This window comes from Rhineura floridana, chromosome 1 (assembly GCF_030035675.1).
Source record: "Rhineura floridana isolate rRhiFlo1 chromosome 1, rRhiFlo1.hap2, whole genome shotgun sequence".
NCBI classification, from domain to species: domain Eukaryota; kingdom Metazoa; phylum Chordata; class Lepidosauria; order Squamata; family Rhineuridae; genus Rhineura; species Rhineura floridana.
Genome location: NC_084480.1, coordinates 115,932,046 through 116,220,403, shown reverse-complemented (window position 1 = coordinate 116,220,403; position 288,358 = coordinate 115,932,046). Strand labels below are relative to the sequence as shown.

The 288,358-nt window shown below is 42.8% G+C and overlaps 1 protein-coding gene and 2 long non-coding RNA genes across 35 annotated transcripts; all 3 read left to right on the top strand.

Annotated features, from left to right (window-relative positions):
- The first annotated feature begins 21,530 nt into the window (after nucleotides 1-21,530).
- On the top strand, nucleotides 21,531-40,378 carry LOC133379724 (uncharacterized). The gene is made up of 4 exons (XR_009761252.1): nucleotides 21,531-21,767; nucleotides 28,273-28,338; nucleotides 28,470-28,574; nucleotides 38,361-40,378. It is a non-coding gene; the product is annotated as an uncharacterized LOC133379724 (long non-coding RNA).
- A 19,302-nt stretch (nucleotides 40,379-59,680) lies between these two features.
- Nucleotides 59,681-66,914, top strand: LOC133379696 (uncharacterized). Its single transcript, XR_009761246.1, has 3 exons — nucleotides 59,681-59,735; nucleotides 65,300-65,424; nucleotides 66,426-66,914. It is a non-coding gene; the product is annotated as an uncharacterized LOC133379696 (long non-coding RNA).
- Nucleotides 66,915-103,579: 36,665 nt separating this feature from the next.
- On the top strand, nucleotides 103,580-282,926 carry MPDZ (multiple PDZ domain crumbs cell polarity complex component). Of its 33 annotated transcripts, none has more exons than XM_061629833.1 (50): nucleotides 103,994-104,157; nucleotides 116,437-116,524; nucleotides 117,557-117,638; nucleotides 118,960-119,126; nucleotides 136,064-136,276; nucleotides 136,799-136,938; nucleotides 138,963-139,176; nucleotides 154,086-154,223; nucleotides 154,876-155,079; nucleotides 169,273-169,393; nucleotides 170,618-170,706; nucleotides 171,759-171,954; nucleotides 175,014-175,103; nucleotides 177,782-177,868; nucleotides 179,207-179,349; nucleotides 179,811-179,957; nucleotides 183,027-183,212; nucleotides 186,087-186,296; nucleotides 188,487-188,603; nucleotides 189,913-190,068; nucleotides 193,668-193,949; nucleotides 194,793-194,916; nucleotides 196,369-196,567; nucleotides 200,613-200,654; nucleotides 212,589-212,693; nucleotides 213,758-213,853; nucleotides 225,548-225,725; nucleotides 227,544-227,654; nucleotides 228,415-228,498; nucleotides 229,890-229,991; nucleotides 233,273-233,435; nucleotides 233,986-234,182; nucleotides 251,190-251,281; nucleotides 251,516-251,606; nucleotides 252,157-252,237; nucleotides 255,356-255,448; nucleotides 255,570-255,644; nucleotides 256,240-256,426; nucleotides 257,638-257,783; nucleotides 258,956-259,039; nucleotides 259,198-259,391; nucleotides 261,160-261,307; nucleotides 262,936-263,022; nucleotides 265,114-265,210; nucleotides 266,684-266,727; nucleotides 270,181-270,303; nucleotides 271,627-271,731; nucleotides 273,740-273,852; nucleotides 276,383-276,506; nucleotides 278,311-282,926. In XM_061629833.1, the coding sequence occupies exons 3-50, from the start codon at nucleotides 117,623-117,625 to the stop codon at nucleotides 278,455-278,457; spliced, it is 6,348 nt and encodes a 2,115-aa protein (XP_061485817.1). In that variant the 5' UTR covers nucleotides 103,994-104,157; nucleotides 116,437-116,524; nucleotides 117,557-117,622; the 3' UTR covers nucleotides 278,458-282,926. The 33 variants fall into 33 exon arrangements, with proteins under 33 accessions (XP_061485880.1, XP_061485870.1, XP_061485985.1 ...); XM_061629815.1 differs by having other exon boundaries at nucleotides 116,437-116,566; XM_061629896.1 differs by lacking the exons at nucleotides 103,994-104,157; nucleotides 116,437-116,524 and adding an exon at nucleotides 103,580-103,689 and having other exon boundaries at nucleotides 256,240-256,354.
- The last annotated feature ends 5,432 nt before the right edge of the window (nucleotides 282,927-288,358 follow it).

Below are 288,358 nucleotides of genomic sequence, written 5' to 3'. Positions count from 1 at the left end.
AGGAATTGTATTTTAACAACTGGAGGGCCACAAAGTCCCCTTTCCTGAGATATGTGATCTCTATGTACACATATTTATATGAAAGATTATGTCTCTGTGTGCCATTAACTGTGAAGACTTCACTGCATGATGGCAACAACTTCATTATGAAGTCTGACTGCTTGAGTGGCTAAATACAGTCCCTGCCTTCTGCCTGGAGAATATCACCTCCCCCCTCCCCAACATACACACTGTACAGAAGTTGACTATCCCTGCCTTACAGTAATAGGGTGTTCCTTCTCTATAAGAAAAGAAAACCATCAGCTCTGAGAGTTAACTTGCTGTCTGCTAATGAGCACAGCCAGGAACTGAAACAGATCGACTGCAGACTAACTCCTGCTGTATCTAAATAGTGTTGGTGTGATCAGCCGACAATCATAATCTTTCTTTGTTTTGTGCCACCCTAGAGATGAATTATTCATAAGGCCCAATTTTATATGCCTATTATGTCTGTTGGTAATGTCACTGTGGCTCGCGGCACCAGGAAATCTTGGCGCTCTGCTTAAGGCACAGTGTTGTATGCCATCCAGGGGCTTATTGTGTGCTTTTTAGGTTAGTGAAGCAAACCCAGGGAGTTTACAGTGGCATCAGCTGTGGAGGCAGCTGTTATGCCCACCCCTCTGTGCTAGAGGAAATGTACTGCAGGATCCTCCCCCCAGAGTGTAAATGAGGAAGAGCAGGAGAGAGATTTGGGGATCAACAAAAGATGAATGTTCCACATTGAGTGCTGCTGTTTGCTCCCCTCCCCCAAAACATCTTTGAACACACACCAAGCCTCCAAAAAATGCTCATGACTCATTCAGCTGTCATAATTTATGTATCAGAAGTATTTGCTTGTGAAATTCAGAAATGATTTATTCTTTGGTTATTGCTTTATTTACTTGCTTAATGGATTGATTGATGTGCCAGCACCCCTTAGGCAGTAGAGTCACTATTTCTTTCTGCCTTTTCTTTAAGGATGTATATTTCTAACAGACAGGACTTTCACAGACGCACTAAATCAAATCTTGGTTATTATTTTGTGTTTATAATGAGTTCCTGTTGGCCTGATTATTGGATCTGTTATCTACTGAAACAATCCTAAACCAGGTACATGGCTTACTGGGGCATTCAGAAATGAACAATAATGTTAATTTTCATAAAAATCAACAAGGATAATAGCAATAATAAGAAACTTACAAATACTTCTGGAACTCAGGCAGTCACTTGAAACCAAGATAGGCACCAAGACTAAGCGGTTTTCTCAAAGAGCCCTTTTCTGAATCTAATAGAGCCATTCCACAACAATGAGTGTTATTACAATTCCATCTGGCATCATTTATCTGCAGATGAGAGGCGTGCAGGCGGAGAGGTCCACAATCTAATTTACTAAAATGGTGGCTTCAGATTATCTCCTGCTCTATATGGCCATCCAGCCCATTTTAATTTTAAACTGGATCCTTGCCACTAGAAAAGAGGTAAATGGTAGTTTTGGGGTTGTAGACTTCTGGGCAAAGGAGTGTTGTGTCTCGTAAATATTTTTATCTGGGGATTTCATGCTTGCTGTTGCTTTTTTTTTTTTGAAGAGGAAGACATTTTGAAAAGTAAGAAAACTGTAGCCACAAGATTATTTGATTCACAGCAAGCAAATCTATGTAACACATTTCTTGCTATTTGTGAGCACATGAGCCACATTTTAGACAATGAAGCCAAGTTAGGCAATGCCAGCAAATGATTGCCGGAAATTGTCATCACTGAGGTTCACTGTGTTATGCCAAAGTCATTTAAAGGGGCTGTGACATTGTCTTCTGTTTCTCACTGGTAGAGGACTGTTGCATCACAGCACATGTGGTAATGGATTTCCAGACAATCAGGGAAAGTGAGTGTGCAAATTGCATGCTGTATAGATGTGGCATGCCAAGAAGGTGAGATAGGTAGCTGCTGCAGCAAATGGAACCAGTCAGACAAGACCATATGCTACCAGGCCACGTTCAAGGTATATGTATTAATTTACAAGTTCCTTAACTATGTGGGTCCAGGATACCTCAGGGACCACCTGACCCCTTATGTCCCTGGATGAACACCGAGGTCAGTCACTGCTAGTGGTCCCCCATGGCTTGGATGCATGGCTCATATCCACCAGGAGCTGTGCGCTCAGTACTGTGGAGTCAATTTTATGGAAATACTTTCCAGCTGAGGTCAGACATGCCCTCTTCCTGTTGAACTTCCAGCAGTTGCTGAGGACTTTTTATTCCGGTAGGTTTCTAAATTGAATTCTGATTTTATAGGTTTAACTTATTTTTGTTGCGTTTTATCGAATATCCTGTACACAGCTTAGAGACTGCTGTAATTAAGTGGTATCTAAATTAATTAATAAATAAAGTTTTTTAAAAAAGCCATTCAGCAGAGTTTTTTATTTTATTTTATTGCTATGTATGTCACCTGACCGGACACCTTCTGCTGCCTTTCAAACCTGAATCCATCTCATGCCTGCAGCAGCCTCCAGCGGAGTCCAGAATGCTTGGCTCAAAAGACACAGAGTCCATAAGGGGAGAGGTTAGTATATTTTAATTGTGAGTGATGACGCAGCACAGCTGGCTCTAGGTTGTGTGGGACATAGTGGAAGATTGGCAGTCATAATGCCTACGAAGGCAAACCTGGGCTTGAACAACACAGCACTTCCTTTATTCCTTTCAAATCTATGTGAACAAAACACAGTAAATTGTTTGTTTACCACATTTGTATACAATCTTTCCTTCCAGGATCACAGGCTGATGTGCATCAGTATTTTTCTTTTGTCCTCACAACAACCCTGCATAGTGGCTTTAAGTTGACTGTTACTGACTAGACACTACTAGTGAAGGTTGACCAGTGAGTTTCAGGGATTAGCACACATTTGAACCCAGTTCTCCCCAAAGTCTGGTGCTCTATCTGTTACACCATGATGCTGGAAATCGTCCAATACTTCTGTCCATCGCTGAAGCAAAGATTAGACATAGGGCTAAGTGGAAGGCAAAGACAAAGGAGAGAGATCAGTACCAGAGCATATTAGAATTCTCAGGAGTTCCTGGCTGTTAGGTATGAACTTGATTAAAGTTTACAATTTTCCTCTTTCTGTGAAGCCAAACCTGATGTACTAAGATGAGGAACAGCAATAGATACATTTGTTGTTGTTGTTATGTGCCTTCAAGTCGATTTAACTATGAATCAGTGACCTCCAAGAGCATCTGTCATGAACCACCCTGTTCAGATCTTGTAAGTTCAGATCTGTGGCTTCCTTTATGGAATCAATCCATCTCTTGTTTGGCCTTCCTCTTTTTCTACTCTCTTCTGTTTTCCCCAGCATTATTGTCTTTTCTACCGAATCATGTCTTCTCATTATGTATCCAAAGCAGGACCGGTTCTAAAGGGTGGCCAGGTGGGGCACTGGCCTGACGGCCCCTGGAGCTACAGGGGGCCCCTCAGCTGCCCCTCCGCTCCCCTTCCACGATCCATGCCTCCCCACACCTACGTGTCTGCTGTTTTTTGCCATTGCCCTTAACGAAGATGGCGGCTGCGGTTTCCCTAAGGTACTGAAGCCCCTGCCGCCATCTTAGTTGTTGGCAGAAATGCACGCACATAGCACACACAAGTGCCATCAACAAAGATGGTGGTGGAGGCATCATCCGCTTAGGGAAACTGCAGCCACCATCTTCGTTAAGGGCAATGGTTATAGACAGCAGACAGGTAGGTGGGGGTGTGTGGGGGTGCATGTGTGTGCTTAAAACTTAAAAGGCTTGTTGAAAGAGAAAAGTCTTCAAAAAGCGCTGAAAAGATAGCAGAGATGGCGCCTGCCTAATATTCTTTCACATGCATACATAGAAATCAGAAATACCATGGTCTGAATGATCCTGACTTTGGGATTCAGTGATATATCTCTGCATTTGAGGACCTTTTCTAGTTCTCTCATAGCTGCCCTCCCCAGTCCTAGCTTTCTTCTGATTTCTTGACTATTGTCTCCATTTTGGTTAATGACTGTGCCGAGGTATTGATAATTCTTGACAGGTTCAATGTCCTCATTGTCAACTTCAAAATTACATAAATCTTCTGTTGTCATTATTTTAGTCTTTTTGACATTCAGCTGTAGCCCTGCTTTTGTGCTTTCCTCTAACTTTCATCAGCATTCGTTTCAGATCAGTACTGGTTTCTGCTAGTAGTATGGTATCGTCTGCATATCTTAAATTATTGATATTTCTCCCTCCAATTTTCACACCTCCTTCATCTTGGTCCAATCCCGCTGCACTGCGTTTGGAATGAGCTTGGACTGAAGGCTTTCTGGTTCCCATACAAACAAGAGATGTCATAGAATGCATTGGCAGAAGTACCAGCCAGCAAATGCTGACTAAAAGTCTCTGGGTGCCTTGCTGAACTATTAGACAGCCTAGGAGTAAAGCGGGACTTGTTGCCATAATGAGAAGATAAGGTTACTGTGGAATACTAGGGAAGCAGCTATTCCAACAGAAATTCTTTTTGATTGAAAGTGGCTGATCAAATAACCAGACATACTGTATTATCTCAAGCCCTGTTATTGGGACCTCAGCATGGCCTCCATATAACCTCAAGTCAGGGTAACCCTACGTAAACAGTTCTCCCATTTATCCAAACTTCTCAGTTTCTTGACATTTGGAACATCCTCAAGCCATTTGGCCAAACATTACTGTACTGTAATTCAATAGGAGGGTTTTAATTATTATTTTAAAAGAGCCATTGAACATTTCTGTTCCATCATCTCAGCATCCATTGAACATTATACCTTTGCTTTTCATTGAAGAAAGGTGATACAATATGTAGACTGTTGCAAGTATGCTTGTTTGCTAGGGCTGATAGAGCAGATAGCTTGGTAACTACTACCACTACAACATGATTTTAAATTGTGTACATTACAGTCAGATTCTCTTTTAACTACCAGCACAGAACGGCTTATGCAAACACTGCATTTTCTCTTGGTTGTTGCTTCAGGGGTAATTGCCTTAGAACAAAGTTAGGCGAATCTTGTAGACTCCTGTCATCCCTGATCATTGGGCATACTGGCTGGGGTGGATGGGAGTTGGGGTCCTGAGCATCTGGAGGGCACCACATTGGTTATTGCTGCCTTAGAAACACTATTTCTTGGGTAACTCACCACAGATACTGCAATACTCAGTATCTGTTTAGCATTTATAGCAGTCTGCCTACTGGGAGGAAGGGCGGGATATAAATCTATTATTATTATTATTATTATTTGCTGCACTATATTACCAGTCGTGGTTGGTGCCCATAGGGACAAGGACGATGGGAGGCCAACATTAGGTGCAGCCAAAGCAATGGCTGGCAGATCCAGACCCAATGACAGGCAGAGCCAACTAATTCTGGTTTTGTTCCCTTCCTTTCTGCTGAGTTCAAGGGTCACTACTGAGACTAAGGAGGAGGAAGCTGACAGACAATGCCACCTCCTGGACTGGTTGAAAGTAGGAACCAGGCAGGTGGGGGCTGGCTCAGGGCAGACCAAGGTTGGTGGGCAATGCCCCACTTTCCCTAATGGACCAGCCTCCATTGCCTGTAATCCTGACAACAATCCTGTATGGTAGCTAAGTAGTATTATTGCCATCGCTAGATGGGAGAGTGGATGCAATGAAGGCAAGAAGGACTGGTTGTCTAAGGACACCCGGTAAGTTCATGTTCGGGCGAGATTCAAACCAAGGACATCCTGGCTTGTAGCTCCGTATCAAACTACAGATGGTGAGAAAGATCTGTTATAGCAGAACTTTTTTCTATGACTTCTGTCTGTGACTGTTTTCAAAAAAGCACCCACAGGGGAGGCACAGAGCTGTGGTACAGAGCCCCCCTGCATTGCTCATTTTTTAAAATAAAAAAATGGTAAAATAAGCATGTTACGAACTTTGGTCATGGAAACCCTGTGTCATGCGTAGTTTAACCACCCCCACCCCTCAGCCACTGTGCTATTTATTTATTTACATGTTCATAATGTACACTTTTATAACAATATATCAAGGTGAGATAAAACAAAAACAAAATGAGCAAAAGCAACCATAAAGTCTCGTGGTACAACTCTCAGTAACTCAGTGCAGTTCCATGCATATGCAGTATGGACTCCTGCTGGGAGGAAGGGCGGGATATAAATCAAATATATATATATATATATATATATATATAATTTGTATCCCTCCCTCCCAGCAGGAGCCCAGGGCGGCAAACAAAATGCTAAAAACACTTTAAAACATCATAAAAACAGATCTTAAAATACATTAAAACAAAACAGTGTTAAAAACTTTTTAAAAAAACAACTTTAAAAAAGGGTTACAAACATTATTAAAAAACATATTAAGCAATTCTAACACAGACGCAGACTGGGATAGGTCTCAATCTAAAAGGTTTGTTGAAAGAGGGAATAAATATCGGAGACAATGGGTTGTATTTGCTGCTAGTCTTACTCAGAGTAGACCCATTGAAATGAACAGATATGACTAATGTAGGTTCATTTAATTCAATGGGCCTACTCTGAGTAGAACTTAGTTGAATTCTACCCAGTGCTTTCAAGAGGTAACTCTGCAGTCCTCTAATGCACTGACAAAAATGGCAAAACAAACAACTGATTCTGGGTAAATGCTTCATTATTAGGATGTGTACACAAATCCTAATTTTACTTCCGAGAAGCTATTTCACTGAGGATTTGTCTGCTAGGATTTCTCTCTCTTCCTGTTTCAGTGTTTTGTCACTGAACTGCCGGTGTGTGAAATATTCCTCCCTCCCTGACATCATGGGATGTGACACGGACATCTCACCTTGGGTCAGGTCAGCTAGCAGTGGAGTACTACCGAAGCATTCTTAGCCATTCACTTGGGGGCTAAGAGGCATAGATACATACAATTCAGTTCTGAAGAAAGATGACCTCACAAACAAGAATCAGGCAGGCCCACATACGGTAGACTTTTAAGAAAAGATAACTAGATTTTATTAGAAATAACAGCACTTTCTACATTATATAACATGTTTGCCTGGGTGGGAAAACAAACGGGAGAGATGTTCAGGTAGGAACATGAAATGGGATGTTGCAATCTCCTCTTAAATATAGAGATACATATATCACACCTGGTGCTGGGGAGATGGGGTTAGAGGGCCGGGGCACCAGCAGAAGTTCAGTTCTGGGCACATGTACATGTAGGAAGTCGATCCACTGCCTTAGTTTTTCCAACCCAGGAAATCCCCCCTGGTGAAGTGAGGTAACTGTGTGATTAAAATATTTTTCTTCTAGGGTTGGTGTTCATAGAGTTTTCTGTTTTAGCCTTTCTTTGTCACTTTGTGGGAACATTTTTATTTTCCACACTCACCTCCATTTTGCAATAATTAGAGACATGGCTCTGGTCTAGGCATGCAGAAGAACAGTGTTATAATTTGGTCTCATCCAAGAGCTGCATCCCATTTTGTTCAGAACTCTCATACTGGTGGGAGTGGGGCTGGAGAGAGGAGGTGGCACAGTATGGATTTACATGACTCAGAATATGTACTTGTGCAGCTCTAAATGCTCAGCTCTGTTATGAACAGAACATCCTTCCCCCCCTCAAGTTTTTCCCCAGCTCAGATTTTAACCTGCGCTTCTGGGCATGCCTCCCTCCTTGACCACTGCAACAAGAGCATTTAAGTGCCATGGTCACTGGGAACTGTAGATTCCCAAGGTGCCTGAGCCCTTAATATGGATGTCAGGAGCCTTGAAAACTGTATATTTCAGCGCTTCCGCCTTGGACACTACCGAGATGATATGCTCTTCTTAGCAGGTGCAATAATGACCTATCATGTAAGACTATGACAATAAAACACTTGTGTCCACTTTGTTTGTGCACCAGGGCAGTAACAAAATGGCCATCCCCAATCCACCACCCCTATTTCCAGGTGGTGGAATTGGGGGTGGTTCTGCTTCCCAACTTTGGGGACCACAACCCAACCCATAAACAGTTTTGGGGAAGGGGCTTACAATGGCAACAGCAGGACAACTACTACTACTTGTTCTTCTTCATCATCACCATCATTTTTTACAATTTAAAAGCCTGGCAGCATTGGGTTATGTGGCAGCAGGACCAGAACTCTGGCCACCACCACCATCACCACCATATTTCCTGCCACTGGGAGTGATGCAAGCTTCATTCCCAGGGGGACTCAAGGAAGGAAGGATGGTGACAGCAGCAGCCAGTGCTCCTGCTGCAGAAAGACCAGTAGCACTTTAGGCAACATTAGGTCAGCAGGCAGCCTTTAATCATTTACTTATACTTTATTATACTCAGGCATTATCTCCCAAAGCTATTCACATTAATAAAGGGGGAGAGAGAGAGAGAGGACCTGCCATCAGCCTTACAAAAAGAAAAAAGAGAGGCAAGATCCACATGGAAAGGGAGTGGAGGAGAAAGGTACAGGAGGAAGATGATGTTTTTCAAGGCCAGAAAAAAGAGTTTTATATGTAGTTCATTCCAAGCAGGCTATCGCTTGCTGGTGTTTATTATTTGATTTATATCCCTCCCTTCCTCCCAGCAGGAGCCCAGGTGTTCTTTCTTGAACAGCATTTGATGGCTTGTCTTGATGCTTTGGCCGATGGATGGCCTTTCCCCTTGCTTTGGCCATCTCTGGGCAACTGGCAATGGTAGCAGTGTGCTCTGTTTCATAAGGAAGAGGAGAAGCAAGCTGCCTGCAACTGCTCATTTGGCCAATGGATGGGGGCAGGTTGGTCTCCTCCTTGCTGTTCTTCCAGGAAGGCAGCTGGAGCAGCCTCCAAAGGGCATTGGTGTCCTGGCCAGTGGCAGAAGCCAGAGCGTGTTGCCTTCAGCTTTGCAGTGCCTGGCTGACTCATATGACTAGCTGCAAGGCTGCTTGAGGGCTTCCCTTAGACTTGTGCAAGGGGCTGTGCTTAGGCTAAGCTGCCTTTGGAATTACAGGAATCTATACCATTAAAAGGCAAGAGCTTTTAAAGGGGCAGGGAATATTTTTTCCTGCTGGTCTGAACTGACTGCAAGACATCAGTTGAGACATTGAGGAAATGTCATGCAAGATCTAATACTAGGGTACAGAGCTTGTTAAGGGAGTAGGCTGGCTCCTGAATCACAACTGAGATGGGATTCAGAAAGTGGGTGTAGCCCCATGTCTTGGAAGCAGCAGCTCGGGAGGAGGAACTTAAATGCTATAAAAGGGATTTGTCTTGTAAAAAGAAGGATAGTTCGGGGATGGTGGGAACAGTGGCAGAGAGTAGGAATGAACAGCTCCCTAATGGAGGGCTGTAGAAAGTGGAGCCCCCCAAAGATCAGTATTGGGACGTGCTTTTGAACTGGTTCATAAATGATCTAGAGTTAGGGGTGAGCAGTGAAGAGGCCAAGTTTGCTGATGATACTAAATTATTCAGGGCTGTTAAAACAAAAAGGGATGGCAAAGAGCTCCAAGAGGACCTCTCCAAACTGAGTGAATGGATGGTAAAATGGCAAATGTAATTTAATGTGAGCAAATGTAAAATGATGCATGTTGGGACAAAAAATCTTAATTTCACATATACACTCATGGGGTCTGAAGTGGCAGTGACTGAAAGCAACAAGGCTTTGGGATTGTAGTGGATAGCTCAATTATGAGTGTGTGGCAGCTCTGAAAAAGGCAAAACCCATCCTGGGGTTCATTAGGAACGGTATTGAAAAGAGAACTGTTGATACCATAATGCCATTACACAAATCTGTGGTGAAATACAGTGTACTGTTCTGGTACCCTCACCTCAAAAAGGATATTATAAAGTTGGAAAAGGTTCAAAACAGGGCAGCCAAGATGATCAGTGGAGCAAATCCTCTATGATGAAATATTGCAGCATTTGAGATTTTTTGTTTAGAGAAAAGGCGAGTAAGAGGTGACATGATAAATAAAAGAAAATACTTCTTCACACAGTGCATAGTTAAGCTATGGGATTTGCTCCCAGAGAAGGCAGTGATGGCCACCACCTTGGTGGTTTTAAAAGAAGATTAGGCAGATTCATGGAGGATAACAGTATCAAAGGCTACTAGCCACTATGTCTATGCTCTGCCTTCACAGTTGGAGGCAGTATGCTTCTGAATACCAGGAAGAGAGTCCTCTTATGTTCAGGTCCTGCTTGCAGGCTTCGTATGGGCACCTGGTTGGCCACTATGAGAACAGGATCCTGGACTAGATGGGCCACTAGCCTAATCCAGCAGGCGGTCTCTTCTTAGCAATGTATAGTTTTGTATTTTCAGCTGCTTTTGCTACTTTCAAGTTTCCTTTGTAAATAGTTTTGTTTGTACTGGGGAAGCACAATGAATTAGATTAATTTACTTTGTATTTTTTATTTTGGATCCAGTGTAATAGCAAATTATCCACCTCATAAGGAAGCAGCCATACAGGCTTAGCTGGATATGGGAACATGTGTCCCTCAGGAAAATGGTGACATTAAAAGTGCCCATGCAAACAAAGTCTGCAAAAGTTTACATTGGAACCAGACCTAAAACTGAAATACTCACAGCTATCACATAAATATCTCATATATTTTAGTGAGTTTGTTGGGAGGAGGGCCTCATTAAGCCCAGTGGGAATCAGTAAAAATGCTAAGATTGAATCCTATAAAATACAAATGCCCTAATCCAAATGAATGTGCCAAGAGCAAATGCGGCTGTGTGTATGGATGGATGAATCTGACCATTATGGTTTTTCTCATTTTCTCATTTTTCCAATCTTAAATTCAATTCTGTACATTTCCATATCAGTTTCTGATTTATGTTTTTAAAAAGCCCTCATGAAAATTCATCAGCATTTTAGTGAGAATTTCTCCTAACATATACATTTTTGCCAATCATATTTCCCTAATTTAATCCATTTTTGTATGTTAGCGTCACTATTATATGTAGTTTTATGCACACTTGACCCCAGTTTTTACATCTTTTTACACATCACTTTGCCCTGCAAAATTCGGAGAAGTGCAGAGTTCAAAGAAATTGGTTCTTGTGTTTTAGTTCTTAGATTATTTTGGAAAGTGCAAATTAGTTAGGTTTGCCTTTAAGCGCAAACTAAATCAAATTTCTCCATCTCTAGCTGTGTGTAGAATCCTTTAAAATGGGTAAATCCTACTAGTGGCTGTTTGGTGGAGAAGGGGAGGTGAACTCAGTCTAACTCTCTGCTTCCCTTTTCTGAACAGTTGCTTGCCACAGTTTGATTATTGTAAAAGAAGCTATGGCTTGCACTGGCTTACAGCCCTAAATGTTGGATAGGATGGCACATGAAGCACCTGCTTCCACACCATGTTTCCCAGCTAGTGAGGTATAAGCATGTGGAAGCCTGCTTCCATGTGCATAGTGCCCATAGCTGGATTGAAGCATACTTCTTCCTTAAGCATCCAAGCTAGATGGTTGCAAAGTAGATGTGTTTTCACAAGGATAATCAAGTACCCTTCAATTGTGGCCCAAGTACATAATGCTATAATTAACAATTTTAAAAAACTGGAAAACTCCACAGATATCTTTCGAAGTTGTGTTACTTCTAGTTACAGAATTACAAAGACCAGGGTCCCCAGCTATCATAATATATTCAGATTTTATTCCGTCTCCTGTTCTCTACAACACTTTTTGTTCATCCTCAGTGCTGATGTTAAACTCAGGGATAGGATTTTTTTAAAGCAAAGCACAGTGTCTGATTGAGCAATAATTTTAGTTCCACATTTTCAAGGTGGTTTGGGCTGCATAAAAATAACCATTGTCGAGCTTCCTATTTGGTTAATCCGACTTTTCCTAAGCTCTGCTAAGCCTTTACAGCAGGGTGGGGAATCTCAGGCCCAGAGGCCCTCAGGACTCCCCTAGGTCTCTCTAGGCCTCGGGACTCCCCTAGGCCCCTCTCCTGGTCCCACCCTACATTGGCTCTCCTCCATGCCCTCCTCAAGTGCCTTTGTCTGTCTGGAATGTGTTCTTGGACTGGGATAGTTCCTCTTGCTTGCTTGGATGGATGGATGGATGGAGAGATATGTGTGCATGTAGAAACCTGATATTTGTGTGGGTGGAATGCAGTCTACTGTAGAGAGGCAAGAGTCACATCCTTTGGTCTGCCCACTTTTGCCTCTGGCCCCAGCCACTGCTGGAATGTGGCCCCTAGAAGCTCACCTATGCAGGAATGTTGTGCTCAGCTGTAAAAGGTCCCCAACCCCACCTTTAGAACTGTTTTCAGATAATGGATTGTATCCAGTGTAGGCCCTACTCAAAGTAGACTCATTAAAATGAATAAACCTAGACTCTGAATGGGACTAGTATTGAACACAACCCAATGAGATCTGCCATATCGTTGGCTGATGTCATTGGACTCCTTTGGCCCAGAGTACAGTAGGGCCCCGCTTCTCGGTGCCCCACTTTTCGGAGTTCCGCTAATATGGCACCAGCGGGGCGATCAGCTGGAGGGAGGGGCTGGAGCTCCCTGCACTCCACCTGATCGCACCAGAAGAGGAGAAGATCAGCTGGGACCCCATTTAAGTTTTTGGATACTATTTTATTGGGATATACTCAAAAGCCATCCCGAAAACATATGTCCTACTTTTTTCTGACTTACGGGGTGACTCTGGGCGCTGCAAAAACCCAAGTGCTTTCAGAGACAGCTATAAATTGCCAAAGCGATGCCTTCCTTATTCTTAGTTTCATTAATTTTTATTGTTCTTGATTTTGGCTTTTATTTACTGTGATTATATATATAATGCATATATATATATATATTTGCAAGTGCAATATATTGTATACCCGTTTTTGAATTTTTGCAATGTTCTTTGGCCAAAAGCAATAAAAGCTTGACCTGGATCAAGTACATGCTAATTTTGGCGGTCTTGGAAATTCTTGTCAAACAATATCTGACTCTAGTGTTTGATTTGTGTCTCCTGCCACAAATGTACTGAATACAATCCAAGGAAATATCTAAGTTCTGGGAAACAAAAATATTCATAATATTATATTAAGAAAGTGTTTTTTGAAATGCAATATGAAGTTATTCTAACCCAGAGGGGGGAACCTTTTCAGCCCAAGGGCACAATCCCTTCTGGGCACCCTTCTGAGGGCCACATGCCATTGGAGTCAGAGGCCAAAGCAGGCAAAGAAATGAATCTAAAATTTACCTTTGTACAGTAGACTAGTTCCTACACATACACTAGTGTTGCCAGGTTCATGGCCTGAGACTGATCCTGTATCTTTAGGAGAAGAGAAAGTCAGCCAAGTGCCAGGGCCGGATTAAGCTGAGGAGGGCCCCTAGGCTGATTGGTGTTTGGGGCCCTCTTCTCCCTACCTTTCCACTTTTTTTCACGCAGGTTTGCCATCAATGAAGATGGCGGCTGAGGTTTCCCTAAGGGGCTGAAGCCTCTGCTGCCATCTTGATTGATGGCAGCAATGCGCGCATGTAGCCCTCAGGGAAACCTCGGCCGCCATCTTAATTGATGGCAAACCGCAAAAAACAGGAGAGAAAAAGGTAAGTGAAACCAGGGGATGGCGGGCGGTTTGGAAGCTCTTGTCCCGTGATAATTTTTTTAGCTTATGCATGGGCCCCCAAGAGCTCCGGGCCCCTAGGCTTCAGCCTACTAAGTCTAATGGATAATCCAGCCCTGCCAAGTGCAGGTGTTCTCGTAACATTGTAATGAGGAAAAACCACAAGGTGGAATTCTCCCTTCCCCCTGCACAACTTTTAAAGATACAGAATGGAAAAAAGGAAAAAGCTATCATTTCTCCTTCCTGGTCAATGTTAAAACGTTTTCAATCAACCTGCCTGGAACAAGGCCCTAGTGCTCTTCAAAATACTTCAGAAGTAGATGGACCCAATGTCAAAAAGCATTGCCTCTAGCCTCGTTATAGAGAGGAGTGTGTGTGTTAGGATTGCCAGGTTCATGGCCTGAGACTGATCCTGTATTTTTAGGAGAAGAGAAAGTCAGCCAAGTGCAGGTGTTCTTGCAACAGTGTAATGAGAAAAACCACAAGGTGGAATTCTCCCTTCCCCCTGCACAACTTTTAAAAGACAAAAATAGTGCATGGGACATACATTAGGCAAGGATGAATTACTAAAGAGTGATTCACATAAAATGCAAGCAAACGTTCAAATGGGAACTCCACAAGTTAAGCAGTTTTATAAAGACGTAATATCCCTTGAGATTTAAATCTGTCTTCAAGGGAAAAGACTGGAAAAAAATCTTACCTCGGCCCTAGGAGGACAGAAATATTGATTTGAGACAGATGCTCATTTTGATCCTATGTGCTTCACAATTTTGGTGATTTCAGATTCTCTAACAAAGAGAATGTACAGCACCAGATTGGGGCTCTGGTCATGTGTGGTGTAGCATTAGACATCTTGAGAGGCCAGAAAAACTAAAAATTACTACATACTTATCTTCTTGCCAGCCAACTGTTTTTTTCAAGTATGTAACCTTTACCACATACACTAACATACACTACAGATGTCCAGTGGAGCTATTAGGGCAAAACCTTCAGGCAGAACTCCAGGGCCACATTCAGCAGAATGAGCAGGTGGTTTCCCAAATGGAGCATGGCTGCCTTATTGCATTTTAAAAGTAATACCCATTATTTTATTTATTTATATGATTCATTACTGTCCACCATGAGGCCCCAGGACTGGTAAAAACAAATAGAAAATATAATTTTGAAACAGATTAACAATCAGTATAAGTTTAAAATACATAAAACCATTCCAAAATGGAACAAAGCAATACAGGCATACCCCGCTTAACGTTGCCCCACTTAACGTTGCCTCGCTATAACGTACATGCTCCATTCATCCCCATACCCCACTTAACGTTCGCGCGCTTCACAATAACGTATACTTTATTGGAATGACGCTGCTGCCATCTAGTGGTGATTGCGTGCAGTACAAGTGAAGACAATTGCTTCACTTAAAGGTTATTTTCGCTTAAAGTATACTCTCCGGTCCCATTGCATACGTTAAAGCGGGGTATGCCTGTATAAATTCAGCAAAGGAGGTGGGTCACAAAAAGCAATCATTGCAAAAGGGTCCCCATAATATACCATTAAGTTCAGAAACTAAATTTACTGAACTGCACCACTGTGGATGACCTGTGGTGGGATTCTGTAAAAAGGCCTAGGAAACTTTAACATGTTAGAACTCTCATCAAATTAGAGTTTCTATGGTCCTCTTGGAGTAGCCATGACAGTTAAACCAGAATAAATTGGATAGGGATGTTTATGGTGTAAATATACCCAAATGGTCATTCTATTTCATGTTTCTAGAGACATTCCTGATAGCAGTAAGGAAGTGGCAGGTAACAAAAAAAGTGCCTTGGTGACTGACAGTAAGAGACTCTTCCAGTAGCTGCAGAATTTGCCAAGGCAGTGTGGCATCTTTCTACTATGTGGCTTGATTGCAAATGCCAGCTATACCGATAAACATAATTTTCCATATAACAGTTTAACACTGTGCCCAGTATAGTCTCTTAATGCAAAAATATCAAATTGATTTTCCTCAAGAGATTATCTCTCCTTTTGCAATGCAAATATTTTCAAGTGTACTAAACATGTTCTAGCACCTCAACAGAGACACTAAACTATTTGCATGCAAAATTACCGAGAGTAGGCAGACTGGCACAAGCTTATACTAGCACCATATGTGCTAAAGAATTTGAGCCAGGAAACAACTAGTGTCTGGACACGATTTACAATTAAAATTTAATTAGATATTGTAATTCAAAAGAGATCCTAAATCGAAAGTTCCCATGAAAATTAATGTTGCATGTCAAATAAATCTCAGGCCCAAAATCATAGATTTCTTTCGCAAACTAATCCAACTCAGTAAAGATGACTTGTCTCTAAATTTCTTGTTACTAATAGGAATGGCACTCCAGCAGAGCCAGATGGTTGTATTTCTTTAAATGTGTCATATTTTGGCTACCCCCAGGGGCAATAACACAGTTTGATCTTGAAGCTCAAATGTTGTGAATGGACTCAAAGAAGAACATTACTTCTGTCCACCTAGCCTGGTATCCTGTCCCTGATTTTGAGTTCCCACTGTTTTAGAGGGAAATGACCAAACAACAAACAGCATTAATGGACTGTAGGATGGTGCTAAATGATATTTTATCGGATTAAAAGTATCTGGAACCTTAGGCTACAGACCTAACCCCAATGACCTGGGAATTAGCCCCAGTGAAGTCAATAGGACTTACTTCCAAGTAGACATGGTTAGGATCAAACTTAGTTTTGGGCAGCAGCTGATTCCACGTTAGAGCTTTTAACAAGTAAAACAATGGTTCTGTGTTAAGTTCTGTGAAAATGTTATTGCGTGAGTGGTTGCCTTGTTGGTGTCTGGTTTTCAGCTGGGGCATAGCCTAGAACAGGTGTGGGGAATCTTTGGCCCTCCAGATGTTATTGAACTACAACTCACATGATTCCTGGCCATTTGCCATTTGCTAGGGTTGATAGGAGTTGTAGTTCAGCAACATCTGGAGAACCAAAGGTTCCCTACACCTACCCTACAACTCCCATGATCCCTGACATTGCTGGCTGGGGCTGATGGGAGCTGGAGTTGAACAATGTATGGAGGGTCACAGGTTCCCATGGCCTAGTCTCATGGACTGATGATCTCCAACTATAAATCAACAGAACCATTTACATTATATTGGTCTTAGATTTTTCTTTGTGGCCGTTGATTATGTGGTATTGGTGACTCAGCTACAACACTTTGCTGGGGTTCATAGGACTCCTTTGCTCACAGGTGGGAGATCTCAAAGGCTGGGCAACTGCTTATCTTTTAATGATCTTCCCTTTGGTGTTTCAGAAGCATGCAGGGATTCATCATCTCTCCTCTCCTGTGCAATGTGCACAGAAATTAACTGGGCATGACTATTAAAATAGATCAAATGCGTGCTCTGGATGGGGTTGCACTTCCCCTGAAGGAAGAGGTTTGTAGCTTGGAGATACTCCCTAATCCATCTTTGTCATTAGAGGCCAAGTGACCTCCATGGCCAGGAGTGCCTTCTGCAAGCTTCGGTGGGTACACCAGCTGCAACTGTTCTTGGGCCATGATAATCTGACCACAGTGGTCCATGCATTGGTATGGAATACTGGCATGGAATGCTGGGAGCCCATGACACCAGTGTTCTCACATCTGCATTGGCTCCCTGTGTCTTTGTGGATGATGCTGGTAATAAGCAATTCTTTAATGTCTCCAGCCATCCAAAGTACCTGAGATCTGCCCTCCCCCACCTGCATGACTGGGAACCAGGATATCTGGAGAACTGCCTACTACTGCCAGCTCCAGGCTTGAGGACGTCGTCAGCATAGTGTCCCCTGTGCGGCTCCTCCTATACCTGTGTGCCCTCTGGCTGGGTTTGCATAGCAGTGGTACTCTCTGATCAGCTACCATTTACATTTCTCACAATGCTCCAGAGTGATGCTACACTGAGGATATTGTCAGAAATTGACATAGTAGCTGCCCAGCACTGAGCACGGGGTGGGAGGGACATATTTTAAAACAGCCACCACCATTTTAAGTTACTCAAAATGTCATACCCCAGCCCATAGATCTGTGAAATATATTTATTTCATAGATCTATAGTGGGAGCCAAAGTTAGCTCCCATTCAAAAGCGCTGCCACCTGTCCACCAGGGTTGTGGTGGGGAGGTGGGGGTCATTGTCATAGGAACATAGGAAGCTGCCTTATACCTAGTCAGACCATTGGTCCATGTACCGCAGTGCTGTCTACACTGACTGGCAGCAGCTCTCCAGGTTTTCAAGCAGCAGTCTCTCCCAGCCCTACCTAATGCTGCTAGGGATTGATTTATTATTAGATTTATATCCCACCCTTCCTCCCAGTAGGGAGATTGAACGGTCTTGTCCTTATTTATTGGATGAGTTTCAGTCTGTGCAGCTTGAGGATGTTGACAAGATCCTTGGACTGGTGCGGGCGACCACGTCGGTGCTGGATCCTTGCCCCTCTTGGCTGGTGAAAGCTGGCAGGACCGGAACCGCCGACTGGGCCAAGGAGGTAATCAATGCCTCTTTGCGAGAGGGAGTGGTCCCTGACTGCCTAAAAGCGGCGGTAGTGAGACCACTCCTGAAGAAACCCTCCTTGGACCCAGATAACTTGAACAACTATAGACCTGTGGCGAATGTTCCGTTCCTGGGCAAGGTTCTGGAGCGGGTGGTGGCCGACCAGCTCCAGGGGCTCTTGGATGACACTGATTATCTTGATCCGTTTCAATCCGGTTTTAGGCCTGGGTTTGGTACCGAAACAGCCTTGGTCGCCCTGTATGATGACCTTTGTCGGGAGAGGGACAGGGGGAGTGTGACCCTGTTGATTCTCCTTGATCTCTCAGCTGCTTTTGATACCATCGACCATGGTATCCTTCTGAGAAGGCTCATGGAGTTGGGAGTTGGGGGTAATGCTTGGCAGTGGCTCCGCTCCTACTTGGTGGGTCGTCAACAGAAGGTAGTGCTTAGGGAACACTGCTCGATACCCTGGACTCTCCATTGTGGAGTCCCACAGGGATCGGTACTGTCCCCCATGCTTTTCAACATCTATATGAAGCTGCTGGGTGCAGTCATCAGGAGTTTTGGAGTGCGTTGTCACCAGTACGCTGATGACACGCAACTCTATTTCTCCTTTTCATCTTCCTCAGGTGAGGCTGTTAACATACTAAACCGTTGCCTGGCCGCGATAATGGATTGGATGGGAGCTAACAGACTGAAGCTTAATCCAGACAAGACCGAGACGCTGTTAGTGAGTGCCTTCTCTGCCCAGATGGTGGATGTTCACCCTGTTCTGGACGGGGTTACACTCCCCTTGAAAGAACAGGTTCATAGCTTGGGAGTTCTTATCGACTCTTCCTTGTCTCTTGAGGCTCAGGTAGCCTCAGTGGCAAGGAATGCTTTCTACCATCTCCGATTGGTAGCCCAGCTACGTCCCTATCTGGACAGTGACGGCCTCGCCTCAGTCGTTCATGCTCTGGTAACTTCTAGATTGGACTACTGCAATGCGCTCTACGTTGGGCTGCCCTTGAAGACAGTTCGGAAACTACAGTTAGTCCAGAATGCAGCGGCCAGATTGTTGACGCGGACAAGAAGGTCCGCTCATATTACACCCGTTCTGGCTCGTCTGCACTGGCTTCCTATTTGTTTCCGGGCTAAATTCAAAGTGCTGGTTTTGACCTATAAAGCCTTACACGGCATGGGACCGCAATACCTGGTGGAACGCCTCTCCCGATATGAAACTACCCGTACACTGCGCTCAACATCTAAGGCCCTCCTCCGAGTACCATCCCATCGAGAAGCTCGGAGGGTGGTGACTAGAAATAGGGCCTTTTCAGTTGTGGCTCCCGAACTATGGAATGGTCTACTTGATGAGGTGCGCCTGGCGCCGACGCTGCTATCTTTTCGGCGCCAGGTGAAAACCTTTTTATATTCCCAGGCATTTTAATGCGTATTATTATATGTATTGTTGTATTTTGCTACTGTTTGATTATTTTTGTTTACCTTTGTTGGTTTGATTCTATTGTTTTATTGTATTTATATATTCCTGATTGCTTTATTTTATGTACACCGCCCAGAGAGCCCTTGGGCTTAGGGCGGTATATAAATTAAAATAAATAAAAAAATAAATAAACCTGGGACCTTCTGCATGCAAAGCACTTATTCTTCCACTGAGTTATGACCCTTCTGTGCCAAGGGCCCCCAAAGTTTAGTGCCAGCCCTGCCTATGTGAACATTCCCATTTACTATGACTTTTATCAGGGGCCCATGCCTTCAGAGGTTAGATGGATGGTGATAATGCTATTTTGATGGTGGTGCCCCAAATGTGGAATAAGTTCTCAACTAGTGCCTATACTAGGTGGTGAAGACAATGTTATTCTTTCAAGCTTTTGAAGGATAATATTTTTTTAAAAATTACATTTTGGTAGATAATATTTAATGTGGCTTTTATTAGGGTTCTACTTTTTTTGGCTGGTTGAATGTTTTATTCTTTACTGCTGTTTATTTGACCTTTTTATTATGTTTTACATATTGTTAAAATATATGTTTTTAATGGATTGGGTTCATTATTATTATTTTTAATTTCTTAGTTTTTGACTTCCACATTAGTTATCTTAGAAGTTAGTTCTTTATTTAAAGGATAGGTAAAAATAGTTTAAATAAAAAATTAAGTTTGCATCAGCTATTTCTGTCTGAAATCTTCTTAAGATGTCCTCTTGATGATATGCTAGGAGTGCCCCCTGAGTGCAATTCCACTCATGGGACATTCTCTTCTGCAGAAGGAAAAAGGCAACTCTCACCAATTGCCCCTTTCCCCTTTTGTTCCTTTTGCCCTCCAGAATCTGTTCCAGAGGATTGGGAAGCTCTGCAAAACAGCATGAGAAGCAGCATGGAGGACTGCTGAAGAAGCGAGAATGGTAGTGGAATCCTTCACTGGATCTTGGTTCTGTCATGAATGGAAGGAGCCTTTCCATTATTATTATTGGTGTTGTTATTATTAAATATATATCCCATCCTTCCTCCCAAAGGGAGCCCATTTGTGGATGCCTAGCTAGGATCCAAGCAATTATATTTTCCTCAGACCAAGACAGAAGGGATACGGAGAGATGAGTCCTTGGTGACTTTCCCAGTTATCTAATTCCCTTCCAACATGATGTCACCAAAGTCCAAACTTGATAATCTTTCAGAAGCATTGTAAGGGAACCGTTTGTGCTCAGGGATTTATTATTTATTTATATATTTGACTTATTAGTTGCTTATCTGGCTGAATTGTCAGCCACTCTAAGCGACGTACAAAGCAGAACATGCAAACATCAAAACATTAAGAGACTAACAATAAAAACTAACAATAACGGAAAAGCTAAAAAAACAGGAACAGCAAACCAAAAACATTCATCTTCCTGGTAAAGGACAGTCCCCAAACAAATGTCACTAAGAGCAGGGGTGGGGGGCAAGGCAGGTGGAAATGCTTACCCCTTGATGGTCCCAGCACAGTCTCATCCCTGCAGCAGCACGACTCAGCCTGCAGCTCCTCCTGCTAAGGCCCAGGCAGAGGGGTGGGGCAAGGCAGGTGGAAATACTTACCCCTTGATGGTCCCAGCACAGTCTCATCCCTGCAGCAGCACGACTCAGTCTGCAGCTCCTCCTGCTAAGGCCCAGGCAGAGGGGTGGGGCATGGCAGGTGGAAATGCTTGCCCCTTGATGGTCCCAGCACAGTCTCATCCCTGCAGCAGCAGGGCTCAGCCTGCAGCTTCTCCTGATAAGGCCCAGGCAGAGGGGTGGGACAAGGCAGGTGGAAATGCTTGCCCCTTGATGGTCCCAGCACAATCTCATCCCTGCAGCAGCACGACTCAGTCTGCAGCTCCTCCTGCTAAGGCCCAGGCAGAGGGGTGGGGCATGGCAGGTGGAAATGCTTGCCCCTTGATGGTCCCAGCACAGTCTCATCCCTGCAGCAGCACGACTCAGCCTGCAGCTCCTCCTGCTAAGGCCCAGGCAGAGGGGTGGGGCATGGCAGGTGGAAATGCTTGCCCCTTGATGGTCCCAGCACAGTCTCATCTCTGCAGCAGCATGACTCAGCCTGCAGCTTCTCCTGATAAGGCCCAGGCAGAGGGGTGGGGCAAGGCAGGTGGAAATGCTTGCCCCTTGATGGTCCCAGCACAGTCTCATCTCTGCAGCAGCAAGACTCAGCCTGCAGCTTCTCCTGATAAGGTCCAGGCAGAGGGGTGGGGCAAGGTAGGTGGAAATGCTTGCTCCTTGATGGTCCCAGCACAGTCTCATCCTTGCAGCAGCCTGGTAAGGGGTAAGGTGGGAGTGAGTGGGGTTCAATGAATTTGATGAACGTTGATTCTGTTTTGTGGTGAGATGGTGTTTTGTAATTTATCTTAAATTTTTGCAGAAGAACAGGAAGCAGTGCAGAGCAAGTGAAGCCCAGCCTGTCTCTTAATTTGTTCACAATCATGAGGACTAGAAATGTGTCTATTTTTAAGTGATTATTAGTTTGCCAAATTAGATACATGATAACTGCCCTTGGTTCCTTGTGGGAGGAAGGGTGGAATATAAATTTAATAAATAAATAAATGATAACCCAATTGGGCAATCTTCTGGGGGCAGTATGCCAGTGGTGGGTATGACCAGAAACAGAAAGTGGGCATGGCCAGAGGCAAAAGTGGGTGGAGCAATAGATGTGATTCTTGGTACAGTAGGCTACCTTCCAACCATGCAAAATCCAGATGTTTCAACACACATATATTTTTCCATCCTGGCAAGCAAGGGGAATGTTCACAGTTCAAGGATGCATCCAAGCAAGGTAAAAATACTGGAAGAATGCTGCTGAGGGCATTGCCTGGGGAGAGGTGGCATGGCCAAGGGAAGTCCCAGTGGCCAGATAGAGAGATCTGGAGGGCTGCATTTGACCCTTGGACCTGACATTCCCCACACTTCTATATGGATGTATCAATGCAAACAACAAGATCAGTCTTTTGAGTGGAGTGTCCAAAGATTGCACTTATCCATCTTCTCTCTTTCCTGTTGTAGGCCTGGTAGTGGGAGATTATTGGATGCTGTTGCACTATCCCAGAATGCATCATAGTGGAATTGCCAGGGAGTGCCAATTGCAAGACTAAGAGGCCAAATGTAACACTCCAGCCTTGGTATGGGGAACCTGTGCCCCATAGCATCATCTGGGTTTCCAGGCACTGTTAACTATTGATCTCTTCATTATTGGGGTCAGAGGGATTCGCCCTGGCTGTGAGAAGAAGGAACAGAAAAGGGATAGAAAGAGATGGTCACAGAGAAAGCCGTAAGAGAACTACGGGAGATGAAACAGCCTTGGATGGAAAGAAAGAGGGGGAGGTAAAAGCAAGGGGAAAGGCAACACGGTCTTGCCTGCTGGCAATGAATCATGGGGTGGGGGCCCCAATGGTGAGAAGGATGGTAGAGAAATGTGAGCCTAGAAAGGGGGGAGGGCTGGCTCTGGAGAGCTGGGTGGGGTTTACTCTGATGGGGACTGGCTGGCTCTTGAGGAAAGGGATGTAGGTGAGATGGATCAACTTACATGTCAGAAGAGAAAGTGGGGGGGGGATAACAGAAAGAGACAAAAGGGGATGGCTGAAAAAAGAGACCCATCCACTCTCAGCTTTGACCAACACCCATTGCTGACATATGTATTTATAAATAAATAAATAAATAAAATGTGCCTCCCAACAGATTACACCCAACAGTGTCATACCACTGTAGTAGTACATCCTTGCTCTAGACCAGCCTTTCTCAACCAGTGTGCCTCCAGATGTTGTTGGACCACAATTCCCATCTTTCCTGACCATTGGCAATGCTGGCTGAGGCTGATGGGAGTTGTGGTCCAACAACATCTGGAGGCACACTGGTTGGGAAAGGCTGCTCTAGACAGTGATCAGGGCTGTATGTGCTAAGTAGCAGCCTTTAGGCACTCAATTGCTCATCATGTGGCTATTGATTTCTGGGCTATTGGATTGGAACTGCCCTCTGCTTTCACATCCATTTGAAGAGCTGGTACTCAGGTGACCTTTCAGTGTCACATGGGCACTGAGTGAGGTGTTTTTCTGTGGGTTCATTCCATGGCACCACCGTAGTGTTGAAAGGCCTAGAAGCACCTATCAATTTTAGATGAAAAGGCAGGCTTAAAATATTTCTGATAAATAAATCGCAAATGCAGAGGTGGTGGATGATTGCTTGGAAGTGGTTCTCTTCTGGTCAGGTGGTAATTCTGCTGGAAAGACCAACATCATTGGTCCTGTCCATTGTTAGTTGTGGTCTTTAACTATTATACTACTGCTGTGTAGGGATAAGCAAATATGCCAATTTCAGATTCAGTTTCTAATTTTTCCAATCTTATACTCAGTTCTCCACATTTTCACATCAGTTTGCGTATTCTTGTGAAAATTCATCAGCATTTTAGTGCAAATTTCTCCTAACATACAGTTTTGTATGTATTTTTGCCAAATGTACATATTTTTGCAAAGCAATTTCTGCTAATATAATGCATCATCATCATCATCAATAAATTCATTGTAGTAGCCCAAGGCCATGATAAAAAACATTTAAAAATACAAGTGTACAGAAAGCAATATTTTAAACATTGCAAAGTAATACTGGTAAATTACTATAGGCAAACTCAGCTTCAATTTAAAACTCTGAATCCGCAAGACAGTTTAAGACAGTTTTGTCTAATCCTCTCTTCTTAATCTTTTTTGCTGCCAAGGCAAAGAGAGCCACTTTATGTCCCACATAGCTGTTGGCATCACTCAAAAGAAACAGAACCATTTCTGTAAGGGCATTCTTACATCCATAAGTTAGTAAGGGTTTCAAAATTCAGCATAATGCATTTTAATGTTATTTTCACCAAAAATATGCATTTCTATGCACATTTTCCCCTAATATATGCATTTTTGTACACATTACTTGACTGGAGAACTGCACTGCACAATTTGATGGATGGATCTCTCACCCTACCTACAAAAAAGAGCCTTCTGTGGTACTCAGGTAATGTTTACAGGGCACCTGGATCCTTTTTTTCAGATCCTGTCCCATCACCTATCAGCACATGGCACCTCTCTGCTCCACCCTCTACAACAGGAGAAGAACATTGTAGTCAAAGAAATGTGAATTAAGTAATAATGTATGACCACTTTTAAACACAACACACACACACACACACACACACACACGTAAAATGGTATCTACATGTAAGATTTGTTTTTATCTTCCAGATGAAACCATAACATGGTCCAAGCTCCATGGTTTTGCTGGTGTATATATTGGCTCTGCTCCATTGACAATGACAAATTGAAAGAGTAGGCTTTACTAAAAGACAAATGTGGTTTTGAATCCACTGTATACGTTAAGCTTCTTAATGTCTCCCAAAAGATGGGGGGGGGGAATCCCCACCCTCACTCCAGCATTTCTCCATATATTAGAGTAAGCACATTCTTGACCTGACAAAACTGATTTAGATCATACCCCTCCATTTTAAAAGGCTTTTTTTTAAAAAAAATGTTCAATATTAAGGAACGGTGAAGCAGCTAAGAAGATCCCTTGCTGAGAAGTTTGCGTTAGAACAGCCAATATTATCAATGCCTGGACTTAGATGAAAAAACAATCCCACAAAAGTTCTGGAAATGTGCAAAAGTGTCAAAGTTTTAACGGAAATCATCCACGTTTACATGTCTCCCCTTGCATATTAATATTGCGTTTTAAACAGTGGTTTTATTTCAAACATTAAATTAATTAAGTGACAAAGGAAAAGAGTCAATCAATGTGCCAAAACTAATACCAACAGCTCCCTCTACTGTCTGCAACCATTAAAAACAGCAGCGGAGAGAACAAATTGTGTGATTTCAATCACATAGTACTCTAAAGCTTTAGCAAAACAAACTAACTTGTCTGAGAAGTGCCTGTATCTCCCTTGGCCCACCTTCAAAAGTCAGACACATATCTTGGTATAGTTTTGAGATGGGTGGGGGCAGTGAGATGACTGAATGGAATCTTATAAATTACTGTCAAAAATGTCTGACTTGCAGTCTTCATTGGGCAGCCTGAACTGAAAAACTTAGGACACCCTCCCCTCCCCTGCAAGCTTGCATACAGTCCACCAGGTGAATAGTGTAGATTCAAAATGCATGATAACCTCCTAGGCCTGTAGAGGCACCATAATGATAAGATTTACCCAACCTGTGGTGGTCCACTATATACAAGGTGAAGTGCATTCAGCCTGATAGGTCATTAGTTATTTATTTAGTATATTTCTAACCCAGCCTTCATCCTAACCAGTTTGAAGGTGGGTACAATATTGAAAACCCAATGAAGTTAAAACAATCACAAATAAGAAATCTACTTGACAGCAACAGCAGGTAAAATAGACACAATTTAAAACCCCAAAACAATCCTGAAAGCAGGCTATAACTTCCATACCAGTAAAATGGCTAAAATGAATATTCCACAAATGCTTGGGCAAACAAATAGGTTTTCACAGTATTGAAATGGAAGAAAAGTAGTAGGCATCAAGCATACGTCTGAGGGAAAGGCATTCCACAGTCAGGGCATTACCACCAAGAAGGCCTTACCTTTATTAAGCATTATTTGGCACAAAATATTGAAAGGACCTTAATCGACTCAGGATGCTACTTCTGCAACAGTTCTTGGAATCTTAGGGTGTACATAGTAAAGCAGGAAGACAGATTGCTGCTCTAGCCATCTGCTCTCTCATATGGTTGGATGGTATGCTCACGGTTTACATGAGAGCCATGGACATATGTGCACGTTCCACAGAGAGCATTAACAAAAAAAACCTTAGTATCACTTTCAAGACTGTTGTTAGTTACACTTAAAAAAGAGAATTGTGTGACTAACACAATTAATAGTTTTCCAGATTATCAAAATATATAAGGAAGGTCACAGTACAATGTTATATGTAGGAGTAGGCACATGTGCAGGGTATCATATGAATAAGGTACAGTAAGAAGTAGCCCTTAGTGAAGTTCCTTTATGAACATTTTTAACTAGGGCTGTTCCCACTGGATTTTGCCAAATCCCAAACTGAGCCAGGAAGATTTGGGAAGAACTGGACTTTGGCCGAGTCAGGTGGAGAAAACCATTATGTATTTTCAACACTGGTTAAAAACCCACCTATTTAACTCAGGCCTTTGGATGAATTGCTGCTGCTCATTTGCTCTGATGAAATTTTATTGTTTTTACTGCTGTTTATTTTTTGGTTTTATTAGATGTGTGTTTTAAGGATTTGGTGTTGTAAAACCTGCTCTGGGATGCCTTTTTGGTAATGAATAGTGAGTTAGAAATATTTTAAATGAATGAATGAATAGTTCCCGAAAGTAGAATTTACCTCGGGGTTGGGGAGCCATTAGGACAACCTTCCGGGGGCCACCTGTCAGAGGTCAGGAGGGACAGAGGCAAAAGTGGGTGGAGCAATGAATGTCAATGTTGCCTTTGTCCAGTAGGCTTGTTTCTGCACAACACACCCCTCTTGTATCCCCCATCCAGGCAAGCAAGAGGCATCATCAGAATTCAAGGACTCTAAAGGAGAGTGCAAAGGTGAAGGTGGTGTAGCCTGGAGAGAGTGCTGAGGGCCAGAGAGAGGGGCCTGGAGGGCAGCATTCAGCCCATGGGCCTGTGGGTCTCTATTCCTGATTTGCCTCATGTTGTGATGCATGGACATTCTGCTTCTCTCCCTCCCCCAACATTAGCTACTGATGGAAGGGCAGCAAATGAATGCAGAATATCATCCCAGTGGTAGCTCTGACAGAGTCACAGGCTGCTAGATGCCCGAGAAGTACACTTAAGCCATGGGAGAGAATAGAAGGGAATTCAGAAGGATTCCTATGGTCCCTTCGCCTGAGGGTGATCCCCTTTTCCTCCCATCCTGATACCTTCTGGGCAAACCCATGCAAAGCTCCAAGTCATTCCAAGATACACCTCTTCTTAAAACTCTCATCCCATCTCTGAGCACCTGAAATAACACATGACAGGCCTATCTAACTTCACTTTTTGGAACCGACTTGCTTCCTCTTGCTTTCAGTCTCCTTTTCGTGCAGTTGTACAGAGTCAGAGGATACATCAAATGGTAAATGTAACATAACACTCAGAGGCTGATTTTTTAAATTCCCATCATTTCAAGGAGTGTGACTTGACAGGGCTGATGCGATAAAACAATGTAAAGAGTTTTATAAACATTTCACTTGAACGGCAAAAGAAATGGAAGCGTTTTCTTCAAAAATAAAAATGTAGAGTTTAAAATTGCGCAGAGCTAACAGACAAAGAGGTGCTTATTTCAGTATCTTAGTTGCTGTGGGTCAGGCTCCAGTGACCAAACTGAATCCTGCCTTGACTTCATCCTTGGATTTAACATTCCTACCCCTGCTTGAACTGCCATCCTACCATCAGAGGCAGTGGGTTGCTGACCATGAAAGGGCCTTCTCAGTTTTGATGCCCCAGGGGTGGAATGCTCTTCCACAGAAAGTTTCAATAAGCACCTACGTTATTGTACTTTCAGTGCCAGGCGAAGACCATTTTATTTTCCAAGATTTTTAGATGCGATATTAATCCTGCTGGCTGTTTTATGTTACTTTTAACTTGTTGTGCTGTTTATTTCATTTCATGTGTTTACATTTTAATTGTTTTATTTATTTATTTTAGTATTATTTTATTTGTTTATTATTTTATTTGTTTATTTATATTTGGGCATATAAAGACAACAAAAGTCGCCTGCAGTGCAAGGGTGAGGACAGAAAGAGTGAAGACAGAAAGAACAGCCTTGGTAGGTCACTGCTTTTTTTTTGTAAAAAATGAGGGGCCAATATTCATACCTTGACAAAAGTGCCAACAGTGCCAGCACAAAATGATTGCCATGAGCAGTAATAAAAAAGATGTGCTTGTATTCTATACTAGTGAATACCATCATGGTATACCTTGGAGCTGAGAGCGATGAAGCAAGAGAGGAGGAGGCTTGAGTGCAGATGGAGGCGAACTCCCGATGAATGCAATTATGCCTTGGTAAGTGCCTGTTCTAAGTGATACATAGTAGCGGTGAGGGCAGCAAAAAAGAGCTATTTTGCTGCCACCATTAAGTCATCACTTTTCCGCCCAACGGAGCTCTTTAAAATTGTACGAGGGCTTTTACACTCTGGCCCTCGGGACATTATAGATTCCTCTGTAGCCCGCTGTGACGAGTTCGCTGGGCACTTCCAAGATAAGATCGCATGCATTCGCCGGGACTTAGACTCCACTATTATAGCAGTTGGACCTAATGAAGCGTCCAGAGCACGGTCTTGTCCTTATTTCTTGGATGAATTTCAGTCTGTGCAGCTTGAGGATGTTGACAAGATCCTTGGAATGGTGCGGGCGACCACGTCTGTGCTGGACCCTTGCCCCTCTTGGCTGGTGAAAGCTGGCAGGACCGGAACCGCCGACTGGGCCAAGGAGGTGATAAATGCCTCTTTGAGAGAGGGAGTGGTCCCTGACTGCCTAAAAGAGGCAGTAGTGAGACCACTCCTGAAGAAAACCTCCTTGGACCCAGATAATTTGAACAACTATAGACCTGTGGCAAATGTTCCGTTCCTGGGCAAGGTGCTGGAGCGGGTGGTTGCCGGCCAGCTCCAGGGGCTCTTGGATGACACTGATTATCTTGATCCATTTCAATCCGGTTTTAGGCCCGGTTTTGGTACCAAAACAGCCTTGGTCGCCCTGTATGATGACCTTTGTCGGGAGAGGGACAGGGGGAGTGTGACCCTGTTGATTCTCCTTGATCTCTCAGCTGCTTTTGATACCATCGACCATGGTATCCTTCTGGGAAGACTCATGGAGTTGGGAGTTGGGGGTACTGCCTGGCAGTGGCTCCGCTCCTACTTGGTGGGTCGTCACCAGAGGGTAGTGCTTGGGGAACATTACTCGACACCCTGGACTCTCCATTGTGGAGTCCCACAGGGATCGGTACTGTCCCCCATGCTCTTTAACATCTACATGAAGCCGCTGGGTGCGGTCATCAGGAGTTTTGGGGTGCGTTGTCATCAGTATGCTGATGACACGCAACTCTATTTCTCCTTTTCATCTTCCTCAGGTGAGGCTGTTAACATACTAAACCGTTGCCTGGCCGTGATAATGGACTGGATGAGAGCGAACAAACTGAAGCTCAATCCAGACAAGACTGAGACGATGTTGGTGAGTGCTTCCCCTGCCCAGATGGTGGATGTTCATCCTGTTCTCGATGGGGTTACACTCCCCTTGAAGGAACAGGTTCGTAGCTTGGGAGTTCTTTTTGATCCTTCCTTGTCACTGGAGGCCCAGGTGGCCTCGGTGGCACGGAATGCTTTCTACCATCTTCGTTTGGTAGCCCAGCTACGTCCCTATCTGGACAGTGATGACCTCACCTCTGTTGTTCATGCTCTGGTAACTTCTAGATTGGACTACTGCAATGCGCTCTATGTTGGGCTGCCCTTGAAGATAATTCAGAAACTACAGCTAGTCCAGAATGCAGCGGCCAGACTGTTGACGTGGACCAGAAGGTCCGCTCATATAACACCCGTTCTGGCTCGTCTGCACTGGCTCCCTATCTGTTTCCGGGCTAGATTCAAAGTGCTGGTTTTGACCTATAAAGCCTTACACGGCATGGGACCGCAATACCTGGTGGAACGCCTCTCCCAATATGAACCTACCCGTACACTGCGCTCAACATCTAAGGCCCTCCTCCGAGTGCCATCTTATCGAGAAGCTCGGAGGGTGGTGACTAGATCTAGGGCCTTTTCGGTGGTGGCCCCCGAATTGTGGAACAGTCTCCCCGATGAGGTGCACCTGGCGCCAACGCTGCTATCCTTTCGGCGTCAGGTGAAAACCTTTTTATTCTCCCAGGCATTTTAAAGTGTATTTTAACCTGTTTTTAAAGTGTATTTTAACTGCACTTTTTAGTGTTGTATTATGATGCTGTTTGCTTTTTGTTATTATTTGTTTGTTTTTGGGTTTTGACTTTATTATATTTATTGTAGTTATATATTGTGCTGTTTTTATCTCTTATGTACACCTCCCAGAGAGCCATCAGGCTTAGGGCGGTATATAAATGAAATAAAATAAATAAATAAATAAATCACAAAACAAAGCATTCAGATAGGAAAGGACAAATCTACCAATTTCCATTTCTCTCAGTTTCTCATTTTTCAGATCTCTGGTTCAGATATACACATTTTTGTATATGTTATTTGGCTGAAGAACGATACAGCAACATTCAGAGAAGTGCAGATTTAATTTAATTAAAATACATTAAAACAAAACGTTAAAAACATTTTTAAAAAAGCTTTAAAAACAACTTTGTTTAAAAAAAAGGGTTAAAAACATATTAAAATCTAAAATTATTATCTGAATTTTGACTTGTTTTTAACAGTAGAAGGACAGGATATAAATCCTCTTAATAAATAAATATTCCAGAGTATTAGAAATGAAAGTCTAAGCATTTAAGGCTGAAAAGGTAAGATTTTTTTTTAAAAAAAAGATTCATCATATCCTCCCCCAGTTTTGGGTGGTAATTACTAGGCACAAAAACAAAACAACTGGACAATGCAACCATTAATATACTTAATTTACATAATTGCATAATATGCAAATTAGCCTGCCCAGATTTGTGGAACTGGAATATGGCAACTCTAAATCAGAGGCCCTTCTTCATGTGCCCCCTTTGAGAGAGGTGCAGAAGGTGGCAACACAAGAACACACTGTCAGACCCCTACTCTGGGTCTGGTTTCATAATGGATCTCTCACACTGGCCCCAGCATAGGTCTCTCATGATCCTACTACTAGGCATCACCACCTGACACTCTGTAATGCAATACTGCCCTGAGACTGTGCCTTAGTCTCCTCCACAGATTGCTACGTAGTGTCTGGGTGCACTTACAGGCCACATCCCCCCTGTATCTTTCTGCCTTTAAAGATTACAGCCCTGGGTTGCTTTGGATACCTGCTGCTGTTACACTGTCCCTTCACCGCTGCCACCATTGATACTGTTCCCAGCTTTGGTACTGCTCTGCCCACCCTTCTGGTCTGTAATATCCCAGCCCGGGATCAGGCGTGTTGTTAAACCGAAACTATTTATTTATTAACACAAGGAATAAACAAGATTATTTTAAGTTCAGTCAACATGTGTGTGCTTACATATAATAGTTTTCTCTTTATCTATCTTAATCCTAAAACCTACTTCACTACCTGCCTAAACACAAATCCATCTCTCCAAAACCCAAAACCACCACCAACTAACCAACCCTCTCCAACTGTCATTCTCTCATTATTTATTTATTTATTTATTTAATTACATTTTTAGACTGCCCTATAGCAGAAAGCTCCCAGGGCGGTGCACAACAAACAAAATCACAATTAAAATATGAGCAAGTGTGAAAAAATATAATACAATTATAAAAACATTAAACATGATAAAAATCTGAAATAGAGTTGCCATTGAGTTCACAAATTAAGATCCATATTAGGTTTAAAATATTAAATTTAAAATGTTTAAAATGCCTGGGCAAAAAGGTAGGTTTTTACCTGGCGCCGAAAAGATAACAGAGAAGGCGCCAGGCATATCTCGTCTGGGAGGGCATTCCATAGTTCGGGGGCCACCACTGAGAAGGCCCTAGATCTAGTTGTTGATCTCCGGGCCTCTTTATGAGTTGGGACCTGGAGAAGGGCCTTCGACGTCGAGCGTAGTGAACGGGTAGGTACATAGCGAGAGAGGCGTTCCACCAGGTATTGCGGTCCGATGCCGTTTAGGGCTTTATAGGTAAGAACCAACACTTTGAATCTGGCCCGGAAACATATCGGTAGCCAGTGCAGCTGCGCCAGGACAGGTGTTATATGGTCAAATTTCTTTGTCCCAGTGAGAACTCTGGCCGCAGCATTTTGCACTAGCTGAAGTTTCCGAACCGTCTTCACAGGTAGCCCCACGTAGAGTGCATTACAGTAGTCCAATCTAGAGGTTACCATAGCATGGATAACTGAGGCGAGATTCTCCCTGTCCAGATAGGGTCGTAGCTGGGCTACCAGCCGAAGCTGGTAGAATGCATTCCATGCCACCGAGGCTACCTGAGCCTCAAGTGACAGGAGCGGATCTAATAAGACCCCCAAACTATGTACCTGCTCCTTTAGGGGAAGTGTAACCCCATCTAGGGCAGGTCGAACGTCAACCATCTGGGCAGAGGGCCCTCCCACCAACAGCATCTCAGTCTTGTTAGGATTGAGTTTCAGTTTATTAGCTCTCATCCAGCCCATTATCGCGGCCAGGCAGCGGTCTAGTACATCAACAGCCTCACCTGACGAAGATGAAAAGGAGTAGTAGAGCTGCGTATCATCAGCATATTGCTGGAAACGCACTCCAAAACTCCTGATTTATACCATCAACCACCCAGACGTTCAGCCAATCACAACTCAGCATTCTTCAACATTCCAACCCATGTACTCCCCCTCTCACTCACTCTACTTACCACATTTACACTACAAAACCCGCACTTACCATAATTACTGTACAACAATTACAGAGGCAGCTCAATTTCCCCCCTTTAACAAAAGTATAGTATTCTTCTTGTGCCCAAAAATAATACGTCACGTTACAACAGAGTTCGTATCACTCAAGAGGAGAGTGTCCATCCAGTCCAACTTCCTGGTCAGGTGATTGAAGTCTCTGGAACATGTCTGGAACGTCCATCCGCAATCACATTGTCCGTTCCTTTAATATGTACAAAGTCCACTAGATATTCCTGCAGCACCCATGACCGTCTTTGGAGCATGGTGTTACTGTTCTGTATCGAGTCCAGCCACATCAGCACATGATGATCGGTGACTACGGTAAATCTTCCCCACATGTAGGAACGCAGTTTACTCAGGGCCCACACAACAGTCAAGCATTCCTTTTGCACTGACGAGTAATTTCTCTCTCTCATAGTCAGCTTTCTGCTCAGGAAGGCAATAGGATGGTTGATGCCTTCCCTTTTCTGCATGAGCACAACTCCGAGACCCAGGTCAGAAGTGTCAGTGGCCACGATGAAAGGCTGCTCATAGTCCGGAGCTATTGACACTGGACTCTGACATAGTGCCTGCTTTAACTGGTCAAAAGCTTTTTGGCACCTTTCACTCCACTCAAGTCTTTCCAGTAGTTTCTTTTTAGTTAGTTCATGCAGTGGGGTAGCCATTTCCCCAACCCCCTTGATAAATCTTCTATAGAACCCTGCCATACCCAGGAATGCGCTCACTTGCTTTTTGTTCAGTGGAACAGGCCAAGACGATATAGCCTCCACTATACTCCATAAGGGGGTTATTTTGCCGCTTCCCACTTTATGACCTAGGAATGTTATCTCGGGTAACCCACATTGGCACTTTTTAACTTTAATGGTCATTCCAGCCTTTTAAAATGCCTCTAACACTGATGTTAAGTGTTGTAAATGCTCTGGCACCGACTTGCTAAAGATAGCCTTATCGTCAATATAAGCTATAGTGAAGTCTGACATGCCTCTTAGGATGGTATTGATCAGACTTTGGAAGGATGTCGGTGAATTCCTAAGCCCAAATGGGAGAACTGAATTCGTACAGTCCATCAGGTGTGTTAAATGCAGTTTTGCTACGGGACTGCTCATCCAACTCCATTTGCCAAAACCCTTTACACAGCTCTATCGTGGAAATTATTTTGGCTGCACCCAATAGTGCCAGCATAGAGTCTACCCTTGGCATGGGATACGCATCCGGAACTGTAATTTTATTTATAGCTCTGAAGTCGATACAAAATCAGATTGTTCCATCCTTTTTGGGTACCAACACTATTCTAGATGACCAGGGACTAATTGATTCATGTATCACACCCAGCTCTAACATTTCCTTCACTTCCTTTCTGATCTCTTCAAGCACTCTTCCATTCACACAATAGGGGGTAGACCTATTGGAGGGTGATTGCCAGTGTCTATAGAGTGTTTCACAACACTAGTTCTACCAGGTCTATTATCAAAGATTCCCCATGCTTACTCAAGACTCTCAGGATTTCCTCTTTGACCTGATCATCCACCTGCTCTGACCACTCCAGCTGATCTAAACCTCCCTCTGTCTTGCTCTCTTGCACCAAATCCAGCAAGTCAGGGCCACTCCCTTCAGGAAACAAGGTGACTTGTAAAACTCTTGCATCTCTGGTGCGATAGGGCTTTAACATGTTCACATGTACCACTTTGTGTTTTCCCGTTTCTCTGATGTTCTAACGTAACACAAGGTGTCTAATTTTTCTCTAATAACAAATGGTCCCTCCCAGCTGGCTTGTAACTTGTGATGTTTTATGGGAATAAATGCCATGACCATATCCCCGACTTCATAGGCATGCTGTCTTGCTGTCCTGTCATATCACTAGCTCTGTTTTTGTTGAGTTTGGCTCATATTTTCTTGTACCACTTTCATCATGGATTCTAATTTATTACGGAAGTCCATCACATAATCTACCACGGACATTTTATATTCCACCAAGGACCCTTCCCAAGAATTCCGTAACAAGTCTAAAGGACCCCTAACTTTCCTTGCATACATTAATTCAAAAGGTGAAAACCCAGTTGATTCTTGCGGCGCCTCCCGGTAAGCTAACAAGAAACACCCCAAGCATCCCAATCCTGTGTATGATCCTGTAGATAGATTTTTAGCATCCCTTTCAGCACCCCGTTAAATCTTTCAGTTAACCCATTGGTAGCTGGATGATAAGTGGTTGTTTTTAGATGCTTCAATCCACAGCACTTCCATATGCACTGCATAGCTTCCCCCATAAATACACTACCTTGATCTGTCAAAACTTCATGGGGTAAACCCAGCCTCATAAAATTCTTCAGTAAGGCTTCTGCCACCAGAGGAGCTTCTGATCTCAACACCTCAGCATCCGGGTACCTTGTGGCATAGTCTACCACCACTAAGATGTACCTCTGGCCATGTCTTGAGGGTATGGCGAAAGGACCCACTATGTCAATCCCCACTCTGTAAAACGGTTGTCCTATTAGAGGAAGGGGTTTCAATGGAGCCTTTGTTTTCACTCCACTTTTACCCACTCTTTGGCACACTGGGCATGATACAGTACTGGTTGACATCTTTGGCAATATTCGGCCAATAATAATGCGCACTTAGTCTCTTTTTTGTCTTTTTTATAACTAGGTGTCCTGAGCAAGGTATATCATGTGCCTTTACTAGCAACCTAGAGCTGTAGTTGCTCGGTGCTATTAACTGTTTGACTGGTGCACAGTTTATATCTCTCTTTTGGCAGCCACATTCTATATAGCACCCCATTTTCCCACACTGTTTGATCCCTCAGGCTCTCTGTAAAAGGGACTCGTGGTAGGGCTTGCTCCTTTATGGCTTTCAAGCTGAAATTTTCTTTCAACTCATCTCTGAACTCCTGTGCCTCTCCAGCAGCTAGCAAGTTCAGTACTGGCAACAATGTTTCATTCTCTCCAGGCACACTAGGGGTTGCTATGACGACCTCAGGCTCAGTTACAGGCTCCACCCTATTCTGTTCAGCGTCAGGCAAAATGGCTTCTGCAGCTTTGCCAAGCTGTTGCCTTGTCACCACATAAATATGGCCCTGTGATCCCATCACACGTCTGCTCACAATTACAGGCTCATCAGTGATGGCCCCTCAGCTGTGGAATGCCCTCCCCAGGGAGGCATGGCTGATGCCATCACTGTCTGTCTTTAGGCATCAGGTAAAAAATAGTTTTATTCACCCAGGCCTTTAGTGTTGAATTTTCTGTTTGTCTTTAGTCAGGTGGGGAGAATGTGGATTTTGTTTTTATGCAGCCTCAGTATTTTACAATGTTTTTATTCTTGTTTTTACATCTATTTTCAATGTTGTAAGTCTCTTTGAGTTTTCAGTTTGGAAAAAGTTACTAATAATTAATAATAATTAACAATAATAATAATGTATACATAGAGTTGAAAAAAGAACTAACAAGACCTGCAAACAGCACATATACAGAGTCTGTGTCATATCCATTTGCCTATAGAACATGCATAAAGGAAGTCCAGTCATTTTACACCTATGGATGACATTAATCGATACTGTCCTCAAGATAAGGTGCCCCTCAAAAAGGAATAGTAAGCTAATGGTGGCTGGTAGCCTGTGGCTCCCCCCACCCCACCTCGATTAACAAATGTGAGGACAAGAAACCTATTCCAAAAAAGCTATCCTATTTGACCAACCCTCTCACCCATCTACTATGGTGTGTCAGCTTCTCTGAAAGAGCTGATTGCTATATTCCCCCAGGATTTTGAAGGCCTTTTAAAACCCTTCCCCTCTGTCTTGTCACACTTTGTCCCATTTAAACCACAGGACCTTTTTCACTGTTTCACTGTTCCCTTTGTGTACAGATAAGTGACAAACAACTGGGCAAAGTGAGGTGGGAAAGTCCTAAGGTAATAGGATGGGCTGTACCACATCAAGATTCTATTTCAGTCTTCTGGGTGTGCAAACCAGGCCTTACTTTAGGGATAGTTTCCCCCCCCCAAAAAAAATTCACTACAGCTTAGCAAATGCCTGAACTGGCTTCCAGTCACAAAACTAAAATGAAGTTTGCCTTTCAATCCCTTTTTAGAAGCTCATTTCCTCTCTAGGTTTTTTAAAGTTGCAGTAACATGTTAATAATTCTAATACAATGCCAAAGTTTTAATACCATTCTCTGTATGGTAAAATGGGTTGTGCACACAGAATTTTCCTGAAGGGAAGGGGCTTGCTGCAAAACTTTTAATTCAAAACTTGTAACTCCAAAACAGGAATTCAAGTCAGTATATAATCCCTCCTTTTTTTTCAGTGTGGCCAGGAAGGGGAGTTGAGAAAATACTGCTCACGAATCCAAATATTACGAGAAATTACCAAACTTTCAATTATATTGTACCAGAAAAATAATTCATAATATTTACTTTGTTTCTATGGCAATCTTCTTAAAATACAGTTCAACATAATACAATAAGAAACATGTGTTTATTCTATCATACACTTAATCCCTACTCAGATATCAAGTCAGTTATCATCTCTCAGACCTTTAGGGGCAGAGATAAGGGGGGGAACACATCCCTGACACCTTCCTCTTCAACCAAAATGCCCCCTACTTTGTACATTCTCTGCTAGTTCTGGAATGCGTGTGCTAGCAGTGACTGACTCAGACTCAACCTATATGATATATGAACACTGAATGCTTGTGTTTGGGGAATGCAACTCAGCATCATCACAGCACAGTCCAGCAGGGGGCACCCTGCAGAATAGAAGAAGAGAGAATCTCCATGCTGGGCTGCAGCTAGTGCTGCTCATGCAGACTCATACATTAACTAGAAATGGGTAGCTTAGGCTGCAGTCGTATACCCGCTTAACCTGGGAATAAACCTCATTGAACTCTGTGGGACTGACTTGGGAGTTGACATGTATAGGATTGCACTATACACAGCAAAACTATCGGTAAGGGGTGAGGCGCAGATACTGTAATAGTGAAAATATATAACACAGATAAAATCAACATGGGAAAAATACTACCTCCTTAAAACACCAGCCCCTCAAAATCTGAACCCAAAGGCCTTAGCTGAGAACTTTGGGGCCAATCTTTTTTCCTTTTCAATGGCAAATTCAATGGCTATGTCTCTGAATGTCAGTTGTTGGGAATCACAAGTGGCAAGAGTGTTGTTGCACTCAGTCCCACTTGTGAGCTTCCTATAGGCATCTAGTTGACCACTGTAAGAACAGGATGCAGGGCTAGATGGGACTTTGGACTGATCCAGCAGGACTATTCTCATCTTCTTAAATTTCAGCATTCTTCGTAGCAGATTAAAGTGTTAATATCCTACATAGGAATAAGATGGAATAAGAAACAAACAACAAGGATATCATACAGAAGAATGAAGACACAATTTGAACAGGAGAACTGGCGTTAAACGGGAGAAACATCCAGACTGAATCACAACACTCCATCCCTGTGAGGTGTTGTATCTCCTCAGCTTCCTTCTCTGATTATGTGCCTCAGTCAGATCTCATCTGAGGCAACATGGCAATGACAAAAGCTGCTACCACTTGATGGCTGTCCAGCAGCATCCACAACAATGTAATAAACAAATACTGCCTTGGGTCAGATCAGAAGCAGCCCCCCAACATCTGGCACCAATTGATCCTTGTCTTGCAGGTGGTCTTGTCAGCAAATAATTTGGGTAAATGAGAAACACTCGCCATTACAGGTGGTCCTAATAGTTTATGCTTCAGCCACCTTGGCAGGGCTACTGCTGTGGTTTAAGAGACACTTTCTGCTGTGAGCCTGCCAACACTGGCATCAGTTAAAAAGAAAAGGCAGATTATCAAGTATAATGAGAGATGTATGCAGGAGAATGTACTCTGGTGTGGTCTTCCTGAGAACACTGATATGCATAGCTCTGATCCCTAGGACTTAGGGATCCCTAGGGGGGTTTTTTGGAAGTTTCTAGAGAGTGGAAAAGGAAAAAATGCAGCTGTTGAGAGATTGCAGTTAGGTAGCAAAGAGGCAAGCAGAATGGAGAACCCTATGTTGCCAAACATTCACACGGCACAATTTTTCAGAACTCTGGCACTTTCAAGTCCCACTGATCTCATTGCTTAGCTTTGCTTTGCATATCTAACACAGATAGAAAAATTGACTGTTATCTCTCTGGTTTGGGGGTCAAAGAAAGCCATTCAAATAAAATACCTTGTGGAAGATATTAAGCACAGCACCATTTGCAAGTTAACCAAATGTTAATCATGCTTTCATTGAGACCATTCCTTTTCCAGTGAAATGATATAGCTGCACATAAGTTGTCAGGGTTAACAATATCCCACAATGTAAATGACAAACCTACAAATATGGTCTACTGGAGTCCACATTTTTTAAACATAAAGCAAAATATTGCACCATCAACACATATATATGGGATCATTATAGCATACATAAATATAACATGCAATTATCATTAGCTGTGAATTACCTTTAACAATAATAACAACTCTCCCAGATCTTGCAGCCATAGCACACACTACTTGAGCATCCTGTGCACGCTCACTACACTTCATAGTTGCTTGAGTCAGGCAGACAAAGCAGTTACATAAAGCACATAGTTGCTCTAGTTTTCTGTCATGTTGACCACAGGGATGACACCTGCCTCTTTTCCTGGTGTCAACAGCAGCAGGCCCTATCAGTTTGGAGGCTGCCTTTCGCAACCACTAGGTAAGTGGGCTATGTTTCTAGATTCAGCCTAGGATTAGATCAATTCTAGATCCAGGTCTACCAGGAAGAGATTCTTTTGGAATGTTCATACCATCACGCGTCATTCAGTTTGTAAACAAAAAGGCATTAAAGCAGACAATGACCATCTGGTCATAGGTGTCCACAACACTTTAATTGTATTTTTAATAAAGTGTGATCTCAGTTTTCAGATTCTGGTCTAAGATTGCTGCATTGTTATGCATTGAAAATGGAAGAATCATTATCCTTCCTTTCTTTGGCTCATGACTTACAAGTGTCAAATCTTACTGAAAACAAAAAAAAATGTTGCTGTTAACATTTCTGGATTTGGGGAGAAGGAACTCCTGGGGCATTTCTGGTTTGTTTGTTTACTTGTTTGTTTCTTTCTAGATGGGCCAACCAGAGTCACATTGTTATTAGCTACTCTGCTGGCTACAATGGCTACAGTCTGGCAGCTATTTACTGACAAGCTTGGTCAAAAGTGGGATTTTGTAACTGATGACAGAATGGCACCAAAACACTAGCCATTTGTGTAGTGCAACAACTAGATCCTTTATTGTTGATACTGAAAAATAAAAGCATATTCCCTGTTCATTTCTATATAAGACCCTCCTTCTGTCTCCAGGGACATATTTGCTTAACAGCTGCTGCCAGCTGCTTTTCCTATGAGTTCCAAACTGAGAGTGAGCCTGGAGACATCAGTTGGCCCAGTTCTCTACTCAGAAGTAGCATACACATGTGCTCAATACCAATGTCAAGACTACATTGTTAAGTATCAGGAAGCTGCCAGCCAGAGTGCCACACAGCATTCCAAATGCCAAAGGAATGATGCAGCTGCCATAATAGAGAGCTTGTGACTCCCAAGTCTCTTCTATGTTGCAATGTGCAGGTGTAGTCCATAACTATATGCTCTTTTGGAGCATTCTTCTTTTCAAAAAGGATGAAGAAAGTGCTAGGAGAAAGTCCTCCCTCCCTCCCTCTCTCCCTCCCTCCCTCTCAAAACCAATGGTCTTTGGGCTATTACATCATATGACCAATCTGTGATTTGCACACAGAGCCTGAAAACAATTGAATCTCTGATGTTTATATGAATTAGGGTTGCCAGGTTCATGGCCTGAGACTGATCCTGTACAGTAGGGCCCCGCTTTCCGGCTTTCTGCTTTCTGGCGTTCTGCTGATGCGGCTGCTTTCAATCAGGGGAAATTCCCCGTTTTAAAGCCGATTTTGCCGTTTTGCTGCATTTTGCAGCATTTTGGTGTCATTTTTGCGTGACATGACCCATTAAAGTCAATGGGTTCCACTTTACGGTGATTTCCGCTTTACGGCAGGGGCTTGGTCCCTTACCCGCCATATAAGCGGGGCCCTACTGTATCTTTAGGAGAAGAAAAAGCCAGGCCCGGCCTCCAAGAGATCTTCTGTATCTTTAAAAGTTGTGCAGGGGGAAGGGAGAATTCCACCTTGTAGTTTTTCTCATTACACTGTTGCAAGAACACCTGCACTTGGCTGATTTCTCTTCTCCTAAAGATACAGGATCAGTCTCAGGCCATGAACCTGGCAACCCTGATATGAATGTACTTGGTGAACATATGGAAGAACTGCTGGAACACAGCTAAAGAAACTGGGATTGTAGGATTTTTGTGCCATGGGATGCTGATTTAGCAGCTACAGGGCATGCCTCTGTTTGTACCTCAGAAACTACAACCACGGGGCTGTAGGTATGAACCTTTTCATATACAGTAGGGCCCCGCTTTTCGGCGTTCCGCTTTAAGGCGTTCCGCTGATGCGGCGGCTTTCATTTTCAATTTTAAAGGTATTTTTGCTCTTTTGCGCCATTTTGCGCCATTTTCGCATCATTTTCGCGTGACGCCGCCCATTATAGTAAATGGGGTTCTGCTTTACGGCGATTTCCGCTTTACGGCGGGGGTCCGGAATGAAACCCGCCGTATAAGCGGGGCCCACCTGTAGAAAGCTTTTCATTTGCAGATGGATGCCAGTAGGGTGCCAGAAATGCCAACATCCAATGACTTAATACCATTGACTCCAATATGTACTAATTCTGCAAGGCTTTTGGTGTGGGAGAAGGGGATGGAGAAAAGGTGTAGCAGATCTCTACTATTTTTACTGAATGTTTCCCTTACCTACTAAAAATTATAATTGGGGAAAAAGATCCCAGTGGTATTTCCTTTAGGTATCATGTGCGTCAGGAAAGGAAGAGAGGTGTGCATATACATTGGCTTAAAGTTATCTGCTTGTAGCAGCTGTTTAAATGGTGTTTCAATGACTCACTAAATAGAATGCTAATAACTTAAAGCCCATTTCTTTATTGGCATGCAGCTTTGGCCATCTTCTTAGAGCTGACCTTCTCTAGATCCCCTTACTGATTGGGATCTGCCCATGCAAACAGTGAATCACAGGATGAAATACATCTTTTCTGGAGCTGGGCATGGTACCCCATGATGGAGAGGGGCTGTGTACATACATTATAGTTTGCATTGTTCATTCTGGTAATGACAACTGCCTGCTTGAAAGCAGGGATGGTCTAATTCCCCACCCTGCCCAACAGGTGATCAAAGCTGCCAGTACCATGGAAAGGGCTGTATGGCTGAAGAGAGTGTGGTATTATTCCCTATGAGCCTGCCCAGACATTCCACTCAACAACTGAATTCCTGCTGAGGGTCCTCCAACTGTCTGCAGTTTGGTGAATGAGAATGTGGGGCTAGTGGCGCCCTTGGTAAATGTGACCTCGGGCAAAACCATATGAGAAAGGGTATTCTCCATGGGGTGCCCTGGCTATGGAACTCTCCCTCTTACTGAGATCAGATTGTTTCTCCCATTAAATGCATTCAGAAAGCAACTCAAGACCTATTTGTTCCAACAGGCCTCTGAAGCATAGCAAGAGTAACATTGCTTGTATTTCTACTTGTATCTGCACTTGTACATTTCAGTGCTGACTTGACTGCTTTACTTTGTACTGTGCTCCTTTTCAGAGCTTGGAAAAGTTACTTTTTTTGAACTGCAACTCCCATCAGCCCACTTCAGTGGCCATGCTGGCTGGGGCTGATGGGAGTTGTAGTTTTAAAAAGTAACTTGTCTAAGCTCTGCTCCTTTTTATTTTTAAATGCTGTGTACCTTTGTAGGTAACTGCCCTGGCTCTTGTAAAACCTATTGTTTTCTAACAATATAGTTGTGATCTGTCTCTGGCATTTTTCAACAGAAAGTTGGGATCTAAATTATTTATTTATTTATTTAATTATTTGATTTATATCCCACCCTTCCTCCCAGCAGGAGCCCAGGGCGGCAAACAAAAGCACTTTAAAACATCATAAAAACAGACCTTAAAATACATTTAAACAAAACAACTTTAAAAACATTTTTAAAAGCTTTAAAGACATCTTTTTAAAAAGGGTTAAAACCCTTTAAATATTGTTTTTAAAAAAGGTTTTAAAAATATATATATATTAAAAAGCAATTCTAACACAGACGCAGACTGGGATAGGTCTCAACGTGAAAGGCTTGTTGAAAGAGATGCCAAAAAGATAACAGAGATGGCGCCTGCCTAATATTTAAGGGGAGGGAATTCCACAGGGTAGGTGCCACCATACTAAAGGTCCATTCCTATGTTGTGTGATACGGACCTCCTGATAAGATGGTATCTGCAAGAGGCCCTCACCTGCAGAGCACAGTGATCAACTGGGTATATAAGGGATAAGATGGTCTTTCAGGTATCCTTGTCCCAAATTGTATAGGGCTTTGTATACCAAGTATACAAGACTAGAACCTTGAACTTGGCCCGGTAGCAAATGGGCAGCCAGTGCAATTCTTTCAGCAGAGGGGTGACATGTTGGCGATACCCTGCCCCAGTGAGCAGTCTCACTGCCACATTTTGCACCAGCTGCAGCTTCCGGACCAACTTCAAAGGGAGCCCCACATAGAGCGCATTACGGTAATCCATCCTGGAGGTTACCAGTGTGTGGACAACAGTGGTCAGGCTATCCCGGTCCAGAAATGGCCGCAACTGTCTTACCAGACAAAACTGGTAAAAAGCACTCCTAGCCACTGAGGTCACCTGGGTCTCTAGCAACGAAGATGGATCTAGGAGCACCCCAGACTACGGACCTGCTCTTTTAGAGGAAGTACAACCCCATCCAGAGAAAGCAATTGACCACTTATCTGAACTCAGGAACCACCAACCCACAGTGCCTCCGTCTTTCTAGGATTCAGACTCAGTTTATTGGCCCTCACCCAGCCTACCACCAAGTCCAGGCAGTGATCCAGGGCTTGCATGGCCTCTCCCGATTCAGATGTTACAGAGAAATAGAGCTGCGTATCATCAGTGTACTGCTGACACCTTGCACCAAATCTCCTGTTGACCGCTCCCAAGGGCTTCATATAGATGTTAAACAGCATGGGGGACAAGATGGTACCCTGTGGCACCCCACAGCACAACTGCCAAGGGGCTGAAAGGCAATCACCCAGTGTTATTCTCTGAAAAAGACCCTACAGATAGGATCGGAACCACTGTAAAACAGTACCTCCAATACCCATCTCACCAAGTCAGCCCAGAAGGATACCATGGTCAATGGTATCAAAAGCCACTGAGAGATCAAGTAAGAGTAACAGGGTCCCACTCCTTTTCCCGATGAAGGTCATCCATCAGGGCGACCAAGGCCGATTCAGTCCCATAACCAGGCCTGAACCCAGACTGGAATGTGCCAAGATAATCTGTTTCATCCAAGAGCAATTGCTGCCCCACAACCCTCTCAATAACCTTCCCTAAAAAGGGGGTATTTGCGACCGGTTGGTAATTGTCGCAAACCAATGGGTCCAGGGTGGGCTTTTTCAGGAGCATATATTAAATGTATAAATAAATGAAATAAGCAAGCAAGCACAAGGCTGGGTTTCCGGGAAAAGATCATCTTCTTAAAAACAGCAAGTTTCTAGCTCTTCTGTTAACAAATTCCTTTAAAGTGTTTGGGCAATGGCTGCTGAACTCTCAGAAGCCAAAGATGTGGCTGAATAACATTTCCAGTGGTAAAGAGTAGGGCTCCAATGCCATTGCTTAGCTCCTTGCTCCTCCTCCTCCTCATTTGCAAAGCCAGGGTAAAATAGTAAACACTGTAGATTAAAATTATGCAAAGTACAATAAATGGTGTATATTTGCATAATTTGTGCAGGGAGCTGACTCCAGGGTTTTTTTGGCACAGAATTCAAATTGTCTTGGTGATGTAACTCTTTAGTATAGATTACAGAGTACACACAGCTCTAACCATGGATATGTTTGTATACAAGAACATGAGCACAGCCTGGTGCTGTTCACAGAGGTTTCTGGACCTGACCACATGTATAGAACACTGACTTTGTTCCACACCCAACACACAGGAGGGACCTCATTTGTTCTCTGAGCCCCTGCTTCATCCTCATCTTGTGTATGTATCCCTGACATATTTATTGTTCCTGATCAACTTACTCACATGATCTCCAGCTATGGCATATTTACTCGTTTAAGATATTGTTATTGTCTCACACTGTCCATCTGGAGAAAGAAAGTAAGCTGGTTTCTTGTATCTTCACTTTTTTGGAAGAAGGGGTGCTTTTCAGGAGGACTACCACTATCTCTGCCTCAAAAGAATCCTTTTCTAGTTGAGGTAGAAACAAGGAAGGAGGAAGACAGGTCTAGGAAAGCCATTGTCCCCTTATAGCTCATGATCCTAGGTAGAGGCAGTGTTTTTTTTGTATGGTGTTACTAGTGGTGGCTGGTGGCTTCATGTCAGTGGGGTGGTGGAATCTGCTTTGGGTTTTGGTCCAGACTGTCAAAGAGCTATCCAACATGCTGAAGCATCTTGGACAGCTCCTTGAAAGTTCGACTCAACCCTGGAGTGGATTCCACTGCCTCACTGACAGAGCCACCAGCCGCCATTGGATAGTACTAACCTGTATGGAATACCATCACCTTTTGTTTTGCTGCCATTGGCAGCCATGGCACTTCTATCAACATATGAATAGTGGCACCTCATTTTTTTTTAAAAAAACATTGGGTAGAAGTCAGCTGAAATTTCTCAGAAGACATTGTTATGATTTTTGTACCTTTCCCTAAAAAAAGAAAGCCACTTTGAAATATGTTTGCCAAATATTATCCACCACCACCATGATTATTGTTATTAGCAACAGCAGCTGCCGCCGCCGCCACCACAACCACCACCTAGAATGATGCTATGTCCAGAGCATTGTGGAGAATGCAAAATGGTGTTCAGGCTGCTAACACAATTGCTGCTTCCTTCCCCGAGAGAAGCAGGGGTTAAAAATAATGGGGGGGGGGAGGAGAGAAAGAAGCTGTGCTTTGTTCAGCATAGATGGTGAGCACCACATATGAAAACTATTGGAGAATTTCTCTTTCCAGGAGCAATCTGCTGAAATGGGTCCCCCCAATTTCTCTTCCCATAAATAGATGGAGAATTTCAAGAGGCCAGCTGTTCATAGCTCTAAGCCTAGGCTGAAGATTTAAGGTATAGTGAAGGCAACACTATAACCTGGAGGGTTGTTGCTGTTGTTGTTTTGAAGAAGAATAAAGATTGATGTAAGGGTAATTCCATAGTGAACATTTGTGAGATTTTTAAGCTTCTTTCCATAACATTTTGTGTTTTACCTAATATTATTTGAACTCCAATTAACATTAAAGAATTCGTTTGTTAACAGGATTGATCTTTCCTACAAAAGTAAATCATGAAGTATGCCACAGGTAGTTTATATATTTCCTTTTTATTGGGTTTTTAAAAATGTGACCAATGTAACAGTTTTGCCACCTGAAGAATTTATATGTAACTTAGACAACTGTGTTCTCTAAAAGTATGAATCAAAAAATAAATTCCATCAATAACATACATAGACAGCTAATGTTTCATGTGCAAATGTCTAAGCTATGGTTATGTTTACTGGAAACTGTGGAAAAGAGGTTTTCTGGCAAATGACCTGTAACCAACTTCACATGACCAACATAACATGTGACAATTCAATGACAGACACCCACAAATAAATGCCTCCAAAGGCAAGACCCTGTGCATATGTCACTTTACAGCATCAAGTCCATGTGGGACGGTGTAAAGCCCACAGGAATTCATACTTGGCTTTGGTAACACCCTAATTATTTATTTCTTTTCAATCCAACATTTGCATCTGTGTCAGAATTGTTTAATATGTTTTTTAATAATGTTTTAAACCCTTTTTTAAGGTTGTTTTTAAAAATGTTTTTAATGCTGTTTTGTTTTAATGTATTTTAAGATCTGTTTTTATGATGTTGTAAAGTTTTTTTAGTGCTTTGTTTGCCACCCTGGGCTCCTGCTGGGAGGAAGGGCGGGATACAAATTAATTAATTAAATAAATAATAAACATTTACCGTCATTTGCAGGGAAGACAATGTCACAGAAGTCCCCCTTTTTAAGAAGATGATTTAATATTATTGATCATGAAACACATTTTCACAACAAATTTGTGCAAGTAAAATTTCTTTTCAATTTCCCATTCTCAGACACAACAGGAACAAAGTTACCAATTGACACAAATTAAATACCTCAATGGTTCTGCTTCTGCACTTTCTCTCCGGATAATCTCATTTCCCATAAGAGCATTATTCCCTATGTTTGTGGTGTTTATTTTAAATTATGTAAAAAATTAATTTGTGTTCAAGACTGCCTTCAACCTTCTACAGGGTTGCACTGTTCTCTGATTCAAGGCTATATTGGCTGGCAAGAGACAAATTAGTTCAAAATTTCAAAAGGGCAATGAACACACTGGTGAAGAAGTTAAATGGTTTATTAAAGCAAGCTGGTTACACTGAACTGTGAGTATTTGCAGGAAACAAAACACTAAAATGAAGCTAATGGTTAATGGGCCCCTGCCTCTCCCTCCTGCCATTGCTCTTATCTTATACGTATCTCACTGGCTGGAAGCCTTATGAACAGCCGCAGTGAGGATATCTTGTCTGGGAGGAGTTATGGCTCTTGAATCTTCTTCATGTTCCTTTGAGGCTTGTTGAGGCTCCTTGAGGTTTAATCTAGGGGTCCTGTATTTATACCCAAAATACCTTCTGGGAGGGGGACCTTATACCTGTGAGACCATTATCTTCCCAGCATCCAGGTTGCTGGTTTCACCCTTAGGTGACTTGTTGATCTCTCATGACTCTGCATGTGCTGCAATGCTGACATTCATTCCCAGCCTTCGCTCATGCCCTTCCTCGATGAGCTGCTGCTTGTTTTGACTATCAAGAGTTTTGTTTACATAAGCAGGGTGAGAATATTTGTAAACCAATTACGCTCACTGTCCCTTCAGAGCTTGGGAAAGCCATAAACAAGCCCACCTGGCAGAGCAGGGGCATGACAAGCTCATTGTTTTGGTTACCTGAACAACTTTCCCAAGACCTGTTTTTGAACACAGACAGAGTGAAACATTCCTTAGCTTATTATCAGAAAGCCCGTGTTTAAACTTTCCAGACTTCAATACTATACATCTACAGTGTGCAAAAGCCATAAGCACCCCGATAAATCAGAGGTATGAGACATGAATTATAGGACAGAGACCATGTGCATGCCATCCTAATCTTCCTCGTTTACATCTAGATTCTTCCGGAAATATGTGGCACTACAGAGGCAAGAGACCTTCAGCACCTGAGATGAATTTTTGTATCTGTAGTTGAAGTCTTCTGGGGACTGCCAAACTGTTGCCAGGGTGCCCATGAAGACCTTTAATGGCATGCCCAGCAGGTAGCCCAAAATCTGAGCTTTCATTAACAAAAGGAAATCTCTAGAAATCTCCCTCCTAGGAAGAAAATTATGGAGCAAAATGTACATGTATTCCTGTAAGTGATTTATGTGAAATGAGCAAGGCTGGCTCCTTCTGCCTGTCAGTATCAGCCAATAAGTGAAGTCAGAGCTGTGATTGCTAAGTTAGTGATTTGGACATCAGGTAGTAGGAATCCCTGGGGTCCGAAAGAGCTGCTGTTTTGCCTTCCCTTTTAGTGCACTTGTCCTGCTTCTGACTTTTTTTGTTAAGTCCTTGGAATCGCCATAGTTTGTCCTTCCTTTTTCCTAGTATCCGGGATGCATCTTTCCTGTGCTGGGTTCATCTGAGAGCAGGTAGTGCGTAGAAATTATTTTCTGCAAATATTACTATACATTAAGTGTGGGTGAATGTTAAAGAATCCCCCTCCCCACAATAGGCAAATGTGAAAACTCTGTAAAGATTAGAGTAAGCATGGGGGAAAACAGGTTTCTTATGCCTTTAACATCTGTATGACAGGCAGAAATTAAACAGGGCAAGCTTTTTCTAGTATTGAAATACATTTATGGGAAACGCTTCAGCATAACTACTCTTTAATTTTGTGTTGTGTCACATCCCCATGGCAGCCATTTTGTGTTATGCCACACCACCAGCACAGCCAATGTGAAATGTGCCATCTGGACTAGAAAGGTTGGCACCCCTGACCCCATCTATTCAGCATACCTAGGGAGAGCCGATCAGGACAAGCTTGCCTCCTTAATACATCTGAGAGGAAGCTGGTAGAAACGTCTACATGCTTCAATAAAGTGGGTGGGGGTCTAGTAGAGAAATATCAGTTCTACTTTTTTGTAAGTTGAAGTTTACTGATAATCAACCTAAAAAGTTGTCTAGCTACTAAATATATTAACATATAATCATACTGTCTTTCTTCTAAAAGCAGTAATGTACGGTATGTCCTCCTTGCCCTTGTATGACTTGTCTTTTAGCTTGTAAGCTTCTTGAGGGCAGGGACCTGCCTCTTTTTGTTAAAACAATGCAAGGTTCCCTGCATTGATAGTATGGTACAAATAATATGCCTAATAATTATTAAATTATCAGGGAAATAATTATGACAGTCCCAAAAAGGGATTTAAAATGAAACACTTGACAACACATACACATGACAACACATTTTCGTTTGGCAAGTTGGACATTGTGGTTTTACATTGGTCACAAGAACTGTTGCATGTAAAACACATTTCAGTTAACATATCACATTTTCTTAATGCTTACAAACTCAAAGAAGATAATAAACTTCAAATTTACAGATTTTTCTTTTCATTTGTTGAGGAGGGGGAAAATATGTGTTTCTGTGACCAACATAACACACTCGCCAACATGTGTTATTTTCCGAAGCTCAACTGATTTTGTTCCTAACATAAAAATTCTTTCAGTTTACCAAATGAGAAAGCAAAACTATCAATGCAATAAAGCATCATTAATCAATTGCCTATTTTCTTAGAGTGGTCTATAACTGAAGATTAGGGGGGGAACTACAGAAATTCTGAGGCATCTTGCGTTCCACAATTGTGGTTGTTTTACTCATGTGTAAAGTGCCCTTTTGAAAAACTGTTGTCAGATAATGAAACTTTAGAAAATTATTTTTAAAATGATATAGAACTTGTTAACTATATATGAAAATGAAAAAAGGGCCTGTAGGCCAACATTTTCAGGGAATTATTTGTAGCATAAATGAGCCATCTATGTCTGGCTGTTCCTAAACCTCTAGGAAGACAGAGGAAGTTAATTTTAATACGCAGTATGCAATTTCATATCCAATACAATGCAATCTTTTATCAAAGTTGCAATGGGCCCAATCCAATGCATCCTTTCTCACTAAAAAAAGAAAAGAAGTGGTCTGAATTTCACATGTTAAGTGGATAGAGCCTCCAGGTGACATGTAACCATGACTGAACACAATATGTGCTAGCAGATGTTTCTGTGATTATGAATGCTGGAAATATACTGTATATGAATCACGTGTATAACCCAATTCACACCATCCTTCTCAACAGTGTCAAGAACCCACATGACTGCATAGAGGTAGACTGTTCCACACCAACATGGCAGACACATTTCGAAAGTGCAACAGAGTATATATCTTGGGACTAAATCATTCTTTTATGCCACCATATCTCCCACTTAAGCAATGCCATCTCACAAGTCACATGCATCAAGTGGTACCAGTATTCTTTGCCCTAGCTATGAAACAGAATCTACTATTCTCCATTCCCTTCAGTGGAGAAGGACAGACCTAACATACACTGAAGGGAATGAGTATTGCTTTCCTGGCTGAGATGCCACAAGATAAATGGCAAGATTTGACTAGAGGGCAGGGCAATCAAAGAGGACCAGGACCCTGTGGAACAAGTCTGGGAGGTAACAAGCTAGAGATGTTGCTCCCGTGATTTTCTGGAGCTAGCTTTCATAATCCTGTAGCCAGGGTATTACCTCTAGGCTCATCACCCTCCCAGGAAAGCTGCTGTAATTTAAAGGCGTTGTACTCTGCATTGGCTCTGGCAGGACTGGGAGTCTCCTGATGGCCCTGGTTGTAGGTTGGTGGTGGCGGGGACCCTTCCTGCACCATGGAGAGTTACAACGAGTCGTCATCCTCCAGGTCAGAGGAGGAGTTACATCTTCAGATGAAATAGATCCTAGCAATACTGGCTCCTTGGGCTCCTCATTTCCCCTAGTGAGAGGCTCTGGCAGGGTGGGCATCCCTGGACTTCATTCCTGTCCCTAGTCTTCCCCAGTCTTGGTCTCATTAGAGTCTGAGTCCGGGATCATGACAGTGGAATAGCTGCCACAAGCTAGATCTTTGTGTGCATGCTCTAGAGAGTGCATACAGTTTTGGATCATAAGTGCAATATGTACTCCATCCAACTGACCCACATTCAGCGTTCCGTCCTCCATACCATTAAAATAGGTCACAATTCAAATAAGGGTTTACCACCCAGTAAGTCTGGCAGAATGTGATCTGTTGTTGCTAAGTTTTCTCTACATTGTTGTGAGCACAAGGAATGTGAATTATAGGCTTTCATTACAGAAAGATCCTTTCAGACTTGCTGACATTTCTTTATTAGTTCTATAGTTCTGTATCATCAGTGAAAACTTTTCCACCTCCTTTGAATGGCTGTGCGGTTTTCTTGCCCAATCATCATTTCAATTCAGTTACATCACAAGTTCTTTTGGACAGCTGGAGAGGTCATTTAGCAAAAGAAGTGAACTAGTTTAGGGGATTACTTTTTGATTCCTCTTTTCTCCTCCCACTCCTCCAACACACAAAGCAGCCAAGTAGAGCAGTGTGTATTACATTTCTTTCAGACAACCTTCGCCAAACTAGTGCCCTCCAGATGTTTTGGACTACAGCTCCCATCAGTGTGCTGGCTAGAGCTACTGGGAGTTGTAGTCCAAAACATCTGAAGCCATCAGGTTGGCAAAGGCTGCTTGAAGACTTCTAATTTTGGTGCCCTTTGCTAATGACATTTATTTTAGACAATGAATCAAAGCCAAGGATTTTAAAAAAACATTAATTTTGCTTTCTAAATGATTACTTTTAGACTGCTTCTCAGGCCTGGAACATTCCCTCTGCTTTGAAACTCTCAAACCAATACAGACATACCTTGGCTTACCAGGTATAGCATAGAGGTTACCTTTAAATCTCCTGCTAAATTGAGAGATGAGTTAGCCATGACCATCCAGTCCCTAGTTCTTTCAACTTTCCCACCTTGTATGAGACACATCAGGAATCTTGCTCACTAGATGTGAAGGTGGATATTAGTTCAGGAACATATCCCAAGAAGCCAGGCTAACCGAGATAGTTCTCTGATGTGCTTTTAAAAAAAACAAAAAAAAACCCCATATGAACAGGGTTGCCAGGTTCATGGCCTGAGACTGATCCTGTATCTTTAGGAGAAGAGAAAGTCAGCCAAGTGCAGGTGTTCTTGCAATACTGTAATGAGAAAAACCACAAGGTGGAATTCTCCCTTCCCCCTGAACAACTTTTAAAGATACAGAAGACCTCTTGGTTGCCAGGCCCGGCCTGCTGGATCCGGTGCATCTCTACAGTCTCTTCTGAAAACGGGGGACACTAGTGAAATCCCAACCCTTTCCCCGGTAAAACCTGGTGGGAGTACTTTTCCTGCTTTTTTGTTTAATTCATCTTCAAAGAGATTTCACAACTGATTGGCAGCTCGACCTTCCTCCTCCAGGTGTGGCTAATGGAAACGCTTTGATCTGGTGTGAGTTTACAGCCTGGGTGTTATTTAAGGGAACAGTGCCCTTTTAATTCATGGTGCCTGAATATCATATTGTGTGTCCATAGCTCAAGAGGAGACTGCCAGAGAGTCAGCATTCATAAATGAGCCTTTGTGTTAATCAGAGTGGTGTCTATTATTCATCTTAATAATTTAGAAATGCATGAGGGAAACCAGTAAGCACAGCAAATAGATCCAAATTATGAGTGAAGCTTATTTAGCTAATACAGTAGGACTGAAGGCTGGCCAGCACAGCCTGTACAAAAGGACTGACGCGGTTCAGGCAATGAGTCAACCTGAGAATAGGAAGATGGTATTTTTCTATAAATACTGTTGCACACCACCCCAATCTCCAAGCGTTGAGAGATCTCCAGGGGTTCCTGCACTTGCCCAGGTCTGGTTTCCTTGAAAAGAAGATCAGCAGAGACTGTGGTGTCTTTTAGGAAATGTGGTTTTTATTTACACACATTCCAACCTGGGCTGAAGATGGAGGGGTTCAAAGCATTAGCAGTCCAATAGATCTTGCTTTTCCATCAGGCTTACAGGAGGCATCCTAAAGCCATGGTGCAGGGAGCCAGTCTCTCTGCATGTCTCCAGTTCCCAGCCTTTCCTCAGACTCAACTAACAAGCCTCTCATTTGGCCCCAGGAGGAGGGAGCTCTCCTGAAGAGTTTCAGTAACAATAGGATCTCCCTGGCCCATTTACCAGTTAATGGGCACTTGATATACCCATTAGCCCACCTTGCCACTCTATTAGACTAACAAAGGAGACTCATCTGACCAATAGAGCAGGGTTCTCAGCTGCAGAGCCCACCTCCAGATGCAAGGTCCCAAATCAAAGGCTGAAAGGGGACTCACAGAAATAATCTATCCCAACCCCAAACCTATAACAATACTAAAGCAGGATATTGAGGAATTATGAGCGGTGTGGCATATGCACATAAAGAGAAATTATTCTCTCTCTTGACTATCTGATACAACTGATGAGTAGTTCTTAGAGGACAAAGAAGTTTGTTAATTTAATCAAGGATTAATTTGTGGTAGTTATTTCCTCTAGGCATGTCAATGATTGCTAGTTCAAGTGGTTTTAGTAAGGATTGGATAAATTTACATAGGATTGTCCTTTCAATTACTATTAGTCATGATAATTAAAAGCAGAACCTCCATATTCAGGGGCAGAACGCTTCTCATTACAAAATAGTGGGAACAAACAATTGAAATTCTTATGTCCATCATGTTCTGCTCACAAGTTTCCTAGGGAAGTGTAAATGACTGTCATGGTAGGCAAAACAATAGTGTTTCCAACTAGTCCTGATAATTTGCTTGTGCTAATTGTCTTTGAAATATAGCAGGTTGGTTTTTTCCCTTGGCATTTATATCAGAATGATGGGGAAAGGTTTGTTGTTTTTATTTCTATGTGTGTGGTTGGTGTTTAAATGATAGGAATAGGGCCAGTATAAAGTTTGTCATTTTCCTTAACACTGTTCCAACATGTGCAATTTGACTTGGCAAATTTAAAAAATCTATACACTGTTGTCTTATACTGAAAATGGAGCCACTGCAGTATTGGGTGTCAATGTGTAATTGAATTAAACCTGAAAAACATCAGGTCTTCTGCATTTCAAGTCTGTTCAATCTAATGTTCGTTTAATGTTTCAATTTCAGAACATAAGAACATAAGAAGAGCCTGCTGGATCAGGCCAGTGGCCCATCTAGTCCAGCATCCTGTTCTCACAGTGGCCAACCAGGTGCCTGGGGGAGGCCCGCAAGCAGGACCCGAGTGCAAGAACACTCTCCCCTCCTGAGGCTTCCAGCAACTGGTTTTCAGAAGCATGCTGCCTCTGACTAGGGTGGCAGAGCACAGCCATCACAGCTAGTAGCCATTGATAGCCCTGTCCTCCATGAATTTGTCTAATCTTCTTTTAAAACCATCCAAGCTGGTGGCCATTACTGCATCTTGTGGGAGCAAATTCCATAGTTTAACTATGCGCTGAGTAAAGAAGTACTTCCTTTTGTCTGTCCTGAATCTTCCAACATTCAGCTTCTTTGAATGTCCACGAGTTCTAGTATTATGAGAGAGGGAGAAGAACTTTTCTCTATCCACTTTCTCAATGCCATGCATAATTTTATACACTTCTATCATGTCTCCTCTGACCCGCCTTTTCTCTAAACTAAAAAGCCCCAAATGCTGCAACCTTTCCTCGTAAGGGAGTCGCTCCATCCCCTTGATCATTCTGGTTGCCCTCTTCTGAACCTTTTCCAACTCTATAATATCCTTTTTGAGATGAGGTGACCAGAACTGTACACAGTATTCCAAATGCGGCCGCACCATAGATTTATACAATGGCATTATGATATCGGCTGTTTTATTTTCAATACCTTTCCTAATTATCGCTAGCATGGAATTTGCCTTTTTCACAGCTGCCGCACACTGGGTCGACATTTTCATCGTGCTGTCCACTACAACCCCGAGGTCTCTCTCCTGGTTGGTCACCGCCAGTTCAGACCCCATGAGCATATATGTGAAATTCAGATTTTTTGCTCCAATATGCATAATTTTACACTTGTTTATATTGAATTGCATTTGCCATTTTTCTGCCCATTCACTCAGTTTGGAGAGGTCTTTTTGGAGCTCTTCGCAATCCCTCTTTGTTTTAACAACCCTGAACAATTTAGTGTCATCAGCAAACTTGGCCACTTCACTGCTCACTCCTAATTCTAGGTCATTAATGAACAAGTTGAAAAGTACAGGTCCCAATACCGATCCTTGAGGGACTCCACTTTCTACAGCCCTCCATTGGGAGAACTGTCTGTTGATTCCTACTCTCTGCGTTCTGCTTCTTAACCAATTCCTTATCCACAAGAGGACCTCTCCTCTTATTCCATGACTGCTAAGCTTCCTCAGAAGCCTTTGGTGAGGTACCTTGTCAAACGCTTTTTGAAAGTCTAAGTACACTATGTCCACTGGATCACCTCTATCTATATGCTTGTTGACACTCTCAAAGAATTCTAATAGGTTACTGAGACAAGACTTTCCCTTGCAGAAGCCATGCTGGCTCTGCTTCAGCAAGGCTTGTTCTTCTATGTGCTTAGTTAATCTAGCTTTAATAATACTTTCTACCAGTTTTCCAGGGACAGAAGTTAAGCTAACTGGCCTGTAATTTCCGGGATCCCCTCTGGATCCCTTTTTGAAGATTGGCGTTACATTTGCCACTTTCCAGTCCTCAGGTATGGAGGAGGACCCAAGGGACAAGTTACATATTTTAGTTAGCAGATCAGCAATTTCACCTTTGAGTTCTTTGAGAACTCTCGGGTGGATGCCATCCGGGCCCGGTGATTTGTCAGTTTTTATATTGTCCATTAAGCCTAGAACTTCCTCTCTCGTTACCACTATTTGTCTCAGTTCCTCAGAATCCCTTCCTGCAAATGTTAGTTCAGGTTCAGGGATCTGCCCTATATCTTCCACTGTGAAGACAGATGCAAAGAATTCATTTAGCTTCTCTGCAATCTCCTTATCGTTCTTTAGTACACCTTTGACTCCCTTATCATCCAAGGGTCCAATCGTCTCCCTAGATGGTCTCCTGCTTTGAATGTATTTATAGAATTTTTTGTTGTTGGTTTTTATGTTCTTAGCAATGTGCTCCTCAAATTCTTTTTTAGCATCCCTTCTTGTCTTCTTGCATTTCTTTTGCCAGAGTTTGTGTTCTTTTTTATTTTCTTCATTCGGACAAGACTTCCATTTTTTGAAGGAAGACTTTTTGCCTCTAAGAGCTTCCTTGACTTTGCTCATTAACCATGCTGGCATCTTCTTGGCCCTGGCGGTACCTTTTCTGATCTGCGGTATGCACTCCAGTTGAGCTTCTAATATAGTGTTTTTAAACAACTTCCAAGCATTTTCGAGTGATGTGACACTCTGGACTTTGTTTTTCAGCTTTCTTTTTACCAATCCCCTCATTTTTGTGAAGTTTCCTCTTTTGAAGTCAAATGTGACCGTGTTGGATTTTCTTGGCAATTGGCCATTTACATGTATGTTTAATTTAATAGCACTGTGGTCACTGCTCCCAATCGGTTCAACAACACTTACATCTCGCACCAGGTCCCGGTCCCCACTGAGGATTAAGTCCAGGGTTGCCGTCCCTCTGGTCGGTTCCATGACCAACTGGTCTAGGGAATAGTCATTTAGAATATCTAGAAACTTTGCTTCTTTGTCATGACTGGAACACATATGCAGCCAGTCTATGTCCGGGTAGTTGAAGTCACGCATTACTACCACATTTCCTAGTTCGGATGCTTCCTCAATTTCATATCTCATCTCCAGGTCTCCCTGAGCATTTTGATCAGGGGGACGATAGATCGTTCCCAGTATTAAGTCCCTCCTGGGGCATGGTATCACCACCCACAATGATTCTGTGGAGGAGTCTGCCTCTTTTGGGGTTTCGAGCTTGCTGGATTCAATGCCTTCAATGGCGACTCCGCCACCAATACGTCCTTCCCTGTCCTTCCGATATAGTTTATATCCAGGGATAACCGTATCCCACTGGTTTTCTCCATTCCACCAGGTCTCCGTTATGCTCACTATATCAATGCTCTCCTCTAAGACCAAGCACTCCAGTTCTCCCATCTTGGTTCGGAGGCTCCTAGCATTAGCGTACAGGCACTTGTAAGCAGTGTCTCTCTTCAAGTGTCTTTGGCACTTGTGGTTAGGACTCTTAGACAAGTGAATTTTGGTTACTCCCTAGGCACTTTAAGGTTGTGGTGAGGGATGTCTTCCCCTTTTGTCTGGTAATTGCATCTTTATTTATTTATTTATTTATTTTGTTCAATTTATATACCGCCCACAGCCCGAAGGCTCTCAGGGCGGTGTACAGCATCTTTTATCTTTATATTATATGTTTGTTACATTAGAAGATTTTTATTTTAACCAACATTGTCATCCCTGTTTAAAGACAGCAGATTTGTTTTGGGCAATTAGTTTGAAAAAGTAGGGTGCAATCTGAGCTAGAAACCAGGTGTTTCAAGGTTCTTCGTCCAAGCTTGGGCAGAATTTACGACATTTTGATAACGGGAGCTGAAAGATCTAAAGAGGAAAGTGAGGGAAAAGAAACAAAGAAGGTGCAGAATCTTGGTTCACGTCACAAATTAATGAAGGCTTAATTTTAATAACTCACATAATTCAAGGGTGTTACAAAAGAGAACCAATCAGTGTGTGGCTGGAAATTTGAAATGAGAGGTGTTTTATATAGGAACCACAACAACTGGAATGCTTGGGAGGCTTTGCTCTCTATCTGAATGTGATCTTACAACTTTTAGCTTATACTGGTGTTCCCCCACGGATACTTTCCTTCCTTTCCCAACAATGGCTTCCCTGAAGGTATGCTAGTTTGGTGTTCTTGAGAGATGAAGAGTAGGTTGTTGATCTCCCCCGCTCACTCTGCCTAGCAGAGGTAGAGATACTTTTATCACACACTAAGCTGTTTCTAAGGTCCTTGTTTTATCTCCCCACCCCCAGCCTTTGCTTACAAACTGCCCTGGCAACAGTAAGCCTCAACCCCTCTGGATAATTTAGTTGCTAAAGATCCCACCTGTGGGTTGTTCTTCTGATACCAGTAACTGTTTCTCTCTACTGGGTATCTCACTGCCACTATATATAATTGTATCCACCCTTATTTAGCTTATGCCAACCTGTGGTAGCTAGGCCAAGAATCAGGCATGTATTAAAACATGCCACTTCAGTTCATTTTTAGAACCATTTCACAGTGTATGATGGGGAAATTTTTTTTGTGTGCCAGTGAGTTTGCACTTACAGTAATTGGGAGCTAGAGCTGATCCTGACTTTCTTACAATGACTGTGTACATGGCAGACTTTTAAAGCACATCCACCCACCCCAGGAATCCTAAGAACGGTTGTTTTTTAAAGGTACTGGAATTGTACGTCCGTGAGGGGTAACCTACAGTTCCCAGAACTCTTTGGGAGGAAGAATGTGCTTTGAATATGCTTTAAAGGTCTGGTGTGTATGCAGCCAAGGATGGCCTGGTTCATGAACTGGTGTGATGAGTGGTATGTGTGAATGAGGCATCACAGATTAAACCCTGCAGAAATTCCATATCCCTATCAATCCTAAAATGCAGTGTTCTGAAATGTAATCAGTTCACATTATCAGCTGTGAGTTATAAAGTGATGGCAACTCAAGTGATGTCCGCTGTTAGAAACAGTGATCTAGATATATGATACAAGTATTTGTCACACTGACACTTTACACTTAATTGTTCACTTAAAACTACTTAAGCATATGCTTAACCATGTATCATCTGCAAGGTATTCCTCAAACATTTGGGGAAGTTTTGCAGAGAGAGGATCTCCTGGTATCTGAAAATATAGTCTTTTGAAATCCACCCTTCTTTGCAATGTGGTTTCCTGAATCCTGCAGTGCATGTTACAGAGGGGAAGGAGACTTGCTGCCCCTGGCCCTCAGTGGAGATATGCAACGTGACTGATTATGTAGATCTCTGCAGGGTTGTGGTGGTAGCCCCTTGCTAATTAGGAACAGAGTGGTCCTTCTTACAGAGTGCACCAAAAAGAATATCCACATTTGCTGGCGAAGAGCATCTAATATTTCTAATACTGACTAGGTGACACCTCATTTAATTAGGCAACGTCCAGCTCTCAGGACATTCTGTACAAGCAATAACTTTTTCATGTCTGAATTCCTCATCTGTGAAGACATAAAGCTCTTTAGTCAAATTGCTATAAACAAAACAAAATACCAACCCCAGAAATTAATTTCCTTAATTTTCCTTTGGCTAGCTGCTGTTTCTGTATTTCAGATTTAGTGACTCCAGTGAAGCAGCATTTCCTTCAGGCTCCATCTTCTCTAGGTAGGTTGCTTGCCAGCTCCTTTCCTTTGGAATGGTTTTGCCTTAATTATATTGCAGTGTACTTAAATGTAGTGTTTTGTTTTTCAGTCCTTAAAAAAGCGCTAGGTTGTTAATACTTCACAGATAATGTGGCATCTGTGTCTGAAACCAACTTTGGGATCATTTTAAGAAATCCAAATTTCTGAAAAAAATATCCTGTATTTTTTTTAAAAAAAAATCCCCAGAAAACATTGGATTATACCCAATGCTAGTCCTATTCAGAGTAAATCCACTGAAATGAATGGATATAACTAAGGTTGCAATCCAATACATGTCTACTCAGAAGTAAGCTCCATTGGGTTCAAAGGGTCTTACTCCCAGGTAAATGTGCATTGGAGTGCAGCCTAATTTAGGTCCATTAATTTTAGTGAGTCTACTCTGAGTAAAACTTACTTGGATATAACCCAAGGTGTCTTTGGGTTCTAGATACAGATCATTTAAGGCTGAGTACACACTATACTTACTTCCCTCAAGGAATCCTGGGAAATGTAGTTTGTTAAGGATGTTGTGAATTGTAACTTTGTGAGCGGTAAACAACATTTCCCAGGATTCTTTGGGGGAAGCAATGGGCTTTAAATGCATTGTGTGTGTACCCAGATCTTTAAGCCAACTAGGGGATGATTCTTATTTTAATTCTCAGAACATAACATGTTCAGGATGAAGAGAGTTTTTGCAATCCATACTGTAAAGTGTACTTTATTCATTTATTTAATAAGACTTGTATGCCACTTAACAAACAAACAAACAAAATCTCTTAAGTGGTTGACATAAAATATTTTTAATCCATAAGAAAATATTGAGAATATCAACAGACCTTAAAAAGAAACGAGAGATAATACAATTATTTTATTTGTATGTATTTATTTATATACTGCCATTTATATAGTGTAATATCAGGGCAGTGTACAACAATAAAACATAAATCCTCATTTAAAATAGTATAAAATAATAATTAAAATAACTGATGAGTCAAAAAAGATTCAAACAGCTGCATAGGCCTGTCAGCATAAAAATATCCTCAAGAGAAGCCTGAAGATCAAAATAGAGATAATTATCAAAATATGGATAAAATCAAGAGTTTTTAAAATAAGTATTGAAAATAAAATTGCATATCTGGGTAGGTTTGTCTAAACAAACAAGTTTTTAGCAGGCTTTAAAAACTATACAATAAAAGGCACCTGCTTTTTCATAGAGAAACATCTTTCATAGAAACATAGGAATCTGCATTATTCTGAGTCAGATCATTGGTCCATCTAACTCAGTATTGTCTACACAGTATTGTCAGATCAGCTTCATTACTGCTGTCTAGCGTTTCAGATAGGGGTTTGTCCCAGCCTTACCTGGAGATGCCGGGGATTGAACCTGGAACCTTCTGCATGCAAAGCAAACACTCTGCCATTGAACTGCAGCCCTTTCCAGGTATTACTATTTGCAGCTTCTTGTTTTATACAATTAATGGATAGCAGAAATGGTTCATGAACTGAGGGGCTCTTTGCAGATCTGCTCAGTCTCTGCTGCCTGTTGGATAGGAAGGCTGTTTCGTCTTAATGATCAGGTGTATGGCCAGTGTATCTCACGCTGCACATTTTCCTGCACATTTGTGCAAAGAGGACATCTGTGCAAAGGCTTTAGATTGTCCAGCTATATGGATGATGTCTATGAAAGTAATAGATTATGTGATTTGTGCAACAGGATCTCCACAGCCAGTGTAGGGAGTGCCCCTGGTGCAAAGGCACCTGTTTTTTCAAGGATTATATCCCATTCACCACCATATCAGGAACATGCATCTTGTCTTGGTCACTTTCATCTTCTGTTCTTTAACTGCTGGTCTTGTGTAGTGGCTAGGACCAAGAGCTATGAAAGAAGGTCCCTAGTTCAAATCTAACTTCAGCTGAATTTAGGCAAGCCACATAAGAATCCTGATGGATCACAACAAAGGTCCATCTAGTTCAGCAACCTGTTTTCCACATTGGCCAACCAGATGCAAGAGTCCCTTGGCACCATCTGAGAAAACCTATCAAGCAATTACCAGAACTTCTGTAAAATAGTGCTGTCTAAGCCCAACCCTTATAAACAATCCAGAAGGATACCATGGTCAATGGTACTGAAAGCCACCAAGAGGTCCAGGAAAATTAACCAGAGCTTGGAAAAGTTACTTTTTTGAACTACAACTCCCACCAGCCCCAGCCAGCATGGCCACTAGATTGGGCTGATGGGAGTTGTAGTTCAAAAAAGTAACTTTTCCAAGCTCTGAAATTAACAGGGTTGTAACAATCCTCATCTCCATTATCCAGCATAAGTCACCCATCAGGTTGAAATGGATCTAAATAATCATCCAAGGCTGTCTGGAGTTGCAAGGCCATAGACTGCTCCAATATCTTGCCTAAAAATGACAAATCAGAGAGCAGGCAAGTAACTGTTAAATGCCACAGGATCTAAGTTTGGGTTTTTTTAAAGTGTTGCTTCACTAACTATCAGGAATCACTCCTTTCCTCAAGGAAGCATTAACCACATTTGTGGTCCAGACACACAGTTCCAATCTTGCTGATTTAACTGCCAGGATGCATAAGAATTGGTTTTATTGCTCCAAGCAGCTTGTCCATGTCCTCAAGCCAAACAAGCTGAAAGGTATCAATTGCAATGCTGCTAGATGCAATCCTGGTCCCTTTGAGCTCAGACACTGTCACAACCAGTGTCAAGGTCAGCATGAATAGAAGCATTTTTGTCCTGTAAAATGGTCACAGCAGCTCCTTTAAGGCTCTTCACCACCCAAAAAAGTGCTGCCAGATGACAGTTCCTAGACACAATGGTGCAGAAAACTACCACTGTTACCACCACAAAATAAGATCCAAGATAGATTCTTTGCTGTGTTCAGCCCTACTCATTCTGTGATTTGCACAACTTACACTCTAGGCATCGACTTCACATTGCATTCAGCTCCTTTGGATACCAAGATGCCAAACTGACTCTGCAGTTAGGCTAAGACTGGTCTATGGCCCAAGTCATTCCCTCATTCCAAGTGGAGGCCAGGACCTCAATAAGACCACCAACAAAATCTGCAGGAAAAATGCTTTTAGTTGCTTTAAGTTGGACTCCTGCATTGAACAAGGGGTTGGATTTAATGGCCTAAACAGGCCCTTTCCAACTCTACTATTCTATAATTCTAAGCAACAGGAACTTCAGAAACCTATTTGGAGCCATCTGTTTCCTGGGGTCGACCTAAAGTTAAATCTGACCAGATAATGATCTGTCCATGTTATTGGAGTCGTTTCTGGCTCCCCCATCCACAGACCATCATCCCTCAAAATCCGTACCGAACACCAAATTCGATGTATGTCTTGCCATATTTGTTGAGCCAGATATTATTTGAGGCACGATGGCCATGAAGTTCTGAGCTGCTCCTAACAAGGCAGCCTTGGTATGGATATTAAAGTCTCTCAAGTCTGAGAGCTATGGGGTCCTGAACACCATGTCAATCAATCCAGGAAACTGGAATGGTCCACCAACAGAACCCTGTCCTGTGTTTTATGTCCAGGACTAGGTAGAGACATTTGAAATTAGTCAGCTATGGAACTGGGTACCTGGCCAAGGAGATGTTATCCCTGTATGCAAGGGCTACTCCAGCTCCCTGCTCCCCAGTCATGATTGGTGCTGCACTTGGAAAACTGGCAGACACATCTGTGAGAAGTTTACCCCTACCCCTGCATCCAGACAGGTTTCAGTTATATATGCCAGATCTACATGGTGCGCAAGCAGCAAGTCTGAGATCGGACAAGTCTTTCCTCCTGCTGATCCAATATTAAAGAAGCTGCCTTATACTGAGTCACACTAGTATAGCTCAGTACTGTCTTTACATGGGCTGGCAGTGGCTCTCCATGGTTTTAGACAGCCCTATGTGAAGATGCTGGGGATTGAACATGAGACCGTTCACGTGCAAAGTAGATGGTCTACCACTGAGCTACAGCCTAGCACCTACAAACTGGAAGGGACTACAAATAGACTTCATGAGATATTCAGGCTTGGAGGTGGCCAGAGAGTAGAAGGGACCAAAGTTGTCCTAATCAATCAATCAATCAATCAATCAATCAATCAATCAATCAATCAATCAGTCAGTCAGTCAGTCAGTCAATCAAATGCATGAAATACTTTTGTCAGCCCAGAATCTCCCATCAAGCATGTTCAATGGATGACCTAAAGTTCTGATATTACGAGAGTGTGAGAAAGAGAGAACTTCCTGTTTTCCACTATTTCTGCATGATGCATAATTTTGTAAACCTCTATCATGCCCTCCCCATTTGCCTTTTTTTCTAAATTAAACAGCCCTAAACAGTGTAGCTTTTCTTTGTAGGCAAGGAACTCCAGGGCCCTGATTATTCTGGATGCCTTTTTCTTTACTGTTTCCAGATCTGCAATATCTTTTTAAAGTAACACTTAGTTACTTTCACAACTAACTCCTTGCACATAAGCGAAGAACTGATAAGAGTAGGAACTGGATGAGGCAAAAGTGGATTTTCAAAGAGAAAAGTGTGTATTTTTTTTAAAAAAAACCGGTTGATTTGGTACTAAGTATCAGTTAGGACTCAGACTAACAGAGGAAGCAAGCATTGGCTCTGGCTGACTATCCTTCCCATGTATGACATTTAATAGGGCCACAGGCTCTACATGTATGACAATGCCTAAGTAGACATCTGCACTTTTTGCCACCTCTAATGACAGCATATGTCTTTATTTGGTGAAAATCATTCCTTGGGAAAAAGATGCCACCTATTCCTACATGATTACCCTAGCATTGTATCTCAATTGGATCGACAACCTCTGATGACCACCCAGTCTGTGTTGGAAAACCTGTACTGTTCTACCTCCTGATGACTGAGTACCAGTGCCTATTGTCATTCAATGTCCCTTCCTTCCAGATTAGTGTCATGGTCTTTTGTTTGCAGACCCTCTCACTTCAGGAAGCCACATCCTTTTACTGTGTATCACTCAGGCACTACATTCTTCAACGTTTCAAGATTCTCCAGGAGGTTGCTTTATGCATCTCTCTTCAATCATACTTGATCTCATGGACACCCACAGAAGCAGACTTCTTCAGCCTTCCTTAGATGCCTTCTCCATGTTGTTATTTAGGTTAGTCAGGACCTCTTAAGTTGGGGACCTGGATCCCTCTCTAGAATGATGTTGTTGGACTCCAGCTCCCATCAGCCTACATTAAGGGATAATGGGATTGTAATCCAGCAACGTCTGGAGGCCACAGGTTAGCCACCACTATCTTTTTCCATTTTAAAACACTATTAAGAGGGTTCTAAGGAACCCAGTGTTGAGGAGCCATGGAGTTCAGGGCTGATTTATGAAGGCAAGCCTACCTTTGGTCCACCCCTTCATTGCCTGAGATTTTTTCCTGTATCGTATTAGATAACAAGAGGCAGACTTTTCTCTGTGTTGTGCTTGGTTGAACAAGTCACCCAAGAATTTGTGCCTAGCCTCTGCTAAAACTCCAGTATATAATTATGACCTCACACACACAGGTCACAGTGATTTCCTCCAAGAAAGTGAGATGTTATTGACCTAGTGCAAGCAGCATTGTGACGTATGACAGTCTCTGAATGAAAAATCCCTCAAGACTGTGCCTCAGTGACTACATGGGTAAGAGGTGAGTTCATGCACATATAAACAGGGAGATGGGCAAGCCTGGTAACACCTCTCCACTCTTGGGTTTTTTTCCCCTAAAGATTTTTTGTTCATCTGTTAATGTTGCAGTTTCCCCAAGTCTGCTGATGCCTTCCTCTTGTGTGTGGATGGGGCTGTTTGATTATTATTTTTGCACAATATAATATGCAATAAAACAGACAAGAATAAAAGTTGCAACTAAATAATATATGAGCAAGTGTCTGGTCTAAGCAATGAAGTGGGAATTAATACAGTTTTTTAAGGAGCGATATATATCATACCCAATCCTTGTCATCGGATAGCAAGGTAAGCGCAGCACCCCAAACTTTTACCTTCTCTGAATAATATTCAAAAAAACAGATTGCAGCTCTTGGGGTTTGTTGTTGCACTATTTTCTAATTAGCAAATGTCAGAAATGGCCACCAGCTCCCTTCATCAGTGCCTTTCTGCTGCAGTCCTTTATTGAGATGGCTTTGATATGTCAGCCACTCCATAAGGGCAACCTGCTCCACCTTCTGCCATAAGCAGCATCACTCACATCTGAGCAATGTGATAGCTGCCTCTCAATAGCAGTGATGCTGTTAAGAGTCATTTTCCTCTTTAACATTTATGTTCAGAGTGAGTTTTCTTCACCACCGAGTAAACTCATCACTTCTGCATAAATGTGGGATTAAGTGTGGCAGGTGTCATGGCCAGAGGAAGGGAATCTAATCAGACTTCACACTGGCACCTCTTTATTCAGAAATGACTTTGCTTCTGCCCAACTGCCCTGATGTACAGGGCTGGATCGAAGTGCAGGTGGCCCAGGCAATCACCTGGTGTGTCAGGCTTGGGTGTATGTGATTGTCATGGGCTACCTACTCAATTACCCATACAGCAGCTGACACAAAAATAGCACATTTACGGGTGTTCACTTGTGAATTTGGCAACATTGACTTGCGTGGCCAGTATTGTGTTAATGTTAACTTTTTTTTTAATTCACAGGAAAATTCATAACATCAGTGACCATTCAGTAAATATTGTGTTTGTGCTCAGATTCATGCAAGCAGATGACATAAGTTATCATCTTATATGACAGGAACAAATCATCCATCAAAGTCTTGTAATGGACTGCAAATGTAAAAAAACTAGTAAAAAGTCAAATGAATGGAGGGGGCATGCCAAAGATGCTCTTTGCTTTGGGCCCTCAGAAGGTCTAGGGAAGGACCTGGTCATGCATATGAGAGTCAGTTGCTGGGTTTTGTCTCCTTGTCACGTTGTAGCATAACCAAGAAATGGAACCCTGGAAAGTGCTATATGGAACTCACTGGACTTTATTCTTAGGTGTTCCTGTCGTGGTTTGTGGAAGTTTGCGAGAGTGGTAAAATCTGCCCTCCCAATTAAGACCACCAATTACTGGAGTTACTATATGAAAGTGCAATGAGCTTCTGTGTACAAAGGACAGAGTAAAGAGATGCATTGTGTTCCCTCAAGAGCCCTTGTAATATATAGACCCTCTTTACAGTACTTTGTTCTGCCCATATATTTTTAATGCATAAATGAAAATTATTGTCTCCACAAAGACATGCTGGTGGAAATTCATCATTAAAAGTGCAGTACAATTCATAATACATAACATACTGCCAAGCGTAGTGATGTCTTTAGTTTGTGCTTGGCAACACCTTAAGTATTCACTGACAGAAGATTTATTTATTATTTTAGCAATATCATTCTGCATAAAATGTACCCTACCATTTTGTGACCTGTCACATACTTGGCTTTCAGAGGCAATTCTATAAATTGCTGCTCTTCTGTAAATGGATATATCCTTTTAAAGGAACATTTGTCTTGCTACAGAAAGTTTGGGATTTAGAAAATACAAAAGTTAGACTCAGCAACTTTTATCCATTCTAGCCTTGTGGCAGAATTTGCATGTTCATTTTATGCATCTAACTCTACATATATTTGTATGTGGAACACAGGAAGTTTCCATATACTGATTCCACCCAGTGGTCCACCTAGCTCAGTACTGTCTACACTGACTGGCAGCAGCTCTCCAAGATTCAGGCAGAATTCTCTCCCAACACTACCTGAAGATGCTGGGGATTGAATTTGGGACCTTTTGCACGCTAGGCAGATGCTCTACTGCTGAGCTATGGTCCTTCCCCTATGCTCTTGTGCCCAGATCTGAAAGAGTTAAGTACTGTTGTTTGTAGAAATGCCCTCTTACCCATAAACGTGTCACCTGTAACCAGATTAGGGTTGCTAGGTCTCCAATTTTCACCCAGAGACTCTGGATTTTTGGGATCCTCTCCAGGTCTCTGGGTGAGTCACCTTAATCTCTGGACTCTCAGCTTTCATTTAAAAAATAAATAAATTTCTAGGTAGTCTGGTTCAAGAGATATACACCAAAACATCAGCCACCCCCCCTGCAACTTTTGTTAAATGAGCCCGTAGCTACTGCTCTGGCAGTAGCTAGATCATTGCAAGGTAGAAGACAGTTGTTTTTTCCTGTTTGTCTCACATAAATTGAGTAAGTACATAGCTTTCAACAGTACCAAACTCCTCTTGTGTGCAGGAGTCAAACAGGTTAAAATTTTCTTGGGCTGTTGAAGAGGGCAGTGTGTTGAAAACCTTCCCAATATGAAGCTTTAATTCAACACTCACTTTTCTGGGAGTAAAGCTGCAATGTTAATTCTACATACCCGGAATAAACACCATTGAACTCACTAGGACTTACTTTTGAGTAGACATGTTAGGATTGTGCTGTAAATTAATGGGACTTTTGAGTAAACATAGCAACAGATTGTGATTGTGTTGTACATCTTTCTCTCCCTCTCCAATCCTATTTTTAAAACAATTAGGCAGGGCTTATGTAGTTATCACTGCTTTTATTATGTAGGAAACTAATACTGGTTTTATTTATTTTTTTAAAAAATTCTGCAATGACCAACTGGTTTTGACAATAAGAATTCAAATTCTGGAAAAGGCTATTGCCTAGAATCATGGAGATCCAATGCTAGTCCATGTCAGCAGTACCGAGCTAAATGGTATCAAATGGTTTGTTCCTAAAAGTGGAAAGAGACCCAAGGGCCACAGTGACTCCAAAATTTATTTATGTATTTTATTTAGATCATTTATATACTGCTTTATTGTAAAAAAATCTCAAAGTGGTGTACAGAAGGAATTAAAACAATAAAATTGTTGGCGACAACAGTTAAAGACAGGTAATTAGAAACATTCAAAATAATAAAACTAACAATGAGTTAAAAACAGATAAAAAACACAATAGCTCCACATGCCTGGGTAGGTTTGCCTAAACAAAAATGTTTTCAGCATGTACTGAAAAGTGTACAATGAAAGCATTTGCCTAATGTCAATAGGCAGGGAGTTCCAAAGCGTAGGTGCTGCCACTCTAAAGGACTTGATTTCTTACAAGAGCAGAACAAGTACTATGTGGAACCTGTAACATGGAAAACACCCTTTGAACTTGGCCTGGTAGCAAATTAACAACCAGTGCAGATTTCAGAGCAGAGGTATTATGTGCTGATAGGATCTCACTGATGTCAGCAATCGTGCCACAGCATTCTGCACTAACTGCAGCCCCTGGGGCAGGTTGTACTGCATGAGGATTTCTGTGACCTTGGCTGACTGGTTGCCAGAATTTTTTTAGTTTTGGTTTTTGGTTAGGAATCCTGACTGGTTGTGGGGTCTGAGTTTTCTGCCTTACTCACAGGAATCTTGTTGTGGTTAGTATGGTATTGCATTCAGGAAATCATCATTATCTTTACTTTTTCTATTTCTCTTTGTATTTCATTTACCTTCAACCTTACTCCCTTTCATCCATAGAAGCAACAACAGTGGTTCCAACTCAGCTCAACCCCCTTAAACTGACTGATGATGTTGGTTGCATGGTTTGTTTCTTGCTCAATAGTGGACATTCCAGGCAGGGGGTTGCCAACCATGTTTGATTATTGATATATTTGCAGAAGATCCCTAGTCAAGCCTTATCAACAGCACAATCCAACCATATCTACTCAGAAGTAAGTGTTGGAATAAGCAAACTTGCATGTTCCCCCTGTAAAAAGGGAGATGTTCTTTCTGACTAGTATTTGGGGGATATCTCTATGTACCTGTGTACAGTGATGTAACTTCCTAAAGGGTGAGGCTATTTACCTTACCTGGGCTGGTTTATTCTCAAACGCCGCTGTTGTTACTTAATACTTGTGCTGGAAAGTAGGACTAAACAATGTTCCTAATTTTCATTGGTTTTTTTTTAAAAAAAACCAAACAGTAAGTCCTATTGAGCTCTATGGGACTTAGTCCCTTAGTAAGTGTTTAGAATTGCAGCCTTCAGGGGCATCCATCTTTACTCCTGAGTGCTCCCATCTAACATCTCCGCAACACTACGCTACTTTCTTCCTACAGTGTCCTTCTGGTGACTGGCCTGGCCTGAGGGCACTTACACCCTTTTTGCCAGAAGCAAGTAGGTTAGATTAAATGTTCCCTACCCAGGTTCCATCTTTTAGCTAAGATTTCTATCTTAATTTCCAATCAGAGAAATGTTTTTATTTGAATTGTGGTTGATGCTTAATGACACTAAGGCACACCCCTATGCCATCACTCATGCCCACCCTGTGACATCACTAGGGCCCTCCCTGAAATTATTATTATTATTTTATTTGTTAAATTTCTATACCGCCCAACTAGCATAGCTCTCTGGGCGGTGTACAACAGAGAAATAATACAACAAAGAAATATAAATATACACAGTATATAAGTAGCCAAACAATAATAATAAACAACAAACTAATGAAAACATCTCAATAAATATACAATTAAGCAATCCCCACACACTTCACAACAGTGTCTAACAAAAATATGCTGTAGTCCAAATAACAGCAAAAATGAATCTCCAAAATTAAATCTTGACCCCCAAAACAACTAAAAAACAACTAACCCCAGTAGTCTATAGACATCCCGAGCAGCAGGTTCACGCGCACATATACACACACACACGGTCTCTGGCCCCTTCAGCAGTTGCTGCTTTTGTAGCTGGAGAGAGACAGGGCCCCACCCTTCCAGGCCAGGTGGAAATCAGCCAGAAATGCAGGGAGCAGGTCTTGCAGAAACTCACACAGGTAGATGGTCTCTGGCCCCCTCAGCAGTTGCTGCTTTTGTAGCTGGAGAGAGACAGGGCCCCACCCTTCCAGGCCAGTTGGAAATCAGCCAGAAATGCAGGGAGCAGGTCTTGCAGAAACTCACACAGGTAGATGGTCTCTGGCCCCTTCAGCAGTTGCTGCTTTTGTAGCTGGAGAGAGACAGGGCCCCACCCTTCCAGGCCAGGTGGAAATCAGCCAGAAATGCAGGGAGCAGGTCTTGCAGAAACTCACACAGGTAGAAATCTCAGGGTTTGGGATGTGTCACACCTAGTGAACATGCAAATCGATCTTTATGTTTCTCTCATGGTTCATATTGTGTGCTGTTGATAATTTGGGTACTCTACAAACTCGTGCTTAAGCGATGGGAGTGATTTTCAGAAGCTTTGACTGAACCCTTTAAAGAACTTGGTTGTGTAGTTCCAGTGGATTTTAGCTGGGACAATGCCAAAAAGTTACAGACTCCAAGAAAAGTGAAAATCTGCCCCCCCAAACATAATTAATGCTGTCTCAACATTGTTAAGCTGCTCCAAATGTGTCTCCAAACAATATTTCTCCATTTCTCGGTTGGATGCCAATAAATGGGGGTCAACATTAATCCAAGGAATTTAAAATATAGCAAAAGCAAGGGCTCATTTACTAGATTTTATGGGGTTTCTTAACTCTCCAAGGAGCACTTTCCTCTTTTATAAGGTGGAACTGCTTTGGTTTTGGCTTGTGGATTTATGGCTATTGACTCAGGGAAAAAATAGGAGAAATATAGTGCCAATTTCTGTTTGCTAATTTGGTTCAAATATGCTTAAACTAACAAGGATTTCTAGTAGAATTCAACAGCTTTGTATTTGGATTATTATTTTGAAACTTATAGTAGTGCTCACTGACCTAGTTCTGCACCTACTCCCTGTTGCTAATTCCTTCTGTGTGCACACCGTGAGGGATGATTACTAAAACAGTACATGGTGCCCACCCTTTTAAGATCAGAGGCAATGCTGCAAGGTTTGTAGGTTGGATCCTGTGCATTCTTTCCATTAAGGGCTCATCCAGACGGAGCGGGATAATCCAGGTTTTCCATACCCGCTCTGTCAGCTGAGAGTCCTCACTTGCCCCTTTTCCCGCTCCTTTCCCGCTTTTTGCTGATATTAAAAACATGCTTTTTTACCGGCCGCACACGCAGCCCGAACATGCGGCATCTTCTCGCTTTTTTCCTAGCCATGCCCCCGACACATCTGATTCGTTGGGAAAATATGACGTCTGCTCCTCTCTCCCCTTCCACTGCTATCAGTTCTGCGCATGCATGCTTGAACGCGGAAGCGCCAAAGTTTGAATTTCCTGTGGGTGCAATGGAGTTAGCGGAGGTGAGGGATGTTTCCCTTCTGTTCATGCTGGCGGAGCAAGAAAGGGAGGCGAAGGAGGATGAGCTGCTTCCAATTATATGGAAGAAAAGCTGCAAGGAACCGCATGGCCGCAACAAACGTAGGGGCTCCCGTTTGCATAAGCTGGTGGTCATGGCCCAAACAGAACTTGGAGGAGGGGGCTGTGAGCCCTCCCGTAGCCTGTGGGGCCCTGAGCAAAATCATAGGTGGCTGATGAAAGGGCGGTGGGCAGCACAAAGAACCCACTCAGGCAGGGGATTCGCACCTCCCCCCTAAAAGCCGTGAGCACACCTGCTTCACAGCTGATGAGCCGGAATTGGGCAGCACAAGGAATCCACTCAGGGGATTCAAACCTCCCGCCAAAATACCTCACACAAACCCGATTCACAGCTGATGAGCAGAGAGGGAGGAAGCTGTCCAGCCACTCATCTGGGGATGGGGGATGCCCCAAGAGCGGGAAGCAGCTTACGAGGCTGCACGGCTGCAACGGAGAAAAACACGCCACAGCCCACCCAGCTTCTCATCGCACATAAACAACACCTACGATGGAGCGACTCCCTTACGAGGAAAGGTTGCAGCATTTGGGGCTTTTTAGTTTAGAGAAAAGGCGGGTCAGAGGAGACATGATAGAAGTGTATAAAATTATGCATGGCATTGAGAAAGTGGATAGAGAAAAGTTCTTCTCCCTCTCTCATAATACTAGAACTCGTGGACATTCAAAGAAGCTGAATGTTGGAAGATTCAGGACAGACAAAAGGAAGTACTTCTTTACTCAGCACATAGTTAAACTATGGAATTTGCTCCCACAAGATGCAGTAATGGCCACCAGCTTGGATGGCTTTAAAAGAAGATTAGACAAATTCATGGAGGACAGGGCTATCAATGGCTACTAGCCATGATGGCTGTGCTCTGCCACCCTAGTCAGAGGCAGCATGCTTCTGAAAAACAGTTGCTGGAAGCCTCAGGAGGGGAGAGTTGTCTTGCACTCGGGTCCTGCTTGCGGGCTTCCCCCAGGCACCTGGTTGGCCACTGTGAGAACAGGATGCTGGACTAGATGGGCCACTGGCCTGATCCAGCAGGCTCTTCTTATGTTCTTATGTTCTTACGGTTACGGTGTGTCTGCTTGGCAAGTCTTGCAGAACTGCGCATTTGTGGTAAACCAGAATAGTTATTCTGTTTGGCAAGCGGCTTCTTGGATATTTCCCTTTTCGGCTTGCAAAACACTCCCTATTGCAGCCATTTATAGGCCCCAGCAAGTACATCATACATGGGGTGCAAAAGTGATTTGTGTTTCGCCTTCCAGTTTCCCCTTCCTTCTGCTGCTTTCACAAATATGCTTTCTTGCATTTCTGCAATCACGTTAATCCAAAACGGTTAAACAGCCCTGTTACATTCCTTTTCATATACAGGAACGTCTCAATTCCCATATTCTTTGGAAAGCAATGCAGCAGCTTTCCCTTCACACAAACAGTGTGCGCCGGGCTCTGAGGTCAGAGTGCCAGCCTCTATTGTTCGCTTGCATCGAACACGCATGCAGAGTGATTTCGCTTTCGCGTGATAGCGTGTTTGTGGCCTACATCAGCGGGATCCTCATGCGAAGGCAATGGCAGCAGGGAGACCAACGAAAGGGCGCTATTGGCGTGGAGAGGAGCTGAGAATGCTCCTAACTTTTATTACGAGGGCGGGCAAAGCGGAGAGACTGATGGGGAGCACCCCGCTCCTCACTGCTCCAATATTTCAGGCAGTGGCACGTCAGCTGGACGAGGCTGGGTTCCACCGCACCACGGCGCAGGTGCACTCCCGCTTCAAGCGGCTAAAGGCAGATTTCTTTAATGCCATGGAGGCATCCCAAGGGGTCCCCCCCCATAAGCGGCCGCCGTATTTTAAGGAGCTATACGGCTTGTGGAAGGAGGGGGGGCGTCCCTCATGGGAGGATCGCAGGCCTGCTGGTAAGTTATGGTCTCAAACATTCCTCGTGGGGAAGGTGTTATGTTTATTTGATGGGGCTGTGTACAGTTTGGGTGCTGCTTTGTTGTCATGCCCACTGTCCAGGTATGGCCGCTTGCTGAGTGGATCAGATGTGGGGAGCCACAGTGCATGCCTCTGACCTCTCCACATGTGTGGACAACTGGGATGGCAGCAGCGCCCTATGAGTTTCCCACCTTGCTCTTCAGGCAGGCTTTTTGGGTGGGCTAGATGTTATCCTCGTTGTTTTTTAGATTTTTAATTTTAGATTTATTCCTATTGTGTATGTCGCCCAGAGTGGCTGGACATCTGGCCAGATGGGAAGATAATACATTCTATACATAACAGAAAATACAATAAATGTTGCCAGTTAGCAGTGTGTGTGTTTCCTGTTGCCTTCCTCCAAACAAGGTGGTTGGCAATTCACTGAACGTCATGTTAGGTCAATGATAATTCTTCTGTGATTTAACAATTCCCTTCTCCACCCACAGCGCGTCCTGCCATTGTAGTACATAAATGAACCTTGCCCCCCCTGTTGCGCAATGCCTTCAAAGGTATCCATGTTGCGGGGGCTGCTCCTCAACAGTCCTTGCACCTTCGATTCGCCCCAAATGTCCAGCAAGTCCATGACCTCGCAGGCACGCCAGCTGGGACCTCTGGCCCCACTGGCACGTTCATGGGCCTCAACCTGATGGGAGCGTACTCCTGGTGGTTCCATCCTTTCTCTTCTGTTCCTTTGCCTGTACAGGGGCTTCTGGGGTGACACTGCTGGCCCTGCAGGAAGTGCTGCGTAGGCCAAGCGCAGAAGTATGCAGGAAATGTTCAAGGCTGAAAAATAAACACATAAATATGTCTGTGTCCTCTCTCTCTCTCTCTCCCCCTCTGTCTCTCTACCCGACCATCTACCTATCTGTGTGTCTATGTACCTATCAATAGATAAATGGATGTAGACCCCTATGCATATACATGTACAGGAGTAACATATACACAACCTGTACAGCATTGGAGTAGTTTTTAAACACGCCCCTAGCACGTCTATCTGCCATTACTTGCAGGGGCAGCAGTTTGTGTGTGTATTCCTGGGAGCAACCTCCTCCTCATGCCAACCGTATCTAAGCGGCCATATTAGCTGTTTAGAAGAGTCTGCTTCCAAACCACAGCAGATGGCAAAGGTGCATTAACCATGGGAGAGGCACAAAGCATGGGCAGAAAATTGACCATGAAAATACTTGCAAGTGCATGGCCCACGTCTGCGGCGGCGTTACAAACAGCACGGGCAGTAAACGAGCACTGTCTGTGGTTAACATTGAAAGTGACCATGAAAGCATTTGCAAGGGGTTCGTCCACGTGTGCAGCGGTGTTAAAAACTGCTGCATCACCCTCCGGTTACGAAACCTGGAGACCACCAGCACCAATCGCTGCCCCTAGCACGTTCCCCCCCCAAACTTTGGAATTCTAAGGCAGGATCAAAGGGGAACATCCAATGGGCAGGCCTTCCCTTGGCCGCCGCACGGGGCCACGGGGGGAAATGCAGAGTTAGGTCCCCCCCACATTCTACGTCGCTTTCAATCCTCCTGCCCAGAATAAGCCGGCAAGCGCTGCCTGTAAATGTGCTGCACATCTGATGAGCGGGCGGCAGGCAGCACAAGGAAGCCACAGCAGGGCATTCAAACCTCCCACCTAAAAGAGTCACGCACACCCGCTTCACAGCGGATGAGCGGAGAGGGGAAAAGCTGCTGGCGAGACCGCATGGCTATCTCTAAGCGGGATGGGTTTGCAGCTATTTACTGTGCAGTGCGGTAACTTTAAAAGGGTACAGGGGCAAATCAACAGCAATGAACAGCAGCCACCAACAATGGAGGGATGCAGCGGGCGGGCCAGCCATTGACCCAGGAAAGGGTGGTGGCGATTCAGTGCGAAGGAGGGGCACGCAACACAATAGCCGAGGAACTCTTCTTACCTGAGAGCTGCACAACACAACACCATCCACAACACAGGCGGCATCAGGATGATCGATGGCCAGAGCGGTGCCTTCGAAAGTAAACAAATGCGCAATGGCGGGCAAACGCTTGACTTCCTGCTTCTGCGCAAACCTGCATTTCCGCACCTGCGCAAACGTGCAAAGGACGGGATTGGCTGGAAAAGAGGAGGGGAAATTGGGAACTGCCCCAGGACCGCCCATGCAACAGCGTCATCTCTTAAATCCGCTGTATTGCATCCGAGCGGCCGAAGGAACCGCGGATGATTCACGCTTTTAAATAGTTTATCACATTTTCCGCGGTTGTGCGAAAGCGGATTTAACCACGTGAAAACGTGCTTTTGCACTCGGCATCATCAGGACGACCGAAAAATAATGAACACACATAGCGGGCATGTCACACATTTTGCAGTCGTCTGGATGAGCCCTAGGCCTTTGCAGAAGCTGTGGAGCAACTTTTCAGGGAGCATATGGAGTTACAGGAGAAATGAAGACTTGTCAAAAATTGCCTCCCTGCCCTTCTTCTGCAGGAGCATCCTGTGAGCAGAATTCTGCCTATGGGAACTCTGGGTTCAAGCGATACAAATTTGTCCATTCTGATTTCTTTCTGTTTCTCAGTCTTAAATTCAGTTCACCACATTTCTGCATCAGTTTGCTTTAAAAAGAGAAAGGAAGTCATAAAAAAAAATCACAGCATTTTAGTGTGCATTTCTCATAATATATACATTTTGGCAAAAAATTATTCCTAATGTAATGCATTTTTGTACGCTGTTTTTACCAATACATGGGTTTTATGCACATTTCCCCCTAATATGTGCATATTTATAACATTTTGGGTTGGAGAACTGCATCTTAAAATTCAGAGAAGTGTGATTTTGGAAGGATAGTTATGCTTCAGTTCACATATTCTTTCATGATGTGCGAATTAGCTGGATTCACATTAAAATGCAAACTGCACTGAATTTCTCCACCATTCTTAGTCCAAGTCTATGTATGCCTAATACATGGGAGGCAGAGCCACCCCTAGGCACCGGGAAGCGGGGCAGTTGCCCCAGGCCCCGCGCTCTGGGGGGGCCTGCGCTTGGCGATCTGCATATAAAAGCAGCTGCCATGTGCTCCTCATGGCTGCAGTAGCGAGCTGAGGAGAGCGTAGAAACGAGCCAGGAGGAAGAGGTGCAGCGGCGGTCTCCTGATGGCCGTGGTAGCGAGCTGGGAAGGAGAAAACCTCGCAGCGAGAAACGCTAAGCGAGTCTACAACAAAGGCTACAAAAAAGGGAGCTGCAGCCGAAAAATACAAAGCTGCTGCCGCCGCCAATAAAGGCTGCAAAAAAGGGAGCCACAGCCGCAAGCTCCTAGCAGCCGAAATACAAAGCCTCCGCAGCTGCCTGGAGGAAAGGATATATATAGAGAGAGAAAGAATGGTGGGGGGCCCCCAACTATGCTTTTACCCTGGGCCCCGCACATGCTAAGGGAGGGCCTGATGGGAGGGCTTTTATATTGCAAGGTCCTTTGAGGAATGTAGCACATCTCTGTACAATCTCTGCACAGAGACACATTGCATTCCTGTGTGGAAAGCCTGTCAGATCCAGATACATAGGATTGGACAATGACACAACATGTTTTGCCCTCACAATAACTATGTTCCTGAGCACTTTACTTTTCCCCACAGGAGTGGACGGCAGCGCTAAGGTATAGGGAAGAAAATAAAAATATATGCTTTGACACAAGGTTGGAGTAGGGGCTAAACCTAGTCCCTGCTCCCGGTGACCCCAACTGTATAGAATCATAACCTTATCCTGCAGCTTCTTGCTTGGTAATCTAGAACAGCCTTTCCCAAGCAGTGTGCCTCCAGATGTTGTTGGACCACAACTCCCATCAGCCTCAGCCATTGGCAATGCTGGCTGAGGCTGATGGGAGTTGTGGTCCAACAACATCTGGAGGCACACTGCTTGGGAAAGGCTGATCTAGAGTATGATTACCAACATGGTAATCACACTCTAGATTATTGAAAACTGGCTTTGACTGATTGATAGACTCTGTGATATTATGAAACCAGCACCTAAGCATGTCTTACTTCTATAGAAGGGACTTTTCAGCCGAATATTGGCTATTGATGAGTCCGGAACAGGGGGAGAGTTTCAGGAACATTTTTGCCCCTGTGAAATGCTTCCTTTCAGTGAAGTTTGCATCTTTTCCCAAAAGGTGCAAATGTATTTGCAAAGAGATAGCTGATGGGGGAAGAGAGGACATAAGCTGCTGTACATAAGTAAGTCCAAGCAACCAAAAGTGGATAAGGGCAAAAATCTGACTGTATAGCACTGATGGGCAATTAAGAGCATGGCAAGACAGGGGAATTGGCCTGGTTACCTGGGCAATGGGGATGTGTTTCCTCCCCCTCCCCCTCCCTATTCAGATTAAAGACAATAGGAGGGCTTTGTATGTCTTCAATGACTTCATCTCATAGCCAATCTGATTGGCTATGTGGTGCTGTGACATCAGCCAACCAGGGATCAAGATGAACAAGATGAAGGAGCCCTTTCAGTTTAAAGAAATGGAGCCTAAGAAGCAGCAGATGAAGAGCAATGGCTGCAAAAAGGTGAGAAAAGTTCCATAATCATTTTTTGTGACCTGAAATGGTCACCTTTGCGATGCACATTGAACCCTGCAGCAGTGCAGAATCTCCAAATATCCTCAGATCTGAGGTTCGACATTAGTCTGTGGCTTGCAGACTTCTGTAGTGGGAAGATCTGGTTAAACATGAACTCACCATTTGTAGGGGCAAATAATTCCGCAAGACATCTAGATGTAACCAAGGAGGCTTAGTGTGACACGCCCCATTCCCCTGTCCCATAATTCTTGCCTCATATCCCAGATCTATGGAGTGTTTATTGCTTTTGCCAACTTCTTGCATAGTACTGGAGTCTGAGAAAGCTCTGTCCAGGAATTTGCAGGCTTTCTCACAGGTTATGTAGACAAAAGCTGGGAAGAAGCCTTTTCTCTGCCAATTCTGAAAACAAGAGCTGGAAAAGGCTGTTTAATTAGCCAAAACAGACAGTGGATGAGCTAATCACATATACTGACAGGAGCTGAGAATGAGCTTTACAGCTGCATTCTCAGCTCTTGCTAGCACAAATTCAAGGACACTGACCCACAGGTAGTGGTAAACAGAAGTCAGAAGTGTGAGAGCTAAAGACACTGACCCTGGGAAAGATAAAAATCTCACAGGTTTAGGTGCTACCTGTGCCCCCTCCCAGAGGGTCTTTTTGGTATAAATAGAGGGCCCTAGATAAGCCTCAACACCAGCCTGCAGGGAAGGGTGGTGGGGTGTAAATCCAAACAGGGCCATAATGGGATCTCTCTGCTGTCTGCTGTTGAGGCTTCCAGCAGCAAAAAGGAGAACGTAAGATAAGAGCTATGCTCATCATTAGCTGTTTTAAGTGTGCCTGCCTACAAAACAGCTTTGCTTCAATAAAGCACTAAAATTTTTCCCCTCACCAGTGTGTTTCATGGTCTTTGAGATCCTGAACTTTCTTGCCTCTGGCCAACACCTTTGGCAAAACACCATTGTTCCCACTTATGCCAATAGATTTTCCAGATAGGAGATTTTATCAATTTAGCTGTCTTGATAATCCCATCTGCGTGTTACAGAAGAAGACAGGTTGGCTCTGAAACCTGAAAGAAGCATTACCAAGGTTGGGAAACACACACACTCAGAGTAGCAAACATGCATTGATGTGCTGTAGAGGGTGAGTGCACACTTTAAAACAAGCAAGCAAGCAAAGAAACTAAAAAGAGAAGAAAAGAGGAAAACACACCAACACATTGGGAAAGGATTGTGAAAAGGTATGTTGGCAGGACAGCTTGTGAATCTCCCTGTGATATTTATTATTTATTAATTTGATTTATATCCCTCCCTTCCTCCCAGTAGGACCCCAGGGCAGATGTCGTGCTAGCACTCCAACTGGTGCCAATAGTACTAAGAGAACCATTTCCCCCAGTTGAAATGAAAGGCGCTGCCTGTTGGCTCTGGGAACTGTTGTTTTCTTGAAACTTCTGTTGGAGTTTTTATTATTGTATAATAGTGATGACCTTGTAATGGAAGCGCTTGCTGGGATGGTATCATTAGGCTGATTCAGTAACAGACCTGCGGTTTCCTGTTGCCACTACAGCATGTGGAAGAGTCCCTAGGAGATGTAACAGAGAATCATATTGTTAATTCTTATCCTAAATACATACAGTTAGGAAGTGAAATGTCTGCACCAATTCATCATGATGCCATGGATTTAGAGTCACTTTTTGTATAAAAATCTCTGCTCTGCTGTAAAGTTTGCTGGATAACCTTTGACAAATCTCTTTCTGCATCATGGAGCTATAAAGAAGTACATTGATGCAACAGAGAATGGGAACATCAAGCATACAGGCCTCTAGTACTAGCAATTATAAAATGCAGTGAAGTCAATGTAACGAAGATTTAAAAATATTTGTGTCTTGGAGTGTAATATAGAAGCAAGAATGATAACTATTTTGCCTCAAGTACTCTGTATTTTCTGTGAGAGTTGGGGCTGCATCTGTCTTTGACATTTATACCCTAAGCCTTATATGGATTATTTGGAATTAGGACGTAGAGACTGCAGTAGCATTTACTTCTGAGAAATGAGTTTAATATCAGGGTATATGTCCGAGTCTGTAACGGAAGAGTTGCACAAAGAACAGATTTGGTTAACCATACTACACTCCATCGGAGGTTCCTTTTTAAAGGCGTTTGAGATGTGTCACTTGTGAGTCATGCTTCTAGCTGGATGGTGGCCTATTATCCTAGAGGCTCTGGTGAGCAATTGTTGGAGTCAGCACAAATGACAGGATACTGTAAAGCTGATTGATGGGAGCTCTCCTGGATGTGAGTGAAATGAGCTGCCTGCAGAAAGTCTCTCAGGCAACATCAGGTTTTTTGTTTTCATTGGAAGAGGCCTGGTTGACAAAAGTCAAAACTGGAGAAAGATGATTTCACTAGCATTAGAGCCCAGCATGTAGTAGAACAAGGAGAAATGGTCTCCCTTTCCCTATCCAGGATGCTGGTGGGTGCATATGGTTTTAGCCATGGCTCACTTCAAACACTTTGCTTTTTAATCCAAGAAGCAGTAATAGTGCTTTTTTTCCTTGCTTTGCAGGTTACTTCTGCTCTGCTTTTATTTTCTCTCCTAAGAGAAGACTGCACTCAGGGTTCATATTCTGCACAGGCTGTTTCACCCAAGGTACATAAGGAACAACTTATGCAGTCTGCACCCGCAATCCCTAATTATCTTCATTAGAACTCTTTCCAGGATTTGTTTCTATCCAGATAAATGAGTGATTCATAAAATAAGTGGTAATTTTCCTCACAATATTCCTCGCACTGTCTTTTCCAGATATCTCCAGATACAATGCTTGAAACAGCAAGGTGCAGCCATCTTCCTGCTTTGCTAAATGGAATTTACTTACTTCTGAGTAAACAATACAGAAGGCTCTTGACCATGAGAACAAGCACTGCTGGTCAGGCTCAGGACAAGGAATGAGTTCCAGGGGCTTAGCATTGCTCACCCCAAGGGATAGATGGGCATTAGAAGCCCTTAAATTCTTCTCCAGCTTGGATTTAAAGCTGGAAAATGGGCTTGGTGCAAAAGCCCACTTCCCACAGGGGATTCTCTTAGCCCCAGAGATTCCCTGAATGGAGAAAGGGCTTTTGCTCCCCACTCTGAGTTTTTTTGGGGCAACTCTTCAATGCAGCCCCATAACAAAGCAAAAGAGAAATGCAGGAATGACAGCAGTGTGCACCTGGCCTCCCAGCACCAGCATGTCTGTTGTTTATTGGGAGGGGGTGAGGTAACATGGATGTTGGTGTTGTGTTATGCGAACACACTAGTGAAGACAATCCAGTGCTCCCTCTGGAGGATTTGCACAACGGTGACCTCCGTATCACCTTCCCCCTCTCCTGCAGGTAAGTTGCAGGGACACCAGTGCCAGGAGATGAGGGGCATGCTGCCATCCCTCCCAGCCAACTATTCCTGGAGAAATGTCTTACTTGCTTTGCTAGGTAGCCAAAGGTGGCTAGCGAAGGTGCTAGATGGTGTGGAGCAAAGGCATTACAAGGCTGTGTTAAAGAACTGATTCCAGGGAAACTGGGAGTGAAGGGCAAAAAACCACATTTACAGGGAACTCTCATAGCCTAAGGTCTCTCTCTTGGCTTTTGCTATCTTACTCCAGTTTTTCCAGAGTCCACCCTCCAATTCAGCTCCCTAGAAAAGCAATGGAGATGCTTCTCTGTTGCTTTACAAAGCAGGACCCTTGGGGTAAGATGACCCCCTGTGAGAAGTGGACTTGCAGCTCTCACTCCACATTTTCTTGGAGTCTGCTCTTCAAAGCTGTTATGCATGGCTTGCTGGGGGGCTGCCTTGAACAACTGTCCAGATTGGATCAGCAATGTACTGAGCTACTTGTGTAAGAACATAAGAACATAAGAAGAGCCTGCTGGATCAGGCCAGTGGCCCATCTAGTCCAGCATCCTGTTCTCACAGTGGCGAACCAGGTGCCTGGGGGAAGCCCACAAGCAGGACCCGAGTGCAAGAACACTCTCCCCTCCTGAGGCTTCCGGCAACTGGTTTTCAGAAGCATGCTGCCTCTGACTAGGGTGGCACAGCACAGCCATCATGGCTAGTAGCCATTGATAGCCCTGTCCTCCATGAATTTGTCTAATTTTCTTTTAAAGCCATCCAAGCTGGTGGCCATTACTGCATCTTGTGGGAGCAAATTCCATAGTTTAACTATGCGCTAAGTAAAGAAGTACTTCCTTTTGTCTGTCCTGAATCTTCCAACGTTCAGCTTCTTTGAATGTCCCCGAGTTCTAGTATTATGAGAGAGGGAGAAGAACTTTTCTCTATCCACTTTCTCAATGCCATGCATAATTTTATACACTTCTATCATGTCTCCTCTGACCCGCCTTTTCTCTAAACTAAAAAGCCCCAAATGCTGCAACCTTTCCTTGTAAGGGAGTCGCTGCATTCCCTTGATCATTCTGGTCGCCCTCTTCTGAACCTTTTTCAGCTCTATAATATCCTTTTTGAGATGAGGCGACCAGAACTGCACACAGTATTCCAAATGCGGCCGCACCATAGATTTCCACAACAGCATTATGATATCGGCTGTTTTATTTTCAATATGTTTCCTAATTATCCCTAGCATGGAATTTGCCTTTTTCACAGCTGCCGCACACTGGGTCGACATTTTCATCGTGCTGTCCACTACAACCCCGAGGTCTCTCTCCTGGTCGGTCACCGCCAGTTCAGACCCCATGAGCGTATATGTGAAATTAAGATTTTTTTGCTCCGATATGCTTGTTTATATTGAATTGCATTTGCCATTTTTCTGCCCATTCACTCAGTTTGGAGAGGTCTTTTTGGAGCTCTTCGCAATCTCTTTTTGTTTTAACAACCATGAACAATTTAGTGTTGTCAGCAAACTTGGCCACTTCACTGCTCACTCCTAATTCTAGGTCATTAATGAACAAGTTGAAAAGTACAGGTCCCAATACTGATCCTTGAGGGACTCCACTTTCTACAGCCCTCCATTGGGAGAACTGTCCGTTTATTCCTACTCTCTGCTTTCTGCTTCTTAACCAATTCCTTATCCACGAGAGGACCTCTCCTCTTATTCCATGACTGCTAAGCTTCCTCAGAAGTCTTTGGTGAGGTACCTTGTCAAATGCTTTTTGAAAGTCTAAGTACACTATGTCCACTGGATCACCTCTATCTATATGCTTGTTGACACTCTCAAAGAATTCTAATAGGTTACTGAGACAGGACTTTCCCTTGCAGAAGCCATGCTGGCTCTGCTTCAACAAGGCTTGTTCTTCTATGTGCTTAGTTAATCTAGCTTTAGTAATACTTTCTACCAGTTTTCCAGGGACAGAAGTTAAGCTAACTGGCCTGTAATTTCCGGGATCCCCTCTGGATCCCTTTTTGAATATTGGAGTTACATTTGCCACTTTCCAGTCCTCAGGCACGGAGGAGGACCCGAGGGACAAGTTACATATTTTGGTTAGCAGATCAGCAATTTCACCTTTGAGTTCTTTGAGAACTCTCGGGTGGATGCCATCCGGGCCCGGTGATTTGTCAGTTTTTATATTGTCCATTAAGCCTAGAACTTCTTCTCTCATTACCACTATTTGTCTCAGTTGCTCAGAATCCCTTCCTGCAAATATTAGTTCAGGTTCAGGGATCTGCCCTATATCTTCCACTGTAACAATTTGGAAATAAATAGCTGTTTATTCCTTTGCCAATCTAATGTGAGCTGAGGAGAGCTTGTCTATCTCTAAATGTCAGATAATATAGCACTACTATATTAAGTCCCAATTCTGCTTATAGGCAGTTGTGGAAAAGTAATGCCTCAGCAGCTTCAAAGGGCTTTAGCAGGGAAACAAACCAAATATGTACTTAAGATTTAGTAAAGTACATTTAGTTCTACATTTAGCTGCTGTTTAGTTTTGTTTGTTTTATGGCAGAGTTGTACATTTGTTTACTTATTGGATTTATTTTTCTAGAGTCTGTAATTTTTGTATACAGTCTCTTTTTACTATATATTTTTTATTGTTATTTTATTTCATTGTTCCCCACTCTGGGATTAAAATTTTCAATGAAGAGTATTTTTAAAATACTACTACTACTACTAAAATACATATTCATTAAACAGAAGCAAATGAGTAAAGTTTTCTTCACAATTTCTGAACTATCTAGGTTGTACATATTCATGAAAAGGAAGAGGAAATGACAGAAAGGAGATGTCCTGAGAGAAGGTGAGGCAACTTTACGTCATTCCTCATGTATGCCAAGGCATTCCAGGCAGAACAGGGCAGCAGGGGAGCTTCCAGAGTAAATATTTTATTTGACCCACAGAAGCAGTCTATACTTAACTAAATAGACATGAGGATAGATGGTTTATCAGTAGTGATTTTGCACGCACTGTCCAGCATTCCATAACATGATCTCCAAAAAATAATACCACAATGAAAGTTTCAGATTTCTTTTATTTCCACTGGTCCAATCACCTATATTGATGTTGAATGAAAGCATTAAAACTTAAACCTTTTCACTTTAAGAGTATCAATATAGCCAGCAACCCAATCTCATTCCTTCAGTTTTAGACATCCCTCAAGTTTTGGACATCAGGCACAAGAGTCTTCCCACAGTACAATCCAAAAACTGGGAGATGTTGCACTAGGGGCTATTGGTCAGACACAATGCAAGGGCCTGTGGCAGCAGTGGAAGGATACTATAGGATACCCTGGAGAGGATAGGCCACTTGATGATTCCATTCTGTGGTCTTAGCAGACATCTGACCAGGAGATAGGATACCACATATTGTAATGTTAGTTTAATTGAAATCCCTAAGATTAAATTGAAATTATTATACTTCCATTTAATTTTGGCATAAATAATCTGCTGGTTACCGGATAACCTGATAACACAACTGAAGAACATCAGTGGTAGTGTATGGGGAAGGGGTGTAGCTCAGTGGTAGAGCATCTGCCTTGCATGCAGAAGGTCCTAGGTTCAATTGCTGGCATCTCCAGGTGGGGCAGGGAGACACTCCCTGTCTGAAAACCTGGAGAGCTGCTTCCAGTCAGTGTAGACAATACTGAACTAGATGGACTAATGGTCTGACTCTGTATAAGGCAGCTCTGTGTTCCTAAGGCCTTTACATGCAGAAACCCAGAGGTTCAGTCCTCAGCATCTCCAGGTAGGACTTGAAAAGACTCCTGCCTGACATCCTAGAGAACCACTGCCCATCAGTCTAGACAATGTTGAGCTAGTAGGCCAACAGTATAAGGCAACTTCCTATGTTGCTCTAACTGTCATTCCACTTTTGTAGCTTATCAACACTGCACAATCTCTTATTAAAAATATAAGGAAAACTCAGAATCAGGACGATTCCAGCTTTAAATGCACATTTATTATCATCATACTAGTCCCAGTCAAAAACTAGTAGTGTGATATTCCTCTCTCCTACAAGTGACTGGAAAAAAGAATAGCCTGCCTTTGTTGGGAGGGAAGGGAACTCATTTCAAAGTGATGTGCTGGAAGAATAGCACTGGCTGCCCATTAGCTACCAGGCCAAGTTCAAGGTTCTGGTTTTGGTGTACAAAGCCCTATGAAGCTTGGGACTAGAATACCTGAAAGATTGTCTTACCCAGTCGATCACTGAGGTCACTGCAGGTTCCACACAAAATAGGAAGCTGTGGCACGTACCCTTTGGAATTTCCTCCCGTTAAATATTAGACAGACAACATCTCTTTTATCTTTTTGCCACCTGCTGATGTCTTTTCTCTTTCAACAAGCCTTTTAACTAGAGACCTTATCCCAGTTTGTGTCTGTGTTGCAATTGCTTTTTAAGATGTTTTTAAAGCTGTTTCTAAAAATGTTTTTAAAGGTGTTTTGTTTTAATATGTTTTTAAAATCTTTTGTTTTTAACATGTTTTGGAGTGTTTTTCGTGTTTTGTTTGCCACCCTGGGCTCCTTCTGGGAGGAAGGGTAGGAAATAAATTTAATAAATAAATCAGCAAGGGCATACACCATTTAAAAACTACAAAATAAATCTTACCAAAATGGTGCAAACATAATGTCACTCAACAATGAGGATGCCATAGTCAAAAGCAAATACTTGGCAGTCCATGGGTGGCACCAGATAGCGGGCAAGGAGCTCCCTCCCCAGCCCTTCTCCCCATTGCTAGACTCTTTAGTTGTCTAAAGACAAGATACTTTTAACATGTAGATTTTAACTAAATTGTGGAATTTAAATAAGGCTGCAAGAAAATTACCTCCATCAAAATGAATAGAGCTTACTTCAGAGAACGTATGTTTAGGATGGGAGCATTAATTTGAATTATACTGTTTTCTTTCAGAAATCTAACATATTGGACTAAGCATGCCACCCCAGAAATTCTCTTTGCTTTTTCTGTGCCACATGCCAGTATTTTTTTCTGGAGCCGCCACTACAATAGCTACAATAGCAATGGACCCAGCTGTGGAATGAACAAGTGACACTACATTGTGATCTGAATATTGGGAAAGTGTAACATGTTGGCCACACAAAGCACTGCCTTGAAGAAAGGTGTCTTGACTTCATGAAACAAATGAATAACAAATGTATATTTATTGCCTAAATAAAGGCCCTAAACCTGGTGGTCTCCTTAAATCAACTTAGGCCATGTAGAATATAAAAGATACTGCATACTTCATGGGGAAACTTACAGTTTTATGATTACAGTGACACCTGCTGTTCTGTACGTTTCATTCCACAACATGTTAACTAACTCTTGTTCTGAAATTCCTATCTGCTTATTTATTGCATGGATTTCAAATGGATTTCCATTCCTTGTCAAATGGATTTTGTTTTATTACTTCAGGAAAGGTTACAGCACAATGAAAAAGCACATTTTTTATTAATCAGTTTATTAATGTCAGTGGTACCATCCAAAGAAGGAAGGATTTCATATAGCTCAGGACATCTATAAATAGTAAAATAATATCTCATTATTTGCAGTTTATGGCTACAATATATGCCTAAATATTTTTAGTACTGATTGCCATCAGGAACAATCCAGCTAAGCTTAAGCACATTTATCTCATTGGGAGATAATTAAACACATGAATACCTGGGGATATTTGCAATATTTGCAAACCAGAGTCCTTTTGAGGAGGCATTTAAAAGACAGAAGACTTTGTATTTTCAGTGGTTATTTTCACCAGCATTTTCCCCTGAGGATAAGATTATGCTTTAAATTGGGAGTGTGTTTTCTTATATCTTTGGATACTCCCTAGGATCTATTCTGTTAGATAAAACTTTGCACAGCCTCTGTGCACATCTTGTTAACTTCGGTGTGTTATCTTCATGCTGCAAGCCCTGTGTGACATCATCTTGACTTAGAAATAACAGACCTAGAGGAGGGCTGGACCATTGACCAGGGAATCTTGAAATGTTTACTGACTTGTTCAAAATCTGTGTTCAGAGGCATTAATAAAACATGCTACACACAGTATTTTGCCAGTACAACTTATATGAACATCAGTAGGTGGTACAGACATGCCCTAAAGGAGAAGGGTTGTAGCTCAATGCTAGAGCACATCTCTTACACGTGGAAGGTCCTAGGTTCAATCCCTAGGATTTCCAGAGAGTTGGAAAAGACCCTGCCTGAAACCTGGAAAGCTGCTGTCAGTCAGACAATGCTGAGCTAGGTTGATCAATGATCTGATTCAGAATAAGGCAGCTTCCCGCGTTCCTATAAGAGAACAAAAGCATAATAGAAACTTACTTTAATTATAGCTTAAAGAATGCAGCTTTCTTTCCATACAGAAATAGGGATATATAAGCAGTGAAAATTAAGGTAGAACACCTGCTTGAATCTGACACAGAAACTAGTTCTTATGGGGATGCACAAACAAAGAGAAATACGCTGTCATAGGTAGCAAAACTCTTTTCATAGTGGCTTCCTTTCCCAGGTTTCCTGGCTATGTCAACGCTGGAGAAAACAGAAGGAGAAAGAGAAGGTGTAGAAAAATAAATTTAAAGGCATTCTTTGTAATAGTGATGGCAAAAACCAAAGGAACTAGTGAATTCACCAACAGGAGAATAGAGAGTATAGTACAGATTAAAGGACAACACACAGAATCCTGAGGAACACCAGAAAGAAAAAGAAGAACATATGCTAGCTTGTCCAGTGAGACAGCCCTGTAGCCTGCCTTTGTTAGGTGGGGCAGCCACCTTCCACTTAAATGAAGTTTAATTGTCTCACCCTTTTAAAAGAGTCCCCCAGAATACCAGACTCAGCTTGACTTTGCCTATAGCTACAATCCCCTTTCACCTGTGGTCTATCCCTGTGTTCTGATTGTTCATGAACTGAACCACTTTAGTAAAGATAATGAGCTCCTGAGCTTAGCTTTGATGCTGCATTAGATATCTCAGTTTTAGATTCCACATGAAAAACAAACTTGTCCACACTACAAGTTTAGGGATGGGCAGAGAGAGAAAAAAATACTGTAGGACGTGTTTGTTAATTCCTCCTTGAGAGTTCCTCCTTCTAGTCTTATTCCTGGTCTTTAGATTTTCTTTCCTGTTGGACAATCGAGAAAACTTTTTAACTGGCTGCTTTATAAAGGATGAACTGAGCAATTGGAAACTAATTATAGAAAGCAATTGGATTTTTTTCCTAGTTGCTGGATTGATTTTTCTGTCCAGAAACCCTGAAAAGGCCTCATGCTGAGCCGCATACATTGGGAAAATAAGAAATTAGGCCTGAGTTACAGCCTAGGTGTCCAACCAGCCAGCTAGCTAACTGTACTGTACACAGGAATATTTCTATTCATCTAGGGCTGTTTTCATCCTTTGCCATCAAGTAATCAAGAAAAAGAAGGAAAAAATAGCCCCTATGATTGTGAGTATATAGAGTGCTTTATTTATTTATTTGTTTGATTTATATCCCGTCCTTTCTCCCAGTAGAGATTGTTGTGGAGAGCAACAACAAAGTGGATGAAACTCCGTGGACAAGGGTGACAGTTAGGAGCAGAAGAGCAAGAGGACATCCATCACCAGTGGAACTACAGAATTGCTTCCAGGCACTTGAGGATGAGACTAGAGGACAGGCAGCAGGGGAAGAATTACAGGAGACCCCATGCAATAGTGAGCAAGACGTTGAAGCTCAGTCAAGCAGAGGCAATGAAAGCACCGCCCATGACAAAAAGAAGAGAAGGGTAGTAGTGGTGGGAGACTCCCTGCTGCATAGGATGGACACCCAAGTATGCCGAGAAGAGCCATGGACTCACCAGGTATGTTGCCTCCCTGGAGGATGGATTAGAGATGTGATGGAAGAGTTGCCATCGCTCATAAAGCCCACTGACATATACCCCCCTTCTCATCCATGTGGGAATGAATGAAACTTCCAAGCGGAGCTACAAAGAAATCACATCTGACTTTGAAGTTCTCAGGAGGAAACTCAAGGACTTTGGGGCCCAGATAGTTTTCTTGTCCATCCTTCCATTACTTAGAAGAGGAGTGGAAAGGGAAAGAAAAATATTCTGGGTGAATGACTGGCTACGAAGATGGTGCTGATGCGAGAGATTTGTATTCTGGGACCACAGGCTACGCTTCCTTGAAGATTAACTGCTGGCAAGTGATGGGTTGCACCTCACAAGGGCAGTGCGTGACTTAAATAAGGAGGTGAGGAGCGTGTGCTATGACCAGCCCACATAGCCACTCACCCAGTTCATCCCTCCCTCCTGCTTCTGTGTTCAGAACAAAATAGTGGCTTTATTTAGCAGGATGCCTTCTCATGAAGTCTTATGAAAAGAGTATATTATAACCCTGGATCTGCAGAGAGTTTTGGAGGAGTGGAACCCCTCTTTAGAGAAGCTTCATGCCACCACAAAACTCTGACCAGAAAGCATGTTAAAGAGTGGCTTGTAGACCAAGAGAAGTACACATTGCATAAAGCGGCAAGGGTCCATCTTCTCTCTCTGTGTATGTGTTATGTGCCTTCAAGTCAATTATGACTTATGGTGACCCTATGAATCACCAACCTCCAATAGCATCTGTTGTGAACCACCACGTTCAGATCTTGTAATGTAAGTTCAGGTCTGTGGCTTCCTTTATGAAATCAATCCATCTCTTGTTTGGTCTTCCTCTTTTTCTACTCTCTTCTGTTTCCCCCCAGCATTATTGTATTTTCTAGTGAATCGGGTCTTCTCATTATGTGTCTAAAGTATGATAACCTCAGTTTCATCATTTTAGCTTCTAGTGATAGTTCTGGTTTAATTTGTTCTAACACCCAATTATTGGTCTTTTTCGCAGTCCATGGTATGAGTAAAGCACTCCTCCAACACCACATTTCAAATGAGTTGATTTTTCTCTTATCCACTTTTTCACTGTCCAATTTTCACATCCATACATAGAGGTTGGGTATACCATGGTCTGAATGATCCTGACTTTAGTGTTCAGTGATACATCTTTGTATTTGAAGACCTTTTCTAGTTCTCTCATAGCTGCCCTCTCCAGTCCTAGCCTTCTTCTGATTTCTTGACTATTGTCTCCATTTTGGTTAATGACTGTGCCAAAGTATTGATAATCCTTGACAAGTTCGGTGCCCTCATTATTAATATTAAAGTTATATAAAACTTCTGTTGTCATTACTTTAGTCTTCTTGACGTTCAGCTGTAGTCCTGTTTTTGTGCTTTTCTCTAACTTTTACCAGCATTCATTTAAGATCATTACTGGTTTTTGCTAGTAATATGGTATCGTCTGCATATTTTAAATTATTGATATTTCTCCCTCCAATTTTCACACCTCCTTCATCTTGGTCCAATCCCGCTTTCTGCATGATATGTTCTGCATATAGATTAAACAAATAGGGTGATTAAATACACCCGTCTCACACCATTTCTGATGGGAAGCCAGTCGGTTTCTCCATATTCTGTACTTCCAGTAGCCTCTTGTCCAGAGTATATGTTGTGCATCAGAACAATCAGATGCTGTGGCACCCCCATTTCTTTTAAAGCATTCCATAGTTGTTTGTGATGCACACAATCAAAGGCTTTGCTGTAATCTATAAAATACAGGGTGATTTTCTTCTGAAATTCCTTGGTCTGTTCCGTTATCCAATGTATATTTGCAATATGATCTCTGGTACCTCCTCTCTTTCTAAATCCAGCTTGGACTTCTGGCATTTCTTGCTCCATATATGGTAAGAGCCTTTGTTGTAGAATCTTGAGCATTACTTTACTTGCATGGGATGTTAAGGCAATAGTTTAATAATTACTGCATTCCCTCGAGTCCCCTTTCTTTGGAATTGGGATGTATATTGAACACTTCCAGTCTGTGGGCCATTGTTTTATTTTCCATATTTGTTGACAAAGTTTTGTCAAAATTTGAACAGATTCAGTCTCAGCAGCTTGTAGCAATTCAATTGGTATGCCATTTATTCCAGGTGATTTGTTTCTTCCAAATATTTTAAGTGCAGCTTTCACCTCACATTCTAAAATTTCTGGTTCTTCTTCATGCAGTTCATCCATGAATGAATCTGTCATCCTTACATCTCTTTTATATAATTCTTCAGTGTATTGCTTCCATCTTCCTATTATTTTATCTTGGAAAGTCAGTGTGTTCCTCTGTTGATTATTCATCATCCCTACTCTTGGTTTGAATTTCCCTTTGATTTCTCTAATCTTTCATGTTCTACCTTATTATCCTCTTCTATTTCTGTACAATAATTATTGTTAGTTCTCTTTGTCCCTACTAACTGGTTGCTGTATTATTGCATTTAGGGTTCTAACCATGTTTCTTTCTCCTTTTGCTTTCCTTTCCTTCTCTCTTTAACCATTTTAAGAGTTTTGTCATTCATCCACTCTTTCTCTCTTTTTAATTAGAGCTATTGTCTTTTTGCATTCTTCCCTGATAATGTCTCTGCATTCCATAGTTCTTCTGGTTCTCTATCAGCTAAGTTTAAAGCCTCAGATCTGTTCCTTATTTGATCTTTATATTCTTCTGGGATGTTATTTAAATTGTATTTTGGCATTATGATTGCTTTGTTCTTTTTTAGCTTTATTCTGGTTTTTGATATTATAAGTTCATGATCTGTACCACAGTCTGCTCCTGGTCTTGTTTTCACAGAAAGTATGAAACTTCTCCATCTTCTGCTTCCAATTATATAATCGATTTGATTCCTATGTTGACCATTTGTTGATATCCATCTTCTATATAAATAAAAATGTTAGCCCTGAATCCGTCATGCTGCAGTTCACAGTCCAACACACAGTGGTGCTGCAAGCTATACTGCAGCAGTGGATGACGGAGGCGGCAGCTGGGAGAAGCTCAGGAAAATAATGGAGGAACATTCCTGAAAGGTTTGTGTATAAGAGAAGAGGGGAAAGTGGGTGAGGGGAGTTTAGTCAGCTCTGAAGGTGAGGGGGGAAGTGGGGGGAGCTTAGCCACCTCTAAAAGGCAGGGGGAAAGCAGGCAGCTTAACCAGCTCTAAAGGGGAGGGGAGGAAGTGGGGGGGGGCTTAGCCACTTCTAAAGGGCAGGGGGGAAGTGGGGGGCCTTTACCAACTCTATTGGGCAGGGGGAAAAGCAGGGGAACAGTTGCCAGCTTTAAAGGGCAGAGGGGAAAGCAGGGGGGAAGGCGTAACCAGCTTTAAAGGGCAGGGGAGAAAGCGTGGGGGAAAATAAAGATGGATCAGAATCAGTGTGTCCCATTCCATGCAGGCAAGGTGATAATGGTGAGGTTACATATTCATTCTAGAAAAATAGTAAATTTATAATAAAAATGGGTGCTTTAAAAGATTATGGAGATGTTGATGCTTACAACGCTTACTATAAGGCCCATGCGGGCCATGGGCTCCCAGACTTCTACAGGGCAATAAGATGTATGGATCAGGGTTAGAGGCATATTTCAAGGGCTTTTTCAAAAGGCCACACTGCTTGGAATTTCTTAAGCCGCATATCAAAACTGCAATGCAAAATATTGCAGGAGATGTATTGGGGCACGTTATATATATAAAAAGAACCCTCCGGAGGGCTCAGGCATGATGTATCTGAAATGGGGATCAGGAGTTAAATGGAAGGCCTCACACCAGCACCTAGGATTTCCTAAGCCCTTTAAAAGGCTGTAGGTGCAGTAACCTGTGCTTCATAAGCAGAGGAGGGTGAAGAAGAAGGACTACAACGAAGACATAGTTTAAAAATGACATTCATTCATGGGTCCTCCAAGGAATGACTAAATCAGAACGGGACATCTTTCAGTTATCCCCCACCCAGACAAGCATCGAAAACAGCATGTACCTTGAAGTACCTCCCTTGCACGCTTTATCCCCCAATGTCCCTCGTGATTTTTTTTTATCACGGGACATGGTGAAGATTACATAGATCTGAACAACACACCGCTATACATATCCTACAAGATCTTGAAAGTGAATGGCACGGACCTAGCAGAGGGCGAGAGAGTTGCTTTAATCAACTACTCTGTGGCATATCTTTTTAGCCAGCTGGACGTCACCTTGCTTATTGGCCAAAGCAACAACTGCTACCCCTACAGGGCCATGATAGTGCTGATTCTCAACTACAGCAGCAACACCCTGGGCACACAACTTTCATCAGGAGGCTTCTATAAAGACACAGTGAGGTGTATCTGGCAACTTCGCTATACAGTTTTGGGTGAATGCTGAAAATCCACCTCTTTACCCTGGCCTTTGACACATGAAACATTTTATAGAATCAATATTTGAAGCAGGCAAATGTGGCATGGCACCTTTGTGGAAGCAGAATGGGCAGAGGTACTTGGATTATGTTATCTGCTGCAGAACCTTTATCCCTTTGGCAACAGGATTTCTATCTCCTGCTTCAAATATTGATTCTATAAAATTCCATCTCTAAGAATTCTCAGTATGTAAGGAGAGGAGGACTGTGGTTGATGGCTGTCCCCCTGGCCAGTCTGTCCTCCTTCCACTGAGATCTACAGTAGGTTGCCCTGTCAGCCTTCCCTCTGGCCTATAAACACCAAGTCAATCCAGAATAAAAATATCTATCATTCATGATTTAAATGTGGATGAGCGTGGCCATGATCCATAGGGTTTCCATTACCCTCATCAGGAGGCCCAATCCCATGTGGGATTTGAGGGCTTGCACCTGGTGTTGGGCACTAAAGACAGAATAAGAATGCTGCTGACGAATAGCAGACCTACTGTCCAGCTATCTTCCTTTCTGAGCTGGCGCAGGTGATTTTGGAAGTGATGCTGAGAGTTCAAGGACAGTGGTCCTGGGGGATTTCAGCATGCACACTGGGGCTGTCTTGACAGAAGTGGTTTTGGACTTCATGGCTTCCATGCCAAACATGGGGCTGTCTCAATTTGTCACCAGCCAAACACTTAATGCAGGGCAGGCCCTTGATTTTCTCTTTGCGCCAAGGAGGTACCAGTAGTCTCTGTGTGTGCACGTGCACTATTACCTTGATGTCATTGTCAGACAACTTCTTGGTGAGATTTTGACTGATGGCTGACCTCCCTCCTCCAGAGAGCCATTAAGATGGTATTCCCCTTGACACTTATGAAATCCAAGGGATTCCTGAATGCTCTAGGGGATTTTCCAGATAACATAACCGGTGATCCTGTCAAGGCCCTGGTCTCACTATGGAATGGCAAGACGAGGTGGGTCATTGATACAATTGCTCCTGAGCACCTTCTCCAGTGTTGAGAAGGCTTTCAGGTAAGCTCTGGGTGATAAAGCACATTGGGAAATGTCTAGAACACAGGTGATGGAAATCCTGTTGCAAATATGTCTGAACACACAGATGCTAAAGCCCTTAATCAGGCCTATCATGTGGTGATGAAGGCCGCAGAGGAGTTATCTGAAGCTTCCATTGCATTGTCGAGTAGCCATCCAGGAGAGTTGTTCCATGTTGTTATCTACCCTGGAGAATGGGATACTGGAACCCTCAGGTGCTTGATGTGACAAATTTGTAAGGCACTACAGGATAAAATCACTCATCTCCATGCTGACATTACTAGTCTCCATGTTACAATCCATAGAAAGCAATAAAATAGGCACAGGCTGCAAACAGGGAACTTTTAATTAACAAGCACAGAAGCTCTAACAATCTTCAAGAGTCTTCAACCTAACTTTACTACTCAACACCACCATAAATCAGGTCTGAAAGAGCATGGGTAGGACAATATTATAGAAAATAATAGACTATAATGATATGACAACAACTTTGTAAGGCTGGCAATTTCAGAGCAAGGAGTTAGGGTGAAAGCAATCCAAGTTTCTCTGGACCCATCTCTATTAAATTCTTTCTTTTTCTGCCTCTGAACTCCTTTGTTTTTGTCTTTCTGCGACTCAGTTTTTTCCGTATCCCCATCTCTGTTACCTCTTTTCTCTGCACCCTGTACTTTCTCTCTGCACCAAAAACTCCCATATCTGTTATCTTCCCCCCTCCTTTCTGCCACTCCACAAATCTTTCTGCATTTCTAACCTGTGTTTCCTTCTTTTTCTCTTTCCTAGGGTTTATTTCAAGCATTTATGACTTGCCTTTCAGTACGACAATTCCTAGTTTAGGAAATGATCAGAAAAATAAAAATGGTCTGGGCTTCTCAAGAGTCTTAACAGAAAGGTGATTTCCAGAAGTCAACAGGTGATGTTTCACAACGCAAATATGAACATTCCTGGCCCAATTCAAGGTGACCACATTAGTGTTGAAAGCCCTAAACAACTTAGTCCTGAATATGTGAAAGACCACCTCTGTCCCTGCCAACCTTCTCGTGTTAAGAACTGCTGATTAGGCTCTCTGGGTAGTTCTACCAATTGGAAATGGTGGCCCGGAAGAGGGCTTTTTCTGTGGCATGTTTACCATACAGCTTTTGCTCATGGTGAATACCACTTTACCATGGTGTTTCACAGTTAAAGGTATTTTGTTTTGTGGGACCTATCTCTTTTGTTGAATTAATACTGTTCTGTTCCATTTGGAACACTTTTGTTTTTATCATTGTAATTGTTTCATTTCACAACTGTATATTATATTGTTACAACGTATCTAGGGTTCTTACAGTGAAGAGTGGGTAAGAAATCTTATTAAATAAATAAATAACCTGCTAATTCTCCACATTAATCTGTTTTTAAAGGCATGGCTACAGTACTCAGGCTGGACAGAAATAGACTTGCTACTCCAATATCCATGTGCTGATAACTTCTCATTTAGATTACTGCAATGCATTATTTGCTGCCTGTGAAACCTTCAGTTGGTCCAAAATAGGACAGCAAAATTGTTGTTATTATTATAATAAAATTTTATACGTCTTTTCATTTACTAAAGAGAAATACTAGAAGTTCTCACCATAATACAACACAAAAATATTCAGTAAAAGTAATCATTAGTAAAATATTATCATAGTAACCAAGAACATTAAGGAACAGGTACAATACTCATGGAATGCCTGGATAAACATCCCACAGTTGGTGCCCATCTGATCTCAATAGGGAGAGTGGATGCCATTAGTTGGCGTTACAACAGAGAAGCCTGAGACTTGCTGATATATATTACAAGAGTGCCTTGCCATATGTACTGGTTTCTGGGTCTAATTCAAAGTGCTGGAGTTCACCTTTAAAGCCCTAGATGGCTTGGGGCCAGGTTACCTGAAGGATCACCTCCTTCCATATATACCTACCTAGACTCTAAGGCCATCTTCTGAGACTCTTCTCTGGGTGCCTGTATCAAATGAGTTGTGGTGGGTAGCTACTAGAACTCCATCCCTACAGAGGTGGTCTGGCAGTGTCACTGTAGTTTCCAGCAAATGCTGAAGACACACTTTGAATGCAGGAATAACTTTTTTACGTTGTATTGCTAAGCTTCACCAAGTCACATGTTTCACCTGGACTATGACCCTTCAGCTCTTTCAGGAGAAACATCTTTGAATCCCGCAGTCTGCCACTGGAGCATGACAAATCTGTGGTCACCTTGGGAAAAGCAGAACTGTTTTTAAAGTAGCCTTAATCTGGCCAAACCAGACATTCCTTTTAGGTATTTTGTGTCTGAATGATCTATGATAATGTTAATGGGCTTTGTCACTTATTTGGATGCACCACTCTGCCAAGGGCAAAGCCTATGGTTTTAAACAATCATATTTGTGTATAAAGAATTTATTTCCCTGCAATTCCTACTTATTTTGTTTTGCAATTATAAATAATTAACATCCCTTTAATGATATTTTTATTTTGTTCTACCTTAAGGGCTGTGTTTTTTTTTACCTCAGGCACATGTGTAAGCTCCAGCAGAAAATTAGGAGTTATGGAGTTGTGTATCCAGAGATGCTGTGTTCCTAAAAAAATAAAAATAAAAATTCTTAAAAATGCAAATCTATGCACTATTGATGCCAAAAGAGCTGCACCAATAAGTGAAACTACTATGCTGTTCTTGCCTATTCCATAATAATAAAAAATGGAATGAATCCCTAACAACGAACTGCAACTTTTCTCAGTAGTAAACAGGGTTACCAAAACAGCTATCTTTCCATCCTCATGAGTTTGAAAAGTTTTATGTAGAAATTGAATGGACTGCCATTCAATGCAAATTTCTAATTTTGTAATGAAAGCTGTCTATTTGATTTGACAAGTTTAAGAGAATTTCCATACAGCACTTTTACCACTCACGCACTTAGACCGTGTGAGCAGGGCCACATTGACTTGCTCCACCCCCCTGGCAGCCACATGTACAGCACAAGTATCTCCAGGAATAGAATCTTCAAGTATGCAGGCTCCATCCCTGCACGTTTGTACTTTATGCATTGACGTCAGGAGGCAGATCTAGTTTAGGGGTGGGGATAGTCATTGTGTCTCTGCTTCTGCATGGGACTACATGTGAGGAGGGATGTAATTACTCTTTTTATTCCCATGTTATTATCTTGTGGTTTCTTTTTGTAAAATGTAATTTCTCTATGGTATTTATATAAACTTGGCTGGTCTATGACCGAAATAAATTTTATTCATTCATGTTGTCCTGTGAAAGTTGCCACGGAGACAGTTGCTGCCCCTGGAAAAATAACAACAGATATGATTATAAATTGTTATACAGTAGCCCCTCCCATCTTTCAAGCATGTTTGATAATGTCTCAGAGTGAAGTAGGATTAGAAGATAAGCAGACTCCTCTGGAAGAGTAGAACATTTGTGTTGTGGGGTTATCACTCCCTCCCCCTCCCAACACTCTGATTACAATATCATCACTGAATCCCCATTGTCTTTCTAGGTAGTGGTTACAATAGTAAAGGGCAAGGATTGTAGTTGTGTGCCACCGATACCTACTGGTGCTTGTGTTGTCACTAATGACAAATAACATGTCCACATCATTCTGTGACTTTTTGGATTTTTTTTTAAACCACTTCTTTAGGCACTTGGATCTCATCACTTTAAAAATATGGAACACCAACAAGCCTGACTTCTTTCCCTCCAGAAATTTCCTCCTATTATGTGAATCACTTGTTTCTCCCTGTCCATTATTTATTTATTTTATTTATTATTTTATTTATATCCCGCCCTTCCTCTCAGTAGGAGCCTAGGACGGCAAACAAAAGCACTTTAAAACATCATAAAAACAGACCTTAAAATACATTTAAACAAAGCAACTTTAAAAACTTTTTAAAAAGCTTTAAAGACATCTTTTTAAAAAGGGTTAAACCCTTTAAAAATATTGTTTTAAAAAAGTTTTTTTAAAAAAATAAAAAGCAGTTCCAACACAGACACAGACTGGGATAGGTCTCAACTTAAAAGGCTTGTTGAAAGAGGAAAGTCTTCAAAAGGAGCCAAAACCATAACAGAGATGGCGCCTGCCTAATGTTTAAGGGAAGGGAATTCCACAGGGTAGGTGCTGCCATACTAAAGGTCCATTTCCTATGTTGTGTGATACGGACCTCCTGATAATATGGTACCTGCAGGAGGCCCTCACCTGCAGAGCACAGTGATCGACTGGGTATATAAAGGGTAAGACAGTCTTTCAGGTATCCTGGTCCCAAGCTGTATAGGGCTTTGTATACAAAAACTAGAATGTTGAACTTGGCCCTGTAGCAAATGGGCAGCCAGTGCAATTCTTTCAGCAGCGGGGTGACATGCTGGCCATATCCTGCCCATTGAGCAGTCTCTCCGCCGCATTTTGCACCAGCTGCAACTTCCAGACAAACCTCAAGGGCAGCCCCACATAGAGCATATTATAGTAATCCAGCCTAGAGGTTACCAGTGTGCGGACAACAGTGGTCAGGCTATCCTGGTCCAGAAATGGCCGCAGCTGTCTTACCAGCCAAAGCTGGTAAAAGGCACTCCTAGCCACGGAGGTCACCTGCGCCTCTAGCAAAAAAGATGGATCCAGGAGCACCCCCAGACTACAAACCTGCTCTTTCAGAGAACTACCCCATCCAAGGGAGGCAATTGACCAATTATCTGAACTCAGGAAGTGCCAACCCACAGTGCCTCTGTCTTGCTAGGATTCAGACTCAGGGCTCATCCAAACGGAGAGGGATAATCCATGTTTTCCATATTCGGTTTGTCATCTGACAGTCCTCACTATGCCTGTTTGTTCGCTCTTTCCCGATTAAAAAAAATGCTTTTTTTGTGCCTGCACACGCAGCGGGAAGATCCGTACATTCTTTTCGCTCTTTCCCAGCCCTGCCTGTAAAACAACCCCCTATCAGCCAATTGGTCCACAAACTATGACGTTTGGTCCTCTCCCTCTTTGCAATGAAGCACAATAACACGCATGCGCTTGAACGTAAGAGCACGAAAGTTTGAATTTCCTGTGGCTGTAATGGAGTTCCTTGCTGCTGGCCACTCTGGAGCAGGGCTGGCAGGGTGTGTGTGTCTCCAGGTGCTTATATGCCAATCATTCCTGTATTTTTGTTTGCTTGTATTTGCGATATTACGCAAAAACGTATGTATGTGTTTTTGCCTTTATGCATAGTAAACATTCTGGAGATACACGGCTGGCAATTCTACTTATTTCTCCAAAACTGCGTGTCATGTCTAGGAAGGAAGAGGGCAGCACTGTGGGTAGATCCCCATCCAGTACCCCATCACTTCCGAATGTAAATGCTCCTTCTAGGGACGGGGGAAGAGAGGGGGGCGAGGGAGCCACTCGCTGCCATTCAGCCCCCTCGCGCAGCAAACAGCAAAAATGGCAGAAGAGCCTCTCCCCCCTCCCCTCTCTTTCTGAGCAACCCCCCCCCGCATTGTTTGGAGGCAGCCTCAGCAGAAAAGCCAGCTGGTCGGCAGTGAAATTGACAAGATCATGGAGGAGCCTATGGAGGAAGGTGAGGCCTCCATGGGGCAGTGAGGAGCACGGGGGGTGCTGAGGACGACGGGGGAAGCCACCCAAGGCAAGAGGGTGCCAAAGGGGAGCTGCTCATGAAAGTAGGGTGCTCTGAAGGGCAAAAAAGGCTGCCAAACACCCCATTTGCGGCTGCTACCCACACTGAGTCGGTCCAGGGAGAGACGGAGAAGGGGGGAGGTCCCCTTCCCGAGCCTCCCTGAAGTGACCTGCTGGGGGGGGGAGCCCTTGGAGAGGTGGCAGGAGGGAAAGGAGAGCCCTGCGGGGCACAAGGGGCAGCCTGTCGCCCCATCTCCTCAAGCCGCTGGCAGCATGTCAGTTTCAGAAGGTCTGCGAGGGAGGGAGCCCCTTTGCAACGAAGCACAGTTATGCCCCTGGGTCATGCTGTATTTGCGATATTTCGCAAAACCGACTGTATGCTTTTCTACTTTATGCATATTAATGTTTCTGGAGATACACTGCTGGCAATTCCACTTATTTCTCCAGAAACGCAGGTAACGACGTGTCATGTCTAGGAGCTTTTCTAGAGTGCAGAGCACGGCGGCGGCTCCCAGCTCCTCCACATTCTCTCTCTTGCTCTGCCTGCCTCTCTCTCTCTCCGCTTAGGTGGCAGAGGCTTCCCAGCAGCTTCCCAACCATTTTGGGCAAAACTTGATGCTCCGTTGCCTTCACCTACCCCTCCTTCTCCCTTTCCTTCCCGTGGCCCTTTGCAAAGCACCAGGCTCTCCTTTTCTCCCCTGTGTGTGTGCCTGTGCGTGTCTTTCTGTCTCTGAGTGAGGCGGAAAGAGCAAATCAAACTCCCTGCACCAACCAGCCGCACTTGAGTTAGAGCAGCCAGGAAAAGGGGGGCTTTACACACAACCACAATTGCAGATCTCACCCAGAGCGGCCGCCCAGTTCGCAGGATGGCTAAAAATAAACTGCTCCTGCTGCTTCTGCGCAACTGCAGATTTTTGCATCTGCGCAGTAGAAGTTGCAACACCACACCATTGCTCTTGATTGGTTCTGTTTTCCCGGGCTTTCCCCGGGCATTCGCGCACATGTGCAAAAGTGGAAATACGTGATTGGCTGAGAATGAGGGAAGGGGTATGGGGAAACGCCCAAGAACCGCCCATCACATGCCCACAGCTGTTAAGTCCACAGTATTCCATCCAAGCACCTGAAAGCAGAGCAGATGATTCCCGATTTAAAAAAGCAAACCGCATTTTTTGCGGTAATGCAACAGTGGATTTAACCGTATGAAAATGTGCAAAAGCGCGCGACGTCCTATGGACGACTGAAAAATAATGAATACACAAAGCGATCATGTCACACATTATACAGTCATCTGGATGAGCCCTCAGTTTATTGGCCCTCATCCAGCCCACCACTGAGTCCAGGCAGTAGTCAAGGGTTGCACGGCCTCTCCCGATTCAGATGTTATGGAGAAATAGAGCTGGGTATCATCAGCATACTGCTGACACCTCGCCCCAAAGCTCCTGATGACCACTCCCAAGGGCTTCATATAGATGTTAAACAGCATGGGGGACAAGATGGTACCCTGTGGCACTCCACAGCACAACTGCCGGGCCCCTGAAAGACAGTCACCCAATGCTATTCTCTGAGAGCGACCTTGGAGATAGGATCAGAACCACTGTAAAATAGTGCCTCCAATACCCATCTCACCAAGTTGGCCCAGAAGGATGATGTGGAGATAGGGATTATATAATTAGTGCTGCATTAGGCCAGTGTACATTTCTACATATAGCATTAAGGTACACCAGCTTTCAAAAAACAGTAATTTGGGAAAGCCCTCAATAGCCTGTACATCAGGGATGGGGAACCTGTGGACCTCCAAGTTATTTTAAGACTTCAACTCCCATCATCCCTGACCATTGGCCTTGCTGGGTGGGGATGAAGTGCAGTCCAAGAAACAACCTTTTTTTTAAAAAAAAAATCTATAAAAGCTGGTAAGGGAGAGACATCATTTCCTGTGGGGTTTATACTGATCTTTGGTCTCCAGGTTTGAAAAACCTACCAAACCCCTTTAACCAGAGACAACACTGGGAATGTGTGCCCATCTACAGAAACAATAACTTTCTTATACCATGTTCAAATCTCCTACAATTTTCTGTCTCCAGCATAGGGCAATCCAGGCTGTATCGCAACAGCCTAACACATTAAAAATATCAGAAGCAAGCTTTTGAGCCGCAAAGAACTTTTCCACAGGCATAGGCAATATAAATATTATTTACTCATTCGTTCACTAAGATTTATATCCTGCCTTTTGATCAAATCTTGTTGTCAGGGGGCTTACAAGAGAACAATGCTTAACAATTAGGGCAAATGAAAGCAGCAGCAGAGCAGCAGCTGCATAATAAGCAGCACAATTATATCCCGTTAAAAGCTGGCACAAACAAAGCAGCTTTTTGCTGCTACTTCAGAGAAAACAACTTCGGTGGTCAGCTAGGCAAACATGTTTGGGGAAGGTGTTCCAAATTTGGGGCACCATGACAGAAAAGATTCTGCCCCCAGTTGCCACCCACTCAAATGCCAAAGGGGCAGTGTTCGTCGAACACGATTTTTTTAATTAAAAAGAGTGTATTTGGCAAATGCCAAATGACGAGCATCAAACAAATCTTGGAGAGGAGTCCGCCTAAAGTGCTTGGCTTAATCTTTTTCTTACATTCTTTTTCTCCCTGCCCGCCCTCCTTTTTTCCTTCCACAGCAGAAAAATAGAAACTAGGTCAGCTTTCGTAGGACTGTCTTGCATCAAGCCCAGCCAGCTAGCAATTTGTAGGACACCTTACGGGCCCCTCCTGTTGCTGCTGTTGTTGTCATGGTTCCTTCCTAGGAAGCAGTTCCCGCTCCACCGGCTGCTGCTGCTGCTGCTGCTGGGCTTGGCGCAAGAACCTCTAGCTAGTAGCCGGGGCAGGAGAGGGTAAGAGGGGCGGGCAGGCGGGGAGAGAGACTCGGCGTCCAGCCGCTCCATGGCTGGGCAGGATTAAGTTTCATGGTAGCCTGCGCGTGTTTATCCTGCAGCTTTTCTCTCAGGGCCGTTACTTTAGAGAATAAGAAGCGGGCGGTGGGGCGGGCGGGGGCGCCAAGGAGGTCTCGCCAAAACAAAGCCCACGGATTCGCGGTATCTCCTTCAACTGTCTCCTCCCTACATGCCGGGGGGGGACCAAACCAAACCCACTGAGGGGGTGGGGGGAAGGGTTAGGGTCAGCCCTGGAGAAGCGGCCCAACCGGGTGAGCTGACAGGCTGCCAGCCTGGGGCGGGGGTGAGGCGGAGGGGCTGCTTGGAATGCGAGAGGCAGAAGCGGCCCAGGCGCCTCCCGGGACCAACATTCCAACCACCGTGCGCTCGCTTTTGTTCCCGCCGGGTGCCGTCGCCGCTACTTCTGCTGTGAGGCGCTTTGCAACCCATTCTTTTCATTTTTGTATTTTCTGCTGAGAGGGGGCCGAGGCGGGCGCGTGCTCCTTTGCTCTTCTCCAACCCCCTCCCCCGCGGTCTTTTAAAGGCGAAGGCATAAAGCCCCCCGCCCTTCAAAGACAGAGCATATCGATTGTACTCCTTGGTGCTAGGGTGGCGCTTGTGGTGGCAGGCGGCAGACCCTTCTCGCCAGCCTCTTTTCTGAGGCCGGGAGGTAGGGGGGGAGGTGCGCCTGCCTGCCTAGGAATAGCAATGCCAGGCCTTGCATTGAGTTGGTGCATGTGGGGGTCGGGAAACACTGTTGCTTGCTGGCGCTGCCTGGCTGAGTTAGGCCGCCTGTTGCTTCTTCAGCTGGTTGGACTGGCAAAGTTCCCGCAGAAGACGTGCCGGGGGGGGGGGAGGGAGGAAAGGAAGAGAGTGAATGGAAGGGGAGGGGTTAACTCTGGGTACTACTCGCTTGGCTGCTGTAGAAGCAGCCGGGATGCTGGCCGGTTCTGCTTCAGCGCCGGCCTCGGGTAGGAGGGATATTGATGTCAACAAAAGCTCTGCTTCCTCTGTGACTGGGTTGGGGTCATTTTTTTTTTTGGCAAGGAGCTTCCTGTAGTCATGATGTATGTCGCTTTTCCAGCTAGCTCTTCTTTGTCTCCCTAGCGCCTTTTCTTTCTCGTTTAACACCCCGAAACACTTGCGTTAAATGCAACGTCGTTAGCGTTTAGGGTCCCCCCCCTCTTTTTGTGGGGTGGCGGCGGTGGAGTGAGCATCTCCTTATTCTCTGTGAGGCAAGACTGAGCCGCTGTAAATGGAGAAGTTGGATTGCTGAGAGAATGCATGCGCAGTTGAGTGGGCTGGAAGCAACGATGGAGATGAAAAGGAGCATCCTCCTCATGCGGGAAAGTCTTGTTTGCTTTACATTCTTGCCCTTCTCTGTAAAAACAGCTGAAGAGAACTAAATGGAGCCAAGAACTACACCTTTGAACTTGTTGGGAGGTTTAAAATCATCCTAGTATAGGCAGTGGAGCACTTTGGTTGGGTTTGTAGCGATTTGGGGGTACACACTCAGGGTCACTTCGCTTGGGCTACACATTGTGCAGTAAGGCTTATCACCCTCTTGTGTTTCTAATATGGTAGAAAGATGGATTTCCCCCACTCTTGGGGCGCAATAGCGGGTAAAGTTGGGTTTTTAATTTGCTGTAATAGTTGGAAATACATAATCAAGAAGTTGATAATTACTCCAGATTTAATTAGTCTGAAATAGAAGAGTGTGAATTTGTGTATGCAGGAGCAAAGTGAGTAACACCATATAGGTATCCAGTACATGCTGATTCACCCAGACACTATTGGATTTCATACTTAAAATGCCCAAAGGTCAGTCCCTGCTTGACGTATTAATTGAAACTGAATTAATGTCATCCTTTTTATTAAGGGGTAACTAATGTGTAAAACTTAGTTTATTAACTTTATTAAAACTAGCATATGAACACAGTCCCCACCACCTATAATATTTGTGTAGTGTGTGCCCCGTTCTGTTGGATACATGGTTCAGCAATATTTGCCCAAAGCAAGAGATGGTCAGAAGAAGTAGTCCCTGCAATACACTGTTTTCAAAATAAACATGTCTGTAGGAAGCACCTAATCCAGAGTTTAAGTGCACAAAAGTTGTGTTGCATTGTGACTACTGAGTTTAAGTGGCACACCATTTATCATAATCAGATTTTTTGAGAAACCCATTTATATATATGCTTTTTTCTGGAGATTACACAACTGCAGCATCAAACATTCCTAGGATTAGGTCCTTACTTGTGAGCTGATTTATTCGGCTATTTTAAATGTGGATTTAGAATAATTTGTAGGATTGCAAAGAATGGGTGAATTCTTCACTCAGTATGCAGATCTGTAGGTGTTTTGTGCAATACAGTTCGAATCAAGCTTCACATTATATGTAGTTTTTTGTTTTTGATTGTGGCAGTTTTAATTTTTTTTAAAGCCTTTATGGACTAGCAAATAAGCAGCTTTATAAGCAAGTTAAGCTGTTGTGTTTGACTTTAAGTTCATTTTGTATCTGATTGTTTATACTGTTTTGTTGCAGTGACATGTTTTGTAACATTGCACTGATGGTGGGCCATACACCCCATTTTAATAACCCGTTGGGCCAGAAAGCAGGTTTTAGCATAAGAAGCTCAGACAAACCATCCAGAGTTATGTTCCATTGAGTTAAAAGTTAAGAACATGCAGGCAGGTGGAACTCAGCATTATTATGAATAAAAAAACATTTGTTTGCATGGTAGTTTTGTGCTTGAGCTCCTGTGTATGCAAAGAACTGTTAGGATGATGATGTTTGTCCATTGGGTAGCAGGCGATAATCCTAAACAAAATTAGGCCTGATTCACACTTGAGCTCTGGAGTAAGTTTGCAGTTTGAAAATACAAGGAGAAGGAGCAGTTCCGTGTGGTAAGCCATTTGTGTTGAAGTGGCTCCCCTTGAAATTCAGGTACTTTTTACTGTGCTAGTACAATGGGGAGGGAGAGTTGGGGATGTTGGCATAATTGGCATGCAAACTGTTTTGAAAGCCGCTTTATACAAATGGTTTGTTATGAAAGGCCAGTAAACATAGAACATGGTTGTGTTTTCAGATGGGCTGGAGATTACAATGCTGGAGAGGGCATGTTTGAATTGGTTATTGGTTGGAAGCAAGTAAGATTGAAATTAATAAGGCCTAGTCTCAGTGAAACATGTTCAGGGTTAGGGCTTTTTCATTTTTTGTTCGTGTACTACGAGTGCTTTTTGTGTGATGGTAGCCACTGGTACGGAATACCAGCACATCAAGGTATGAGTAGTGGCACCACATTTTTTTTACCAAAAAAGCACTGTGCATTACCACTGATTTAATCAAACCATGAAGTGAAGCCACCATGTCTGTTCAATACAGAACCTTATGTTTTGTTAGATCCCTTTTGTTACCTGTTTCTTTTAACGGAGAAAGAGGCATTTGCATTTGTTTTCTAATGCCACTGAATCTGATGAATGTGCTCCCCAAACCTTGTATTAGCGTGTTTTCCATAAGGAACTAAAATACATTTTTCTTGTCTTGTTAAAATAGAAATCTGCATTAGGACAGCCAAAGTCAAATCATTCCTAGGAAAAAAGAAAAGCACTGCTCTAAATGCTAGTATAGATAACCTTCTCTTCCTTCTAGTATCTACATGTTTGACATCTATAGGCAAAAGATTAATGAACTTTTTCTGTGACAATTTACTCTGCATGATGTTTAGTAGGTTAGTATCTTCTAACACACAGGCCATACTTTAATCTTTAGATTAAAGCCAGTTATAAGAGGTTTGGCCCGTCCAAGCTTGCATTAGTAAAATTCCAATACTTATGGATTCCTAGCAAAATATGTTATGGTATTCATGAAATCAGTTGGATTATGTAAATCAACTGCTTAAATATTTTTAATGTGCATTCTTTTGATGTTTCATTATTGCTTTTTGATCCTAGTGTTTTTATCAGCAATGCACTGTGAGTTTATTACTTCGCGTAAGGAACAGAAGTTCACTTACTTTGAATTTATTTATTTACTTACTTACAATTTATATATACAGCTTTTCCTTAGGGCGAAATATACATGTACAAGATGATTGGTCAAATCATGACCAATATTTAAAGAAATAATTTATGTGGACTAGAGCATAGATAAGGTTATGTTAATTACAAACCACAAATTAGCTGTTAGGAAACAAAACTAATATAATCAATTACTGTTATCTGTAATGATTTTTCTGTAAATATGTCAGTGATATTGAACAGCTTTATTTGCCTTTTATTTCCCACAGAATATTTCAGCTACAAATTTTATTTTAGATGAAGTCAAGTAAATAAACAGAGCCATAATAAAATGTGAAAGTTGGGTCTCAAATGTAATTGTGGTTATATTGCAGGGAAGCCTGTATCTAAGTGGTGTGCAAGTGTATATGTGTGATCTTGGAACAAGTACCTCTCACTACTGTTTTGCTATCAGATGATACCATAATACAATAAATGTGCATATGGACATGCTTTGCTTCATGGAATTTTTGCCAGGTATTGTCAAATGTGCAATTTTTGCCAATAAACAGATATTGTCAAATGTGCTGAATTACCAATGAGCTGGATTGGTCAGTATGTGTTCCTGAATCAACTTCATATGCATGGTTAGGAGTCAGAGTGCCCTGCCCTCCTGAAAACACTTCTAACATCACTGGACATACATTTGTGGGCAAAAAATCCAATGTGCCCAAGTGTATTCATGTGGTTGATATTCTAGTTACCAGAAAAAGCCAAACCAAGAATGAGAAAGAATATACAAAGCTAATATTTCAGTGGTTATATAATGAATAATTCCCAGTGCATTTTTCTGATATTCACCAAGGGAATCTATGTAGACTTTTTTTTAACCTTTACAGTAATCCACAGTATAATTCTACAAGGTTTTTACCCTTTTTTTAAAAAGTGGCCTTTTTTTGTCCTTCAGAAATTTATTTTAGGCTTATAAAATTATATATTCCTATCATAATTAACATCTCACTGTTTTTGATAGATTTCTATAATTGTATAAACTATTTTTATATCATAGTTAGGTTATGTATTTGTGGATATATGTTTCAAATAGATTCCACAGATGAAGGTCAGTGAAGCACATGCAGAATTTTATTCATTACATAAATATTGAACTTTATTGTTTTGCCTGATGTATTTTTCCAAGCCCAGAAAGAAGTAGGAATAAATTGACTGCATAATTTGGGTGTACAGTAGATGGTGTACAATAGATTATGTACAATAATAATATAATATTCCCTGTTACAATTAGGGAATATTACAATTTTCAAGTGTTGGTAAAATTGGTATTACAAGTGTTGGTAAAATAATAAATGGAAATAAAATAATTTTGATTATATATATATTTCCTTTTATTTGTATTTGTATCAGGCTGTTATTAATGAGGATTAATAGTATATGAAAGCTTTTTACAGTTTATATCTCTTTTGGCGTTACAATTTCTCTGTGAAATAAATCATACTTAACTCCCAGGCTAAAAATGGGAATGACATTCCAGTATTGTGACTTGCTTGAGATACTTTGTCTATCCACTGGGTGTGATAAACATTGATTAACTACATCATTTATTCTGCATTCTTTGACTTCTCCCAACTTTAATAAGACCAGTGACCAAGTTGCATTGCTTGTTGAGAAACAAGATAATCAGCTGAAAAATGCCAACTGACCAGAATCTTGTGTGTGTGTGTGTCTATGGGGTGTGTTTAAAAAACATGTCATCACTAATAATAATGCCCCATATGCAGCATGGAACTTTCAAAGAGTTACAGCTTTGGATGTTTACTAGTCTGTATTGTCTAAACATACTTCCTTTTGTGTATTACTGACTGAAGCTACATGTTAGAATGGATGTGGCCTAACTGAATGATGCTATCAATAGGATGCATATCTGAATATGTATTCATGTCCTGATACAACTACTCATGCATAAATAGGTTTGAGTGACTAGAGCTGCATTGGAGTGAGAATGTAAAAGATAATAATAATAATAATAATAAAATTTTATTTTTGAGTCGCCTATCTGGCCGAATTAACGGCCACTCTAGGCGACATACACCAACAGGATAAAATACAATATAAAACCAATACAAAACACACTCAATAATTAAACTAACCACCACTCTTATATTTAATCAACAACATTAAAAGCTAACCCACCCCAGAGCTCCCGTAGGCCTGCCTGAACAACCAGGTCTTCAAGGCTCAGCGGAAACCTATCAAGGTTGGGGCATGGCGAAGATCGAAAGGAAGGGAATTCCAGAGGGTAGGGGCCACAATCGAAAATGCCTTCTCTCTGGTCCGCACCAGTCTAGCTGTTTTAACTGGTGGGACCGAGAGAAGGTCTTGTGTGGCTGATCTTGTCAGGCAGCATGATTGGTGATGCTGGAGGTGCTCCTTCAGATAGACTGGGCTGAAATCGTATAGGGCTTTAAAGGTCAACACCAGCACCTTGAATTGGGCCCGGTAAACAACTGGTAACCAGTGTAGATCCACTAACACTAACAAGATGGGTATGAAAACCTTTTGAGATAGCAGTTGTGTTTAGTTTAGGGATATAAACATATCGGCTAACAGTAACATTGTTCTGTTATGTGTTGGTCTTACACCCTATTCAGGTCTCCCCCCCCCCCCATTGTGATCACATAAGGGAGGAGAGTGAGGGTACATTCTCTGGCCCCAACCACTGTTGCTGATCCTGCAACCTTCAAGCGTTGGGGGCTGAACTTCTACAAGCCTAAATATGTTTACTTGAAAGCATTTGATGCTGCAAAAGAGTGACAGACTAAATGTTTCCATTGTTTTTGTGTGTGTCTCTCTGAGGAAAAGGTGCATTGATTTGTTTTGATATAATATGAATTCATTGTGATTTATGGTGAAATGTTATTTTATATTTATAGTGGGTTGGATCCAGAGATCCATAAGTAAAGTTCTGTTCACAGAATATTCCTGTGAATGGCACGAAGAAAGTAGTTTCGATCAATTTCCTCCCTCTGCAGCTTCGTTCATCCCCTGAAACTCTGTTTCTGAGCATTGGGGGACCTTCTAGAACAGCATGGGAGGTGGCGTGGAAAGCAGCAGGAGGAAGGGGAAGGGGAAGCCGGCAAACATTGCTTCCTCTTTGTGGAAGCCTCTGCTGGATTGCATTTTCTTCTGTAACCAGAAAGGGGCCCTTGTCTTTATGGGAAGGGCTGATCTATTTAAAATGCTGTAACATATATTAACTATCAATTAAAAATAAATGTGACAACAGACACAAAAGTTGTTAAGAAGCATAAAACAGACAAGCAAACAATCCTTACTCAAAAGGGGAAAAAAGTAATTTCCTGGTGATTATACAGTGGTAGAGCCCGACGCAGTGAGTTCCATACATGCAGCAGTACAAATGAGAATGTTTTGCCTCCTGGCCTTGCAGTTCTTGACTCAGTGAATTACATGACAGGAAACGTGGCCTCATTTACCGACCAGAAAGGTACAGAAACATTTAATGGAGAAGGCACTTCCTAATGTATGCGTGGCTAAGGGCATTTAGGACTTTCAAAGGTAAAAATCACCCATTAGTTTCAAAGCTAATTGGCAGCCAGTGATGATCATCTAGAGCAGATGTTACATATTCTCTGTGGTTTGTCCTTGTCAGCAGATGAGCCACTGCATTCTGCATAAGCTGAACTTCCTAAATTATTTTCAGGGACAGTCCCAGGTAGAGAGTATTACTATAGTCCACTGTAAGGCTAACAAGACATAGATGACTGTTGTGAAGACCACATCATTATTCTTACCCTCCCAGGGAATTCAGGAGACAAATAAGATTGTTAGATGTGCATATATATGCTTTTCCTGGAAAACACTGACTCTTGCTAAAAAAGAAAAGATGTCAACATTGGTAAACACACAGAAAGAATTTGATACAACAAAGTCCAAAGCATTACTGATTACTATGTGTAAATAAGTTTATGAGCATATACACATATAAATAAAAACAGGAAATCATGCTTCTCCTCAAAGCTGCATTTCTAATGCAGGGACAGGGAGCCTCAAGTCGTGTGGCCACATCTGATCTCTACCCAGTAGTACCACTCCTTCTAGCTCCTTATAACTCAGTGGTTCCCAACCTTTCTTCCCCACAGACTGCTTGAAAATTGCTGAGGGTTTTGATGGACCAATTAATGATTTTTCTGAGTGTTGTAGCAATTGTAATGCACTGCGCTAAATGCTGTATGATTTTGAATTGTGTTATAGTGGTTCTTTTATTTCTTAGATATTTATTTTATTGTATTACACTTTGAATTCCATAGAATTTGAACTGTAATATAATAAAATACAATAGAAATAAAAGAAGCACTAAAATAACAATTTAAAATCAATATGAATAGTTAATAGGATGGTTATGCTGTTTCCTGTCTTCAACTACAAATCCACAGACACTCCATGGACCACGTGAATTACGCTTGCGGACCACTGGTGATCTGCAGACTACATTTTGGGACCCTTGTTCTTACTGTTTCATTACATCTCCTTAGTTTACCCTTATACTATTTATGGTTGGATCTTAGACTCATCAGCATGAATAGAATTATCTTTTGGAGAGCAGCATGTACCCAACTCCCTTCTGGACAAGTTCTTAAAGACAGTTGCTGTTGTGAGGTGGGTTTGGCTTACCCACAGCCTTTATCTTTAAAAAAAACTACATTTCCCACAGCTCCCATTTCCTAGAGACGGACAGGCCATGTAGTTTCTGCCAAGTTGCCAATACACAAGTTCAGGAAATACTACTGTGGGATTGATTCTCAGAATTCTCAAATAGACACTGTTAGAATCAGAATCAGAATCAAGTTTTATTACGGCCAAAGACCAATATAAAAGTAAAACAAACATCATAAAACAATTATTAAGATAGGGACATTCAAATTTAAAACACTAATCAGGAATTAGTTTCCAGATCTAAATAAAATATTCATTATTCATTCATTATTCATTATTATTTGTTATAATATAAGGCTAAACATTATAAGAATACAAATCATAATATTAATGTAGAATAAAGCATATTAATTAAAATTGCTAAAACTCATCCCAAGAATTTAAAAGTAAACAAGGAGAGCCAAAGAGAACTTAATTTCGAGAGTCATTTACCCGGATCCTCCTAGATAAAATTGCAATTACACAAAATTTAGCAACTTTCTCTGTAATAAATTGTTGATGATCTCCAAGTAGATATTCCAAACGCTTATCCTCACTTCTACCAGGTATAAGGTCTAGGATAGGTTTAATTATTTGATTTCTGGAATCATGGTAGTAAGAGCAACGTAGTAGGACATGGGCAATAGTTTCTACCTCGTCCTCACCGCAGGGACATTTCCTGTCACAATATGGGATTTTATTATATCTGCCATCAAGGAGCATTGATGGCAGTATATTCATTCTTGCGAGGGAAAATGCTCTGCGGTGACTGGGAATGGTGAGATTGGACAAATATGGCATTGGGGATAAAAAACTTGGGTTATGTCTATGTTTCCTGACTTGCATTAGGTGGTGTTGGTAATCAATATCTTTAATTCTTTGTGAGATATTCATCTTGGCTTTTAAATAGCCCATTTCTTGGATCGCAGGGATAGAAAAGGCCAGATTCTGAATTTTATCTATTATCAACTTCTCCCAAGGAGATTGAAAATTATCTTGAAGAATTTGGGGAGAAAGCCCAGTGGGATCAAATTTCAATTTCAGCCAAGTGGAAATTCTCAAAGTCCAGATCTTAGATTCTATAGTTGGTAATCCAGCCTCGAGTCTAAGAATAAAGCTAGGAATACACTTAGGGACCGCAAATATAGTCCTCAAAAAAGAATTTTGTAACGATTCCAAAGCAGAAAAGTTCTCATGGGTGGTGACTTGTATTCCATAGAGTAGTTGAGAAATTACTTTAGCAGTGAATACTTTAATTGCTGGAATAATAAGCTGTCCCCCTTTATTGAAAAAATATGATAACAGGGCTTTCAGCGTTTTTTTAGCATTCGAGATCGTTGCCTTGATCTGCATTTGCCATGATCCAGTAGATTGGAATGTTAAGCCTAGATACATGACAGTATTTATTTGTTCAATTGAGTGACCCTTAATTTGCCAACGATGTTTCAGTCTTTTTTTGGTAAATATTAAAACCTTAGTTTTCTCGTAGTTAATTGTCAGCAATTCGTTTGAGCAAAATGTAGTCAAAGCTGTTAAGAGTCTTCTAAGGCCAACCACAGATCTTGCCAACAGAACTATATCGTCAGCGTATAAAAGTATGGACCTGGGACTGCCAGCCAGTATCGGTGCATGAGCAGAGATAGTGGCCAAGGAATCTACTATACTATTAATATATAGGTTAAATAGTAAAGGGGCTAAAACACATCCCTGCTTAACCCCTTTAAACGTAGGGATAGGGTTAGATAAATGGCCCTTGTTATTGCATCTAACCCGTAGGGATGTGTCCAAGTATAGTCCTCGAATCAATAGAAGCAGTTTTTTATCAATGTCCAGGGCACTTAATTTCTCCCAGAGTCTTTCACGAGAGATGGAATCAAACGCTGATCTAAGGTCAATAAAAGCTGTGTACATCATGGTATCAGGCTTAGTTGAATATTTAGATATTAAATGGTGAAGAATTAAGGCCTGATCAATGGTTGAACGTCCAGGCCTAAAGCCTGCTTGTTCCTGGGCCAATAGGTTCTTTTGCTCTACCCATGCATTCAATTTTCCATACAAAAGGGTCGCGTAAAGTTTGCTAATTATATTCAAAAGACTTATCGGTCTGTAATTGGCTGGATCGGTATGAGTACCTTTTTTATATATCGGGATAATTATTTCAAGGCCCCACTCTTTAGGGATTTTCATTGAGCGGTTAATATAAGAAAACAGAGCAGCTAATAAAGGGGCCCATCATTCTGGGTTTAATTTGAACACTTCCGCTGGGATATTATCACTACCGGGAGCTTTCCTCAGCTTAAGTTTGGCGATTAATTTGAGGACCTCCGGTATAGTAACAGGGGCCCATTCAGGAATTTCATCTTCCAAGAAATGTATTACAGCACCACTATCAGTGTTCTTTTGGTATAATCTGGTAAAAGACACTGTTAAACCACTCTGGAACTGTAGCTCCTAACAACTCTCAGCACCCTTCACAAACTACACTTCCCAGGATTCTTTGGGGGAAGTCATGACTGTTTAAAATGGAATAATAGCGGAATAAATGCATGGTGTGAATGGGGCATCAGTTTCAGCTTGTTGGTCTTCATGTAGCCCACCACTGCCTCCAGGCACTGGTTCAAAACAGTCACAGCTGCTTCTTATTCAGATGTAACAGAGAAACAGAGCTGGGTGTCATTAGCATATTATAATTTAAATACTGTAGCCCACCCTGTACCCCAAATCTCCTAATGACTACTCCCAGCAATTTCATATAGAATAGATACTAAACAGCTGTGGAGAAAATAGTGTCATGCAGCACTCCACAGCACAACCGCCAGGTGGTGGATATGTCATCTAACATTGTTCCATAAACCTGCCCCTGTAAGAAGGATATAAGAAGCACTATAGCACAGTGCCATCAACCACAAATATGGTCTAGGAAGATAACAGAGGTCTATGGAATCGAAAGCTACTGAGAGGTCAAGGAAGAGCAATAGGGTTGCTTTCCCCTGCCCCTCTCATTGATGAGGATGACCAAGGCAGATTCTGTTAAGAAGATGACCCTGAACCTAGAATGAAATGGGCCAAGATAATCTGTTTCCTTCAAGAGTATCCACCTCTAGACTGTGATCACCCTCTTGAGCACCTTATCCCAAAAAGTGATGTTTGTGACTGGGAAGTAATTGTCGAATATCTCAGGGTCCAGGGAGGACTTGTTTTTAGGAGTGGCCACACTGCCACTTCCTTCAAAGGATCTGGCACCACTCCCTCATGCAAAGATGCATTAACCATTCCCAATGACACCCCGTTGGCTAGCTCAAATAAACCAGAATGGGAAAGTGTTGAGAATATAGGTGGTTTTTTAAAATTGCCCTAGATGACATAAGCTGGTGGTGAGAAGTGGGTTGGTGCAGGGGTGTGTGTGTTGCTATCTGCCACAGCTGTGATCTGGCGATAGCAAATTTAGCATATGTTTCCTTGAGCATAATTGTGCCTCTGCTAGAAGTGGGCAAGGAGCTATTAAGTGCTTTAAAATTCTATCTCTGAACTTTGGAAGATATGCTTTGTCTTTCTTCTGGCTTTCTGTGGTTACACTCATCAGCACTTCTGCAGATGAAGGGCTAGATGCTTCCTTACAAAACAAAGAAGGAGCATCAGAAACTTGCTGGATGCCAAATACCAAATTTCGCATTTGCATGGCGTGATCACAGATGCCTAATGTATACGTTCATTATGTATACCCTATGTGTAGTTTCAGAAGATTCCTAGGGATGTATAGGTAGGACACCTGACTTGATTTCTGGTTTCATCTGCTCTGTGCTGTGCATGCGTTTTATAATTGAGGAGGCAGGCAAGTATGTGTGCATGACTGTATTTGCAACACTCTGTGTGAATGACTGAGTGGAGCATTCCTCTTTGTGTGGGTGATCAGCTTACATACCTGTTCCTTTTGTCCTTTGCTGGCTGCTGTAAAACTGATAATGTCGTGCACATGCAAAAAAGCTTCCTCACTTCTGTCCTGATGGGGGCTGGTTCCCTGTGATGTCCAAGCTATCTAATGAACACGTCCTGGATATCAATGTTAATTCGAGTAAGTCTTGGAAAATGCCATCATTGCAGTAACAGCTACAAGGTAAAGCCTATTACTGCATTTTCTATCTTTGGCATTGCGTGTTTGTTATTCTGATGCTTTAAGCCTTAAAGTTTCCAAGGTATTTATCTAAAATGGATTTGTGAAATATTAAATGAAGTACAGTGATGCTTCTGAGTTGGAAATTATACCTTCAAACACAAAAGAATTCTCACGGCTATTATAGAGGAATTGCAGGATATGCTTCCTTTTTAATGAAATGTTGAACATTCAGTTAAATAACTTGGAGTGGTATAAAGTAGGTAACAGAGTTGCAAAATCCAGGAACTTAAATCATCTGAGGAGGACCTTTGGCTGCTTTGTGCAGAGAGCCTCCTGGTACAAAAACTTACCCTGTTTTAATCAGTGACCATGCTTTTGTAATATTATGGGTATTGCACTTTCAGGCTGTCTTTGGAGCTATGTATTATTTCCCTTTAATAATTACTTGGGAGGGGAAAGAAGCAAAACAAATATTTGCTCAGTGGTTTTGGGGATCATAGAAAAGCAACCACCTTCTACTTTCCACTACTGTTTTCCCAGCACCTCTCTTTCTCTTCCTGTTTTTTCCTCACATCCTTGCTCGCTGTTTACATTATGGATTTTAGAGGCTGCATTTTCAATACTGTAGCGTAATTCTTATTATCATATAAATAAAAATAAGCAATTGTTAGAATTGTTTGTGCTAGTAAATTGCTTAGGACAGAGTGCCAGTTCAGTATCACATAACACAGCATCACAGTGGCATTGCAATGACACTACAACTGTGCACATATTTGAGAAGAGGTTGTTAATTAGTTTGGTGTATATAGTTCACATTTTGGTCTACAAATAATACATTTGTAGACCAAATAAGAAGTGGTTGGATTGTAATTGAAATAGATTCTGCTAGATCTATCAGTCTGGGATACAATTTTGACAGAGTAATCAATAGTTTTCAGTTCATGTTTTTATGGATCATTTTTAAAATCCTTCTCCTACCCTTTTCCCCAGTTCTCTTGCAGGAAGACCTTGTGCTGACAGCCATTTGGTGAAGTGAAAATTAAGCAAGTAGATACCATGCTAGAAACGATAGGTAAGACATGATACCAAAATATATTTAGATACTTAACAAACCATTCTCATTCTCATTTTAAAGAGCTATGCTGAACTGTATCTCCTTGTGTTTTAAACTAAGGAGAGATACATGGGATGTTGACGAGTAAACAATTCATTGAGATGGAGTCCAAGTTGAGATTTGATGTCAAAGATTGCTGGCAAGATAGGATTATAGGTCCATATGAAGATGCCTTATGCTGAGTCAGGCCATTGGTCTAGCTAGCCCAGTACTGCCTACTCTGACTAGGAGTAGCTCTCCAAGGTCTTAGGCAGAGCTATTTACAGGCTCTGTTACCTGAGACTTTTTAGCTAGGGATTGAACCAGGGGCTGCCTGCATGCAAAGCATGTGCTCTGCCTCTGAGCTATAGCCACTTGTAGATGGATGTTGGTGTCCAAGACTTTTGACAAGAGAAGCAGTTTAAGTCAGGTGACCAAAACAAAGGGTGGGGTGAGGTTTCATTGGGTCAAGCCAATATCCAAGGCTGATATTAAAGCAGTGAAGCAAGATGTGCAGGCCTTGGATGCAGTAGACATCTGGGACAGAAAGCCAAAGGGCCAGGCAAAAAACGGGCCTTCAAAACTTCAGAGTCATTTGTATGGAATATATTCATTGTTCAAGTGATATGGTGGAGAGGAAATTCACATACAAGGGATAGAGGGGAATGATTGGGTCATATGATTGGTGTTAACTATTGTAAATCATTGCTGAGACGGAGGGCTGTAATTTCCTTATGCATCAATCACCTGTGCTTGCTTCCTGATAAAATTCATTCAGAAGACCAGAATCCGTTTGAATCTCCACTATGGATTAACTATGGAAAGTGCAAATGCTGTCACATAAAACCATAATTAAATGCATATTCTATTGGCTTTGTGCTGTGATAGGGTTTTGTGGAAATTACATCCAATTCTCCTGAAGTTAAAAAAAAAACCACTCTGTGAAGAAATTCACATTTAAATAAATGTGGTTCCATCTTGTTTTAAGAGCCGAGAAAGTGGTATGTAACCATCCCTGCCTAATAATGTATAAACATATCAAGGGTACCAAGTGAGAGAGCCAGTGTGGTGTAGTGGTTAATGTGCTGGACTACATCCTGGGAGACCAGGGTTTGAATCCCCACACAGCCATGAAGCTCACTGAGTGACCTTGGACCAGTCCCTGCCTTTCAGCCTCAGAGGAAGGCAATGGTAAACCACCTCTGAATACCATTTACCATGAAAATATTGGACGCTATAAGTCGGGATCGACTTGAAGGCAGTCGATATCCTATATAAGTAATAGTGAATGTTCTTTCAGATACTCACCGGGCCCTTCAGGCAGTGGAACGCCTGCAAGCAAAGTTACGGGAACGAGGTGATACAGCAAATGAAGAGAAGTTGAGTTTACTGAAATCAGTGCTGCAAAGTCCTTTGTTCAATCAAATCTTAAACCTCCAGGCTTCTCTTCCACAATCAAGAGATCAGGTAGGACAGTAACATCTCCAGGGGAAAAAGGAAATGCTGATAAGACTTTGTCTAATCCTTTTATCTGATAACTCTGTGAATAACGTACAAAACAGATTCTGAACAGTAAAACTGTCCAAAGATTTCCCTGTAATTCAGCAAGTTTGACATCCCTAAAGTTAATATATTAATGAATACTACGTATAGGTAATAATATATAAACAAAGAACACTGCTACTATGAAATTAGGATAACTGATACAACTCTGTTTATTTTTTCCAAGCTGTTTTGTGAAGATCTGTGCCATTTAATCCCTGGCTGACTAGCTGAACGGAGTGGTTGGGAAGACAGCTGACATGCCACGGACAGACTAGTGGGTGCTTGGAGAAAGCAAGGGAAAGAAAGAAAGAAAGAAAGAGAGACAGCCCTAGTGCACTGTTTCCACAGACAGCCATGCAGGGATTGTTCCCTTCCCTGCCACTGTCCCAGCCACCAGTTGCTTCTGCCTGCTGTAGCCACATTCAGCTAGATAGACTAAGACTGCAGTTCTTAACATACATAGTAGAAAATTACCCCTATTGAAGACAGCAGAGCTTACTTCTGACTAAACATGCATATTGCACTCATGGCCTTCTTGTGCCCCACAGGCATCTGGTTGGCCACTGTGGGAACAAGATGTGGGACTAGATAGGCCTTTGGTTTGATCCAGCAGGGGTGCTCTTAATGTTCTTAAATAATTGGCTGTAGACCATGGTTTCATTGATCTTTTGCAATCTCTGGTTTGTATTCTAAACTATGAATACTGCAATCCATGTTTGGCATGATGTATGAACTGAGCGACAATGCAGGCTGACATGATAACTTAGCAGTGGAAAAGTAAATACATTTGTTTCACTTTTTTGAAGCTCACCCAACAAAACAACCCTTTGTTTCCTTGGCAGTGGTTTGGCAAATTGTCTTCCTGTTAGTTGTCCTAAGTTTTACTCAGAGCAGATCCATAGAAATGAAAGGACCTGAGTTAGTCATCCACTAATTTCAGTGGGTTTACTTTGAGTATGACTAACATTGGTACAAACCTTTGGTGTGTACTTCTTTTTATTAGTGTTTTCTTGGCTAGCATTAATTCATTATTTGACCTTATTTCACCTATTAGAAATAAAACAGAAAATGTACATTTGCACTGAAATGGTGAGGAATATAGTAGTTCATTTGCTAACTTGTACAATACAGAAGAAAGAAAGAAAGCTGATATTAAGGCCTCCTCTGAGTTATGTGACGCATGCCTGTGGAAGAATACCATTTGTAATTAAGGTGTGACTCCACCTATTATCAGGAATTTGATAAAAACTGAATGGAATGTAGTTGTGATAAGAAATATGAGTTGCTTACAGTGTAATCCTATACTTGTCTGCTCAGGATTAAATCCCATTGGATTTCGTGGGGCTGATCCTCAGGTAAGTGAGTGTAGGATTATAGCCTAACATGCCTGGTTTTCACTTGAATAAGTGGAGCACAAATATGTGTGTGGTCAGGTATATTTTAAAATACAGATCACAGAGGCCGTCACCAGACATGAACATATAGTTTCTTTATGTAGTTAAATGTGGTGTATTGAAGCAAGCGTTATGTTAGTATTGCTGCTATGCATCTCACCTGTTAAGCACATTTTGAAGAAATGGAAACACAAACATCTTTTACTGTTTTTTTGGCTAGAACAGCCTTTCCCAACCAGTGTGCCTCCAGATGTTGTTGGACCACAACTCCCATCAGCCTCAGCCAGCATTGCCAATGATCAGGAAAGATGGGAATTGTGGTCCAACATCTGGAGGCACACTGGTTGGGAAAGGCTGGGCTAGAGGCTACAACATCTTTGCTCATCCAAGTATAAACATGATTATCCCATTCTGAGTCCGTGTTGCCTACTGCAGTTCCTTTACTCTTCTTATGCTATCTATTTTCTGCCCCCTTTTTAATGTGCATTTTTGGGCTTAGAAAAGAATTCCTTCATGAGATATGAGGTTACCTTGCCTGAGTACTAAAAGGCTGGGGGGGGAAAAGCTTAAGGAGTTTTATTTATTTAAAACATTTCACTTTAACACTGATGTTTTGAATGTTTTATTACTGATGCTCAGATGCCTGTTGATAGGTGCCTTGTAAGCCTTTTCATTAAAATATATGAGATTTGTTGCTTATGTTGAGAATTTTAAATTGCAAAGTAAGCAAGATAAATAGGAACAAAATCCCAACATTTAGGGACTAAACCTAAGTGAATCAATTCTCTCTTTCAGAGTGAGAAAGCGGTACTCTGTCTTCAGTACTCATTTGCATGTCAGCATGCTAAAAGCCAGCACATTTTTCCCTCTGAGCATTGCCTCTCTTTATTGCTTGACTTTTTTCTAAGCCTGATACCACAGCAAAAGCCCGGTGTTTGAAGATAAGAAAGCAACAAAATTAAAATAAATAAAAATAAACTCTGCTCTTGTGATATAATGAACTTCTTAAGTCTTAATTTGATTTTTGTTTATAATTTGAAATGTTTATTTTTTTTAAAAAAAAATCACTCAGTGCTGGCAACCCAGCCTTTGTTCTGTCAGTGTTTGCTTCCCCCTCCTCCATTGAATAGCTCAAAGCTGTGCTAAGGACAAAATCCCTTTCCTTGGCTGGACAACATTCTTCAAATTTTTTTTCTGAGTTTGATTTTACAGAATGGAAAACTACTGGCTGCAATGTAAGAGCTTAACCTGTCTTCACATGCACCCCCTTTAAGTCCAATTCAATACACACCTGGGAGTAAGTCCCATTGAACCTAATGGAGCTTACTTCTGAGTAGACATGTACTGGATTACAGCCTTAGCGGTTAATTGTTTGTTTTTTGCTTTTTTTTTTTTTGGTAGTGTCTTCGACCAGAGTTGCACTGAGATGTAACTAGTTTTGCTTCCTGTTGATTTGGATCCCATGCACAGCCCCTGCTGAAAAAAAATGTGTGCATTATCCTGTATTCCTTTTTGCAAAATTCGTTTGGGGGGGGGTTGTATGGAGAATGTTGCATCTGAAAAGAGCACACTGGCCAACTGGTTTTGTCACAGAACAGTTGTGAAGTTGTCCTGCCAAGGATTGGGGAAATGAAGATCTGGCCCTCTGTCCAGAAAAGGTTCTCCTCCTCGTTCTAAAGGAGAGATACTACAAGTCAGGTCCTCTGTTAAAATCATGGCACTATGCTAAGCATCTTTTCCATCAAGATAGAATTATGAACATTTATGAATAATTATGTAATAATAATGAATAATTATGCAATATTTGTAATGTCATAGCTGTTTACCATTTGTATTACCCCGGTTTCATGGAGAATGTCTACAGCATCAGTATACATTGCTGGTCAGGGTTAGCTTGGATACTGTCCTGACATTTATAGTGATCAATATGGTGAGCATCTCTTGCAAACTGTGGCCAGCATGGGAGGCTGCTGACAGGCAAAATTTCCAACACAGGTATTCAGTCCAACTAAACCCTGGTGCCTGTAGGGTAACCGCTGGCAGTGATGGTAGCAGGTAAAGAGTGGCCATAGTATTACTGTTTTCAGTAGTAGACAGCACACTTAAGGGGCTGTGCCACTTACCCAATCTCTCTAGGGCTGAGTTGCTCCCTTGTACTGGGACGGAGATGGGGAGGGGTGAGGCAGCAGTAAGGTCTGCATAGTGCAAATGCACCAGCAGGAACACTGGATTGGTTCCCCCGGTGTGTTTGCAGCATATTGACCTCCCTGATGCCTCACTTCTCCCTTTCTCCATCCCAATATACACCAGTGACTTGGCCGGAGCGAGGTGAGGTCAGTGGTGCACCCCCACAGCACTATCTGCTACTGCCTATTTTACACGAAGAAGGCCATCCCATCTTTATGGTATTCTTACATGCATGAAAACCATAGCTCCACAATACTGGCAAAATTTATTTCTATGTTTTCCCCTTTTCCAGGAAGTTGCATTTCAAAAGAGCAGATGGAATACTTTATCAAGGTGTGCGTACAGAATGGGAACAAGCAGGGATCTTCCTGTTTTTCTTGTCCCCCCCTTTTTTCTTTTCACTCTTTTCAATGCAAGTAACACCAACAGTTTTTAAAAAAAGTACTGACTAATTTTGTTGCCTAAAATGCTGACATGCTGTAAATTCAACTGCAGTAGTTTTCTCTTAATTGGGTAACATTTCAAACAAAATCCAGAAACTAGCATTTGATTGCAATGAAAGTTTAACTGTAATACCCAAATGTACATTTTATCATATATTGTGGCATCAGAGGATTTTTTTTGTTTCCTGCCAAATTATACCAATATTGCAGGTGTTATATACAGTAAAAGGAAAGGCAATTGTGGCAAATTAGCATAAGGCAATTTATAGGACAAAGCCATGTTTCTTTCATACAATATTTACATAATCATTTTGCTATAAAGCTACCTCATGATAGAGTTATGATGTTTTTATTATTATGAAGCAGAACAGTTTACATGCAATGAAACATATGTATGGCAACAATCCTCAATTTACTTTGGATATGTCACTCAGAATCAAAACACTCATGCATGTGCTTGTGTGTGTGCACACAACACACAATCATTGTTTCTTGTGGAAAGACTTAATTAGGATGAGCATACATCAACGTTTCTTTACTATGCCACAGTTGGATATTATATTAGTGAAGCTGTACATTCACAATATTAAACATACTTTTTAGGTCAAATTGAAGTCAGTGGCTAAACTCTTAGATATATTGGAAATTGAATTGGACTTACAGAAATTGAGTAATGTTGCTACACTCACGGGCCAGAAGTACTGGAAGTGTTGGTGTGAGCCAAGGGCCATGTGGTATGTGTGAGAATAATGGAGCCCATATGGGTGGGTCCAGTGTCCTAGGTCATTCCTTCCTTATTGTTACCCTTTCTGTGCCAGGTAATGATGGGATGGAAAATACCTCATGAGATTGCCTCTGACCAAGTGGTTCTAAGTAGTCAAACATATACTGTAGCTGTGTGGTTCTGGTGCATGTGAGGGTGCATATGAATAGGGCCAACAAGAATCAGTTGGGGAGCTAGGATGTCACCTATTTTCCTGATAGACTGTCCTGTGCCTTTAACTGATTAATTTAACTGGCAAAAATTGATCGGGTCAGATTTAGTACAATAGGGAAAGACTGAAATCTTTATGTGGGCTAGCCTTTGGCAAGTCATTGGTTTTCAGTCTATCTTCCCTTACAGGGTGGTTGTGGAAGAGGTGACACTTGTAGAATACATGGCATGTTAGAAAGTGCTATAGAAAGCATGTAATTAGCAAACATATATTTATACAAGGATGTTGTTCTCCGTGACATGAAGCTGTTGTGCTGTTTAAATTGTTTACTATTGGCAAATTGGTATACTTAGATGCACAGTGGCTAAAATATTTTTCTTATACCCAAGTTACTTATTTTCGGTTTTATCCCCTCCTCTCCTGCCCTGCAATGCATGAACAGAAGCCACTTTGTCTGACATAGTCTTTTCACATTAAGCTAATCCCTTTGAACATGCAACTCAATTTCTTTAATTAGCTTTAAAAATAAAGATCATTAGAGTGGAGTGCCACTATCAATTACTATGGATGAGTTAGTAGTCAATAATACATTAGAACTCTGCCATAGTCCATACGAAAGCCTTTCAAAAAATAATAACTCTTAGTTTACTGAATTAAACAGATTGAGATTTTGTTTTCATTTGTCTCTTCTGTAACTGATCTAAAGTCATACCAGGAACCTATGCTGCACTTCTTTGCCATTCCACTTTTTGAGAGGTAGCAAGAGAGAAGCCTCTTCTCACTGAAGCAGTTTCTTTCTTTGCATTAGCAGAACCATGCTATGTTGTTCTCTAAGAGAGAGGAGAAGCATTAGTTGGATGATTTTCCAAGAGCTGTGATTTGTAAAAGCATTGAACCCTGTCTCCATTTTCCCCAGGTAGCATGCCATCACGTGGGTAATTGCGTCATCTAGCATCCGAAGGCAAGAATGTACTAAAGTCAAGATCCGGGGCATCCATGCCCCTCCCACTCCAGTTCATTCTTACCTTTCTCCGAGGCTAGTCATATCTTTAGCGTAAGGAATTCGTTTAGGAGTTTGTGTTTTGTGTGTGTTTGTGTGAACGTGTGTGTGTGTGGAAAGGGGTGTGCGGACTGGGGGCCTTTCTAGGTTTACCTATCCTCTATATTTTGGCTTGGTACGTCCTTTCTTTTCCCAGCCTTTGTTTTTCTCTCCTTCCCCTTCGAATCCTTTGAGGTGATGGTGTAGCGTTTGTTTCTCCTCCTCTGCTTTTTTCCTATTTTTGCCCAATTTTTTCCTACTCCGTAGCTATTTTTTCCTCCACCGGAGCCTGGCTGCAGCTTCTGTTTGCCCTATTTTTCCCTCTGTTTGCAGCGGCCGCCTGTTGTGACTCCATTGCTGTTTTCCCCCACCAGAGTCTGGCTGCAGCTTCTGTTTCCCGGTTTGTTAAGAGTTTCTCTTAGCCCTCAGGAGCTTGCAGAACGACTTCTCCGCTCCAAGTAGTGCCCATCCTCGCTGGCTGCGGCCTTTTCCCCTTAGCCCTCAGGTGCTTTTCTCCGCTCTAGTGGCGCCCGCTCTCCCTCCCTCTGTATGGGAGCGGGCTTGGCTGGGGCTCTCGTCTGCAGTGGCTTTGTTTGTTTGCCTGTCTATTTCCCCAAGTGATATATATATTTTACTGCAGACTGACTGTCTGTGCCTTTCATGGCAGGCTAAGAGAGAGCTTCAGTTGCCTCCAGTTTGGAGCGGCTGGGTTTTGTTCCCACTCTTTTTTTGCCGCCCGCCATTTTGTCTCCCTTCACTTCCCACCTTCCCCCCCCCATTTCACTATAGCCTCCTCTTTGTTTTTTAAGCTAAAGGGGCTAGATTCCGTGACTATAAAATATATTATAATACTTTGCTACAGCAATCTGATAAGGAGCTTAAGCTAATAAGGACCTGAAGGGGCTAGATTTCCTGACTATAGGACGATATTTAGCTACAGCATTCTAATAAGGAGGTGAAAGAGGCTGGACGGCAGATGCTGGTGGGGTGCTAGTGGCAGGTCACGTTAGGTAAGAGGAACAAGGGAGAGATGCATAATATCTGTCCCTTGTTCCGGGCCTGCCCAACACCGGAAGATAGCTGGGGGATGCTGGACTCCATGTTCTGACCTTCGGCTGCTGCTGTGCAATGCCAGGTCCATCGCCCAAAAAATATCTCGCATCCATGATATGATATTGGATGAGGGTGCAGACCTGGCATGTATTACGGAAACCTGGCTGGATGAAGCTGCGGCTCCCATCCTCGAGGCCATGTGTCCAGCTGGGTTCCTATATGCGCAGCAGCCAAGGGTCGGAAGACGGGGAGGTGGAGTGGCGGTCATCTATTGGGGGTTCCTGGTTCTCACCAGACCCCCTCTCCATGAGATCAAGGTTGCTGATTGCATGTACTGGAGGCTGGGCCCAAAGGGCAGCTTAGGGATTCTGCTTGTGTACTGTCCACCCCGCTGCATGACAGAATCCCTGGCCGAGGTGCTAGAGGTGGTCTCGGATGTGCGGGCGCAATCCCCGAATTTGCTGGTGCTGGGGGATTTCAACGTACATGCTGAGGCCACCCTCACAGGGGCACCTCGGGATTTCATGGAAACCATGGCTTCCTGGGAGCTGCACCTTACTTCCATGGGGCCCATCCATGTAGCTGGTCATGCACTTGACCTTGTATTTGCCTCGGGAGAGGAGGGGAGTGATCTGAAAATGGGGGCTACATCTTTTACCCCCTTGTTGTGGTCAGATCACTACCTGGTGAGAGTAGACCTTTCGATGCCACATACCCTCCGCGGGGGTAAAGGACCCATTAGGATGGTCTGCCCCAGGCGTTTGATGGATCCTGATGGATTCCTGAATGTACTTGGGGATTTTGTGCAGCCTGCAGATGGGCACTTGGTCGAATCCCTGGTGGAGGAGTGGAATGAGGCGATCACCGGGGCATTAGACCGGGTGGCTCTGAAACGCCCTCCCCCCCTGAATAGGACTCAGATGGCACCGTGGTATACTCCATGGTTGCGAACTCTGAGGTGGGAGGTGAGATGGCTAGAACGCTGGTGGCGGAAATCTTGCTCTGATGACGATTGGACATGGGTCACAGCAGCTGCAGCAGCCTACCATATGGCAATAAGGGCAGCAAAAAAGGATTTTTTTGCTGCCTCTATTGCATCTGCAGAGTGCTGTCCCAGGAGGCTGTTCCAAGTGGTTCGAAGCCTGGTCGGTCCAGTTGCTTCGGAACCGATGGGACATTCTAAGATCTCCTGTGATGAGTTTGCAAAGCACTTTGCGGATAAAATCGATTGTCTAAAGAGTTCGATTCTGCACGCCATGGATGCAGTGAGTGAGCCAGAGATGGCCAGTGGTTCTCCGGTGATGTGGGATCGGTTCCAGCTTCTTCCTTCTGATGAAGTGGACAAGGTGCTTTCAACCTTAAGGCCAACCACCTGCTTACTCGATCCTTGCCTATTGTGGCTCATTATGAGCTGCAAGAACAGACTGGGCAAGGGGATCAAGGTGGTGGTAAATGTGTCCTTGGAAGAGGGCATGATGCCATCAGCTCTCAAGGAGGCAGTAATAAAACCAATTCTAAAGAAGCCCTCCTTGGATCCCCAAGATCTGAACAACTTTCGCCCAATCTCAAACTTACCATTCTTGGGCAAGGCGGTTGAGCGGGTGGTAGCGAAGCAGTTGCAAGCGCACTTGGAGGAAGTGGATTATCTGGATCCATTTCAGTTGGGCTCCAGGCCTGGATATGGGACTGGAACAGCCTTGGTTGCCTTGGTGGATGATATGGGGAGAGCGTTGGATAGGGGTGAATACACCTTCCTCATCCTCCTGGACCTATCACTGGCTTTTGATACCGTTGACCACGATATCCTGTTGGACCGCCTGGAGGGATTAGGCATAGGGGGCACTGTACTGCAGTGGTTCCATTCCTTCCTCTCTGATAGGCACCAGAGAGTGGCATTGGGGGATGAGGTTTCGGATCCTTGGCCTCTCACTTGTGGGGTGCCGCAGGGCTCTATCCTCTCCCCGATGCTATTTAACATCTACATAAAGCCACTGCGGGCTATCATTAGGAGATTTGGGCTGCAGTGTCACCAATATGCGGATGACACACAGCTCTATCTCTCATTTAAATCTTCATCGAGGTTGGCTGTAGAAACCATGTCCAAGTGTCTGGAGTCAGTGAGTGCCTGGATGGGAAGAAATAAGCTGAAACTGAACCCTGACAAAACCGAGGTACTGCTCGTGGGAGACAAGAGAATGTTAGGGGATTTGGATCTGGTGCTCAGTGGGGTACAACTGCCCCTGAAAGACCAGGTCTGCAGCCTCGGGATCATTCTTGATTCACAACTGTCCATGAAAGCTCAGGTCTCAGCTGTGAGCCGGGCAGCACTGTATCAACTCCATCTGATATGGAGGCTGCGCCCCTGCTTTCCCAATCACCTGCTCCCATCGGTGGTACATGCCCTGGTCTCCTTTCACCTAGACTACTGTAATGCACTCTACGTGGGGCTACCCTTGAAAACGGTCTGGAAGCTGCAACTGGTACAGAACGCGGCGGCATGCCTGCTTAAAGGCAGCCGCCAGCAAGATCACATAACTCCAATGCTAAAAGAGTTGCACTGGCTACCAGTTGCTTGCCGGGCCCAATTCAAGGTGTTGGTTTTGACCTTTAAATCCCTACACGGTTTCGGCCCAGTCTATCTGAAGGAGCGCCTCCAGCATCATCAGCTATGCCGTCCAACAAGATCAGCCTCAGAAGACCTTCTCTCTATCCTATCAGTCAAAGCAGTCAGACTGGTGAGGACTAGAGAGGGCTTTTTCAATTGTGGCCCCCACCCTGTGGAACTCCCTCCCAAATGATCAACGCCATGCCCCTTCTATAATGAGTTTCCGCCGGGCCATAAAGACCTGGCTCTTCAGGCAGGCTTTTGGGGGTGGGCTAGATTTTATTATCTTGTGTCCAGATTTTTAATGTTTATTGTATCTGTATGCTTATTTTGTACGTCGCCCAGAGTGGCTGGATAGCCAGCCAGATGGGTGACTAAGAAATTCAATAAAATAAATAAGTTAATAAGCAGCTGAAGTGGCTAGATATCCTGTAGAGGTACCGCACCTTACCCACTGTGTGTGCGTGTATCTGGCTCTTTGATAATGGCAGATCAGCGACCAGAGGCTGCAGGGGCAATCCAACAGTTTGAGCAAGCCACAAAGCACAAGCACTCCAGGCTCCACTCTAAGGCTGTCACCAAAACCAAGCACCTATCTACCCATGGCGCTTCCAAGTGTGCCCGATACGTCTCAGTTCCGTCCTCAAGAGGCGTACGGTCAAGAGGCATTAACTATGCTTTTTCACTCACCTACTGCTTCATCTGAGGATGAGTTCGAAGGGTTTCCCAGCCAAACAACCTTGGAATGCCCATCTCATTCAATGGCAATGGCTTCTCTGTATTCTGATACTCCTTTGCCTTTGCTGCCTCAACCAGTTCAGCCACATCTGCCTGCACAAGGACAGACAGTATCCCCTGATCCCCCCTCGGGGTTACAAGTGACTCCAGAATTTCTGTCCCAGCTGCGAGATGTTCTGGGGTTTCTTTCTCAAGCACAGTCTTTGCCTCACTCCAATATATCTCCTCAGCAAGCTGTCCTCCGGCAGTCCAGCTCCACAGAGCTTCATGGCTGTAGAGATGAGGTTCCGCCCGCCTCTCCTAATCCCTTTGATGTTCCTAGAGGCAGACTTGACAGTGAACCCTCGGGGATGGAGGATTATTCGGTTATGCAGGCAGAGGTTGATGAATGGAGTGGGGACTGTGATGCGGAACAGGACTATTCCTTCCTTCTCTTTGACTCGACTGATTACCTTCCTCTCTGCTGTAGAGTTATGGACATCTCGGTATCCAACCCTTACAGCCACAAGCTACCGCTCCTCCAGTGAAAGGGGCCAGAGTCCTCAAGTCTCCCAGGTCGGTGGATCACTCTATTCATGTGCCAGACCCCATCAACAAGCTGGCCAAGGAGGAATGGATCCACCCACTCTGCCCACGTCGCTTCTCGCCTTTAGCCAATAGATTCTATTCCTTGCCCCTGAATTTATGTCCTTTCTGAATGTCCCAGGAGTGGATCAGCCAATTTCGAATTTGCTATCCAGGTGTCTTCTTCCGAAAGAAGGAGACTCCCAGTTTAGAGACCCTTCAGAACGGCTGTTGGATTTCGCTCTGCAGAAGAACCATGAGGCCACCACCTATTCCATTCGGGCTTCTGCCGCAGCTTCTATCTTCTCAAGGGCTTCTATGATGTGGCTGGATGACCTCTTGGACGATCCCAATCCGGACCCAGCCAAACTTCGAAAGGGTCTTCTTAAGCTACACAAAGCAACTGCATTTGTGGCGGACGCCACTCTGGATGCAACCCACCAAGGAGCACGGGCTTTGGCTGCGGAAATAGTGGCTCGGAGAACACTCTGGCTGCAGCACTGGGACGCTGACGCCACAGCCAGAGCCAACTTGTCAACAGCTTCATACTCAGGATTCCTGCTGTTTGGACAAAATAATAATAATAATAATAATAATAATATTAACTATGCTTTTTCACTCACCTACTGCTTCATCTGAGGATGAGTTCGAAGGGTTTCCCAGCCAAACAACCTTGGAATGCCCATCTCATTCAATGGCAATGGCTTCTCTGTATTCTGATACTCCTTTGCCTTCGCTGCCTCAACCAGTTCAGCCACATCTGCCTGCACAAGGACAGACAGTATCCCCTGATCCCCCCTCGGGGTTACAAGTGACTCCAGAATTTCTGTCCCAGCTGCGAGATGTTCTGGGGTTTCTTTCTCAAGCACAGTCTTTGCCTCACTCCAATATATCTCCTCAGCAAGCTGTCCTCCGGCAGTCCAGCTCCACAGAGCTTCATGGCTGTAGAGATGAGGTTCCGCCCGCCTCTCCTAATCCAAAAGGCTCTTAAGGCAGTTTTGGTAGATACCAAAGACAACTGAAAACCAGCTTTAGCCACAGCCAGGAGAGAGGACCTCAGACCATTTCGAAGATTTGCCCTGTATAGTTCTTTCCAGCCCTTTCAAGGGGCGCAGCCCCGGGGGGACGAGGCTGCGATTCTTGAGTCCCTGATTTCCGCTCCTCTAGGGCACCCTGGCACAAACAACGATTCCAGGGCAGAGCTCAGTACCAGGGAAGACAAGGTCCTTCTGCTTCATCATACAGTAGAGGAGCTCGGCAGCGTAGACAATTCCGACGTCATCCCTGTTGGAGGCAGGCTACTTCTCTACACAAGCTCCTGCCTCGCCTTAACACAGGTCTCTTGGGTCAGAGATATCTTCTCCCCTGGTTACACAATAGAGTTTTGGTTGACTCCCCCGGACAGATTCCACTCCTCGACATAGCCGCAATAGAACCAGTACCACCTGCAGAAAGGTCGGAGGGCGTTTACTCCATCCTGTTTGTGGTTCCCAAGTGAGATCTGTTGGGGAGGGCGGTCTTAGACCTCAAATTTGTCAACCACTTTGTGAAGTACCGTCGGTTCAAAATGGAGTCCCTGGCATCAATTGTGGAAGGTCTGCAACAAGGGGACTTTCTGGCATCCATCGACCTGAAGGAGGCATACCTTCACGTCCCTATCTGTCCTGCCCACCGACGGTTCCTGAGATTTACGTCAGGCCAGCATCATTTTCTGTACCGGGCCTTGCCGTTCGGCCTTGCATCAGCCCCTCTGGTATTCACCAGGTGATGGTTACCCTGGTGGCGTACCTCCACACTCGGGGTCCATATTTACCCTTACTTGGATGACCTTTTAGTTCAAGCAGATTCCAGGGACCTGGCTCACAGAGAGGTCTGCTACACCCTTGAGGTTCTAAGGACACATGGTTGGCTAGTCAACATCGAAAAGAGTCATCTCGAGCCAACTCAGTGGCTGCAACATCTGGGAGCAATACTGGACACCGCGCAGGCCATGTTCTTCTTGTCTCCCGAGCGTATCACAACCATCTGAGACATGGCAACTCGGCTGATGCAACATTCAAAGATGGATGTAATGTTTCTGGCAAAAGTTCTCGGGATGGTAGTCTCCACCATTCACATTGTACCGTGGGCTCGTCATCACACCCGACCACTGCAGTGGGCCCTATTGCCATTCCAGACAGACATTGCCAACTCCAACCATTGCGTGATACCCTTGAATCCATCACTGCATGTGTCTTTCCGCTGGTGGGCGACCACTCAACGCCTCAGCAGGGGTACTCCATTCCAGGAGCTGGACAGAACTATAATAACCACAGACACCAGCCTGACTGGATGGAGGCCCCACTGCAACTCTCTATTTGTCCAGGGGGTGTGGTCCAAAGGGGAGCAATGTCAGAACATCAACTGGCTGGAACTAAGAGCTGTCCATCTGGCCCTTCGGCATTTCCAGTCAATCTTGAAGTTGGAGCATGTCAGTAGCAGAACTCCTGAGGTTGCCTGTCAGGCCGGACCTTCTATCACAGGGACTGATCTGGCATCCAGATCCCAACTGGCTGAGTCTGACGGGTTGGCGTTTGAACGGAAACAGATGAGTTCCACAGAGCTACCTCGGGGTGGTTGACACCATTCTGGCATCTAGGAGGCCTTCGACAAATCATATATACCAGAGTACCTGGCTGGCGTTTTCCAACTGGTGCACATCCCAGGGCCTCTTACCTTCTCGAATCACTGTACAACAGGTTCTGCAGTTTCTGTATAGAGGGCTGAAAATGGGACTGAAAGCGAACACACTGCGTCGTCATGCCTCTACTATCTCCTCAGTTCTGTCAGTCTCTTTGTCTGCTGTACCCTTGGGCTCACATCCGCTTATCAAACTTTTTTGAGAGGGGCTGCTCTCCTTTCTCCGGCCGTGCGTCACCATTTCCCCTCTTGGAGTCTGCCAGAGGTTCTACAAGCCCTGCAGCGCCCTCCAGTTGAACCTCTTGCTTCAGTACCACTGCTTCTGTTATCCTTCAAGGTTCTGTTTTTGATGGCATTTACATTGGCGAGAAGAGTCTCAGAGTTGGGAACCTTGTCATCGGCCAGCCATCTCTGCATTTTCCATAAGGACTCAGTAGTATTGAGGCCAGATCCATCTTTTTGTCCCAAGGTCAGCTCAGTATTCCATTGCAACCAGGACATTGTTCTTCCGTCATTCTGTCCAAAGCCCATCCATCCATTGGAGAAAGCTTGGCACTCGCTAGATGTTCGCAGAGCTCTTAAGATCTGTCTATCTCAAACCCAGGACATAAGACTTAATGGAATCACTATTTGTATCCTTTCACCCAAGGACCCTAGGGAAAAAGGTAGCTAAATCCACTTTGTCATGTTGGTTGCGCACCTGTATTACTCTAGCTTATGAGTCACTTAGCCTTCCAGTGCCTGCTAAGATAACGACGCATTCCACCAGGTCGGTCGCTACTACAGCTGCCTTCGCAACCAACGCACCTCTTGCAGACATCTGTAGAGCGGCTGTATGGTCTACTTCAGACTCCTTTATTAAGCATTATAAGATAGACCGCTACGCTTCTGCTGACACCTCATTTGGGAGGCGTGTTCTGCAACAAGTTATTTCTCATGACTAATCAGTGGGTGGTCCCTCCCTATAAGAGCTGCTTTGGTACATCCCACGTGATGGCATGCTACCTGGGGAAAATGGACCATGGGTCTCACTTGAAGGGTGATTTTCACAGGTAGCATGCCATCATGGCCCTCCCTGTTGGAGGATTTGGGGTGTTTTTTAACATTATTTAACGGATTACTATTCCGTGTTTTTTATACATTAGGTCCAGATCCTTTATTATGTTAGGAATGTACTTGTTGTTCCTGTATTTTCCTTGCCGGTAGTCTGGTTGGCCATTATATTCTTTCAGATATCCTACTTTGGACTTGTCGCAAATGAACTGGAGTGGGAGGGGCATGGTTGCCCTGGATCTTGACTTTAGTACATTCTTGCCTTCGGACGCTAGATGGCGCAATTACCCACGTGATGGCACACTACCTGTGAAAATCACCCTTCAGGTGAGACCAGTGATCCATTTTATGTTCCAAGAAAGGCAGCCCTTGTTCTCCTTGAGAGAACATTAATCCATCTTGCCCAGCATTCTGTCTCAGATGCACCCAAAAGAACCTCCAGGCAATTAAGGAATGATCTACCCCATGATACATTTGTCATGTCTGAGGCCTGCTCCTGACATTGTATTTATCAAAACTTAGGCACAATCCAAGTTAAGCACTTTTAAATCTGATTGATTTCAATGGGAGTGTTTTATTCATATGCTTCAATTCCATTGAAATCAATGGAGCTTAACATTGTTTAGCTTTGGTTTGATACTGTTGCTTGCATTTAATGCAAGTATAGAAATAATTTTATAAAAGAAAGAAATAAAATTGCAAATTACTGTTTATTTTTTAGAAAATTATTTAAAGTTACGTACACAACACATGAAGTACATACATAATATTCTGTTTACATATAGAAAATAAGTGGATCTTAACACCAAATCTCTTTATATATGAACCCATAATCATAATTAGTAATCAATAAGCAATATAACTTCAGACAATATAATTACCATATAGAGAAGGTATTATATTAATATCTATACTATGTGTATTTTTCATAAATTCAATCAATGGAAACCATTAACTTCTAATTTTTCCCCCTTTTTGTGTACCATCATACAGTAAGATGAGCTCAGACAATTTCTGCTACCCTCCCAACTTTAAATAGCCATTCTTTTATCATTGGTGGTGGTTTGTTGTTCTGGTTTTGAGCTACTGACATATGGACAGAGCTAATAGATTTTACACCTGTTCTTTGTGTTTAATTTGATCACCTAGTTAGCTCAACAAAATTGTCAGAAAACCAAAGGTATAACATAATGGATTATTAGTGTGAATACTTCTTCACAATATTTCTTTATTAATGGGCAAGACCTCCAAATATGCCTAATATCTTCATCTGAGGATCCACACCTCTAACATTTGTCTTCACATCTATTTTATATTTTACTCAGTCTATGAGGTGTTAGATAGCACTGGTAAATCAATTTGTAATAATTTTCTCTTATGTTTTCACAAGGACATTTTGCCAGTCCTTTTTTTGCTATTCCTGCTTGGAGAATTCTTTATCCACAACTTTCTTCCATTCCTTCTTCAAACTATTGCCATGATATAAACTAAATGCACATAATAAGACTTTTTGGGACAACCCTCCTTTTCATTGTTTATCTTTTAAAAATCATGTAATGTACATACCATTTTGTGTGCCCCCATGCTTTCTGCTATATAACTTCTTAACTACTGGCAAGAAAGAACTGTAGGGTTATATCAGTTGTCAAACCTCTCTGCAAATTTACATTGTCCATTACTTACAACATCTATAAATCTAGTTACCTTAACATTCCTCCATATACTTACTTCTCCTCCAATCCTAAACTCATCACTATAAATAAAAAATGAGAGTAAGAATATCTTGGACGTGAACACATTTTTTAAAAATTTGTAATTGCATATTGATGTAAGTATGTTCTTGGCTTTTGACATGTATGATGGCTGAACTGGCCCTCACATTGAAGAAAATAGGTAAGTGCTTCTACATATAGAACTTCTTGTATATAGGGACACCTATAACATTACTGAATCTAAATTACAGTTGACTCTCAAGCCACCAGTGTGTGTAATATTTATTATGTTGTGTTTCTTTGATTTGTTTTGTGACATTTGCAATGTCTTGGCGTGTCATTTGGTACATGGTAAACCTCCAGTGTTGGGCTATGTTGAGGATTTTGTTTTTTGTTTTGGTTTATTGTTCTTCTACTCTTTGCAGCTAAAATTCAGCTGTGTTGTACACATTTTTAGGTAAATGTTACACCTGTCCCCTCGTCTGGTGAGCTCCTACAGCTTTCGCATCATGGTACTGTTGTGGGTTCTTCACTCCAAAATGAATCGTATCTGTCGGCTCAGCAGAATGGCAACCTTTCTAGTGGCCTAGGAGCAGCTGCACGATCCCCTCAAATTAATGGGAAGTCTGCCAGTGATGACTTTGAGTTACTGATCAGAAATATGGCCCAAGTAAGATTTTAAAACATGAATTAATTCAGTATTTGGCACTGTGGTTTTATGTTAGGTTATTAGGAACAACTCACAGGTTTTTGTGGCTGTTGCATAGGTATTACCCCCTCCCTTTCAGCTTCAGAGCGAACTGTGCCTGCACCAATGCTAATGTTAACCACAGTCCAAACTTCAGTTTGCAAACCTACTTCTTGCCATGGTTGCGAACAGCGGTTTGGTGTTAAATGTAGTTAATGAACATGCAGGTAGAGATGTAAAGCTAACTGTAGTTAGTTCTGAAACTGAAAGAGAGGGATGAAGTGCCTAGAAAATAATGGATGAGAATCTGTCCTTGTGATGCCCACGTTGCCTAATCATAGTAATCACACAGGGCCTGTTTGTTACGCCTGTACTGGGCTTATTTGTTGTTTGCCTGCTTTGTTCATTTTTTCTTTGTTTCATTAAACTTACATGAACTTAGAAACCATATTGTTTCTGAATTTGTTTCAAAATGGTACTTTTTATTATTGTGTTTGCTAATAGGGACGCCTTATCGAGACTGTAGAACTTGTGAAACCTCCAAGTGGTGGTCTAGGCTTTAGTGTAGTTGGCCTGAAGAGTGAATATAGAGGTGAACTGGGCATATTTGTGCAGGAGATTCAAGATGGAAGTGTAGCACAAAGGTGAGATTGCCAAGAACTACTTTCTTATTCATATTTTTTGGACAGGAAAAAAATTATAAGAGAAGTGCTACTATTAGACATGAGCAGTAATATAACAACTGCATATGTTGAGATACATTGCTTATGACTGACAGCTCCTGGTAAATTCTGTATATTGTAATCTTAATACCATTTATGTATAGTTTGAATTTCTTTCAAAAAGTATTATTTTTCCAAGGGAGAGTGTTTTGTCTATGTATTTTTTGTTTATTTACACATGTTGCAATTTTCTTTTGTTGTGTAACTGAAGTATTGAAGGCAAAGAGGTATGAAAACATTGGCAGCGTAAGGAATGTCCACACAGTATGTCACACTTTTAAAAGTCTTTCTAGCCTCTAGTTCCTCTAGTCACACTTTGTTCCATTTCAACCAATATCACAGTATACTATTTTCATGGTATTTTGTTAAGTCCTCCCCCGCTTAGGTTTTTATTTTAATTAATATATTGAATCTATTTGCTTTTATCATTATTGACTTTTTCCCCAACTCTGTACATTTTTCCTTTAGTTGGCTTTATTTGTTTTTCTTCCTTATTATCCCTGAAGTTGTGTGTGTGAGAGAGGACTAAGCACAGGCTGTTAAATAATACACACTGGTGCAGAAAGCATGAGATGTACTGAACCTTTATTTTTATATAATCTGCCTCCTATATGTGCAAAGTTCACATCTTCAGAATTATTTTCCAGACTTTTAGCAGGGAGTGAATTATTGTTCTTTTTTCTGGAGTAATTATTTTTGTGTGTTTATTCTTTTATTTATTATAAACAAAACAATATATTTATATAAATCACAATTGTTTTATATTAGCATATATCATCATACTATTTTAAGTTCATGAGCGGTATGCAACTAACACATTCTGTCAGTGCAAGGAATTCTGTGTGTGCAACAGAACTTCCTCCCCTGCATGCCCCCTAAATTTGTTCTAGGGGTTCCTCCAACCCACTGGATCAGATTTGGGAAGGGCATGGAGCACACTTGGGGAGAGGAGAGTGGAGGAAGCTCTGCTGCGTAAATAAAAATCCTTGTGCTGATGGAATGCATTAGTTTAATTTAAATTTATTTGATGCTTGTTTTATATATATTGCTGGTTTTATTGTTCTGCTATATCATTGTGTGTATCTTACAGATCGTTGTATACTGCCCAGGCAGCCTTTGTGTTGAAGGTGGAATATAAATTAATTAATTATATAATAATAATAATAAACAAAATATTAAATTATATTGATTTCAGTGGAAGAGAATTAAGCATGTGTTTTATTCTCCCACTGAAAGCAACGACACTTAAAAGGGCTTAGTTTAGGTTTTGGAGATAGAAGTTTTAAATTCCTTCCTCTTAAAAAGAAATTTGGACTCACAACTTACTTTTCAGCTTACTTTGATTTCGTATCTGAGGAAAAGTGGATTTGACTCAAGTCTGAGGAAAGGTGGATTATGGGATTCAGTGAAAGTGCATTCCCTTTTGTAATTTAAAGATTTAAATTAATGTAGCTTATAATATAGGTTTCTTTTTTGGTTTTAAACAAGGAAACCTAGTCCCCCTCTCCCCACAAAGATTGTGATGACAGTATTTGGTAAGTAAACTGCATGAATTGATGAATATTCAGTGCTTGTACTGTGAGCAAAGTAGAACCTTGGTCTGTTAAGCAGCAGGCTCAAAGTCATGAATGAAGTTCCCAGGCTACAACTGGGAAAGCTTGGAAGCAACCCTCATGTAATATGCTTAGTCTTGGATTGGGATGCAGGGAGAAGGAGCTAGCTGTGGGGTGAAGCCAGGAGAGAGTGGCAATGGATTAGCTTCAAAGGGAGCTGATCACCAGGATGCCAAAATAGTTGCTCACAGCAAAACTGCAGGGAAAGATTTAAAAAACAAAATTGGGGAGAAATAGAAAAACAGGATTAAAATAAACTATTTAGGAAAAACTGTCAAACTGGTAGCACTTATGTTTGTTAATTTCTTTTTACTCTTCACATCCGTATGATAGAGATGGAAGGCTGCAAGAAGCAGATCAAATTCTTGCTATTAACAGGCAACCCCTCGATCAGACAATTACGCATCAACAGGCTATCAGCATCCTACAAAAAGCAAAAGATAGTGTCAAGCTGGTTGTGGCCAGGGGCTCTTTGCCTCAGTTTATCAGCCCGGTAGTTTCTCGGTCTCCATCAGCTGCTAGCACAATCTCAGCCCACTCCAATCCAGTGAGTATATCATATGCACGTTGAAAATGAATATGCCTTCTTTTTTCTTGGTGGTAGCATTGTAAATGCTGCTTTCTGTACTTTCATAGATTAATTATCCTTTGCCTCAAAGTGAAGATAGCTGTGCAAAATCTTCTCCGTGAACATTAAGCAGGCAGTTGAGTTAAATTGCATTTCCAAAGGAAGCTTCCAATGATCTCAGTGTCTCCATGCACCAGCAGCAAGGTTACTTGTTCCAGCACAATGTTGGACGTCAGGGGTGTGGAACTTGTGGCCCTTCACATGTTGCCTCTGCCAGCATGGCCGATGCTCAGGGATAATGGAAGTTGGAGTCCAGCAACCTCTGGAGGCTTACACGTTCCCTACCTTTGATGTAGCTGATGAGGCTGTGACAGAAAGTGAGTCTTACTAGGTGGTGGCTTTACTTGGGGGACATTATGTAAACAAGGAGTTCTTTACATTGATTGGTGGTGTTCCATGAAAGATCTTCACAACAGTATCCCCTAAGAAGATCCGGTGCTTGGCTTTGAGACACCCGGCATGACTTGTGCTGAACACATTGTGCTGAACGATAAGGAGATTGCAGAGAAGCTAAATGAATTCTTTGCATCTGTCTTCACAGTGGAAGATATAGGGCAGATCCCTGAACCTGAACTAACATTTGCAGGAAGGGATTCTGAGGAACTGAGACAAATAGTGGTAACGAGAGAGGAAGTTCTAAGCTTAATGGACAATATAAAAACTGACAAATCACCGGGCCCGGATGGCATCCACCCGAGAGTTCTCAAAGAACTCAAAGGTGAAATTGCTGATCTGCTAACTAAAATATGTAACTTGTCCCTTGGGTCCTCCTCCGTGCCCGAGGACTGGAAAGTGGCAAATGTAACGCCAATCTTCAAAAAGGGATCCAGAGGGGATCCCGGAAATTACAGGCCAGTTAGCTTACCTTCTGTCCCTGGAAAACTGGTAGAAAGTATTATTAAAGCTAGATTAACTAAGCACATAGAAGAACAAGCCTTGCTGAAGCAGAGCCAGCATGGCTTCTGCAAGGGAAAGTCCTGTCTCAGTAACCTATTAGAATTCTTTGAGAGTGTCAACAAGCATATAGATAGAGGTGATCCAGTGGACATAGTGTACTTAGACTTTCAAAAAGCGTTTGACAAGGTACCTCACCAAAGACTTCTGAGGAAGCTTAGCAGTCATGGAATAAGAGGAGAGGTCCTCTTGTGGATAAGGAATTGGTTAAGAAGCAGAAAGCAGAGAGTAGGAATCAACAGACAGTTCTCCCAATGGAGGGCTGTAGAAAGTGGAGTCCCTCAAGGATCGGTATTGGGACCTGTACTTTTCAACTTGTTCATTAATGACCTAGAATTAGGAGTGAGCAGTGAAGTGGCCAAGTTTGCTGATGACACTAAATTGTTCAGGGTTGTTAAAACAAAGAGGGATTGCGAAGAGCTCCAAAAAGACCTCTCCAAACTGAGTGAATGGGCAGAAAAATGGCAAATGCAATTCAATATAAACAAGTGTAAAATTATGCATATTGGAGCAAAAAATCTGAATTTCACATATATGCTCGTGGACATTCAAAGAAGCTGAATGTTGGAAGATTCAGGACAGACAAAAGGAAGTACTTCTTTACTCAGCGCATAGTTAAACTATGGAATTTGCTCCCACAAGATGCAGTAATGGCCACCAGCTTGGATGGCTTTAAAAGAAGATTAGACAAATTCATGGAGGACAGGGCTATCAATGGCTACTAGCCATGATGGCTGTGCTGTGCCACCCTAGTCAGAGGCAGCATGCTTCTGAAAACCAGTTGCCGGAAGCCTCAGGAGGGGAGAGTGTTCTTGCACTCGGGTCCTGCTTGCGGGCTTCCCCCAGGCACCTGGTTGGCCACTGTGAGAACAGGATGCTGGACTAGATGGGCCACTGGCCTGATCCAGCAGGCTCTTCTTATGTTCTTATGTTCTTATGAGAAGTGCCTCTTTGATGCACAAGTGACTTTTGGTGGCACATATGCAGCCTGCCCCGCAAAGAAAGGGAGATATGACTGGCACTGCAGGTTTTATGGCATCACCCACCTTCCTATGTTCTGGTTCAATTCAAATGTATTGCTTATAACGATAGGCCATCACATTGTATGCTTCCGTATGGGCTGTAGCCTCTTATACCCTGTGGGGATTCTCCACGTCTCTTATTTGGTGGTGTGAGGTATCAAAGTGGGTTATAACTCCTCCTACTTGCTTGAAAGGCAAGAAACGCAAGTCCAGACCTCTCTTCCTGCTGGCTTTTCTCCAGCTTGTTTCCTACCTTTTGCTCAAGGCAGTTGTTTCCCCCTCTTTCGCTATTCCACTGCTATAAGCTCAGGCCTCTATAGCAGACGTGGTTCACTGGTGGGGCGGATGCTAACTTCACTGCCACTTACCAGGAGCGAGAGGGTGAGGTGGCAGTGAGTTTTGCACAATGTGGGAGCATAGGCAGGAGGGCTGGAGTCATTCCGCTGGTGTGTTTGCACTGTCCCGATCACCCTGCCACCTTGCCCCTCTCCCTTCTGGTAAGCAGTGACGCTGCTGCTGAGAAACTAGCATTGTAGTGCTGCCCCTTTGGGCTTTATAATAACTTCTGCTTTATAATATTTTTGTCCTGTTTTGTTTTCTGCTTGGCTCCTTGTCTCCCATTTTTTCATCATGTTAGCTTACAAAAACCCCAAAGCACCCTGTTCACTACCATTTGTATTTTATTTCCATTTGTGCTCTATTCTTATCCTTTTGTCACCCTGCTTTCCTTTGTTTTCCCCAATGGCTTCCTTGGGCAGATGCCCTGCTCTGGAGCCTGCAAACAAACAGAGGAACATGGGAGTGGTTAGAAAGTTTTCTCCTTCTTCCACAAGGATCATACCTACATCTTGAGAGGGTCTGCCTTCATGAACACCATCCCAGTGTCCAGAGACTTAGCAGAGCAGCTAGTCTGTCAAGCTCCAGCTGTGCTTTAGATGAGGCAGGTGCCCCACTCCTGAGAACACTCAATTTCTTCAGCGCTCAGAGTCCTGATAGCTGTGCAGCTGACTTGTCCTCCAGCTTGGATGGTAGAGGCCATCCTCCATAGCTGAAAATTCCTGTTCTGTGTCTGTCTTATCAACAGTCTGAAACACCAGCACTATTACTAGTCATTGAAAATGAAACCAATTCAAATGCCAGATACCAGAGTGAACATGCATGCAGTACTGATTTTCCTCAGGTAGTCCGACATCATGTGGGAAAACACTGTCGTCTAGCGTTCAAAGGCAAGAATGGATTGAAGTCAAGACCTGGGGCATTGAGCCCCTCCCACTCCAGTTCATTCTTGCCTTCGTTCGAGGCGTTTGGATTTACTTCTATAGAGTTAGCTAAGTTGGTGATTGAGTGTGTGGGACTGTTGATTCTTTCCTTCCGTTCCCTTCCCTCCTTCACCTCTTTTGTATTTACCTGGGACATCTGTTGGGGGGATTTTTTTACTTAGTTTTTACTTATTTTGACTCATTTTTGTTCTTCCCCCAATTCAGTCCCTTTGTTGGGGGCTCCGGCAGCTGCCGTTCCCCCGTTGGGCTCAAGTCTCTTGTGAGACGAGCCTTGGCTGCGGCTTTCTCTTCAGCCCTTTCATTTCCTTGCCACCACCTCCCTTCCTCCCAGGCGGCAGCCGTCTTTATTGTTTTTTACCTTACTGGGAGCCGCGGCTGCGGCTCCTTTAGCAAACTCTTACCGCCAGCTTAGTTGATGGTGGCGGCGTGTATTTGGCTGCGGCAGGCGGCTGCAGTCTTATCTTTAGTGAGCAGTGGTTTGGAGCTCGCTCCTGCGGCTCCTTTAGCAAACTTTTACTGCCAGCTTAGTTGACGGCGGCGGCTTGTATTTGGCTGCGGTGGGCAGCTGCGGCTATCTTTAGCGAGCAGCAGTTTGGAGCTCGCTCCTGCGGCTCCTCTTTGCTAGCCGGTTGGCTGCCTCGTGGCACCAGCGGCGGCTGCTGGAAGACTTCCCCCCCCCGGCTTGCTATTGAGGCTGTGAAGGGGACCGCGTCTCGTTCCCTACAGCTTGCTACTGCAGCCGTTTGGAGCATGCGGAGGCTGTTTTTTACCTTTTTGACTCCGGTTCTTCTTGGATTACCCCCTAAGTCTGCAGGTGATCCTTTACGACCGCCATTGTGTTGCCTCCTTCCCAGCCGCCATTTTGTTTTTCATTTTTCCTTCTCTTTTCAGCAGGCGCCATTTTGTTCTGTTCTTTCTTCCCGCCTTTTCTGTTCAGGCTCTGCTGGCTCCCCTGCTGTGTGATATAGTTCAGTTATTTGGGCTGTTTTTTATTTTTAAGTGTAATAATAAAGAGCATCACAAGGCATAACTGCACAACAGCTGCACAACAACTGCTCCATTGTGCATTTGGGACTTTACATTCTCCCCCACCTGAGGGCGTATACTGAAGTCCCTCGCCACACTGCACCCCCCACCTCGGTACGTGTGTTGGTGATAGTCCCTCGCCACACTGCACCCCCCACCTCTGTGCATGTGTCGGTGATAGTCCCTCGCCACACTGCACCCCCCACATCTCTGCGTGTACAATGGCGGACCAACAACAAGAGGCACATTCGTCTGGGACAAAGCAGCCCTGCAAGACCTCGCATCACAAGTCTGCTAAGCAAAAAGGCCGTGGCTAAAGCCAAACACCTGTCTAGCCACAGTGCCACCAAGCGACCACATTATATTTCTGTTCCGCCTTCTCATGCTGCTGGCCAAGAAAGATTAACAGCCCTCTTTCACTCACCAGCTGCATCATCTGAGGATGACTTCGAGGGTTTTCCTAACAAGCCTGTAGACTGTCCCTCTCAATCCATTTTATCACCTGCGACTCATACGTCTCACCGGTCCAGTGAGCCCCCTGCAGCTGTGCCTCAACAAGGGCAACCGCCTGCTTCTTTACTGGGACTGCAGTTGTTGCCTGAATTCCTTTTGCAGTTAAAGGATATGTTGAGCTTCTTATCACAAGAGCAGTTGAGAGTCTAAACAGCTCCATTACTTCAGCACAGTGAACAACGACTTTCCTGTGCTCCAGCTCCGTATGGCTGTAATTTTGTGGTCCCTCCTTCCTCACCTAACCCATTCGATGTTGTCAGAGGCAGGATTGGAGATGAGATTCCTGGTTTGGAAGATCCAGGGTATTCTCTTCAAGCCGAGGAAGATAAGTGGAGCGATGATGCAGAACTCGAGTAGGACACGTCCTATCGCCTTTTTGATATGGCCGACTATCTTCTCCTCGCTCATAGAGTTCTGGGCACGTTAGGCCTTCAAACTCCACAACCTGAATCTACCACTCCTCCGATGAAAGGGGCCAAAGTCCTCAAATCTCCCAGATCAATGGACCACTACCTTCCTGTGCCAGACCCCATCGGCAAACTGGCCAAGGAAGAATTGGACCACCCGCTGCAGGCACACTGTTTTTCTGTTATGGCTAAAAGACTCTATGCATTGGCCCCGGACTTCATGAATTGCCTGAATGTCCCAGGCACTGACGAGCTGGTCTCTAGTTTGATTTCGAGGTCCCTCCTACTGAAACAAGGGGACTCACAACTAAAGGACCCCTTTGAACGCCTCATGGACTACGCTCTGCAAAAAAACACGAAGCTACCGCCTTCACTATTCAGGCATCCGCTGCAGCTTCCATCTTTTCAAGAGCTTCTATGATGTGGCTGGACAAACTCTTGGATGATCCCAGTCCAGACCCTGTAAAGCTCAGAAAGGGCCTGGTAAAGTTACATAGGACTGCAGCATTCGTGGCCGATGGCACATTAGATGCCACTCAGCTGGGAGTGCGAGCCCTAGCTTCACAGGTGGTAGCTCGGCGTATGCTTTGGCTCAGGCACTGGGACGCCGATTCTATGGCCAAGGGCAACTTGTCAAGGGCGCCTTTCTCTGGGTTATTACCTTTCAGAGAGGAAGCCCTCAAGGTGGTTTTGGTAGACCCTAAGGACAGCCGAAGACCAGTATTGGCCACATCCAAGAGGGAGGATCGTAGGCCATTTAGACGTTTCACCCCATACCGCTCCTTTCAGCCCTTTCGAGGAGCGTGGCCTGCGGGATGGGGCCGCGATTATCGATCTTCTGATTTTTGTTCCTCCAGAGGAACCTGGAACAGACGTCGCTTCCAGGGCAGAGTCTAGAACTGGGGAAGTCAAGGGGCCTCAACTTCAGCATATGGCAGGGGAGCTCGTCAGCACAGACAATACTGACACTTTCCCTGTAGGGGGCAGATTGTACAGTTTGCAAGTCACTGGTTGCATCTGACACAGGTTGCTTGGGTCAGAGATCTCTTCACTCACAGTTACGAGCTGGAATTTTGGCTGACCCCTCCAGACAGATTCATCCCCTCTTTTCTGCCCAGAGTTTGAGACAGGCACCGGATCATGTGGGAAGCCATTGCTTATCTTCTCGACATAGCTGCAATAGAACCAGTACCATCGGCAGAGACAGCGAAAGGGGTTTATTCTCTCCTTTTTGCAGTTCCCAAGTGAGATCTGTCATGGAGGGCCGTGTTAGACCTCAAATTTGTCAACTGCTTTGTGAAGTATCTACGATTCAAAATGGAGTCCCTGGCGTCAATTATAGAGGCTCTACACGAAGGGGACTTTCTGGCTTCCATAGACCTGAAAGAAGCATACCTCCATGTGCCTAACTGCCCTGCTCACAGATGTTTCCTGCGGTTTGCCTTTGGCCCCCATCATTTTCAGTATCGGGCAATGCCTTTCGGACTCTCGTCGGCCCCGAGAGTCTTCACCAAAGTGCTGCTCACCCTGGTGGCTTACCTACGTCTCCAGAGCATTCACATTTACCCTTATTTGGACGATCTGCTGATTTGGGCTGCTTCCAAGGATCTGGTCCTCTCTCACGTTCACTCTACCCTCACAGTTCTGCACACCCATGGTTGGCTTGTCAACCTTGACAAAAGCCACCTTCATCCAACCCAATGACTGCAACATCTGGGAGCGATCTTAGACACCACACGGGCCATGACCTTTTTATCACCAGATCGAATTGTGGCCATCAGACAGAAGGCCCTGGACCTGGCATGTCGTTCAAGCGCAGACGTAATGATTCTGGCAAGGGCTCTGGGGATGTTTGTCTCGACCATCCACATCATACCATGGGCTCGGCATCACATTCGACCCCTTCAGTGGGCCTTACTACCTTTCCAACAGGACACTGCCATGTCCAACCATCGCACAATCCACCTGGATCCGTCACTGCGTACTTCTTTCCATTGGTGGGTGATAGACAAAACCTCAGCAAGGGAACCCCGTTCCGGGAACCAGACAGAACTGTAATAACAACAGATGCTAGTCTATCCGGATGGGGGGCTCACTGCAATTTTCAATTTGTTCAGGTAGTGTGGTCCAGCACAGAAGTGAATCAGAACATCAGGTGGCTAGAACTGAGAGCAGCCCATCTGGCCCTTCGACACTTTCAACCTATCTTTCGTCTGGGCCATGTACTGATTCGAACAGACAATACCTGTGTGAAATCTCATCTGAACAGGCAGGGGGGAACCAGATCACAGTTCCTCCAGTTGGAAGCGTCTCAACTCTTCGATTGGGCCGAAATACATCTCATTTCGCTAAAGGCAGAGCGTCTCAGTGGTGTCTTGAATGTTACAGCCGATTGGCTCAGCAGACAACAGATGATCCTGGGAGAATGGAAGCTCCACCCTACGGTGTTCAGCCTTCTCCAACGGCGGTTCGGCATCCTCTTGGTGGACCTGTTTGCCTCCAGTCACAATTGCCAGCTACCTTGCTACTTCTCCAGATATCTGGATGCCAACTCAGAATCTGTAGATGCCCTGTCGACACCATAGCCGGAAGGCCTCCTATATGCCTTTCCCCCAATATTGCTACTGGGCAGAACCTTGAGGAAGCTATGACGTGAAAGGGCCCGTCTGGTTCTAATAGCCCCATACTGGCCTCGCCGGCCATGGTTCTCAGACCTGCTGCCCCTGTCAGTGATGGATTCTTGGTCAGTCAGACCAGATCTTCTCTCTCGGTCCAGTATGGCATCCGGATCCCGAATGGCTCAGTCTGACAGCATGGCGTTTGAATGGGGACACTTTATTCGTTCCGGACTTTCTCAGGGGGTTGTGGATACAATCCTCGCTTCTCGGAAGCAGTCAACCTCTCGCATCTATCAGACCACTTGGTTTACCTTCTCTAAATGGTGTGACTCTCAGAACGTCCAACCATCCCAGGCTAATGTTCAACAGGTGCTGCAATTTCTGCATAGAGGTCTGAAGATGGGACTTAAACCTAACACCTTGCGTCGCTTCGCTGCCACCATATCGTCTGTTCTCTCCGTTACATCTCCTAGTGTTCCTATGGGCTCACACCCTCTCAGCAAACGTTTTCTGAAGGGAGCTGCCCTATTATCGCCGGCAGTTTGTCACCGTTTTCCTTCGTGGAGTTTATCAAAGGTCCTGCAAGCCCTGCAGCGTCCTCCCTTTGAGCCTCTTCGATCTGTGCCACTACGGCTTTTGTCCTTCAAGGTCCTGTTCGTAGTGATAGTCACCTCGGCGAGAAGAGTTTCAGAGTTGGGGGCACTGTCCTCAGCCCGCCATCTCTGTATTTTCCATAAGGACTCAGTGGTTTTGTGTCTAGATCCCTCCTTCTGCCCGAAGGTCGATTCGGCGTTCCACTGCAACCAGGACATTGTTCTTCCCTCATTCTGTCCGAACCCCATACATCCACGGGAGAAGGCCTGGCACTTGCTGGATGTCCGGAGGGCCCTCAAGACCTACCTGTCTCGAACCCAGGACATACGATCAACGGATCCAATGTTTGTATCCTTTCCCTCATATTCTGGGGGAAAAGGTGGCCAGTTCTTCATTGTCTTGTTGGTTGCGTGCCTGCATTGCATTGGCCTGTGAGTCCCTTTAGCTGCCAGTGCCTCGTAATATAACGGCGCACTCAACTAGGTCAGCAGCCACTACAGCCGCTTTCACAACCAACGCTCCAGTGGCAGAGATTTGCAGAGCGGCTGTATGGTCTACCCCAAATTCCTTCATAAGACATTATAAGATAGACCGTTACACTTTTGCTGATGCCTCCTTTGGGAGGCGTGTGTTACAACAAGTTCTTTATGACAAGGAATCAAGGGGCGGTCCCTCCCTATTAGGGGCTGCTTTGGTACATCCCACATGATGTCGGACTACATGAGGAAAATGTACCATTGGTATCATCTGAAGGGTGATTTTCTCAGGTAGTCCAACATCATGGCCCTCCCTGTTGGAGGCTATCTGGGTTCTAACTCTTCGGAGATAGATTATTTAAACTATTTAGTTAAGTCAAGACCCATTTTGGAACTATTAAACTGCATGTAGTCTCTGGGTTCTTATTTGGGACAAGGTTTTCCTTGCTGGTAGGCCCGTTGGCCTTTTTTGTCTTCACAGATATCTCACTTCGGTCTCGTCACTGTTAGGAACAAATTTAAAATACCCCCCTCCCCTCCCCTTGGAAGGGTGAGCTAGAAGCCTAGTACGCTTATTTTACCTGTTAGTGGTCCAGCCAGATACCAAAAGTAAAGCAGACACACAGACAATTACTTGCTTGATCAAGAAAGGGGTCTCTAACCACACAGACCACAGTCTGTTGGGAGAGAGAACCGTGTTTAATAGGTAAAAGTCCCATTATATAGGGTTTTACAGCAAAACAAGGCATTATGTTTTTAAAAAGGCATACCCAAAGGAAATACAATATTACATCTTTATAGAGATAAGTAAGCGCGTTAGCTCATTATGGTTACATTTGCTTTTGATTCTAAAAGGCGAGAGTTGTGATAACGTATTTGTATACTTGTCAGTCAAAAGGAAACTTGTTGTGAGATCAGAGCTACAAGAAGGCGAGGAAAAGGGGCAGATTGACACCAAAGAGATAAAATGTTTCTACTGTGCTTATGAACTTAACATAGTCAGCAATATTACGCAAAACTTAAGGAAACATTGTAATAAGATATTATGAGAAAATGTCTTGTTTGTACTGACTTAGCTTACAATGTTGCAGGATGGGTATAGTGACTTTAAGACAGAGTGAAATAATAACATCAGAAGGGAAACATTTTATCTCGTTTTTACAGAGATGTTTACGGTCAGAGAGGCGCCTTTGAGGGTTTTTCTCATGAGGGAAGAAACTGAACTTTGAGTTGTATTTCTCTGGGTTCCAGAAATCTTTGCAACATTGGTTCTGACAGACATGTAGGTTCCTTTAAACCACTCCTGACAGCCCTGGGCAACTTTTTGGGGTCGAGAATAAATTTATTCCTAACATCACAAATGAACTGGAGTGGGAGGGGCTCAATGCCCCAGGTCTTGACTTCAATCCATTCTTGCCTTCGAACGCTAGATGGCAGTGTTTCCCCACATGATGTCGGACTACCTGAGAAAATCACCCTTCAGGTGATACCAATGGTACATTCTCCCCTCCCCTTTGCTACTGAGGGTGTGAAGAATTGGCTGAGAGTATGTCCTGCCCTGCATCAGATTAGCAGATCGAGTGGGATCAGTTTGGGGCTGTTCATGGTCCTTATGTTCAACCAGCTTAACCACCACCACCACCTTCAAATACATTATTTCTATTTGGAGAACAGCTTTGTAAAAAAATTAAATAAAAGAAGCTATTACGGCATATATTTCCAGTGAAATTTCTTTAAAGGTCCAAACAGTCCCAGCTCTGGAGCAGAGACCATTTCTCAACCTGTTCTGATGTTTCTTCCAATAGGGAAAATGAGAAAAAATTCCAATAGTTGCTTGTGGTTATGTATTATACCTCTAAGGTTGAGGCAGAAGAATCATCTGGCTTATTTGTCACCAGAGGTTTAGCCTCTACCAGATCTAACCACAATCTTTCTCCCTCCATGGGAACTGGCACTTGTCAGGTAGTTCACAATATAAAGCTTGCTAGAGCTTCCTCCCCCAGGAAGAAGGAGGCAAAGGAAGGAGAAAGGTTGGAGGGTTCTGAAATGGATTATTTTTGAGCCACAAGACTGTTCAGCAATGTTGATTTTTTCCCTTGTCTACAGCTATGTCTTCCTTAGGGCTGCTTTTCCCCCCACAAAAAAGTAAAAAACAAACGAACAATTATGCTCAAAATCTTTATTTGGGGAGGATTTTAAGGTCACGTTAGATTATGCCCACACAGCACTGTTATTGGCTTGGGCATTCCTAAAGATGGAGTTTCCCTCACTGGGACTCCAGTAAAAATGCTCAGACCTTGTGTTAAACCAGTTCCACAAACTTCAGCTCTGGCCATCTAAGCAGCCGCCTCACTCCTTTGGTTAGAGGGCTTATTTGCTGGTCCAGACCCTCAGTCAGACAGGCTGCACAAAACCCTTTAAATACTGTCAAATGCTTCTGCATTTGCCACATAGCAGATGCCACATTAGACTCAGTACAGTGTTCAGCTAGATCTATGACTTCAGGTGTGGTAGCCAAACTTTTCTTGCAGTTAAAACACTGGAGTGTGGATTTGGCTTCCAAACCTAACCTTGGTTTGGTTACCTTCAAATTCCAGACTATTTGGGGAAGAAAGGTGTGAACGTTTGGTGAAACCACAGACAAAAAGAGGGCCAAGCCTTTAGCCTCCAAGCATGATGCCAGATGCCAGTTAAGGCGGCAGATCCATCGGGGGTGGGGTAGAGGGAGACTCCAGAGTATCCTACCCTTCTGGGAAGTGTCAAACATTGGATCAGCAGGCTTTGCACACTGCCAAACAGGTTACATCATAGAGCTCACATCAACACTCCCCGAGACCCTGTTACTACATATGACTCCCTAGAAAAGCACAGAATTATTCAAGAAGCCATCAGTCACCTAGTAGTGATAGAGGCTATCAGACCTGTTCCTCCAGAACGAAGGTGCTTAGTTATTAACTCAGTCTTCTTCATTGTTCTGAAGAAAAAAGGCAGTTGGTGGGAAATATTGGTCTAAAGTATCTCAACAAATTTGTAAAATGTCAGAAATTCAGGATAGAGTCCTTGGCCACTATTCAGAAGGCTCTTCATATCATCAATAGAACTTGTGGAGGCCATTACAATTTGCCCACAACACTATAAGTACCTCAGCTTCTCTTACAAACATCAATATTTTTAGTATAAATCCTTCCATTTGGTTTAACCTCTACCTCTTGGCACTAAGATTGTGGTTATAGTCATAGGACATCTACAGAGAATCCACATCCATATTTAGATGACCTTTTACCATGTTCCTCAGCTGCATTGGCAATTTCTTCTGTTGTAAGATGACATAGCCCACAAGAGACATTAAGGATCAAATTATATCCACTGGTCAAGCAGTACCTCCTTTGGTGGACAAACGTTTCCTTCCTGCATTGTTGTCACAGCGTATACTGTTGCTTGGGCAGGTTGATCCAGGATGCTTGGACAAACCAGGTGGCATAAACTGGTTGGAACTATGAGCTGTCCACCTAGCTTTGTGGACATTTGCTCCCTGAATTGGCCAGGCCCATATTCTAGTCTAGTCTAGTCTGGACAAACAACATCACAATGAAAACTTATATCAGTTACCAGGCTGGCATCCACTCTTCTTGCTGAACATTAAGCGGGCAGTTCATCAAGTATCAGTATCCTGACCTGGGTAGAAACCCATCTGCATTCCTTGATGATGGAATATATCCAAGAAATCTTGAACGTCACATCAGTCGGCTAGGCTTCTGGAGCTTTCTGCCAAGGGAATAGGTACTTGGCTAGCACTGTTTCAGAGTGATCCAGAAATGGTCCAGTTACTCGGTGGACCTCTTCATTACAGCATACCAACCACAAGACACAGAAGTTCTTTTTGAGATACCTGACCACTGTGGCAGAAGCAACTGTTGCCGTCACATCACCTTGGTCTCAAGGTCCCCATTAGGTTCTTTGAAAGGTTCATTTGAGAGGGCAACAGTCATCCTCACTGGTTCAGACATGCTTGTTTCTCGAACATCCTGCAGTTAGCCTAGTTACCCCTATGGTTTCTCCTGATCAAACTGAACCTTCTCTTCCAGGGCTATGCCAGGCACCCAGACCCTCCATGGCTGCAGCCTGCCACCTGGAAGTTGAACCACAGTCCCTTCTAGCTGCTGGACATACTATTGAAGTTATGTTCACCATTTTAGCCTCCATACAGAAATCCACATTGCAAATATATGGGACCTTGTGGAAAGCTGTGTTGGTACATGAAAAAAAAGATTAACCGTAGCAAGGTTAGCATAAAATAACTATAGGTTTATTTCAAGCAGGGCTGCCAAATACCCTAAGCTGTCAAGTTTCAGCATTGACTTCCATATTATCCAGATCAGGATCTTGCCATCTGGGTTCACATTCCCTTCTCAAGCGCTTTCTCAGAGAAGTGTCACTCCTGAGTCCTCTGGTTGCCCAGTAGTTATCCTCCTAGAAATCTCCTTCAGTTCTCCAGGCCTTTCTGAAGCCTCTGTTTGAACGCATCAAGTTTGTTCTGCTTTGTCTTCTAATCTAGAAGCTTCTGTTTCTGGTGGCAATCACATCTGCCCAGAGACTCTTGGAGTTCATCTCCTTCTCTATTGTTAGCCAACTTTATCTTATCCATGATGATAGAGTAGGATGGATCCTTCATTCATCTCAAAAGTGAACTCAGTGTTCCATCAATCCCAGGAGCTCATTTTGCCAACTTTTTGCCCTAACTTCCTCTCATCCTGCAGAGCAGCCCTGGCTTAAGTGCCAGAAGGGCCCTCAAAGCATACTCACACCACACTGAATTTTTCGACATGCTAAAACCTTGTTTGCATCCTCTCAACTCATGCCTTAGGGAAGAATGTAACAAATTATATATAAAACAAGATGGATTAGGGTGTGTAAACCTGTGATATAAGATACACTATCTCCCCTTTCCACATGGTCCACGGCAAGCAAATTCTCAAAACTTGGCAAGATAGATCTCCATGCCTCAGCCAAGACCGCACTTGGCCCAGAGTCCTTCAACACATTCATCTTGTGGGTGCAACCCAACACACACACTAAATAGGGACAGCTTGGATATCTCCCATGCCAAGCAGAGGAATGAAACATAGGTTGCCTACTGTGAATGTTCCTCCTGGTTTCGTGTGTGAAAGTATCTGAGGTCACGTCCTTGTTCAGTAGTTGCACACTACATGTTAGAGGACATGTCTTTTCTGACCCTTTGGCCCATTCAGATGTCTGCACTGGTGCTAGGCCATGGCTCATAGGGAGATCTATCTCTTTACTCTTTTATGTTTTGCCTTCTGTTGCACTCTGACACTGGAGGTAGTATATAGCCATCATGGCTTGTAGCTATTGGTAGCCTGATCCTCCTTGAATATGTCTAATCTTTAAAAGCTGTCTATGTTGGTGGCTATAATTACATTCTGTGATAGCAAATTACATAGTTTCACTATGCTCTGTGTGAAGAAGTTTCTCTTTCTGTTTGCCCTGAATCTTTTGACATTCAACTTCATTGGATGGCCATGAGTCCTAGTATTATGAGAGCAGGAGAAAGACTTCTTGGCATCCACAGCATGCATAATTTTATACACCTCTTTATACAGACTGATATGGAGTATTAGACCTCAATTCTGTTTTCATTACCTACACAGGGAGAGCAGGCATTCTCATGTACAAATTTAAATTTTGATTCCTGGTCCCATGTTGAGCTAATTCACTGAGATACTAAACAATTGATCTGCCATTGAATACACTCAGAATGAACAACCCTATATAGTGATTACTCATAAACAAATTTCCGGAATGAGTATACAGCAGAGATTAAGCTTGCTTAAATTTCTGTACCCTGTAGCACTAGAAATGAGGAATGTTTGTTCTCTATAGTTTTTTATTAACTTATTTTTAATATATGTCTTTGTAGGTTCACTGGCAGCATGTGGAGACCATTGAGTTGCTGAATGATGGATCAGGTCTGGGATTTGGGATTGTGGGTGGAAAATCAACTGGAGTGATAGTGAAAACCATCCTTCCAGGAGGAATAGCTGATCAGGTACACAAAGTATATTCTTGTTTACAGTACTAAGTGATACATAATTGCAATTGAAGTATTTCATCTGATAAGCACACATCTTTATTTTCTTGAGATAAAAAGAGGGGTACTGTATCAATATTTTGTGTGGTGAAACTGCTTCCTCCTTTAAGCTGCAAGGAGGAGATCAGAAACTTACACTTCTGTTTTAGAGTAACTGCAGCTTGTCATGGCAAGCCCCAAAACAACATTAGGCGTCTGAACCTAGTTGTTAATCTAACTAGTGCAAAAGGCACATCCAATTTTCATTAATTCTCCTTTCCTGCAATCCTCCCCCACCCCCCAAAAGCTGCTCTTGAGTGTTGGAAGATCCTCTTGAACAGTATTGGATGTGGCACAGAAGTCTGCAGTAGGTTGTGTATTGTAACAGTATATTATGCTCACTTTTTGAAATATAAGTGCTAGACATCTTGGCATCACTTTCAACTGTGTTGTTTTTTATTTTACTGCAGTAACAATAAAGTATACATTAGGGTATAACAAATATATTCAAATATCCATGCGACATTTTGTTGCAGTTAAAATCCCTATATACTAATACCGTAGTATTTTTTTGCTAGGGTGCATATGTGGGATACCTTTTTTCACAATGCATTGAGTAATTGTCTTTTTCCCCATCTAGCATGGTAGGCTGTGCAGTGGAGATCACATCTTGAAAATTGGTGATACAGACCTGACTGGAATGAGCAGTGAGCAGGTGGCCCAAGTCCTGAGGCAGTGTGGAAACAGAGTGAAGTTGGTTATAGCCAGAGGTCCAGTAGAGGAGCCCACACCACCAGCAGTTCCTCCAGGAACACCAGTACAAAATCATATGATGGATAACCAGGTAATGATAGACAAGACAAATTTATAAAACTACATTGGCAATAGAAACTCTAATGGGTTCATTATTGAATAGATTTCATGGTTTCATTTCAATAGTTTTCTTAATCCAAAGACATATAAAAGGAGTGTGTTTTACAGCCACAGCATATTTTTTTAAAATGAAATCAATCCCTGACAGTAGTCCGTAGGATGTCTGTGCACTGGGGACTCTGGTGAGCCAAAACTACAAATATGCAAATAATTTCTAACCCAATAACCTCAGCGTGCCACTTGAATGATGCTTTAACAGCAGCTGAGCAATCAGTGTGTTGCAACACCTCCCACTTACTCTGCAGCAGCACTTTCAGTCTAGCTGGATTAGTAAAACAGTTTCTCCAATATGCCTTGCTTCTCCTGCCTCCCACATCTACCTCATCATCCCCAGCATCCATCAGCCTCTTCCTTTCTGTGCCAGTCGGCACACAGCTGCAGCTCTTCACCTAGGTCAGCTGCCACAACTTCAGCTGCTGCTAGTCTAGTCATGTGCCAGCTAACCAGCTGCCATCTTCATTACACGTAGTACCCTTCACTTCTGTTTTGCTGTTCTGGCTCTCTTCCTTTGCTCTCTGAAAAGTGCCCTCATTTATCCGAAAACCCTCTGCACTCCCTTATTCAAAAATGAGTCCTTTGCTTAACATTCTGAAAAGTTGCCAAGCAAGAATGTGGCTAGTAATGTGAGAAATGGAAAGGCAATTTGAGGTGGGGTGTCAGTGTATGAAAAAAAAATTGTACAGTAAAATTAGCTACATGTATGTCTGCATTTGTTTCTTAAAAGAAAGAAAAATCTACAGTGACTCCAGCACAAGTCTCCATACTCTTTATATAGATAATGTGACAGCTGTTTAAGCAAGATGCATCAATTAACTTGATTTTATTGAGCAGAATGAGGTGCTACTCAATGGAACTGTGTCTGCCACTAATATATCTATAGAAACAAATAAAGGAGATAAGAAGGGAATCAGGCTCATACCTTTCTGCCAAAGGCATAGTTTATTCCAATGATCTCACAAATTTTTATTTCACTTTCTTCTGCTGTTTTCAGGAAGAATTCCTGAAACATAATTTGAACTATTCCTTCTTATCATGTACGTCAGTTTTGGAAGTTGTATTTTAATTTATAAATAAGCCTTCCTTTCCCTTAATAGTTAGTTGATTTTACACCAATAGCTCTTTATGGGGATGAATAGAAGGCAATCAGAGAGCTTTCCTATTGGATCTCAGTGAAACATACATAAAAAGCTATTATTATTTGTTACATGCCCCAATTCCCAAGTTATTTTTACTTTGCCGAATAGAATTTTGGCTTTGTTCAGATCTACTCACTGACTCTCCCCTCCCTTCCCAACCTTTGTACTATTGTTTCTCTAGCACATGTAGTATGTTACCTGTAAGTCATGTGCAAGGCACCTGTATAAATACTCTGTTAAATAATGACTCACCATTTAGTAATCATTATTTGTAAAGGAGGATTTTTTTAAAAAGCAGATCCATTGTACAATATTGGATGGAATCTGGTGTTGCACAAGTGGAGTTCTGCTTCTGCAACAAGACTTCCCTTTCCTCTCCTTTCCTCTTTCCCCCCCCACCCCAGTCTGCTCTGGAGGGTCCAGGCAGCATTGAATTCAACCCACTGCCTTTAAAAATGGATAAAATATAGGTCAAATTTGGCCTCATTTCCTGTTCAGTTTTCATGAAATCAGAACTTTTGGCTATTAGACCGTTCGGTCTTTGCTACATTTAATGCCACTCTGTTCAATATTTGTGAACAATATTTTAAGCAAAACAATTTGTCTTTAAATTTTAGCTATTGAATTGAGTGTTTCAAGACAACTTGCAGTTTTATTTGCCTGACTGATATTTATTCTTACTATTTAATTTTAATTATAGTGTATGTAACTTTTTTTTGGAAACATGTTGGTAGTAATGACTTTTACCCTTACCTTTACTTTGTTTTTGTTGCATGACAGTGATCACTGTACAACTGAAGTTTGAAGAATCCCAAAACTGCAAAACACTGCACAGATCAAACAATAGATCAAACAACAAAACACTCTATTTATTATTGTTACTTTATTTAATTGCAAACATTTCTATGCAGCCTATATTACATATATATTTATAGATATATCACCAGATGGTCAATACTGAAATTAAATTGATTATATAATTGGCAACAGAAGATGGAGAAGTTCCATACTTTTCCATATGAGGCCGGCCATCACTGCGGGGTTTGTAGCTCCACCTATCATGCGAAGGCAAGAATGTTTTTGAAGTCAAGACTAGGGGCGTCAAGCCCCTCCCACTCTCTAGTTCATTCTTGCCTTCGTACGAACAAGATTGAGATTTCTATAGCGTAGCATTTAGCTAAGTCTTTTGTGTTCGTTTCTCTTTATATGACAGGGCGTGAGGGTATTTTCGTTTGTGTGTATCCAAGTGCTTCCCTTCCCTCTGTCTTGTCTTTAACACTGTTTGTTTAAAATTCCTGGGGAATTCCCTTCGGGGGGGGGTTCTCCCTGGCCAGGGCCGTTTTCTTTCCCCGGCTTATTTAGCCTTAGATCTTAGAGAGACCGCGGTTGCGGTTCTCTCCAGCCTTAGCGAGAGCTTGCGGCTGCAGCTCCCTGCCTCACTTCCCCTAGGAGGTCGTTTGTTTTTCGCTGCCGTCCCAAGCTCTGCCACGGCGGTTTGCCTCGCAGACGTGCCTTTAAAATTCACTCCGGGAGCCTGCGGCTGCGGCTCTCACCTTGGATATTTTTATTCGTTGAACTGCTTCCCAGACTTGTGGCTTTAAGTCTCGCTGCGAAAGTCCCTGTAGTCGGCGGCGGCAGCTGCTTCCACTACCGACTCCCTTATCTGCTACGGTGCTAACTATTATGAGCCGCGATTGTGCCTTCCTCACACGGCTATCGCACGCTCTCGAGACGGCGCTAGACAGCCTTTCGGTCAGTTCGCTGTCGCTCCTCAGCACCCGCCATTACTCCGCTTCCTCCGCCATTTTAAGTGTTCTTTTTCCGCTCCCTTTACGGACGCCATCTTGATTGTCCCGTTTTTTCCCGCCCTTTTTGTTTTTGTCTCTCCTGAACTAAACAAAGGGGGTTTCTTACCTTGAGAAGGCTGTCTTGTGAGTTTTCAGATAGGACTAGTTAGCTTTACAAGAGTTCCTCTCTCACTGCCTTATACTGCTGCCTATTGCAACATTAGCCCTCTGCAGCTACTGAACGTACCTCTGCTGCTGTTTGCTCTGCACAACCAGTTGCTCCTGTACAAACAACAACTTCTTTGAACTGTACATTCTGCCCCTCCGCCGTGTACCAGGGCTCTCTGTACTGTACCTTCTGCCCCCTCTGTGGCCGTGTACCAAACCTGCAGTCTAGTCTGCATTATATTGACGCTGTTACCATCGTACATTCTGCCCCCTCTGTGGCCGTGTACTTAGCCTGAAGTCTAGTCTGCATTATATTGACGCTGTTACCATCGTACATTCTGCCCCCTCTGTGGCCGTGTACCAAGCCTGAAGTCTAGTCTGCATTATATTGACGCTGTTACCATCATACATTCTGCCCCCTCTGTGGCCGTGTACTTAGCCATCTGCCAGTGCATTCTACCCCCTCTGTGGTCGTGTACTGCGCCTGTTCGGGTCTCTACATTCTGCCCCCGCTGTGGCCGTGTACTGCACCCATAGTGAATATAAGATGGCGGAACAGCCAGACATGTCTCAGACAGCCAAGCCACAACCATCTAAGGCAACTAAGACTATCAACCTCTAGCTCGCAGGGTAGTTAACACCCTTGGTCTCCAAGCTGCGCCCCCAACAGCTGCCGCTCCAGCTATTAAAGGGGCCAGGGTTCTCACATCCCCTGCACCTACTGAGCATTACATCCCGGTGCCGGATCCCATCGCTAAACTGGCCACCGAAGAATGGTCTCATCCATTCCAAACTCGCTGCTTCAAAAACCTGGCTGACAAGCTTTACTCCCTGGCTCCTGAATTTGCCTCCAAGCTGGCCGTTCCCGGCATAGACGAGCCGATCGCTAGCCTAGTTTCGCGATCTCTTTTGCCTAGGGAAGGAGAATCCCAACTAAAGGATGCCACTGAGCGAAGATTAGACTTCGCTCTCCGCAAAAATCATGAGGCCACTGCCTTCTCCATGCGAGCCTCCGCATCAGCTTCCATCTTCTCCAGGGCAGCAATGATGTGGCTGGATGATATGCTAGAGGACCCTACCCCTGATCCTGTTTCTCTCAGACGATCATTCATTAAGTTGCGCAAGACAGCGGCGTTTGTGGCTGCTGCCACTTTGGATGCCACTCAACTGGGGGCATGAGCCATGATGGCTCAAATAGTCGCTCGACGGACCCTCTGGCTTCACCACTGGCAAGCTGACTCTACAGCCAGAGTGAATCTTTCTAGAGCTCCTTATGCTGGATCTTTGCTCTTCGGCGAGGAAGCTCTAAAGGCAGTGCTGGTTGATCCCAAAGACGCTCACAAACCGGTCTTGGCCACAGTCAAGAACATCGATCATAGACCTTTCAGGCGATTTCCCTCTTTCCGCACTAACCAGCCCTTTCGAGGAACGCGGCCAGGAGGACGAGGCCGCGACTTCCGATCCTATGACTCCAATTCTTTCAGGGGAACCTGGAACCGACGTTTCCAGGGCAGAGGTCTACGGCTGGCTTGTCAACTTTGACAAAAGCCATCTTCAACCGACCCAATGCCTACTACATCTAGGGGCAATGTTGGACACCCTGCAGGCGATGGTGTTTCTGTCTCCAGATCGCATAACTGCCATCACAAACATCGCGAGGTCTTTGATGCAACAAACAACCGCAGACGTCATGCTTCTAGCCAGGGCGCTCGGAATGTTCATCTCTACCATCCACATTGTGCCTTGGGTTCGAGCCCACTCTCGCCACATTCAGTGGGCTTTGTTGCCTTTTCAACAGGATATTGCCAACTCCAATCATCGCACAGTTCCTCTGAGTCCCACACTGCGCCGGTGGATGAGGGTCCAACATCTTTCCAGAGGCACTCCATTCAGAGAACCTCGCAGGAATGTTGTCACCACGGATGCCAGTCTCATCGGCTGGGGAGCACACTGCAACTCCCAGTACGTTCAGGGAGTTTGGTCCACAGCAGAGCAGACTCAGAACATCAATTGGCTGGAGCTCAAGGCGGTCCACCTAGCTCTACTTCATTTTCAGTGTCTGTTCCCTTTGGACCATGTCCTCATTCGAACGGACAACACGTGTGTAAAATCACATTTGAACAGACAGGGAGGCACCAGGTCCCGTCCTCTGCAGGACCTAGCTTCCCTCATCTTCGTCTGGGCAGAACAACATCTACAATCCCTAAAAGCAGAGCATCTCAGAGGGATTTGGAATGTGACAGCAGACTGGCTCAGCAGACAACAGCTCATTCCGGGAGAATGGAAACTTCATCCGACCATATTCCAGCATCTCCAGCGTCGGTTCGGTGTCTTCTCGATCGACTTGTTTGCTTCCAGTCGCAATTACCAGCTTCCCAGGTACTTTGCCAGATACCTGGACACAGCAGCGGAAGCAGTGGATGCTCTGTCCATACCGTGGCCAGATGGTCTTTTGTACGCCTTCCCTCCCATACCGCTGTTAGCCAAAACACTGTGGAAGGCGCAGAGCAAGAGGGCACAGTTGGTTCTGTTAGCACCATATTGGCCACGCCGACCGCGGTTCTCGGATCTTCTTGCAATGTCGGTGACAGATCCCTGGATACTTCCAGTCAGGCCAGATCTTCTATACCAGGGTCCAGCATGGCATCAGGATCCCACTTGGCTCAATCTAACAGTGTGGCTTTTGAACGGGGACATTTGAGGTCGGCTGGACTGTCTGACGCTGTTATTGATATTATCTTAGCCTCGAGACGGCCATCTACCACCCATATTTATCAACATACTTGGGTGGCTTTTCTCTAAGTGGTGCCAGGCTCAACACTGTGATCCATCCCAGGCCACTGTGCATCAGGTGCTGCAATATCTCCATAGCGGTTTTATGATGGGACTCAAACCCAACACTCTACGTCGACATGCGTCTACTCTGTCGTCCATTCTTTCAGTCTCCTCCACTGGTGCCCCTATTTCCTCACATCCGTTCATTAAACGCTTCCTCAGAGACACTGCTTTACGTTCACCGGCTGTAGTCCATCGTTTTTCTTCGTGGAGTCTGTCCAAGGTCCTACAAGCTTTACAACGCCCTCCGTTTGAACCCATTAGGACTGTGCCTTTACATCTACTGTCCTTCAAGGTCTTGTTCCTGGTCGCCATCACTTCTGCCAGACAAGTTTCGGAACTGGGCGCATTGTCTTCTGCTCGCCATCTCTGTGTCTTTCACAAGGACTTTATTGTGTTGAAAACTGATCCTTCCTTCCGTCCTAAGGTCAATTCAGTTTTCCATTGCAATCAGGACATTGTACTCCCTTCATTTTGCCTGACTCCTGTTCATCCTCTAGAGAAGGCTTGGCATTTGTTGGATGTTCGGAGGGCTCTCAAGACCTACATGTCTAGGACCCAAGAGATTCGACGAACAGAGTCTCTGTTTGTATCCTTTCATCCAAGGTCTATGGGGCATAAAGTAGCCAATTCTACCTTATCTCGCTGGCTAAGGGCATGTATTACCTTAGCATATGAGTCCCTTAAACTTCCAGTTCCAGCTAGTATAACGGCTCATTCAACTAGGTCAGCGGCCACTACGGCTGCTTTTGCTACCAACGCTCCTGTTGCTGATATCTGCAGGGCTGCTGTTTGGTCTACCCCTCACTTGTTTATCAGGCATTATAAAATAGATCGTTATGCCTCTGCCGATGCCTCTTTTGGCAGACGAGTGTTGCAACAGGTTCTTAATGATGATTAGCATGTGGGTGGTCCCTCCCTCTTATGGGTTGCTTTGGTACATCCCGCAGTGATGGCCGGCCTCATATGGAAAATGGACCATTGGTCTCACCTGAAGGGTGATTTTCATATGACGGCCATCACGACCCTCCCAGTTGGAGGATGTATAGATATTTTACTAAGATGTTATATATTACTGTTACGCTATTGTATTTAAAGTTACTAGTGAAGTCAAGACTACTAGTTCTGTTATATCGCTATGTTGGAGTCATGTTATTAGGCATGTTATTTTCCTGCTGGCAGGCCTGTTGGCCCTGTCCTTGTATTTTTAGATTTTTCTCTATAGACTCGCTGCGAATGAACTGGAGAGTGGGAGGGGCTTGACGCCCCTAGTCTTAACTTCAAAAACATTCTTGCCTTCGCACGATAGGTGGAGCTACAAACCCCGCAGTGATGGCCGTCCTCATATGAAAATCACCCTTCAGGTGAGACCAATGGTCCATTTCTACAAAAACAAAACCAGGAGCAGACTGCGGTACAGATAATGAATTGGTAATATTGAAAATCAGAGTAAAGCTAAAGACGAAGAACAAAACAATCATAATGCCAAAATACAATTTAAATAACATTCCAGAAGGATATAAAGATCAAATAAGATTTGAGCCTTAAACTTAGTTGACAGCGAACCAGAAGAACTATGAAGTCAGAGACATTATCAGGGAAGAATGCAAAAAGACAATACTTCTAGTTAGAAAGAGAGAAAGGCCTCAATGGATGGATGACTGAAGAAACTCTTAAAATGGTTAAAGAGAGAAGGAAAGCAAAAGCAAAAGGAGATAGAAACACGGTCAGAACCCTAAATGCGACAATACAGCGACTAGTATGTAGAGACAAAGAAAACTATTACAATAGCTATTGTATAGAAATAGAAGAGAACAACAAAAAGGGTAGAACAAGAGCCGTATTCCAAAAGATTAGAGAAATTAAAGGGAAATTTAAACCATGAATAGGAATGTTGAATAATCAACAGGGGAACACATTGACTGATCGAGATGAAATAAAAGGAAGATGAAAGCAATACACTGAAGAACTCTATAAAAGAGATGCAAGGATGACGGATTCATTCATGGAGGAAGAACCAGAAATTTTAGAATGTGAGGTAAAAGCTGCTCTTAAAATACTTGGAAGAAACAAATCACCAGGAACAGATGGCATACCAATAGAGTTGCTACAAGCTACTGAGACTGAATCTGTCCAGATTTTGACAAAAATATGTCAAGAAATATGGAAAACTAAACAATGGCCCACAGACTGGAAGCATTCAATATATATCCCAATTCCAAAGAAAGGGGATCCCAGGGAATGTAGTACATAAGAACATAAAAAGAACCTGCTGGATCAGGCCAGTGGCCCATCTAGTCCAGCATCCTGTTCTCACAGTGGCGAACCAGGTGCCTGGGGGAAGCCCGCAAGCAGGACCCGAGTGCAAGAACACTCTCCCCTCCTGAGGCTTCCGGCAACTGGTTTTCAGAAGCATGCTGCCTCTGACTAGGGTGGCACAGCACAGCCATCATGGCTAGTAGCCATTGATAGCCCTGTCCTCCATGAATTTGTCTAATCTTCTTTTAAAGCCATCCAAGCTGGTGGCCATTACTGCATCTTGTGGGAGCAAATTCCATAGTTTAACTATGCGCTGAGTAAAGAAGTACTTCCTTTTGTCTGTCCTGAATCTTCCAACATTCAGCTTCTTTGAATGTCCACGAGTTCTAGTATTATGAGAGAGGGAGAAGAACTTTTCTCTATCCACTTTCTCAATGCCATGCATAATTTTATACAATTCTATCATGTCTACTCTGACCCGCCTTTTCTCTAAACTAAAAAGCCCCAAATGCTGCAACTTTTCCTCGTAAGGGAGTCGCTGCATTCCCTTGATCATTCTGGTTGCCCTCTTCTGAACTTTTTCCAACTCTATAATATCCATTTTGAGATGAAGCGACCAGAACTGTACACAGTATTCCAAATGCGGCCACTCCATAGATTTATACAACGGCATTATGATATCGGCTGTTTTATTTTCAATACCTTTCCTAATTATCGCTAGCATGGAATTTGCCTTTTTCACAGCTGCCGCACACTGGGTCGACATTTTCATCGTGCTGTCCACTACAACCCCAAGGTCTCTCTCCTGGTCGGTCACCGCCAGTTCAGACCCCATGAGCGTATATGTGAAATTCAGATTTTTTTGCTCCGATATGCTTGTTTATATTGAATTGCATTTGCCATTTTTCCGCCCATTCACTCAGTTTGGAGAGGTCTTTTTGGAGCTCTTCGCAATCCCTTTTTGTTTTAACAACCCTGAACAATTTAGTGTCATCAGCAAACTTGGCCACTTCACTGCTCACTCCTAATTCTAGGTCATTAATGAACAAGTTGAAAAGTACAGGTCCCAATACCGATCCTTGAGGGACTCCACTTTCTACAGCCCTCCATTGGGAGAACTGTCCGTTTATTCCTACTCTCTGCTTTCTGCTTCTTAACCAATTCCTTATCCACAAGAGGACCTCTCCTCTTATTCCATGACTGCTAAGCTTCCTCAGAAGTCTTTGGTGAGGTACCTTGTCAAATACTTTTTGAAAGTCTAAGTACACTATGTCCACTGGATCACCTCTATCTATATGCTTGTTGACACTCTCAAAGAATTCTAATAGGTTACTGAGACAGGACTTTCCCTTGCGGAAGCCTTGTTGGCTCTGCTTCAACAAGGCTTGTTCTTCTATGTGCTTAGTTAATCTAGCTTTAATAATACTTGCTACCAGTTTTCCAGGGACAGAAGTTAAGCTAACTGGCCTGTAAATTCCGGGATCCCCTCTGGATCCCTTTTTGAATATTGGCATTACATTTGCCACTTTCCAGTCCTCAGGCACAGAGGAGGACCCGAGGGACAAGTTACATATTTTAGTTAGCAGATCAGCAATTTCACATTTGAGTTCTTTGAGAACTCTCAGGTGGATGCCATCCGGGCCCGGTGATTTGTCAGTTTTTATATTGTCCATTAAGCTTAGAACTTCCTCTCTCGTTACCACTATTTGTCTCAGTTCCTCAGAATCCCTACCTGCAAATGTTAGTTCAGGTTCAGGGATCTGCCCTATATCTTCCACTGTGAAGACAGATGCAAAGAATTCATTTAGCTTCTCTGCAATCTCCTTATCGTTCTTTAGTACACCTTTGACTCCCTTATCATCCAAGGGTCCAATCGCCTCCCTAGATGGTCTCCTGCTTTGAATGTTTTTATAGAATTTTTTGTTGTTAGTTTTTATGTTCTTAACAATGTGCTCCTCAAATTCTTTTTTAGCATCCCTTATTGTCTTCTTGCATTTCTTTTGCCAGAGTTTGTGTTCTTTTTTATTTTCTTCATTCGGACAAGACTTCCATTTTCTGAAGGAAGACTTTTTGCCTCTAAGAGCTTCCTTGACTTTGCTCGTTAACCATGGTGGCATCTTCTTGGCCCTGGCGGTACCTTTTCTGATCTGCGGTATGCACTCCAGTTGAGCTTCTAATATAGTGTTTTTAAACAACTTCCAAGCATTTTCGAGTGATGTGACCCTCTGGACTTTGTTTTTCAGCTTCCTTTTGACCAATCCCCTCATTTTTGTGAAGTTTCCTCTTTTGAAGTCAAATGTGACCGTGTTGGATTTTCTTGGCAATTGGCCATTTACATGTATGTTTAATTTAATAGCACTGTGGTCACTGCTCCCAATCGGTTCAACAACACTTACATCTCGCACCAGGTCCCGGTCCCCACTGAGGATTAAGTCCAGGGTTGCCGTCCCTCTGGTCGGTTCCATGACCAACTGGTCTAGGGAATAGTCATTTAGAATATCTAGAAATCTTGCTTCTTTGTCATGACTGGAACACATATGCGGCCAGTCTATGTCTGGGTAGTTGAAGTCACCCATTACTACCACGTTTCCTAGTTTGGATGCTTCCTCAATTTCATATCTCATCTCCAGGTCTCCCTGAGCATTTTGATCAGGGGGACGATAGATCGTTCCCAGTATTAAATCCCTCCTGGGGCATGGTATCACCACCCACAACGATTCTGTGGAGGAGTCTGCCTCTTTTGGGGTTTCGAGCTTGCTGGATTCAATGCCTTCTTTCACGTATAGAGCGACTCCTCCACCAATACGTCCTTCCCTGTCCTTCTGATATAGTTTATATCCAGGGATAACCGTATCCCACTGGTTTTCTCCATTCCACCAGGTCTCTGTTATGCTCACTGTATCAATGCTCTCCTCTAAGACCAAGTACTCCAGTTCTCCCATCTTGGTTCGGAGGCTCCTAGCATTAGCGTACAGGCACTTGTAAGCAGTGCCTCTCTTCAAGTGTCTTTGGTGCTTGTGGTTTGGCCTGTGGTAATTTTGCCCTTCTGAATTTATATCCTGTGCCCCTGCTCTCACAATGCCTACTTCTAGGCCTACCCCTTTTAAAATTTCATCATTTCTTTGGTTTTTATCCCAGGGGGGAGGTTTATTCCAAACCGGACCTTCCTCAGCTCCTGTCGGGTTTCCCCCCTCAGTCAGCAATTATCGCACTATTACCTTAATATCACATGCAAGTAAAGTTATACTCAAGATTCTACAACAAAGACTCTTACCATATATGGAGTGAGAAATGCCAGACGTCCAAGCTCAATTTAGAAAGGGGAGAGGCACCAGAGATAATGCATACATATTTTGGATAATGGAATGGAGCAAAGAATTTCAGAAAAAATCACCCTGTGCTTTATAGATTACAGCGAAGCCTTTGACTGTGTAGATCATGAAAATCTATGGAATGCTTTAAAAGAAATGGGGGTGCCACAGCAACTGATTGTCCTGAAGTGCACCCTATACTCTGTACAAGAGGCTACTGCAAGGACAGAATATGGAGAAACTGATTGGTTCCCATTCGGAAAGGGTGTGAGACGGGTGTATTTTATCACCCTATTTGTTTAATCTGTACGCAGAACATAACATACGGAAGCCGGGATTGGACCAAGATGAAGGAGGTGTGAAAATTGTAGGGAGAAATATCAATAATTTAAGATATGCAGACGATACCATACTATTAGCAGAAACCAGTAATGATTTGAAATGAATGCTGATGAAAGTTAAAGTGGAAAGCACAAAAGCAGGACTACAACTGAATGTCAAAAAGACTAAAGTAATGACAACAGAAGATCTATGTAACTTTAATGTTGACAATGAGGACATTGAACTTGTCTAGGATTATATCTTGGCACAGTCATTAACCAAAATGGAGACAATAGTGTACAAAAAAAGAAGGCTAGGACTTGGGAGGACAGCTATGAGAGAACTAGAAAAGGTCCTCAAATGCAATGATGTATCACTGCACACCAAAGTCAGGAACATTCAGACCATGGTACTTCTGATCTCTATGTATGGGTGTGAAAGTTAGACAGTGAAAAAAGTGGATAAGAGAAAAATCCACTCATTTGAAATGTGGTGTTGAAGGAGAGCTGTGCATACCATGGACTCTGAAAAAGACAAATAATTGGTGTTAAAACAAATTAAACCGGAACTGTCACTAGAAGCTAAAATGATGAAACTGAGGTTCATCCATCCATCCATTCATTCATTGGCGATCACTCGGGGCCGAGTAAGATTGTCTTCCAAGATAAGGTCTTTAACAGTGGATCCATAAGTGACTGTGGAGGCCAATTCTGGATCCACACAGCCTCCCACAGTGATGACATAGGTTTCCAGATGGAAGATGGTCACAATGAGGATTTTTTTGATGTGCCTTCCGCTTAGCTTGTTTGTCTCGTTCGCCCTGTATTCGTGCTTCTTCAAAGTCCACAGCACCTTTGATAATAGCTGACCTCCATTTGCGATGTTCATGGGCCAAGACTTCCCAGTTCTTAATGTTCATGTTACATTTTTTTAGATTCGCTTTGAAAACATCTTTAAACCTCTTTTGCTGTCCACCGATATTCCATTTTCCATCCTTAAGTTGGGAGTAAAGTAGCTGCTTTGGAAGACGGTGATCAGGCATTTGAACAAGAAGGCCAGTTCAGCGAAGTTGATGTTGAAGGATCATTGTTTCAACACTCGTAGTGTTTGCTTCTTCCAAAACACTAACATTAGTCTGTCTGTCTTCCCGAGTAATTTGCAGAATTTTCCGGAGGCAGCGTTGGTGGAATCTTTCAAGAAGTTGGGAGTGGTGTTTATAAATGGTCCATGTTTCAAAGGCATACAGTAAGGTCGGTAGTACAATGGCTTTGTAAATAAGCATTTTGGTCTCTCTGCGAATATCCCGATCCTCGAACACTCTACTCTTCATTCAGGAGAATGCAGCACTCGCAGAGCTCAGACGACGTTGAATTTCAGCATCAATGTCAGCTTTTACAGAGAGATGGCTGCCAAGATAGGGGAAGTGATCAACATTCTCCAGCTGGATTGATGGTGCTACAGAGGGGCTGTTTTGCACCTGTTGATGAAGCACTTTGGTTTTTTTAATATTAAGAGAGCCCAAGCTTTCCATATGCTTCTGCAAAGTTATTTAGGATAGTTTGAAGATTTTTCTTTGAATGTGCAGAGACTACATTATCATCGGCATATTGAAGTTCTACGACAGAGGTTGACATTACCTTACAGATTAAAAAGCTTTCCATCTGTTTGATATATCATACTTTGGACACATAATGAGAAGACCTGATTCACTAGGAAAGACAACAATGCTTGGAAGAACAGAAGAGAGTATAAAAAGAGGAAGTCCAAACAAGAGATGGATTGATTCCATAAAGGAAGCTACAGACCTGAACTTAAAAGATCTGAACAGGGTGGTTCATGAGAGATGCTCTTGGAGGTCACTGATTCATAGGGTCGCCATAAGTCGTAATCGATTTGAAGGCACATAACAACAACATAGAGATACACACACACATATTGGTGGTGAACAACATCAGATCAGCAATGAAACATATACAGAATACTTAATAATGAATAGATCAGAATAGTATATCAACATAGCTGAATCGTAGCTGAACTGTATCGAGGAGCAGGGCAATCCTATGCTAAGTATGTTGTGGATAAGTATTGCTAATTTTGTCAAAGCTTCAGTAGTTCTGTCAAGTGGTTGACATCTGTGCAACTAACGTCCCAGTCTCATGTTAACAAATAATGCTTTTTATTTGCCTCTTGGGCACCTGAATGTTAGGGCTTGGAAAAGAAGTATCACAGCTTTTGTCCCTGAAAAGATTGTCTTCATGGAACATTGTTGCATTTCTTTTTTTCTAAGAGAGTTGAAGAGATGCATGTTGAAAATGATACAGATGGAAATACATTTCATGTGGAACTTACAAAAAACATCCAAGGTTTAGGAATAACTATTGCTGGCTACATTGGAGACAAAACCTCAGGTAATGTTAAGACCAGATCTGTGAAGGCCTTTAGCCTAATGGTAAACAACATGTTTTGCACACAAAGGTCTTAGGTTCAATCCCTGGTATCTCCAGGTATGGCTGGAAAAGGCTCTTCTCCGAAACCTCGGAGGGTTACTGTCATTCAGTGTAGACTGGGGTGGGGAACTGGTGACCCATGAGCTGAATCTGACCCACCTGGCCATCTGGACCAGTTTTGCAGGCTCCTCTGTGGCAGGCCAAACCGGACTGCAAAAAGGCCATCTTCAGCTACCACTAAAAATAGCAGTAGCTGAAGGGGGAGGTGGGCAGAACATTGCAAGCATCCAAGGAGACCAGAAACCTCAGCTCTGGTGCTTAGCATTCTATCCACTTTTCCTTTACCTACCACTAAATACAAATTTAAAAATACAGAAGAATTCAGTATGTGGAGTAATCTTTCTGCAGAAAATTAGTTATGAATCATTTTTAGTTTTGAGATTCAGATTTTATTTTTTTGATGGTTTTCCCCAGATTGGAATAGCTTGAATTCATTGAATGCATTTACTTTGTATAGAATGAAGGCGTGCTGAAACCTCTGCTTCTTTGAAAGTTCAAATAATGTCTTGTTTAATTAGTGGACTTAGATTTGGTCCACTTGTTGCATTTATAGCATGGAAACATACTAAAAATGAAATGTATGAAGCAGACATACATTTTTTAAAAAATGCATACACTGATGTAAGGTACTGAACATGCATGTTCAAAGAAGCCACTGATTAGTTAGAGCCACCTCCTTGTATGCATCTATGTATTAAAATTTAAGTTTATCTCCTTCATAGAAAAGTAGCTTCAGTGATACTCTGTGGGCTTATGTTGTAGTACTGAAAGTTAAGAGCTTGGAGTGGTATTCAACTAAATGGGAATTCTTCCCCGCCCCCGGCACCCCATGCTGTCCCCATATCTGCTCCAGAGTGTTGGGGGAATCTCCAGAACAGATTTAGTGGGCATGTGGAGGGAAGAGAGGGGGAGAATGTGCCATTGTGGAAGAAAAAATCCTTGTGCTGAAGGCATGCTCACTTCAGTGCTACATTGACTACAACCCTTGGATGTGTTTTGGTGTGATAGGGAACAGCAGTATGTTGGTGTGCAGTGTTTGGGATTAAGGACTGAGGTCATAGGTGCTGATACAGCAGTAGTTCAAATAAAGTTTTAATCACATGACTTTTTACTTTTAAATTACAGAACCTTCTGGTATTTTTGTTAAGAGTATCACAAAAGGCAGTGCAGTTGAACACGATGGTAGAATCCATGTTGGAGACCAAATTATAGCAGTAAGTAATCATGGAGGAGTGGCTTTATTGGATATTTATATTTGTTGTCAACTCTTAAAAAATTTTGGACAGTGGTACAGTTGTCCAAAATTGATTGGTTGGTTGGGTGGTTTGTGGTGTTTCCCCCCAGAATTTTACATGCATTTTGTCTAACAGAAAATGTACCTTATCCTAAACACTGATTAGCCAGCAGATAGGATTGGGCCAGCTACACCACAGTGTGTGGAGACATGTGCCCAACAGAAGACTGAGCACATGCTGCAGTATTTGAAGCTGCCTTCAACAGACTGCATCATAAGAAATGGAATGGATTGTTCATGTGGGTCTGTTTGTAGTAGCTCCATCATCAGATGCAGCTGTCTGCTCCAAACACAGGATTTTGCATGCCTGCTAATTACTGATCTGCACTTGCAAACATGTTTACTAATGCAATCGTTAGCAATAGCTGTACCCAGTGCTTTGTGACTATGCTCACCAGTATGACCACCACCTCTTTTTTTTTGCTACCTATTGGAACCATCTTGTGCTGGCACCTATAGCACTTTTATCAAGGTATGAGTACCGGCCCCTCATAAAAAAAAAAAAGCACTGGCTGTACCTGCATTTAGAAAAAATACAATTGCTCTATTCTCCCTCTATAGTTTTTCCTGTATCTTTCATTTGATCATTGCAGTTGTCACTAATAACATGAATGTGTTGAACTGCTGTAGTTGGATTGGCACATCAGCACTTATAATACCAGACCATAGTAACCCAAAATGGAAGTGATAGTCTGATTATGATATAAAATATTTACATAAACTCAGCCTTTTTCTCTTAGGGGCTTCTTATAAATATAAACAGTGAAAGATGAATAAATCTGAATGTGGTTTCCTGGGATGAATATATTCAGAGACTGCAAAGCAAAAGATAAAAGTAGCTGGAGACCAAAATAAGAGCTTACATCTTGCATGGCTAAAATGTGATTTGGCTCATTTTGAATGACACACTTCTTGCATATTTTCCCTCTTCATAGTGGCCTGCTGGAAATTAACACGTGTTTAATCCTTCAGGTGGATGGAACAAACCTTCATGGTTTTACCAACCAGCAAGCAGTGGAGGTTCTGCGGCATACTGGCCAAATAGTTGGACTCACATTGGTCAGAAGAGGCCATAAGCAGGAAAATCACATTCAACCCCTTGAGGACTTCAGTGGTGCTGTAGAAAAGGAATTAATTTTCCAAACGATGGATGTTGGCACAAGCAAAGGTAATTAAGAATGGCTTTGCTTCAGAAAATTTGTATTTTGTTTCTCTTTCTTTGGCATATAAAACTGGGAAAATGGATTAAATTCACCTTCAGAGTCTGCATTTTATTTATGATTTTTAATTCATACAGGGGTGTAAGGAATTTGTCTTCTCATCCAATGCTTTTATAAAGATTTTCTCCCTTACGATCGGAAACAAAGTAAGTGTCAATAGGAAGCTCCTTGTTTGAGAAAGTAGGCAAAGATCTGGAAAGAGTAACAGAATATTAGAGATAATGCTTAATGTTCAAAGTGCGAAATCTTTTGGGGGTGGACCATACCTCAGAGGTAGAGCACAGTCTTTGCAATGAGTTCTTGGGTTTAATTCCTAGAATATATAGTGATTTCTTTTTCATAAGAGGGATGGAAAATAGCATTTTCTGTGATCTTGGAGAGCTGCTATCAGTCATAGTAGGTGATATGGATTGATTGGCTGACAATACAATGCAGCTTCATAAGTTTAAGCACTTTTCCACTACGTCACCATTAAAGCAACTGTATGTTTCATTCTGAAAGACTGAAAAATGCATTAGTGTGACATCAACACTTTAATCTACAAGGTGCTACATGAATATACATTGCTGGACTATAATCAGACTCTCAGGCATTAAGACACTAGCATATTTTAAGATCTTCTGGAGAAGCCCTGCTTCAAGTTCCTTCTTTAGCAGAAGTATACTGTGCTTCCACAAAGGAGAGTGCCTTTTCTGTGGTGGCATCCTGACTTTGGAATTCTCTCCATAAGGAGGCATGGCTGGAACTTACAACACAAGCTTTTTAGTGCAAGGAATTTTAAAATGTAGATTTTTGGAATTGCGTTTTATTTTGTTCTTAGCTTTTTGGATTTTTATTTTATCTTGTATTTTATTATGTGTATTTCTTGGTTTTAAATCATATATCTATGTTGTGTGAAGTGTATTCTTTTGGTGAAGGGTGGTTAAGAAATCTTTTAAATAAAATAAAGTACATTGCTCTAATTTTTGATGATAAATTTACCACAAGGTAAAGATTTCTTGTAGCTTTTGTGTGGTGACTTTTTCTTCTGACTTTAACCCTATGAGATGATTCCCGAGAGTTAATAAGCTCCAGAATCCATTCCTGATCATTTCTACAGTGTGCTGCAACTCATCAGGTTTGGACAGAGTCAGAAGACATGCTCACCATGAAGGGGGGATGACAAGCCTTGTGGTGATTTTTATTGCGTTAAGATTGAATCTATTGATAGATCGTACAGTTTGCAAGATATATATGTTTCAAACAATCTAACAAAAAGATTAATAGTGCAATCTTATAGGTGTCTACTCAGCAGCAAGGTTCATTTAGTTCAGTGAGACTTTTTCCCAAGTAAGTGGGCATAGAATTGCAGCCTAACGCATGCGTGTGTGAACACACACACACACACACTATTATTAGTAGATTTATTAGTTGCTTGATACCTGAAGGTCCCCAAGCGACTTACACAATGTTAAAACAAAAACAAATATAAAACATAACAATAAACAACAACAGAACAATGGTAATAGCACCCCCACGCAGCCACAAAACATCATCTCAATCTATCAAATGTCTGGGAGAAAAGATACATCTTTACCTGGCACTGAAAAGATGGCAATGAAAGCACCAGGTGGACCTCAGTGGGGAGCATATTCACAGGTGGGGAGCCATAACTGAAAAGGCCCTCTCCCTTGTCATTACCATCCAAGCCTCCCTCAGAGGGCAGACCAGGTGAAGGGCCTCAGAGGAAGATCTAAGGGTCCAGGTAGGTTCATATTGGGAGAGGCGTTCCAGAAGATATTTATTTATTTATTATTACATTTATATATACCGCCCCATAGCCCTGAGCCATAAAGAGCTTTATAGGTCAAAACCAGCACTTTGAATTAGGCTTGGAAGCATACAGGCAGCCAGTGCAATTGGAACAGGATAGGTGTTATATTCTTGTTCGCCTTGAACCTGTCAACAATCAGGCAGCTGCATTGTGCACTAATTGAAGCCTCCGAACCATTTTCAAAGGCAGCCCCATTTAAAGCACATTGCAGGAATCCAATCTTGAGGTTACCAGATTACTGTAGCCAGGTTATCCCTGCCAGATAGGGTCACAGTTGAGCCACCAGCCTAAGCTGATGGAAGGCATTCCATGCCATTGAGGCCACCTGCGCCTGAAACAACAGCAGTGAATCCCGGAGAACCCCAAACTACGAACCCGATCCTTCAGAGGGAGTGTGACTCCATCTAGAGCAGGACACACATCACTCAGCCGGTCAGTGAAACCACCCACCAATAGCATCTCAGTTTTAATGTCAGATCCTAGCCTTTAGACAAGTTGTTTCAGTTATGTATACTCACAGTCTTTTTAATCTCCTGATTGGGACCTGAATCCCTGTATTTCAAAATATGACCAGGGCTATTTTAGAAAGGATCCTTCTCATTCTGGCCATTATAGAATCATTCACACAGGGTATATAAAGAAACCTTTCCCACATAAATCTCTCATTTCCTCCACTCTTTGGATAAAATAGAGTATAGGATGCAAGAGTATTTACCAGTTTTATGCTTCCATAGTATTTAATGGCACAGTCTAGTGGTTAAAGGAATGGTGGAAGAATAGTTTTTTTCCAGTGCTTTGGTAATTTTTTAAATGTAGAGTTATTTTTAATGGTTGTTCATACAGACCCAGAAGGTAGCTGTTATTTCTACTTAAACCTGTAACAAAGGGGTGTGTTTTCTGATAGAATACCTTTTTTCTTGTTAACATCTGAAAAGCTTTATGGCTGAAAAATCTACTGATTAGATTAATGGTACTTTTCAAATGTTATTTTTAAATTAAAAGCTACTTTAATTGTTATACACCATGCCATACACAATTGCTTAGTTGAAAAACACATCCTTTATTTGGTTCTGTAGGGAACCAGGAGCTCATATAAGCAGAATAACGAAAATGAAAGCAGGAAAACACTTTATTTGCATATCACAGAACAATGGTGTGCACAGAGCTGCTGAGAATATTCTTCTTCTTTTCCAGAAAGCTGTGAAAGAGAGCAGGAGTCTCCATTATTGTCATGCAGTACCAGTGTGGTTCACACTGGAGAAGACATTAGTCCAGAACAATCAGGTCCGAATTAATAACTTGTAGCATTTTTTTTCTCCCGTGGAAACACACTGGCTTGCACCTCCAAGCTTTTGCCTTAACTTTTTCTCCACATCCTCTGCCATACAAATCTGTGCAAATGTAGTGTCTGAGGTATAATGCACAAATCTATCTTGGAAGGAAAACCCTGGAGCTATTTCTAAAATTTATTTTATGTGGGCCTTGAATTGCATGTATCACATTCGCCAGAGATTACATTTTCATAGAACTTTTGTTCACAGGAACAACTCTTGGAATATTAATGTGGGTCTGCACTTTACACCAACATCTTAAATGTAATCTTCTCTGCTTTTTTGTACTTTATTCTTTGCAACTTTCTATTTTCATATCTGCAACGTCTAGTCTTGATTTTTAACATTACTTTCTGTAACAATAGCAACAGTTGTCTTTATTTGCTTTTTTGTTCATTGTTTATATTTTCTACCAGTGTCTGAGCTTCAAACATTGACTTTCACACTTTAGCTTTTAACATAGTCTCTTTTCAAACCTATGTGGCTAACCATTTCTTAGCAGAAAGGTTTACTAGCACATATTAATACTTCATATTGCATCTGTTCTGAGTCTTAAATATGTGCTGAAAACATGTTGATGTGCTATATTTTTTACGACGTTATTTCCTACTAGCAACAGCTTTCTACTCTTAAAGTCATGTTGAATTATATAAAATGATTGCTTAGCCTTTGAAACATTGTCTGGAAAGCATAAATTTAAAATCCAGCAGCAAACTCCCTATTGATTTTTAATGGAGTCATATTGTACCCACAAAGTATTCATATATCTGTGGGTGGTCATAGCAGCTTATGTCTTTGCTTTTAAAATAGGCATGCATAATTTCTGACACACCAATTTGAATGTAGCCCACCAGTCATGTGTAGTGGCCCACCAAAGACTCTGCAAATATCTTGGTTTTGCTGTCGGCCTTGGACTGCAAAAATGGTGATGGATGGTTGTGTATGTGTTACCAAACATTTGGTGGGCTGCTATATATACTGGGTAGGCCACATTTGGCCTGGTGGGCTACAAGCTATGTTGGTTTCATTTAAATTATAAAATTATCACATTTGCAAAGTTTGCTGCATGTTCATGACATACTGAAGTATAACATTTTCTACTTTTTTTTTATTGTGCAGGCCTTCTACTTGTTTGGCACTTCTTTTTTTAGCTTTGATGTAAACTCTTAAGTCATTCAGGTTTACTGCCTTGACACACATTTCTTTCAGCAATCACTCACTTTCCTGCTATCTTTTCTAAGAAACCTTCATGTTATAGTTCTACACTTCAAGAGTGTATCTATTTTTAATTTTTTTTGATGGGCTAAATCTATCAGAAGTGTACTTATATTTATCATCTTGCATTCTTCCACTGCCCTCTAGGGACCATAATTCAATAGTAGCCTCTGAAAGTTTTGAGGGCTAAAATCCTCAATCATTCATGCATATAGAGAACATTTGCTGTCTCTCTGCAAGCATTTGGATATTAAGACATGCCTCTTGCAAGCAGGAGTACTTTTAATAGCTATATCACTCAACAGCAAGCCAATTCTAAAGTACATTTATATCACAAAAGGAATTTCTGAAATTGTACAACTATTAACTTCTGTACCAATTAATACATCTGGGATTGATACTGCTTTGGTGATTTAGATCTTGTAAAACTGGTCACTTACCAGTGTCTAGCAGCATGCTGCTGATCCAGTGTAAATGCTAAGCAGTTGTATTTTTAAAAATAAAAACAAAGCCCTTTTATTATGCTCCATAACTTTGAAAAAAAGTCCTAAATATATTAATGCTTTGTGCTATATTTTTTAGATTCCAGATTTTATTTTAAACTGATATAGGGCATTATGGTTAGAAAATTCTGCTTACCTTACGGTTTTAAAGTACAGGAACTTAGTATGATGGTGGATGAATAAAAGGAGTATTTTAGACAACAGTTGTGCCACAGGAAGACAGAAGGTGCATGTAATTTCTTTTTCACAGAAATGATAAGGTGCATTAGATGGTAGCCAGAGAGAAACCTAGTTATTCAGAAAGCTAGACGAGCACAGCATTCTTTGAAAGAGAGTAGATGAAAGATCCTTGCAATAATGCAACTCTGAACTGAATTCCCAGGATAAAAGACTGATTTTTGAGATGATGCAATTCTGAACTAAATAGCTAGGGTAAGTACTAAAAGGCTATTTGGTTTAGTGTCCAATATATAAACAAAAGTGATGCAAAATGAGATTTAAGGAACTCTCCTAAAATGTATCTCACCGTAAACTGTGCATCTTGTAACTCATGAAGAGTTGATGCAGATGGCTTAAAAAGAAGTAATTGGAACAAAACAAAATAAAAAAGCTTCAGGCTGTTTAATACAATGTATTTTGATTTGAGAAAATACATTGTGAGCATTTCATTGATACTGCAATTTCTATTTTTCATTTTTTTTTCTGTAGTAGTAAATCCAGCCAGGATAACCAGTGTGCATTAATGACATTTTCTTTTTTGTTTTGTTTTAAATAAACTGTGGCAGATACAGAGGGACACAAATTTTGTCACAGTCTATTGTATCAGAAATAAGGCTAAGAATGACATATTTTTCTATTGTTAACTACTATGCTACTATACTATTGTTAACTACTATACTACTATATTTTTTAGGTTGTCAGCTAACTTACACAGATGAAGAAATATCGTTGCAGAACAAATGGCAGATGATTTTGGGAGCAAATTATGAGGTTGTGGTAGGTAAACTCTTGCTTTCCCTTGCTGTTTAGTGGGAAAAAACTGTCCTTACCGAATGTTTTCTCCCCCCCCCTTTAGAATTTTGCATTTGTCTTTTAGAATAGGAAGCATAATATGCCATGATATATAAGCTTTAGGGCAAATAAGAAAATAAATAGGGTTTTGGGTGAACAACAGTTAATAGAGTGCTGCATTCTTTAGGAATGCTTGGCACTTTACAGATTCAGTGAGTTCATCATGTGAATGCAGCAGTTACACTAAACTGTGTCTAGTATATACGTGTATTTGTGGGGGCTTTTGCTGCATCTATACCACATGAACACGTAGTGTGCTCCCTGGGCTCATCCTGGGAGGAAGGGTGGAATATAAATTTTGTAAAACAAACAAACAAATAAATAGTGAGGAGCTGGAGTTCCTTGCAGCATTTATATATATGGAGAAGTGCCATAGCTCATTGGTAGAGAATCTACTTTGCATGCAGAAGGTCCCAGATTTAGTCCTTGGCATCTCCAGGTAGGGGTGGAAAAGTTCCCTTCCTGAAACGCTGGCTGGTTGAGGAGCACATTACTGCTTGTCTTATCTGGGTAGCACGTATTAGAGCTTAAAGCAATTTCTGTGCTCTGTATAGTCCAAGGAGTGTGTTTGCTGCTGTTGCCTGAACACACATGACACTCCAGGGTGGTGTCAGCAGCATTTCAGGTATAATTGAAGGACAGGGTCATAGCTACAACTCTCAGTCACTGACTAGTACAGCTGTTCCTCCACCTGGGAATTAGTAAACCATAGAGGATTATAGTACCAGGTGTGCATCCTGTGCATGCTTGACTGCTCCCAGAGGGTGATAGCAGTGTGCAGTGTTGATGTCAAATCTGGAATCCGGGGTTTTTACATTGCATTGGAGACGCTTCCGTTTTGGTGTGCTGTATTTGTTATCCATTGTTTCTGCGGCACCCATGGAATATGACTTATTGTGTAATGGGAGATGTGGCTCCTTTGATTCTGGCATTTGTTTCATTTATTTGTAGCTTTCTCTGGCTACCTTTTATCTCTGGGGCAGCTGTAGCAACCAGCATCTGTTACCCTTTGCAAAGGAGAATGGGATGTTACAGCTGGCTGCTCCCTTTCAGCTTACATTGTGATTCCACCTTGTTTTGATGTGAGAAATCAATGAGCTTGGATGATGTTTGAAAGAAGTGAGCTTGTAGTATAGAAAGTAGAGCATCTTTGGCAAAATGCTAGGGTTATTGCATTTAAATCTACTGTTGCTTTGTATATGGGTCTGAGTGCAATTTTAATTTCTTGGTGTTCGGAAGACTCATTCTTTTACTTCTTTCTAGGTAGCTCACGTGAACAAGTTTAGTGAAAGCAGTGGATTGGGGATAAGCTTAGAAGCTACAGTGGGACATCATTTCATCCGATCTGTTTTGCCAGAAGGGCCTGTTGGACGATGTGGCAAGCTATTCAGTGGAGATGAATTACTAGAAGTATGAAACAATCTCTGCTTTACTTCCTGCTCCCTTCCTAAAGGAGATTCTGCTGATGATTTCTAATATATGTATATACTATATAGTAAAGTTCCTGTAGGAAAAATGGCTAGAGGCATGTATACATAATGAGGCATAATGCACAGTCATCTTCTGCTGCACAACGTGATTCATATGAATGGAAGTTATGCAGATACATAAGATTTGCACCAATCTCATTCAATGCGATTTTGAGGATGAGAAGTTCCCAAAGGATGGTGATAATAGTACAAATAAATTGGCTTTCAGAACTCCTTTCCAACTGACATTTGAATTTGTGCTCTCTGCTTCTGGTATTGTGCCTGCAATTCTTGCAGGACACAATATTTTGTGATGCTGTGTTGCACCATATTTTGGGATGTTCATTTTACTGCGTTTATTTTTTCTTTATTTCTGTTTAATATTTTGTCTTGTGTTGGCAGGTAAATGGAATATCTCTGCTTGGAGAAAGTCATAAGGATGTAATAAATATTTTAAAAGAGTTGCCCATCAAAGTAACAATGGTGTGTTGCCGTGCAGCTTCACCTGCTAGTCAGTTGTTAATGAATAAATCTCAGATGATGGAGCAGGTAATAACAGTGTAAAAGCATGGATCTTGTGTGTGCAGGACGTTGTGAGTGTGGTGTGGGCATCCATGACCTGGTCCCTGCACAATTGCCTTGAAAATAAATGTGTGACATCTTGCCTCTAATCAAGGCTGCTCCCAGCCTTTCTTCTCTTTAAATGGAAATAGAGACAGCTGGAGAATTTCTCAGACACTTTCTTTCTGCCCCCATTTTATCTTGTCCAGTGTTCTATTCTATGCTTATTTTGAAACAGATACCTTTACTGCAAGAGTTGCCAACCTTTTGGGGCCAGTGGGCCTTGGCTGCCAGTCACAAAAAAAAGTGCCTTGGGTACCAGTCACAAAATGGCTGCTGTGAGGGATGTGACATAAAACAAAATGACTGCAGTGGAAGTGTGGCAAAACAGAAAATGGCTGCTGCAGCATTTAAAAAAGCAAGAAAAGAGACAGGACACAAAATAATATGGCTATTCCCCCTCCCCCCATCAATGGAAAAAAGGCATGCACATCAGCCACTGCCACACTTACAGAGAGAAGCTCTTTGCACCACCTCTGTTGATAACAGAAGGAAAGGTGGCTGTCCAGTCTTATCATGCAGTGAAATGTGTGCATGTTTAAGGGGACATGTTCAATATACAAAGGCAGAGCCAATGCAAACAAATTGAGTAGGAAGAACAAACAGTATCTAATGCTTTTTGGATTTTGTCAGATGACATTTACGGAGATTTTTTCTGGATGCCATAGGAGGTATTGGTGAAGTGCACAGGCACCGCATCAACAACCCTCATACAGCAGGACTTCAATGCCTTAGCAGTGTTCCTTCATGGCTGAATGAATGTGGGATCTGGCTGTAAGGATGTACAATTATATGCCTTGCACACAGGTTAATTGCTGCCTTGTAACTTCCTTGCAAGCATATACATTCACTTGGGCGAACAATGAAGACTTTTATTGCATTACAGAGACACTTGGCTTGGTTCTTTCAACACCTGTGTGAGCTGTCTGTTTTACTGACAAGCATAATATTATATCTCTGGTTACAGCAAAATCATCATTTATTATCTGATAATGTAATCCTAGTGGTAGCTAGTGAGATGGGGCAAAACAACCCAGAGGGAGGAGAAGCCCACATCCTCATCAATGGATGTCTGCTGGAGGTGGCTGACCCAGGAAGCAACTCACACAGAGCCATGCAGATGCATTTCCAGAATGCTACTTGAATGACTCCCTCCCTCCGCTTGTTGTGTCCTTTGGTAAGGTTCTGGGGCTCCCCTCTCTTGAGTTTGTCATTCAGTGGTGGGGAGCCCCACTGGCCACTGCTTCTTAATACTTTCCAGTCTACATCTGAAAGCCTTGTTGCTGTGCAGTAGCCACTACTGCTCGCACAGAACATTTGATCTCTATAGACTACTCAGGGGAGAGATGGGAGGAATATGAAGACAGATCTGATGTAGGGGGAAAACAGCAGAATTTAAAAATTGTCGTGTAAAAGTCTGTTCCAGTGGATGGAGTCTTGAATTAAGAATCTAAGAAGAGCCCTGCTGGATCAGGCCAATGGATCCTCTAGTGTGGCATCCTGTTCTCATAGTGGCCAATCAGATGCCCATGGGATCTGAGTGGAACAGCAACTCTTCTCTCCTGCGGTTTCCAGCAACTGGTATTTGGAAGCATGGTGCCTCCGCCTATGGAGGCAGAGCATAGCCATCATGGCTAGTAGCCACTGATAGCCTTTTTCTCCATGAATTTGTCTAATCTTGTTTTAAAAATTAGATTTTGACATAGGAAGCCTGGTTTAAAAGCTGCTTTAGATTCCCAAAGTGGCTTCAGTCAAATTACTATGGTTACTTTGCATGTGCTTTGGTCATGCCCAGATACATTTTTGACTCTTTTCCTTTGAATGGCAGCCTGCTTCCCCCACAAAGTTACATCATAAATTGTATTTAAAGCTCTTCTTAGTTTGCAAGGGTGAGGGGAGCACAGGACACTGTTTTCAAGAAAGCCTGAAGTCCTTTGAATATACAGAGGTAGTTGCACAGTTGTTTGAATCCTTAGGCCTGTGTCTCAGAGTAGTAGCAATCTACCCCATAGGGTTATTATGGAAGCAGCAAAGCTTGAGGTAGTCTTCCATTTTGTCATGTAAAAGTGCTGTTTAAACAATTCATTATTAACAACATAGGAACTTTTGGTATAGCTGCAAATATTTGTGGACACAACTACACAGTTAGAAACAAAATTAAAATGCAGGTTCTATTCCCTCTATGACTTCAGAGTGGCTTCAGATGTTTTGAATTTGGAGAATTCCTTGTATCTTTGTAACATCTGAAGTGGATCTTCCACATTTCTCCTGTCTCCCAGTTCCCTATGATGCAAACTTGTGTGTCCAACCACTTCAGATATTACAAAGATGCATGGGGAATAATAATAATAATAATAATAATAATAATAATAAAATCATATTAAGCATGCTTCCTGTTTCCCCATCTCTCAATGTTCAGTCTGCTGTGTATGTGTATGTAATTGGAAGTAGAAGTAGGTTCCGACAAAAATAGTAGAATTTATGCCCAATTAAATATACATGAGATTGGGTTGTTAGTTTATGTTACAGCTTGAGACCAGCTCCTTGAAAATGCACTTTGATGTGGAGATATTAATTAGAGGAATGGTATTTGCTTCTTTACCTGCTATAAAATTTCTAACATGGCAAGTTTATCAGAATATCTTACAAATGGTATATCAGTTACTCAAATAACATTCAATATTAAAGGCTTAATTCTGTGAAACCCGCCCCTTGCTGAGATCACATAGGCCTCCTTCCTATTGAACTTATATATATATATATAAAGTAAACTTTTATGATTTTATGGTTATTTTAACTCATTTTATCCCTGTTGTATCCCTTTTGTAACCTCATTGTACACTATTTAGAAACTACAGTGTTAAGCAGTGTATGCATTGTTGAAATAAATAATACAGTGGAAAGTAATCTAGCAATAATGGTGTGCATGGTAAATAATTTGTGTCAGCAAAATGTTTGCAGTTTTATTTATGAATGTGATTTTGTTTTATTTTCCAGTCTCTTATAGATCTTGGCGGACTCCTTGGCTCTTCAGAGACGGAGGAAGCTAACTTGGAAATGGATAATATGGGCCAGAGTGCAGATGAGGTTCAAGGATCTTTGGCTATGTGGGAAACAAACATACAGCAAATTGAGCTAGAGAAAGGGAGCATGGGACTTGGCTTTAGCATATTAGATTACCAGGTAACTTCTGAACTGCTTTTTTTATTTCACAGAAAGGGAGTATTGACTGTGGGGAATTCTGTCCCTTTAAGCAATGTAAATACCAGACCTTACTGTCAAATATGTTACATTAAGTAAACAAACTTACGAAACTAATTTTATGGAACATCATTCATTTAACAGGACCTTGGTCCTTAATTCTATGGCACAGTGATCTCTGTAGAAGGTCAGCTTGCATTACGATCCCCATCACATTCTTCAGTGTTTTAACTGATCTACACATTATATAAATAATAATAGCGATTATCATTTATTAAGGTGACTATGCATAATTGTTCATATGAGTCATCACAGATTAGAAATGCCAGGTCCTCTGGAGCAGACATGCTCCTGGATGTTTATGTCTGATTCTATTTCTGTTAGATAATATTTTTTTATCAGTGACTAGACACATACTGTTCAAAGGAGAAAAAAAAAAGATTTGGTTCAGTGTGCAATACCTTGTACAAGATACACAAAAGCTGCAAAGGGTAGTGGTGAAATTGACATGCTTTCCCTTCACCTTTACAATGATATGTCATTTTCACTATAAAGTTGAAATTAAAATTGAAATTATTTATTGTGATATTTTGTATTTCTGTACTTTTAATCTTTTGTACACCGCCCAGAGAGCTATTCGCTATGGGCGGTTTAAAAATTAAATTAATTAAATAAATAAATAAAAATGAGTTGAGACATCTTGTTAATTTCACCTCTAACAGTGAAATTGCTTTTCCTAATGCTACAGAGCTTGGCCAGTAAAACTTGATAATTTCTGTGCTGCTCTTTGCAGCCTTTGTGCCATTAATAAAGGAATAAAGTTCCTCACATTGCCATCATAGACAGCTTCTCTATATCACTTTAGATTCATAATAAAAGATAGGTTTAAAGTTGGGAGATCTCAGCACATAGTCAATGGTGCTAGAAGTTTGGATATGTAAATCTGCCTAGCATTCCATGTACTGGGACTACTTGAATTGATGGAAGGATTCAAATACACAATCCCCATTGTATTCTGAAGAAGCAGAGTCCCATTCCATTGAAGGAGTTCGGTAATCTCCTGAGCTAGAATCATAAACTGTGATATTGCACAGCTTGATTTCCCGCCATTAGGAACATAGGAAGCTGCCTTATACTGAGCCAGACCATTGGTCCATCGAGCTCAGTATTGTCTACACGGACTGGCAGTTGCTCTCCAGGGTTTCAGGCAGGAGTATCTCCCAGCCCTACTTGGAGATACTGGGGATTGAACTTGGGACCTTTTGCATTCAAGGCAGATGCTCCACCACTGAACTACGGTCCTTCCTCATTACATAGCCTGATTTGGTATTATGCCTGGGTAAAATAATCAGATCAGATATTTTATGATACAAGAAGGTGATCTTGACAAACTGGTAGTAGTTTCATCAGTGATCCTTATGAATTAAGTATTGGATCTTGGAGGGTGTGGGTAAGGCTTCCTTCCCCTACTCAGTGCCTCAGGAACTGCTTGTAAGACTGGCAATTTTGGATTTTATTTATTTACTTACTTACTTACTATATTTATATCCCACCCTTCCTACCAGTAGGAGCCCAGGGCAGCAAATAAAAGCACTAAAAACACTTTAAAATATCATAAATACGGACTTTAAAATATATTAAAACAACACATCTTAAAAAAAAAAATTAAAACTTTAAAAACATTTGGGAAAAAAAAGAAAAAGGCAAAGGTTTAAAAACATATTAAAAAGCAATTCCAACACAGGTGCAGACTGGGATAAGGTCTCTACTTAAAAGGCTTGTTGAAAGAGGAAGGTTTTCAGTAGGCGCTGAAAAGATAACAGAGATGGCATCTGTCTAATATTTAAGGGGAGGGAATTCCAAAGTGTAGGTGCCAGATGGTATCTGCAGGAGGCCCTCACCTGCAGAGCGCAGTGATTGACTGGGTACATAAGGGATAAGATGGTCTTTCATTTATCCTTGTCCCAAGCTACATAGGGCTTTCTACACCAAAACTAGAACCTTGAACTTAGCCCGGTAGCTAATGGATATGTCACAACTTTTATAAGACTTTTAAATAGTGAAACTTTATAATGCTTATGAGGTAACTATTATGGGTTGATATCCAACTAAGTCATACTCAGAGTAAACCCACTGAAATCTATGGTCTTATGGCCATAGTTTTCAATGGGCCTACTCTGAGTATGACTTACATTGGATATTATCCATTGGCCTGACTATTCTGGACTATTGAAGGAGCCAGTGGAAATGTTTAGACTAGATCTTACCTATATAAAGAGGGTTTGGGTTTTTTTTATTCATAATTTGTTTCTTTTATTTTTATTGATCAATAAAGTGGTTCTTAGGTTTACTTGAACTGTGTATCCTAAAGTGCTTTTACATAAACATGTTAAGGATCAAATAATATTATATTTCCACTAAGTTTTGATATTATGTGGGTGGGTATAAAGAAGTATGTTTAATTATAGGGAAGCATATATGCATTGGAAGCCTTTCAATTGATCACTACCTGAAACTGTCCATTTTTTAGCTAAAGATGTTCTACATGCCCATTGATAACAAGAAGGAGAAAAAAAGATTTTTGTGGGCATAATTTATATTATTTCTTCAAGTATTTTATTTACTATAGTATAAAGCACAATTGAAATCATCTAATGGCTGTTTGGTAGCTGCTATGTAATCTCCCAGGCAAACAGGAATTTCAGTGTTCACTTTAGTGTTAGGGCAGGGTCATTTGCACCTGGAAAAGACCTTAGAAACCCTCTCACATGGGCAAAATGTGCTTCTAATTTATTATTTTGAAATATGAGAATACATGTATAGTGTTTTTGTCCTCACTTTTCCCTCTTTATTAAGGACCCTGTGGATCCTGCAAATACAGTAATTGTGATCCGTTCCCTAGTTTCTGGGGGAGTGGCTGAACAAGATGGCAGGCTTCTCCCTGGAGACAGACTTATGTATGTGAATGACATCAATTTGGAAAATGGTAGCCTGGAGGAAGCTGTACAAGCGCTGAAAGGAGCACCAGCGGGAACAGTTAGGATAGGAGTTGCAAAGCCATTGCCTGTAAGGAAGTTAGTTTTACATATTTATATTTCATATTTTGCAAAGAAACCCTACAGGTCTGCTCACAAATGCATATCTTGCATTTATTTACCCAGTAGCTGAGGAGTCTCACTGTGGAATGTGTTAATTAACCTCATTTTGCTTTAAGTGATTTAATAAGAGTTGTGTCTATGGTGTGTCATCTAAAGGTCAGACATGTGTAAGTCTGATATCAAAAAAATAAAAATCTGTACTTGAGATTCATGAAGGCAGTTTAGTTATTCAATAGCATCTTGTTTTGACCCCTGGGTAAGGTGTTTTGTTTGAGAGTAGCCTACATTGGCTACTTCCAATGTAGCCTCCTCTTCACTAATGTGAAGAGGAGTGGCCATCCTGGTTTTAATATATAATCATTTTGTTTTAATATGTAAAATATTTTTGGAAATGCTAAATTGGATGTCCTTCTACCAAAGCCCTGAATAATTGTAAGATCTATTTAGGCAGATCCATTTCATATATCAGTTTTGGTTTCAAAGACTATAACCTTATGTGTAAAAAGGGCTGGGTTGTGTTGTTGTGTTTTTTCTCCCTTTTTCAAAATGTCTGGAATTGTCATTTAGACCTCAAACAATGTCTATTAGATGGGGCCGTGCATCCTGTCAGTAATATAGGATGAATAATGACTGGTTGTGGTAAGAATGATTTTCATTACAATTTCAATAAATAATAATGTGTTTCATTTATACAGTACTTGGAACAAATAATTTCTTATTGAAATTGTTTATGTTGAAACTTGTAATAATGGGGGGAAAGCAGCATTTATGGCAAGTTTATGAAAACTTTCAGTGTCTTCACAAGCCAGTTAGGTAGAATTCATTGGATGGTATCCAACTAAGTCATACTCAAATAAACTTACTGGAATTAATGGTCTTACATTAGTCAAGTCAGTTTCAGTAGGCCTCATTGGAAACCATGCCTTGTAATAAAGCCAGTGTGGTGGAGTAATTAGAGTGTTAGATAGACTTGAGAGACACAGATCCAAATCCTCAGTCAGCCGTAAAGCTCAATGGGGTGACCTTCGTTCAACCACCATATCAGAGCCCAACTTACGTCACAGGGCTGTTGTGAGGTTAAAAGGTGGGAAAAGAACTGTGTATTTAGCCTTGGATTCACTGGAGGAAAGATGGGATATAAATATAATAATAATAGAAAACCTGGTTTACTTCCTACTCCAACCACAATGTTGTGGACTTAAGTGCTATTAAGAACATAAGAAGAGCCTGCTAGATGAGACTAGTGGTCCATCCCATCCAGCATCCTGCTCTCACAGAGGCCAACCAGACACCTATGGGAAGTCCACAAGCAGGACCTGGACACAAGAACACTCTCCCCTCCTCCGGTTTCCAGCAGCTGGTATTCAGATGATTACTGCCTCTGACCACGTTGGCAGAGCATAGCCATCATGGCTAGTAGCAAAATATAGCCTTATCCTCCATGAATTTGTCTAATCCCCTTTTAAAGCCATCCAAGTTGGTAGCCATCACTATTAAGTTCAGTGGACCTTATTGCAAACAGGTTTTATCCAAAGTAGCTCTATATCAGATTCCTTAAGTGCAAGGATTTCTGTCTTGTTCAACAGGAGTTCCCTTCCCCCCCCATATGGCCCTAAAATCTGTTCTGCAGTTCCCCCAACCCTCCAAAGCAGATTTGGGGAGGGTGAGGGACACATGGGGGTTGGGAACGGGGGCAATCCCTGTGCTGATGGGACACGCTGGTTGGATGCTGCCCAATTGTGTTTAGAATCTAAGTGGGATTGAAATCCATGAGACTTCTTAAATCCAATTTGTTAGGCTCAGCTGCATTAATAATCAGGCTTTTGGGTGCATGAAGGAAAAATACAATGAAGTAAATATAAATTACCATCAGGGATGTGAAAACATTCCAAATTCCAAATACTCGAGGATTAGAGTATTATGTACCACCCCTCTGTAGGGCTAAAAGAATACTTCAAACTCATGGGCATCAGCATTTCATTTTTCATTGCTTTTTCTAGCCTTGTAAATCATACAAATAGATTATAATGCTATTTGTAACCATCTCTTTTCTGAGCTCCCCATTCATTCATCTTTCTAAAATTCCCTTAACATTACTTATGCTGCATGTCATGGACACTAGCCACCATCCAACTCAAGAGCTTCATTCTTTCTGCAGCTTTCACCAGAAGAGGGCTATGTTTCTACTAAGGAAGATTCCTTTTTCTACACGGCCCAGTCCTTTGAGGAGGAAGGACCAGCTGATTCAGCCCTCTTCCATGCTGAGCTGGCTCTGGTTAGTGGCCACTTCCTTAACATGATAATGTGTTAAAACCCTTTTAATCTATGTTTTTGTATTGAACAAATTTTTGTCTAGCATCAGTGTAGAAACAGCCTTGATGTTGTAATTGCTTAAGTTTCTTTTTTCTTCCTTAAGATTGTTGCTTTATTGGGTCAAGGTGCTGATGTCAGAACATGTATCTACATATTATACAGTAGATGATCTATCCAAATGCATTTTATTGACAGGAAAACAATACAGCACCTTGGATTATATTTCAAAAATAAATATGTTTGCACATTATTGAGAATCGTGTGTCTACACAGTCAAAGGAAATTAAGGCTGCAAGCCTATGCTCTTTCTTAGGAATAAGTAGCAGAATTCAGTGAGATTTTTTATTAGTAAACAAACATAGAATTAGGCTGTCATCCACCTGTATGAAACTAATGGCATTTACAGAATGAGTAAGGGGCTATGAATACCACATTACACAGTGGGGGTTTTTTTTGGGGGGGGAGTTCATGGTATGTTGTGTTTCAGGAGTGAATACTATACAATTTGTCTACAAGCTAGATTGATTTTTCATAAACTTTAATCATCTAGCCAAAGCTGACCACTTCTGAGTTTCAGTAGGCCGATTAAATGCATCCACCATGTGATGTCATTTAAATGCAGAATTTGTAATACTATTCTCCAGGAAATATATATTTTTATGAATCACTATTAGTTCAGTAAGAAGTGTGCTAGACTTGAAATTGGACAAAAACTTTGTTCTATATGTTTCTAAAAAAATGCAAATAAAATTAAAATTTTGGTAGATAGCTTTGTATAATGAAAATTATTAATTTTTTAAAAATAGATTATTTAGAAAAGCTTAAAGGACGCACAACATTCAAATTCAACAATGGATAAGATTTTTTTTTTCAGAGTTAGAAAATGACATGAAATCTTTTTTCCCTGGCATCAAACACCACTTATCTGTCATTTTATATACTTGCAAATTCAGTTCCAAATTATGTTCTCAGATAACACATGTGCAGTATTGAATCTGGGGTTATGGAAACATAGTTGAAAATGGAAATAGACTCATTGTATGTCAAAAAGATCTTGTATGCAGGAAACAGAAAAGAAAAATATTATAAAGCTCAGTAGCAAGCTAGTAGACGTTGCAAGACGTCACCCTAAGAGTCGGAAATGACTCGCACTATAAGTGCGAGGACACCTTTACCTTTTAGCAAGGAAATATTTATCCACAGATCCAAATGTATAGGTCTTATGTGAATGTAGCAGATAGCCAGATTGATTAAATTGCCTTTGCTGTTAGGTGGACTCAAGTGAGGCAGATCTAGTGGAGGAATCCACCTTTGAATCGCAGTATTCCCCAGACACTGATGGTACCTTCCAGTCTTCAGCTCTGCATGGCAGCACCTGTGCCGATGATCTGAAGTATAATCTCTCACTGCCCTCTTCAACTCCCAAGGTAAAAAGAGAGAAAAAAGATCATTTTATTGATGGTGATAAACACTGAATGTGAAAATGTTTGTGTCTGGCTCCTGTATTGAATGTAGCAATGACTAATGTTGCCACAGTTGGTTCCATCTGTTCATAGGTTTGTTATTAGATTAAAGAGCAATTTCATTTAGGTAGAAGTGTTGACTGAACACTTTTCTGATTTTTGGAGACCAAATGTTCAACAGACCAATTGCATTTTGTGTTTTTGGAAGGACAATATAATTTTGAGATGTTCTTGTTTTTTTAAAAAAATGGTTCAAATATATCTTGATAATTATGGTGTATTTTCAAAAAGGTTTACATAAGAGTAATGAAGTATTGCTCCGTATGTAACATTTCAGCCATGTAAAACATTATGCATTTTCTTCATATCTTTAATTGCTAGCAATTAGTTACTCTGTCTCTTTAGTAAATGAGGTCTAGCAATTATGCTAAAATTAACACCAAGACACCATCATGTTCAAATCTAATCAACCATAAAGGACAAGATATTTCTAGAATGTGTTGATCCCATACCCGTATACAATCCCTTTCTTTAGCTTGATGGTGTCTTTTTATTTTCTTTCCCATATTAAGTTTTTTCCCTTCATTTCTTGGCAATCTGTTAATTATGTTTTTTTAAGTTTGAATAATTCTATGTACTTCTTTCAATACTCATGGTGGGTCTGGCTTATCATTGCCAGTGGTGTTGATTCGTTTTATTGGTTGGTTTGCAGTGTATATTCGTGAAAAGAGGAGTTGCTCTTGTTTTACACCTCAGATTCACCAGCTGGCTATATCCCTTCTGAAATGTATTTCAGCCTTACTGGCCATGGCCATCTCCTAATGGAATTTTCTAATCCACAACAGAATGTACCTTTGCTGTGCCAGTGAGACAGATTGCGTTGTTTAACTTAGTAATTGTTACTTAAAGGGATTAGACAGAATGCATGCTGGGAAATCTACATTCTGTAACACATCTGGTCTTATAGAAGACTTCACATTGGTGTTTCTGCCGTCTCTCTTTCATTTTTCATCAAGCAGTATGACGGTGCAATCCTGTAGATGTCTTATCAGAAGTTAAGTCCCATTGAGTTCAGCCCTCCAAGTAAATGGGTGTAAGATTGCAGCGTTAGAGAGGAATGTTAGCACTCAGACTTGGTAGCATTTCATATTTCACTTTGTCGAGATAAAAATAGCTGCACAAAGAGCAAAGCAATGACTGTGAGCCAGTGTCTTCTGTGTATGCGTGGAGAGGTGTTTCCCTGTTCTCTCTTAGAATCAGAGGAGTATATGAAGTAGGGAATATCCTCATAAGTGTTTCCCTTCTTAGAAGAGCACAGGAAGCCCGTGTGTTTGTATCTTCAAATCATGGATCCAAATCTGAAGTGAAGACAGTTGCAAGATAGGGAGCAACCATTATATAAGAGGCACGTTGAAGTTTCAGTACAGTCATTTATTTGAACAGTTTTAAATGTAGATTTGTTTTGGAGCCTTATTAATACTTTCAAAATCTTTGAGAAATCCTGGAGAACGGGAGAGGTGCCGGAGGATTGCAGATGAGCAAACGTCGTCCCGCTCTTTAAAAAGGGTAAAAAAGAAGATCCGGGGAATTACAGGCCGGTCAGTCTGACTTCAATACCGGGAAAGATATTAGAACAGATAATAAAAGAGTCCATTGGCAACTATCTAGTTGACAATGCTGTGATTAGTAGGAGCCAGCATGGGTTTGTCAAGAAAAAATCCTGTCAAACTAATCTCATCTCTTTTTTTGATCGGGTCACTAGCTTAATAGATGGTGGAAATGCTGTAGATGTCATCTATCTAGATTTCAGCAAAGCGTTTGACAAAGTCCCCCACGACCTTTTGATTAGCAAACTGGTCAAATGCGGACTACATGGAAATACTGTCAGGTGGATTCGCAACTGGTTGGAAAACCGTACTCAAAGAGTGGTCGTCGGTGGCTCTGCTTCGGACTGGAAGGAGGTTTCGAGTGGAGTGCCACAGTGTTCTGTCCTGGGGCCGATACTCTTCAACATTTTTATCAGTGACTTAGATGATGGGGTGGAGGGAAGCCTTATGAAGTTTGCGGATGATACGAAACTGGGAGGGATAGCTAACACAATGGAAGACAGGAATAAAATCCAAAGGGACCTGGATAGACTAGAAAATTGGGCTGAAATTAATAAAATGACATTCAATAAAGACAAATGCAAGATTCTGCATTTAGGTCACAAAAACAAAATGCACGGGTACAGGATGGGAAATACCCGGCTTAGCAGTAGTGCGTGTGAGAAGGACCTTGGAATTGTAGTGGATCGCAAGTTGAACATGACCCAGCAGTGTGATGCTGCGGCAAAAAAGTCAAACGCTGTTTTGGGCTGCATAAACAGAGCTATAGTTTCCAGGTCGAGGGAAGTAATAGTCCCACTATATTCTGCATTAGTCAGGCCTCATCTGGAATACTGCATTCAGTTCTGGGTGCCTCATTTTAAGAAAGATGTAGACAAGTTTGACCGGGTTCAGAAGAGGGCGACGAGGATGATAGCCGGTATGGAGAACAAGTCTTATGAGGAAAGGTTGAAGGAACTTGGCATGTTCAGTCTGGTGAAGAGAAGGCTGAGGGGTGACATGATTGCACTCTTTAAGTACCTGAAGGGCTGTCTCATAGAGGAGGGTACAGATTTGTTCTCTGCTGCCCCAGAGGGTAGGACTAGGTCTAATGGTTTTAAGTTGCAGGAGCGTGGATTCAGATTGGACATTAGAAGGAACTTCTTGACAGTAAGGGCAGTTCGGCAATGGAACCAACTGCCTAGGGAGGTGGTGGGATCCCCTTCACTGGATGTCTTCAAGCAGAGGCTGGACAGCTATCTGCGGGAGATGCTCTAGCTGTGGATTTCCTGCTGTGAGCAGGGGGTTGGACTCGATGGCCTACAAGTCCCCTTCCAACTCTATGATTCTAAGTAAAGGAAGGATTTTTAAACATTATTATCTCAGATTCAGTAATTTGAGAGGAATGCTTAAGCAATGATTGGTTTAAAAATGCGTGGGGCTCTAGTTTAACTCCATTATTGCTAGATGTGCATTCAAATAATGCTTCATTAGAAGAAGAGTCTAGCTCTTTTAATTATAAATAGTCAAGGTCAGAATAGTTGATATTATTCATACATGCTGAAGTTGTTGAAAGTAAACCTTGTTCTTTATGAGATTGACATTTTAGTCTTATGTATATCTACTCAAAAGTTAAGCACTCAGCTTGTTTCTAAGAAACTGGGTCGGAAGATTGCATCCTTAGGCACACTTACCTGGGAGTATACCCCATTGAGCAATTTACAGTGGGATTTATTTCTGAGTAAACATATATAGGCTTCTGCTGATCGGCTGTAGACTTACATAGGAATAAATCCCACTGAACTAATTTGAGTCTTATTTCTGGGTAGACATGCAAAGGATTGCACTGACTGCATAATTTTGGATAGGATCAGTGACTCCTTGCTCAACTTTATAAGTTTCTTGATTGATTTGAGACAAAAAAAGGAAACATATGCATATATAATTCAAGTAAACTGGTTTTATATTTTTTGATAGACTGTTTGCAAAGAAAGTTCAAATGCCTTAATCAGTTACCAGTTACCAGATCAAAACCTGTACACCGTGGAACTAATGCAAAGAGGAAGAGAAAGCAAATCTTTTGCTGATGTATGTGTGGAACAGCCTTCTGGGTTGACAAGAAAAGATCCAATAACACATTCTCTCAAGAAACATATTGAACATGAAAACACAAGCATTTGGAGAGAGTCTCAGCTGGCAACCGAAGTCTCACACAATGCAAACTTAACTTCTAGATTGCTTCCTGATGCTACTGGAAAAGTAAGGTTTTCTCTGAATTTATTTGTAAAGTGGTGTCAATATTTTCAGTGATCACAAAACTGAACTTCCAGATATTATTAGATTTATGAACTCTCACCATATCCCTGTCAACCTCGATGGCCTGGCTGAATTGTGGAATAACAGGATGACCCTACAACATAATACCTCCCAAGTGTCCTTTCAACACCACAGGTTCCTTTTGTTTAGGGTGAACCAAAGGCAACTGAAGTGGGTGGGTAGTTGTGTAGATTGCAGTTGACACTCAGCTTGTGATGTAGACCTGTTTAAAAGGAATGTGCTGTGACTGTCTTTATAGCATCTACAACTTGCTATTCTATAAAACTGTTCTGTGTAGTAGAAAGTTAGGGCTAACATTTTAGAGAGTTCCAAAATGAAAGGGTACAGGGATACAAAGGAAGTTTTCATTCTTGCATGTCAGGCTAACCTGCAGCACAAGCACACATCAAGAGTTTGTTCTTGGACAGAGCAGGAAAGCTGTGGTATAAAGTCTGGCATATACTCCTGCCTACCTATCCAGCCCTCTGCTGCTGCTTGCTGTGAAGGAGATTGTTATTTAATCTTACTGCTTTGCTGCAATGGAACTTGTGTAAATGCTGATTTTTTACAAATACACTATCATGTTACTTCTTCTTTTCCTTTAGATTAGTCATATTAACTTAAAGGGAAACAAGACCTTTGTGAGCAAATTAGAAATATGCAATTTGTTATTGCAGGACTGCCTAGCAGATTGGAAACCATCTGTAATTTACAAATCACACAAAATCCAATAATGCTTTCCAGATACTTCTCACTATAAACTGACACTGTTTTTCTTCTTATCAGGATCACTTATTCTTGATGGAAAACAATAGCTTAACGCATGCTGGGAGGTATACTGTAACCCTAAGTACAAACAAAAACAAGTTTGAGAAGACTATTACTATTGCAAAAGGCAATTCAAGTTTAGGTAGTGTATCTACCCACTTTTCTGCTGTTGTTATTGTCATTTCTGCCTAGTTAACCCCCAGAGAGAGCTATCTGATAAATAGCCTGAAGAAGCCCTTGAGAGTGTGGTACACTGTGGGAAATCTGGATTATTCACAACCACAAAATGTCTAGACTGAAGCAGTAGTGTTAAAAATCTGCATTTTCCTTTCAGGGCAGAATCAACAATAATAGAAAATGTGCTGTCTCCAGGAATATGTTTTACTCAGGGTAGTAGAAAGACATTTCAACACAGGCATATTGCTTTGTTTTGTTTGCTAATTGGATGGAATTTATTCTATTGTTTTTGCTACAACATGGTCTGAAATCTCACTAAGTCAGTAATATCAAGCCTATCTATGTGCAATGAAGGCCCTGTAGATGTTTTGGGGCTCAAGTTCCCCTAGTCACCATGACGAATGGACAGGGATTATGGGAGATCCAGTAACATCTGGAGGACCACAGGTTTCCCATCCCTGAATTAGCGATTTCCAAATAGTTTGACATTAGGGCTTTTGGAATTAATAAATGGAATGTATTGCTTTCATCTTTTAGTAAACACTTCAGTTAAGAATTCCATGATTCTATGAAAGTGAATAAAGTTTCATAAGACTGCCTAATCTACTTCATAAGATGAATGAGAAATAGCACATTAAGACTGCAGTTCTATACATTTTTACCTGGAAGTAAGCCCCATTTATTTAAAATATTTATATCCTGCCCTTCACAAGATTTCACTGTGGGGAACAATAAAATGTATCCTAAAATCACAGATCCATTAAACAGATGCAAGAATGGATCAAATTATACTTAACATCAATTATAAAACTATGGAGCATCATCTACAAAATCTCAAGGTGAGCACTAACAATTTCCAAATGCTTGACTTAATAACTATGTTTTAATCTGATGCCGAAGCAAAACGTTGGCAATAGTCACATCTCATAGGTGATGGTGTTCCACAGTTGGGATGTGAGGTCCCCTCCCTGGAGTCCTCACATACAGTATCATTCCTGGCAGTTGGATCATTTGGGACTTACCTCTGAATAGATATGTATAGGATTGCACTGTAGTCCATCCTCTATTTTAAAGTGTAGCTCCTAGGAACCTCAAGTTTGGGGTGGTGCTTTAGCCTACATTTTGTGTTGGACAGCTCCCAGGAAACTAAGGTTTATAGAAATACAGATATCAGTACCTTGCTCAGGTTGAGGCCATAAAAATCGCCTTATCCTAAAAACACATTTTATGTTTCGGGTGGGTAGGTAGTAATTTGCCTCTGTAGATGTGTGTTTGGCTGTGCTATTGGCAGAATAAAAACTATGTATAAGGCATAAGTTGAATGCTGTTCAGAGTTTTGTTCATAGGCCAGCATTTGTTTCCATATTTATATTAACATTAACTGGAAACTGATTTTCTTTATTTTTTTTTCTTTAAGGGATGACAGTAAGTTCCAGTAAAGATGGCTCTGGAATGATAGTCCGCAGCATTATCCATGGTGGTTCCATAAGTCGTGATGGACGAATTGGTGTAGGGGATTGTATACTATCTATTAATGAGGAACCTACCACTAATTTAACCAATGCACAGGCACGAGCCATGCTGAGGAGACATTCCCTCATTGGATCTGATATAAAGTATGTAGAGTCAATTGGTTGATATCCAGGAACAGTGTGTGGTGATTTTATTATTGTTATTTAAAAAAGGATATATTCCATATTTATTTTGAATTATATTCCAAATTTAGGATTTAAATGGATAGAATAAGTTGAAATTGCTAGAAGAAAAAATAAGACTGTGGTTCTCAACCAACTTGCTGTGATGCAGGTTTTAGAAATTTTAATGAGCATTCCAGGATTTTAGTCTGATATGCCAGTCTACCCTGGGATCCCCTTTGTCCCTGACTCTGACTCAGAGATCCCTTCAACTTCAACCCGTCAGCCATGTCAGAGGAGTTTAACATAAATGTTTATGGCTATACTCATATATGTATGTGGGTATACTCCTGTGTCCATTTTTAGTGTTTATTCAAGAAAGTAGTGGTATCTAATGGTGTCCCTTCCCCTCTGCTTATGCAAGGCATCCATCAAGTGCTCTAGGATGAAAAGGATTATCTTGACCCATTTCACTCTGGGTTCAGGCCTGATTATGGGACTGAATTGGCTTTGGTCACCTTGATAGATGGCCTTTATCAGGAGAAGGTCAGGAGGGGTGTAACCCTGTTATTCTTACTTCATCTCTCAGTGGTTTTTGATACCATTTACCATGGTATCCTTCTGCGCTGACTACGTGAGATTGGTATTGGAGGCACTGTTTTACAGTGGTTCTGATCCTATCTCCTGGGTTGGTGTCAGAGAATAGCATTAGGTGGTTATCTTTCACCCAGCTGACAGTTGTGCTGAAGGGTACAGTCTTGTCTCTAATGCTGTTTTATATCTATATGAAGCCATTGGGTGTGATCAATAGAAGATTTGGGGTGTTATCAGTACACTGATGATATCCAGCTCTATTTCTCTGTAAAGTCTGAATCAGGACAGGCCATGCAAGCCCTGGACTGGTGCCTGGACTCAACAATGGACTGGATGAGGGCCAAGAAACTGACTCTGAATCCTGGCAATCCTGGCACTGTGGGTGGGTGGAAGGCATGGGGTTCGGTAGTTGGTTCCAATCCATTTGAATTCTCTGAGTCAGGCTTTCAGTACCAATCCACCATTTTTTTGTTCGTGATTGCTTGCGCAGTTGTTGATTTGCACATTTTTTTCCAGTGAAAAAAATTAAGTAATTGCTAACAAAAATGCTAATGAAAATGCTTATGCTGTAGGCACTTGTTCTACTGAGTTAAGTTAAAAATGCATCAGCTTAGAGGAAAGCTGATTACGAAAACAGTAGCATACAATTTGGAGTGGATTTTTTTTTAACATGTGCTGATGGCAGCTGTGACCTGCTGCAAGAAATCAATGCCAGTTCGACAACAATGAGGATTTTGGGATTATGTCAAAATCCAGTAATAAATCCAATTTAGCGAATATTCTCCCCCATCCCTAGTAGGTAGTTCCTGAGTCCGGATAATTGTCTATTGTCTGGTTTGGATGGGGTTGCACCCCCCCCCGAAAGAGTAGGTTTATATTCTGGGGGTCTTCCTGGATCCATCTCTGTTGCTAGAGGCCCAGGTGATCTCAGTGGCTAGAAAGTGGCTTTTACCAGCTTCAGTTGGTAAGACAGCAGGGCTGTTTTGGGATCAGGATAGCCTGACCACTGTTGTCCGTGTGCTGGACATCTCCAGGTTGTATTACTGCAATGTGCTCTGTGTGCAGCTGCGCTCGAGGCTGGTCCGAAAGCTGCAGATGGTGCAAAATGCAGCAGTTCCATTGTTCACTGAGGCAGAATATTGCCAGCATGTACCCAGGCGTTTAAAGAATTGCACTGGCTGACAATTAGCTACCAGGCTAAGGTCAAGGTGCTGATTTTGGTGTATGAAGCTCTATACAAGTTGGGACTAGGATCCCTGAAAGATCATCCCACCCCCATATACCTAGTTGATTACTGCACTGTGAGGGGAGGGCCTCTGTTTTACACAGTATAGGAATTGAACCTTTAGTGTGGTGGCACCTTTGGAATTTCCTCCTCTCAAATACTAGACAGGCGCCATCTTTTCGGTGCCTGCCTAAGACTTTCTTCTTTCAACAAGGCTTATAAGTAGAGATCTTCTTTAGTCTGCACCTTTACTGGAATTGTTTTTAATGTGGTTTTTTTAAGGTAAGGTGTTATTATTTTATTGCTTGTTGTTGCTACCCTGGGCTGCTTTGGGAGGAAGAGCAGGATATACATTTAAATAACAACAACAACATGGGGGAAAGGCAATTTTCAATGATTCCTGCTCCTTCTGTAGCCCCCCATGCCACTCCTGGAGTGTTGGGGACCCTCTGGAGTAGATTGGGTGGGAGGCTACAGGGGAACAACATATTCTCTCCCTCCCTCCCCTCCCTGTTTCATTGATGAATGCCTTCTGTAAGTGGAGGAGACACCATTAGATACCACCCTTTATGAATTTGGGAGGGGCAGATGGATGTTTATCCACTATGCATTCTTGTAGGGATTAGAGGGAGCAGAAAGCAACAGGACAGGGAGATTTCTCTACTTTTGACAATTAGTGATGGCATCAGACTGACCTCACTGGATAGGGAAGCAGGGCTCCTCTTTTCTTTGGTCCACTTGCTGGCTTCCATTCCTCCACATGAGGCAACAAGTATCCCAGCCCTTTTGCACATACATGCAGGTTTTTCCTGCTGCTGGCAGTTGTAGTGTGTTCACATGGGACCTGGGTTGCACAATGTCTCAATGAGTGGAGAGAAATCTCTTGTTTTGTTGTGGTTTTGGGCTGGCATGTGACTGTATGCTTGGCACCACAGGAGCCTCTGCACCTTATGCTTGATGGGGAGAAAACAGGATTATGTACTCCATGTGACTGAAAACTTTTGTTCAGGAAGATAAACTAGGAAAAGTGTTGGGATGTTTATAAGAAAAGTTTGATATTTCTTTACCTCAGTTATTTCCTTTTAGGGAGTATCTCAGTAGTGAAAATGTCCTAATTACAGAAACTATGACACATGACATTAAGACAGAAGAATAATATTTTAAGTGTAACTCTCAGTACATCTTTGAGAAATATCAGGAAAGCAACATCTCTCTCTTTTTTTGGTATTTCACACATGTAGGCTTAAGGTAGGGTAAAAGAGACACAAAAATATAAAGTCTAAAAATAAAATATAGTTAATCAGGATAGTTTGCTGCCTGCATATATATCCTGGTATTATTTTTAGTACATATTAGAGTTTAAAGAACAGATATTTTCATGCAGTGGAGATCATTTTCAATAAACTGGCATAATTTACAGCTGCTTGGACCTTTTAATCAGTGGTATCATTGCCACTTGTTTAAATTGCATGTATGTTGTATCCTAAGAAACTAGCCAATAGTAGGCACTTCATAACCAAAAAAAAATATTCTTTCCACACAGAGTTCAGCACAACTTACTTCCTAATAGGGCCCGTAAGGTTATAATCTATCTATTCAGGAGCAGACAAAATGTTCAGTTCATCTATCTATCTATCTATCTATCTATCTATCTATCTATCTATCTATCTATCTATCTATCTATCTATCTATCTATCTATCTATCTATCTATCTATCTATCTATCTATCTATCTTATCTACACAAACATACTTTTTTCCTAAGCAGGAAAGCAGATGTGTGGCCTCACCAGAATGTGTAGCTTCACTTTTCACTCCACCTAACATTTCTGTAATAATATCTGGGGTTTTGCTTTTAGCAGCAGTAGTAACAGCTGCTTGTAACATCTGCCAGATAATTACTGAGCTGATTCAGAATTCACCTGCCTTAACTGAACGTGTGGAGATGAATCTCTGATCAAGGAATAAAAGATTGATTGCAGTTCCATTTTTCATGCTTGTTAATAATCACAGCTATAGACTCCAATAAAGAACAGATGCTTTCTGTTGGGAGGTGTGGATAGAATGGAGGGGAAGAGGGGGGGAAGAGGAAGGAAGATAGGAGTGCACACTTTTAACTACGTGTGTACGCATCTTGCATTCAGCACAAGTCACTGACATTTGTTAACACTATTGTAAAAAGATGCTGCATCGTATGCTTCATATTCTAGATCTTCTCCAACACCTGCTGATGATCAGGCTCCCTTTTATGTGTGAGTATCAGTGCTTCAAAAGCTCATTATAGCTCTATGTTGCAACTTGTCTGTTAAATCATTCATGCTTTCATAACATCCAAAGTAGCCGGGATATATCCAGATACAGGTACAGCATTACACCCGCAGACATACATGGATGCTTTCATCCAATTAAAATCTCTTACTAGAATTGATTAGCTGATTCATTACCCAATTACACTACAATATAGTGGTAGTGTTCTGGAGATGTTGAGTGAAGATAAAAAAAGTCTTCTCAAACGGCACAGTCAAATAAGATATTATTGGGGAAATTCATCTTAAAGGAGGTGAGTTTATGACGGCCACTTTGATTGTTTATGGTTGTGCTTTACTAGGCAAGTCAGTCTGCCAACTTACAATTATTACTCAGTGATACAGGGCACAATATTTTTCTGGATTTAAAGTGAAGACACACTTCATCCTATGCTTAAAAAGATATAGATACATATTGACTTAGCGAGTTCCCAGGAAAAAAAAACGGCATGCATCTTCTTTCAACCACTGGTTAGCTGAGTTAATTTTGCCTTTTGGTTCCAGCATCCTACCTTCCACTTTGTCCCATCAGGACTCAGGTACAGGATTTTGCTTTCTGGACAACAGTGATACTTTTCTAATCAACTGTGACACAGCTACATCAAGGATTCCCAGTGCATTTTCATTCCTTCCCTTAAAATGATGGCAGAGCCTATGTACTGGTAGAGAAATACAGAACTATTGCTCATAGGGTCGTTCCTATTCTGATAGGCATAGAGTGGTGGATAAATGCAATATATAGCACAATCCTATTCATGTCTACTCATCCCATTGAATTCAGTGGAACTTACTTCTAGGTAATTGTGTATAGGATTTCAGTCATAGTGGTTTAATTTTTCAAAGCACACTTCAGCTATTGTCATGGCACAGAAGTGTGCCCCATCTCACAGTTTAAGAATCACTTCATTCATGCATTCCGTTTGATTATATATTACGGCTTTTCAGCATTAGCATATATCTACATATTGTAACACTAGTAAAGGTACCTGAGTACTCTTTCCCAAGGTGTTAGTCACTGATAAAATCATGGATGTACTGATATCTGGATTAATCTCACTGTCATATTTTCTGTGACACTAATGTTTTACTTTCTCCACTGTGTAACCAAGACTCTAGTTACCAAGCTTTTTGACTGTACTGCATATTGTCTTGAATGTGATAAAAAAAATCTTTATTTGGTATATTTCCTATCTTAGTATGTACAAAAGGTTTCTTGTGTGGCTATAAAATCAAGCATGCGGTTGATTTCTGTTTGTGTTGCATGCTGCATCATGTTTACACCCCTGTCTTCATTTGGCGCAAGATGCGAATCAGTCTTCACCTTGCTGCTTTCTGAGTTCAGAGCTGATGTGCAATTGGTTTTACAGCTTTAGATTTGCAGCCTGTTCTGGCAAGTGTGAAATCTAAAGTGGTTTTACTATATCTTTCTTCCTAAATTCTCTTTTACCCAAGAGCAATGTTTCACAGTTGCCCAATTCTGCGCTTATTTTCTGTCTAAACCAATAAGCTGAAGTTGTAACAACTGTTGCAAATTTATTGAATGAATGAATGAAATGTCCTGAGAGAAATTATATATTTAGTGTATGTGTATTAACCAGTGCTAGATTTTTGATGCATTTATCAGTGTGATGCCATGTTCTTCTGTTTTTTTATCATAGGTTTCTTCAGGTTTTACCTAGTTGTAATCAAGTATTTGTGGCATTTAACATTTTAAAATAATCATATTACTGCCATAACTATAACCATCTGTCTAGTCAAGCTTGCCACTATTGCTTCTCTTTCTTTAATATAAGTCATTTAAGGGGATAACCTTCATAAAAACCACACGGCATTTTAGCCAGAATTGATGTCTGCACATGGTGTGGGTAATTTCATTGCAGTTAAGTTGATACAGCTATGTTGATTGACAATGGCGGAGAGTAATGAGACATAAGGAATTTTATTTTATTATTTTTCTATATTTATGTATAAAGCTTGTTGAATATTTTAATTTTTAATAAAATATCTGTATATCAATTTAATAAAAAATGAAAGTGATTTACAACAATTTATAATACAATAAAAACCACAAAAGAAATTAATAAGATTAATAATTACGGCAAAAAAAAGTTTTCAGCAAATGTTTGAAAGTTAATACAGAAGTGCCTACTGGATCTCTGTTGGAAAAGCATTTCACATGAGTTTAAAAATTCGAATGACAGAAAATCTCAGCAGCATTAACTGCTTAAAAGCATTAGAACCGTGCAAAAGCATTGCTCTTGGTTGTATGGAGAGGCTATTTTCCATAGGAGGTATGCCATCAAGCGGGTAACGACTCCACCTATCGTCCGAAGGCAAGAATGTTTCTGAAGTCAAGACTAGGGGCGTCAGGCTCCTCCCACGCTCCAGTTCATTCTTGCCTTCGTCCGTGCAAGATCTATAGCTAGTGACTAGATAAGTCTTTTGTTTGTGTGATAGAGGGTGGAGTTCTTGTGTGCGTATTTTGTCTCGTTCCCTTCCCTGTGTCCTGTCTTTTACCACTGTTTGTGTGTCTTCCCTGGACAATTACTCGGGGAGGTTCTTCCTTGCCCGGGTGTGTGTTTTTTCTTCCCAAAACAAAGCCAACCGCCGCCTTACAGAGACCGCGGCTGCGGTCTCTCTCCCTCGGCGGCGGACGCGGCTTGCCCAGGAGCTGCGGCTGCAGTCTCCTGCCCTGTTCTGCCGCTTCTTTTTTCGTGCCCTGACGATCGGGAGCCTGCGGCTGCGGCTCCCTTTGCCTTCGGCTTTTTTAAGGGGCGGCGCTTTCAATCTCCCCCGCCAGGAGCCTGTATCTGCGGCTCTCTGACTTTCCCTTGGCGGCTCCTGTTGGTTCGGCTGCCTTGCCTCTCTGACTCGTCTGCGGCGCTTGGTTCTCGCCGAGACAGTCCCTTCAGCCAGCGGCTGCGGCTTACCGGTAGCCGATTTTCCTTCTTCTACGGGGAGTTCGCCAGCTGTCCTGCCTCCTTTACGGAGTTTTTTCCTGCCTAACTCCCCCAGCCGTGATTACGTTCTCAGCCTCGCGGCTGTATCACTGTTCTGGGCGGCTCCTTTTTTACAGTTTTAAACTATTCTGAAGCCCTCCTTTCAGTTCGCTAGTACTACCTTGCCCGCCATTGCTCATTTCTTATTACAACAGTTGTTGCTGGGCAAAGTATCTGCCATTTTTGATTGAATTTTTCCCGCTGTTTTTACGGGTGCCATTTTGACTGGCCGTTTTTTCCCGTCCCTTCTGATAGCCTGTTAGTATTGTAAAGGGGGGTCTCTCACGGGCTGGGGTTAGCAGAGCCCAGTTTTTTTGTCAGCTCCCTCTGTGTGATCTGCTCCCTGTGTATGTGTTCCAGATAGGATCCTATAGCTCCACATAGGTTCCTTTACTAACTCCGTATCTGCGACTGACCCTGGCAACTACTGGGTTACTGCGACTATCTGCACCAGTACAAAGACTTTTAGTGCTGCATGGACTGTGCACCTGTGGCCGTTTCATCAAACTACTAATACTGACTGATAGTGTGCAAAGGCTGTTGATACCATACAAAGCACTGTGAAATACTACCTTCTATTCCACCTTGCACCAGCCTGTTGATACTGTGCCAAGCTATCTGTGTATTCTACCACATCTGTGGCCGTGTACTAAGACTGTTCATACTGTACATTCTGCCCCATCGTGGCAGTGTATTTAACCATCTGCCAGTGCATTCTGCCCCAGTCGTGTACCGTGTACTGCGCCTGTTCTAAGACTGTTCATAGTGTACATTCTGCCCCATCGTGGCAGTGTACTTAGCCATCTGCCAGTGCATTCTGCCCCAGTCGTGTGCCGTGTACTGCGCCTGTTTGGGTCTGTGCATTCTGCCCCATCCGTGGCCGTGTACTGCTACCCTTTAAAGTATATGATGGCAGAACAGCCAGAGACAACTCAGGCAACCAAGCCGAAACAACAGCCAGAGACAAACCAGATGACCAAGCCTAAACCTCCTAAGGCGGTCAAACATAAGCACTCTAAAGCGGTTGCCAAAACCAAACACCTTTCCAGCCACAGCACAACCAAGCGGCCCCGCTATGTCTCTGTTCCGGTTCCGGAGGAGTCAAACCATGCACAGTTAACTACCCTATTTCATTCTCCTGCTGCTTCCTCTGATGAGGAGGACTTTCCTGGCTTTCCTGTACAGCCAACAGTCAGCCAATCTGGGGCTTACTCTTCTTCACTACCTGTGGGCAACCATCTACATCTCCGGGTCTGCAGCTGTCCCACGAGTTCATCTCACAACTTCAGGGCATGCTGTCGTTTTTCGCTCAGAGACAGTCACCATCACAAGTTCCCGCTATCCCCCAACACAGTGGGGAACACTTTGTACACAGTGAAACAAACCCATCAGGTTCTCCAGACCCGTTTGACATTGCCAGGGGCAGGTTTATTGATGACTCCTCTTGTGAGGAGGAGTCCGCATTCGCGCTGCAAGACCAAGGAGACGAATGGAGTGACCATTCGGAACATGAGCAGGATACATCCTATCGCCTCTTCGATGCCTCAGATTACCAGCCTCTGGCGCGCAGAGTGTTGAACACCCTTGGCCTTCAATCCACTCCAACTGTAGCTTCCACTCCCGCTTTAAAGGGGGGCAGGGTCTTGAAATCCCCCATGCCAGCAGAAAACTTTCTCCCTGTGCCAGAACCCATCGCTAAATTGGCCAAGGACGAATGGTCCCACCCCTTACAGGCACGCCGATTTAATAACCAGCATGGTTAACAAGCAAAGTCAAGGAAGCTCTTAGAGGCAAAAGTCTTCCTTCAAAAAATGGAAGTCTTGTCCGAATGAAGAAAATAAAAAAGAACACAAACTCTGGCAAAAGAAATGCAAGAAGACAATAAGGGATGCTAAAAAAGAATTTGAGGAGCACATTGCTAAGAACATAAAAACCAACAACAAAAATTTCTATAAATACATTCAAAGCAGGAGACCATCTAGGGAGACGATTGGACCCTTGGATGATAAGGGAGTCAAAGGTGTACTAAAGAACGATAAGAAGATTGCAGAGAAGCTAAATGAATTCTTTGCATCTGTCTTCACAGTGGAAGATATAGGGCAGATCCCTGAACCTGAACTAACATTTGCAGGAAGGGATTCTGAGGAACTGAGACAAATAGTGGTAACGAGAGAGGAAGTTCTAAGCTTAATGGACAATATAAAAACTGACAAATCACCGGGCCCGGATGGCATCCACTTGAGAGTTCTCAAAGAACTCAAATGTGAAATTGCTGATCTGCTAACTAAAATATGTAACTTGTCCCTTGGGTCCTCCTCCGTGCCTGAGGACTGGAAAGTGGCAAATGTAACGCCAATCTTCAAAAAGGGATCCAGAGGGGATCCTGGAAATTACAGGCCAGTTAGCTTAACTTCTGTCCCTGGAAAACTGGTAGAAAGTATTATTAAAGCTAGATTAACTAAGCACATAGAAGAACAAGCCTTGCTGAAGCAGAGCCAGCATGGCTTCTGCAGGGGAAAGTCCTGTCTCAGTAACCTATTAGAATTCTTTGAGAGTGTCAACAAGCATATAGACAGAGGTGATCCAGTGGACATAGTGTACTTAGACTTTCAAAAAGCGTTTGACAAGGTACCTCACCAAAGACTTCTGAGGAAGCTTAGCAGTCATGGAATAAGAGGAGAGGTCCTCTTGTGGATAAGGAATTGGTTAAGAAGCAGAAAGCAGAGAGTAGGAATCAACGGACAGTTCTCCCAATGGAGGGCTGTAGAAAGTGGAGTCCCTCAAGGATCGGTATTGGGACCTGTACTTTTCAACTTGTTCATTAATGACCTAGAATTAGGAGTGAGCAGTGAAGTGGCCAAGTTTGCTGACGACACTAAATTGTTCAGGGTTGTTAAAACAAAAAGGGATTGCGAAGAGCTCCAAAAAGACCTCTCCAAACTGAGTGAATGGGCAGAAAAATGGCAAATGCAATTCAATATAAACAAATGTAAAATTATGCATATTGGAGCAAAAAATCTGAATTTCACATATACGCTCATGGTGTCTGAACTGGCGGTGACCGACCAGGAGAGAGACCTCGGGGTTGTAGTGGACAGCACGATGAAAATGTCGACCCAGTGTGCGGCAGCTGTGAAAAAGGCAAATTCCATGCTAGCGATAATTAGGAAAGGTATTGAAAATAAAACAGCCGATATCATAATGCTGTTGTATAAATCTATGGTGCGGCCGCATTTGGAATACTGTGTACAGTTCTGGTCGCCTCATCTCAAAAAGGATATTCTAGAGTTGGAAAAGGTTCAGAAGAGGGCAACCAGAATGATCAAGGGGATGGAGCGACTCCCTTACGAGGAAAGGTTGCAGCATTTGGGGCTTTTTAGTTTAGAGAAAAGGCGGGTCAGAGGAGACATGATAGAAGTGTATAAAATTATGCATGGCATTGAGAAAGTGGATAGAGAAAAGTTCTTCTCCCTCTCTCATAATACTAGAACTCGTGGACATTCAAAGAAGCTGAATGTTGGAAGATTCAGGACAGACAAAAGGAAGTACTTCTTTACTCAGCGCATAGTTAAACTATGGAATTTGCTCCCACAAGATGCAGTAATGGCCACCAGCTTGGATGGCTTTAAAAGAAGATTAGACCAATTCATGGAGGACAGGGCTATCAATGGCTACTAGCTGTGATGGCTGTGCTGTGCCACCCTAGTCAGAGGCAGCATGCTTCTGAAAACCAGTTGCCGGAAGCCTCAGGAGGGGAGAGTGTTCTTGCACTCGGGTCCTGCTTGTGGGCTTCCCCCAGGCACCTGGTTGGCCACTGTGAGAACAGGATGCTGGACTAGATGGGCCACTGGCCTGATCCAGCAGGCTCTTCTTATGCTCTTATGTTCTTAATAACTTTGCGGACAGACGTTATCCTTTGGCCCCGGACTTTTCTACCAGACTGGCCGTACCTGGCATAGACGAGCCTATTTCCAGTTTAGTTTCCAGATCCCTCTTGCCGAGGGAAGGGGACTCTCATTTAAAGGATGCCACTGAGCGGAGACTGGACTTTGCTTTACGCAAGACCCATGGGGCCATCGCCTTTTCTATGCGTGCATCTACATCAGCCTCTATTTTTGCCAGGGCAGCGATGATGTGGTTGGACGACCTCATCGACGACCCCAACCCAGATCCTGCCTCTCTGCGCAGATCGCTAATAAAATTGCGCAAAACAGCTGCTTTTGTGGCTGACGCCACCTTGGACGCGAATCAGCTAGGAGTACGCGCTATGGCGGCTCAGGTTGTTGCCCGACAGACCCTCTGGCTGCGTCACTGGCAGGCTGACTCTACTGCCAGAGTTAATCTATCATGGGCACCTTACGCCAGATCATTACTTTTCGGCGCAGAGGCACTAAAGGCAGTGCTTGTTGACCCTAAGGACACTCGAAAGCCTGTCTTGGCCACCGTCAGAAACATCGAGCGCAGACCTTTCAGACGTTTCGCTTTGTACCTTACGTCTCAGCCCTTTCGAGGAATGCGGCCCAGGGGACGAGGCCGCGAGTTCCCAACATATGATTTCTGGTCCTCCAGAGGAGGTTGGAACCGACGTTTCCCGGGTAGAGGTCAGTACCAGGGACTCAGAGGCTCCTCAACGTCCTCATACAGGGGAGGGTCTCGACAGCGCAGACAGTATTAATATCATACCAGTTGGGGGCAGACTTCTTCTATTTGGCAAACGTTGGCTACGTCTGACTCAGGTCTCCTGGATCAGAGATCTTTTTTGTTATGGATATGCAATTGAGTTTTGGGCAATACCTCCAGACAAGTTTCATCCCTCCCCTTGTCCCAAGGCACCAGCCAGGCATTGCATCATGCAGACTGCAATACATCACCTCTTGGACATAGCGGCGATAGAGCCAGTCCCTACTGCAGAGAGGTCGGAAGTGGTGTACTCCCTCCTATTTGCTGTGCCCAAACGAGATCTCTCATGGAGGGCGGTATTGGACCTCAAGTTCATTAACCGTTTCGTAAAGTATCGCAGGTTCAAAATGGAATCCCTCCACTCCATTACAGACAGCCTGCACGAAGGAGACTTCCTGGTTTCTATCGATCTAAAGGAAGTGTACCTCCATGTGCCTATTTGCATAGCCCAAAGAAAATTTCTTCGGTTTGCCTTTGGCTCCCAGCACTTCCAATATCGCGCCATGCCGTTCGGACTTTCGTCTGCTCCGAGAGTGTTTACCAAGGTGCTACTCATACTAGTGGCTTACCTTAGGCTTCAAGGGGTCCATATCTACCCCTATCTGGACGATCTTCTAATACGGGCGAATTCTAGGGAGCGGGCTCATCGTCATCTAACACTCACGCTACATGTCTTACAGGCCCACGGTTGGCTAGTCAACTTCGACAAAAGCCATCTACAGCCAACCCAACGTCTACAACATCTAGGGGCGATGTTGGACACCCTGCAAGCGACAGTGTTCCTGTCCCCAGATCGTGTAACTGCTATCACAGACATCACAAGATCTCTGATGCACAAAACATCTGCAGACGTCATGCTTCTAGCCAGGGCCCTCGGAATGTTGGTGTCCACCATCCATATTGTGCCATGGGCTCGTGCCCATACTCGCCAGCTACAGTGGGCCCTGCTGCCGTTCCAACATGACATTGCCAGCTCAAACCATTGAGCAATCCCTTTGAGCCCCACACTGCGCATGTCATTCCGCTGGTGGACAAAGGTACAACATCTCACCCAAGGCACTCCGTTCAAAGAACCCCACAGGACTGTCATTACCACCGATGCCAGCCTCCTTGGCTGGGGAGCACACTGCAACTCCCAGTTCGTTCAGGGAGTTTGGAACACAACAGAGCAAACTCGAAACATCAACTGGCTGGAACTAAAAGCTGTCGACTTAGCTGTGCTTCATTTTCAGTCTCTCTTCCACTTGGACCATGTCCTCATTCGAACGGACAACACATGTGCCAAATCTCATTTAAACAGACAGGGAGGCACCAGGTCCCGTCCTCTGCAGAACCTAGCTTCCCTCATTTTCGACTGGGCAGAACAACATCTGCAATCCTTAAAAGCAGAACATCTCCGAGGAATTTGGAATGTGACAGCAGACTGGCTCAGCAGACAACAGGTTTTTCCGGGAGAATGGAAACTTCATCCGACCATTTTCCATCTTCTCCAGTGTCGGTTCGGCGTTTTCTCAGTCGATCTTTTCGCCTCCAGTTGCAATTGCCAGCTACCCAGGTACTTCACTCGATACCTGGATACGACAGCGGAAGCGGTGGATGCTCTGTCAATACCGTGGCCGGATGGCCTATTGTACGCCTTCCCTCCAATATCACTGTTAGCCAGAACCTTGAGGAAGGCGTGGCGCGAGAGGGCACGGCTGGTTCTGATAGCACCATTTTGGCCCCGTCGACCGTGGTTCTCGGATCTCCTTGCAATGTCGGTGACGGATCCTTGGCCACTACCAGTCAGGCCAGACCTCCTATCCCAGGGTCCAGTATGCCATCAGGACCCCAAGTGGCTCAACCTAACAGCGTGGCTTTTGAACGGGGACATTTGAGGTCGGCTGGACTGTCTGACGCTGTTATTGACCTCGCTGTTATTGGCCTCGAGAAGACCGTCTACCACCCGTATCTATCAACATACTTGGGTGGCATTTTCCAAGTGGTGTCAGTCCCTACACATTGATTCTTCACAGGCTACAGTACAACAGGTGCTGTAATATCTTCATAGGGGCCTCATGATGGGACTTAGACCCAACACTTTACGTCGACATGCGTCCACTCTGTTGTCCATTCTCTCAGTGTCCTCTACTGGTGCCGCCATTGCTTCGCACCCGTTCATTAAACGCTTTCTAAGGGGAACCGCTCTACGCTCACCGGCTGTAGTCCACCGTTTTCCCTCATGGAGTCTTTTAAAAGTCCTGCAAGCCTTACAACACCCTCCGTTCGAACCTCTTAGGACTGTGCCTTTATGTCTGTTATCCTTCAAGGACTTGTTCCTGATAGCAATCACCTCTGCCAGACGCGTTTCAGAATTGGGCGCCCTGTCTTCTGCTTGCCATCTCAGTGTCTTTCACAAGGACTCTGTTGTGCTGAAAACTGATCCTTCCTTCCGTCCTAAGGTCAATTCAGTTTTCCATTGCAACCAGGATATAGTTCTGCCTTCATTTTGTCCGAATCCTGCTCACCCTCTCGAGAAGGCCTGGCATTCGTTGGACGTTCGGAGGGCTCTCAAGACCTACCTGTCCAGGACTCAGGATATCAGATGGACCGAGTCTTTGTTTGTATTCTTTAATCCACGTTCTATGGGGCATAAAGTTACTAATTCTACCTTATCCCGCTGGTTACGCGCATGCATTACTTTAGCTTATGAGTCCCTTAAGCTTCCAGTTCCACCTAGTATAACAGCTCATTCCACTAGGTCAGCAGCCACTTCGGCTGCTTTTGCTACCAACGCTCCTGTTGCCGATATTTGCAGAGCTGCCATTTGGTCTACCCCACACTCGTTTATAAGGCATTATAAAATAGACCGTTATGCCTCTGCCGATGCCTCTTTTGGCAGACGAGCGTTGCAACAGGTTCTTAATGAGGATTAGTTTGTGGGTGGTCCCTCCTTGTTATGGGCTGCTTTGGTACATCCCGCTTGATGGCATACCTCCTATGGAAAATGTACCATTGGTCTCACCTGAAAGGTGATTTTCATAGGAGGTATGCCATCACGACCCTCCCAGTTGGAGGAAATTTGGATGTCTAGTTGCAGGATGCCTAGCTATTTCTTAGAATTGTTGTATATATACCTATTAGGCTATTTGATTATGTTTATTCGTGAGGTCAAAACTTCTATCACTGTTATATTGATATGTTAGACTCATATTATTCTGAAGGTTGCTATTATGTTATGTTGTTGCTGGTAGGCCCGTTGGCCTTTTTTCCTGCATTTTTAGATATCTCTCCTTGGACTCGCTGTGAATGAACTGGAGAGTGGGAGGGGCCTGACGCCCCTAGTCTTGACTTCAGAAACATTCTTGCCTTTGGACGATAGGTGGAGTCGTTACCCGCTTGATGGCATACCTCCTATGAAAATCACCTTTCAGGTGAAACCAATGGTACATTCTACAGTTGAGGTGCCACTGCTGGGAAAATCCTGCTTTGACTACTAAACAACATAATCCCAGTAAAACAAAACATGGTACCCAGAGCAAGGATAGCTGATATGAAAACACGGGAGGGTATATCTAGTGGTTGCTCTGCACTAGTAGAAAATGCTTCCACTTGTGCAAGGCAAAGCAATTTCAAATTCCCACCACACAAACATCCACCCACCTACCTACTTCAGCCTTCTGTGTCGCGTTCAATACTGTTCCAGAGGATCTTTCAAACTTCAAGAGCAGCTTTGGGGGGAGGGATGGTCTGGGCTGCAGTGTGTAGGAAGAATTTGTGAACACTGGGTGTCCTGCCTTCTGCAAGTGGAAATGCTTTCCATTGACACAAAGCCATCATTGGTTACAACCCAGGGAGTAGAAGCTCCCTGAGCTGTATTGTGTTTCTTCCATCATAACTCTGGATGCTAGTTACAATGTTTTTAGTATCCTCACCAGTTCTTAGAGCCTAGTGTGTTTTGCTTGCTTGTTTGTTTATATAGTTATATTTATAGGCCCTTCCACAAGAAAAAAAAGTTTTCAGATCTAGATCTAGGCCTAGATCTTGGTTTTGAATTGTTGTATTCCCAGCTAATTCAAAGGGAGCCTATTGGCTCGAGAAACAAGTAGTGTGGTTGGATGTGGTTGTGGGTCACAGCCTTAAAATCTTGACTGCTCATTACTGAACCATTCCCCAGATACCTGCAGCATCTTAGTTTCATTTTTTATGTTTTGTATTGCAGCATTACTTATGTGCCAGCAGAGCAATTTGAAGAGTACCAGGCCAGTTTAGGGCAGCAGACAGAAGGAACAATGTCTCTAGATGTTTTTGCTTCCCATGTTGTCAGGTAATCTACTACTATACCATCAATACAAACCAGGATCTTCACATTTAAAAGGCAGAGTGTAAGGGGAGAATGGGGCGAGTGATCAGCCCCAACACCTATTCATGGTTTCATAAATTACGGTTTTCTCTCTTAAGAGAAAATAACTGTTGTTTGAATAGTCCACCACCCACTCCCTAATGTCTTTCCCTACAATGGAAAATTCTATATTCCTGTACACTGAACAAGATCCAAGACTGCAGGTAGTGTTTTACATGTGCATATGGGCTCTTCAGATTTCCTTTTCCAATGGCAAAAGCCCCTTCCTCACATCTCAGGCTTTCCAGAATAGCACCCCATGAGACATGATGGGCTTTCATTTGAAGGAAATATCTATTCCCCAAATACAAATGAAATTGCTTTCTGCTCATGTATTGTATGGGGATTGCCTTTTTTTAAATTATCAATTGGACAAGACATTCCACAAAGACATACTGTCAGTGTAATTCAGAACTGGTATCCATTCACAGCTTATGCCAACCAGCATCCAACCTGTTAACATATTGCTAAAACTCGTAAGTCTTTCTTGTGTATAGTTTCACAACTGTTCTGGAATAATTCAACCCCCCCTTCATCCTAGACCTTATTATCTTTATTGCTGTACTTGGGCCCCTGTTCTTGTCTTTGTTAGATTATTATTCCCTCATTTATTTATTCCATACCCCTACACTCCTTTTGAACTAATTTTTAGTTCAAAAATTAATGTAACTAAAAATGGGATCTATGGTGAATTCCTGTCTGTTGGACTGGGGAAAGTGCTTTTAGCTCACAGTGGTTTTCTTTTAATGTGGAGCAAGGATTCTGGATTGTATTTAACTAAAGTGGAGCAAGGATTTTGGTTTGTATTCAACTAAGTTATATTCAGAGTAGACCCATTGAAATGAATGGACCTAAGTTAGTCATGGCCATTCATTTCAGTGGGTTTCTGCAGAGTAGAACTGGCATTGGATTAGTCTTTAATACTGCAGGACATCTAAAGGGGGCATTTACAGACTTCTAAACCATGCTGTATGTGCCTTATTTATTAGCAGGGAGATTCCTGAGCTACCAGAACGTGAAGAAGGTGAAGGTGAAGAAAGTGAACTTCAGAATGCAGGCTACAATAATTGGAACCAACCAAGGCGGTATGTGTGGTTTTGGTACTCTGATAATCCTGTTAGCATTTTATTTTGGTGCAATATCTAGCCTCTCTCATTTTAATGGTTTGGGGCACATCCAATATTTTTGGATAACCAGAAATTAAGAAAAATGAAAATCTTAGTTAATTCATAATTCATTCATAAATGGTTACATGGGCAGGGAATTTGGATCTTTAGGATGGTATCCTTTCTGGTGCTTTTTATTGAATCATATTTAGGTGATTGGGAGTGCCATGCAGGATCATTCTCCACTCTGTAGCATTCTCTCCCATCCCTTCCTTTCTGGTTAACTGGTGATAACTACTGTTAGTCCAAGCCCCATTTGCAAATATGCTTCTAACCATGGTTGAAAACTCTGGTTAACTATGATAAGCGAAAATGCTGGTGCAGACATATGAATAATAACCATACTTAGGGTGGCATCCAATATGCTAGTCGCAGAACAGGACTCCTCTCCTCTCCTCTTCCTGTTCATCCCCAGAATCTGCCCCAGAGGGTCCCGCAATCCTTTGGAGCGGATTTTGAGGATGCGGCAGGGGCTGCCGGAGAAGAGGAAGGAGATGTTCCATTGTGCAGGCAGAAGTGTTTGTTCAAGCAGAATGGCAGCATTGGATACAACTCTCAGCTCTGTAATTGAAAGGTATGCCTACCTGTGAGGAAGAAGGAAAGGAAAATCCTCAGACAAGATGGAAGGAGATCTTGAGCTCTAGAAGTATTCCTAATCACCATCATAGTCAAACAGCCAGTGTTACATCTGTGCCAGACCTCTGCATTAAATCCCTACATTGATCGTTGACAATTTTCCACAGATCTCTAACTTGTGCAATATTAGCTTAGAGCCCCCTCTCTCTAGCAACCAAGCCCATCAGAGGGAGAGCTCCCCTTCCCTCTACAAACTGCCATCACTGAGGCCATCAGAGAGAGAGGAAGCAGAATTCAGACATCCCTTCCTCACACCTCAGTGCAGAAAAGAGCCCTTGAAGGGATTTGGAGAACCGAAAGTCAAGACACTCCAACTGTACCTGAAAGGGTGTGCTGTTCAAATTCCAGAGTCTTTCCATCAGTAAAACAGACTCAGGCATTGGGCCATCAAAGGCAGGAGGTGGAGTCAGGATGGGAGAAGATACAAGGGGCGAGAACAACTTTGGTGGTTCAGCATGACAGCATGGATAACTCTATTGTGTCTGCAGAGTGCTGTCCCAGGAGGCTGTTCCAAGTGGTCCGAAGCCTGGTTGGTCCAGTTGCTTCGGAACCGTTGGGACATTCTAAGACCTCCTGTGATGAGTTTGCAAAGCACTTTGCAGATAAAATTGATCGTCTAAAGAGTGCGATTCCACACGCTATGCATACAGTGAGCGAGCCAGAGTCGGCCAGTGGTTCTCCGGTGGTGTGGGATCAGTTCCAGCTTCTTCCTTCTGATGAAGTGGACAAGGTGCTTTCAACCTTAAGGCCAACCACCTGCTTACTCGATCCTTGCCCATCATGGTTCATCATGAACTGCAAGAATAGACTGGGCGAGGGGATCAAGGTGGTGGTAAATGCATCCTTGGAAGAGGGCGTAATGCCATCAGCTCTCAAGGAGGCACTAATAAAACCAATTTTAAAGAAGCCCTCCTTGGATCCCCAAGATTTGAACAACTTTTGCCCAATCTCAAACTTACCATTCCTGGGCAAGGCAGTTGAGCGGGTGGAAGCGAAGCAGTTGCAAGCACACTTGGAGGAAGCGGATTATCTGGATCCATTTCAGCTGGGCTTCAGACCTGGACATGGGACTGGAACAGCCTCGGTCGCCTTGGTGGATGATATGAGGAAAGCATTGGATAGGGGTGAATGCACCTTCCTCGTCCTCCTGGATCTCTCACCGGCTTTTGATACCGTTGACCACGGTATCTTGTTGGACCGCCTGGAGAGGTTAGGCATAGGGGGCACTGTACTGCAGTGGTTCCATTCCTTCCTCTCTGGTAGGCACCAGAGAGTGGCATTGGGGGATGAGGTTTCAGACCCTTGGCCTCTCGTTTGTGGGGTGCCACAGGGCTCCATCCTCTCCCCGATGCTATTTAACATCTAAATAAAGCCACTGCGGGCTATCATCAGGAGATTTGGGCTGCAGTGTCACCAATATGTGGATGACACGCAGCTCTGTCTCTCATTTAAATCTTCACCGAGAGTGGCTGTAGAAACCATATCCAAGTGCCTGGAGTCAGTGAGTGCCTGGATGGGAAGGAATAAGCTGAAGCTGAACCCTGACAAAACCAAGGTACTGTTCGTGGGAGACAAGGGAAGGTTGGGGGATTTGGACCTGGTGCTCAATGGGATACATTTTCCCTATGAGTCCGGCCATCACAGCGGGTATTAGCTCCACCTATCGTGCGAAGGCAAGAATGTCTTTGAAGTCAAGACTAGGGGCGTCAGGCCCCTCCCACTCTCCAGTTCATTCTTGCCTTCGTACGAACAAGATTGGATCTTAAGCATAGCAAGTAGCTTTTAGCTAAGTTTCGCGTATTTGTTTGAAGTCCTTCCTTTCCCTGTTTGTGTTTAACTTTCCATTTAAGTTTGAGGGTTCCCTCAGAGACCGCGGCTGCGGTTCTCTACGTTCCTTGCCCAATTTTAAGCCTTTTATTTTTTGAGCCTTTATTTCAGCTTATCTCCTTACTTGTTTGAGGCTTGTTTGAGGGTTCCCTCAGAGACCGCGGCTGCGGTTCTCTTCGTTTCTGTCCGCTTTTTATTTAAGCTTATTTCCCTTACTTGTTTGAGGCTTGTTTGAGGGTCCCCTCAGAGACCATGGCTGCGGTTCTCTTTGTTTTTGTCCGCTTTTGAGCTTTCCCCCTGGCTCTGTTGCATCCATTGGGAGCTCGCGGCTCTATTTTTTCCTTCTGCTGGGCTGTCTCAAGCAGCGCTCTGAGGAGCTTTTGGAGAGACTGCGGCTGCGGTTCTCTCCCAGGTGGGAGCTTGCGGCTGCGGCTTCCTGCCCTCTCTTTCTCCCTCTCTCTCCGTGACTTTAATTTTCGCCGTGGAGATCCCTTTACTCGGCGGCGACAGCGGCTTCCTTCCTGCTGCCTTTCCCGACACAGGCATCTCTCGGCAGTCTCCTTTTGGGGTTTTTTAGAGCCGCAAGTGCGACTATAGACCCCGCGCCTCCCCCTGCGAGACTGTGCTGGGCAGCCCTTCCCCCAGTTCGTTACCAGTCGGCCGCCATTGCTTCTTCCCCCTCCGCCATTTTCGGATCATTTTTTCCCGCTTTTTTTTCTGGGCGCCATTTTTGTTGAATTCAAATTTCCCGCCTTTTTTGTTACCCCTTTATTAACCAACGGATACCTTCCCTGCAAGTTATCTGTATGTGTGTTGTATGTGTGTTGTAGACAGACTTACAGGGCTTCCTTACACACAAATTTACAGTGGCTGACTTGTACTAAATTTGAATTATATTCAGTACCATCAAGGCTGGAGCTTTAATATCAGTGGCTGACTTGTACTAAATTTGAATTATATTCAGTATTATCAAGGCTGGAGCTTTAATATCAGTGGCTGACTTGTACTAAATCTGAACTATATTCAGTATTATCAAGGCTGGAGCTGACTTGTACTAAATCTGAATTATATTCAGTATTATCAAGGCTGGAGCTTTAATATCAGTGGCTGACTTGTACTAAATCTGAATTATATTCAGTATTATCAAGGCTGGAGCTTTAATATCAGTGGCTGACTTGTACTAAATCTGAACTATATTCAGTATTATCAAGGCTGGAGCTGACTTGTACTAAATCTGAATTATATTCAGTATTATCAAGGCTGGAGCTTTAATATCAGTGGCTGACTTGTACTAAATTTGAAGTATATTCAGTATCATCAAGGCTGGAGCTTTAATATTAGTGGCTGACTTGTACTAAATCTGTATTATATTCAGTATTATCAAGGCTGGAGCTTTAATATCTGTGCCTGACTTGTACTAAATCTGAATTATATTCAGTATTATCAAGGCTGGAACTTTAATATCAGTGGCTGACTTGTACTAAATTTGAATTATATTCAGTATCATCAAGGCTGGAGCTTTAATATCAGTGCCTGACTTGTAATAAATCTGAATTATATTCAGTACATCCTGCCCCCTCTGTGGCCGTGTACCACGCCTGAAATCCAGCCTACAGCACTAATCTGAACTATATTTTGTACATCCTGCCCCCTCTGTGGCCGTGTACCAAGCCTAATATACAGCCTATATTACACAGCCTATATTGTTTTAACGCTGATACCACAGTGCATCCTGCCCCCTCTGTGGCCATGCACTTAGCCATCTGCCAGTTTATCCTACCCCCTCTGTGGTCGTACACTGTGCCAGTTCGGGTCTTTACATCCTGCCCCCTCTGTGGCCGTGTACTGCACCCAAGTTAATATAAGATGGCAGAACAGCCAGGCATGTCGCAAGCAGCCAATATGATGCCAGATCAGCCAGGCATGTCACAAACAGCCCAGTCGCAACACTCTAAGGTGACTAAGCCTAAGCATGTTAAAGCAATGGCTAAGACAAAACATCTTTCAAGCCATAGCAAACCAGATCAGCCAGGCATGTCACAAACAGCCCAGCCGCAACACTCTAAGGCGACTAAGCCTAAGCATGTTAAAGCAATGGCTAAGACAAAACATCTTTCAAGCCATAGCAAACCAGATCAGCCAGGCGTGTCACAAACAGCCCAGCCGCAACACTCTAAGGCGACTAAGCCTAAGCATGTTAAAGCAATGGCTAAGACAAAACATCTTTCAAGCCATAGCAAACCAAAGCGGCCACGCTATGCCTCTGTGCCAACCCCCACCGCTACCACAGCAACTCAGGCACACATAAGCGATATACTTCATTCCCCTGCTGCGTCCTCTGACGAGGAAGATTTTGCTGGCTTCCACACTCAGCCTTCGCCTAACCAGCCTCCCTCCGTTTTATCATCCCAAACATCTGCTCCAGTAGCCACTCAGGCACAAACATCTACCACAACTGGGCTGCTGCCATCCCCTGATTTCCTCTTCCAACTTCAAGCCATGCTGGCATTTTTCACCCAAATGCAGTCACCACCACAAGTTCCTGCCATACCCCAACTCAACATGGACCAACGTGCGTGTCATGAAGCTCATCCTTCCTGTTCACCTAACCCCTTTGATGTAGCCAGAGGCAGAGTTTTTGACGAAGCCTCGTATGCGGAGGAGTCATCCTTCACTGACCACGTTGAAGGAGATGACTGGAGCGAATATTCAGATCATGAGGAGGATACATCGTATCGCTTGTTTAATGCTTCAGACTATCAGCCCCTGGCATGCAGGGTAGTTAATACCCTTGGTCTCCAGACTGCACCTTCAACTTCCTCCACCCCAGCCATCAAAGGGGCCAAGGTTCTCAAATCCCCTGCACCTACTGAACATTACCTTCCGGTGCCGGACCCGATTGCCAAATTGGCCTCTGAAGAATGGGCTCACCCATTCCATTCTCGCCGCTTCAAGAACCTGGCTGACAGGTTTTACGCCCTAGCTCCGGACTTTGCCACCAAGTTAGACGTCCCTGGCATAGATGAACCAATCGCTCACCTCGTTTCACGTTCTCTCTTGCCCAGGGAAGGGGAATCCCAACTAAAGGACACTACTGAGCGACGAATAGACTTCGCCCTCCGCAAAAATCACGAGGCCACTGCCCTCTCCATGCGTGCCTCCACTTCAGCCTCCATTTTCTTCAGAGCAGCTATGATGTGGCTAGATGATCTTCTAGAGGACACTAGCCCTGATCCTGTCGCCCTCAGAAGGTCACTGGTAAAGTTGCGTAAGACAGCAGCTTTTGTGGCCGATGCCACCTTGGATACCACTCAATTGGGGGCACGAGCCATGACGGCTCAGATAGTCGCTCGACGAACCCTCTGGCTTCGCCACTGGCAAGCTGATTCAGCGGCCAGAATGAATCTGTCCAGGGCGGCCAGAATGAATCTGTCCAGGGCTCCTTACTCCGGATCGTTACTCTTCGGCGAGGAAGCTCTAAAGGCAGTGCTGGTTGATCCCAAAGACGCCCACAAACCGGTTCTGGCCACTGTCCAGAACATCGACAACAGGCCTTTCAGGCGATCTCCTTCCTTCCGTACTAACCAGCCCTTTCGAGGAACGCAGCCAGGAGGACGAGGCCGCAACTTCAGATCCTATGACCCCAATTCATTCAGGGGCTCCTGGAACCGACGCTTCCAGGGCAGAGACCTACGGCTGGCTTGTCAACTTCGACAAAAGCCATCTCCAACCAACTCAACGCCTACTACATCTAGGGGCAATGTTGGACACCCTGCAGGCAATGGTATTCCTGGCTCCAGATCGCATCACTGCCATCACAAGCATCGCAAGGTCCCTGATGCAACAAACATCAGCAGATGTCATGCTTCTAGCCAGGGCGCTCGGAATGTTCATTTCTACAATCCATATTGTGCCATGGGCTCGAGCCCACACTCGGCATCTTCAATGGATTCTACTGCCCTTTCAACAGGACATTGCCAGCTCCAACCATCGCAAAGTTCACTTGACCCCCGCGCTGCGCCTATCATTCTGCTGGTGGACGAGGTCCCAACACCTCTCCAAGGGCACACCGTTCAGAGAACCACACAGAACTGTTGTAACCTCAGATGCCAGTCTTATTGGCTGGGGAGCCCACTGCAACTCCCAGTACGTTCAGGGGGTTTGGTCCACCACAGAGCAGACTCAAAACATCAACTGGCTGGAGCTAAAGGCTGTACATTTAGCTCTACTTCATTTTCAGTCTCTGTTCCCTTTGGACCATGTCCTCATTCGAACGGACAACACCTGTGTAAAATCACATTTGAACAGACGGGGGCACCAGGTCTCGTCCTCTGCAGGACCTAGCCTCCCTCATCTTTGTCTGGGCAGAACATCATCTACAATCCCTGAAAGGAGAACATCTCAGAGGGATTTGGAATGTGACAGCAGACTGGCTCAGCAGACAACAGGTTTTTCTGGGGGAATGGAAACTTCACCCAGCCATTTTCCATCGTCTTCAGAGTCGGTTCGGCGAATGCTCAATCGACCTGTTTGCCTCCAGTCGCAATTGCCAACTTCCCAGGTACTTTTCCCGATACCTGGATTCAACAGCGGAAGCAATAGATGCTCTGACAATACCGTGGCCAGACGGTCTCTTGTACGTCTTTCCTCCAATACCATTGTTAGCCAAAACCTTGAGGAAAGCGCGAACCGAGAGGGCACAGCTGGTTCTGATAGCACCATTTTGGCCACGCCGACCGTGGTTCTCAGATCTTCTGGCAATGCCAATGATGGAGCCTTGGACACTTCCAGTCAGGCCAGACCTCCTATCCCAGGGTCCAGTATGGCACCAGGACCCTACTTGACTCAATCTAACAGCGTGGCGCTTGAACGGGGACACTTGAGGTTAGCTGGCCTGTCTGACGCTGTGATTGATAATATTTTGGCCTCGAGAAGACCATCTACCACTCATATTTATCAACATACTTGGGTGGCTTTCTCCAAGTGGTGCCAGTTCCACCACCACGATCCCTCCCAGGCCACCATGCAACAGGTGCTGCAATATCTCCATAGCGGCTTCATGATGGGACTTAGACCCAACACTCTACGCCGACATGCGTCCACTCTGTCGTCCATTCTCTCAGTGTCCTCTACTGGAGCTCCTATTTCCTCACATCCGTTCATCAAACGTTTTTTGAGGGGAGTCGCCCTATGCTCTCCGGCTGTTGTCCATCGGTTTCCCTCATGGAGTTTGCCGAAAGTTCTGCAGGCCTTGCAACGCCCTCCGTTTGAACCCATCAGGACTGTGCCCCTCTGTATGCTGTCCTTCAAGGTCTTGTTCCTGATCGCAATCACATCTGCCAGACGTGTTTCGGAGTTGGGCGCATTGTCTTCTGCTCGACACCTCTGCGTCTTCCATAAGGACTCGGTTGTGCTGAAGACTGATCCTTCCGTCCCAAGGTTGATTCGGTTTTTCATTGCAACCAGGACGTTGTTTTGCCTTCCTTTTGCCCGAATCCTACCCATCCTCTCGAGAAGGCTTGGCATTCGTTAGATGTCCGGAGGGCTCTCAAGACCTACCTGTCTAGGACCCAAGAGATTCGACGAACGGAGTCTCTGTTTGTATCCTTTCATCCAAGGTCTATGGGACATAAAGTATCCAATTCTACCTTATCCCGTTGGTTAAGGGCATGCATTACTTTAGCATATGAGTCCCTGAAGCTGTCAGTTCCAGCTAGTATAACGGCTCATTCTACCAGGTCAGCTGCCACTTTGGCTGCTTTTGCCACTAATGCTCCTGTTGCCGATATTTGTAGGGCTGCAGTCTGGTCTACCCCACACTCGTTTATAAGGCATTATAAAATTGATCGCTATGCCTCTGCTGACGCTTCTTTTGGCAGACGAGTGTTGCAACAGGTTCTTAATCAGGACTAGCATGTGGTCCCACCCTGTATGGGCTGCTCTGGTACATCCTGCTGTGATGGCCGGACTCATAGGGAAAATGGACCATTGGTCTCACCTGAAGGGTGATTTTCCTATGAGTACGGACATCACGGCCCTCCCAGTTGGAGGATGACTATATATTTTCTAATGTGTTATATATTGCTGTTACGCTATTATATTTAAATTTAAGAGTGAAGTCAAGACTTCTAGTTCTGTTATACCGCTATGTTGGAATCATGTTACTATGCATGGTACTATTGTGTTATTTTCCTGCTGCCAGGCCTGTTGGCCTTGTTCTTGTATTTTTAGATATTTCTCCTTAGACTCGCTGCGAATGAACTGGAGAGTGGGAGGGGCCTGACGCCCCTAGTCTTGACTTCAAAGACATTCTTGCCTTCGCACAATAGGTGGAGCTAATACCCGCCGTGATGTCCGTACTCATAGGAAAATCACCCTTCAGGTGAGACCAGTGGTCCAATTGCCCCTGAGAGACCAGGTCCGCAGCCTAAGGGTCATTCTTGACTCCTAACTGTCCATGAAAGCTCAGGTCTTGGCTGTAAGTCGGGCGGCGCTGTATCAACTCCATCTGCTCCATCATCTGCTCCCATCGGTGGTACAAGCCCTGGTCTCCTCTCGCCTAGACTACTGTAACACGCTCTACGTGGGGCTACCCTTGAAAACGGTCCGGAAGTTGCAACTGGTACAGAATGCGGCGGCGCACCTAATTAAAGGCAGCCGCCAACAAGATCATATCACTCCAGTGCTAAAAGAGTTGCACTGGTTACCAGTTGCTTACCGGGCCCAATTCAAGGTGTTGGTTTTGACCTTTAAATCCCTACACGGTTTCGGCTCAGTGTATCTGAAGGAGCGCTTCCAGCATCATCAGCGATGCCGCCCAACAAGATCAGCCTCAAAAGACCTTCTCTTCATCCCACCAGTTAAAACAGCCAGACTGGTGAGGACTAGAGAGGGCTTTTTCAATTGTGGCCCCCACCCTGTGGAACTCCCTCCCAAATGATCTCCGCCATGCCCCCTCTATGATGAGTTTCCGCTGAGCCTTGAAGACCTGGCTGTTTAGGCAGGGTTTTGGGGTGGGCTAGGTTTTACTATTATTGCTTCAGATTTTTAACGTTTAATGTATTTGTACTTTATTTTGTATGTCGCCCAGAGTGGCTGGACAACCAGCCAGATGGGCGACTAATAAATTTAATAATAATAATAATAATAATAATAATAATAATAAAGGCTGATGAGTAAGAGGATAATAATTGGGGGCCTGGACTAGGGGCATTGCATGCGAATTGCAATGTAAATCATTTGGAAACGCAGAGTTCCTGCTAAGTATATGGAGCTAAATTATCCTGTTGTGTATATGAGGCTAATTATCTTTTGTCAGCTCTATTGGGAGGGCCTTTCCATGAAAGGTGACATATAAGTACTCAGTTCAGGGGTACTCCTTGATCCATTGTTGTTACTAGAGGCTCAAGTGAACTCTGTGGCTGGGAGTGCTTTCTCCCAGCTTCAGGTGGTATGCCAATTGCGACCATTCCTGGACCATGATAGCCTGTCCACAGCAGTCCATGCATTGGTAACCTCAAACCTTGATTACTGTAATGTGCTTTACATGGAGCTGTCCTTGTATCCGATCCAGAAGCTGCAACTGATGAAGAATGTGTTGGCCAGACTGCTCACAGGAGCAGATTACTGGCAGCATGTTATTCCACTGCTGGAGGAGCTGCACTGGTTGTTAGTTTTCTACTGGGCCAGGTTCAAGGTTTATGTTAATTCACAAAGTTCTAAACAAGCCCAAAGTACCTGAAGGACCTCTTGGCTCCCTATAATCCACCTCAATCACTGAGAGCTTCTGATGGGGCACTCTTCGTGGTTTCTCATGCCCTTGAGGTTTGGTTAGCCTCCACCAGGGACCAAGCCTTTAGTGTGGCAGGCTCGGCCCTGTGGAGCTCCCTTCCAACAGAGGTTTGGCAGGAACCATCCCCACTTTCTTTCAGGCATCTCCTGAAAACTGAAAACAAGCCTTTTAATATGAACTTTCTTTTCCAACCAATGCAGTACTTACAGATGATTTTATTGGGGTTTTTAACGATGTTTTTATTGTTTTATAATTTTACTATGGTTTTGTATTTTGTAATGCTGCCTTGATAAACTTTTATGAAAAGTGAAGGTTATAAATATTTTAATTAATAAATAAATGGCCTGGGATGTGAAACCTGTAGCTCTTCAGATGTTGTTGGACTGCAGCTCTCACTATCCCTGGCCATGGGCCATGCAGGCTGGGACTGATGGGAGCCAGAGACCAACAACATCTGGAAGGCCACAAGTACCCAAGTCTTGAGAATTATGAACCTGTAACATAAGAAATTCTTACTACGCCTTCGGGGGGGGGACTCCCAGTATTTGTGGGGTATTGCCTAGTGAGCATTATGTTTTTTGTGGAGACATAGTAAGAAGAATTTGTTGTCTTACAGCTTCATAGCTTTCTTTTTTTAAAAAAAAAGCTGTTCAGGTCTACCAAAAAAAAATTAGGTTCAAGAAATCAACAGTCATTGACAGCAGCTGACAAAGGAGTCTCAATTGTGAAAAGCAGTGTGCTAAATAAACATCTTATTTCAAGAAGCACTGGAGCTTATCTCCTCTCTGTTCTGCTGACATTGTGAAGCCATCAAATTGCTGGTGACTGACCTTTGAAGTGAAGCAACTTCTGTCAAGATTGTTCTGATCTGACTCACTTTGTTGAAAGTTTCCAAGGATGTGACTTTGAAGAACAATGCAGTAGTAGGTCTGAGAACTGCCAGATAAGAAACTGCTCATGGCCCCACTGCCATGAGTTTCTTTGCTTGTGCTCAATTGCTAAAAATCATAGTTGGAGGGTTGTTGGGGATGGATTTAATTTTAAGCATCTGTGACAAAAAAGTATCTGAAAAAAAATCTAGTAAGATTGCACTGGACATGTCCATCTCATTTCAGCTCCATTGTTGTTGCTTTGATAAGTGCTAGGATGAACTATTGTAACATTTTCTGATTTTGCATAATTTGCATTCCTGTTCAGTGACTAATTTCCCCCTGGCAAAAATTGACATTTCTACATAAAAATTGAAACCAGCAAAAATTAGTTTCAGCCCTAAATTCAAACACCCTGAGATGTGTTGTAAAAAGCTCCAGACTTGTAATACAGATGCAGTGTATTTCTTAATGTATTTATTATTATAGGGTCGAACTCTGGAGAGAACCCAACAAGTCACTGGGAATCAGCATTGTTGGTGGACGAGGAATGGGAAGTCGTCTGAGCAGTGGTGAAGTCATGAGAGGAATCTTCATCAAACACATTCTCGAAGACAGCCCTGCTGGCAGAAATGGTACCTTGAAAACAGGAGATAGAATAGTGGAGGTATGTTGGGTTTTGCTTTTCTACAATTTAAGCCCATGTGTATACATTGTTTCCTCCTCCCCAGCTCCTTTTATATATATATACACACACACACAGAGTGAGAGACAGACACAGACAGACAGACACGGGGACCCTGATTGTTCTAAGGAGGTTATATATATACACAGAGAGAGAGACAGACATACACAGGGGGCCCCTGATTGTTCTAAGGAGGTTGACTTCCCGAAGTAGAATGCATGTTGTAAAACAATGTGTGGCATGACTGATCTAGATCTGAAAGGTTTATTACTACTGTACTTTTGAATAAATGTTTGGGTTTGCTTTCTGGCATCCATGGTTTTTATCCTGTAAGCATCAATGTTTCCACCTCTGGAAGTTTTACAAACTCAAATGATTGCCTTTGTCTCCATACTTACAGTGGATGGTTTAATTCTGAGACAACCCATAAGAACTAAAGTGTTGAAGGTAGCTCTTCCTATGATTAATGGTAAAATAGCAACTAACTAGTAGCACGCTATATCTTGGTTTTCAGCTTCTATAGTGGCCAAAACATGAATAACTTTCTAACACTAATATTATAGCATCATTTTCTTCAGATGCCAAAACAGCCTTTGGATTCTTTCCTTAGACACTTGCACAATTAGTGGCCTCCTTTCAGGAAATGCTAAATATTAGACTTACTTAGCAAAGTTACATTTTGCAACTCTGGGAGAGTATTAAGTGGCACCCTCTCACCTTTTTTCTCCCCCATTTTACTCCAGAATGAACATTGTACTTTAGTTTATAGAGTGTCCTTCATTATGTGCTTTGTACGTATATGTTTATTAAGCCTTGCAGCTTTCCAATGAAGCATGTAAACACAATCTTGATTTGGAAATATATTTATGATTTATTTGTAGATGTGTTTTAGAAATTCTGTCCGCTGCTTACAAGTTATGACTCATTCTGATATTTTATTTAATGAGAAATAAGTGCCCATGTAAATTGAGATACAAAAGTGGTTAATCTGTTACGGACCAATAATACTTTGAATTGTATGTAGAACTGTTTGAGTTTTCAGAGTGCTTCACATACATTAATCTGAATTATCCTTGCAACAACCCTGTAAGGTAGGTCAGTATTATTGTCCTCATATTGCAAATATAGCGACTCGGGTTGAGAGAGGTTTGCCTAAGGTTGTTTAGTTAGTTCATGGCTGACATAAAATTTGAACAACTGACTTCTCATTTACAACCCAGTCTCCTAAATGCTGCAGTATCCAGTTTTTATCCATAGCCTTAATTAATTAATTCAGCTAGTATTTGCATTATCAGCACCAAAAACTAAACTTACAGCTAGAATGTCAGTGGTATTAATTGGAATTGGTTGTCCAGATCATGCTGTAGTTTGGTTGCTATATTAATTTCCACTCATAAAATGATTTGCAGTCTCCAACCTGAAAGGTAACTCATTGTCTTTGCTTGGAAGAAGGTTATGTAAACACCACACTTTCTCTGATCTGAGCAGAAGTAACCAAAATGAATGAATAATAAGGTTTTTGCCAAATGATTTATTTACCATAGTCCTCAGACCTTTTTAACATCCCAGACTGTGTATGGTCTTAATGTATCACAATATCTGGTTAGTCATTTCCCTTAAATTTGCAAAACGCTTTCATTGGAAGTCCTGAAGTCAGAAAAGACTTGACGCTAATTTTTTTTTGTCTGTTGTGTTTTCACTATCACATAGAGAAGTCAAGCACATTTTCTAGAAGTTGCTGCATTATTATTTTTTTAGCTACATGTACTGTTGTGTTAAGCTTAGGCCTTACGATTTCAGGTGGATGGAATTAACCTCAGAGATGCGAGCCATGAACAAGCTGTGGAAGCCATACGGAGAGCAGGCAACCCAGTAGTCTTTATGGTACAAAGCATTATAAACAGACCAAGGGTAAGCATATGATGTGTAAAAGATATGCAGAGCCAAAATACATGGAGAGAAATTAAACAAACATCCAAGGTAGTGTTAATCTGGGGGAGGACAAGAGGCTTCACCTTGCAAGTCTCATACTCACAAAGTTAAGAGCAGAATTAGTTGTGGTTGCAATTAGAAAAAAATGAAAACCTACTTTAAAATGGATTTGTAGGACAGTGCCGGTTTCTGAATCAAAGCAAGTGATGATACCCAAGAGCAACCTATCAAAGTTTATCAAAAGGTTTATATTTATGTAGACATTGTAGAAAACTTTTCAGAGTCTTTCACACCCAACAAGCTTTGGAGAGCGTGAGAATGCTCATTCAGTGCATCTGAGACCCTCCTCCCACACAGCACCTATGTTTATCCCATCTTGATTCCCTGTCTATCAAACATGGCAGCTGGAAATAATTGTCGGCTGTGCATGGCCTGTACAATCTGCATGGGACAGAATAGTACCAAACTCCCCCTGCACTCAAGTGTACCTTTTTGTTTTAACACTAGTGAAGAATTAACCAAAAGGGGATGGAAGCTTCCTGTGCAGAGGCACCATACAAGTATGCAGAAGGACTTGTTTTCCTCTACACCTTTAGCCACTGCATGGGCAGCTAAAAACACTTGGCAAAGTAGTTTTAATATAGTAGCTTGCATTATTTGTAACTACACTTCCTCCTTATAGATTTGCTATAAGCTGCATGTTTGATTTACTAGCTGTTTTACTACTTTTGTTTCCCAGCCAGAATCTCTCTATAGTTCTATATCGTCCTCTGCTCCCAGTGGGCAGAAATCTAATAATCCATTTTACCATCAGTCATCACAGGTAAAGTTGCATGGAGTAGCTTTGCTGGCTATTGGTGATTTGTGTGCAAGAAGCTAATTGAGGCTTGTGTATTTGATGTGGCATGGGCAAAAGCAGGGCTTTAAGTTTGTGCTTTTCATTTGAAAACTGCCTCTGTGTGTAGAGCCAGATCCCAAAAGGTAATTTCCAGTGTTTGGTCATAGGCAGTCATCCACAAAGCTAGCTGTGTTATATACAATAAGAGTTACCTTTTAATGTAGTTTCATTAAGAAAAAAATATCCAGCAATTTAACAGATTCCACCAATGTACATTGTGGGTGGAAAATGGTTAAGAGTGTTGCTTAGAGTATATGAATGATTACTGTTGTCCAGCAAATTTTATGTTTTGAAACAACTCTCACTTATTTAATAAATTATCCATTCTGTTGTGCATGCTTTCTTTAACTTATCTGCAAAGGATGAGAGTCATATTGACAAGCATCTTCAGATGTTACTTACCACTATATTTTTATGAATACATAAAGCACATGATTTACTGCTGCTGATTTTATATTTTTGCCTTGTTAATTGTGACAGCAGTGGCTTTGCACGTATACTTGTGCATTCTGATCCTGTTCATGTTTACTTGGATGTAGGTCCCATTGAGTTCAATGGGATCCCAAATAGGCAGCCATAGGATTAATTTGCGGATTGGGAGTGCCCCATAGGCTTCTCTGATTTTACTTTCTGTTGCCCTTGTGTTGTGCATTCCTTCCTCCTCACATTTTGCATGGGAATTCCCCCTCCATTTCATTGTCTGAGTTAATTATGGTGTAGGATAACACCTATACAGTACTGTCATGGTTATATCAGACCACAGTTTACAAACCTAATTCTAACTGTGGCTGAAAACTGTGTTTTGGAGATAACCATGAATTGCTGCTCCTAATCCCATATTCATCTACCAGCATTACACCTGAATCTAGCATATATTTATATTATTTCCAAGCTACTCATGCTGGATCATAGCTAATGCTGTGGTAGCACTAAGAGGCAAATCATCCCATTACAGTATAGAAATTATTGCTGTGCACACTTGCCTTTTAATTTGGACTAGTCAACTGCAGTGCTAATGAAGGGATATTTGGTAGGATCTCTGTGGAGTCTCATTCCTGTTCCAGATGGTTAAAATCACAGAGAGGCCTTATGAATAAAGGGTGATTCAAACAGGCATGCAGGCACATCACTCAGTGATTCTTAGCTGGAATGTGTCAACTGCTTCCATTGAAATGCGTAGTGTCTGAGGTGCTATAAAGTAACTGTGATATTTAATTCACAATTTCACACATGCATTTGATGTTGGTCAAGTTATGACAATGTGCCCTAACATATCTGCCTTTTGGTTAGCAAGCACCTTTCTGTTTTTCTTGTAGAACGTCCATATGCCTTACCTACAGTACAACCCTTTCAGTAAGCCTCCTGCCTTCAGCAGCACTAACCCTTTTGTTGATCCTCTACAGTTCAACACTAACAAGGTTGGATGATGCCTGTGTGATTGTGATGGACTCAGTGGACATTTATATGTTTCTATCTCTGTGTTCCTTCCTCACTTAATATATTTTAACAGACTTCAATCAGCCAGTGTCTTCCTGGGTGCATATAAGAGATGGAGCCGACATACTCATCCATAAAACTTCAACTTAACATCAAACATAGCTGGCCTTCAATCATATTATGACACAAAGGCAGCATGGCACTTAGGAAATTACCAGATGCTACCAGTCTTCCATGGTTTGAATTTAGCAAATACGCCATTCACAAAAGCTAGGAATCTTCATTGTAACATATTCCATAACTCAGTATGGATTAGGAATTAGATTTGTTTGAAAACCCACTGAGCTTCAATTGATTGGCAGTGTGAAGAGAGTCCTGATTCTGTTGAGAACATTAAGTAGGTTGGGTGTTTTTTTTTTCTCCTAGTGAATTATGAATATTGAGAAATAGCAAGGAGAATATAGAACACAAATAATTACACCTGCAATCCTATAATCACTTATCTGGGAGTTAGCCTTAGTGATATCAGTGGAGCATAGACATGTTTATGATTGCACTGTAAATCAATTACATAGCGGCATCCTTGTATCATAGGTCAGTAGGTTGCATTACCACAATAGCCTGGTCAAAGTAGAATTCTGTGATCAATCCTGACAAAGTTGATAGCAGCTGCCCGCTGCCATATTCAAGGATTTCTGGCTGCAGTTCGAATTTAAAATTGTTAACTGGTAATACCTTTGGTTGTTGGGGTTTTTTACTCCAGTGCATGATGTTATATGTTATCCGTTAACAATGTCATGAAAAAAGGGAAGGGGTATAGCCCAGTAGTAGAGCACATTCTTTAATCCCTGTCACCTGAGGTTGGGCTCAGAAAGACTCCTCTCTGAGCTAGATGCACTTACTTCCTCTGACCTTAAAATGGCACATAACTGTTTAAATGCAAGCATTGTATCTGTACTTGGTGATAGATAAGTAATTTTACTTCTACTGCTCTTATTTGTCAAGCTAGAATCTCACTTTTCATTTAAGAAGCTAATGGCTTAGGTTCCCAAAATAAACAAAAGACAAGCTGTTCTATCCACTGCTGCCATTGTGTGAGTAGAGCAGACTTCCATTACATGACCCTCTCCTTCTCCCTGCAGCCCCCAGGCCACCCTCAAAATCTGCACACGCACATGCAGGTTTGTTTTCAGGTCGTAGAATTGTTTTTGTAATTTCCTACCAGGGATTTTGTTGCTATGCAGGCATATATTGAATAGGGCCTATGTCTGGTGGTGATAAACCATATTAGGTTCTTTAAGTAATGTTGGGTGATTCTGAAGTGATTTTTTAAAAAATATAAGAGATTATGTATCATCCATTCCCTATGTACTGAAGTAGCATTCCACCAAGCATACTATAATAAACAGCCTGGTGTATTCTGTTGCCGTAGGATATGCAGAATCCAATTAGATTTACCTCCAGTTGCTCCCCATGTAACCGCTTTGCTCCTACTCCATTTAAGGTTTGTCTTAATTTGTAGTTACTGTCCTAATTTGTAGTTACTATCATAGCCAGTGTGTGTGCCACATTCCTTGTGCTCTCTCTGACCTCTCCCCCTCAATTTGCCCCTATGATCTTTTCAAAAGGACCACCTGTTCCTTTCAACACTGCTACTTTCAAAGTGTTGATTATGTATGTATATATACTGTCATCCAAACTCTGTCTGATATCCACAGGGTACTATTGCAAAGAATTCAAGAATTGTCACATATGTTTGCAACATGATACTCAAGCTTTATAGTAGGGATGGGGAACTTGTGGCCCTCCAGATATTGTTGGACTCCAATTCCCATCAGCCCCAGCCAACATGGACAGTGATAAAAGATGACGGGTGTTGGGAATCCCAACAACATCTGGAGGGCCACGTCTTTCCCATCTCTGTTGTATAGGATTCTTTCAGAGAAGGAAGGCCTTGTGTGTTTATATTAAGAGCTCCCTGTTCAAACCCCAAATTCAATTAAGTCTCTTTCTGTGTTACATCAGTGGGATCATTTTCCACATTAAGAACCCATGCCTCTGATGACAAAATGCATATACAGAGTGCTAGGTGCATGTTACGTTTAAGCTATGTTATGGTTTATTTTGTATACTGGACCAGTTTTTGGTCCAGAGACCCCCAAAGCAGTGAACAGCATATTAATACAACAAAAGATACAAAAAAATGTCAGTCATCAAAACAAGGGGGTTCAGAACATTACACCTGTTCATTGTTCTTCTCATCAAGAAGACAACCACATAGAACAGACTGTGCAATTGGCCCCCACTCCCATGTTGGTTCAGTGTACAGACCTTTACCACAATGGTAACTGAGTAACGGTATGAACCCCTCACATCTATATGAGGATGAATATTTTATATGTGGTTCCTTCACATCTGGTGCAACAGGGTTTGTTTTGTGGTCAGATGTCTCTATCTAAATACAAAACATTACATGACAAATCACTTTTAGCTCTTAAGGAGTAACATGAGTAGTCGTGTCTAAGTCTCCCAGCTGCACAAAATCTTAAGTTGTGTGCACGTAGTCATGTTGCACACATTAAGTATTGAAATAAAGCTATATATATGCACACATACAAATAGTGGTTTTTTTCCAGAGTGCCTTTTGATGAATAGAAGCTTCTACTGGAGAAGGCCTTTTTCACATCTTCTCCTGCAACTCCTCACACCGTCTCCTACTCTGTTCTGGAAGATCCCCCAACTTTCTAAGTCTTGTTTTCAGAGGACTGCAGGGAGATGGACAAGTTGGCAACAATGTCTCCTCCCAAGCCAATATTGTTAATGCCTGAGATGCGTTTCCCTCCCTCCCCCCTTCAAACAAAATCACTTTTTCATTTGAATCCCCAAACTACCCATCTTACCCACTTTTCATTTGGATCAATAAAAGTATATTTTTCCTTTAGAATATGATATTTTTGTTCAGTGTTGGAAATTCATTTTTATATCTGTGTAAATCCTTGGTATGTAGGCCATATATCTGTAAATCCTTGGTATGGCCATTCAACACATAAATCTTCGCTGAATTGGGCTTTTAGTCTTTGTCCTGCTTGCTTGAAATGCATTTGAGTCTTCTTTTACCTTGCTATGTTTTCCATCCATGATTGCCTTTCCGTTCTACTACTACATAGTATTTTAACTTCAGTACCCTAACCCTTGCTTCTTCATCACTACATGCATTTTATTTACACTTCCTCAGCCACTGTCTTTCTCTTGTTGTCCACAGGCATCCAGTCAGTCAGATTCGGAATCAGAAAAAACATCATCTGCTAACTTGCCTCTGCCTCCTCCTTCAGTATCTCCAGGAATGAGCAGTGAAGTTGTGCAGCAATCCTGTAACAAAGACCTGGATGATTTTGATAAGGAAGAAGAGTTTGGATACAGCTGGAGTAAGTTTGGCTTTTAAGAAAGCCTTTTAGGATAATATGTTGTCCTGCAGCATTGTTACATCTCCATGTGCTGTGTAATGTTTGTTTTAGTTTTTTGTCTTACTTGAATAACAAACTTGTGGAAACAAACAGTATTTTTGCTGTGTGAATTTTGCAGTGTTAATTCAGATTCTAGCCTTTGTGTAATGGACAAACCAATTAAGCTCATAAAGCTTTATTTGGTGGTAATTTCCCTTATATTCCGAGAGAGATAGTTGTTCTAATATAAAACATCTGAAGACCCGAGAGAGAGAGAGAGAGTATGCAGGCAGACAGACTTTATAAAGAGAGCAGTGACAGAGAGATTCTTTACTCTTCCATACTGAAAAGCAAAATGCCTGGAGACATTTTCTTCCAGTTGCAGAGAATTTTATTGGGAAAAGAAGCATAGATTCCTGCTTGAATTGTTTCAATTTGTCTGAGATTATGGATTTATGAAAATGACTGTTAGGGTTCCTTTAAGTTTTCTGCCCTTGCCACCCACCTGAATTTTTTCTCTCCTTATATGTAGAAAAAATCAGCCAGCGGTATGGAAATCTGTCAGGAGATCTGCACATGATAGAGTTGGAGAAAGGGAAGACTGGATTAGGACTCAGCCTAGCTGGGAACAAAGATCGGTCCAAGATGAGCGTTTTTGTAGTGGGAATTGATCCAAATGGAGCAGCTGGAAAAGATGGCAGGCTGCAGATTGCAGATGAGTTACTGGAAGTAAGTGTCTAGTAATTATACTTAAAACAAAATATGCTGACTCTGAGGACAGAAAGACATTCGATTATTGGTGCAAAATGCAGCCTTTAATTAACAGCACATTCTTTTAATCAGTATGCCCCTTCTTCATAATTATACTGTTTTTGTTACAAAAATTGTTACAAATTTTGTTTGTGTCAAGAATTGGATTTCAACTATACTAATACTGAAAAAAAAAATCCTATAAAACAAGAGAAGGAAGTACCTTTGATACAATTTTGAGAGAAAGAGTGTAATGATTTAATGAAACAATACTGGGAGTAACCTCACTGAACTCAATGGGATTTATATATATGGTTGCACTGTTAATGTACCGTCATGATGCCTGAAGCTTTTCTCTTTGGTCTTCAGTTATGTTGGTGGCATTGTACTCCTGATGTCATAACCCATTTCTTATATTATGATCTTCAAAGGCATTACCAGAAGGAGCGTTGCAGAAATAATCAACACCATCTTGAATTTCATAGTTAGTCCCAGATGAAGGGGGATACACAATTGATTTTATTTATTTATTGGACAACTCTGGGTTGATAGAAGAAGATGTAAGTTTTTCAGTGATTCAGTATAAAACATCAGGTTCCATAAGGTTCCATAGGTAGCATTAAAAATAATAATCTAGCATCAGAATATAAGAGGAGATGGACTAAGGTAAAGTACATTTAATCTAAATATCCAGTCCACCATTCTGTTTCCATCAGTGGTCAGCCAGATTAATCTGGTAGCTCCAAAGCAGGGCATCAGCAAGAAAGCCACCCCCTACAATTTGTTTGTCACCAGTATCTGATATTCAGAGGTGTAATGAACACAGAGATTTTATTCAACTACCTTGGCTAATTCTGACAGAGCTAACCTCCATGATTCTGTTTAACCCTTATTTGAAAGCCAGCTAAATTAGTGGTCATCACACATCTTGTAATAAATGAATACTACAAGTTAACTATGTAGGTGTATTTATATTTAGTTACAAAATATATATAACTTTTTTTTAGTAAAATACTTATACTCCCCTTTCTGGCCCACAAGGTGTCCCCGAGGCAGCTTACAATAGTTAAAAACACAATAATAAACTAATTTCTAAAAGAAAATAAACAGCAAGATAAAAACAACAGCAGTAGAAAAACAAATGCACAGGATCAGCTCTAAGATACACATGGGCTCCTCTAGGGAGGAGGGGTGTGTGTATATATGTATATGTAAGTAAGAGAAAGCAGAGTCCCTCAATTTGTTCACCAAAACCATAGTGAAATATACTGTTTAAACTACACATCAAAATGTCGGGGTGGAGGAACACAGTCCCTGTACCATAGCTGAGAAGGTCCTATCCTGTGTATCCACCAACTGCATCTTGGACAGAGGTGGGACATGGAGCAGGATCATCCCAAAACATCCCACTGGACAGGCAGAATTTTTCAGAAGACACTCTTAAACATCACGATCTTAAACCATGTAGGGCTCTTGGTAATAACCACCAACACTTTGAATTGGGCTCAGAAATGGTTCAGAAACCAGAGCTTGGAAAAGTTACTTTTTTTAAACTACAACTCCCATCAGCCCTAGCCAGCATGGCCACTGGATTGGGCTGATGGGAGTTGTAGTTCAAAAAAGTAACTTTTCCAAGCTCTGTCAGGAACCTATGGCGATTTAACAAATAAGGGTCAGTACATACAGGCTGCACCATTTTGTACCAAGTGGAGTATCTAAATACTTTTCAAAGGCAGTCCCATGTAGAATGTGTTGCATTGGATGGGAGCAAGACGTGTGAACATGGTCAGATCTTCCCTCTTAAGGAAAAGGTGTGATTGGTACACCAGAAAGAGCTGTGCAAAAGCATTCTTGGCTATAGCTACCATTCAGGAGTAAAGCCAGATACAAGAGCATTCCCAAATTGCGAACTTGAATGTTCAAGGGGAGTGCAACCCTTCCAAAACAGGTTGTGCACCTGCAAGGCTCTGAATTTTTATCATTTTCAAATCTCTAGCTCTTTCTGCATAGAAATCTGATTGTAGGCCTTTCCTATTTGTAGGTGTCAAATATTACATCTTGCCTTTGAAAATCTTCCCTAGGTCCAAGTCACCAAGATCAATGTATTAATATTTGAAGGTATTCAGGAAATACTCATGAGAGTCTCCTAATGTATTTTTGTTTCTGTTTTAATGTTTCATCACTATTTTATTGTTTTAATTATGTAGGTAGTGTGTATGTATATGACTTATTTCATTTATGAGAGCCATTTTGCACACAATAAAAACACAGCTATATTAATTCACTAGGTAGGCTGAGACCACTGGCCAGGTTCAGAGAGAATAACTCAGTTTTGGAAATCACTGTTTATTAAAACTAGAATGAACCTTGTTCCTCCATACTACCTTCTCTCATATATAACATTTCCTGTTACATCCAAGCTAGGAAAGTGAGGTTTAATCTCTATTTACTAATCAGAACATGAACCATAGGCTATTGTTCCTTAGCATCAGCTGTCCCTGATATACATGAATAATTATACCAACTAACCTCATATGGTGGTTGTTAGGATTACAGAGAAAATGTATGTGAACCATTTTGATTACTCAAGAGTTGTATTTAAAATTATTTAAATGAAATATTATTCATTTTTTTATTTCATTTATGAATTGTTTCCCATGAGTGATCCCAAAGCTATTTACAATATAACATACTGTATATAAAACAGTTACCTATATAAAACAGTTTATATGCGTGTGTGTAATTGTTTAAACCCACACACATATATAAAACATATATATAAATATAAAAACAGTTTAAAACAACAGCACATACATAAAATCAATTCAATTCCAAAACAGAAAGCAACTGGGATAATTTTTTTAGAAGGAGCATCTTCAGCAGGCACTTGAAAGACAATAGAGAAGGCACCTGTCTGATATGCAATGGGAGGGCATTCCAAAGGGTAGGTGCTGCTACACTAAAGGACTGATTTTCCATAGGAGGTATGCCATCAATTGGGTAATAGCTCCACCTATCGTCCGAAGGCAAGAATGTTTCTGAAGTCAAGACTAGGGGCGTCAGCCCCCTCCCACTCCCCAGTTCATTCTTGCCTTCGTCCGTGCAAGATATATAGCTAGCTCTTCTAGATAAGTGTTTGTGTATTGTGTGACAGAGTGTGAAGTTCTTCGTGTGTGATCACGTTGTTCCCTTCCCTCTGTCTTGTATTTTACATCTGTTTGTGTTGTCTTTCCTGGGGATTTCCTTGGGGAGGTTCCCCCTTGCCGGGTGGTTTTTCTTCCCAGGACAAAGCCTAACGGCTTTTTAGAGAGACCGCAGCTGCGGTCTCTCTTCCTCCGCGGCGAACGTAGCCTCAACTAGGAACTGCGGCTGCAGCTTTCTACCTAGCTCCGCCGGCTCTTTTTTGTACCCTTCTCCCTTGCCCGGGTGATTTTTTCTTCCCAGGACAAAGCCTAACGGCTTTTTAGAGAGACCGCAGCTGCGGTCTCTCTTCCACCGCGGCGGACGCAGCCTCGACTAGGAACTGCGGCTGCAGTTTCCTACCTAGCTCCGACGCCTCTTTTTTGTGCCCTTACAATCGGGAGCCTACGGCTGCGGCTCCCTTTTGTCTTCGGCCTTTCTCCGGGGCGACGTTTTTTCGATCTCCCCCGCCAGGAGCCTGCGACTGCGGCTCTCCGCCTTCCACTTTAGCCGGTGCTGCTAGTTGGGCTGCCTTGCCTCCCCCGACCCGTTCGCCTCCCTAAGCCTACAATCTCTAGGGGATTCGGCTGGCTGTCTTGCCTCTGTGGCAGACTTTCTTCTTTCCCGGCTTTTACAGCCGCGATCGAGCCTTTTAGACCCGCGGCTCCAGAGCGTCTCCCTTTTTATTTTGGAGGCCGTTTTTTCTTCGCTGGTGCTCCCAGGGGACCGCCATTGCTTCTTCATCTCCGCAAGCCTTTTTCTGATTGGCCAATTTTCCCGCTCCTTCTCGCGGGCGCCATTTTGTTTGTCTAATTTTCCCCGCTCTTTCTGCTAGCCCATTAGTATTGCAAAGGGGGGTCTCTATTCCACGGGCCGTGGATAGCAGAGCCCAGGCCTTCTGTCAGCTCCCACTGTGTGCCTTCCCTTTGTGTGTGCGTTGCAGATAGGATCCTATAGTCTTCACAGGTCCCTCCATTATATCTGCTACTGCTGCTGGCCCTGGCAACTATTCGATTACTGCTACTATTTGAACCAGTACAATCTCATCTCTCCACTGACTGTGCACCTGTGACTGTTTCATTAAGACTATTAATACTGCACTGACTGTGCACCAGGCTGATCGATCTTAGTGTGCAGAGGCTCTTGCTACTATACAACATCTGTGCGTGTACAAAGTCTGTTGATACCATACAAAACCCTTTTGGACTGTACATTCTTTCCCATCCGTGGCCATGTACAAAGGCTGGTGATACCATACAAAACTATCTGGACTGTACATTCTGACCCATCTGTGGCCGTGTACCAAGCCTGTTGATACTGTGCAAAGCTATCTGGACTGTGCATTCTGCCCCATCTGTGGCCGTGTACTAAGACTGTTCATATTGTACATTCTGCCCCATTCGTGTGCCGTGTACTTAGCCATCTGCCAGTGCATTCTGCCACATTCGTGTGCCGTGTACTGAGCCTGTTGGGTCTGTGCATTCTGCCCCATCCGTGGCCGTGTACAGATACCCTTTAAATATATACGATGGCAGAACAGCCAGAGACAATCCAGGCAACCAAGCAGAAACAACAGCCAGAGACAAACCAGGCACCCAAGCCTAAACCATCTAAGGCGGTAAAGCATAAGCATTCCAAAGCGGTTGCCAAAACTAAACGTATTTCCAGCCACAGCACAACCAAGCGGCCTCGCTATGTCTCTGTTCCAGTTCCAGAGGGGTCAACCCATGCACAGTTAATGACTCTCTTTCACTCTCCTGCTGTTTCCTCTGATGAGGAGGACTTTGCTGGTTTTCCTGAACAACCAACGCTCAGCCAACCCAGGGCTTACTCCTCTTCACTGCCTGTGGGGCCATCCACTTTTCCGCCTACACAAGAGCAACCGTCTACATCTCCGGGACTGCAGCTGTCCCATGAGTTCATCTCACAACTTCAGGGCATGCTGTCATTCTTCGCTCAGAGGCAGTCACCGTCACAAGTTCCCACTATCCCTCAACACAGCGGGGACCACTTTGTACACAATGAGACGAACCCATCATGTTCTCCAAATCCGTTTGACATTGCCAGGGGCAGGCTGGTTGATGACGTCTCTTGTGAGGAGGAGTCCGCATTCGCTCTGCAAGACGAAGCAAACGAATGGAGTGACCATTCGGATCATGGCCAGGATACATCTTATCGTCTCTTTGATGCCTCAGATTACCAGCCCCTTGCGCGCAGAGTTTTGAATACCCTTGGCCTTCAATCCATGCCAATTGCAGCTGCAACTCCCGCTTTAAAGGGGGCCAGAGTGTTGAAATCCCCCACGCCAGCAGAACATTATCTCCCTGTGCCAGATCCCATCGCTAAACTGGCCAAGGACGAATGGTCTCACCCTTTACAAGCACGCCGATTTAATAACCTTGCGGACAGACTTTATCCTTTGGCTCCGGACTTTACTACCAGACTGGCCGTCCCTGGCATAGACGAGCCAATTTCCAGCTTAGTTTCCAGATCTCTTTTGCCAAGGGAAGGAGATTCTCATTTAAAGGATGCCACTGAGCGGAGACTGGACTTTGCCTTACGCAAGACTCATGAGGCCACCGCCTTTTCTATGCGTGCATCTACATCAGCCTCTATTTTCTCCAGGGCAGCGATGATGTGGTTGGACGACCTCCTAGAGGATCCTAACCCAGATCCTGTTTCTCTGCGGTGATCCCTGATAAAGTTGCACAAGACAGCTGCTTTTGTGGCTGATGCCACTTTGGACGCAAATCAGTTAGGAGCACGCGCTATGGCGGCTCAGGTTGTTGCTCGACGGACCCTCTGGCTCCGTCACTGGCAGGCTGACTCTACTGCCAGAGTTAATCTATCACGGGCACCTTATGCCGGATCATTACTCTTTGGCAAGGAAGCACTAAAGGCAGTGCTTGTTGACCCCAAGGACTCTAGAAAACCTGTCTTGGCCACTGTCAGAAACGTCGAGCGCAGACCTTTCAGACGTTTTGCCTCCTACCGCACGTCTCAGCCCTTTCGAGGAACGCAGCCCGAAGGACGAGGCCGCGAGTTCCCAACATATGATTTCCGCTCCTCCAGGGGAGGCTGGAACAGACGTTTCCCGGGCAGAGATCAGTACCAGGGACGCAGAGATTCATCAACATCCTCCTACAGGGGTGGGTCTCACCAGCGCAGACAGTATTAGCGCAATACCAGTTGGGGGCAGATTGCTTAGGTTCGGCGAACATTGGCTGCGTCTGACTCAGGTCTCCTGGATCAGAGAACTTTTTTGTTACGGATATGCAATTGAGTTTTGGGCAACACCTCCAGACAAGTTTCATCCCTCCCCCTGTCCCAGGGCACCAGCCAGGCACTGCATCATGCAGACTGCCATACATCACCTCTTGGACATAGCGGCGATAGAGCCAGTTCCTACAACAGAGAGGTCGGAAGAGGTGTACTCCCTCCTATTTGCTGTGCCCAAACGAGATCTGTCATGGAGGGCGGTATTGGACCTCAAGTTCATTAACCATTTTGTAAAGTATCGCAGGTTCAAAATGGAATCCCTCCACTCCATTACAGAATGCCTGCATGAAGGAGACTTCCTGGCTTCTATCAACCTAAAGGAAGCGTATCTCCATGTGCCTATTTGCATAGCCCACAGAAAATTTCTTCGGTTTGCCTTTGGCTCCCAGCATTATCAATATCGAGTGATGCCGTTCGGGCTCTCGTCTGCCCCGAGAGCATTTACCAAGGTGCTACTCATACTAGTGGCTTACCTCCGGCTTCAAGGGGTCCATATCTACCCCTATCTGGACAATCTTTTAATACGGGCAAGTTCCAGGGAGCTGGCTCATCGGCATCTCACGCTCCATGTCTTACAGGCCCATGGCTGGCTAGTCAACTTCGAAAAAAGTCATCTCCAACCAACCCAACGTCTACAGCATCTAGGGGCGATGTTGGACACCCTGCAAGCGACAGTGTTCCTGTCCCCAGATCGTGTAACTGCTATCACAGACATCGCAAGATCTCTGATGCACAAAACATCTGCAGACGTCATGCTTCTAGCCAGGGCCCTCGGAATGTTGGTGTCCACCATTCATATTGTCCCGTGGGCTCGAGCTCATTCTCGCCAGCTACAGTGGGCCTTGCTGCCGTTCCAACATGACATTGCCAGCTCAAACCATCGAGCAATTTTCTTGAGCCCCACACTGCGTTTGTCATTCCGCTGGTGGACGAGGGTAAAATATCTCACCCAGGGCACTCCGTTCAGAGAACCCCACAGGACTGTCATCACCACAGATGCCAGCCTCCTTGGCTGGGGAGCCCACTGCAACTCTCAGTTCGTTCAGGGGGCTTGGAACACAGTAGAGCAAACTCAGAGCATCAATTGGCTGGAACTAAAGGCTGTCCACTTAGCTGTGCTTCATTTTTCGTCTCTGTTCCACTTGGACCATGTTCTTATTCGAACGGACAACACGTGTGCCAAATCTCATTTGAACAGACAAGGGGGGACCAGGTCCCGGCCTCTGCAGAACCTAGCTTCCCTCATATTCAACTGGGCAGAACAACATCTGCAATCCTTAAAAGCAGAACATCTCCGAGGAATTTGGAATGTGACAGCAGACTGGCTCAGCAGACAACAGGTTTTTCCGGGAGAATGGAAGCTTCATCTGACCGTGTTCCATCTTCTCCAGGGTCGGTTCGGCCACTTCTCTGTCGACCTCTTTGCCTCCAGTCGCAATTGTCAACTACCCAGGTACTTCGCTCGATACCTGGACACGACAGCTGAAGCTGTGGATGCCCTGTCGCTACCGTGGCCGGATGGCCTATTGTACGCCTTCCCCCCAATACCACTGTTAGCCAGAACCTTGAGGAAGGCGCAGCGCGAGAGGGCACGGCTGGTTCTGATAGCACCATATTGGCCCCGTCGACCGTGGTTCTCGGATCTCCTCGCCATGTCAGTGACGGAACCTTGGACACTTCCAGTCAGGCCAGACCTACTCTCCCAGGGCCCAGTGTTCCATCAGGACCCCAAGTGGCTCAACCTAACAGCGTGGCTTTTGAACGGGGACAGTTGAGGTCGGCTGGACTGTCTGACGCTGTAATTGACATTATCTTAGCCTCGAGACGACCATCCACCACACGTATATATCAACATACTTGGGTGGCATTTTCCAGGTGGTGTCACTCTCAGCACCTCGATCCTTCACAGGCTACAATACAACAAGTGCTGCAATATCTTCATAGGGGCCTCATGATGGGACTCAGACCCAACACATTGCGTCGACATGCGTCCACTCTGTCGTCCATTCTCTCAGTGTCCTCCACTGGTGCCCCTATTGCCTCACATCCATTTGTCAAACGCTTCCTCAGAGGCACTGCTCTACGCTCACCGGCTGTAGCCCACCGTTTTCCCTCATGGAGTTTGTCAAAGGTGCTGCAGGCCTTACAAGGTCCTCCGTTTGAGCCCCTCAGAACTGTGCCTTTACGTTTGTTGTCATTCAGGGTCCTGTTCCTGATCGCAATCACTTCTGTGAGACGAGTTTCGGAACTGGGCGCATTGTCTTCGGCCTGCCATCTCTGCGTTTTTCACAAGGACTCTGTCGTGCTGAAAACTGATCCCTCCTTCCGTCCCAAGGTCAATTCAGTTTTCCACTGCAACCAGGACATTGTTCTTCCTTCATTCTGTCTGAACCCTACCCATCCTCTCGAGAAGGCTTGGCATTCGTTGGACGTTCGGAGGGCTCTCAAGACCTACCTGTCTAGGACTCAGGATATGCGACAGACCGAGTCTTTGTTTGTATCCTTTCATCCAAGGTCTATGGGGCATAAAGTAGCTAATTCCACCTTATCCCGCTGGTTTCGGGCATGTATTACCTTAGCATATGAGTCCCTTAAGCTTCCAGTCCCAGCTAGTATAACAGCTCATTCCACCAGGTCAGCGGCCACTACGGCTGCTTTTGCTACCAACGCTCCTGTTGCCGATATTTGCAGAGCTGCTGTTTGGTCTACCCCACATTCGTTTATAAGGCATTATAAAATAGACCGTTATGCCTCTGCCGATGCCTCTTTTGGCAGATAGTGTTGCAACAGGTTCTTAATGAGGATTAGTTTGTGGGTGGTCCCTCCCTGTTATGGGCTGCTTTGGTACATCCCGCTTGATGGCATACCTCCTATGGAAAATGTACCATTGGTCTCACCTGAAGGGTGATTTTCATAGGAGGTATGCCATCATGACCCTCCCAGTTGGAGGAAACCTGGATGACTAGATATTCTTGGGGATTGTTTCATATATTCCTGTTACGTTATTATTTTTCTGTTTACTAGTGAAGTCAAGACTGCTATTAATGTTATATAGCTATGTTAGAGTCATGTTATTATGCATATAGCTATTGTGTTATGTTCTTGCTGGTAGGCCCGTTGGCCTTTTCTCCTGCACTTTTAGATATCTCTCTTTGGACTCGCTGCGAATGAACTGGAGAGTGGGAGGGGCCTGACGCCCCTAGTCTTGACTTCAGAAACATTCTTGCCTTCAGACGATAGGTGGAGCTATTACCCGCTTGATGGCATACCTCCTATGAAAATCACCCTTCAGGTGAGACCAATGGTCCATTCTGACATTGTGCAAAACAGACCTCCTGATAGGTTGGTATCTGAAGGATGCCCTCTTCTGAAGAACACAGTGATAAATTGGGTATGTAGGGGGAAAGGTGATATTTTCTGTATCCTGGTCCCAAGCTGTATAGGGCTCTGTATACTAATATAGGACCTTGAACCTAGCCTGGAAGCTAATTGGCAGCTAGTGCAATTATTTCAGCAGTAGCGTAAAATGATGGCAATATTCTCCCCAGTGAGCAGTTGAGCCACCACATTTTGCACTAGCTGCAGCTTCCGGGTCATTCTCTAGTGCAATCCTACATAGAGCACATTGCGGTAATCCAGTCTTGAGGTTATCAGCAATGGACAACAGTGGCCAGGCTTTCCAGAAATGGTGGTAGCTGTCTTACTAACCAAAGTTGTTAGAAGTCACTCCTAGCCACAGGGGTCATCTGGGTGTCTAGTGACAGACATGGATCCAGGATCACCCCAAGCCTACAAACCTGCTCCTTCTTGGTCAGTGGAGGAGTGGAGCAGACAGGAATGGGTTAACATCTAGAGGTAGAATCAGCACTAAAAAAAAGCTTAGTTGGTGGCCAGCCGGAAGGGAGAGGAAACCTCCCAGTCTCCAGTTCTTGACTCTGCCTTCAGCGAGCAATAGAGTCAACCTATTCCTCCTAGGTCCCCTTAAGGGATTCGAGAACAGTTTAGTTATTTTATCTGCTCTTCTCAGAAGGTTTATCTTCATCAGCTGCAGTTGCAGCACACATATTTCTGCCTCTTCTTTCACTCCCCACCCTAAGTGAATAGGCAGATTTGAGGGAGGAAGAGAGGGATTGTTTTCTGAAGAGATGTGGGAAGTGTCGGGGTGTGACAGAGGCCAGGATTTGTCTCATGACTCCCCCTGCTGTCCTTTATCGGAACGCTCTTCCATGGTCTTAAGGAGAGGGAAGCTTTTTCAAGAGCATTGCCGCCGTAGAGCCTGGGAGGAGCAGGGTCCCTCGCTGGGCTCTTGTTGAATTAGAAACCCCCCTTGGCAACGGGCTTCCATGACATGCAGTTTGCTGCCTTGCCATCTTTTTTCCAGGTAAAGTCGCTGAGCTTTTCTTATCAGGGGGGGGCATTACCAGCTCCAGCCTCTCCCCTTTTCAGCTGGGGTTTTAGCTGTGCCTGAGGGGAGACAGCACATCTCACGCCTCGGCTGAGGAAGACGGGTCCCTGAGTGGGGGGGGAATCTACTTCTCAGTCAAGCAATCCCCTAGCCACCCTCACTTAAGTGGTGGGTGCCATGCTAGACTTCCTGCCTGGAAAAGTTTCATTTTATCAACTCCCTTCTACTCAACCGGGGGCAGGGGCGGAAACACACGTGACTCCTGCAGGGAAAAAGCATGCCAAATCTCACCATTTAGAAAAGCCCTCTACCTCATCAGCCATGCTGGCCTGGCTTAACAAGGCCATGATGAGGGAGGCAGGAACTTCTTTAGCCAAGCATTGGGCCCGTGCGCACAGGAAAAAAGGTTCCAAGCACTCCAGGGCCCGCTGCCACGATTATTTCTCTTCATTTTCCTCCTTGTCTTCCTCCTCCTTGGATGCCAGCCCAGATAGAGGAAGGCGGAAGAGCAAAAGAAGGGAACTCCTTCCAGAAGCCTAAACCCCACAAGGATAAATGCAAAAGACACTCCAGTTCCAGGTTCCAGCTTGACTGCCTTTCCCTTAGCCCAGACTCCTGGAGGGGCAGCGCCCCCCCCCCCAATCACCCGCTGTGTCTGACTCAGAGAAGGAAGAGGGGGAACTCTCAGGAGAGGATTCCCCCATGCCATTCCTGGTGTATAAGAGACTGTATTCTCCTGACTGCTATACTGTTTTGATTTCTAAGGCTATGGCCTGCCTTTAGCTAGACCCTCCTAAGGCAGCTCCTCATGAGGGGGAACTAGAGGAGGGGTAACAGGGAGCTTCAGACATCTTCCCCAGATCAGGGGATCAGAAGGTGGTCATTCTCTTCCCAAAGTTCTTCAAGGACATTGTTAAGGAAGAATGGATCATCCAGCCAAACCCACAGCTCCTCATGTCCTGTCCAAAAAGCTATATGGCCTTCCTGCCACGACCATGGCGACCTTTCAAGTCCCAGCCATCAACAGGCCTGTATCTGCCCTTGGGGCCAAGACAGTCATCCCCAAGGAAGGAGCTGATACTCTTATCAGACCAAAGTGATAGGCGCAATGAGTCTATCTTAAAGAGTGCACAGAAACCATCCGCATTGGCCATGAGAGCTTCGGCAGCCAACTCCTTTCTGGCATGGGCAGGAGTCAAGTGGGCCAAAGCGCTACTGACAGAAGTACCCTCAGATGACAGGCATGTCAGGGAGGGCCTGCATAAATTGGTTAAGACAGCTGAATCCTTAGCAGAATCCTCCTTAGACAGCCTGCAATACTAGCACAACCACTTGGATATGGCGTGATAGTCAGATGCAACATATGGCTGAAACAGTGGAAGGTGGACCATCACTCCAAAGCCAGTCTTTAAGCTCTGCCTACTCAGGTGGTCAACTCTTTGGCAAGTTTCTAGAGAGCCGCCTGGTGAAGCCCAAGGATAAAAAGAAGGCTCTTCCTTCCACTCCTAGGAAGGAGACAAGTCCCATTAGAAAACTTCATATTCCTTTCACCCCAAGGGTTATCCAACTACCTACAGAACTACTTGCCAGTTCCATGGGTCCTGGAACTCTTCCTGGAATTTCTCCTGCCAGTGCACCCATTCCACACCCTCCTCCACTGGGGAAGGAGGTAACAAACATCATCAAAACCCAAGCCCAATGCCAAACAAAGCCAAGCATGTTGCCAGACAGCTCAGTTGGAAGCCAGACCTCAACTTTTCGCACATGCCTGGCCTCCACTCAGACAAGTGGATACTGAATACCATCCAGTCCTGCTACTCCTTAGAGTTTGCCACCATTCTGTGGGACAGATGGCAGGCAGGTCCCCCGTCGTGCCAACCGGAGAAGCTACAAGCAAAGACTTTTTTATTTCAACAAGCCTTTGGAACTGAAAGCTGTTAAGGACAGGTCTTGAAGGGTGCTGCATTGCTGTTGCCTAATTGTATTATTTTAAACTGAGTTTGACTTATTTTAACTGTATGTATGAATGGTTTTAATACTGTAAATTGTTTAATTTGATTTTAATCTAGACTTTTGTATGTTTTTAATTATATGTGTGCTTTTATTTGGAAGCTGCTGTGAGTTCCAGTTTTGGGAAAAGGGCGGGGTAAAAATAATGATAATAATAATACAGAAAACCCTGGATGCCATCTCCTACCTCCTCAAGATAGGTGACAGAAAACCCGTGTCAGAGCATCAGCAGTCCTCAGGAGGCTTCTCTGTGTTCTTTACAGTCCCCAAATACAGTGGCGATTACCACGCCATCTTGGATTTAAAGTTCCTGAACTGCTTCCTACAGACAAAAAAGTTCAGTATGGAGATGCTCAGGGCCATTGCGGAAGCCATTCAACCTGCATGTCCCCATTCTTCAGTGGCACAGGCACTACCTCCACTTTGCACATGGCCAGTACCAATACAGGGCCATGCCATTCGCCTCAGCCCCATGGGTGTTTACAAAAATCATGGCAGCAGTAGTGGCACACCTTCGCACTCGGGGAGTCCATGTATACGCTTACCTAGGCGACCTATTGGTGAGGACCTCCTCAGCGACAGTGGCACAATAAGATCTCGAGACGACCATCCAGTGTCTGGAGAACCATGGCGTCATCATCAACAGGAACGAGAGCCATATGATCCCCACCCAGCGCCTTCAACATCTGGGAGTGGTCATCGACACAGCTCAGATCAAGCTCTTCCTGTCCACTGAGCATATGGATAAACTTCTGCGCCAGCTGTACACGTGCCTGCAGGGCAGGCAGGCTCCCCTGATGGAACTGGCTCAGTTGCAGAGCTCCATGACAGTGGCCATAGACTCAGTGCCATGGGCATACTTCCATTCAAGAGCCCTACAGTGGCTACTGCTTCCATATTAGGACCAGATTGCCTCATGCCAGAACTGGCCTATTGCCCTCCCAAGGCATGTGCAGGAGTTCCTCCAGTGGTGGGGCCATTTGCCTCATCTGGAGAAAGGCCTTTCTCTCAGAGCCCCAATAGTCTTTGTAGTCACCACGGATGCTAGCCTATATGGCTGGGGAAGTGACCTGTTGCTCCAACATCACACAGGGGAAGTGGTCAGTGCAGAAGGGTGCTAGTCAATCAATTGGTTCGAGCTCAGAGCTATCCGACTAGCTCTCCAGGAGTTCCTTCCTCTTCCATATCAGACACATATGCTAGTATGCACTGACAACGACGCGGCCAAAGTGCATGTCTGTAAACAAGGGGGCATGAAATCAGGTCCTCTTCAGGAGGAGACCAACCCGCTGTTCCAGTGGGCAGAAATGCCCCAGGCATCCCTATTGGCCATACATGTGCAGGGGATCCTGAGCACACAAGCCAATTGGCTGGGCCGGGAACAAGTCCACCAGGGAGAGTGGGCCCTTTACTGGGATGTGTTCCTAGAGATCAGTCAAAAGTGGGGGCTCCCATGCATGGACCTGTTTGCCTCAGCGATGAATGCCTAACTGGACCAGTTCAAGGCACAAAGCTGGGATCCATGCAGCCAGGACAAAGATGCCCTGTCAGCCCCCTGGCTTCAGGGACTTCTCTACTCCTTCCTGCCTCTGCCTCTACCTCTACTGTCCAGACTGCTCCACAGCATCCAAGTTCTCCAGGCCCAGATGATAGTGGTGGTTCAACACTGGCCTCGGAGACCATGGTTCTCCAACCTAGTGGACTGAAGCTCTAGCCTTCTGTGATGCCTTCCCACCAGTCCAGATCTCCTCTCTCAAGGCCCCATCCTTCACCCATGCCCACAGTGGCTCTAGCTTCACACCTGGAGGCAGAGCGGCAGTGGCCAAGTGAAGAGGGGAATCTCACAAATCATCCACTCAGAGAATTTATGACCTCACCCGGAAGGCATACAGCAGGTGGTGTCGATGCAAACAGTTACCTGTCACAGAATGCCACATCCACACCATTCTCGACTTCCTGCCCCCAACATGCTCAAGAAATAGGTGGTGGCCCTTGGCAGTGTGTTTCCAACAGTGGGGGGCCATTCTATTTCTTCTCACCCTTGAGTCAAATGCTTTCTCCAAGGAGCAACCCTGCTGTCGCCTTCAGTGTAATACAGGTTTCCTTCCTGGGATCTGTCGTTAGTCCTCAGAGCTCTCTCACAACATCCATTTGAACCAGCACATTCCATACCAATCAAGGACCTCACTCTCAAGACAGTTTTTCTTGTGGCAATCACCTCAGCTAGGAGGGTGGGGGAACTGGGGGCCCTCTCCATCCAGGAGGAGCTGTGCATTTTCCACCCAGACAAAGTGATTCTTTGCCCTGGCCCCAGTTTTCTCCCGAAGGTCAATTCCCCTTTCCACAGGGGACAGGACATCTCTCTACCCAACTTTTGCCCCAACCCAGTCGATTGCAGGGAGAAGAAATGGCAGAAACTCAATGTCAGGCGGCACTTCGGATCTACCTGGACCGTACAGAACCGTTCAGACAGTCTGAGGCCCTGTTTGTGTCCTTTAAACAGGGCACACAGGGATTAAAGGTGTCCAGGTCCACCGTTAGTCGCTGGGTGATGAGCCCATGAGTTGCATGGTTAAGGCCTATTAGGCCAAAGGGATCACTGTGCACTCAGTTAGGGGGGCTGCCACCATAACAGCACTTCACAAGTGTGCCCTGCTGGACGAAATCTGTAAAGCTGCCACATGGGCTCACCTATCCACCTTCATCAAGCACTGCAAGGTGGATAAGTTCGCTTCTGTTGAAGCCGCCTTCAGCAGAAGGGTTCTACATAGGGTAGTGGCCTAGGTTTGCTCCCACCGGAGGATGTGGAGGGGGTCACTGTTCAGGTACATCCCATTCCTGTTGGCTGCATTCCTCTGCCGTATGAGAACAGAAAGTTGGACTTACATTGGAAGTGGAGCAGACAGCCCCACCCTGAAGCATAACCTAGGCTGTGGAGTGGGAAGAGTGCCCCTCCAGAAACCCTCAGGCGACCACTGGTCACTCACCCTCTGGATAGAGTAGTACAGGCCTCCTACATCCTTTCCTGGCACTGTCTGTTGATTTGTTAATATTTGTTCTTATTCCATCCATTGTTTAAGTTTCAGTGTTCAAGTTCATGTAGGTGGAGTAGCTGGCTGCTTAGTACTTGGCTTTTTATAGCTGTGTCACAAACGAGACTGGGAGAAGGTTTCCTTTCCCTTTCGACTGGCCATCAACTAAGCTTTTTTTTATACTACTGACACTGCCTCCAAGAGGAGTTAACCCATTCCTGTCTGCTCCACTCTCCACTGATCAGAAGGACACTTCACAGTAAGTCCAACTCTCTGTTCAGGGAGCATACAACCCCATTCAAAACAGGCAGTTGACCAGTTTATTTATTTTTATTTATTTCATTTATATACCGCCCCATAGCTGAAGCTCCCTGGGTGGTTTACAGCAATAATTACAGTTATCTGGATTCGGGAACTGCCCACCCACAGCATCTCCATCTTGCCAGGATTCAGTCAGTTTAATAAAGAGATGCCTGTTCATTTTTTTTTCTGATTATATTCAAGGTATGCTATTTATTCTGAGAACTCAATATGCAATAGCAGAAGAATCCCATGTATTTTTACTCAGAAGTAAATCTGAATCTATTCAGTGGGGCTTACTTCCAAGTAACCATACATGAGATAGCAGCATAACAAAACTCTGTTTTACTTTTAATTTTTATGCTCAGTTACAAATTGATTTCCATTTGCCAATTTACTTTTACTTGCTTTTAGCAACTTGCTTTCTTTCATGCCTTTTCCCCCCCATTTGACAAACAGTGAATCACAGGGTGGTCAGTCAGTAGTGGAAATTGATAACGATGTTCCCAAAGCCAGTCAGCCAGCTTACTGTAATCTACCAAAGGACATTTTCAACCAGTAGGCAGTCAAATACAAACCAACAGCTGTTAGGAGTTTTATGAAAAAAGAGAAATATTTGTAGCATAGAGAAACCAGGATTATTGCATTGCTACCTCCTGGCTGAATAGCAGTCTTAACAATAGTAGTAACAAGAAACAAGGTTTACTTTTGTCTGTGGAAGAACTGGTTTGGGGAAAAATAAAGTTGAAATAAGTATTCATGCCATTCTAACTTATCTAGATAAATGGACAAGTTCTCTATGGAAAGACTCATCAGAATGCATCTTCAATAATCAAATGTGCACCTTCTAAAGTAAAAATCATATTTATCAGGTAAGCAGCCTCTAACATTTGTATTTAATTTTAACATTCCGTGCTATCTAATGCACCTTTCCCATATAGTTTAAGTTCTGAAGCATTGCTGAAAGCTTCACTGGATTATATATTTGCTTTTTAGCATTACAACTACTGTAAGTAGGCCTTAAAAAAAGGCAAGCGTTTTAGATATAAAAAAATGGTAGAGGCTACGTCTGTGATTTTAAAACGTATCTGCTTCCTAAATTATAGAAACAAAGATGCTGTCCAACAGATGGCTGTTTGTCCTGGGAAATCAGTAGAGACTTCACCTTCCTCTTCTGGGCTACTTCAACATGAAGAGGTACAATAGATATTTTCTATTTATCTTGTTGAAGTGATATAATTAATACTGTATTTTTTCTGGATAGAAAAATAGAGGTGCTGTTTGTAATGTTTTAAAGTGAATCTAAACAAAAATCAAGGCTTTGAATTTAGACTTTAGCAGAACTTGAGCAAATTTAACAGAGGTACTTTAATATAAATCTGAAATAAGAGTGGGAAAATTGGAGCCTTAAACAAAATGTTGCAGTGTAGAGTGCTCCTGTTTCCAGTCTACTCCATTTCCCACCTTGGTTTTCCTTTTTTGTCCGCAACAGTCAGTCAATATTCCTGTGAACAATGACCATGCTCAATGGGTTGTTTTGGTCCTCCCCCCTCCCATTAAGTCCCCCCCCCAAATACCCTTCCAATGTGTGTGATGGCATTTTGGCTATGTAAGGACTGGCACACAAAGAATTGAGACTGCCATTAGTATGTAGTTAGATGTATTGGTTCTGTGACTTCTTTAATGAATGTGGTATGTTATATTTTTCTGTACTCCTGAGTTTTGGTTATATATTTTCTTCTTTCAGGGTGAAGTGAATTATCCGAGCTCTATTTTACCTATGGATTTGAGTTTATATAAGAATATTAAAAATGTGGAATTACCTAAGGTGAATACATGTGGACATTCTGTACAAGTGCCAATGTCAGTGGCTCTAAATAGTTTAGATTTATTTAGCGTGAAGTGGAAGGGACTATTTCCTACTATGAATGAACAGATTTCAGTAACTGTGTCAGTTCTGCACCCAATTTTATTTCTGGGTCCATGCAAATTTCCATTTTATATTGGATTGTGTGGGTTATCTATGTGATCATAATGCTGTTGCTCATTATCTGTACTTCCTTGAACCCAACAATGTGTTTGCCTTCGTTCAAACATAACACTAAGCTATTAATACAAGTTGCAGCAAGCCTCACGCTCACACACTCTTCCACTGGTGTGGTCGTGAAGAGAAATGTGGAAGGTTTTGCTTCTGTTTTGGATTAAATGCATCTTGCTGTGTTGTCTAGACTGAGACAAACTGGTTAATCTTAACTATGAATTGTTAAAACAACTCAACTTTAAGCCATAGTTTATTGAGCTGACTTGTTTCAACTAACCATAATTAAAATTAACCACAGTTTCGTGAGTGGAGCTTAATGCTCACTGATGCTAGTTCTTGTAATGCTAAATATTCTTGTTCAAATGCAGCCTTTCTCTATACCTGTGCTTATCTGCAGTGAAAAGATTTTTAACCGAATTCCTCTCTGGAGTTAAACATAGGTTTACCTAGGAATAAGTTAAGACATATAAAAAGTTTATTTTAAATGTTTCAAAAAGTAACAAAGAATCAAACAAAATACAAACATATTAAAATTAATTGCATGTATTCCAGAGATAATGCTAGAAACAAAGGTCTAAATTATCAGTGCTTAGGAAGTTTATTTTAAGAAGGAATTACTCCTAGTTCAAGTTGATCCTGTCCAAAAAGGAACTAGTTCTAGTTCCAGTTTGTCCTTTTATAAAATGGACTAGTTCAGTTCAAGTTCAGCCATGTGGACTTTTTAGTTCACAGAAAGATTATCCTCAGCATGTTTGTCGGCATTCAGAATGTTACAAGATGCTCCGCTGAAGTATAGCATCCAGAAGTGAATCAGTAATAAAATGTCTGATACACAGAATGTCAGCGGGTGAAGTTTTCTCCATAATTGTATTTCCACACTAGAAAAGGCTTTACCCTGTTTAATTTGTGCCATCCACACAGCTGTTAAAGGGACAAGGCATCATTCTCTTTGTTCCTGTTCCTACAAGCTGCTCCTGTTGGAAGAGAATAAATCTCTTCAAGCAGGGAAGATACAGGAAATTCCTCCCACTCCTTCCTTCTGATTGCTTAGCAATAGTGATTGAGTGACTGAGCACCCTTAGCAACAGCAGCGCTTTCCTATCTGCCTTAGAATGTTGCCTCCATGTCTTGCTTTATAACTTCCTTTACAGAGGTTTGATTTAATTTTTTTTTTGAAAGCTAAGTGTCCGGACCTCCTGCTGAGGGCAGGGGTGGGGGGGAGGAGGAAATGAACATGACGAGATACTAGAAATCTTTCAAATGAACTTAATTACAATTATGGGAATTATAGGAACTACTTTCAGGTGTAGTTCAGAGATTTTTGAACTAGTTTACTGACCTTCAACTGAACTAGTTCATTCCAAGCACTGGACAATGCATAACTGCTAAGGATGTGCTAGATACCAAATTTTCCATTAATTCGCTTTTTCTATATTGTTGCGGATTGACGATTTTCTGCAGCTATTTTTGTAAACAGTTAAACACCTCTAAAATAGCAATATTAAGAACAATAATTTTATTTATATATCTTTCATTTCTCAATATTTCCTTTCAAAATATTGATATTTCCTTTCAAAATATCAATATTAAAGTCAATAATTTTTCTGAGGGAAAAATATCCAGATTGGTTAAACAGCAGCTGGCAGACAAAAAACAAAGTTGAATCAATACTAGCCTGTTAGGTTGATGGAATGCTTTCGAACCGGCACTAGTCAACACATCCCATCCCTAGTAGCTATACATAGTCTCTCTCTCTCTCTCTCTCTCTCTCTCTCTCTCTCTCTCTCTCTCTCTCTCTCTCTCTCTCTCTCTCTCTCTGTGTGTGTGTGTGTGTGTGTGTGTGTACACACACACACAGTTAAAAAGCTATAACTGCACATCATTTTTACTGTACCAAAACCCTCCAATTTGTCCACCAAGGAAATATTTGGTTTCCCCTTATTCATAACTCTCACGTTTCATTTATTTATTTATATCGATTTCCTAGATTTCCTATAAAGCCTAATCTTATTTATGACCATCATTGGCATTAGGTGATCCAGAACTCAGTTTCCTGGAAACTATAATGTTAGGAATTAAAGAAAAGCAAAAGGTTTCAACTCCAGATTACTCTCATCCTACCCATCTTCATAGCATGTTTCGCAATACTGGAGAAGCATTAGCCAGACTTAGTGGTGTCTTTCAGTCCACTTTTGTGTGCTGCCTACCAGTGTATTTTTCTAATTTGTGTATATGTCATTAAACCTAGTAGTAAAAATGTAAAGTCAAGGACAATATGAAACTTTCTCAAATTTAGTAATCCACTATGACATAGAAAAATGTCTTAAATGTGCATTGGGCAAATCTGTATATTTCAGGGGTTTGACACTTTTGCATGTTTTTACCCATAGTTCTGTTCTTTCTGCATGACTCTTTGATTTCATTCCTCCTGCCCTGTCTGTCTGTCTATGAAAGTGTGTGCGTGTGTGTGTATGTGTGTGTGTGCGCACACACATAGACACTATTTAAGTGTGGATTTTCTCTCAAAATATGTATTTAAATACAATAGGGCCCTGTTTTTTGGCATTCCGCTAATACGGCGGCTTTCAATTAGAGTGAAGCCCCACTCATAGGGCGCTTGTTCCGCTTTTACGGCGGTTTTCAGGCATCAGGTGCCCTTCTATTGAATGAGTTCCACTTTTTGGCGGGTTTCGCTTTTAGGCGGGGGTCTGGAATGTAACCCGCCATATGAATGTGGCCCTACTGTATGCATTTTGATGAACTGCTGAATAGCTGTGTTTCAATCCACATATTTGTCTGAGTCATGCAGATCATCAGGTCAATTTGTAAAGAAATTAACAAAGATAGAACTCCAGTTTTGATCAGTTTTCTTCTATAACTCTGGATACCCCTTGCTGTTCCTTAGGATCAAGGAGGCATAGGCATTGCCATTGGTGAAGAAGACACATTTAATGGTGTGGTTATTCAGAGTTTAACAGAGCATGGTGCAGCAGGAAAGGTAAGGCTGTTAAACTGTGGTGCATTAAGATGAGGCAGATTATACATGTATAGGGGAGGAAACCTGCTCCCCCCCCAAAAAAAACCTAAATCCCACCTGAATATGCTTATTTTTATTTTAGGATGGCCGAATTAAGGTTGGAGATCAAATTCTGGCAGTGGATGATGAAGTTGTTGTGGGACAATCTATAGAAAAGGTACTTGAGCAATGAATATAATATGTACCTTATTGATGCCTGTTCTTTATATCTGTTGAAGGACTTCAAAGGTAGAAGTCATCAAGATTCTATTTAGGCATTTAGCTAGGTACCAGGGCTGCTTTGTCTGTTTAAGGAAAGCTGCTTTTTTTCATTCCTTCCTGTCCCACTTTCAGCTAAAGCTCCAATCCAAGAGACCATTCTATGTTGGTTTTATTTTGGAAACGGAACTGGCTCTGGGAGCTAGTGAATAAATGTTTTCTTCTCAAAGGAATGTATATTATTTAGCTGTGAGGATATTTAAATGTTTTTTAAAACTGTTTATTTTGTTGTTTGCCTCCCTGGGCTTCTTTGCGAGGAAGGGTGGGATTACAAAAACTCCTAATAAATAAATGGATCACTGAGGTCTGCTTGTGTGTACGATCTTCTAGGTGCAATTGTGGTGATCCACCCTTTGGTGGGGAAGGCAGGGGGGAAATGAAATTTTAGAGACTTCTACTGCAGTTTGCCTGCTATACTATTTTTCTGTACACTAGGCTGAAAAATCTATATCGGCTTGTTGAATGAAAGTTTGTTCTTTTTACTGTTCAACAAGTTTATCAGTTTGCTGAAGATATCAAAGCCCACTGTGAAACTCACAATCAATTCAGTTGAACAGGAGAGTCTGACAGCTGCTCAACCACAAACAACAAATTACAGCACCACTTCGGGTGAGAGATCTAATATCCAACAATCAGCAGTTGTCTCACCTTCTGAATCTCCAGAACCAGAGTCAGTTAAAAGTAAGAACCTTCCAATTACCCCAAGTCTACAAAAGAATTCAGTGAAAAATGCATACTTTGGCTGCATTCGCCAAAAAATTGTTTGTTTAGACATGGTTTGTTCAACAAAATACACACAAAATAAACAAAGCTTGGTTTGTTTTTCAGCTGCTCTTGACTTGTGCCTCTGTAACTTGGTGAGCGTCTGGGGTGGGGTGGCCAAACAAAGGAGTTAAGCAAGGATGTTACAGTCAGATATAATACCAAACCATAGTTAAAACAAGCCGTGCAGCAAATCACATCAGTTGCTTCCATCTTTGCAGCAAAAGAGACTTCAGGTATGAAGCCAAAGACACTTCACAATTATTGAGATTGCTTGCAAGTAGGGAAGTGCACTACGTACCACCAAGTGGACTTAACCCTATGATTCTCATGCCCCTCACCTGACTAATCTATAGCATGGATCCAAGCTGGTCTGATGAGTGGGTGTGACAATCCAGAGCAAGCACCAGAACATTCCAGTAATACAATTTATTAAAGAATCATGGAAATAAGAGAGAAATTATAGTGTGCATTTTGTAAAAAAACCCTCATAAATGACAGATTCTAGCTGATCCTGAGCTAAAACAGTCTCATAAAGAATTTGAAGAACTTAGGTACAAATTACAGTGTACCGTCAGCACAAAATCTGCTTCATAGGGGAGTGGCAGAGATCCCATAGGTGAACCAAGCTGAAGACAAAAAAATTCTAAACCATCCCATTGTATGGAGTTTTTCCAAACTATTGTATGGGGGAAGGGGGAGAGAAGAGCTATTCAGTCAAATTCTGAAAGGGTATGTGGGCAGAGATTTGTGCTTGGTACTTGTCCTTCACAAAGAGCAGGACATGTAAATTAAAAAAGAATCTCCTTTTGGTTCTTGCAAGATAAGTTATGAACTTAACTTTGTATTTTTGACAGTTTGAGGCTTTGCAGGAGAGGAAGGAGGAAGCTAGAGGTGGCATGTCTGTTTCCTGGGGCTAGGCAGTGCTGCAGTTTTTCATGTGTATAGTCAGGCAAACTATATATTTGGCTACTTGTTTGGGGAAATATGGACAATGAAAACCTTCTTGGCCTTAATGAATGAAAGGGCAGACAAGGAATGTTTAAGAAGGAGAGGGGTTTGAGTTTGGTTCACTGACAACCTTGTATAGCTAATTCTTTTATTTTAACTAGTTAATTTTCTGTTTTTAGACACAAGCAGATCATCAACTCCAGCCATGTTGATCTCTGACCCAGCTACATGCCCAATCATCCCAGGCTGTGAAACTACGATTGATATCTCCAAGGGACGTACCGGTCTTGGCTTGAGCATAGTAGGAGGAGCTGACACTTTGCTGGTTTGTAAAGAATGGCTTTAATAATCACTAGGCAACCCCAAGCTAAAATCCCTAATGTGAGAAAATTCACTCTCTTGAACATATATAATGTGACTCGAATAAATGGATGGTTTTGGGAGTAAAACATAATTGCATTAGTAATTGCATTACTTCTGTTTGTTTAGTTCTTACTTGTGTTTAATATTTGTTTATTTTCAGCAACTGTTTAAGTGTTGCAAGTTTTAAAATATATTTGTTGTCCCTTTCAACATTATTTGTTAAATTTTTATCCTGCTCTTCCTTCCAAAGGAGTGGCAAATATCAAAATGTTAAAACAATACAATTTAAAATAAAATCATATTTAATACATTTAAAATAATTTCAAAACCATCTAAAAACTTTTAGAATATCTAAAAACATTTAAAAGCAATCACACAACCTCACAGTTACTAATTTCAAGGTTGCCATGGCCAGTATCTATCAGCCACTAAAATGCCTGGCTAAAGAGAAATGTCTTTAAATTTCTTCTAAAAGTTAATAATGAGGGAGACAAATGCAGCTCACCAGGGTGGGCATTCCACAAATGGGAAGGCCCTATCACGGTTCAGTGCCAACCAGGCACCAGCTAGAGGTGACACGACCAACAGGGCTTCCCCTGCCAGTTGTAGAGTCCAAGATGGTTGATATGGGGGGGGAGGGGTTGCTCCTTAAGGTATTTGAGTCCCAAGCCATTTAAGGCTTTGTACTCTAGCACTAACACCTTGAATTGGGCTTAGTAGCTCGCTGGCAGCCAGCACAGAGCTTTCGCATGGTTCCATTGGGCTCTCACACTTACCAGCCGAGCAGCTACATTTTGCACGAGCTGAGGCCTCCAGACTGTCTTCAAGGGGAGCCCCATGTAAAATGTGTTAAAGTAGTCTAAGCAGGAGGTCACCAGAGCATGAACAACTGAGGCCAGGCTATTCTGGTCCAGGAATGGCTATAGCTGGCAAACCAGCCTAAATATTTTTACTTTTGTACCTGAATTTTATTTTACATGGCACTATTCGTCTGTAAACCTTTGAGATCTCCACAGACTCCTCTTGATCTCCACAGACTCCTTTTGCTACTACTTAGGCTTGGAATAGTTCTACTGCATGAATAAGGAGTTCTAATAGCATTAGTGGAATTTATTTTTTGCTTTAAATCCACAGGGAGCAATTATTATTCATGAGGTGTATGAAGAAGGAGCAGCATCCAAAGATGGAAGGCTCTGGGCTGGTGATCAGATCTTGGAGGTATATATTTGTATATTATACAATGCATCCTTACATTTCATATTTCTGTATTGAAAGTGGGGGTTGTGGGGAGGAGGAGGAGGAAAGTGAACTGGAGGAGGTATATACTTTAAAGTCATGAAAGGATTTCTGACATCTGCCACACAATTAAATCCTAGGTGAATGGAATTGACCTAAGGAATGCAACGCATGATGAAGCCATAAATGTTCTCAGACAGACACCTCAGAAAGTCCGCCTCACTGTTTATAGGGATGAAGCCCAGTATAAGGAAGAAGACATGTATGATGTACTCAGTATAGAGCTACAAAAGAAGCCGGGCAAAGGCCTCGGATTAAGTATTGTTGGGAAAAGGTGGGTACATGAAGGATCTTCTGAAACTCTGTGTAAGTACAAGCTGATGTGGAGACAAGGCTTGTGAGAAAAGGTGCAATAAGAAATGCCTCCCTTTGTGTTAGGTTCCAAGTGTGATTCAAAGATTAGAGAGCTGGGGTTTGACCTGAGAAACGTAGTTTCAACCCTCCCCTCACTTCCTGCTTTGCCACATGGCAAGTCAATTTCACTTCCTCATTCTTACAGCTGAAATAAGAGTTGTTTACCAAACAGAGCTGCCTAGAGAATGAAAGGGGTAAGGAAATGTTGTTTCCTTTGGAACTGGATCTGCTATAAAAAAAGTTTCTCAGCTTCCTCAGTTGACCAGATGGCAGATTTGCTCAGAGAAAAGGCAAAGCAAAGACCTCTTTTTTTACACCACCTGATAAACAAGAAACCATTTAAGAATGTGTCTACCAAAGGAACCACCTTGCTGCAAAGCATCGTTGTCATTGAGAATTCCTGTCCTGTCCAAACTCAAAGAGGAATCAAATATGAGATGGTACCAATTACCGTACAGTGGGTTGTTCCTTTTTTGTGGAATTACTTTGTAGGCATGAAGCTATTACAGTCTGTTGCGGTGGGTATATTAAGACATTGTTGTGTCAACAAGCATTCCAGTAGGATTTGTGGGCAACCAGCATTCAAGCTATTATACTGAATTGCTGGGAAACTGTGATTGTTCCCCCTGCAAATATACCCACTTAGGTATGGAGTGTAGCTACATTTAATGGCCTTGTGCAATATCCAACACTGCAGTTCTGCTGGTGCACAAGTGAGCTTCCTCTTCTTTTACCCCTTCCAGCCCTCTGCACAGCCTCAAAATTTACTCTGGAGGGTTTGGGGACCCTCCGGTGCAGATTTTGGGAGCACATGAGGGGGAGGAGAGGAAGCAGAAGTTCTGCTGCACCAGCAGAACTATGCATGAAGCATTGGCAAGAACCTGTTGATTTATCAGTGACATAATTTCTCCAAATGCCATTTCTTTTGTTTTTTGTTTAAATCAACATTGAGAACATTCACAAAAAGTTGATAGCTCTATTAGTGCTATGCTGCCATGCAGCGAAAGGAATACATGTATTCATCTAATCCTTTGAATGCCACCATCCCATCAAAAAAGGATGGCAAGATACAGCAAGGCATCCCCAATACTGTCGTCGTATTCCATGCCTTTTCCCCTGATTTTGCTTCACACCCAGTCCGACACCATTTATTATATGGAAATGAAAAGTACACTGTGGGTGCTAGATTGATACTAGTGTAAATGACCACCTCCTAAGAGGTTTCCCCAAAAGGTTAAATGTTAGCATGCTCAAATCTGCCAAAACATACCCTCTTTACATACACAAACTGCTCCTACTAAATTCAACATGATGTCGATGCTTGGTTTTCACCCTTTGTGACTGCAGAAATATATTCATATTTGGTGTAAGGAGTAATAGTAACCATGGCACTGTTACCTCAAACATCCTTATTTGTGAGCACATCAAACAGCTGTATGATCTGCAATATGAAGAACAATCCTGTTAGGTTGTATGTGTATATAAGACAGAGAAGAAAGAATTGAAATCTCATCTTACCCAGCAAAATACTAGTTAGATTATTGCTTCTAAAAGCTCATATTTAATTAATGTAGTTAATGAATATGTAGTGGTCATATTCATATGTTTGTTGTAAGCTGCCCTAGAAGTGTCTCCTTGAAGGTCAGGGTAAAATGGTTTAAATATATACAACAATAATATTTTTGCAGGAATGACACTGGAGTGTTTGTGTCAGACATTGTCAAAGGAGGTATAGCAGATCTAGATGGAAGACTGATGCAAGGAGACCAGATATTAATGGTGAATGGGGAAGATGTTCGAAATGCTAACCAGGAGGCAGTGGCTGCTTTGTTAAAGGTAATGACAGAAGTATAGATAAAACTACTGCATAAATTCAGAGTTGATTCCAGGTTTTCTCTTTTCCAACATGGGAATTGCCAGCGAGGAGAGTGCTGTTGCAATTGGCTTGATTGTGGGCTTCCTATAAGCATCTGGTTGGCCACTGTGAGAACAGGATGCAGGGTTCTCCACGTGTCCTGTCCCACTCCTGCGCCCACTTTATTTGGTTTGATTTGGATGAATTACATTGATGAGGTCACTCCAGGGACACAGGTAAGCTCTGCTATCAGACTTCCCTTTAATGCTAGGGGTAAGTCTTGTGCAGGAGTGATCATTGAGGAGAGTGCTGCCATGCACTTGACCTCCCAACAGCAGAGCTGCTGCCACTTCTTGGGATAGAGGTCAGTGGGGAGGTCGGCCTTGTGTGGGTGCATAATGGGGTGAGCTGGATTGGTTTGCTGATATGCTCACACAGCTCCATCATCCCCATCACTTTGCTTCTCTCCCTCTCTGTAACTGGGTATGATTGCACTGCCAGGAGGCCAGGTGCATAGCACCACAGCATCTTATATTCTCTTAAGTGACATTAAGATTGGCATTTAGTTTTCTATATTTGTAAAGCAAACAAAATGGCTGTGTTAAGCAGTTCCTTTCAGAGATGTTTCTCCCCACCAATGCACCTTTTTTTCATTGTTGCATTCGTTATATTCAGAACTGACAGACTGGGGATTTAAAAGATGTTCACTTGTTCCGGAGATTAAAAAATATGCCACTTTTCTGATTTAGCACTACAATGCACAACCCACAGTGGAAACAAAGCTACTGTTTGGATGAAGCCCTCTTATCATTTCTGCTTGTCAAACTCAGGATTATATGTTGTGGTTTGAAGCAACTTGCAAACATCATATTGCTGTTATGTTTTCCTTGCTGGAAATTAGCAAGAAAAGTGTTGGTGCTGTGTATGTGGCACTTTGGGCAGGAAAAAAACACTAAGGTGTTACGGGACTAAGTTGAGACACTTATGTTGGTGTCACTAAGACACCAACAGTGTGCAAGTACTTGCTGAGTGTTAAGGTAGGGGCTAATGCAACCTTGTGTTGGACTCAAAATGTTCAGAAGCAGACCCTGGAGTTGTTGGAGGTGGTTTGGCTAGATTTTCTAAAACAGGTTTTGAATCCGATTCTTTACTTGGTGAACACATATTCAGTCTTTGTGTATTTTGGCACTGCAGTGATTTTTCTCATATGCCCTGTTAGATTCTGTAGTTAGAGAAGAGCTTTTTCCATTTAAAGCAGTACATCTGTAATTTTGTTGTGTCTGTTGTTCAAACGGTAGTTTGTTAATGAGGCATAGTTGAAATACAGCGGATGTCCTGTCCTTGTTATCAGCTTGCTTCCATAAAGATCTCTCTATCTCCTTGAACCAACTGGCAGGTATGGACAATGTGAAATCTATGTGTTCATTCATGATTGTAGATCAGGTTCGTGCAATCCCCAGCATTGGCTTATCACACAATTGAGGACAGTAATAGCCTGATTAAAATTGTGTGAAATGGCCCTTGAACTTCCTTTAACTGAGATATGCCTTTAAATCATTATACCCTGGGTTAAGGAATCTGTGTCTTACAAATAATGCCTGCTCTCTAGTGCTCATTAGGTACAGTCAGACTAGAAGTTGGACGAATAAAGGCAGGCCCATTCCATTCGGAGAGGAGAACGTCTCAGAGCAGCCAGGTTTGTAACTGCTTGCATTGGCTTCATTTGGAACCATCACAAGCATTGTTAAATTATATAAGCAAATAAAAAGGAATTTATTTCGCAGTGGCAGTGATTTTTCTATAGAGCCTTATCAGAGACGAATAAAACCCAAGGCAAGTACATAAAAAGCATTTTCATACTGGGTTTATTCTCGCTATTTTTTAAAAAAGAACTTAGATCCTTAAAGCTGCTATGTAGTACAGCCCTAGTCACAAGGCTGTGGAAGGCAAGGTACATCTACAAATGTATTGAAAATTCAATTGACATTTATCTGTATGATTTTTGCTGTCACAACTGAACTTATGGGGTACAATCTAGTCCCCTGTCCCATTCTTTCTATTCCCCTCCTATGTACAACATTCTGTATGCAGGAATATTCTGTTGCTGATGCCTCTTCTCACTGTTGGCAGCCATAGTGAAGATCTACATGCCTGATTGATTGGTCTGCCTAAGGGACAGAACTGATCATTGTCTTTTCTCTCTGAATGACTTTGCTACGTCTCCATTCAAGAAAGCTGCTGAGAACTCTGACTGAGTAGAGAAGCATGCAATAACTCACAGAGTTTCGGCTCTTTCCCCCCCCCCCAAAAAAAGTGCTTCCTTCTACTGACGAGATCAGACAATCTGCCAAGCTCTTACTCTGACTGCCCTAATATTCTGCAAACTAATAAACGTGCCAAAATTATTAGTACTGGGCTTCTGCTGGGAGGAAGGGCGGGATATAAATCAAATAATAAATAAATAAATACTTCTATTCCCATAGATATCACGTCTTTGAGCACAACTGGCAGACATGGTCCAAGTGAAATATTATTTATGGAATATGACAGAAATATGAGACAGTAGTTGAATTTGGATGATAAAATCTCAATAAGCCAAGATATGAGCAAGCTACATGCAGCGACTTCACTCCTTCCTCTGTGTGAACCATCTAGGAATCCACAGTTAACTGTAGTTTCCTGCTGTGTCCTAACTCAAGTTCAAGTTTCAAGTTTATTGTAGGGCCATAGGCCAACACAAGATACAATACCATACATATAGTATATATTAGTAGTTAAAACAATGTTAAAATTATGTAGAATTTAAAAGCGTTAAATTGTGCCAAAATCTAGAAAGCTCTCGCATGATGACAATCCAATAAGAATTCAATAAAGGCAGCTATCTTGTTTGTAATTCTGAGGCAAATTTGACTCTTAATTTTTGAACCGCTAATGCAAAGAGAGAAACATTATGAGTAATCTCGGGGTTTGAATCGGAGAGTAGGAGGCATATTTTGTCTGCTTCCATACTTGTCCTGCCGATATCTAACCACTTCCGTAGCAATTTTGCTGAAGGAATCCGATATATTGGACAATTTAAAATTAAGTGTGGAAGGTCCTCTGCTCCATTAAAACTGCAAATACATTTTCTTTGATCCTTAGGGATGTTAAATATTCTTCCCTCTCTTTCTGAGTTGGGGAGAGTAAAAAAACGAATTGCCGTAAATGCATGTCTAAGGGGTACAGGTAGTGTCTGAAGAAGGTAAGAGGAACAGGTGTGATCTTGCTTAAATCGCCAATACTAGGGAGCAGTTCGGCAATTTAAAAGGGACAAATGATCTAAATATTCGGAGTGTTGGGACATCTTTGCTCTTAGGCTTTTATGTGAATCTATTAAATTAAATTCTTGTATCGTTATATGATATCTGTGGCTTCAATTTTAACTCCCCAAATAGTTTGTGAATTTGGGTGATTTAAGCATAAATTTAGTAATTCCCTGTCTTTCTGTATCATGGAAGATCTTATAAATTTTAACAGTGTTAAGTGTATACGAGCACCTAATGCTGTGTGTCCTAACTGGGAAACTATGTTTCATGGTTTCCAAACAAGTTCGGGATGCTAAATCAACTTTAAACCTTGGCTTCATATGCTGGGTTGTAGGAAGGGAGGATTGAAGTGGTTACATGAAGTTCACTGATGTTTTGGCTTACTAAATCAAGATTTGATCATCCAGACATGGCAGTGTTAATGTAGAAAAAAAACTGGATTCAAGGAATTGGAGTAACCCTCAATGATGTAACTCTTTAAGGTCAGTGAGGGAAGTGGCAGCCTGTCATCATTCAGTTTTCCAGGTTCTGGATCCAACCCATCTGAAAGTTATTTAAACACTCTGAAGAAGAATTCCTGTAAGTATTACCTTTAACTAATATTTGCTCACTTTTTTCTGTGCTGTTAAATAAACATTATGCTCCCAACATTTGTACAAGATTTTGTGTTGTGTATGGCATGTATTTTGGACATGATCTAAGATTTAAAAAAGTGTTGGGAGTTGATTCTTGAGCATATACAGGAAATGTCATGGTATGACATGCCATTAGATCCCATCATGGAGCTATTTATATATTTAAAGTCCAGTAGTTCCATTACAAGATCAAGAAATGATTATTCACCTTTTAACAGCAGCAAGAATTTCCATTATTTATAAATTGAACAATAGCGATGCTCCATTGATACCAGATTAGTTATGAAGAATCTGGGATTGTGTGTGTGTGTGTATATACATATATATAAGAAGACAACAGATTTACTGAAACTTAAAAGTGCAGGTCTCTCTAGATCCTTATGCAGTACTGGGGGCAGATTAACAATCTATGAACTATGTTATCAATTAAAATTATAAATTAAAAAAAGATTTTGTGCTGAAGGTGATTTTCATGACAGGTGATTTTAAATGACTTCCAAAATGAACAAGTGTGCTCTTGAGCTCCTAGCCCCATTGATTGAAATTGCCCACTATGAATGAATTGTCTAAACCAGGGACTGGCAGATTTAAGTCTTATGGGACCTGTATTTTTATTAGAACTCTAAGATCTACCAATTGGAGACTGATGCAGTAGGCACAGAATTAAATAATTATGAGTCCAGGAATTTGTTTTTAAGTACCAGAACTGAATGGAGCTCATGGTCCTTCCACACACAAAAATCTGCTCCTGACTATCTTCTGCCCCCCCTTTTTTTCGTTTTACCAGTGTACAGTAGGGTCCCACTTTACAGCGCTTTGCTTTACAGCGTTCTGCTAATGCAGCAGTTGCCAATTGCAGAAAGGCCCCGCTCTTACAGCGCTTGTTCCGCTTTTACGGTGTTTTTTTGCCGTCGGGCGCCATTTTGGTCAATGTTAGTCAATGGGTTCCGCTTTACAGCGGGGGTCTGGAACGTAACCCGCTGTATGAGTGGGGCTCTACTGTAATGAGGGAAGGTCTCTTTCTTGTTACTATTGCTAAACAATTGGGAGTCAGAAAACCTTGCAGATCTGCTGCAAAACACAGAGCCCACCCCATTCTGGATAATCCAGTGTCAGTTATTTCTGTGCAGCAATTGAGCAAGTTCCCCATTGCCACTGTGGCACACAACCCTGATCTGTGAGTAGTAGCTTGATTACCATACAAATGTCATAAAGGAAAGAGAAAGGGGTGAATATCTGTTTTTGTGCCTTTAAGTAAACAAACCTGAAAACATTTATTCTAGTGCTACCAAATTTCTTAAACTGCTTTAAAAACAATGTAACTTTTTCAGTGTATAAAAATAAATTGTTTGACCTGCATGAAAAATGATGATTTGGAATGGAAACTCCAATAATAATAGTTCTGTCTTTTTAACAGTGGCATCTGAAATACAAGGATTAAGAACAGTTGAAATCAAAAAGGTAAGTAGAACCCAGAATCTGGTATAAAACTAGAGACAACTGAATATTGACTTGAATCATCAATATTAGATTGTATTTTATAAGTGATTTCTTAAAAATCCATTCACATCTCACACATTTTTGTATTTGTATAACACAAATTCACATTATCCAAGGAAAGAAAATTAGGCTTGCAGTTTTAAAAATCACTTCTCTACCTAATTTGTCAATATTTTTTTGAAAACATAGCAATAATTTATTTACTTGAGAATTGCAGAATCTGAATCTTCAAAATGTTTTGTCCCTTTAACATGAATCTGTTATATTACAAACATACCTTCATTTGCATGATTAACTTACATAGTGCTGTTGGTTACAAGCTAAAGAGCTACTGTTGGCAATCTGAAAAGCTTAAATGCACCCAATGGGCAGAGTTGCTTTGCTTGTTTTTTCACATAAAAAGAACCTCATGCACCTGCCTTCTATGACATTATTCTGTGCCATGTTATAAGCTGCCTTTGTAAGCACCTTCAGATTCAAAAACAATTTGCCATGTGGCAGGTGGAAGAAACACAAGTCCAAAGCCCCCTTGAGCATGCACAACTATTTGCAAAGCTGTTCATGTCCCTGGTCTTTGTCAGAAATATTAAGTTCATTTCAAAACATAAAAACATTGAACTTACTAACAGGAACATAACAAAAAGTAAGAACAAGAGCTGAGTTCAAATTTCATTTTAAACTACAGGGTTAACGTTTAGATAAATATTTGAAAACACGCAAAACATGAAGAAGAATAAAACTGGACAAGTGATTCTCTACCTGTTCCACTGTGGAAACTTTAACTGACAAGAATGCCTATTTTGCAACCCAGTTGCTATGAAACATGCAGGAAGACGCAGCTGCTCAGATAATGTGGCCCCATACCATCTGGGCCTTTAGATGCTGACATTAAAATTCTTGAGCTGAATACAGTGGCTAATAGAGCAGCAAGTCAAGCTCATACAGAAGAGGTGTAATATGTTTACAGCAATGCAAATTCCTTGCAGACAACAAGCTACTAGACAGTATACCAGTTGCAGCCATCAACTACTTAATGTTAAAGGTAACATTAATGGTTGCCATGGGCAGCCCAAAAAGAGGTGCTGGCACTTGGTACCAATGAGTACTATCACATAAAAAGTCCTGCATATACTGTTAAGAGGATTAACCAAAGAATACCTGGAAAATATGGGTTTCCAGAAGGACTTCAAGGGGTAGGGGGAGATGAATTGCCTCTAAACGATCCAGTAGGAAAGCTTTATAAGGTTTGTGTAGGTTCCTTTTATGCCTAGGTGCCTGTGGCTAGCAAATTGTGCTGGTTTATTTCCAAGGATGTTGTCAGCTCAGTTACAAGAGTGATTGTTCAGGGGCTGGCAGGAATAAAGAGGTAATCTGCTGTTCTGCAGTGACTCAGTTGCACTTCCTAATCCCTTAGCTGCTGTAAAGCAGGCGATCATGTGCACTGCACTTGTTCTGTTGGTGGTGGTTCAACATCTTTACCATTGGCATATGAGGCCACCATCAAAAATGCCCTGTCCTTATTGCCCCTGTCTAATTGATGGCACAGCTGAAAGCAGGGCCTCTAAGTCTGATCTTAAGCCCAGGCAAGTTTGTTCAGATGTAGACAGTTCTTCATAATCGGGATCACAGTGTGTCCTGGTCAAAGATCCCTCATACTGCTATTAATTTCTTTAAAAAAATAAAAGTGGTATTACATTTATTACATTCTTAAAATTAAAACAGATGTGAAATGCAATCATACATTTCATTAATAATCTTGCTTGGCCCTTAACTGGATCATTTTTTACTTGGCTATGTTGTGACTGCCTGATACAATCTTCAGCATCCAGATTATCAGGCACACTTTCAAAATTAGCTTTATACTCATGATTTAAATAAAACATGCTACTGGTCATCCACTCCAGCCCTCTTCCCTAAAATGGAATTACTATAGCAAAAATGCATCCCAAGCAGATGATTGCTAGTATAACTCTAAAATACTTGAAGAAATGAAATGTCACAGCCTCCCTATTTGGCTTGCTCTGTTGCTGCAGCTCCTCATATAACTAGGAAGACTCCCAAATGCTTAATCTGCATCTACTTTCCTGTCATTTAATCTCTTGTGTACTGAACCCAATAGATAGGACAAGAAGCAGGGGCTATTTTCTGATACAATACATAGACACTGGCAGTGATATCCTATTCTCCCTCATTTTCTTCATGTTTTTAGTACTGTTCCTTGGTATGACATTCAGCAAGTTTTGCTACGAAAGTTACTCTACTACAAGTATTCTTTAAAAAATAAAATTCACTGCAAAATTGTGTTTACTTTTCTAAAACTGCTCTAAAATGCTATTTTTAACTTGAAAGATATTGAGTAGGGAAATAACTTTGTTTAGACCAATTAATTGTTTAAAATTAGAACTAGTTTTTTAAACTATTAGTCTTAATAGAAGGACCCATTTGACTTGTTCCAACAAAGATTGTGAAGCAAAACTAGGTTTTATATGTTCTCACTTAATTGAACGTTGCTTGTGCAAAAAAGCACTAGAGGGAGCATGGTTTTATTTATATAGCTGTAGCATTGTAACTTACACAATAAAAACCGTGCTAGTATTGCAGTTAACAGTGCACTGATAAATGGGGCTATGTTTATTTACACTCTAGCCTTTCCTTTTCTGGTGTTGAATGGATGGGTTACACAGGATTAGGCCACTATGAATTTTAAATACTAATATGTGGTGAAACAAGCCAGATGTTGTGCAGTTGACAACCCACACAATCAAGAGGGCTATTTTGAGGGTTCATTGCATGAGTATTTCCACGGAGGTCTCAAAGGAGAAAATGTTTTGAAGACTGGGATGTCCATCCTGTAAATGGATTTCCATCACTGGACATAAATGCCATGGGCATTATTTCAAACACCTTAATGGTTGGGTGTCATCGCTTCTCCATGATCTGTTTTCTCAGTTACCCACGTATAGTGTTTCTACACAGAGTGTGGGCACTTAGAGGATAGTAAGAATGTTGTCTTGGTTTGTAAACTAGATTTGAGTACTAGATTCTGTTCCAGTACAAACAGAATAGCTTTGAACCAGTGCCTAAATATAACCCATCTTAGATGTGACTGGTAATTCTAGGTGTCACTATTGTCACCTGCCTTAAGAGACACAATTATAAGATTTTGCATATAATGCATTTTTTTTTATAGGGGAAGGGGTATGCTACAACCATGAGCCTATTATCCACTTAAGTTCCTCAGTCACAATTTAGAACAGGAATGGCCATGCTGGCTAGGGATGATGGGTGTTAGATCCAACAACATCTGAAGGGCCACAGGTTCCTCACCCCTGCCTTAGAACTTGTACAAAATGATTTGAGCATTGAACATGACAGCTTTTCTTTTGTTGTGGTTGTTCACATAATGTGCAACAGGGCCCTTCAGATTCCTTGGGAGTTAGCATTGCCGGTGGAGTAGGAAGTCCTCTTGGAGATGTTCCAATTTTTATAGCCATGATGCATCCAAATGGAGTTGCAGCTCAAACTCAGAAATTGAGGGTAAGAAAAGAGTTAAAAACCTTGATAATAAAATGTTCTAGCTTATATAGATCATGTGTGTAGATTATAGGTTATTTTTACCTGCGTGTTAATTACATAAAATGATTTTTTAGCATGTCGGTGAAACTTACTCTGTTTACGTATTTGTGCATAATAATTAAATATTGGCTTTCTTGGGGTCAAGGTGTCAGTGGGTCCAACAAAATGTCTGGAAAACTTGAGAGGATTGCAGAAATGGGAATAGCTCACATAATTCACATCAAAGGAAGAGGGCAGGATTTTTTCCTGACCCCTTGCTACCCTGAAAATAGTTTCCGGTTACAGAACACATCTTGGAAGGGATGGTCTTCAATGCAACACAGTGCAGTTGTGTTGAAAATGAACAAATGTGGGGTGAGAATTTAAACCTACTGAAATTGGTGCAAGCAGACTAGAGATGGGCACAGCCCAACTCAAGCAGGCTCTCCAGCCTGATTTTGCCACACCCTCACAAGCAGGGGGTGTGGCAGAATCAATTTTGTTGATTTTGCTCACATACACCACCTGCTGTCCTGTATTTGGTTTGTATAAAGACTGCTTTGGAAGGCTGTATTCAGGAGCGGGGGGGGGGGCAGGGTTGCCTCAAGTGCCCTTTGCACTGTTGGGCATTTGTTTGGTAACAGCAATTTTTCATGATGCAGACTCTTATATGGGCCCCTCCTGCCACCAAGGAAGGGAAGAATCTCAGGGATTACTCTGTGCATCCACAAACACTTGGCTCATGGCCACATCATACATTATACTCTTACTGAATGACCTCTTAAAGGCTCCCCTCCTTGTCTGTTTTTCATCCTGAAGGAAGGAGGAGGGTTTTTCTATTATTCCTACAAGCAGCAGAGGCTGGAGAGTGGCTGAAGTATTCATTTGCCCCTTGCCCCATGTCCCCAATACAACAAGAGCTTCCACTATAATCACATACACTCAACAGGTTCAGCTCATGCCAGAGAAAAGAAAGAGTTACTGAGAGAAATTTCCCATCTGCCTTCGTAGTTGGCAGGAAGAAGATGAGGGAAGAGCAGCCACCGTCAGAGCAATCTTTCAAGACCTTATTTTTGAATGGTACAGGCATACAGTAGTTTTCTGAGCTGCAATCATTTAGCAAGCACTTGGCAATACAGAAAATGGAGCTATGATGATTTGCACCACCTAAGGAAGTGATCTCAAACCTGTATTGTAATGGGAGGAAGGTTGCTAAAAGTCCTCCTTACCCAGTGTCTTTGAAATGGCTGACTTGATACTATTAATGTCTCTTCTCTTTTCCCATCACCCTCTCTTATATTCCAGGTAGGGGATAGGATTGTTAGCATTTGTGGAACATCTACTGAAGGCATGACTCATTCCCAGGCTGTCAGTTTGCTAAAAAATGCTTCGGGCACTATTGAAATACAGGTAAAACAAACTAACGAAAAAGAAAGATTGCCTGCAAGAGCGGTTCAGAACATAGATTCAGACTTTGTTTTCAGTGATGGAAATTATGGCCTACAAGGTTCTGAAGAGAATTTAGCTTTCAGTGGCTGTAATTTTTTTTACATATTTTGTTCATGTAATGGTTTATACCTTTTGATGAATGGTTAGTGGCCACAATGCTTTGTTTTACTTTTTTCAGCTAAATAGTAAGAGGTTTGTAATCAGTGTGTATCTAGATTTAGCTTTGGGCTGCAATTATAGGCAATGGAATGCACAGGGGAGGATGGTGAGTGTAACTAAAGTGTTTTGCAGCTGATCACATGGTTGAACAGGTAAGTCTGTTTTAAAGGGAAAGGCATATGCCCATTCCACTGCGTGATGAGGTGCAGTAAGTATTTCAAAACACCTTTCAAAGCACAGATACTTCTTTCCGAACCATGGAAGCCCATGTAGTTTCATTTTGTCATGCCTGTAAGCCATAATTGGGTAGAGCCTGCTGTGGAAAAGAACTCAACCTGTTCTGATTAGATTCACAACTTCTAGCATCAAGCTCAATGGAAACTCATTCTTCCTGTTTGCAGCCTTTGTGAAAATCTTAAACTAGAGCTGTGTTTCAAGTGTTTTTTTAAAAAATGTTTTTTTGGGGGGGCACCAAAACAATGTTAAGTTGGAGATACTTTGTGGAACGCCTCTCTCGCTATGAACCTACCCGTTCACTTCGTTCAGAATCTAAGGCCCTCCTCCGGGTACCAGCTCATCGGGAAGCCCGGAGGGTGGTTACTAGATCTAGGGCCTTTTCTGTGGTGGCCCCTGGGTTGTGGAACAGCCTCCCCGAAGAGGTACGCCTGGCGCCTACACTTCTATCTTTCCGGCGCCAGGTAAAGACCTTTTTATGCTCCCAGGCATTTTAATCTTTTAATTTTCTTAATCTTTCTACTTTTAACATGTATCCTTCTTAATTTGTGTTGTATTTCGTTTTTGTTGTGCTTTCTGTTGTTTGTTTGTACATGTTTTTGTGATTTTTTACTATGATATATTGTATTTTATCTTGTTTGTTCACCGCCCTGAGAGCTATTCTGCTAAGGGCGGTATATAAATTGAAATAATAAATAAATAAATAATAAATAAACTTGTAAAGGCCTTGAATACATTTAACAAACGAAAGGTTACAGACAACCTGATAACATGTGCAGGGTCAAACAGGAAATGAAAATCAGTGTTGGTAGGAAGATGACACACACACACACTCTGACCCCCTGTTTGTGGGTCATGCATTTCTGTACCCTAAAAGAGGAGTTCTCTCACAATTCTCAGAGAACTGCAGGTGCAAATCTATCTCTGAACAAGAATGTATGAATAAAAGAAAACAATAACTAGGAGCATTTGGTAGGATGAGATGGGGTGAAAGGCATAAAAGAACCTAGTGACATCTAACAGTATACAGCGTTCTGGGTGCATTTGGTGAATAAGCAATGAGGACACAGAAGCTGCAGGAGTGTAGCTGATGTTACGCCATGCAGTTTAGCCGATTTCCTGCTACAAAATCCTGCCCATTCTCACAGGAGCACCCCTGTTGTTGTCCAGAGCAAGGAACTATATGTCTGGGTCTCAAGCCAGAAACAGTAATAGTGCTACTGGGTTTGTAAACCACCTAGGAAATGTTTCATATTTCCTCCCCATCTTGAAGTATACTTGCATGTACATGTAAAAGATCTTGATCAACACCTGAAGTGGAGACTTGCACACTTCTCTCAGTGACATGCTCAATCTCCTCATGTGTCTCCCTGTAAGGAGTGTGCACAAGTCAGTCCTTTGGATGTTACAAAAAAAAAAAGTAAGAAAAGAGCAGGTAAACACACCCACATATCTTGACCTTCTCCAACTCCTCACCTATATGCAACATCTGCAGGACTATGGTGCTCTTCTTTGCATGCTCTTTCATATGAAAATTTGTATACTCATTTCATATATGATAAAAATGAACCTGCAGGTCGTAGCTGGTGGAGATGTCAGTGTCATAACTAGCCAGCAGCAGGATCCACCATCTTCTAATCTTTCATTTGCTGGACTAACATCAAGCAGCATCTTTCAAGATGATTTAGGGTGAGTGCCTATACTGAGGCTGATGTTTTAACTTGCATCTGTTTGCATTTGGTTGCTGTTAATACTACAATAAGAAAACTTTTAAAAAGTAGAGTCTTAAAATTAACATCGTCTTCAGAGCACCAGGTCAACCTATTGTACACTTGAATCCCAACACCCTGTAGCTGTTCAAAAACTCTTTGGCACATTAGATTCATGTGAATGTGGAGGAGTGTGGTTGAATTTATGGCTTGAGATTGTCAGTCCCCTTTCTGCAGCTTCTACTTGGATGTCTTCAATTACACTGGATAATTTCCTGGAAGACCTGCCAATTTTCAAATTGTGACAGCGCTAGACCTATGAAATGGGGGCAGGAGGAAGGTTGCTTCAAGTTCTGTGCCTTTCATGAATGTGATAAGAATGTACCATTTGATGTAGGAAAGTCTTTGGCAGGGTTTGCCAAAGTTGACGGGATCTGACAGAAATAATAGTGACCATACATAGCTCTAGCTATGCAAAAACATAAGATTTGCCTTGCTGGATCAGGACCTGAAACAGTAATAGGAGTCCATGCCAAAATGCATCAGAATTAAAAGGCACCAATGCACTTTCTGTGTGTATGTGTGTGCGTGAGAGAGAGATGGAGAGAGTAATCAAGAGCACTTAGAGCACATGTGGACAACCCATGATTTTTAGCTGCTCTCTGTGCAGCCCACCAAGCCTCAGAGACTTCCACCCACTTTTCCCAGCTGCTGGGAAATGATTGCTGTTCCTGCCGTGCTAAGTATCACAGGAGCAGCGATCCTGGATGCATCAGTATTACCGGAGATTGCTATGATCTTGGATGCATCAGGATCACTGGAGGAGCAGGGAAGGTTAAACCCTCAAAGCTCCAGTAATCTTGATACAGCTGGAGTGGTTGTGGTGGCAGTAGTAAAAATGTGTGTGTGAGAGAGGGAGTGAATGAGTGGGGGGTGAAGGGGGTGGGTGAGAGAAGGGGAAAGGTTGTAAGCCTTTGTGTGTGTGTGTGGTTGTGTCTATAGAAAAGTAAAAGGAGGGGGATATTAGCCCTGCCCACTGCCAGATTTGGTCCTGCCTATTAGCATTTGTTTTTGTATATCCCAAATGAGCCCAGGTTGGCAAACACATCAACAAAACAATTAAAAAAGCATTCTGAAAACAGTTAAAATCACTATAAAACACAGTTCAAAACATTCTTTCATCCAGTGATCTCTGGGTTGCAAGGAACAGCCCCCTTCGGCCATCAAATGCCTGGGAAACATGAATATTTACAAATTCCTCCTAAAAGTCCATAACAATGAAGACAGACTGGGGAAGGCATTTCACAAACAGGGAGACACCATGGAAAAGGCCCTGTCATGAGTCAGTACCAACTGGGCAGGGCTCAGTGTCAGCACTACCAACAAGGCCCCGCCTGCTGATTGTAGGCTCTGAGATGGTTGATACTGGGGAAGCTGCTCTTTTAAGTTCTTGGATCCCAAGCCATTTAAGGCTTTATATGCTAGTACTAACATCTTTAATTGGCCCCTGTAGCTCACTGGCAGCCAGTGCAGCACTTTTAGGAATAGTGGTCTGTGGCCCCATCAGACTGCCCCACTTACCAGCCTAGCAGCTGCTTTCTCCACTAGCTGAAGCCTCCAGAACATCTTCGAGGGCAGCCCCACATACAGTGCATTACAGTAGCCAAACAGGAAATCACCAGAACATGGACAACGGAATCCAGGCTATTCCAGTTCAGGAATAGCCATAGCTGGTGAGACAGCCTAAAGTGGGCATAAGCGCTCCTAAGCACAGAAGCCACTTGGGACTTTAGTGACACGATGGCATCCAGGAGTACTCCCAGACTATGAATCTCTTCCTTCAGGGGGACTACAACCCCTCCCAGATCAGATCATACACCTAATTTCTGAACCACCCATCCACAGCACTTCTGTCTCATCAGGTTTCGGCCTCAGTTTATTGGCCCTCATCTAACCCATCAGTGCCTCCAGACACTTGTCTAACACCTACACAGCCTCTCCTGATTCAGATGGAATGGATTCATCAATGTACTGATGACATTATGCTCCAAATCCTCGGATTACAGCTCCCAATGGTTTCATATAGATGTTAAGTAGCATCGTGGACAGAATGGACCCTTATGGGACCCCGCAGGCCAGAAGCCATGGAGCCAAGCAACAATCTGCTTGTCCTTCTTTCTAGTAGCAGCTCTGCAGAGAGCAGAGGAGCCACTGTTATACAGTGCTTCTAGCTCCCACATCCCTCAGTCGCTCTAGAAGCATACCATAGTCAGTGGTGTCAAAAGCTGCTAAGAGGCCAAGGAGAACCATCAGCGTCACATTGTTCCTATCTCTCCCGATAAAGGACATCAATCAGGGCCACCAAGGCTGTTTTGGTTCCAAAACTGGGCCTGTGTTCCAGACAACCCAGGCATCTCTGCATATGGCCCTTGAAGCCAAAACATTTGCCTGTTCCTAGTTTAGTTGCTAGACTTCTATAAAAGAATAACTACTTTTTTCTTGTGTTACAGACCTCCACAGTATAAAACCATCACTCTGGATCGAGGACCTGATGGCTTGGGCTTCAGTATTGTAGGCGGGTATGGAAGTCCTCATGGAGATCTACCCATTTATGTTAAGACAGTATTCGCAAAGGTATGTGCCAGTATCAAATGACTGTCACTACTCAGAATTATCATTTCAAATACAGATATACACTTTGTATTTATTTATTACCTGTTATCTGTCCCCTAAAAGATATATGTTCCAAAATGGTCACCAGAAGATGATCTAGGCATTCACAGTCACACATAGGGTGAATGCCATTGCAGTCACCCTCTGCTCCTTGGCTTTGAAGCAAAATGAAGAGAGAGGGGAAGACTCAAAGCCAAATGTAGAAGGGATAAGTGCATGCATGCCCCTCAGTGATAATTTGATTGTGTCAGCTGGGATATCAGTGGTGGCACGGATTTGAGTTGTGCATAATTTGCCTCCAAGAACAGTCATAAGGGGTAATTATTAATATTTCTAGAAGTGGTTCATACCACCTGCTACCGACTTGTCCTTTTTATTCAAAAGTTACGTTAAGGAGAAATAGTTTGCATTTATTCCACACATCTTTCTTTTCCTTTCTGAGACTGGGAGAACACAGAGGCAGTTTTCCATTCTGACCCTGAATGGGTTGAGGCCTTGCTTCACTAACCTTGAATGACATCAAGTGCTTTGTGCCATTCTTGGGGCCTCCAAAGAGAATTAACATTGGAGAATAAAATGACAGCATGTGCAAATAGAGCAGATAATAACCAACTATGTCATACTCAGAGTAGACCCGTAGAGATTAGGTATTGATTTCAGTGGGTCAGCTAACCCCGAATACTAACCTTTATACCTCTTCTAATTATAGTCAGCATGGATTTTTTGCATTCCGCAATGTTAAAGTGAAAATAAGCTCATTTCAAAACAAATCCTTACAAAACTTATAGTCCTGAACTCAGAAACGCTTGCTTAACAACCCTCTCAATTTTCATGGCAATACACAAAACAGTCAGAGAGAATAGTCAGAGTTCTCATAATCTGTTGAAATTAATTAAAAATCAGCCATGTTCACAGAGTACCTGTAATCCTATTACTGACCTTGCCCCATACTCTGACCTTCATCTTCTGCAGTTTAAAGGTTTTTAAAATGCCTGGCTGATTTTTATTTAATTTAAGAAATTTTGGCTTGAACTCAATGATAATGTTGGGCATGCTCAGTAAGAACCAACTGTCAGTGTTCTAAAAGCCAGACTCACAGCTGCTTGGCTTGGCTAATCAGGGGGCCACACCCCCACCAGACTTTGCTTTCACAAGAGACAGTAAAGGGGGGAAGCCTGGGGTGTGTAGTTTGTGAAGGGTGCTATGAGGAGACTCCTATTCCCCTGACAGAGCTCCAGTGGCCAGAGTGGTTTAACAGTCAGCTGCTCCGATTGAAGCTATGTGTGTGGAACAGGGCATCTCCTAGCATGATTGCACAGGAATAGATCCCACTGAACTCAAAAAGCATACAAATGATCAAACCTGCTCTTCCCTCTTCCATGTTAGCAAATTCTTCCAAGCTACACAGGGAGTGGATTGGACTGTGAAAGACCAACCCAAATTGGGTTTGCATTTTTATAAATTTTTACAAATGTGTAGGACAGTACAATATCTCAAGAGAGGAGGTCAGATCTCCTGCTCCCCTGGTGCATTCACTATAGCTGCCCAATTTCCCTGCTTTTAAAAGTTTGATAGAAATATCTGTTGGCTATAGGTACATTCTTAAACCACAAGGTTTTTTGCCTATTAGTGATTTTATTATTGGAGCAGAAACAATCAGCCCAGCTCTGTTTTTTGTTTTTACTGTTATATAAGAAGATACCACCACATAGTGCTGCGATTAGTTGTAGGCACAAGTTGGAACTTGGTTACTTTGTTGTTTCAGGGAGCCGCAGCAGAAGATGGACATCTGAAGAGAGGGGATCAGATCATTGCAGTCAACGGGCAGAGCTTAGAAGGAATTACCCATGAAGAAGCTGTAGCTATTCTCAAAAGGACAAAAGGAACTGTGACACTAACTGTTCTCTCTTGAACCCTCTCCTCAAAAATTTGGGTCTGCACAATTAGTCTTTCCACATTCCACACAGCAAGGAGAGTTCTCTTGCTGCTATAGCTGCCAGATTCTTTTATATCATGAGTACAAAAAAGCAACAAATGACCTTATTTTTATACACAGTAGAAATATTTTCTTCCTGTCAAATTGCAGAGGTAGGTTTCTGTAGTGTAGGAGAGTGACAGAAGAACATGAGAGCTGCACTAATAGAATCACAATAGGAAGAAACAACACAAGAGAAACCATATAAAGGAAATTTCAGTAATCAGGAAGTATGTGATGTGCAACTGTTGAGGGATTTCTGTTCTGAAATTCTGAAAATGTGTTATCTTTGGTTTTGGCAGCACTGAATTTCCAAATTATCAGTTAGCCAGTCAGGACCTCCAACAGCAGAGGAACCTCTCAAAGGTGAAATTCAGTGAGTCTTAAATTTACTGCTGTTGTTTTGCCGTGTTCCCAGTGGTGAAACTTGAAGAGACAAACTCTTCTCTCATAATATTGCTGGGGAGCAACACTTTTTAAAAGGCAGATGTTAGAAACATGCAGGATATTCATGAGAATCATAGGGCTGGATGACCACTTCCTGATCTTTATTAATTAGTAGCAAAATGTTGATCACTGAATGGGATATGTGTGTTGGTAATGCCTGCCTTTGCAAAGAGCCCAGGGACACACTGCAGTCCCTCTCCCTTCCCTGTGGGATTCCTGGCATTGAGATTGCCAGGATCAGAGGTGCAGACCAGGTTTTTCTCATGGCAGCAAGTGTCTTACTTTCCCCCATAGGAGTGAATGATAACTATTCAGAGAAAGTATAGGAATGCACTGCCTCTGAGGAACTTTGGTGAGGGCAAGCTTTTGCCCTTTTCAGTGGTGCATCTGTTTACTTTGTCCCACATAATTAAATGAGAGCCATTGATTCTCAAAAGCTCTCATCTTTAATGCCACATCCCAGGTTTTGTTTCATGGTCCAAGAGTGTAATAAGCCTCCTGTCTATATAAAAACTGTCTATATAAAGCACACGCCTAATAGTAATTGGTGAAAGTAGTAATACTGAACTCTAGCTTAAAAATAAAAATATAGCATTCAATATATTGTTGCAGAGGAAAAAAAATTGAAACTGGACTGCATTGATTTTAGAAGACAAATTTAAAGGCAATTATTTTAAAGAAATTAATTGTGTAATTTTGGCGCCTGGCTTATAATATTTGACCAGCCTAGGTAATAATATTCCAAATTGACATTTGAGGCGACCACAATGAACCAGAGGCTCAGCTGAGTTCCAGAACTCCAGACAGAATCAAGGAACAGACACTTTGATCTTGCATGGAATGTTACCCATCTCAAGAACTAGACATTTCACCCAACCAGTTAGCTGCCATATATGTCTATCAGAGTGGCTCCATTCTTTACTCCAAATACATAATGTCCTTGTACAGGTGCCTAGGAGCCTACAATGCAATTGCTGCAGAAAATATGGGGCTTCTCTCACTGCTTTGCTGCATTTAAATTCTCTGTAAGAGCAATGATGAAGCCTGCCCATTGCTCTGCCCATTATGACTTAATTTGGATGTAAGAAGGATATTCCTGCAGCTGAGATGAGATTGTGGTCCTGGAGTTTTGGGGGTTTTTTTCTTGCCATTGAGGCATGTGGGTTTGCCTCACTTGCTTAGGCTTTAAGACAGGGGTTAGGAACCCGTGGCTTCCAGATGTTGCTGGACTACAACTCCTGTCATCCCTGAACATTGGCTCTGCTGGCTGGGGCTGATGGATGTTGGAATCCAACAACTTCTGGAGGGCTACAGGTTTCCCACCCAGTCTAAGGTGTAATGTCTGATATTAAGTCAGACTGTTGGTCCAGCCAGTCTTATACTGCCAACTCTTGAGTGTGGCTCTCCAAGGCTTCAGTCTAGGGTCCATTTCATTGGAGATTCCAGGGTTTAAACCTTTGAACTTGCTTTGGACAGCGCAATATGCTGTGCCATTGAGCCACTCCAACAGTGAATCATAGCTGATTTGTATAACCACCAGCAGCCATCTTGTTCACATCTGCTTTCTCTTTGTGATACCTAGAAGTCTTAATGATATGGGTTAATACCAAGGCAGGTTGGTATCTTAAGAGAATGGGTTGTTTTAGATTATTATTCTCTGGTTCCTGCCAGCCCTATGAACTGATGCTTGCATTGTTGTAGTTTATCTTACAAACCTGTAAATTCTGCAATATTGGGAACATTTGCAAAATTCAATAGTAGTGTTAGAATGCAAGTCAAAGAGAATGTAGTTGATCACCAGCTAGGAGTATAAAAACCCAAAGGGCACATCTAGCCTGAGTTTTTAGAAAATTAAGATTGGCTAAAGCCTGTGTGTTCCTATTGTTTTTATGTGATGTAAATCTGAGTGTACTTCAAATAGTTGGTACGCTCTGTACTTAGAAGCAAGTGCTGTTTTTAATTACTGCTCTGTTTCACAGATTATTTATGTGGAAATTAGTATACCGTAAAGAGGCATGAACTTTCCTGTGGTTGGGCTGAACAAATGTCCTGGAATGTCCCTCATCCCAACCACTGTCCAAGATTAGCGCATCCTCCCCCAACTTTCAGCTGTGGAACTGTTCAAGTTTAGTATTCTAGCACTGTGCATGTTCAGTTTGAATTAAACCTACCCGAATAGCCCACAGGTCTGGAAAGTGAAAGTGCAAGAAATACCCCAAAAGTAGTTCCAAGATGCTGCAGGTAAACAAGGAACATTCATAGATTACAGCCTAGAACAGGGTCTGCTGATTCACACATACCCAGAGAATGGTGAGGGAGAATCAGAAAGGTAATAAATCATGACTCAGGTAATAAGTGTCTGCCAGCACAATCCTAAACCAAGTCTTAAGTTTAATGGACTTGGGCTGCAATTCTATACACATACATATATCTGAGAGCAAGTAACGTTAAACTCAATGGGGCTTCTGAATAGATGTGTAGGATTGCACTGTTACTCATGTCTTTACGCTTGTAGCCTGCAAATCATTTGCTACCCACTTCACTGACGTCACTCACCCTCCAAGGCCTCTCTTATAGCACCCTGGGTTCCTTTACCCACTACCTTTGTTCATGCTACATGCTGACCCACTTCAGGGGAGGTTCTCATTCTGTGAAACATTTTTCCACCTATGATATGTGCTACCCTTCAAAGATTTGAGATGGGTGGGATATTTGCCATTATTTTTCATGGGGGAGAGACTGCAGAGGGAAAGCACCCAACATGAATTCAAGTCACCCACAGTCTTCCTGCCCCCTCCCCACAAAACATCTCACATCTAGGCAGTGGTAGGAGTGCTCCATTTCAAGCCTTTTCACAAGTCCTTAATGGCTACAGTGTTGTATTCTGTCTGAAAAGTAGCATTTTTTATTCCTAATAATAATCATGATGTAGCTAATTAGATTTGTCTCTGTGGTTTTTCTTGAAAGGAAAGGAAGCTACTTCAGAGTGTGAAATGCATATTCAGGAAGTACTGTCTTCATTCTGAATTAGCTTTGTTAGTCCCCACCAATTAGCTGTGTGTAGGCATTACTGTTACTATGGAGGGCTAGTTTTAAAGTAAAATATTACACCAGAGCTGCAGTCAGTTGGGACTATGAATAGCACTGAATCAGGATGACAAAATTAAGCTTTTAGAAGTCTTTCAAGAAACATTTTGCTTACTCAAAAAACAAAACAAACAAAACCCTTTTCACACTGGAAATGTTCACTGGAGAACATTTGGTTCTGCACTAGACTTTAATATAACACTCCAACATTTACAGCCAAATTAGGAAAACAAATGTGTGTAACTTCCATAGAAAATTTAAAATGGCAAAAATTTGGTTTTTCTTCCTGCAGCAATATGTTGTCTTTGTTCTTACGATAACTTCAAATCATTTGATGTAAAAAAAAACCCCAAACAAAGAGCAAATATTATAGAAACAGAATATATTTTATCTGTCTTAAAAGCACAGGTGTTTTCTGTTTCCTACTATTTCAGGAAAATGCAGAAGGTTACTGACTATATTTAACTGTTGCTACTTTATTACAGAGGCAATTTAAAAAACAAATCTCAATTAGAAAACTATGAGATATACATTCACTTTTTCTCAGAAAAATAAGGTTGGAGAGTTTTCTTCAGCTATTAGCTGGTAGCTCAGTGCCACATAATTAAAAATAAGTTATTGGTATCGTTAATTACTTTCAGATGTTACATGGGCTTAGAGAGAAAGAGAGTCTCTATAACATATAACTGGAAACAATCAGTGTTGAATTATTGTCTTGTATGCACTAGCAGTTTAGAATGTGTTATTCCAATCTTACAGTATGTGCAACCACTTGAAATATTCTCTATATTTGTAACAGATGTAGTGTACAGATATTTTATTATTGCCTTTGTGTTTAAATGCAGAATTAGTTTAATAAATGTGAAGCTATCTGTGGTGAACAAGTGAAATTTCAAGTGTCTTAGCAGTTCATAGGAACATGAATTATACTGCCTTATACTGACTCAGAGCATTAGTCCATCTAGTTCAGTATTGTCTACATTGACTGGATGTGGCTGTCCAGGATATCGGACAAGGGACATTCCCAGCCCTACCTGGACATGTGCGGGATCTAACCTAGGACCTTCTGCATGCATAGCCGATACTCTTTACTACTGAGCTGCATCCCTTTCCCCATTTTGATATATATTTGGGAGCTGGTCTTCCCATCCGTCAGAAGAAGCTATGATGTTAATTCTGCCAATCTCGAGTTTACCACGAACTATGCTCAGCTCACATGATCGTTTTATCTGCTCTTGGTTCACACACATCTTGTGGCAGGTTGTCATAGCTCCCAAAAATGGATATTGCTGACGCAACTAATATTAAATTAATTATGTGTCTAGCATTTGAGCTCAAACAGCTGGAGAAGAAATAGCATAATGTGGTGCTGCCTGATTTCAACAGATTGAATTTAGTAAATGTAAGGATAAGCTGGGCAAAGGAAAGATGAGTAGAATCAAAGAAACATAGAATAGTAGAGGTGAAAGGGGCATAGAAGGCCATCAAGTCCAACCCCATGCTAAATCCAAATGAAAGCATGCCTTGACAATTGGCTGTCCAGCTGCCTCTTGAATGTTTCCAGTGTTGGAGAGCCCACCACCTCCCTAGGTAATTGGTTCCATTGGCATACTGCTCTAACAGTTAGGAAGATTTTCCTGATGTTCAGCCAAAATGTGGCTCCCTGTAACTTGAGCCCATTACATGACCTGAACTCTGGGATGATCAAGAAGAGATCCTATCAAATATGTACTTTCCAAAACAATATAAAAACTGAAACAGAGCCACTTACTCAATTTTTGCAGTGCAGTTCTCCAACAAAGCGATGGTTACAAAAATGCATTAATTAGAATACACCTGATGGGACACTCATCTCCATACATATTGAATAACCATAGAATGTATTGAACCATAGAAGAGGGCAAGGCTAACTACGCCTTGTTCCTTGCTGTCACTCCTCTCATAGATGGGTTCCTTGTTGCTCATCTGCTGTGCCCACTGGCCTGTGTGTATTGTTGTTTGATGCCAGATTGCCACACAATAAGGCCACACATCCATGATTTAATTGTGGATGAAGGTGCCAATTTGGTGTGCATTTCCGAGACCTGGGTGGGTGAGCTGGGAGAAGTTGATCTGACCCAGCTTTGCCCACGTAGATACTCGGTGCAACACTAGCACAGGCTGCAGGGACGGGGGGGGGGGAAGGAGTTGCTGTGGTCTACAGAACTTCCATCTCTGTCATCAGGAAACCACTCTGTCTTGGAGCTGGCTGTGAGGGCCTGCACCTGGTGTCGGGCCAAGGAGACAATAAAGTAGGGTTGCTGCTTGTGTACTGTCTACCCTGCTGCCCAGCAGCTTCCCTGACTGAGCTGGCGGAGGCCATCTTGACTGTGGTATTGGAGGAGCCCAGAACGATCGTCCTGGATGATTTCAGTGTCCATGCTGAGGCTGCCTCTAGTGTTCCGGTTGGGGACTTCATGGCCTCCATCACAACCATGGGACTCTCTCAAGTTGTCACTGGCCTGACGCATAGGTTTTTGCTCCAGATGGTGGAAGGGGTAGTCTGGAGATGGGGTGGTGGATGTCACCCCATTGTCATGGTCAGACCACTTCCTAGTGAAGTTTAGACTTATGGCTCCTATCATCTGCAGGGGTGGTGGACAGATTAAGATGATCCACTCCCAGAGACCAATGGAATCCACTGGATTCCTGAATGCCCTGGGGGAGTTCCCAGTAGATACAGCAGGTGACCCTATTGAAGCCCTTGTCACACTGTGGAACAGCGAGGAGCGCCAGGCTCTTGACACGGTTGCCCCCGAGTGCCCTCTCCGGCATTGTGGAGCCTAGTTTGCACCTTGGTACACCAGTGAGCTAAAGGCAATGAAACAGGCTGGATGACGGCTATAGCAGAAGTGGCAAAAGACATGCTGTGAGGCTGATCGAGCACAAGTAAAACATAACTGTGCCTACTGTGTGGCGGTGAGGGTGGTGAAGAAGGCCCACTCTGCCTCCATCTCATCCTCAAGTAGCCGTCCAGTGGAGGTTTTCTGTATTGTCGGGTCTGTTGACATCAGCTCCAGGAAAGGTAGTCTTCGACCCTTCTGAGGCCCACTGTGAATTGTTTGCAAGGCACTTTGAGGGTAAAGTTGCTCACCTCCGTAGCAATCTTGATGCCCCATCCACATCTACTGTAGTCCCCAATGAGGTGTCCAGTGCAATATCTGCTGCAACTTCTTGGGAACGGTTTCAGTTGATGCGGCCTAATGACATAGAAAAGGTGCTTGCTATGATGCTGCCGGCAACGTGTCCTCCTGACCCTTGCCCTTGTTGGCTTATTAAGCTTGCCAAGGGGGGTTGACTGAGTGGATCCAGGGTGTGGTCAACGCATCATTGCGGGAGAGGGTGGTTCCAGCCACCCTGAAAGAGGTGGTGATCTGACTGCTCCTGAAAAAGCCCAACCTGGACTCTGGTCTGTGACAATTATCGACTGGTTGCAAATACCCCTTTCTTAAGGAAGGTGATTGAGAGGGTTGGGTTGCAGTGCAGCAATTGCAGGTACTCTTGGATGAAACAGATTATTTTGACCCATCCCAGTCTGGGTTCAGGCCTGGTTGTGGGACTGAATCAGCCTTGGTCGCCCTGATGGATGACCTTTATCGGGAGAAGGACAGGGGGAGTGCGATTCTGTTGCTCTTACTTGATCTCAGTGGCTTTTGATACCATTGACCATGGTATCCTTCTGGGCTGACTTGGTGAGATGGGTATGGGGGGTACTGTTTTACAGTGGTTCTGATCCTATTTCCAAGGTCATTTTCAGAGAATAGCATTGGGTGATTGCCTTTCGGCCCCCTGGTAGTTGTGCTGTGGGGTGCCGCAAGGTACCATCTTGTCCCCCATGCTGTTTAACATCTATATGAATCCCTTGGGAGCAGTCATCAGGAGATTTGGGGCAAGGTGTCAGCTGTACGCTGATGATACCCAGCTGTATTTCTGTGTAACATCTGAATCGGGAGAGGCCGTGCAAGCCCTGGACTGCTGCCTGGACTCGGTGGTGGGCTGGATGAGGGCCAATGATTTTTTTATTTATTTTATTACATTTATATACCACCCCATAGCCGAAGCTCTCTGGGCGGTTCACAACAGTCATACATCAAATACAATGAACCACATATTTAGACAATTTATAACTTCTTTAAAATTTTTAAATTCTTAAAAAGCTAAAAAACAATTTTAACACATACTAAAATGCCTGGGAGAAGAGGAGAGTTTTAACCTGGCGCCGAAAAGATAATAATGTTGGCGCCAGGCGTACCTCATCAGGAAGATTGTTCCATAATTCAGGGGCCACCACTGAGAAGGCCCTTTTTCTTGTTAATACCCTCCGAGCTTCCCTATGAGTAGGGACCCGGAGGAGGGTCTTCGATGTTGAGCGTAGTGTATGGGTTGGTTCATATCGGGAGAGGCGTTCCATCAGGTATTGTGGTCCCGCGCCGTATAAGGCTTTATAGGTTAACACCAGCTCTTTGAACTGGGCCCGGAAACATATAGGCAGCCAATGCAAGTGGGCCAGAATCAGTGTTATATGTTCGGACCGCCGGGTCCCTGTTATCAATCTGGCTGCTGCATTTTGCACGAGCTGCAGTTTCAGAACCGTCTTCAAAGGCAGCCCCATGTAGAGCACATTGCAGTAATCTAATTTAGAGGTTACCAGAGCATGAACAACTGAAGCGAGGTTCTCTCTGTCCAGATAGGGACGTAGCTGAGCCACCATCCGAAGTTGGTAAAAAGCACTCCGTGCCACCAAGGCTACCTGTGCCTCGAGTGAGAGGGATGGTTCTAAAAGAACTCCCAAGCTACTCCTTCAGGGGGAGTGTAATCCAGAACAGAACAGGATAAACTGACTCTCAATCCTAGCAAGATGGAGGCACTGTGGGTTGGTGGTTCCTGAGTTCAGATAATTGGTCAGTTGCCTGCTTTGGATGGGGTTGTACTCTGAAAGAGCAGGTCCATAGTCTGCGGTTGCTCCTGGATCCATCCTTGTCACTAGAAGCTCAGGTGACCTCAGTGGCTAGGAGTGCCTTTTACCAGCTTTGGATAGCCTTACCACTGTTGTCTACGCACTGGTAATCTCTAGGCTCGATTACTATAATGTGCTCTGTGTTGGGCTGCCCTTGAGGTTGGCCTGGAAGCTGCAGCTGGTGCAAAATGCGGCGGCGAGACTGCTCACTGGGACTCACATGTCACCCCACTGCTGAAAGAATTGCCCTGGCTGCCAATTTGCTACCAGGCCAAGTTCAAGGTTCTAATCTTGATGTACAAAGCCTATACAGCTTGGAACCAGGATACCTGAAAGACTGTCTTATCCCTTATATACCCAGTCGATCACTGTGCTCTGCAAGTGAGGGCCTCCTGCAGATACCATCTTATCAGGAGGTCCGTTCTGCACAACATAGGAAACGGACCTTTAGTGTGGCGACACCTACCCTGTGGAACTCCCTACCCTTAAATATTAGATAGGTGCCATCTCTGTTATCTTTTTGGCGCCTATTGAAGACCTTCCTCTTTCAACAAGCCTTTTAAGTTGAGAACTTATCCCAGTCTGCATCTGTGTTGAAATTGCTTTTTAGTAAGTTTTGAAATCTTTTTTAAAAATATGTTTTTAACCTGTTTTTAAAGATGTTTTGAAAGCGTTTAAAAATGTTTTTAAAGATGTTTTGTTTTAATGTTTTTTAAAGTCTGTTTTTATGATGTTTTAAAGTGTTTTTAGTGCTTTTGGCCAATTATCAATTATTTTACAGGCCCCCACCCCAATATTGAAGGCAATTGAAAAGAAACGTCTGTGGGCTCCCAGCTCCATGAGGGTGCCGTTATGTTTGAAAAGATGCCCGCGATACAGATTGCCTTGATTGCAGAGTTGCCATGCCTATGATGGCAACTGTCTGGGAAAAGCCTCTCAATGCAGTTAGGACATATCTATACATATAATAATAAAAAAAATGTAAGCGTTACACAGTGTGAGACTAGCATTCCATGGGAGCAGGGGGTAGGCACGGCAGGCGTGAGGCAAGTCAGAATGGTGAATGGGTGGGTGAGCAAGGCAGATGTGAGGCTAGCGAGTAAGCAAGGTGAAAGAGCAAGATGGTCCAGGTGAGCCACAGAGGAAATGAGGACAGCCCAGCGTAGCTCCTCATCTGAGGAATCCTGCTCTGCCCCTCACCACCACTGACAGCTTTAGCAGCGGAAGGCAAGGAGGGAAGCAGTGGGAGAGCAGGACAGTCTCTCTGTGTGTTTGGGAGTCTGTGTGTGTTTGCAAGCCCCTGTGTGT

What these genes read in the sequence shown, in the direction of transcription:
- MPDZ (XM_061629795.1), top strand. An exon ending in TGATCAGAAATATGGCCCAA is followed by an intron (nt 136,277 to 136,798) that starts GTAAGATTTTAA and finishes GTTTGCTAATAG; the next exon opens with GGACGCCTTATCGAGACTGT. An exon ending in CTGGTGATCAGATCTTGGAG is followed by an intron (nt 259,040 to 259,197) that starts GTATATATTTGT and finishes ATTAAATCCTAG; the next exon opens with GTGAATGGAATTGACCTAAG.